This window comes from Epargyreus clarus, unplaced genomic scaffold (assembly GCF_041222505.1).
Source record: "Epargyreus clarus isolate Ecla_fem2 unplaced genomic scaffold, WU_Ecla_fem_2.2 ptg000007l, whole genome shotgun sequence".
NCBI lineage: Eukaryota > Metazoa > Arthropoda > Insecta > Lepidoptera > Hesperiidae > Epargyreus > Epargyreus clarus.
Window position 1 is genome coordinate 14176641 of NW_027332215.1, and position 270720 is coordinate 14447360.

At 35.4% G+C, this 270720-nt stretch overlaps 4 protein-coding genes and 12 non-coding genes across 17 annotated transcripts; 6 read left to right on the forward strand and 10 right to left on the reverse strand.

Annotated features, from left to right (window-relative positions):
- The first annotated feature begins 27321 nt into the window (after nt 1-27321).
- On the forward strand, nt 27322-81188 carry ap (apterous). Its single transcript, XM_073074767.1, has 7 exons — nt 27322-27447; nt 50681-50936; nt 52536-52670; nt 57796-58032; nt 60334-60485; nt 78140-78375; nt 78814-81188. The coding sequence occupies exons 2-7, from the start codon at nt 50854-50856 to the stop codon at nt 79045-79047; spliced, it is 1077 nt and encodes a 358-aa protein (XP_072930868.1). The 5' UTR covers nt 27322-27447; nt 50681-50853; the 3' UTR covers nt 79048-81188.
- A 5052-nt stretch (nt 81189-86240) lies between these two features.
- On the forward strand, nt 86241-136963 carry LOC140743473 (otoferlin). Of its 2 annotated transcripts, none has more exons than XM_073074768.1 (34): nt 86241-86472; nt 87310-87450; nt 88794-88938; nt 90778-90946; nt 91792-91954; nt 93121-93307; nt 94666-94853; nt 100392-100533; nt 101397-101423; nt 101853-102025; nt 103118-103321; nt 104090-104251; nt 104935-105087; nt 105998-106180; nt 114497-114613; nt 115274-115405; nt 115899-116048; nt 116994-117136; nt 117516-117865; nt 119525-119784; nt 119865-119906; nt 120191-120405; nt 121531-121722; nt 122731-122901; nt 123464-123609; nt 124072-124226; nt 124713-124894; nt 128225-128345; nt 129574-129679; nt 132910-133076; nt 133594-133694; nt 135417-135593; nt 136285-136382; nt 136478-136963. In XM_073074768.1, coding segments are annotated over exons 1-33 (5073 nt in total). In that variant the 5' UTR covers nt 86241-86364; the 3' UTR covers nt 136286-136382; nt 136478-136963. The 2 variants fall into 2 exon arrangements, with proteins under 2 accessions (XP_072930869.1, XP_072930870.1); XM_073074769.1 differs by having other exon boundaries at nt 133042-133076.
- On the reverse strand, nt 108908-110644 carry LOC140743168 (carcinine transporter). The gene has a single exon (XM_073074222.1). The coding sequence runs from the start codon at nt 110642-110644 to the stop codon at nt 108908-108910; it is 1737 nt and encodes a 578-aa protein (XP_072930323.1).
- On the reverse strand, nt 126328-126400 carry TRNAR-UCG (transfer RNA arginine (anticodon UCG)). Its single transcript has one exon. It is a non-coding gene; the product is annotated as a tRNA-Arg (tRNA).
- A 17852-nt stretch (nt 136964-154815) lies between the features above and the next one.
- On the reverse strand, nt 154816-154888 carry TRNAV-UAC (transfer RNA valine (anticodon UAC)). Its single transcript has one exon. It is a non-coding gene; the product is annotated as a tRNA-Val (tRNA).
- Nucleotides 154889-161913: 7025 nt separating this feature from the next.
- Nucleotides 161914-161986, reverse strand: TRNAV-UAC (transfer RNA valine (anticodon UAC)). The gene has a single exon. It is a non-coding gene; the product is annotated as a tRNA-Val (tRNA).
- A 543-nt stretch (nt 161987-162529) lies between these two features.
- On the reverse strand, nt 162530-162602 carry TRNAV-UAC (transfer RNA valine (anticodon UAC)). The gene has a single exon. It is a non-coding gene; the product is annotated as a tRNA-Val (tRNA).
- Nucleotides 162603-165670: 3068 nt separating this feature from the next.
- On the reverse strand, nt 165671-165742 carry TRNAN-GUU (transfer RNA asparagine (anticodon GUU)). The gene has a single exon. It is a non-coding gene; the product is annotated as a tRNA-Asn (tRNA).
- Nucleotides 165743-168852: 3110 nt separating this feature from the next.
- Nucleotides 168853-168925, reverse strand: TRNAV-UAC (transfer RNA valine (anticodon UAC)). The gene has a single exon. It is a non-coding gene; the product is annotated as a tRNA-Val (tRNA).
- Nucleotides 168926-177027: 8102 nt separating this feature from the next.
- TRNAV-UAC (transfer RNA valine (anticodon UAC)) lies at nt 177028-177100 on the reverse strand. The gene has a single exon. It is a non-coding gene; the product is annotated as a tRNA-Val (tRNA).
- Nucleotides 177101-184258: 7158 nt separating this feature from the next.
- On the reverse strand, nt 184259-184330 carry TRNAE-UUC (transfer RNA glutamic acid (anticodon UUC)). The gene has a single exon. It is a non-coding gene; the product is annotated as a tRNA-Glu (tRNA).
- Nucleotides 184331-194807: 10477 nt separating this feature from the next.
- Nucleotides 194808-194880, forward strand: TRNAV-AAC (transfer RNA valine (anticodon AAC)). Its single transcript has one exon. It is a non-coding gene; the product is annotated as a tRNA-Val (tRNA).
- A 232-nt stretch (nt 194881-195112) lies between these two features.
- TRNAV-UAC (transfer RNA valine (anticodon UAC)) lies at nt 195113-195185 on the forward strand. Its single transcript has one exon. It is a non-coding gene; the product is annotated as a tRNA-Val (tRNA).
- A 12905-nt stretch (nt 195186-208090) lies between these two features.
- Nucleotides 208091-208163, forward strand: TRNAV-UAC (transfer RNA valine (anticodon UAC)). The gene has a single exon. It is a non-coding gene; the product is annotated as a tRNA-Val (tRNA).
- A 20704-nt stretch (nt 208164-228867) lies between these two features.
- Nucleotides 228868-265169, reverse strand: LOC140743474 (transient receptor potential cation channel subfamily A member 1-like). The gene is made up of 20 exons (XM_073074770.1): nt 264940-265169; nt 253508-253664; nt 247837-247927; nt 247247-247316; nt 243731-243856; nt 242217-242513; nt 241330-241569; nt 240123-240230; nt 238572-238750; nt 237809-238088; nt 236828-236997; nt 236106-236250; nt 235592-235684; nt 234570-234846; nt 233867-234072; nt 233400-233588; nt 232665-232937; nt 232272-232431; nt 231456-231586; nt 228868-231061 (listed from the first exon to the last, which is right to left on the reverse strand). The coding sequence occupies exons 1-20, from the start codon at nt 265069-265071 to the stop codon at nt 230924-230926; spliced, it is 3462 nt and encodes a 1153-aa protein (XP_072930871.1). The 5' UTR covers nt 265072-265169; the 3' UTR covers nt 228868-230923.
- On the forward strand, nt 249015-249087 carry TRNAR-UCG (transfer RNA arginine (anticodon UCG)). Its single transcript has one exon. It is a non-coding gene; the product is annotated as a tRNA-Arg (tRNA).
- Nucleotides 265170-270720: the final 5551 nt, after the last annotated feature.

Here is a 270720-nt window from a genome sequence, read left to right on the forward strand (position 1 = left end):
TCCAAAAAATGCCCTTTCTTTAAGAGCAAGCTTGAAGAAATTGACTTTTTTAAACTTACAAAATACAAAATACGCTATTCTCTCAACCGGAGGACATACAGTTAATATCCTTACCCTTACCTTAGTTAATATACGTACCCTTTTAGTTTTTGAAAACTATGTGTGAATTAGAAACAAAATATAATTTTCCTGATCTCTACCAACCATGTATAAGTAAACAGTTCCCAAAGTTGCGTAACGTCTACATAGACTAGCCTTTTTCTTCGTGGGGAAACCCTCCATGGGTTCCTTTCAGCTGCGGGGGTGGCGAAGAGGGTATGCTGGACCCCTACCGGCTAAAACCCCACGGTGTTCCTCTGGACACCCATTGTCAGGATCACGGGTACGCTAATAGCACTCTACCGCGGTGCGGTGGACTATAGCCTGAATGCCACGCACATTGAAAGCTTGAAGAATCCTTCGAGGTTTGTCTCCAGAGGAACCTCTGCTACGTCTATTTCTGATAAACAACATCAGTATTTTGTGTTGCTATGTTTTGGTTTCAAGAGTTTGGTAAGCGATTCCCTTGTAGGTACTAGGCTTTTAATATTAGCCCTCTGGGGTAGCAACACACCAATCTGTTAATTATAGACATTTACTGATAAAAGCAGATCTAGGCAAAAATACTCGATACCCACACTCTCTGTCTAATATTAATTTATCAATTTTGTTTCTATGTTAGTAATTTAAATTTCAACATTAAATAATTTAACAGTGGTAATGTATACAGGCTTTCTAGGTAGAATTTATTTCAATGTTTAAAGTAATCATTAATTAATCATACACGTTATGTTATATATATTACGTTTGATAAATTATTTAATTTCATATTTTGATACCTATGAGTTAGTTACACGTGATATCAAAGAAGGTAAATAGATTCGTTTATTATTTAAAAAATCCAATATTACGCAGTAATTCATGAGTACTTTACCTTATTGTGTTAGAATCCGTATAATATATTTATTGTGGTTATTATTTAGCGAATGAGACACAACATATATATTTATATATTTTTTATAATAAATACGAGCATGCAGTCCACCTGACGTGGTAACTGCCGCCCATGGACATCTGTAACAACCCCAGATAGGATTAGTTATTCCTACCTGAAGTCGGCCACACATGCGCTGCTTCCCCTGGGGACTAAGCTGGAACGCCTCGGAAAAGTAAGTCTCCCTTACCACACCCTTCAAACCAGAACATAGCAGCGTTTAACGCTGTTGTTACGAGGCAGAAATAGATATGGCGGTAGTCCCGCCGGAGTCGAACCACAAAAGGTTCTACCACCTTCAAATCTGAATCAACCAGCAAGATAATGAGAATGTTGCTTAAATTTATATATCTCAACCGAAAGGGTTAATATAGCAATATAACGATACTTCATACGTTAAGTCATATGTTAACTCAATTCGTCAAGTCGTTTAGGTTGTAGGGCCTGCCTACAAACCAGAATAGGGCTTCGGTATCCCCTACCTGTCGTAAGAGGAGACTAAAAGGGGGCTTCCGGGGTTGCGGACGGCAAGAGTGGGAGCTCGAACCGCCCGGCCAGCGGCCCGGGAAGGACGGCGGTATGTGTGGTCGTATACCGTCGTGCCCACCAGACGGTGTGACAAGCGTCACGCTCACCTAGGCGGACCCCGATGGGGCAACGCGCGAAGAGGACTCCGTTGTGTTCCTCTGGAGATCCCGGATTCCTACATATAAATATGAGTAAGTTTGAGGTAAAATATATAATATCAACCACATTATACTCAATTATCTGTATGTCCACGTGTTTGTCGAAGAGGCAACTAGGTAAATGTAATATTATGTAGATATATTATAAACATAACCGCAAAGACTTACTTCTGGAAAATCAGGACCATACCATTGACGCAAGTACTTATCAGCGCACACCACAGGAATTCTATTAACAAAGAAGTTGTCAATAATATTATTTACCGTATAGTTCTACATAAACCTTGTTTTGTATATTCATACATAACACATGGATAAACAAACGCCACGAGTGATAATAAGGGAGAACTAATAATAGGTATTCCGTTATTTACTTGTATAAGTATATAACGTTGAAGATGGTAGAATCATTTGTGGTTCGACTCCGGTAGCACCACTGCGACATCTATTTCTGCTTCATAACAGCAGTATTAAGCACTGCTGTGTTCTGGTTTGTAGGGTGTGGTAAGGGAGACATACAGACAGACATTCTAGCTAGACAGGCGTTCTAGCTTAGTCCTCAGGGCTAGCGGCATATTTGTAGACGACCTCAGGTAGGAATACCTAATCTTAACTGGGATTGATTATAGATATCCATGGGCGATGGTAGCCACTTATCAGATAAATTGCATGCTCTTCTGCGACTCCTATATTATAAAAAAATTGGAATAAAGTCATACAAAAAACAGTGAAAGCCTAACGGTTATAAATTTGCTTCTCAATCAAGGTATCTAAAGTTCGAATTACAGGTAAGGGCTGATTTTTCAAAGTTATGTGCGAATTCGAAATTAATTTTCTCTTGATTTAACGGTAAAGAAACGTAGTAAGGAAACCTGACAAACCAGAGAGGTTTTAAAAAAAAGCTCTCAAAGGAATGTAAAGTCTACCAATAAGCACCTAGCCAGCGCGGTGGACTATGGCCTGATCCTTCTCAGTCTAAGAGGAGACCTGTGCCCGGTAGTGCGACAGTAATGGGTTAACGTAGAAAAGTAACGTTCTACGATTAAGACTATTTTAATGATTTTGAAAGCAGAATATTTTGATTCGTTGTTTCGAGAATGAGGTAGCTTTGTGGTTGAAGTCGGCCTTTCTATCCGAGAACGGAGATTTGATTATCAGACTCTGATTTTTAAACATATCAGAAATAAATTATCATTTGCTATAACGGTGAAGGAAAACTATGTGCGGGAACAATACTCCTAAAAATAACTTATATTTAAATCTGTGTCTACTTTAAAACTGAAACTTGCTAGAGTCTACACATTCGCACTTAGTGGACCACATGCTGGTTTCCTAATTTTATATGTGCTCGTATTATAAAAAATATATAAAAGTGTAATACTTCTTTATTGTTAATACTTATTTCGTTTTAATCCTCTTTTCTTCGCGCATATGAGACTAAATTTATTTCTGATGCATATGCAGCTTTGGAGGTGGGTTATCCTTAGTGATGTTCGGGTGTGAAACTCTAGGTCCATGAGGTCCAGAATATGACGCTTCTATAAAGAACTGTCGACGTAGTTAAACTTTTGGCAAACTCAAGGGCTGGGGTGGATTTTGGTCAGAGCATTCGTTTGGTCCAGCAATGTGGCAACGCTGCCAAACCTCTTGAGGGTCTCCCATGAAGTGGATTTTGGAATTTTGTGGAATTTGGAACTCTTTGTTTTATTTATAATTTGATATTGCTTGGGCTTATTTATCTATGCTTCGTATATTTATTATTATTTCTTTAATATTATTTATTTGGCGCTGTTAACATTTAAATGGATTTTAAAGTAGATGGCAACACTAGACTGCTAATGGGACTGTCAATTTGTAAATATTCCTCCCTCTCCTTCTATGAAGGAAACTCCACTTACTTTGAATATATGGTATATACTTTTCTTTTAAATAATAAACATAAATCACGTACTATACTTCCTTAATCAGAATTTATATTCTATACTAATATTATAAAGAGGAAAACTTTGTTTGTTTGATTGTAATGAATAGGCTCAAAAACGACTGGTCCGATTTTAAAAATTCTTTCACCATTCGAAAGCTAAATTATCCACGAGTAACATAGGCTATATTTTACATGAAATATATTTGATAAATAGATTTTGAGGTTGTACAAAGTTTGCCGGGTCAGCTAGTTAAAAATAAACTTGCAAATTTATAGGTGGCCCTGAGATTAGAGCTAAATTAGAGCACCTTGTGCGTCAATGTGTTTTCCTAACCACAATAAAGTTTTGGAACCGAAACAGAAATATTTATTGCAAAATAGTTGTGTCAGCTTTACTTCCTCATGAAAATGTACCCATACCCATTGACACAAATATGATATATTTAGATATATCATAAATAAATCCTTACTCAGAAATTTGTTGCTGAACAAAGGTGCGAAGGAAGATTTAGCCATCACATAGTATATTGCGTGTTGGCGATTACGGCTCGAATTTCTATCCAGTATTTTTTTTCTGGATTAAAATTATTTTTTTCGGTAGAATTTACATATCTTAAATGAGAGGATCAAATTTATACCACGGTGCTGTACCTATTGTTGTAAGTGAAAAGTGGTACAATCAGTAAGGTACAGTCGGGTAGGTAATTACACCTATTTCTACCTTGCGTTTCAGTGGAAGGTTGTAGATATTGGCTGATTTACATAGGAGACGAATAGTAACGCATCTATAATCAGTTTTAGATACTATTATTATTTTACATGGAGTTGGTTACAGATGTCACAAGCACTGATTACTTACCATAAGGCGGACTGCATGGTCATTTGCGACTTAAATCTTTAAAAATATCAATAAAATTCATGAATATGAAAGAACTAAACACCACTGTTTAGCGGCTGTGATATAGAAATTTATCACGTCACGATCTAGGATAACTTAAAAATTGATGCACCGTAGCAATGCTATCGACGCCGAAGGTCATTGAACATTTAAGAAGCTCGAAACAATGGCTGCATCGGCCAGCATATCTCATAACACCTGCTGAATACTCAAAAAGCTGGCTCCGAGCCGCCGTCCCTATAGGTACGCATGCAAAAAGGGTCGATCCGCATTACCAGTGTAGATTATGGGTTTTCAAATAAAACTCCAACTTGAATCTTCAGTTCTTTTCTTCTTGTTTTTATTCCGAGGCGTACACACTTTTCCATACAAAAAGGCGAGCTTAAGTACTTATTTTGGGTACCGCAACAGGCGCAGGCTCAGTCAGCAACCGCGTCCTATTGCCGTCCCTTTCTAACATAGCCTGTCTTACTCTTACAATTCTATGCTTACACTCTATTGCTATCCTACTCTTACATATCTATTCTTATTACGTAGGACTTATATCTATTGCAATAAAATGTCTTATTTACATAGTCTTAATTACATACACAAGTTACATTAATCAACATTTACATTTAAATTCTTAGGCCGTTGTCGTCCGTAATATTCTCCCCCCGGCGTAGATTCTTCGAAGCCTCCTCCATCTGAAGGACGGCAAGCTTCGTCGCTGGCCTCTGGAACACACCTCCTTTTGTGCGGACGTCTGCAGACCGGACGATGCCATCAGGTCCCGGGTGAACTCGCTCGACGACTCCTCTCGGCCAGGTATTGCGGGGTAAGGCGTAGTCGACCACGATTACGAGATCGCCTTCCCGCAGTTGTGACGCCTGTGCGTTGGACGGCCCCCGCGGAATGAGCGTAGGCAGGTACTCTCGCAGCCATCGCTGCCAGAACTGGTCCGCCAGTGCCTGCGCCCTTCTCCACGTGCTGCGGTCCGCCTCGGTGCATGGCCCCGTCCGCGGTAGCCCCGTCGATGAGCCGATGAGGAAGTGATTCGGCGTTAGTGCTTCCTCGTCCTCGGGGTCCACGGAGACGTGCGTGAGCGGTCGCGCGTTCACGCTGTACTCGGCCTCGGTGATTAACGTCTGCAGTACCTCTTCTTTTGGCGACTTTTCTTTGAGCGTGGTGCTTAGTGCGGTTTTTACTGAACGCACTAAGCGCTCCCAGGCTCCTCCCATGTGTGGCGCCCCCGGCGGTATGAAACGCCAGTCGGTGTTGTACTGCAGACCGTAGTCCCGTAGTGCTGCGATCCATGCTCCGTATGTATTTCTCAGTTCGACGTCGGCCCCTCTAAAGTTAGTGGCGTTGTCGGAGTATATGACGCGCGGCCAACCCCTTCTGGCAGCCATCCTTCGCAGCGCCATAACAGCTGAGTCCGTAGAGAGCGACTGGACGATCTCTAAATGAATGGCCCTTGTGGTGAGACAGGTAAATAGTGCACACCACCTCTTTTCGTGTCTTCGTCCGATAGTCACCGTTAGGGGCCCGAAATAGTCCACGCCACAATAGGTGAAGGCGCGGTGCCCCGAGTCCAACCTCACTTTAGGTAGGTCTCCTTTCGGTGGTGTCGTCGGAGTCGCCTTGTACACGCGACAGTATTGACACGCTCGTGCTACTTTCTTGACTGTAGGCCTCAAGCGCAGTATGATGAATCGTTGACGGAGCTCGTTGACGACTCGTTCGTTATTCGCGTGTCCCGCCCGGCGATGATAATGCTCGACAAGCAGGTGAGTAAAGGGATGCTGCCCGTCGAGTATTACCGGCTCATTAGAGTGCGTTGTAGAATAGAGCGCACCTATACGGCCTCTTGCGGTTATTAGCCCGTCGTTCAATACTGCGTCGAGCCTTTTAAATTTGCTGTGTCGTTGTAGCGGCTGGTTGTGACTTAACCGCGCTAAGTCTTCGCTGAAGGAGTCCCGCTGCGCGCGTTGAAACCACCGTCGTTCGGCCGCTTCTAAGTGTGACACTTCTAAGTGTAGAGTCTTGTCTCTAGATCGAAGCTTCTCGACGAATAGCTGAGTAAGTGCCGTCGCCCTTATAAGCTTCAGGTAACTGGAGAACCTTCTAATGTCGGGTAATGAGTCGTTGCGGTCCGAGTCCTCTTCTGAGACGGTGTAACACGTCTCCCCGGTCTCTTCACCTTCCCCGTTCTCCGTAGGCCAGTGCTCTTCTGTGGCTCGTAGGAATTGCGGTCCCGTGAACCACCGGTCCCGGCTGTCGATCCCGTCGGTTTGAAGCCTGGTCGCATCGTCGGCTACGTTGAGTGTTGTAGGCACCCATCGCCAATCCTCTGTATGTGTGAGCTCGGCGATCTCAGCTAGGCGATGTGAGACGAACGGCGTGTATTTTTTCGTCTCGTTTCTTATCCACTGAAGGACGGTGCGGGAGTCACTCCAGTATATGACTCGTTTGGGTTTCCAACAGCTGTGCTCCCTGACTATAGTGTTAGCCATTCGTGCCCCGATTAACGCAGCTTGGAGCTCCAGTCTCGGAATGGTTAGTAACTTCAGTGGAGCCACCTTCGCCTTGGCCATTACTTGTATTGTTTCTATGTGATCGCCGTGTGCGATCCTCCAGTAGGCCACCGTAGCGTAGGCTTGCTCGCTTGCGTCGACAAACACGTGTAACTCGATGTGAGTTTCCGGCGTTACGTTGTAGCTATAGCACCGCGGTATTGCTAGTGCTGAGACATCTGGGAGTCGCCTTATCCACTCGTCGAATAGGTTAGCGTCTTCAGATGGCAATTCCTGGTCCCAATCAACCTTCTTGAGCCACAATCGTTGTAATATCATCTTGCCGACGATCGTATATTGACTGATAAGCCCCAGTGGGTCGTACACCGACATAACCGCGCTTAGGGTTTCGCGTTTAGTCGGTGCTCTCAACCGCAGTCTGACCTCATCGGGAACCCTCTTGATGTCAGTGTTGAAGGTGAGGGTGTCGGAGCTCGGGTCCCAGCGCAGCCCCAATGTCTTTTCCTTCTGGTGTGCTGCTAACTTTACATTCGCGCTTTCAGACTTCTTATCTTCGGGTATGCTAGCTAAAACTCTCTTGCTATTTGAGTTCCATCTTCTTAAGTTGAAGTCCGCTTGTTGATGGATGTAGGTAACTTCGTTCACCATTTTAATAGCCTCCTCTTCAGATGGGAAACTGTCTAGGTAATCGTCCATGTAGTGTCGCTCCTTGACCGCCGTGGCCGCCTCTGGGTATTTACTTTCATAGTCGACGGCGTTGCGGTTTCTTACGCTGTGAGCGAGGTATGGCGAACTGCTGGCTCCGAATATCATGGAGACCATTTTATATCTTCTCGGAGGGTCCGTAGGCTTGTCCCTCCATAAAAACATCTGTGCCGGTTGGTCCTCGGGTCTGATTTTAACCCTAAGGAACATTTCTTCGATGTCCGCTGTGACGGCGATTCTCTTTTCTCTGAACCCGAACAATATTCTTGTGAGTGAAGCTAGTAGGTCGGGTCCTTCTAGTAGGAAGTCATTGAGACAGACTCCCTTCACCTTAGCCGCCGCGTCGAAGACCATTCTAACTTTTCCCGGCTTGTTGTGATTGGTGACGGCGAAGTGCGGCAGGAACCATTTTACGTTGCTATCCCTTTCGCTGCCGTCGCATTGCACCGCGTAACCCTTTTGTATAAGGTTAGCGATCTGAGCCGCGTATTCCTTTTTAAACGCCGGCTCCTTAGTCATCCTCTTCTCGAGCGTGTGTAGTCTCTTAAGGGCAGACTCGTAGCTATCTGGGAACGTGGGGTTATCTATCTTCCAGGGCAGACCCACTTCGAAGTGGCCGTCCTTTCTTGTGGCGGTCGCTTCGAAAATGTCGTTGGCTCTCTTCTCATGCTTATTAATTTTTTCTTTAGTCGATACGCCAAGCGAGTCCACGTCGAAATGTGACTCGACGAGCTTCTGTAGTTGGACGTCGCTCGCGCAGATGTGAAGTACGGCCGCCTGGTCTTGATAAATCGATTTCCTGGGTACCGACCCGTGCAGTACCCATCCCAACTTCGTTCTCGACGCGGCGGGTTCATTTCTCTTGCCGGCGCGCAGCTGTCGCGATATTATTAGATGCCAGTTGTCGGCACCTATCAATATGCGAGGTCGAGCTTCTCCCTTACTGATGCTATCTTGTACAACTCGCAGGTGCTTGTACCGTTCTAAGTTGTGCGGTACGCGTTGGTGATGTAGCTGTAGTCCTTTTACTGTGCGGGCTGTCACTAAGTAGGCTTCTTGTTCGTGTACCCCTTTGACACGAACCTTGACCGCTTCGCTGTCGATCCTTCTCTGATCGTTAATACCCCTTATGTTCAGAGGTCGATTCGGTCCGCCGTTAGTGAGTTGCTTCGCTAATTCTTCGTCTATTAGCGTCACAGTAGACCCTTCGTCTAGGAGGGCGTACGTATTTACCTCCCCCCGTGGACCGCTGAGTTTCACCTCGCAGGTTTTGAGCAGTACTGATGTAATAGGCGACCTCCTTGTCGTGACGCTCATTACTAGCGCGGCTGCTTCGTCTTCCCTGCCGTCGTCCGGAGTGCTCACTGTAGTCGTAGACTCCGTTACTTTTTCTTTATGTAGTAGCGCGTGATGTTGGTAGGTACATCCGTGGACTCCGCAGGCCTTGGCTTTGCATGTGAACCTGCTGTGCTTCCTTTTCATGCATTTGAAGCACATCTTGTTGTCCTTTGCCCACTTCCATCGCTCGTTGACGTCGAGTGCTTTGAGTTTATCGCACTCAGTAGTGTAGTGTCCCCCAGTTGGACACATGAAGCATTTTCTTTCTTCCGGTTGACTTTCCCCCGCAGTGTATACGCCCTTGGTAGCAACCCGCTTTGGTGCTACTTCTCTTCTGACGGGTACCGGAACGCTTCGCTTCGTTGTGTGGGTGTACCTTATCATAAGGTCCGCTTCGGCCATTAAAAACTCGGAGAGTACTATCATTTCATTATCTTCCATGATGCGTGCTTGGTTATTGGCTGCGTACTCCGCCCATTTGCTTATGAGATGAGGACTCAGTTTGTCCATTACGTCTCGAACGAGTAGCGGGTTTCGTAGGTAGCCTCTTCTATCTATACTTTTTATCGTATAGACAATATTTTGAATCTTCACCGCGAACTCATACAGATCGGTGCTCGCGCTCCCTAATTTCGGGATCTTTTTGAGCTCTTCCATGGCCCGATCTATTATGAATTCCGGTCTTCCATATTTCATCTCTAATGTGCGCATGATGATATCTGGGTTAGATGCGGTGAATAGCTGTGACAGCACGGTTTCTCTCGCTTCCCCTCGCAGGCTGTTTCGCAGTCGAAGGAGATTTTCCGTTGGAGAGAACTTAAAGAGTCTTGTAGAATCTTCCATGGCGGCCTTATACGGTAGCCACTCGGCGACGGCTCCCGTGAATATAGGTAGTTCCGCTGTTTGGCGAGGCAACGGTCTTGAGGCGACTAGTTTTTCTAAGGTGTCGGCTAGCCGTTGAATGCCTTGGAATTTCGCGTTCTCCCCCCGTTGCTTACTAACGGGAGGGCGAACCTCTTCCGGTTCTTCCCTGTATTTCGTCGCCGTTGGTTGTTCCATGCTTCTATCCACCCAGTCTTGTACCCTTTCGTTGCATGAGCTCGCCGCATATTCAGATTCGGCTTCGATTGCAGTCATTTCGGCGGCTAATCTTGATTTGATTAGCTTTTCTTTCATAAGTAGCCGCTTCTCTTCTATAGCCGCGAGTTCTTTCTCCGCTTCGTATTGTGCCATCTTCATACGTGCGTCGATGCTTCGCTTTGAAGTGTTACTGCGAGCGGTGTGTGCCGGCGACGTAGGTCTCCGCACCGGCGATGTAGGTCTCCGCACCGGCGATGAAGTTTCACGCCTTGGTGGCGTGCTAGCTGGTCGTGCAGGTGGCCCCATGACGGACGTCCGCGTTGACGTCGCTGGTGCTGTCTCTCTCGCCCCTTCTGGCGGAGAGTGCTCCATCCTTTTTTCTTGGGAATTTCCTGCGACCGTCGACGGCGACTGCGGAGAATCTTCATAAATTCGGTGTAGCGATGGCCCTGGCGCACCCTTAGCGCCCGGGGCTGCTTCTGACTCGCTGTACCCCGATTCGGAGCGAACACGACCCCTTGTGTTCATTGCGATCGGCGTATTCATCTTGAGTCTTCTTTAAATCCGGCTTCTCGAAGGACCAATGTAGATTATGGGTTTTCAAATAAAACTCCAACTTGAATCTTCAGTTCTTTTCTTCTTGTTTTTATTCCGAGGCGTACACACTTTTCCATACAAAAAGGCGAGCTTAAGTACTTATTTTGGGTACCGCAACAGGCGCAGGCTCAGTCAGCAACCGCGTCCTATTGCCGTCCCTTTCTAACATAGCCTGTCTTACTCTTACAATTCTATGCTTACACTCTATTGCTATCCTACTCTTACATATCTATTCTTATTACGTAGGACTTATATCTATTGCAATAAAATGTCTTATTTACATAGTCTTAATTACATACACAAGTTACATTAATCAACATTTACATTTAAATTCTTAGGCCGTTGTCGTCCGTAATAACCAGTATCAATGTATTTGCCCTTCAATTCATTGGTGTAATAATACAGAGAAAATATAATAACGGAGCAAATATAATTTATTCTATCAGATGGGGAAAACACGCTGAAACATGCATTCGCTTGGAACAAATTCAAAATTTGGTCAGCGTAAATTTTTTCCTGCGCGTGTACGTGCGTTTCATATGCGTAGATGCTAATGAACACAAGTGAGGAAATTATCTTAGTCTTCAAGAGTGATCGGCTGAAGGTAGAACGCGTTCAATATAGAGTTAGTCACAGATGATGGACCACATTCTAGTTCACTTAAAGAAAACTAACAATAACTTCAGGGCAAGGACAAGGAAAAGGAGCCGAATATTTCGATCTATAATACAAGTTTGAACTGGAACAATGAACATAATTTTGATTCTGTTCTAACTGAAGATCAAATTTGAGGGGATCAAATAGGTGAATTTGGCAATGGACGTTGTTTTATTCCTTTGGTTCACTGCAACTCCTTATTGTTCTACATCTCTCCCCGTCTCCTAAAGCGATGCCAAGCGAAAGGTTCAATCGCCTAACAATACACTCTCGTTATCGTCGGATATCAGGAAACTTGACTATCAATGAATCCTTCTGACTAGGAATGGCGATTCTTTCCGAAACATATCGATTCTTGAATTGATTCGAGTCGAAGTGTGATAAACTGACTGACTGATTGACAAAAATATCGAGGCTTAAGGAATCGCTTCTCCAAAAATCGATATTCTGTCTATTCCGGGGTGAAGCTAGCGAAACAAGATCGTCAGAACCAAACAATCACAGAAACACGTATCCTTCAGCAAAACCTGTCTATAACACTTTTGCTAATATTCAATCAACTTCGAAAAAATTGAATTAAATTATTTAGGATGTAATATCGATTCACTGAATCTATCCATTACTGAAAGTCGATTAAAATAATCGATTTTTTGATGCAAAGATTCTTCCATTAATCGATCTCAGGTCGCCATACCTATTTCTGACATAGTTTATCTAACTATCATATAAGACTGTCCTTAAATTGGTGTTCGATACTTATAAGAATACTAAAGGTGGAGTATAACATATATGTCATGTTATTGTAGCATTTTTGAAGTGAAAACTTCTTTAGCGGCATTGTGCACTTTTTGTAATGGGTAAAAATGTTAAACTCGCCTCAGGACACGCCTCAGAACACGTTGCCTGATCGAAAATTTGTAAGACGGCAAAGCAAAATGCAAGTCAAGCAAAGAAAAATATGTCAATGGGTGTCAGTTTCATTTTTTATTTATTATATTTTATTATTCAAGTTAGGTTTCGAAAGTTTTCACTTCTGCCGGCACTCCAGGAGAGCAACCTGTTGTTTATTTTCGTATAAGAAAATTAGATCGTTGAAAGGAAACAAGGACGAAGGTTTAACAGTGGGGAAAGACCCTAAGAGAACTTGTTTTTGTGATCCTATAGAAGGCGGGCCCACAATTGATATTAATTTCATGAGGTGGAATTGAAGTAAAAACCGCACGCCCGTATAAGCGTTCGAGCGATGACAAGATAGCCAAGTGGTGTTTTTGCTCCAATCCTGATTAATACCTGATTATTCTGCTGTCGTATAAGGCGGCGTACGTGAGCCTATGGTCGCGGGCCCCTTGTTCCGGTAACCACGGTGCTTCGTGATTCCTTTTTTGACTTTTCTTTTTATGTTTATTTTGAGCGGATTTTTTTTAATTTTTATGGAGGTGAACGTTGTCCTGGTAAAAGGTGACTGCGGCCCATAACATGAACATACCAAATATGATGCAGTTTTGAGGTGGGACGTCATAACTATGGTGCAGTTTAAACACACAAATTCGTTAGCAAGAATGAATCTATCTCATGTTCTGGTTACCAAAACGCGATGATTGACAATTTCTGCATAGAGCAAAATTGATACGAGTAGATTGAGTGTTAATTAACGACGTAAGAGTGAATGCTTCGTGAAAAAAATGTGTCTGCTTATGAAACCAGAACACAGCAGTCTATGAGACATAAGTAGGTGAAGGGGTATACGATATTTTTTAGAATGAAAAGCTATAAAACGATTTTTGTGTCCCATTTTTCTGGAAATATTTTCACCGGCTATATCGACTCGACAGGACTTTAGAAATAAGCAGTAGTTTTTGTTTTATATTGAGTAGTTACGTAATACCTATTAGTTTAGTATTGAGTATTACATCAAATCGAGATGCTTTGATTTATAGTAATCAAAGCAGATACTTATAAGAAAAAAATAGTATAAATTTTAAATAATAAATCTTATTTATTAGAACGTATGTTAATAATATTTCAAGAGTATCAAATGCTCGAGACTGTACACCGCTATTCGTATAGGCGGGTACCTTTGCCAAATTATGCTATACAATCCTATTCGGTGTTTACTTGGAACTGTTATTAGATATCAGTTTTAACAATCGTTACAGTATTTTAAACCTTGCGCCTTCGGGACAGGATAGCGACGTGGCGTCAGTCAGCAAAGATATAATTGTCGCGGTATAACGAGATGAAAGCAATGACGTCTATTTTTGGCTGCCGTCTTTCACGATACACACGGTTTGTTTGGATTTTGAAAATATAATTTTTAATTGTTTTTTCAATGAAAAACGGTCTTTGATTCTCGCTTACGTGTAAAAACAGATTTCTCTGTTAATAAACTTAAAATAGAAAGATCGATAACCCTCTATAAGTGGCGCAACGTGGGCGTAGCGCCAAACTTTTCTCAAAGATAGAGAGTTCTTTGAGAAAAGTTTCTCAAAGATAGAGAGTTCTTTGAGAAAAGTTTCACATGGTATTTCCTCAAGAGGATTTCCTTCACAACAATAGCGATTACTCATTAATTTCTAATACGCACATAACCTTGAAATATCAGGTGCTCACCTGGGTTCGAACGGACCCCTCGAATGAGGGACTGAGTATCAACCGACACAGTATCACTGCTTATTGTCAACTGTTATTTACACACTGTACCCTTAGGGTTTTGAAGTTTTTACAAAAATGACTGTTTTTGTACTTGTTTACATATTTGCCCATACATTTCCAATCAGCGCCCCTAGCGGACTGTATCAGAACTGATTGGAAATATATGGGAAATACGTAAACAAATAGAAAAACCGTATTTTTTGTAGAAACGTAAAAACTCATACTAAGGGCACTGTATCCTTCGTGTCTGTGTGTATACTTTCTAATTATTATAAATCTGTCGGCGACACCACGACGGAACATTGTGTAGTTTTATTTGTACGAAGCGAGTAAATTCACACGAACAAGTATTAGGGATGTTAATTACATGTTCGGTTATTATATTGGACTCTCTTCCGACCATGTTTTGTTTACGTTTCGCTTATTTTGAAATTTATTTTTGTTGCGAAACAAATGTAGTTGCGAGATTTTTTTTTTAAATAATAATATACGCTAAATAAACGCTTTCTACACTCACAGCCCCACACTAGGATTCCCTGTGTCGTGGGTGCCATGGACACACATAGACAAATACACAAACACCCAGACTCAGAAACAAAATCTAAATTCATCATTTAGATATCTGTCTGGCCGGGGATCGATCCCGGGACACTTTGCGCGTCAAACCAGTATGGCGACCGCTCCGCCACGCGGGTTGCCAGGGAAATAAGGATATTGGTATTCAAAGCGCTGTTACACACTGATACGCTTATATATATCTAATTGGAAATGCAATACAGCTAACTGTGTGGAAACTTTTTTTAATATAGGAGTAGCAGACGAGCATGCAGTCCACTTGATTGTAAGTGGCTACTGCCGCCAATGGACATCGGTAATCAACCCCAGATAGGATTACATTATCCTACCTGAGATCAGCCACAGATGCGCCGGTATCCCTGAGGACTAAGCTGGAACGCCTCGGAAAAATACGAGTATGTACGCCTTACCACATCCTTCAAACCAGAACACAGCAGCGCCTAGCACTGCTGCTTTGAAGCAAAAATAGGTGTAGTGGCTGTGCCGCCAGAGTCGAACCACAAAGTTTAATAATTCAGTAATAGACGGAATTCCTTCCCAGCAGTGGATTAGTAGGTAATGACTTTTGTCTGTTACTTGCAGCTACTTACAGTGCAAGATAACAATTCAAAAACATGTCATGATACGTCATCTTAACTGTCGTCATCATTATCATTCGATATCACTACATTGGTACACTTACACTTCACAAAAACTCAAATATAACTAATTGGAAATAACAATTGCCAAATGCGAGTCGAACTCGCACACTGAGGGATCCGTACCACCGAATCAAATGAAATTTTATTTTATATTTATTTTTGATATTTCTTATCACAACAGCCATAGAAGTGAATGCATTGCGAAAATTTGAACTGTCTATTTATTACGATTAATTAAATGAAGCGAAATAAGTCAATAGCACTTTGTTCATTTTTAGTATATCATGTTATTATAGCGGTTACCATTATACATATTCTGTAAAAATAAAAGCGTATTAACAATCAAGTGTCTATCTATTACGGTTCCAGAAATAGAGCTCTGACAGACAAACTGGCAGATGAACAGCGGAGGCTTAGTAATAGGGGTATTTTTTTACCCTCTGGGCAAGGACCCCTAAAAATTATTTCACCACTACACTTCTTTTTAATTTCACAAGCTTTTTAGTAGCATATCGATATGTGATATGTCGCTCTTGTAAATTCAGTGTGACAATTACAACCATGTTCGGATTGTCAGATTTTCATTTCTCTTGTAATTGTGTCAATTACATATATTTGTAAGGGCCTGAGCACATAATACTTTTAGCAACGGCGATCAATCATGTAACGGTTTTTTTAAATCTAGATGCAGCAAAGCCTGTGACGTATCTTGGGGCGGAGTGGTAACCATACTGGTCTGACGCGTAGAGTCCCGGGTTCGATCCGCGTCCAGACAAATATCTAAGTTATGAATTTAGATTTCTTTTTTGTGTCTGGGTGTTTGTCTATTCGTATATGTGTATGTCCATTGTAACCATGACACAGTGGATCCTAGTGTGGGGCAGTGAGTGGAGAAATCGTCTTTTATCTATACTAATATTATAAAGAGGAAATCTTTGTTTGTTTGTTTGATTGTAATAAATAGGCTCAAAAACTACTGGACCGATTTTAAAAATTCTTTCACCATTGGAAAGCTACATTATCCACAAGTAACATAGGCTATATTTTATATGAAATATATTTGATAAATAGATCTTAAGGCGGTACAAAGTTTCCCGGGTCAGCTAGTAGCAAATAGTTTTTAAACGGTCGATGCAGCGACTGAACGAAAAAAATGCGATTGTGTATGAATGCAGTTGTCAAATGCGCATTTGCGATACCGTGACTTGGCGTAACATAACCGAAACGTGATAGAACATAAAATCGCCAAATAATAAATCGGCAGTGGTGAAAATTATTGGGTTTTTAGCATATTTATTCAGTGAAAATTTTGCAACGGTACGACAGCGAATGCAGCGAAATGTCATCGCTTTAAATGTGACACAGCATTATGAAAAAACATTATATAGATTGAGTTTATACATTGCCAATCTAACAAAATTAAATAACCAATCGGTAGTGCTAAAAGTATGTAAGAGTGTGGTAAGGGAGACATACTTTTCCGAGGCGGTTCAGCTTAGTCCTCAGCGTCCAGCTTAGTCCTAAGAATATCTAATCCTATCTGGGGTTGATTACAGATGTCCATGGGCGGCAGTAGCCACTTACCATCAGGTGGCTGCATGCTCGTCTGCTACTCCTATATTATAAATAAAATGTATATCGTCTGTCAGAGTCTTAGGACTTGAATAATATCTCAATTATTGTTCGTTACACCAGTTCAATCGTGACCTGAATAAAAAAATTATAAAATTCGTTTTATATTTCTTCAAATTCGTGCTAATACTTCCATGGATTCTCTAATAATTATTGTAATAGTGGTGGAGATACTTGGGCTTTTGCGTCAGATTTGAAGGTGGTAGGGCGCTTTGTGGTTCGACTTCGGAAGCAGCATTTCACACCTATTTCTATCTAATAACAACAGTGTTAAATGCTGCTGTGTTCTGACTTGAATAGTGTGGTAAGGGAGGTATACGAGGCGTTTAAACTAGGATCTCAGGAGTAGCAACGAATTTGTGGTCAATCTCGAGTAGTAGTTTTCTGAGGTCAGTTGATTGAGATGCTCACAGGTGGCAGTAACCACTTCTCTAGTAGTAGTATCAATATTATATGTAAAGGTTCATTGACTAATGAAGTTTTAACTTCCCCCCGCGAATTAATTAATATGTCGGTTTTAGTTTTAAAAGATTAATATTATTTTATTGTGTGAGTGTGTGTTGTCGATCCACTGCTGGTCCCTCTAACACTTCGAGCCTTGGACTCGCGATTGAGAGGCCAACTTTATCCACTAGGCTATTCGCATTTATTATACACGAGCTTTTGCCCGCGGCTTCGCTCGCGTTACGAAGTAATATTTTCATCCCCTATTTTATGCCCTTGAGGGTAGAATTGAACAAAATCCTTTCTTAGTGGATGCCTACGTCATAACATCTACCTGCATGCCAAATCTCAGCCCGATCCATCTAGTGGTTTGGGCTGTGCGTTGATAGATGACTATGTCAGTCAGTAACCTTTGAGTTATATATATTTAGATTTCCGTAATTAAACAATCATCGCTCACAAGTACTTACATACGTTTAGTATGTACGGAGTTACCACAGAAACGCAGAATCCAGACTTTCCGATTTCTTCGAGTAATCATCCCGTTTGGTAAAAGCGAAGGGCGCACTTTTTACCGAAGCTCGCTCGCCACTCGCCACCATTAAAAGCACACAAATATGTATATACTTGTGTGTAAATATGCAATAATAAGAAATTCTCATCTTTATTTGGAATAGAATATATGAATATAAACTACTTTTCCTGCAGATTAAGGAATGTATTATTACCGACTTAAGCCCGCTATTAATGTCATATGGGACTCTTAGCGCACTAAAACTGCATGAAGGACTCCGGGATCTCCAAAGGATCGCAACCGGAGTCCTCTTAGCGCATTGCCCCGTCGAGCTCCACCCACAAGGTGAGAATGACGCTCGTTACACCGTCTTGTGTACATGATGGAATGATGGTATGCGACCACCACACATACCGCCGTTCTTCCCGTGATCTCTGTCCGGGCGGTTCGAGCTCCCACGCAGCCCGCAACCCCGAAAGCCCCGTTTAGTTGCCTTTTGAGCCAGGCAGCGGATACCGTATCCCTTTTCTGGTCCCGGAACTACATGGACAGCAACTAGTTACTACCAAGCGATAATTGCCTAGGCTACCAATTTGTTGCTAAACTTAAGAACAGTCCCTTAATCTGTGGCCGCTACAATTTGTTGTCGATTGTACATTTACACACATGAAACTGTACCCTTAGTATGCGTTTTTACGTTTTTACAAAAATGACCGTTTTTGTATTTGTTTATGTATTTCCCATACATTTCCAGTCAGTTCTGGTGCAATCCGCTAGGGGCGCTGATTGGAAATGTATGGGCAAATACAGGGTACAGTTGTCCAGGAATTTTGACAGTCGCAGTTACGAAGCCTTAATCTTTAATACATTTTTAATAATCAAAATATCCAATTTTAATTGATTCCTTAATGACTGGGGTAAAGTAATTGTTCTAGCTCTAAAGTTAAAACAATTAATTCTATTACATTTCTAAGAGCTCTGTGTCTCGGGAAATCACGGAAGAAGTAGACGTTAAATTTCTACGTATTTAGATGCCTAGTACATCTGTCTAATGGTGTGAATAGTGTAAGACAAGCCTCACTTAATCTTATTTAAGTTAAAATCTTTAGCAATAAAGTGTAGCTTCGGATATTCTAGAGGCATCGCATCATCCAATTGTAAGGTAAATTCAGAACTCTATCTATCAGTAAAGAGGACGGCAGATTTAAAAGTAGTCGGATATTTTCTTTTGATTTAGGCGGGGTTTTTCAGGTCTCCTGTGTCCTTTTTGTGCGCGAGGGTGTAACCTTCAAAAGGTATCCGACGCCTTAGGGAGTCACGTCTTCAGCGCTTGGTGGAGAACTCCGGGATTTCTGATGGAACAAAACCGGAGTCCCCCGAGCGCAATGCCTCTATCGGGCTCTGCCCTGGAGGGAGATATTTATGCTCCTTCTCCTCCTCTGATGTTTACGACGATATCCGCCCACACATACCGTCGTCCTTCTCAAGGCCGCTTTATTTTTTTTTATAATATAGGAGTAGCAGACGAGCATGCATTCCACCTGATGGTAAGTGGCTACTGCCACCCACGAACATCTGTAATCAACCCCAGATAGGATTAGATATTCCTACCTGAGGTCGGCCACAGTTGCGCCGCTACCCCTAAGGACTAAGCTGGAACGCCTCGGAAAAGTATGTCTCCCTTACCACACCCTTCAAAGCGGAACACAGCAGCGCCTAACACTGCTGTTATTAGGTAGAAATAGGTGTGGCGGTGGTGCCACCGGAGTCGAACCACAAAGGGTTCTACCATCTTCAAAAAACCGCTTGTTGGACGGTTCGAGCCCGTAACCCCGGATGCACCTTTTTAGTCGCCTCTTACGACAGGCTACCGTAGCCCAATTCTAGTTCCAGGACTGCAGGAACAAGGTCTCCTGTATCCTAGGAAGAGATAACTATCCCACAGTGGGACATACAAATTATTGCACTTTCTAATTGGTTCAATAATTTAGAATTTCATACACCAAATCCCGTGGAGTCTTATTACGCGTAAAAATCTCAAATCCTTTATAAAAATGACGTCTTTAATAAAATATTTTGAAGTTAACAAACAAAGGTATAACTTCCATCCTTGAACAATCTTCCTTCATTAAATTTTTATGGTCAGGAAAATAAAAGTTTGCGGAAAGAATTGTGTTGTTAAGAAGCTTCGAGGACGGCAAACTAGCCATTTTCCTCAACGAGGCAGCAGTCGATAAAATCTCGATATTACTAGCGTTTCAGCGTATCGTATGCTAGATATAGCTACTAGATATAGCACCGATAGCCTCCATTGGTTAGTCTGGTTTGGACTACTGGTGGTTTCGATAACTAGCACTTATGCCTGAGTTATGGAGTTGTCGTTTCTAATTAGGTATGTTTTCTTGTTTGCATAATGTCATTTGGGTATTAAAGTACAATGTGAATGAATTTTACAGATGTGTAGGATCTTAACACTAAAGGCATTATTTTCCAGCGAACCTTAAGGAGATTAGAAAACGTAGGGTCGGTTTCGGAACGATAACAAGTTATATTATCTGTGTTATCTTTCTACAAATAGGTATGGTATTAACATCAAACAAATCTGCAAATTTAATGTGTACCCAGATATTATAAAATATCTATTTTTCTATTAAATTTCGTACCCCATACTTATTTTTTTTTAAAGTTGTTTTTAATTTGTAACTGCGTAGTTACTTACAAGGCATTTTTGCACAATATCTAATTCATAACTTATTTTTAATCTGTCAAAGGAAACTCTAAAAGTACTAGGCACTAAATTATACATCCAAGTAATAAAGAAAAAAAAAACGTTCCATTTTTAAATAAAAATAAATCATCATTCAAATACAGGTCGAACCATAGCTCATTAGTTGAAACCATTACGAGGAATTAAAAGTAAAATTAATAATAAAGCTGATTATTTTTTATTCGTATCGGCGGAAGCGCCGATAAGCTATCGAGGAGTCCGATCGCGGTCTCTCTGTTTATATTTAATTCTACATTAGTACACCTACTGTTAAAAATATTTATTGCTGTATGAACGATATCGCCGCCCGACTCTTAGCGCTTTAATAAATATATAGAGCTGATACAACTTTTCAGATATTTTATAACTTTTCGGCGCTTAAGGAAGTTTCATTTTGTATAGGGAGATGTATGCTACAAAAAATGATTGTTCTTAATGGTTTTGGAAATGAATGTCAAAATGACTTATTAACTAGAGCTAAATATGTTTTTGGTTTTTGGTTATATCAGAATACACTTAAAATTATAATGGAAATAAATAAGAACATTTCTTTCTTTTACATGAAAGTAGCAAACGAGTATGGCGTTGACTTGATGGTAAGTGGTCATTGCCGCTCATGGATATTTCTAACTACCTCCTTATAGAACAGGACTTCTATTTGAAGCCGATCATCGATGAGTCGCCATTCCTGAGGGCCAAGTTCGTCACATCATATGTAATCTAATCAGTTTTCATAACGTATATCTGGTATTAACATTAAGAAAATTCTGCTCTCGTCACGAACAGAACTCAAGTAATATTCTCGTCCTCACAGATATACAACAGATACGCTACTTAATATACCATTAATCCCTCTTACATTATTTGTTTTAGTTACGCGTTATTCAACCGGTGGTAATATCAACTCCGTACTAGGTGGGTAATTATTAACTTAAACAAAAACAAAACGGTGTTTTCATATTTACAATACATTAATTAGGCTTATCTATTTTTACATCGGTTTCAACTCGGAAACGTCTATGCTCTAGTCTAATGCAGGGAAGCACGTTGAGTTATCTGCTCGCCCCATACAAGTACGTTCAGGGCAATTGCCGTTAGAAATAATACTCTTGATATATTACAATACTAAAAATAAATCGTCTGAAACTTGAATTATACTTGTCGTACTAAGTGTTTACGAATTTATATAACAAATAGGAGTAAGTAAGCGGCAATCTTTGGTTACGTGATGTGAACTTAAATTGCTATTTTTAAGGCCTGACGGTTTGATTTTAATTCCTTGCATGAATGAGAGGTGCCTTGTGTGGGATGTTGCGTGCACACAATGGCACAATCCCATCTTCATCTTTCATTTAGGACAGCTGGTGTTGTGACTACCGACGCGGAAATAGTCAAACTGCAGAAATATCTCAGTCGAGACTATACATATGTAACGCAAACTGCAGAAATATGCTAGTCTCAGTCGAGACTATATATTTCTGCCGCTTGGCATGGAAACGACGACGTCGTGGGGTTCTGACGCTTGATATTTTTAAAACACCTTTTAAAGCGTCTGATCGAGTGCACCCACGACTAAAGGGCTGGTGATTGCCTCAGGCAAATAATTAGTTTAGTTTAGCTATTCAGCGAGGTAATGTCGCCAGCGTTTTGGGGACTCTTCCAAAGGACAACAATTTGGATGAAGCGTATTATATTTAATTATTTATCATAAGTATGTTAAAACTTGTTTTAAATATTATTTTGTACTTATTCATTAAATTGGGATAATATTGTAAATAATTAAATTTAGTACAATTTAGTACATTTTGATTAAATTTAAAAAAAAAATGTGAGCCGTCACCGGACGCCTGGCAGATGTGAAACATCAACATTATTTTGTAAAAGTAATATGCAGAAAAGAACATATTGTGATAGGAACTAAATATGTCATAATGATAAAATAAAATATTACGATTTTTTTCCAGATAACGATGACTATTTATTGAATAAACATTTATTTTCATTAAATACAAAAATTTACGAATTTATTTCAAATCGTGACTACTTACTTCGTTTAATCAGTGACTTCGGATGCTCAACTACTCCTATATTATAAAAAAAACACAAGAGTTCTTTGTTTCGTAGATACTAGGAAAACACGAATAAAATTTGTTCGAATCGAAACTACGCTGAAATAGGTTGTAGTGTACTTCTCAAATCGAACAATTGGTTCTACCACCTTTCAACTTAAACTTCGAAAATTTTAAAGTGTTAGAACTTTGCCCCTCTTGGAGACCGAGTTTTATACAGCTGGGCTATCACCGCTTTTACCTGGTTTATCGTAATTTTTGCACACCCATTGTCAAGGATCCAGAAAAGGACATCAGGTACATTTCATCCCGAAAAAAGAACTATTCCTAAGGGATAATAAACAACTTTTAAGATAGTTTGACCTTTGACTGCGAGCGAAGCCGCAGGGAAAAGCTAGTTCACGATATTTAGGTATTCCCATGACAAAGTTGATTGAAGTTAAGCTTGACGTATGTTAAAATCTATACATGGGTTCTCTTCTTATCACTTTCTTAATTAAAATTACGGGCAACTCTTTTAATTATTTTTGACATTTCAGAGATAAGTGAATCGTGAGAGAAATAAAATAGCACATTTTTATCGTTAGTGACATGATCTGTCACACCGTTAGGATACGCAGTTAAAAATTGGACAATATTTAGACGACTTTGATATACTCCGGTTAATTTAATAGTGTGTGACGCTTTTTAGTGTCAATCAAATGTATTTCGTACAGCATTATGAATAGGAGTTACACCGCTCACCGTACAGGGAAGCCACTTTTACACTTACTGAATCTATTGGTAGGTTTAAATGCAAAAACTAAATATCTCAGCATCCTTTTCTCTTTAACTTGTCAGTAAATGGTCTTTGTTGTTTGATAGCTATTGACGTTTTAGTGTTAGCAATGAAAAAATATAACCTCTTTTCGTCATAGGTATAGATAGATACCTACATATAAATAGGCTACTACTAAAGTTAACAATTTTTTTTTATTTATTTTACAATCGATTTCTTTGATTTATATTTGGAATAATAGCTGTTTATGAGCTTTGAGAACAATATATATATTATTAAGATAAATATTTAAGAAACTATGAGAATATATAGTTTCATTTTGCAGAATTGCAAACTGCTTAAAACTGCTTAAAAATATTTTAAACCTAACTTTTTCTCTTCCGTTTGTCAAACGATGTTTTTTGTATGGAAGCTTTAGACGAGCGTCTGTGTCATCAACGAAAATCTCAATGTTTCTATCTATATTTATGGTCGAATTACGACCATCAGGGAAAATCTAGTAAGAGGGAATAAATATGGGGTAAGGACGTAGTCAGTAGTGGTTATATACATACAGGTTGACTTTCAAGTGAGAACTATAATTAGGGAATAGACGTTTGTTTTAAAAAACGAATGATGTAATTGTAATTTATAATTAATAGGCCTCGTAACCATTTTTGGCTCGAAAGCTCGAAAGCTCGCTTGGAAAATTCACCCTGTCCCTATACAACTCGGTCTATGTAACTAGAGACACGACTGGAATGCGGCTACTCCTGCTCAAAATACGGACATCCTGTATTGCTCTTGTTAGCTAGTTTTGATAGTTTTAATTGTTACTATAAATTAAATTAAATTTCGTTGTTTTAATCTTGGTAGCACTTATTAGAAAATTATATTTATACTATTTCATCAATATTATTGTATGATTGATATTAATGATATTTTAAAATTAATGAAATAAACGCGTTGATTAAGTATCGATCGATAAACAAAACAAAAGTTCTAGCAGTCGATATGTAAGATGGTCCAAAATATGTTTGAAAAGGATTTGTAAATTATAGATAGGTATACTTTTAAAAAGGCGTAAACAGTATTTCTTTAAGATAACTTTTTGTTGCGAGATAAATCATTGTAGTCATGAATTAATCTGTTAATTAGGGGTCAATTCGAATGTGTTCTAGAGACCATTTGGTGGAACAAAAAAAATATGTCCTAATTGATGCGTGTATGACAGGCGCGCGTGGACTCCTTAGGGTTCGTACACAAAACTGCGATGCGACGTCGCATCGCAAAAATCTGCGAGCTCCCTCGACGCATCGCAAGAACTTGCGAATTGATTCGCATCGCACAGTGGTTGTTGTTGTTGGTCACCCTGAGAGACGCTACGCCGCACGATATCGCATCGCAGCAATTCGCATCGCAATTTTCTGCGTTGCGAATTCGCATCGCGTCGCATCGCAGTTTTGCGTTCGAGCCCTTATGGAGATATGAACGTATATTAGCACAATATTATATCCGTACCCTTACCATGAGTTTTTACGTTTTGACACATATGACTGTTTTGGTATTTGTTTACGTATTTGCCCATACAATTTCCAATCAGCGCCCCTAGCGGATTGTGTCAGAACTTGGAAATTGTATAAGCCAATACGTAAACAAATACCAAACAGTCGTATTTGTCAAAACGTAAAACCTCATGGTAAGGATACACCCTTAGTATGAGTTTTTACAAAAACGACTGTTTTGGGTTTTAGTTTACGTATTTCCCATACATTTCCAATCAAATGATAGAACGCAGCAAAGCTGAGTAGTTCTGTTATTAAGTAGAAATAGCTGCTTCAGAACTACAGACGTTTCAAATTTTGAACACATATTTGATACTTCTCGTTCCTTGATGTCTTCTCTACGGTTTGATATTTAGGTAAGTATATTAAGAAAATAGGTCTGTGAAGAAAATCCTGTAAGCAGTGTAGGTGCGGAAAATTGTATTACACTGTGGATGTCATTCAAACCTCAATTTTCTCTTCTTTTGTACATTTCTTTCGGTAAATTCAACAAAGTATAACATTTATGTGATAAATGAAAAAAGAAAATTACTTACGTACCTAATCAATTAGAGCTTTGAGAGATGGTTGAGAGTTGAGAGAGTTTGGTTCGGACCTTCGAAAGGTTTATATATATTTTAGAATTAAGCCTTTTGAGGCATTCAATTGTTCGCACTCAAGATAAGGCACTCAAACAATGAGCAAGTACTTTTTATTATTTATATCTATTTTTTATTAAAAACTAAGAAATAAATATCCTAATAATAATTTACTTTTTTATCTCAATTTTAAACAGTAATACAAAATACCAACGCTACAAACTGTGATAATGTACTAAGCTTTGATCTTCATTGTAAAGATGTAGAGCACAAAGGGATAGGGAGCGGTAGCTACAATTTACCGAGAAAATACTCGTACATTTAACATAGAGCGATTGTAAGATGAGCACGTTGTCGATAAACTCGCGTTCCCTCACAAAAGCTCTCTAGCTCTATCTATGTAGAGCTATACGTTCCCCCATAAAAGTTGTCGGGAGAGATACATACACTCCGTCACAAAGCCATCGGTAGTTACGTTTTCAATCTATAGGTAGAGGAAGGTCTTCGCGTCAACTATGGGCCCTTCTTTATATTGACGACACGACTTCGCTCCGGCGCCACTAGCAGCTATTTTTTTTTATTTTTCGTTGACACTGATACGATACGACACGGTAGGGTCTTTATTCTTGAAGATATTTATTATGTGAAAAATAAAGTATACCTAACTTGTAAACTAATATCCTCACACATGGAACCTTACGTGTGTTCACAATACTTACATGACATAACGTGACAACGTGTAGTAAAATTTCATAGAGTTATGAACTCTTCATGTCGTTGCCGTTGCCGTGCCGGTGTCGTGTCGTCCTAATGAAGAAGAGCTCTATGGCTGTAGAGACGAACTACGTAGGGTGACTGTCATATGTCAAATCGATATAACGCTCGTATTTTTGCGACTCTATGCTTTAATACGCAGGTAGAGTTCATTGTTTTAGCACGCGCGCATGTTTGGATTTTTTTGGACAGAGTTGGAGTCTACTAAAAAATCGCCCTAAACTAAATAGAATACTTTTTTTGATATCGTAATGAAGGTAGAGTCTTTCATTCTTGTGATCGTAAAAAAATCACTTAAATATATTTACCATTAAGACTATAAAAACTATATTCACCTTAATCTTGTAAATGTATATAATTAACTAAAAAAAAATACCTCTAAAAAAGTGTATTTAACTTAACCCACTTAGTTCTTAGCTACATTTAAATTTACCGGTATCGCAAAATCAATGTTAAATGAACCGGTAGATACTATATTTCGCAAACTGACACTATCAGAACTAACTTGAAGTTACTCCACAGTAAATCATATTAAGTAAAGATTAAGTTATCGATAAGCGATCGCAAATCGAAGACGATCTATTTACTCTAACTTTGTTTCGAAAAGTAAACTCAAAACTTTGAAACTTTCTGTTAACATTCAATAAGGGTCTTACGATTCAAATACAAAGTGTACAATCGCTTAACCATCAAAGAACACATACGACAAAGTTGCATGGCGGTTCTATTTGAACACGATACATGGCCCAACAGCACGTAATCACGTCATCTCGCTTGCTATAAACCATATTTCGATTAGTAGAAAAGGACAAGAACACCCGAGTAGAGTTCGAGTTTGTAACCGCATTCGACGAATTGAGCGACATGATTGGTGTGCGGGGAGCGGAGGCGTGGCAACGTCGCAGCATCGCTTCGTCCCTCAGATGTCTGCCGGTCTCGAACAGTGCCGCGTTCAATTTTCGAACAGCTGAATGCGTATTGTAACTGTTTGGCGGTGAATTTTGCCGCTACGCGACGTTGCCAGTTCGCGCTGCGAATTAGGAGGTAAATTTAATTATGATATTTTAAAACGTGGATGTTAACTCGTCGAGAGCCCAGCGTGCTTGTGTCTGCGGGTCCCCGTTCAATTTATCGCCCTTACATTTCAAAAGTATTCACGTCGCATGTAACTTACTAGATATAAACAAACTTGTAACTTTACTTACTGCAGGCATTCGCAGTAGTTAAAGTTTGACACGTAAACGTTCTCAAAGTGGTGGCAACTTTAAAGTGGAGTAAGTTGGTTGTTGTGTCGTGTTGTAGATGTTATTTTTAGCGTTGCTTTTTAATGTGTTCTTGCAATAAAATATATGCCGCGCGCGGCAATAAAGTTGTTTTTTCTTTGAACTTGGCGCTAACTACACAAACTTTAGTGGGAATATTTAACCAACTGACTGTACTTAAATAAAATATATCAATGATTTTTTTGTGAAACACTTACAGTAAATTATTTTAACAGTAAAATAGCTTGATATAATATGAATCAATAAATGTGAGCTCTGCCATATTAGCTCTACTAGAGTGAAGTATGAAAAAAATGCCATTTTTAGACGTTTGGGGGATATTTTTTATTGTACACAGACAATGTATGTAGTTTGAAAATATTTTAGATAAAAGTCAATTTTAATCCACATTGTTACGTCAATGTGCAAACATTTTATTACTGTTACCTCTACCATCCTCTACGATACCTAATATGGCGATCATAATAAAGTGTCATTCAAGACATTCTCAATTATAAGTGTATTGTGGAGTTCTTAAACAAAAAAAAAATATAACATTATACATATTCAATGAATCAAAACAGGACTTTTTTTATGGAGGATGGAAATAAATATAAATTTGGGCTTATGGTGATTAAAATAAATATTTATTTGTGGCTGTTAGAACAGGTGTGCTAGTGATGTACCCACGTTATTATTAGAGATATAGCCGATGTGTCCTAATAATATAGATTTAAAGCTGCTTAAAATTATTTTATATTTTATTTGCATTAAATTATATTTGCATATTTAGCTTTTTTAATTATAAAAAATCTTAACGTATGTGCTTACGTAACTTAGATATTTGGAGTTCGCAGTAAAATACTGTAATAATTATCCCAGAGATTTCTCAAAAAAAGTTTTTACGTAGTATTTAATTTTTATTTTTGTCTATTTAACATTGATCACAGGAATTTCTAAAAAGGGCATAAAATATTTGGGTATAAAATACGGCTTTTCAAACTGCCCTTGTACGCAGGTATGCTAGTGATGTACCCAATACCTATAGGTTGCTCATACGCTTGAAATCCGTTTGCACGTATTTATTACAGAATTGTTTCTTGATTGATAGACTATATACTTTAGTTACATTAAAAATAAAGACATTAGTTTTGAACAATTGTCAGTTAAATGTTGTAACTGGCATGAAAAATATTTATGACCTGCACTACATACCTACATACGCACATACTAGAATAAAACATTAAATTAGCTTGCATACCTGTTGTCGCTTAGCTATATGTGTATGAAAGTGCTGTTAGGGATGTGTAGATTTTTCTGTACCATGTAAAATAATTTATTAATCGATTATAAAGCTAACCATAGATAGGTATTTCAAATAAAAGATAGTTTAGAATTAAGGTATTCCATTTTATGTAAACCTTATATTTTACATACTTAGTTACAAGATCGTTAAACATTAGAACCAATGTAAGACTTAATTTCAGATAAATTTCGCGTTTGAAAACATCACGCGTCTTACTTGACTCTAAGAAATGTTTTAAATATAGAAACACGCTTAAAATCCTTACGATCCTTAAAACCTTTGTAGTTATGTAGGTTACTTCAGAATAGTTTTGGCCTTCGAAACTTTTCTTAAAGTTTACAAAGACGCGTGGGCGTTGCGAAGCGGAGTTGTACTACGTTGTATAAAGATAGTGGGTGGGATATTAGTACTTAAATATACAGGACTTTTTAGGAGAAAGCCCATACTACACTGATTAGCGAAAGGCTGAAAGGAGTTAAAAAAAGTTAAGTTAAAAATACATTAAAAGCGTCAGAAGGGAATTGAATCTGAATTAATTTCTGAATCTATAGAACTAAACTAATTAACTATAACTAACGTGTTATGATATAAGAAAGGCCGCTCCTTTACGCGTGATACGTAATTTCGGACCAACTTAAACAAATCTCTACAAGTTCACTCCGCTCCGCTCCGCTTCATAACCTCGGCCTTATTAATCGTGATTTCTTAACGTGTAGAACTAAACGGCAGCTCAACTTACTACGTGCTACATTGTTAGAAATGAGCGGGTATGAAACATTCTTAAACAAATAGCTACACCCTCACTCCGCTCCGCTCCGCTTCATAACCTCGGCCTTATTAATCGTGATTTCTTAACGTGTAGAACTAAATGGCTCAAATACTTACTACGTGCGAACGAGCGGATATGAAACATACTTAAGTAAATTGCAAAACACTGTGCCAGCCCGCTCCGCTCCGTTCCATGTCCTCTGCCTTAGTGATCGTGATTTCTGAACCTATTGAGCTAAACGGTAGCTCAGCTTACCTTACTACATGCCTACGAGTTTACCACAGTGTACAAACGATACAGTTAATGCAATGCAGAGTTACGCAGCTCGTTCTGCGAAACTGGATATAGTGCGATTTCAGAGCACTCACGAGCTCGTTAATTACAATGTACGCCACTTGTAGATACGTGTCCATTGGTTACAGGGAAGCCATCGGTCTGTTTACCAAAAGACTGTCCTAATATATCTCAAGTATAGTCCGCACCAAACTTCTAGTCCACTCTGAAATTGTTGCGCGCAGGTGTAGTCAGAGAGCCAATGCGGTCGAACACAACTACAAGCTTATTCTCCCTCCCGCGCTGTCTTTATCCCTAATATGTAAAATTTGCTGTTGCTACGAGACTCTTCTATATTCAGAGCGAACTAGAAGTTGGCACGGACTCTACTAATAATATGTATAAATCAGGTATTGAATTGATACGACTTTAAATAACAATTGTCTAATTGATTTATTTAATGTAGGGTACAAAAATTTTTCCTATGAATTTTATTTACACAACACGAAACGAAATTGTAAAGTTATTCGTGAGTAAAAGATACTAAAACAAGCATGTCTCGTAAATGTTTATATCTAGATCTTAACTGTGGTCACCCTAGCGGTCTAATTGCGCGTGTTAAGGTTTCTCGTACGCGTTAACGCTTCTGATAATTAGTTGCACATCACTAGTATGAATGAATGTATGAATGGGCCTGTTTTGCAATGGCCGCCTTATGAATTCGCGTTTGGTATGAAAGATCGTAGACTCCTCGCCTTGAAAGCTTTGCGCTGCAAAGTAAATGAATGGTGTACGGTTTACCGTAGGGTGAAACGGTTTTGATTTACCGGTTACATGTACTGGACTTTTAAAATGTAGAACGTTTACACATTTTCCGGAAAGTACAGTCGGAATCAAATAAAGCGACATTTATTGTGAAAAAATGAATTGAAGACCGAATTTTGAAAAACAAGAAAAATATGGAGATGATACGAGTAATAATCTCATATATCCTGTCAGATGGACTAGGACAGATAGGTAGATTGTTACAAGCCTTTTTTTGGCCCAATAAAATGTTCTAGCCTTCTAGCCGCCGAGTTATGATTTCTCCAGAGCCGATTCATAGAAAGAAGGCGATAGTTGCCAAATTACATGTTAATGTTACAAAACATTTTAATGTTAATCATTGATATGTTTTGTATTTGTTACGTATTTGCCCATATAGTTCCAATCAGCGCCCCTAGCGGACTACCGGACTGTATCTGAACTGATTGGAAATGTAAGGCGAATACGTAAACAAATATAATAACAGTATTTTTTGTAAAAACGTAAAAAATTCATACTAAGGGTACAGACCAAAACAAAATGTGTAGGTTACGCAGAACAATTCGAATAATTAAGAGGTTAAAATTAAATTCTGACGGAGTAGCGAGAAAGTCCGTCCACTGTTTTGTAGGTACTATGCTACACGCGGTTGTAGCGAAGTAGTAGCAGACGGCGATCGAAACATTATTTGAACGGTTTCTATTTAATGCTTACATTTCAACAATAGAATTCAGAATAAGCTTCCGCAGGTTCATTGTTATTTTTCGTATCTGAACTGTCGATTGTATCTTAAGAGAAATATAATTCGTCTGTATGAAATCCTGTAGGATTTATTTCGATAATGTCCGTCCACTATTTTGTAGCTACTATGCTACACGCGGTTGTAGCTAATTAGTAGCAGACGGCGATCGAAACATTATTTGAATGGTTTCTATTTTATGCTTACATTTCAACAATAGAATTCAGAATAAGCTTCCGCAGGTTCATTGTTATATTTCGTATCTAAACTGTGGATTGTATATTAAAAGAAATATAATTCGTCTGTTTAAAGATACAACATTTTATTAATGTTTATAAACATTATTAACCTTTTTAGGTGTTTGTTAACGTTTGTTCCGTACCCATATAGAGGACATTTGAACAATTAAGAAGCTTAAAAACGTTTACGATGGAACTGCATACTTATTCATATTTATAAATACTCGTATGTATTCTTTATATTCGATATTTTTTTTATACGAGTATTAGAAAGTCGCAAACGAGAATGCAGCCCATATGATGTTAAGCGGCAAATGTCGCCCATGCATATCTTACACTTAATTAGATAGTTATTTATCTGATGTCGGACACAGATGCCTTGCTACCCCTGGGACTAAGTTGTAACATTTTTTTTGTAATATAGGAGTAGCACACGAGCTTACAGTCCACCTGATGGTAAGTGGCTACTGCCGCCCATGGACAACTGTAATCAACCCCAGATAGGATTAGATATTCCTACCTGAGGTCGGCCACAAATGCGCCGCTACCCCTGAGGACTAAGCTGGAACGCCTCGGAAGTCTGTCTCCCTTACCACACCCTTCAAACCGGAAAACAGCAGCGCCTAACACTGCTGTTATTGGGTAGAAATAGGTGTGGCGGATGTACCGCCGGAGTCGAACCACAAAGGGTTCTATCTACTCTTATATTAAAAAAAAAACCTTGTAAAAATGTCTCAACCTTACTCTAATCTTCAAGCCAAAACAGCAGAGTACTGTTATAAAGCAGAAATAGGTTTGCTGGTGATGTCTCCGGATTCGAACCACTAATTTGTTCCTCCAATTATGCAGTAAATATTTTATTTATCATTGAATACCAATCATATAACGGACAATGCCTGATGAAACCAACCTGAATACTCTGATTGTGATATCGACTACGGAGCCATAAATTCCGGAATTAATAATCACGTATCAAATTTGCCGCAATTCGATAATATACCCGAATGTAACCGATATATTCCGGTATAAGCGGAGAACAACGATAATTCAATTTCCAATATCTATCTATAGAATTAACCGTAGCCTCATCGCTTCCAATGTGAGTGATTGGCATTATATTACGTACTAACGAGCTATACCTTAAGCTATTGATTCAGGTATAGCAAATTTGATGTCTAATACCTATCTATAGAATTAACCGTCGCCTCTTTGGCTCCAATGTGAGTGATCGGCATTACATTGCGTTCTATCGAGTTATACCTTAAGCTATTGGTGGAAGATTTGAAGCTGGTGGTTCGACTCCGGCGGCACCACAGCCACACCTATCAGTGTTAAGCACTGCTTTGTTATGGTTTGAAGGGTGTGGTAAGGGAGGTATACTTTTCCGAGGCGTTCCAGCTTATTCCTCAGGGATAGCGGCGCAACTGTTGCCGACCTCAGGTATGATTATCTAATCCTCTCTGACAGCAGTAGCTACTTGCCATCAAGTGGACTGCATGCTTGCTTGCTACTGCAATATTATAAAATAAATGCGCGAATGTCCATCTTTTTTTATAATATAGGAGTAGCAGACGAGCATGCAGTCCACCTGATGGTAAGTGGCTATTGTCGTCCATGGACATCTGTAATCAACCCCAGATAGGATTAGATATTCCTACCTAAGGTCGGCCACAGATGCGCCACTACCCTTGAGGACTAAGTTGGAACGCCTCGGAAAAGTATGTCTCCCTTACCACACCCTTCAAAACGGAACACAGCAGCGCCTAACACTGCTGTTATTAGGCAGAAATAGGTGTGGCGGTGGTGCTGCCGGAGTCGAATCACAAAGGGTTCTACCACCTTCAAAAGCTGTGGGCTTACCAAGATTTGACTTATACAGTACAGAACAGCGCGACTTCGGTTGCGTGATATGGTATTTGGAATTGGTGTAAAAATATGTTCTTAGTAAATAAACAGGTTTTGTTACACATCATATTTCAATCCAGGTTATAAACTATTCAGGACCAAATGTTATGCGAATCCGTTCGGCTGTTTGTATAATCGCGTAACAACCAAACAACTACTAATTAATTTTAATTCGATAATATGAATGATTATTCATTTTCTATTTTTATAAAAAAAAATATTTTTCATCCCTCCTGTCATCATCTAAATAACTCCTATTGACAATGACAATGTTTAATATTAGCAGTACTGCAAAATGAAGGTTAAAATAAAGTTTAAATACATTTTCTAACAACAACATTTTGCTTTTTCAACGTTATTATGATTTACTTCGCGGAAACTTATTCTCACGAAAGTATTTTACTCCAAGACCCAACGACGCAATTAAATTTTAAAAAGTGGTTTATAAAATAAGTTCTTCCTCAATTTTAAAAGTCAAGAAATATCTATACGTTCTAAAGACTTTTTACAACTGTAAATAAAATACAGACACGTGTGAAGAAAGCATTCTAAGGAAATTGTTGGTCTTAGAAATAACGTTTACATATTTCAAATTCGTCCGTGTCGCTCGTATCCAGTACCCTTACCAGAGTAGTATTAGTAATATGATTTAATATTAAGTATGAGGATATTTTTTTTGTAAAATAGTAAAGTTAGTAAAGGTGATAGAACCCTGCCTGCCTCGACAAGAGGCACAAGCATCAGCCCTATTCAAACCTGTACCCTTAGTATGAGTTTTTACGTTTTGACAAATATGACTGTTTTGGTATTTGTTTACGTTTTTGCCCATATAATTTCAAATCAACGCCTCTAGCGGATTATGTAAGAACTTGGAAATAGTATGGGCCAATACGTAAACAAATACCAAAACAGTCGTATTTTTCAAAACGTAAAACCTCATGGTAAGGGTACAGAGTCTTTGCAATTTTATAGATTTTTGAGAAGAACGTAGCGGATGCGAAGTCGTGCCCTTTTCGGGGTTTCACCCTTCTGAACGCACGAGACCCTAAGTCTTCTTACGAATTGTGTGGATTCGCATTTCGAAGGGAGTGGCGTAGGGACAGGGAGGCTGCGAGGGATTCCGCCCAAAGGGTCGCGTACGTTTTTCCCACCCTCATTCGCGAGTTGATTGCGTTGCAGTTTAATATTGTTCATTCTAATTCTATCCGTGGTGTCGTGTTGTTGAAATACTGTGTGGTGTTGTGCGAAAAATAGTAACTGTGTTACCTATAGGATCATCGTAACCAGCGTAATAGGATATCAGGGTTGAGCCCTCTGAGCCTTTCTTGCGTGGGTACGTTTTTTCCTTTACTATATCAGTTTCCTACGATTCACGTGGGTTGAGCAAACAAGGATTATTAGTTCGTAGTATCGTAGATCGTTTATAAACGATCAATAACCTGTAATCTATATATTTTTTCCCGGCTAGCAAGGAAGGGGTTTTTCGCGGGTGTATGTTTGTAAATTTCTTTACTATTTCGAATCTTCCAAATGCCTGGATTGATTTAAAAAATTAGGTATATATCTTATAGATAAAATTCTCGTGTCACTATGTTAGTTACCGTACTCCTCCGAAACGGCTTTACCGTTTTTCACCAAATTTTATATGCATATTCAGTAGGTCTAAAAATCGGCTTTCTTTTTCTTACCCCTAAGTGATAAGGGTTGTTCACCATTAACATTTTTTTATTTATATGGCAACACAACCTTTGCCGGGTCAGCTAGTATCATATATTAGTCGTCTGAAATACCCAAGTGTGTATGTTGTTTAAAAGAAAACATAATGGTGGAAATAATAACAAGTAATAGTTATAAAAATAACCAAACCTATTGAGTTATAACGAGGATAACCGTTAATGGGATTCTATCGCCCATGGCCATCTGTAACCAATTCCAAATAGAACACAGGTTCTGTCTCCGATAAGTTAGCAAATTGTAGTAAATTCCTTTACTAGTATGAGTAGTATTAGTAATATGATTTAGTATTAAGTATGAGGATATATTTAGTAAAGTTAAAGGTGATAGAACCCTGCCTGCCTCGACAAGAGGCACTAGCATCAGTCCTATTCAGACCTGTACGCTTAGTATGAGTTTTTACTATTTTACAAAAATGACTATTTTGGTATTTGTTGCCGTATTTGCCCATACATTTCCAATCAGCGCCCCTAGCGGATTGCATCGGAGCTGATGGGAAATTTATGGGAACATAATTTAACAACAAAAGCAACAAAACAACAACAACAACAATAACAAAAACGTAGTATTTTTTGTGAAAACGTTAAAACTACAACTAATTACATACTAAGGGTACTGATAGCAGTATTATTAAGCGTTGATGTGTTTCGGTTTGAAGGGTTAAGGGATACTCATCCGAGGCGTTCCTTCTTAGACCTCAGGGATAACAATGTGTCTGTAGCTAATCTCAGTTAAGACTTTATTTTCCATTTGCTTTATTCTCTTCTACATTTTCTCTATTATATTTTATTTATCTATTTTTTGACGATCCGCGTGGTAAAGCAGTCGCCATACCGGTCTGACGCGCAGAGGCCCGGGTTCGATCTTCGGCCAGACAGATAAGAACGATGAATTTAGATTCCCGTTTTGAGTCTGGGTGTTTGTGTATTTGTCTATGTGTGCATGTCAACTGCACCCACGACACAGAAATTCAAGTGGAGTTGTGAGTGTAGGAAGTGTCTTTTTTTAGTTACATCTGAGGCTTACTATACAGGGTGAATTTTTGAAATAGGCCTTCAGGGCCAAATCCGAAACTATAAGGATTAGCGAAAAATGCTGAAAGGAGTTACTAGGCCGATTTTGATGAAAACTAAAACTGCATCATTCGTTTTTTAAAATATCTTTTTCCCAAGCCGGGAATCGAACGAGTTCATTTTGAAAAAAAAAATACACACAACATTGTCACATAACATTACTTCCCAGAATTTGATCCTTATAAGCGACACTATCAGATAGTGGAATAATATAGAGGGTATATTTTTTTTGCAAAATGTGGCAGAAATAGGTGTGGAGTGCCGCCGGAGTCGAACCACGAAGGGTTCTATCACCTTTAATGTCTTTTTTAGTCTTTTTTTTAGTTACATCTGAGGCATTGATTTTTTTTAGTCTTGTTTTAGTTACATCTGAGGTTTATTATAGATATCCATGGACGTAGCACTTACCAAGTTGGATTGCATGCTCGTTCGTATTCGATGTTAAAAAGGAAAGTTACCGGGTAACTTTTAATAAAATTTTGTTCTTTGATTTTTATTTATATTAAATTTGAGTGGCTCTCGACTAGAAAAGTTTGCAATATTATGAACGGGAATGGCTAACTTAAATAAAATAAAGCCCTTTCTATTATGTTTTAAATTTAAAAATTGTGCGAATAAAAAAATGGTAGAGCCGTTCTTGAAGCCCTTGAAGACAAGTCGTTCTATTTCTGCCTATTTCTACTTCTATCGTATTTTTTTGGTTAGAAAGATGATACCCTAAAAGTCAAGGAGTCTGAGAATATCCCTTATACGCGACTTCCCAACTTAGTCCTCGATAGCAGTATTTATGACTTCAGGTAACACTCATCCTATCTGAAGTTGATTACAGGTTACGGCCGACTGTGGTTACTTAACATGAGATAGACTGCATGACATTTGCTACTTCAATAACAACAAGTTATTCATACCACCTAATTTTCAATTATTTTATGTATTTGTTATCATATTGTATTGTATCATGTTGTTTGTATCATGTTGTATTGTATTTGTTATCATAGTAGCCATAGAAGTAAATACATCGTGAAATTTTGAAATGTGTTCCTATAACTACTTAACAGATAAAGCGAAAAACGCCGAAAATGACGGCTTCGTATATGGCGACTCCCGTTTATTTTCAAGATTTTTTATTTTTAATATTTGTTGTTCTAGCGGACAGTAATACACACGCTCTGTAAAAAAATCTAGTATGTCTGTACAGTTACTTGATACTGTGACAGACGGATACACGGATAGACTTTGTAATAGGGTTCCGTTTTTCCCATTTCGGAACGGAACCCTAAAAACTAGACCGCTCGACATACTTAACAAGAATAATTTTCGCGTGAAGTCATTATAACACGGAATGTTAAAACAGCTATCAATTGGGATCCGTACAATCAGCAACAATAAATACTTAGCTTTATTGCTCCCAATTTTAAAACCTTAGCTTTTAAAACACCCTTATCAAAACTAACAACCGCCATAAAACTATTTACAGTCTGTGGTTAATAAACGCAATAGTTGATAAAACGTTGGAAGTTATTTTGTTTACGATTAGATAAAGTAAGCCTATAAAAGCTGGTATTTCTCGCTGTTATGGAAAAAATCAAAGTGTTTTAAGCGTTTTATAACCATCAAAACGTATTAACAATAAAGGTTTTTGTGTCCAAATTTTAGATGTTATGATTTTTTTGGGTATAATAATATGTAGGTTGGTACATATATAAGTTAGCATTTTTTATATATTTTTTACGTAAATAATGTACCTAATTGTATTGTAAGGTCATGGCAGTCTACTTGAGGTCAAGTGGCCTCAATGGCTTATAGAAACCCCAATACAACCGAACTATACGACTCCTACAAGTACTACGAGGCACTAACTACTTACGAGGTTCTTAGATTGCCCCATACAATTAGGACATGTACAGAATATTTTTTATGCATATTAAATTTTATTTAAACATTGATAGATGACTAGTTTTACTACTATCTGATATCTCCGTGATATCTCCCATACTAATGGGAGATATCACAACTACTATCACACACACTTATTTATCAACTAGTTTTTGCCCGCGGCTTCGCCCGCGTTTAAAACGAAATAATATGACATACTAACATACATAAAACTGAAAATTCGTACCTTCATTGTAATGACAGTGATACCATCTGGCGAATATTGGTCGTACAAACTCTGAAACCTTGGTGGGCTCATGGACAACAACTTTGCTAAAGATCATCACTTGATCAAATGCATAGTTTACTATTCAATCCTTACTAACATCGATTAAAATAATTGACTTTTTGGTGCAAAAGATCGATTCTCCGATTAATCGATCTTAGATCGCCATCCCTAGTTTCCGTGGGATTTCCGGGATGAAAACTATCCTATGTCCTTTTTCGGGTCTCAAACTATCTTTGTACAAAATTTCATTAAAATCGGTTCAGTGGTTTAGGCGTGAAGAAGAGACATACAGACGGACAGACAGAGTTACTTTCGGATTTATAATATTAGTAAGGATGAAGTAATTTTTGCTTTTTCTCGACGAGGTATGGGTGTTGTCTTACATTTGACGCGACCTTCTAAGTCCACAAGAGTATCTACGCATCTGTAAGCAGCCTGTGGTGAAACCCCACTAATATTTGGAGTTGATTACAGATGTCCATGGGCGGCAGTGACCACTATTCTCAAGATTGCATGGATATTTGCAACTTTTATAAAAAAATATTTTAAAAATATAAAGTGCATTTCGTTAAAAATATTTTGCCCATCTTTTTCATAGATGTATTTTTTTCTACGGGTGGTTTTATACATATCAATCAATTGACTTCATAAGAATCCATTTCATTAATATGTTTTAGTATTCAAATTGTGTTCAGAATATTCGTAGCTTCGTTTTATTTAATGGAGTACTCCTCGTAGTAAATACTACAAATAAAAACCCTTTCTCGGAACAGAAGCGTAGGAGGTTAATAGGTCTCGGAAAAGCAGAGCATTTTACGTTGATGTAAATAAAACTTGTATCTAAGTCACTGTTACTTAAACTTTCATTAACATTCAATAACATTCACAGATTCCCATTCAGAAAGATTTAAATGGGAATTTATTTTAACTTATGTATTTTATATTAAAAAAATATTATCTGTCTTGTAAAATATGCTTTAGGCAACGAAATGTGATAGGATTGGATATTCCTACCTGAGATCGGTCACAGATGCACTGCTACTCCAGAGGACTAAGCTGGAACGCCTCGGAAAAGTATGTCTCCCTTACCACACTCTTCAAACCAGAACGCGGCAAGTGATAATTAATTTCTAACACGCACATAACATTAAACAATCAGAGGTGCGTGGATTTAAACCTCGGACCCCTTGATTGTGAGGCTGAGTTTCTTAACCACTAGGCTATCACTACTATAGTGTGTGACGTCTAGTAATTCGCACTTGGTCAGTTTAGATCTAATGATCTAAACCTCTCTTATGTAGACAACTGTGGCTTAACGGAATGATAGAGATTTGGAGATTTACATGTGTTGCAACACATATAAATCAACACATATAAATATAAAGATAAGGGATTCGTATATGCGAGTTTTTACTAACATTATATGAACGTAAGTAAGATGAAAGTTGTTTGTATAATTAAAAATATTTAGCAGACTTGTGTACTTACATTGAAAGCATATCACTACCCTTAGTATGAGTTTTTACGATTTTTCAAAAATGACTGTTTTTGATTTTGTTTACATAATTGCCCATACATTTCCAATCAACCCCTGGCGTAATGTAAAGTGATTGGAAAAACGTAAACAAAAACAGACATTTTTTTAAAACTCATACTAAAGGTAGGGCCACATTAGATTTTTTTCCTTACAGTAACAGTGATTACCCATAGACACTACTGTATTCGGTTATCTATGTACCACGTAAAGTTCTTATCAAACCAGAATAGTTCTTTATAAAACAATGTTACTCGTAATTAATTAAATAAATTAAATAAAAACTGACTCTGACCTTATGAACATTCAATTTGTTAACGTTCCATGATCTACGAATTAACCTAAATTACAGGTTGTATTCCTAAATAGGAAGGGGAACTTGTACTGTTGCAAGTTACACAAACTGAACAGTTTTTAGGGTCCCGTACTCAAAGGGTGAAAACCGAACCCCATTACTAAGCCGCTGTCTGTCATTCTGTCCGTCAATCCTTCTGTCACATGGCTCTATCTCTGAAACCGTTATATATAGTTTTTTTTTTTATAATTTTCACTGAATACGTACATAAAATCTTCAAAATTAAATAAGGGTCGCCATTCATGAACCTGGTATTTTTCGGCGTGTTTCGCTTTATTTGTTAAACTGTAATAAGTATACAGTTCAAATTTTCAGTATGATAACAAATACTATAAATAAAAAATACAAATTAAAATTCGGTGGTACGGTACCCTCTGTGTGCGGTTTCGACTCGCACTTGGCTTTATTAACTTCTAATCCGTAACGTGTAACGCGGGTAGTGTAATAGATTTTAATAACAGAGTCTTTCCTTCAAAAATTCAACTGAGCGTGTAGTTCCTCGAGGGAATGCTCACTGAAAGAATTTAATTAGGAGCCGTCTGTCCGTCACGCATTCTAATCGAGCTGTAAATTATACCGACGTACTATTATTTATAGTCTGTTTTTAATTAAAACCGAATAATAAACTGCATCGCCGAAAAAATATAAGAATAATTGACCAAGTGCAAGTCGATCGCACCCGAAGGGTTCCGTATCATCGAAAATTTCATAAGAAATGAAGTAAATGCATTGTGAAAATTTGATCTGTTTACCTATTACGGTTCAATAAATAAAGCAAAAAACGTCGATAAATAGCGGTTTCTTATAAGGCGAGTCCCCGTTTATACTTGTTCAACTTTTTTTATTTTTAGTATTTGTTTTTATAGCGTCTACCCTTAGACGTATTCTGTAAAACTTTCTAGGTCTATCTATAATAGTTCAGGAGATAGAACCCTGTGACTGATGGACAGACAGCGGAGGTTTAGTAATTAGGTTCAGTATTTACCTTTTGGGTAAGGAACCCTAAAATGATATCTAAACTGTATGCATAGGTTTCGTAGACTAAATATAGGCCATAGACTTGATTTGTGGTTTGATAATAGTTTATGAATTTTTTATCTACATGTCTTTGGCTTTATATATCGTATAAGATTGGGTTCTTTTTATGTACTTGCGGACGGTGTTTTTACCGGCGTATGCAGGTATGTATGTATGTATGTTTGTATGTGTGTTTGTATGTATGTTTGTATGTATGTATTTATGTATGTATGTATTTCTCATTTTTTGGACGTCCTGCAGCCCAAACGGCTTAACGCGTTTAAACATATGCGGTATTGTTAAATTCGTCTAAATTAGTAGCGATACAGGATATATTTTTACGCAATACAAATAACAAAACACCCACTGGGTTGAGATTTTAAAGAAATTCTCTAATTAAAAGTTTGAACTGTTGAAAAATTGCTTAATTACAGTGTTATTTTTTACAGCAACATAGAATTCTTCGTTTTCCTTTACGTAACTAGGAACTTGAATACAACTTCTTGGTAAGCTGATTGCAACGGAATGAAACAAATAGAAAATTTTAGAATTTCCATATCGCGAGTCAGTTGAAGAGATGCCGGAGATTCTAATGTATTATGTATTTTACTTATAAGAAAATGCAACAGTTGATAGATAAATGGACGAAAGGCAGAGTGTGGAGGTTCCTATTGTCATATTTCTGTACATTTGGTTTCGTGGTTGGCTATGTGAGGATGACATTGTGGTTGTAGTTCCTACATTGAAGGTGTAGGAACACTTTGTGGTTCGACTCCGGCGTCACTACCGCCACACTTATTTCTAACAGCAGTGTTAAGCGCTGCTGTATTCTGGTTTGAAGGGTATGGTAAGGGAGACATACTTTTCCGAGGCGTTCGAGCTTAGTCCTCAGGGGTAGCAGCGCATCTGTGGCCGACCTCAGGTAGGAATATCTAATCTTATCTGGGGTTGATTATAGATGTCCATGGATAGCAGTAGCCACTTCCATCAGGTGGACTGTATGCTCGTTTGCTACTCCTATAATATAAAAAACATAGATTATTTTCAATGAGTGACTAACGATTATTGAATTTTGATGATGCTTTTCGTGTTTCATATTAATTTTAGATATTTCTGATTACTAAGCCTTGCTAAGGCTTAGTAATCAGAGGCGAGTAAGAACTAAGCCTTATTATATATTTATGCTTAATGTTAATCTTTACAAATAGTGGGATTTTTAAGGCCTATTAAAATTCGGACACCTCATTGTAGCATTTTATTCGTTTTTTTGGTAGAAACGTGCCATATTTATCAGTCAAATCGAAGTCACTATATGTAGAAATCCTTACTAATATTATAAATCCGAAAGTAACTCTGTCTATCTGTCTGTCTGTCTGGTTGTCTTTTCTTCACGCCTAAGCCACTGAACCGATTTTAATGAAATTTTGTACAAAGATAGTGTGAGACCCAAGAAAGGACTAAGATAGTTTTTATCCCGGAAATCCCACGGGAACTAGGGATGGCGATCTAAGATCGATTTATCGGAGAATCGATCTTTTGGGCCAAAAAATCGATATTAGTAAGGATTGAATCGTAAACTTTGCATTTGATCAAGTGATGATCTTTAGCAAAGTTGAAGGAACGAATTTTCAGTTTTATGTATGTTAGTATGTTATAGTATTTTCTTTTAAACGGCGAAGCCGCGGGCAAAAACTAGTACAAAATAAATTTCCAATTTGAGTCGCGAACTTACTACCGCCATCTACCGTCTAAGTTCACAACTGTATCTCCAACTCTACAAAGCGCGGTGTTCTTAACAAAAAGGAAAAATAGTAACGCAAGCGACTTTTAAAACTTTCAGGAAAAGTTGTTTTCTTCCCTCTGGATCTTTTGCCGACAGTCTCGGGGTTCTGGAAGTATCTTTTATTGTTAAAGTCGGCGTAATCTGTTAGTACGTTTTCACAGTAGCGATTTATTGGAGCGTCCCTTGAGTTTCCGTTTTGCTCTATTTTCATTGCACACGATTACGCTAACAACGTAACGTAATAGCTGCGTAGGTAAATTTTTAGGGTTCCGTACCCAAAGGGCAAAAACGGAACCCTATTTACTAAGACTTCGCTGTCTGTCTGTCTGTCACAGGGCTATATCTCCGGCACCGTAATAGATAGACACATGCAATTTATTACTGTTACAATTTACAGAAGATGTATAACGATGGCCGCTATAACAACAAATACTAAAAATAAAATAAAGTTCAATATTAAAGGGGGTCTCCATACATCAAACCGGTAGTTTTCGGCATTTTGCGATCTAATTGTTAAACCGTTCTAGGAAGACGGTTGAATTTTATACAATACGGCTCGTACTTGGCGAATTATTCTTATTCCAGTTTACATGCGTTCGGTTTTCTATTGTAAACATAAAAGATATAAAATTCGATCTCTCAAAGTGGAGGTTTTCGTATTAGTTTGGAAACCTGCAATGCAACGTTATTCAAATCTTTTTGAAGAGAGTATAAAACCGCTTTGTTCCAGCGCAGAGGACTTTGCCAAATCCATCTCAATATGATAGACCGGACAATCGAACAGAAGGTTTAGGGCAATGTTGAAAAATTTTGCCTATCGCTTCTCGCTAATCCCGGCTCGTTCGGGCAGCGGATTTATTTCACAAGTGAGGATCAAGCTTTGCCTATTTTAAGCGGTCGGTACCTAAATCGTTACTATAAAGTCGTACATAACGCACCATTCAATTTTGTAATTTCATATTTTTAATATAACTAGCTGACCCGGCAAACGTTGTGTTAAATATTAATATTTGAAACTGCGATGGTAACGAAGTCTGTCGAATCCAATGTGAAACATTCCAAAATCAACAACTACTTACGAATTAAAAATTAATTAAAAAAGCCTTTTCCCACGGACTAAATTGTGAATCTAAACCATTCTCAAGTCCCCTTGAACACACATAACAAATTTTATCAAAATCAGTCCAGTCGTTTAGGAGTTCAGTGACATCCACACGTACATAAGAAATATATATACAAAGATATAGGAGCATGCGGTACACGATGGGAAGTAGTTACTGCCGCCCATAAACATTTGTAATTAACGGCAGATAAATTGAGATTCCTGTCTGAGATCGACCACAGATTCACCGCTACCCCTGATGACTAAACTGGAATCCCTCCAGGTATTTCGGTGTTTAGTATGCAGGTGTTAGGTATGCAGTGATAGCCTACTGGTTAAGAAACACAGCCTCTCGAGCGATCTGATTTTAAAATTTATGTGCGTATTAGAAATTAATTATCACTTTCTCAAACGGTGAAGGAAAACATCGTGAGGAAACCTGCATACCTGAGAGATTTAAAAAAATATATTAAAGGTATGTGAAGTCTACCAATACGCACTTGGCTAGCGCGGTGCTCTATGGCCTAATCCTTCTCATGGTTGATGATGATGATGAGTCGAACCATAGTGGGTTTTGCCACCTTCGAACACAATATCAGGACAAGTCAGTACTTGCCTGGTATTCGAACCTTGGACTCGTGAGAGGCCGAACTTTGAACACCTAGGCAACCACTGCTTCAGGTGTTCGCTTCCAACTCTATCATAAACGTTGCATGTAATTCGAAAACACAGCTATGTATGCGAAATTAGAAATTAATACCAGAAATACTCGATTTTAGTGCTTTGTTAAAACCGTTTGATTGCCAATTTATGTATCCAGTGAATAGTAGCATAGTAATTGCTCCATTGTTTTGCCTAAGCGGTTAACCGCTAAACGTTGTCGGCTTACTATACAGTAAACTGACCATAATAGAAAGAACTAGTATAGTAATACTTTATAAGTCCTTTGGTACAGATGAATAAAGTGCATTTTATATCTTTTGTTGACAGAACGGGACTTAATCAAAAATCAAATCAAAAGGTAGGTAAAAAAAGGAGTGCTAGCCTAGTGATTAAGAAACTTGGCCTCTTGATCGAGGGATCCGAGGTAGAAATCCCAGGCATCTCTGATTTTTCAGTGTTATGTGCGTATTAGTGATTGATTATCACTTGCTTAAACCGTGCAGGAAACATCGTGACAAAACGTGCATACCTAAGAAATCTTTAAAAAAATCTTTCAAAGTTATGTGAAGTCTATCAATTCGCACTCGGCCAGCGTGGTTGGCGAGCACAATCCTTCTCATTTTGAGAAGAGACCTGTGCCCAGCAGTAGGACATTGATGGGTTAATGGTGATAATGATGAAATAATTCGCTTAAAATAAATGAAGACAATAATTTTCGTTATGTGAATGCCTGATGGTCGAATTCATTTCTAAATAAATTGTGATATCTAGTGACTGACCAAAATTAGGTTTTCAGCCGTAATCGAAACTTAAACCTAAACTTTTTATCATTTATAAAAATGTAAACAATTCTTTGAAAATTCAGAGAATCAGCCGATCGCGATACTACCACATAACAATCTGCAACAATAGATTAGTTTTTATGTTTGGAAAAAATCTATGGCCTCACAAGAAGCCTTCATAAGAAACGCCGGGACACCCTCGGGACAGAGTTCGGGCCCCATGGAAATAATAATAATTTAAGAAAAACTATAATAAAAAATCTAGTTTAAAATGTTGTCGTCATTTAATAATTAATATAGATAGATAGAGCCCGTGCCAGCCGGCCAGACAACGAAGTTATAGGGTTGCGTTTTTACCCTTTGGGTACGGAACCCTAAAACACATCAAGCAAGTATTCGGTTTGTACGAGTATGTGGTTCGTTTATAAAGATGCTGAATAGTAAATACACACAAAAGGTGAAATACTCTTTACAACTAATATTAAAAATATGCTCTACGTTTACAATACCAAAAAAAAAGCTACCTAGTACAAGATTTATAGGTACGTATTTCATTATATTAATAAAATTGTTCGCATTTTTTCAAATCCGCCTTGACCACAATTAAAATTGTTTAACATCGCTCTGCTTATGGCTGTGTTTAGGAATTTTACTTAATTTACTTAAATTTAATGACTTTTTATAATAGTCTCACTGTTTTACGTTTGTTGTAAAAGTCGGTCATGGTTCATGTGTAACCATTAAAATTGTAAAAATTTCTTGTAACTTTACGATTCTATTTCACAGTCATTAGAATGGACGTGGGGCAGTTAATTCGGGAATTAGTTTTATTACAATATGTTTATAGGAGCCTTACCCATATAGTTTTGGTCAGACATTCCTTGCTCTATTTTTATATATAAAAATAGTTTTCGCATGATGTTATCCGTGGAACACAAATTGTATTAGACGGTTTGACGTATGATTTTTTTACATATCTATCTGGAGGCACGGTAGTAACTCCGCCAAGTCAAGCCTTATGTTTTTTCTACGTGAGAGTATTTTCATATTTATTTCGCTCCGAAGTCTCCATGAAAATTAATGAACTTTTATTTCCTTTGTAATACTCAATTGATAAAATGCAACCATCCAAGTCGATGCAACGCGTCGATAGTAAATATATGTGGGTAATACGCAAGAATTATAACAAAAAAATTATTTCTATGTTTTATTAAACCGCAACGCATAACATCAATATACGAATCATTATGTTCAAAAACACTGGCAATAAACTTGACTTATGAAAGGCAATGTATGTCAGTTTCTTATTGAATTCCCATGATATAATTACGCGGTATCGCTGTTATATCTGAACTCTGAAGTTAAAAAAGTACAGATCATATACGATAGAGCTGCTTCATTGGTGTTGTTCTCTTATCACGAGGTCATCGACCTCAAGCTCCCATAAGCACTATCACCATTGTTTAAGTTCAAGTTCTCACTATAGGATCTATCAGTTGTTTACAGTATTGAGAGCTCATCATTATCATCATCAACTCATTATTGTCCCACTGCTGGGCACGGGTCTCCTCTCAGAATGAGAAGGTTTAGGCCATAGTCCACCGCGCTGGCCAAGTGCGTATTGGTAGACTTCATATAGCTTTGAAAACTTTGTTTTGAGAGGTCAACCAACGCTAACGCCGATAATTCCTTACTCTGTCGTCCACGAGACTAAATTTTAATTTATAGACTCAAATAAAACGAATTTTATTTTCTTTCACTAATTTGTTTTCATCATTTTAATTGCGTTTGTTTCAAAGTTGACCGATTGTCAAAAAATCTTTCAACCCTTATTTTACCCTTTGGGTGGATTTTCCAAAAACGTAAATATAAAAGGTTTCATTTCTATCAAAAAAACCAAATACAAATTTTCAGTTTACTTTAAAAATGTCAATTTTTAAAAAGAGACTTTCAACCCCTATTTTTCCCCTGTAATATTTCAGGTATCTAGATTCAGCGGTGTCGGCTATGCGTTGATCTCTGGCAAATCATTACCCTCATGATTTATATATTGATTAAATACTGCGAAATATCTGTACATTGCATAAGCTTAAAATAATAATGTGTTTTGCAATAAATTGAAATGTTACAAAGTTCTTTCACAGTATTAACATATTCAAATATTTAGGTATAGTTTTGCATGGTTTCGTAATCGGTATTAAAAACGCGTTCTACACTCACAGCCCCACACTAGGATTGTATCGTGGGTGCTATGGACACACATAGAGACAAATACACAAACACCCAGACCCAGAAACAGAAATCTAAATTCATCATTTAGAAATCTGCCTGGCCGGGGTCGAACCCGGGACCCTCTGCGCGTTAGACCGGCATGGTGACCGCTCCGCCACGCGGATCGTCAAAAATCATATATTAAAATCATATTATCATAATATACAATTTTCGTGATAATACTTTGTGGAATTATGGTACGTGAATGCATAATTCTACCATTTCATTAATACGGTTTAATTAGTATCGGCTTTATATACGAGTGCATGTGATAGGTATAGAGAAATATGGTTTAAATGTATATGGAACACTTTGTGGCTTAACTCCAGGCACCACCGGCACCGCCACTCTTATTTCTGCCTGTAACAAACTAACAACAGTGTTAAGCACTGTAAAATAATAATTAATTAATAATACATAAATTCTTAGTAAAATAGGACTAGATTTAATATCTAATGTTTCCGATAATATAGGTGTCTTAAGTTTACTATAAAATGTATAAGTGAATAAATGTTATTGTTTTTAATTCACAGACGAGTTCGAACAATGTATACAAAGAACTATGTATAATATAAATAGTTTCGTGCAAAAATTCTAGCTTTACTTTTTTTCTCACAGAAATGCTAATATGACTGGCCGGACTATAAAACAAAAACATCCTGCAGGCTCCATTGTCTCTCCCAATAAAAGAGCGACGCAATATAAACTTCCATAGAATCCTATACAGGCCCCATTGTATACAGATGCTGATTTGTGCCAGTGTACCGGAGGGAATAATAAATGATATGCTAAGGAGGCCTGAGATAGCATTTTATGTGGAAAACTTATAGCCGCGTATTCAAATACCTACGCCGGAGTCATTTCCTTTTTATTGTCCTAGCGAAGGTGGGGTTGCGTTTCGTTTTTATTGTGTTTAGAGATGACATAAGTCACGACGTTCATTCCTTATTCACTGGTATTTATTGAACCTTATGTAAGGGCTTTAGCAAATGCTAGTTTGCGGTGCGATTGACCTGCATTTCGGAAGCTATATGCATAGATCAAACGCTACAACTCGCTCAAATTTGAGCGCCGGTTGTAGCTACTTCTGACGCTCGATGTAGCAATTAAGTGCCAAAACCGCAAACGCATTCGGTAGAACGCTTAGTCGATATCACGGCGGTACGTTCGGCCGCAATATAGACAATGTAACGTGATGCCGCATTGATGCATACGACAATTCTAAAACAGATTTATTTTATAACTATGATACTGAAATATAAGATCGGATATAGTCCCAGACATCCCCAGGAGCGAAATTATATGTACTTACCTGTGATAATCTTCAAGTAATACACCTTGTTTTGTTTGGTTTATCCAGTCTTTTGCAGTTATTAATTGACCACTTAATATTGGATAAACTACAGGCTTATTTATTGCTTCAATATAAAGCAAAAAAGCAATTTAATAAGTATTGCAGATGTAGAATGACAGATGTTTATATGCAAACCATACTTTCGTCGTCATGACATTAATGAATATTGCCTAAACCCTCTTATAAATATAAAGTACTTATATTTTCATAAGTAAACAATCATTTGTATAAGCCGTAATAAATTGAACGCAAATAAGTAAGCGAAGATTTCTTTTTGCGTCAATTACGCAAACCATTGAGAAAATTGCTGCCATCTAACAACAAGCCCTTGAGCTACTAAAGACAATACAGTTAAAGGGCGTTCAAAACTTACAAAAGCTTGAAGACTTAAGCTTATTAATCGAATCTATATCGATCATTAACCGTCTCGGTTTGTTTACAAATAAAATACATACTTACTCTTAGGGTGGGTTGCATCATGAAACTTTAACGTTTACAAACGCATAACTAACCGTCAAATCCATGGTTAAAAAAATATTAGTTGCACCATTTTAATTAAGGTTGAAAATTAGGTCATAACAAAGATTTACCATTAACCCACAGATTAGTAAAGAAGACTCACTCCTAACAAGAATACGTAACCAGTTTTGACAATTGAAATAGTTGCGTAAAAAAGTTTTGCGACGTTTCCGTGCTAAAATGTCCCTAAAATATTTGAAATAATTATTTACTCATTATATAAATTACTCAGTATTAGTTATTTATTCGTAAATTTTCTCTAAAAATGTTTTTATTTGTCAAGAATTCAAAAAAAGAACTCACTAAAATAAGCCGTTTGTGGCTTCATTCAATTTCAAGGAGGCGAAGTATCTTTACTAATCTATGCATTAACCACTCGTTTTCCATCGGTTAAAGTTTTGTATTTGTCAACTTCTATATATGCCAACGTTGACTAAAAATTGTGGTGACAGTGACACAAATGACGTTAACGACAAATAAATTGGTGCAACACAGAATTGTTACATTACATCGCTATCGTCAATGTTACTGTTATACTTAACGTAAACGCAAACTTTAAACGGGCTTTCGATGCAACCCACCCTTAATCTCGACATTATTATTGCTCAAGGTCTATTTTTTCTGTACAGGTCCCGAAGGCCAGAAAACAAGGAATCTCGCTTCGATTATATCAAGCAAAAACATACCTATCCAAGGAGATATGTCTCTCCCAACCGAAAATGGCGAGACCCTATCCCAAGGCGAACTGAACCTTGTTATTTGAGATCAAAAGTCCATTCCTGGAGACAGGAATCGCGAAGCTATGCTGAAGGAACGAGAGAGCTCGGAGGGGTCGCCGGCTACCCCAGACGAGTGCGCGGGATGCGGGGGAAGGATCCAAGATAGGTAAGATGACCAACGGCCCAATTCTGTAAGATTTTGGAAACGAAAACTGAATTCATCGTGAAATATTAACTTCTTTACAACCATTAGTAATGAATTATAACCATTTTTTTGTGTAAAAAGTTCGACATTCCATAATGTAGGTACACAAAAATTGTTGAATTTCGAATTGTAGGAGACAAAAATGAATTAATATTTATTATTAATAAATAGGTCACATGGTTACAAATTAATTAGTTGCACCATTTTAATTAAGATCGAAATTAAGTCATAACTAACACTTGACATTATCTGCTCGATTGCGATCGGTTGAAGTGATTGTTTGTGTCAACTTCTGTATCTGTCAACGTCAATGGAAAATTACACAAATAAAATCAAAGACAAATTAGTGCAACACAGAATTGTAACATTCCATCGCCATCGTCAACGTTATTGTTATGTTTAACTTTAAACGGGCTTTCGATGCAACCCAATCCTAATTTCAAATTCAAGTAATACTTAAGAACTAAAATGCAACACAATTTGCAGTTGAAATGCATTTATTGCTTTACATCGCATGGCGTCGAAATAACTGACTGGAAATATCATGTCCCTCCCCTTTTTTTTCAATAAATCCTTTGATTTTATACTATCACAACTTTAACGAGAAAGTGTTGAAAAAGCTGACCTGCAATTTATTCGAAAACGTGCCACGAATTTAGTACCGTTTTATGTCGAACGTTTTCAGTATATCGTTTTTAGTTATTCAATTTTTTGTGTCGGCTTATAACAAATTATCAAAAATATTTAAAATGGTTAAATAGAATTATATTTTCCATATTGCTTTTTGGAAAGCCATAGGGCAATTAAAGTACTTTAATAATAGATGTTTCGAGCTGAAATAACATATAGATTTATGTGAAACATATTTTGTATTTTAATTGGCGAGGTTTAACACACCCAAAAATATGTGGTTTTTAATGTTAATGTATGTGGTATAAGAGAATGATAGCAAGACTATTTTTTTATAATATAAATTGCAAAATAAAAATTAAATAAATACGAGTAAACAAATTTATAACATACAAAATTATATCACCGGCCATTATATTGTAAGCATCAAGTATATTGAACGTTAAAGTTCGGTGGTATTGTATAAATAGAACACGTAGTGCTCGTACTATGATCTTGGGACCCCTAAACCCACTCACCCAACCTAAACCAACCCACCTTACATTCTATAACCATTAGTCTTGGCGTATCATACTTATGTTGCAATTCAAATTTAAGTTCAACGTCAACTCATATCTGTCACACTGCCGGTGCTGGGCACGAGTTTCTTCTTCGAGTGAAATGATTTAAGGCCTTCGTACGTAACGCTGGCTATGTGCGGATCGGTAGACTTAACACACCTTGGAAACCCTTTTAAAAGATCTCTCACGTGTATTCGTTTCCTTCACTATAAAAATTAAATAAACTTTATTAATTAATTTGAAATATAACTTCTACGCACATATTTCCGACAAATCAAAAAACCTAGAATTCGATCTTTGGAGCCCCGTGGGAGACTCACTGGAATGAATTAATGAATATTTTTAATATGTACCTTTATTCCCTGTTCAGATACTACCTCCTGGCCGTGGACCGTCAGTGGCACGGCGCATGTCTCCGTTGTTGCGAGTGTCGTTTACCTTTGGATAGCGAGTTGACCTGTTTCTCTAGGGATGGCAACATCTACTGCAAAGAAGACTACTACAGGTAAGGACACATGGGTAGGTAAGAGGCCCTTTCGCTAAAACGTTTCGCGTTCACGAGATGTTTTTACGGAGCGAATCTGAACGGTTAAAACAGCAATTATTTTCTTTGATACTCGTTTCTTAAGATCGAAGAAAATAACAAGGTATTGTAACGTATGAGATATGGAGTCCCTTTTCAATTTGTATATAAGTCGCGTAAACCGTGCGTGGTTGCTATGATAAAACATTTTGTTAGGAAAAATTCAATTCCATATACCAGCACCAGCAAAAATACTAGCATATTCCGATATTTCGATAACCGGCTGTTTGCTTCGATAGAAAGTTGTTAGAAGGAAATTGTGCACATTTTCAACGATCGGACAGGCTAGTAAATCCAGCGATTTATGTAGTGCCTGCGTTATTTTTTGCTATGGCGAGAGGCGACCGCGTGAAGCGAATGTTTTTCAGCGACACGAAATTTGAACTGGCTTTGCGTTGATTTTTTAATTTATTTTTATACTGTTGCAGGATAGGTATGTAACATTGTTAGTATTGGGAGTGCTATCTTTTCTACTTGGTATGTTGGTAAGTTTTTGAAATTTCCTACCAAGGATCGACATTTGAAAGTATTTCATATAAAAAAAAATCAATTTTGATCTTTGGTAGATTAGAACTATTAAAATTTGGATAGATTAAATATTAATAATGGACGTTAAAGTACTTTGAGAACTTTGTGTTTTTGTAATTACGTAAGAAAATACACTTTCAAATTCCATCGGTACCATAACATAGCTATTTCGTATGAATGATATGAAACGCCTTTCCACTTATGAAAATGATACCTGCAGTGGGCTTTCCACGTAACCTCAATTATTGATGTCAAGGAAAATACATCGCATACAATTCAAACCATCGTTTGTCGATATCCTGGTACTATTACCCGCCGCGGAAACGCCCTAATCATACAGCGGCTACTTTCCTCTTATTGGAAATTCATATTAAAGTCTGTCTATGTTGTCTATTCACCTATCGATGTCGCTGCAAACTAGAGACTTGTTAGTCATCATAGTTTTTATTCCAATTGATTCTTTTTATTCCTTTAAAATTTTCGGTGATTCTTGGTTGGTTTTGTGCTGATTTCGATTAGTGTGTCGGATGACCGCAATGTCACTTTGACTCAAATTTTCCCAAAAAGTTCCAACTTTCGCTTAAGATTTTGCGTATTAAGAGATAGTAAGAGTTAAAAATATCCGATATTCCTGCTTGAATCACTTGTGAACAGTATGTATGTAACTCATTATCATCATAAGAGTTATGTGGCAAGAAAGAAATACTTTTTATACGAGACGTTTCAACTTAGTCCTGAGATTAACAACGCATTTATGGTGGCGTTCCAACTTAGTCCTTAGGGTTAATAACGCATTTATGGTGGCGTTACAATGTAGTCCTTAGGGTTAACGACGCATTTATGGTGGCGTTCCAACTTAGTCCTTAGGGTTAACAACGCATTTATGGTGGCGTTCCAACTTAGTCCTTAGGGTTAACAACGCATTTATGGTGGCGTTACAATGTAGTCCTTAGGGTTAACAACGCATTTATGGTGGCGTTCCAACTTAGTCCTCAGGGTTAACAACGCATTTATGGTGGCGTTCTAACTTAGTCCTTAGGGTTAACAACGCATTTATGGTGGCGTTCTAACTTAGTCCTTAGGGTTAACAACGCATTTACGGTGGCGTTCCAATGTAGTCCTTATTGTTATTAATACACTTACTACCAGGGTAGGACTTTGATTTTGAGGGGTAGGACTTCAATATAATTTTATCTTCCAATTCTATTATTGGTCACGACAAGAGGTACTCATAATTTTTTAAGTCTTCAAACAAGCGATTTATGTTCATACACATAGGATTAGGATAAAATATAGTCGTCATTTCGAAGAAGGTGTGTCAATACGTGAGTTCATATTGTACAGTACTCGCATTTTCACTCTTTCCACATATTTGCCAAACTTTAACAAACCGTAAATTCCATCGTGTGGATACTGTTTGCTTTGTGTTGTGTAGGCTTGCAGTTTGTAGTCGACATTCCTCTGAGAGATATTCACAGTCGACATTAACAAAGGAACCGTATGAGTGAAATCGATACTTACAATAACATGTCGTTGTGAGCGGTCAAAGCCGAATGCTCGGTCAAGGCCACGTATTGTTTAGGACACAAATAGAGAACCTGTGTTTTGTAGTCGGTAAACAACAAATATTCAAGGGTAAATCCATATTTGTTAAATTTAGACGAGGAACGCGATTTTTGGAATGAAAAGTTCTTTAGCGTTGTGCACTTTTTGTGATGGGTAATAAATGTTTAACTCGCGTCAAGACACGTGACCTGATTGGAAATTCGTAAGACGGAGGGAATAAATGAATAAAATATTGTATTTTACCACTTGAGTGATAATACTTTTATACTGATAATTAAAGCAATTCGTCCAAAATGATTTCCTTATCATTCCAAAATATAAAAAACGCACAACGTTAATATTCAAGTTTTCACTTTGAACCCGTTTTTTTTTTGTTATTAACCAAAACTATAAAAACTGTAAAAAATATTTTGTGTCTACTTTCTATAGATTTTCTAATATAAAGATATTTTTGGCTTTCGAAGAATTATAAAAAAAAATAGTTTTCCAAAATACTTCTATCAGAGTATCAAAGATCCCTCCCTGTTTTCGGCTGCCGCACAAGCGTCGCTACCCTTGTGGACTAAGCTGGAACGCCTCGGAAAACATGTGGCGGTTGTGCCGACGCTTTTACGTGGGTCCCTTCAAGGCCTAATTTTCCAATGTCACTTAATTTCTCTAAAATTCAAGCGTCGCTAACAAAGCTTCGTGGTTGCAGGACACCGCCTGGTATACACGGGTATATCCAGTTGTCGAGTGTCAACACGGTGGTGCAATTAGGGGCGGCTCTCTGTCACTCACGGTCCGACACACTTGTACGTTCCCACACCTGTCGTATCGCTAAATATATTACACATCTGTCTGTTCCCTATCGGCTATACCACCGTCCTATCGACGACGTTCACAATTGTTCTTCATTTGTACTCTTAGTTGGCTGAAGGAAAGAGGTATTTATTTTTTGTTTTGTGTAATTCACATTTTGTTCACAATTATCCTCGTTTTCTAAAATCTACACCAGTAGGTACTGTTTGATACAGTTCGGAACTCATTTATACTCAGTTGGCTAAAGGAAAAGGAACATTTTTTATAACACGCTTTTATTAGCTTGGGTTGTATGTATGTATGTATGAATGTAGGTATATATGTAACTATGTAACGGAATCTTTGAACACAATTTCTATCCACTTTGAACGTTCAGTTTAATTCAAAATTTTGAAGATTGATCATAAACCATGACAATACACGATTTTGTACCATTGTCCTTAGCGACATCCTCAGAATTAACGATTTTCGAGGCGATATTGTTCGAGCGCCTTAGAGAAAGTTCATCGCAAAGTTACTAGTTTGCAACAATTATTACTTTTTAATTTCAATAACTGTTATAGCGTGATTTTTAGTTTTTAATAATAATGTTATTGTTATGTCTAATACACAGTTTGTTCATAGTTTTCTGTAAAATCGTCAGTAGTAGGTATTAGGTACCCTTATTGATATAATTAGGTGCCGTAACATTTGTAAAATTTTATGATTTCAATAATACTCGGAACATTATACTTTTATGAGTCTGATAGAGATTCGTAAAATTATTAATGAATAATGTAACTCATTAAATAGTACCTTATTTAATCCTACTTGCTTGGAGTAACTTTATATAAAACATTAAATACTTATATTGCGAAAAATATATATTACGAAATATTATAATCACTTTATTGGTAAGTATAGATTTTAGTAAATTTACTGTCCATGTATTTACATTTTTTTGCAATTCTTAACATTATTTTTACCACACATTATTTAAACCAAACTAATGGAACTTTATAAAAGAAAAATGTAGCACTAATTAAATTTCACGCAGTTTACGGATATTTGAGAACTCAAGTCAACAAAATGATTGACTCTTACCACTTATTATGTTTATATTGACAGGTACGTATCGCCCCTTATGGCCCCTACAAAAACAGGGTCGAATCTGACATCATTTTGTAACCATCTCTTAACCCTAATATTTCGTTTGACAGCATATGGCATAATTGTCTTCGTCGGACCCTACACTATTCCTAGGGATGTCACACGACATGTCAAGTTTATCGGAAATCGATTAAATGTCACGAACATTTTGCTTACGTTCCAATCCGATTGTTACATGGATAAATTACACGTGTCAGTGTTTTCCACATTTATTTTGAAAGTTGAAGTAATTCATGTTAATGCAAGCAATTGTGGCATACAAAGACGACGGAAACACGTCGTTCTGTAAGAACATAATTTATTTTAAGAAAAATGAGGCGATTTTATCATTTCTTGCTTATTATGTTAACAAGTGTATTTGTTAACGATTGGTCAGCGGTTTTTTTATTTTACTTGATAGTAAGTGCGTAAACCCTTGATACCAAATACTAACATTTAGTAATTAATTTGTCTTTATAATTATTTATTACGAATAATATATTTATTGACGTCAAGTATGAGAATGTCCTTCTGTTATATATAACGTTTTAAAAAGGCTTAGCAATGAGCCAAATATTGGGTAAATACTAAGTATTGGAACACAACCCTACAGCCCAGCCACTTAGGAATACTTTAGGGTCTATACAGTTTTATGGTTTTATCTATAGGACTTTAATTAGGTTAATAACGATAAAGCAATTAGACACGGAAATGGATATTACAAACGTCTCCAAAATAAACTGAATTAAATTATTATTATTAAACCTATGATCTCAAAATCAATTGATTGCTCTAGTCTAGTCCAAGCGTCGTAAAATCTGTAGTTATTCCTCAAACTACAGCCTTATGAATCAATGGAATAAACTAGTAGAAAAGTTTTATCGGTTTACGTAATTTATAAGGCAAAGCAAATCGAGCGACCTGAATATGATATTCGTATGTTCGCATGAATAATAAATCAAAGCTAAGTGCGCGCGGTTCAATAGACTACTTGTAGGTGTGCAATAAACTGCCTTTGTTGCAGGATGTTTTGCGTGAAGCGTTGCGCGCGTTGCGGAAACGGCATCACCGCTAACGAGCTGGTGATGCGCGCGCGTGACATGGTCTACCACCTGACGTGTTTCACGTGTGTCGCCTGCGGCACTCTGCTGTCGAAGGGCGACGTGTTCGGGATGCGGGACGGGCTGGTGTACTGCCGGCCGCACTACGACAGCGCGTGCATGGATGAGTACTGTGACGAAGATGTGACCAGTGTTTATAGGTAAGATGTCTTTTTTTGGGAATCCTTTTATGTGTTGCTCTCAGCGGCAGTGGAGAGGATATACCGCACTCCAACCGGCTAAGATCCCCCGGTGTTCTGGAGGCCTTTTGTTGTGATCACGGATACACTAGTAGCAGTCGTTCGCGGTCCCGACGGAAGATGAAGGTCCCTGGTGCAGCGGTCGTACAGTCCTGACGGCTTTCGGATATGAATCCTGGCTAAGCATATAAATATAATCTTTAAAAAATATTCGAAAGTTGGATTTAAATATAGTTAAATAGTAAAAATCAGGCATCAATATCAGGCAACTGCATTCGAATCAGTGCCTGTTTTCTATGCGTAGGTATGTACTAGGCGAGTCGATTAATGTTATTATGAGAAATGTTAAGATTAATTCTTATTTCAAATAGGATTAATATTGATTTAAGAGTGTATGCTCAGTGATTATTATTATTTTCTCTACTTATTTTTTAATTGATGGTACGATTTATTAAACAGAAAATTTCGTTTTAATGCAAATGGAAATGCCTTTTTAAGGAAACATTATTTTTACCATGATTGGCAATGTGCTCATATTGCACAATTAATTTTATTTCGCAATATTGCTTGTGTATATTTGCTCTCGTAGCGTTCAATATTATTTATAAAATACTGAGTGTGTTTTAGACCACACGACAGAAGTAAGACTTATTTAGCTTCATCTATATCTATGTATATATGTATGTATGTATAATATATCCATGTTTATTAATATAATAATTTTCTACAAATTTTTAAATCGTATCTTCACTAACTTACATCTTCCTCTCAACTTCCGATCGCCTCGCTCGATCTCACTTTTCGCAACGCTATTGTGGTTCATTCACCAGCTCACTCCCCTTGTGAAGCGTGCGTAAAGAAGTTTTACTTAAAAGTTGCAAAAATATCAACACGACGTCAATATGCAATGTTGCCAAACATATTAATTGCAACGTTTTGCCCGTAAACTGTTGGCATTGCATTCACAACTTTATATATTACTAGCTGACCCGGCAAACTTTGTACCGCCTCAAAATCTATTTATCAAATATATTTCATATAAAATATAGCCTATGTTACTCGTGGATAATGTAGCTTTCGAATGGTGAAAGAATTTTTAAAATCGGTCTAGTAGTTTTTGAGCCTATTCATTACAATCAAACAAACAAACAAACTTTTCCTCTTTATAATATTAGTATAGACTAACAGTTGCTTATCTACTAATTACTATTAATTACTTAAAATACCGTCTCTGCATAGTACGCTAATACTCTTACCAACTCGAATTTTCTAGTTTTGGTTACCGAAGCATACTCGTAGTTCAACTACCAATAATAGTGATGTAAAATTGTTCGTGGATTCATAAAATCCCTCAATTTACTCTAGTAGTTGAGTTAACATAAAGTTATTAAAATATTTGAATGAACTCTACGAGACGAGTGAATATTGATGAAATATGTTAAATGTTTAATTGTGTTTTTAATTTTGTGTATAAGTATAATTATTGTGTTAAGACGTATTTTCATAAAAAATCTTAAAATATAGACTACTACTTTGAATAATCTTCTAAAATATGTCAAAAACCTATTGTATGTAGTAGTTACCGTAACAATCAAATAACACAGGAGATAGAGAGAGAGGACAGTTCTAGACTGCATTTGTAAGTTGACGCTAAACTAGCTATTTGTTGCGATTTTGCCCAGGTAGGCTTCGTTTACCAAGTTAAAAAGTATCATATCCGTTAATTCATGTCAAATCCTATAATTATATAAAATTTCATCAAAATGTCATCAGTAGTTTTTGGCTGAAAGAGTAACAAACAAAGAGTAACAATCGCAAAGTTTCCTTTAACACTAGTACGTATGTTTTATTTAACTCTTAGAATGACGTTGGCAGAGTATTAAGAAGAGCGTAAATAAATGTTAGCGCCACAGGCTAATGAAGCTGTTTAGTTCGAGTAGCAATCCTTAAGACGCTCAAAGACTCAAAGCTCAATCCTTTGGCTGTGCTAGACCCAGTTCCGAGTTTCGGAATTTTGACCCAATTATATTATGTTAACTCCTTAAGTCGTGCTCGGAATTTGGCATTGGAATGATATGAGACGAAATTAGAACAAATACCGTAACACGACATAGCGATTGGCCGTTTATTTTTGTTTAATTATGTTCTTTGTTTAGCGTCGTATTTTATAACTTGTCCTTCTATAGGATAATCTAAAATAAACAGTTGTGTTCATTCATTATTAAAACTTAAAATAAAATTTGCTTATTGTATTTCAAACAGGTGCCAAGATTTACATTGCGAAGGTGGCTCTCCGAATCAGTTCTACCCGGGCGGCCCGAGCCAGAAGGGGCGTCCTAGGAAGAGGAAGATCGCCCAGGGGTCTCCAGAAGACATGCAAGTCCAGACAATGCGCATGGCCAGCACTGCTCTCGGTGAGTTTCTATAAATCTTTTCACTTCCAAAGCATACGCTAGACCTTGCGAATTGAAATATCCGTTATCGAATTTGCGAATTTTATTGCTGAAGTGTCTCTGTCAATGTAATTAAAAACTGTCAGTCCTTTAATTATTTTTCTGATCCGACTCGAAAAGCGCTTATAAAAATCTCATTTACTTCCCCTCACTTTGCACGTCGCAAAGGAATGCCAGCTTTGCCTCCACTCGCTTTTCCTTTGAGAGCTTTCCCTCTGATGTTCCGCTAGCGGACAACATATTTAAATGTACGTAGGATTTCTCTCAGGTTATTGTGCAAACTATTCCCTTTTAAGATGACTACCATTGCGGCGACTTTAAGAATATACATATTTCATCAAATACGGCCGTTTAAAATTTAGCAGAAACCTCAGAAGGGAAAGCACGAGGACGGTTCCCCGCGCGGGCGTCCCAGATGTCAATTCATCCCAGCCCGACCGTAATCACGACTAATGAATAGGCGATGCGCTGTCAAAACTGTCTTCGTCTCGCTCCCTTCCCGTGTAGGCACATAGGCGCGAGTGGGAGGCGCGTGGTTGGGCGCGTTGGGTCCGCTGCTGGGGTAAGTCGTCTGGATTATTCTTTATAGCGTCGAAATGCGAGGCACTCATTGAGGTGAATTCAGGTTGTGTGACTTCTCGACCCGATTAATCATGGCGCTAGTCTGAATGGACCACGGGACGACACTTCGTTATATTTTCCATTTAATATAAGTTTAGAAATAAAGTTTTATGTTTACAACACCGGCACCGTTTGCGAACAGTTTAACGGGACCGTGAAAGTTTTATTTTATGTGAGCACTTTTTGAAGTTGGTTTTTTATGTGCTACTTTATGCCCAATTGAAAAAAGTGGTTGTAAATTTACAATAACAATGATATCGGCTTACTAAAATAGTTTTAGATTTAATAGGTGCATATTAAATACAAGGGAATAAATAAAACCACCAGGCAATAAGGAAACACTCGTACTTAAAATGTTTATCAGACGTATAAAGTGCAACCGCATCTTGGAGTGTTTTTTTTTTTTTGTAAAGGGGTGTACAATGTTGGCGAAACAGCGCTCTTGACTAGCGCGTGACGACGATAATGGGAACTAAGCACTCTTGAGAACATTACGTGCCTTATCGTATATCGAAATATTGATTTGAGAAATGTCGCTCGCTCGGCATTATTCGACCAAATTAGTGGTATATTCTGCCTTTGTGCGCTTTTCTTTAAACAAACGATGGAGTACAAAAATAGGTTTATTATGATAAATTAGTTATCGTCAGGTCCTGGTTAAACAAACGATGCAGTACAAAAATTAATTTCTTATTATTCTTATGTCAGATATATTGCAAAATTACTTTTAGCTTTTCTAGATATTTTATTCAGACATACTCTATCAGAAGTAAATAAAATTACAGATAAAATTTTATATTTGCAATGGAAATTCTAAGTAGAGTTGCGGTGAGAGCGAGCGGTGAATACTTACGACTCCACGCCACTCCACGGTTTGGATTAGACGCGGTTCTGTATTCACATTTCGTGGCAGTAACAAGCCCCGAGTACTTGTAATTAAATATAAGGATATGCCAATCTGGGGTCTGGGGTTCGATTCTCACGCAGTTGATTTTCCAAATTATAATGTGTTTACGTTTAGAATTAATGATCTTGCTAAAACAGTGGAAACATCTTGATCACCCCTGAGTCTCAGCATACTTAAAAAAATCTCAAAGATGTGAGAAATCATTCGCTTTCCCATTCGCACTTGGCTGGCACGGTGGACTACAACCTAAACCACTCTCCCTTCGAGAGGAGATGTGCCCAGTAGTGGGACAGTAATGGATTGAAAACGGAACACTAGTTGGTTTATATAAGGCGTTTGTGCATTCGCTCCAGTTAGCGCTAATTATATGTCATTCCTTAAGTCATTTCCCTCACGCTCGGTTTCGTAAATCAACGAAAACCGTCCAACGACTCCGGCCGGCTCATTAACTTAATAATTAGGACAACATTTCTAAACAAAAAGCAGATGTGCGGTCAGTTCACGCGCTCACCGACGCACAGATGTAAACGTTAACTAAATTTATTTTTAATTAATAAAATTTAATAAAAAGGAAATTAATGGAATGGGCGCATCGCGTGGTGCCCAGAATGTCATTCTGACCTTATCGCTTCCCCCATCGGAGGCATACGTAAGCTCACGTTTGGTATAAGTGGTATAACCGCCTCGGATTTACACTCTTATGTCTGAGGCAATAAAGTGAGTTTTAATTACCGTTTAATGCTAATAACTGTCGTTTATCGGTGTCTCGCGCGCTTGGGTATAAACTATAAACTCTATCAATTAGAAAGCGCTTTGATTAAACAAGTTCAATGCAGCGTTTACCAAAAATGCTTTGAGGGACGTAAATAACGAAAAGCAATCAAAATGTAGAAGCAAATTGGCTTTGCTAATTTTACAGAAAAATACATCAGAGCATTTTGATAGGAGTTAAAGAATAACTGTATTTGTTTTTAATAATTATTCGAAAAGAAATATACTTAATTTCTTTTTATTTTATTTTGGAAATTCACGGCCACAATTGTACTTTGTAAACTCCTATCAAAATACTCTAACGTAATTTTTCTATAAAATGAGTAGAAAAAAGATATAACTGAAACTCTGTTTCAATTTTTGAGCTATTTTCGTTATAAGCTTAATATTTGGACCTACAACAAAAAGTTATAGAACTAAAGTTTTAGGTAATTTGAGACTCCATTTGTCTTGCTTCAATAATACCTTCTTCTTCTTGTAATAATAGTTAGTTGAAGTAATTAATAAATGATTCCTACACGAAAATTTTTATTATTCACTTGCGGGTAAATAGCTGTCGATTACAGTTTCTGTTACCAGTTATTACACTGAAGATATAAGGGCCGCAGCAAACTAGCTACTTTTTAGCACCGGCGATCGACGATATAGCTGCTTATTGGAAGATAGACTTGGCGATCAAACGCTACATCCTTAACACGTTTGTGCGCCGGTTACATTATTTTAATCATATAGGAGTAGCAGACGAGCAGGCAGTCTACCTGACGGTAAGCTACTGTCGTCCAAGGACATTTGTAATCAATCCCAGATAAGATTAGATTCGGACCTGAGGTCGAACACAGATGCGTAGCTATCTCTGATTCCTGGGAAGTAAATATGTTACCCTTACTATACCCTTCAAATCAGAACACAGCAGGGCTTAACACTGCTGATTTTACGTAGATATAGGTGTAGCAGCGGTGCCGCCGGAGTCGAATCATAAAGGACTACTACCCTCCAACTGCTTTTAAACACCCGATACAAACATAATCCAGCTTTAATGCCGACGCTGAATTTTGCGTTTTTGATACCGCGACCGAATGTAGAAAGTCGTCTAAACGCATTATTAATGTAGTCGTCAAAACGCGATTCGCCGATACTAAAAGTAGGTAGTCTATAGGGCCGGAAAATAGTTTTAGTTTAATTACAAGTCAATTTACTGGGAAGTTCTCGGGGCCGTATTCCCGGAACTTCTGTGAGTTGAGGAGAAATTTCTGTTTGATTACTCACGATATGAAGTGTTGGTGAATTTCTTATATTTTCAATTAACTACTGACTCAAGTGGAAGTGGTAAATACCACTTCCACTTGAGTCAGTAGTTAATTGTTGAGTCAATTACATTATTTGTAGGTGAAGGAATAAAATAAAGATACGTGGGAAAATATAACTTATTCTCTTTTTTGGAGTTTTCTCTTTAAAAAGTATTGAGTGTCGTCTTAAAACTCACTCACTTTAAAAACATGTTTTGCCAATAAGTACCTATATGACTTGACCATATGCTTGGTTCCAATGGTGTTATACTGCATATTATTGTGCGGGAAACTAAAAAAACTAATATATTATATTATATACTAAAACGTGTCTTCTAAGATACGCTTTCAAATAACCAAAACCCCATCAAAATTGGAGCAGTAGTTTCTGAGAAACTTGCGGACATACAAATTTACATACATACATAGGCATAGGCAGTCGAATACAGAACCTCCTTTTTCGAAGTCGGTTAATAATCTTATCGAATAAACAGTGGCGTATATATTGTGTCAATCGTCACGATATTTGTACTGCAAAAAGTACATCACTAAACGTTGATTGAATACTCATAAGACTTCTCAAGCAAATCGCATAAATTCTGACGTATTCAATCACGCTTAATTGTTTTTGAATGAAAAAAAAAAACGTACAATGTGTAACCAACCTTAGGGCTTGATGTAAACAATGCTATAATAATCAGCTTGAAGCTACGACCACAGCATTTCTCGAAAGCCATCACAAATTATGAATTAATCAGAAGCGATTAAGCCCTAATTATATTTAATCGACCCGTTTGTTATTGATTGATTTTCGATTTGTTTTATTCTGCTCACGTCACTTTTTTCAAAGACAGGTGCTTGTACGGATCTTGTTAACGATTAACGATCGCCTTTTTATTTTGAGGCCGAACTTTATACCGTTTATTGTTGTACTTGTTTTTGAAATAACTTAAGGCGTTGAGTTTTTGGTGGGGAAAATCTTATTAATTCGCCTTATCGACATGCTGTTTGCATTATAACAGTATATGAAACTGTAAAGTAAAATAACTGTAGCTAGGTATGATTAGGACGTATCGGGCTCGACCAGCTGTTAAAACGTTCTTAAAAGGGTAGGTACATAATCATAATCTATACAGACTATGATATTTTTAATTTGACTTTTAAGCGCATTAAAAGTTATATAGTACCTATAGTATAAAAACAAAAACTCGAATACTTAAAAATAAAGTATATGTAATTAATCTGACGACACCTTCTATGTTAAAATCCAAAATACCTATTGGAAGTGCCAGAGAATGACACTTGAAAATCATTACCCTCCGCAGGCGGATAAAATTATAAAAACTGTTACTCCATAGTTTCAAAAATTCACTTCTGTTATTGTTACAACTGCATTTTTATTTGCCGAAGTCGAACATTGCAAGTTTTAATTAATTGCGTCGAATTGTACGAATAACGGGTATATAAAACGCGGAGCCTCCTGCTACAGGCATTTTTAAAATGCTTACTACATAGTATGGCAGCAATCACTGCATTAATAGAAAATATACAAAGAAATGTTTAGTATTAACCATGTTTTGTTATACCTAGTTTATAAGCATTTCTTGAATAAAATCAATCAATTATGTAGAGAACCTTATATCGATTTATTTGTAGTAATTGCGTTAAATTGACATAGGTAAATTAGAATGTAACAAAATTTGATATGATTATTTTACGAATGAAAGTTACGAATAACATACTTCTTGAATGGGAATAAATCAATTCCTATATTTAACAATTAAAGTTTTTATGTCTCTTTCCGAGGTTTAGATCTCCTCTTAGAACGAAAGAAGAACTTAAAGAAGGGTTTAGTCATAGTCCCACTATCCCACTCATGAAAATAATGGATTTATTGTCTTCATCTCGTCGTTGTCCCACTGCTGGGCACAGGTTTCCTCATAAAGTGAAAGCGGTTTAGAATAAAGTCCCACGCGCTGGTCAAGATCAGACTGGTAGACTCCAGAATCTTGAACTTTATTTTCTTAATAACTATCAAGCGTACAGGTTTTCTGTCGTTCCGTTCCGTTCCGTTTAAGCAAACGAAAATTAATTTCTATGTTATATTCGGAGTAACTGGAAAAATTAGAGGTTTGTCTGGGATCCGATCGAATCACGTACCTACCTCGGTGCAATTCGAGGTTCTTGTTCAATATTCAATACTACTTTAAAAGTTATAATACATTAAGCTCATATCATATTGCATTAATAACTTGATTGATTCCAACCGAAGACATTGAACTACGCATTGATTTTACTTCCGCAATCTTTCATAATTTATCAGCTATTGATTTCTTTGTCCCCGTTTTGCATTGAGGACTGCTAAACTTGGTGACATCAATATGTAGCGCGAATAAAGAAATTGGCATAGCAATAACAAAATGGATAATAATAATATGATTGTATATCCATCACAGAATTTTAATGAGAACGACGATAATTATAATTATAAGTGAACAATTATATAAGTTCAAATTAATAATTCTAGTACTTGCACGTAATTACATTCGATTATTCCGGAATTCTCGCGACCGTCGCACGCCAATATCGATGAAATAAAATTAATTACAATTATGGCATACCGCACAGAGTTGTTACGGAGCTTCGAAACCTTAACCGAAACTGTCGGATATCCGAAATGAAAAATTATCCGAAACCGTAATCGAATCAGTACCCTTACCAGGAGTTTTTACGTTTCGACAAATATGACTGTTTTGGTATTTGTTTACGTATTTGCCCATACAAATTCCAATCAGCGCCCCTAGCGGATTGTGTCAGAATTAGGAAATCGTATTGGCCCATACGTAAACAAATACCAAACAGTCATATTTGTCGAAACGTAAAAACTCCTGGTAAGGGTACAGATATCGCATTAATGTGCTTCGAATGATTTATGATAGAGGCTCTTAATCAGACAGACGCTGTAGCCGTAGATTCATTTAAAAATAAAAACACATCTTAAGCTGTTTGTATTTTCTTTAATGCACATTTCCTTGAAATTTTATATTTATCTTTAACTGATACTATCGGAAACTATCGGATAATGCGAAATAATCCTATACCCGTATCCAGATTCTTAATTAGTACATTAACATTTGGAGCGACGAGTGTAACCAACTATATAATCCTATATCTGTAACCTAATCTGAAATCGATATTATATTGTTCGTATATCCGTATCCATAACCAGATCCGTAAAATTCCTATACCGCATTAATGACGGTAGCACCTAGTCTAATCAACAAAATAATTCTATACCTATCCGTAAGCGTATCCACAATCGCTGTAATTTTTTTCTTATATCCTTATCCGAAATTTCATATCCGTAACATCCCTATTACCGCATTAATAACGGTAGCACCTAGTGTAATCAACAAAATAATTCTATATCTATCCGTAACCCTATTTGAAAGCGCTATAATATTTTTCTTATAACTATAAGCGATGAGAAATTTCGTATCCATAACATCCCTGTATCGTATTAATAACAGGAGCGCCTAATGTAATCCACAAAATAATAATTATATACCTATCCGTAACCGTATCTACAATCGCTATAATATTTTTCGTATATCCGTATCCGGATCCGAAATTTCATATCGGTAACAGCCCTAAGCCGCAGTAATAACGGTAGCGTCTAGTGTAATAAGCGAATAATCACTTTACTAACGCTACTTCATTTTAAAACGTATTTGACCGAGATTTTAATATTGATCTCTATAGTTTTAATTTAGATGAAATAATTGTTGATTGATGTTTTATAGAGACTGTTGCTATAAACTTTTCGCCTTAATCTTAATCGTCGTTCGTTGCAATAAGTCTTCGCGTCTTCTTAGCGTTTAGCTAAATTTTAGAAAATTGTCCACACTATATAATTAGATAAATATTATTATATCTGCATTTGTACACATATATCTATTATCTTAGTAACAAACAAAATACATACTTTCAATTACGGTATCAAAATCTAAGACTAGCTACTTTTAACGATGCAGCGATTAAACGAAACGTTTGAACGTCGACCACAACTACATTTGGACGTTCGATGAAACAACTGAACTTAAAACACGCGAATAAGCGTTTTCAATACGGCCATTACACGCAAGTCGCGAAAAATTGACGCAACATCGGCTCAATCGCCAAATCGAGTACCTGCAGCTGTTGCAGAAAGTATCTAGCCTGCTATGTCTATAAATTCATGTGATGAAAATAACTATCAGTTTACAAAAGATTGTTTCAATTTTCAAAGTACTTATAGTAAGTACTTACAGTTAAAGATTGTGCCTTATAATAAGGGACTTAAGATAAAGATACGGACTTTTTGTACCAAGAATTACGCGTATTTATTTTTAAAATATAATTGAACAAAACTTGACTTTTGGAAGGTTATCGTAACACGGTACCTACGACCTTATTTATTGGGCAGCGCAAGCTTCTAACAACTTCATTGAGCGGATGTCGTCAGATCGTGCCTGGAGATAACCGACATTCCGTTGGAGCGGTAAAATTACAACTCCCGACATTACAGTGGCCTGAGGTGCCGACGATGTATCTATGTATCTGATGCTTCCCCTATAGCATCAGGCTATAGCATCATAAATAAATCGATGTACCTTAAAAAGAAATAAATGACGAAGTGCGATACAAACGCACACACAGGGTTCCTTATCACCAATTTTTTATATGCTTTTCGTATTTCTTATCATAACAGTCATAGAAGTATATGAATTGTGAAAATTTGAACTATCTATATTTATTATTATATATTACGGTTCAACGGATAAAGCGAGAGAACGCCGAAATATACCAAGTTCTTGTGGGGGGATCCCCATTTTTTTCAGGAATTTATTTTTAGTATTTGTTGTTATAGTGACCATCGTTATTCCCACTTCAAGTGTTTATCTACTATGGTTCAAGATAAAGAGTCCTGTAACAGACAGGCAGCGGTGGCTTAGTAATAGGGTTCCGTTTTTACCCATTGGATACGGAACCCTAAAACTCAATAGCTAAGACATTTCTGGTGGTATATTTCACAAATAATGTTTTTAAGTAACATTTCAATAGGTATGTTTTCAATTTTCTTTAATGTCCTCATTCCCGTCCCTGTCCCATGGGATATGCTTAAGATGCACAAGGGCATTTTGGTAGACTTCAAACACCTTAGAGATTATTTTAAAACTCTTAAGAACTTATATTTACTATATTATTATTTTTCTAAATCAATTAATTTCTAATACGCACATAACTTGAAAGAACTAGAACTAGATGCTTACTCTTCTCAACTGAACTCTTTGCGAGTCAAGTACGGTTACTTGACTCGCAAAGAGTCTATAATTTTATCGTACGGAAAATATTCTTTAGAAACAACAGTTTAACAATCTTACCAGCGATTCCCTGCAAGGTATTATGGTACTGAATATTATAAGTTATCGACAGAAATCAAATGCGGTTTGGCCCGCATCAATTTAACTGCTATCCGGGATAAGCTTAGCTTGCGGCAAGCTTTGTGTTACGTTACTCGAAGCGGGCTATAACTAAACTATTGCAACTTGAAATTACTCAGTTGAGGTGTGTATTTCATATTTTTATTTCATTGTGTTATATTATATTGAATGATTTTTATTGTTAAGTATGTAATGTTAAAAATAACCAATTGTTTTTTACAATTATTATTAATTACCTAACCCATTAAAAAAATTGTTTACAAGAAGTAAGTTATACGAACTCTAGTTTTTATATATAACTCGCATTTTTTTAATGTAAATTTTAGGTAGATTTTGTATATTATTTTTTTAAACAATTATTTAGAAAACTGAAATGAACTGCTCTTACCGAATCAATCCAAATAACTTGGCATTATGACGATTTAGTTTCGAGAAGGTTTTCGCCACATAACAAAATTAAAACACACGATATTTTTATCTTAATAAAAACTGAAGTAGTTTGCACAAGCAAAGGAAGTACAAACAAGTCATAAATATGTGACAAATTAATATCCCTACTTATGAGATCAAAGGCTTGTATTAAGTAGCATATTTAAGCACACTTCTGTTTAAAATGCATAAGCTTACTGAAAAACGTTAAGTACCCTCATGAAGCTTTAAGCTTAGTGAAAGTTAGTTAATGTAAAGCATTAGGAAAAATCGTGAAATATGCTTTAATTATTCTTATTTTACTAACCAGTTCTATTGCACATTTTTAATGCTTTTTGGAAATGGTATTACATAGCGGTGCAGTAATGAAAAACAGTGATAGCATATTGGCTGAAACTTGGCCTCTCGATCGAGTGGTCCGAGGTTTGAATCCTAGGTACGCCAGGCAGGCCTCTGATTTTTCAATATTATGTGCGTATTACAAATTAATGATGACTTTAACGGTAAAGGAAAACATTGGGAAATCTGCATATCTGACAGATTTATAAAAAAAGAAATGTCATAGATATGTGAAATTTACCAATACGCACTTCGCCAGCGCGGTGCACTACGGCCTAATCCTTCTCATTCTGATAGGAGACCCGCACCCAGCAGTGGGACAGTAATGGGTTGATGAACGAAAAGCTCTCAATATATAACATTTTCATTTCTTTCCCGTACTTAACCATTCTTGAACTTTTAATAATATTTTACTTAGTAACTGTATGCCAGCGTCGGTTTAAAACTTACCGAGCTACAGCATATTGTGTACAAAAACGACATTTATGTATCGATATCGGTATTGCATGTCGTTATTTTTATCGATTGCCAGTTAAATCTAACGAGGGTTTGAGAAGCGAGGTACTTTATGAGGGAATTTTACACCTCTGTTCCCGTGGGGGTATCGATACTAATGGCATCGGATGTGTTGATCAATTTATCAATATCATAACGCGGTTTTTCCCCAGCTCTATATATATCATTCCTCTCTTATAGTATGTACTGCATGGTCTAGTAGTGATACTGTGATGGCTTGGTACGAGTAGTATTACTTGTAGGTCCTAAATAACCTCTTATAAAGTTTGAACAGATGTGACAATGGTGCCTCCTGGTGTTCCACAAAGGGTTCGACCACCTTGAAGTAAACTTAAACCTGATGTTCTCCGTCCTTTTGGTCCATTATATTTTGGTAGGAGCCCACAGTTGGGCTCTATTTTAATAGTCCACTATGCTAACCAGAGTAGATTTGTAGAGGTGGCAAATCTTTGAAGCAGATTTAACAGAGCTATCAGAGTAATACACTTTAGCTCGTTATCAATATTCAATCTATCAAATTTTCGCATACAGAAATTGTCAAATGTCGATTTTTGGAACGCAAAATAGCGGATAGATTATTTATAAATAATGGAGCTTTTTTCTCAGTGTCGAATATGCAATTCGAAATACAACAGGTATTATAATAAACCTTTAGGATAACAATGAAAAATTATTTTAAATACGCTTAGGTTAACTTCTTTAAAGTTTATTTACTTTTCACTATTCCTACATCTTAGTTATCCTGGGTATTAAGATATCGAAGATTTAACGTAAAAGATTTAATAAATAAATTGCTAGTTTGGATTATATATAAAGTCCTCTTCGTGATTTTAATACGAAAGTTATCGAAGCTTGCAGGTCATGACCCTTAATCTGTTATTGACATTATGACTGCGAGAATTCCTCTCGGTCGCTAATACCGCACTAGTTACCGATTGAACTATGCGGTTACAGCTATTCTATACATATAACGAATGTCTAACGTTGGTGTCTGTACATAGTACTGTTAAAATTACGAGTATTACTATACGTCTTTGTTAATAAAATTGATCTCAAAACAATACTTTATAGAATTTTATATCTGTTTTTATATATATTCGTAATATAGGAGTAGCAGACGAGCATGCAGTCCACCTAACGGTAAGTGGCTACTGCTGCCCATTAACATCTGTTACACCCAAAATATAAATTATTCCTACCTGAGGTCGGCCACAGATGCGCCACTACCGCTGAGGATTACCACACCCTTCACACCAAAATACAGCAAGGCGTAACACTGCTGTTATTAAGTAGAAATATTATGGCGGTGGTGCCACCGAAGTTTTGTACCACTTTCAAATTTGTGCGTTAGTGCACGTCAATCTCAGAAACGGCCTAACTGGTGTGGTTTTGTTATCATTGTCAGTTTTGGCAATTTGTTGTTAATAATGTTAATTGTCAAGCTAATATTAGTAATTTAATATTAAAGTAAAAAAAAAGTATTTGAACATAGTATTATAGTTATGGTTTGGGTATCATAATACCCCTGCTACCCTTGAGAACTAAGGTGGTACGCCTCGGAAAAGTATGTCTCCCTTACCACACCCATCAAACGGGAACACAGCAGTGCTTAACATTGCTGTTATGAGGCAGAAATAGGTGTGGCGGTGGTGCCGCCGAAGTCGAACCACAAAGGGTTCTACCACCTTCAAAATGTATATAATATAATATGATATAAGTTGTTTTTAATACAATATACCTAACATTGTATTAAAAACAACTTCGTTTTTACACCACATCACTAAAAAACGCACTACCAATTAAAATAAGACGTTACAAGTTCTTTTCAGTATTAACTTTTATTTATAACCTTAAATTAATCCTGATATTCTAAAGCGAAGAATTATTAATGTTTAATTTATTACTACTAAAATGCACTACCCCAAAATTCACCTGCAAAGCAATGAAATAAGGAGCGTGATGATAAATCGATATCGTAAGCCTTTCTTACATAAAAATATCACTTATTCTCCTTTTATATTACCTTGACTTGTTTGATTACAAATATACTTTGTATGTGATACGTTACCGACCTGACAGCTTTCGATTCACATCAATATCGTTTTACAAGCTCTACCAAAATTTTATTAATGGTATCGCGTGCCTTAAGGAAGGAGATGTAGCGATTTTTTTTATTCTACTGTTTGTTTTTAAAATTGAATTAGCAGTTTGAAATTGAGTGTGAAGAGTTGTGAAACAAATCATAAGACTTCCTTTCACTAGTAAATAAAGGTTTACCTTAAAAACGACTTAAAACATTAATATTAAAAATAAAATGGGCACCTGCTTCGTGTCTTATGGTATGAAGGATGGTTTAATTGAATTGAAATTCATTTATTTGGTTCATCTTACTTGATTGACTCATACTTTTAAAATACGCCTTTCTCCCAATGACCATGAATGCACAAAAATACGAATTAATATTGTTTTTTAATAATTTTCCTATGGGTTCAAACATTTTATTAGATTGCGAACATTAAATATATTATGCAAAATAATTAATTGACATAAAACAAAAATCTACTTTAAACCTGCTACCTCTTAATAATTGTACCAACCGTACACGGCGCCTATCTGTGCAATAAAACACGTATTCCCGCATAGCTCCTTTATTTTTTTTATATCCAATCGTTAATATCGAAGCCTTTACGACCGCGATGCTTTATAGCTGAGCTCTTGAGAAAAAAGTTAACCGTTTCACGTGAATTTGGTAACATGTTAATTTTGTCAATAAAACTGACGTAAACCGAAGGTGGAATCTAATCAGTCTTCAAAGCGTAGCTTCCTACAGCTTGCCGGGCACGGTTTGAAAAGTATGTTTAATTATTTTTCTTGTAAGGCCCGTGCCAGACATAGCACAAACATTTGAACACATGTTTAAACACAGTGAAGCACGGGCATTTGAACATTTGTTGAAAGTTTGCTTCAAATATTTGCACTTAGCCATTTGGTGTCGGTTTTTCGAGCGTACATCAAAGCGATCAAACTTCAAGTATTACGGAGCCTTCTACACATGCGCAAAGGCCAGTTACTACGAGACCATGACAAGAGTAACAGGTTAAAAAAAATACAAAAAATAAGTGTTCAAATGTGTGAGCAAAGTCTTTGTTCAAATATTTGTTTATGTCTGACACGGGCCTACCACAAGTTACGTGTAGTCAACCTATGTATAAGTTACAGACAAAGTGATCAAATAGCTATTATACAAAATTCCGTATTATTTATCACTTTGACCAAATTCAGTAGATATTATACCTACAAAGTGGCTAGATATTATGTTTCAACGTTTCACAAGTAATATTTAAGTTCTTATACACACATTTTGGAAAATCAGAGCGTCAGAATTGAATCTCGATCCCTTCGATAGAGAGGTCGAGACCACTGTGCTTTCATTGCCTTACTTAACTTACGTAATGATCCCGTATTTATAATTGTATGTCTTCAGAAGGGCGCCGAAAAATATTGTTTTTAGGAAAGTGAAGCAAAATCGTTAACAGTTACCAAATATTCTATTAATCAGTCGCTATTTTTGATTAATTTCTACTTTACTTCCCAACTTTATTTATTTATTCATATTCACCAACATAATGTACACCAAGCAAAAGCAAAATTCATAAATACATATTGTTATTATTGTTGTTATTGTCAGATACATATACCTAATATGCTACACATACACGTAATATTTTTATATCCACGTACTATTTTTGCTAAGTAGATTATTCTATTATACTTACAATAAGCATTTATTTTATTACACATCATCATCATCATCATCATCAACCCATTACTGTCCCACTGCTGGGCACGGGTCTCCTCTCATAATGAGAAGGATTAGGCCATAGTCCACCGCGCTGGCCAAGTGCGTATTGGTAGACTTCACATACCTTTAAGATTTTTTTTTTTTTTTATAAATCTCTCAGGTATGCAGGTTTCCTCACGATGTTTTCCTTAACCGTTTAAGCAAGTGATAATTAATTTCTAATACGCACATAAATTTGAAAATCAGAGGAGTGTGCCTTGGATTTGAACCTCGGACCACTCGATCGAGGGGCCGCGTTTCTTAACCACTAGGCTATCGCTGCTTTATTACACATATGTAGTAAATATTAATATAATTATATGCAGTGAATATTCTCATCATTGCCCTGAAATTATATTGCCTGAATACCATAAGGCAATATTCCTTTATCTATTACTTATTAAATTCAGTCTATCAAGGATATAATACTGTTTATTACACCTCAATTAAACGATGAGAGCATCACTGTGCTTGTGGGCTGCTAATTAATAACCTACGTCTAATTCCTGTGTCGTTGGGAATTTCTCCTCTATATCTGTTACATGCGAAATTTTTTCATTATTAAATGACATTATAAATTAAACTGTTTTCAAAATTCGACTGGTACTTCTCTCTCTCTCTCCCTCTTACGATCTCTATCGGTAAAATCTTTTGGAAAAAGCACTATCAAAACACTTTGCTTAGACATAATTATTAATTAAGTACAAAATAGGCTAATAGACAATTAGTAAAAAGCTTAGGCTACCCGTACAATAATTATTCTGATAAGTTTATATTTGAATTGCGTATCCTTTTCCCATTATTAATCTAACTTAAACTACAATACAATCATTTACTAATTAAATTTCAATGCATCGTCGATTTCGTTAGCCAACACTAGGGGTCAGAAATTGAAAAATTAAAACCGACGGTTTTTTACGAGTTCAAACTGGCCATTAGGGGAAGATCAAAAATATGTCCAATTATCGGTACATCCATCATTTCGTGTTATTTGTTTTGACAGCCATGTAAGTGGCAGGAGATGATGTTCGCGATTGTTAGTTGTTTTCGTTTTTTCGAATTTACCGTTAATTTTTTTTAACGGACTGCGGAAGATTCGTGTAAATAATCTTTAAGCGTATATATATATAAGCGGATTTTAAAATATGAAATGGAGTCGGGCTTGACCAACGCCAGTTATTAAGGATCTGTTGAATACGAAAGATCGACATTTGACATTTATTTCTTACTAGAAATTATCGTTGTATCTTTGTTACGTAAACTTTGGATTACCGGACCGGACGCAACACCGGACTTTATTAGTCGGAGTTATTAGTAATTAAGAGTAACAAGGGCTACATTTTTAAGCTGTCGTTTTTTTTTGTTTTTGATAACAATTACGACGAATTCAAAATCAAGTGGTGTAAGTGTAGTTGATCAAAACTACTATTTTCAGCTGGAGCAAGCGTAACAAGTTTTTTGTACCATGTAAATATTCTATTTAATATGAATGTATAAAAGGTTCAAAATTTTAAGCTAAAAATTATACCTTTAGCAGAAGGATAATTGGCGAAGTGCGAGCAACTCGCATACACAGGGTTCCATACTACCAAATTATATATTTTTTTAATTTATAGTATTGTTATCATAGCAGCCCTAGAAGTATTTTTTTTATTATTATTTTCCTTATTTGTCACTAAAAGTAAATGCATTGTGAAAACTATCTTCTTATTAAGGTTCTATAAATAACAGACAGAATCCTGTGACAACGGAGGTTTAGTTCCGTTCTAACTTTTAGGGTACGGAACCCTAAAAATGATCTCTCTGTAATTGCCTTGTTTTGAGGCCATCGTTATAAACATGTTAGACATGTCCAGCGTTCCGTTGAAGAACGTTGAATTACGAGTTGCAAAAACTCCACCACTTAGATTGAAGCAATTTGCCGTGAATGCGACCACAGCCGGACCTGCAATCAGTTGCGTCACCAGTTTCCTGTCACAGAGATGAAAAACTGAAGGATGTGGCTTCGCGCACGCTGGGTTTGTTTGAAGATTTTTTCTTGTCGTGACCACTATTTCCTTCTACCATATTGCCAGCGTAATGACTTAGAGATATTTAGAAAATGTTCTGCTGTGCGTTCGATCGTAACTGTAATCGAAATTTCTTAGATTATAGAATGTGTTTTAATTGAAATATTTTTCTACTTTAATCATTTGTCTTATGTGGGACTTCTTATTATGTTTTTATTTATGTACTTCACCATATTACTTAATGCCTGTTCCAAATTATATAGCAATATATATTACAAAACATTTAATAAAAGTCATAGTCTAGGGATTTAAAATTCGGCCTGCATGTTCGAGGTTCGAATACTAGACATTTTGAAAATGATGTGCGTATTAGAAATTAATTATAACTTACTTTGACAGTGAAGAAAAATACCGTGAATAAACCCACATATGAACTTTAGAGATCTTTAAAAAAAATAGCAAAGGTTTTAAGATCTAATTCTAATGTAATTCACACTTGGGCAGCGTGGTGGACTATTTGCCCAAACTTTCCTCTCTGAGGAGTTTCATGCCCAGCAGTGGGACAATAATGGGTAGACATCAAAACATGCAAACACGATTCAAGTTATAATGAATGTGTTCGCAATTACTTATTAACAATAACAGTCCAAAATGATTGCGAAATTCCAAAACACGGATATTATTCAATGCACCATGAATCAGCAGTATCCGATTAATAGGTTAATGATAAATTAACACGTGAATTAGTATTTCAAAATTAGTCGGCGGTTTACAATGTAGAGATACTGTAAATCCAATTAATTACCGATACATTATTGTTAGAATTCGAAATGATAAATTCGCTCCATATTAAATAAACGCGTTGAATTTTAGTGCACATTTTCGTGTATTAATATGATGTAAACAATTCGCATGTGTTCAAAATCTAGTAATCTAAATGTGTGTTAGTAGCTTTTGCCGACACAAATATATTTCAAGGCGTAATTTTGAATTTTAAAAATTTCAATTCTGCTAGTATTATTTGCGCTATTAAGACGAATCTAACACCTTATATTATTATGTTGAAACCCATAAATCCAGACAGTCCATGTAGATGTAGTAAAAGTGTCATTAATGATCCCAATGCAATTATTGATCGTTGATGCCGTCTTCAGATTTATAATGGCTCGAACTAATTTACTTAAATGTGGATTTCCAGACTTCACACATTTTTGATAGGTAATATCATGGAAAACTTTCAGGCAACTACCCGAATGATGTTTACATTCACAATTCTATTTTTTTCCCATGAGTACAATTTCGATAAATCGGTGTTGTTTGAGTTTCGAACCAAAGACACAATCAAGTGGACTTTGTGCACGTTTACCAAATCTTTATATCAAAAGGATATGTATAACTGTTTTTTTTTTTCAGAAATACTTCACCGGGGTGACCTGTCGTCGTCTATGGAGTCACTTGGCTACGATTCATCAGTGACGTCACCTGGAAGTGTGTCAGGGCATAATCAGCGAACGAAGCGCATGCGCACCAGCTTCAAGCACCACCAGCTCCGCACCATGAAGTCTTACTTCGCGATCAACCAGAACCCAGACGCTAAGGACCTGAAGCAGCTGGCTCAGAAGACCGGACTCTCCAAACGCGTCCTTCAGGTAGGCTAAGCTTGATTTACTTCAATATTTTCTAAATGTCTTATACGTATATGTTTTTTCGAAGTATAGGTTATTCTTTCTTTCATTCTTAATAATGAATTGGTTGAGCTTAAATTATAGAGATTCAGTCAGGAAATAGTGATGTATTTTTTCGATCTTATTCGCCATTTACGTTTATCATATTTCATCAACCTGTTAGATATTAAATTAAGAGTAAAGAATTGTGACAAATAAGTAATTTAGAAGTTTGGGTAATTGATGTGAATAAAACCACTTCAAAATAGTGCAAATAAATGATATTGCAAACTGGAATTATAAAAAAATATTTTTCAGAATCTCAGAATATTTTATGTTTCGCTAATCGAAAATTTGTCTCACGACTTCTTATAATCTACTTAGTTTTCTTACGCTTATACGTATTTGTACATTTTTTCCTAGGTATGGTTCCAAAACGCTCGAGCGAAGTGGCGTCGTAACATAATGAGGCAAGAATCAAACCAACATGGACCCATGACTCCGAACGGCAATCCCACAAACGGCTCTATTGTTCCCGGATCTGTTGCTTCTTCCACCGTTATCCCCGGATCGCTGATGCTGTCGGAACCACTCCAGTCGATGGAAGACCTCAGAGTCCACACCCCGCACTCGATGGCCTTTAACGAGCTTTACTGACAATCAGTTAAACGGGAGATGGGCATCTTCGATGCTGGTATCCCGACTCCGGATTGTCTTAAGGTCGAATACCCGCTTGCCAAGGACCGTATGAACTCCCCGATGTATGGAAATGTACTTGCTGAATAAGCGGGACCAACTATTGTATGACATTGTTTGCATCTCATAACAGATTTCGCAATGACTTTCGATCGCTTAATAAGTTTTGGTTTACTGTAGCTGGTTGGTTGCACATTTTAATTTAAGGATTTCTAGTACCGTCATACGATTGTTTACTTGTCAACGATGTCCATTTCAATAAATGAAAAAATTACACCTATTTTATATGACGAAACACCTATTTTATATAAACACGGTAATTTATATAACTACCTAGTATCTTTAATGTTAATAACTTAAGGCTTTGTTTTAGTTTCAAGGTTTCGGTTCAACGATGTTTAGTAAATTGATATCTAGTTATAGTCATTGATGTTCAACATTAACATTTAGAATTGTGTAAAAGTTTTAACAAAAAAATGGTAATAACATCTGTATAATATGCCCTCCTTTATCCTGAAAATATTTTATGCAGAAATGTATCATTATTCCTATAACAATAAAAGAACTCGACAAAGTAGGTCATACTGCAGAGATCGGATCACTGTTATTATTTTGAGGTTGAGAATAAAAGGAAAAATGTTTATAATTTTCATTTGCGTTTGAAACACTTATTAATGGTTTGAGATACACACATAACTATGTAATTATAAGATAAAATTCATTTTCTGCTTTATGATTTTCTCATGATGGAAAGAGTATAAAAGTATGTTGTAATCGCGTGTTCACGTCAACTTTCTGGTAGACTTGTGTAGTGGGGCGTCCACTGCAACCTTAATCTAACCACTGAGACACTACTACATACATGATCTGCCTCGGGATTTTTTACCCTCGATTTCAGTATCCACAAGGAACCGAAGTCGGGCTGCTATTTCCCTTGCATTGCTTTCGAAAGAGTTTTAGTGTCCAGAAGTCCGAGACAGTTTAACTTAACATTAACATCGTGATTGGAAGAAAATATAAGTTATATAAGGGCATTCAAAATAATTTCATTCGGACAATTAACAAACAGCAGGTACGGGCTTACAAAAAAACATTCGGACAATTAGGAACAGCAGACCGACAGAAATTGTAAAATTACTTGCGTCAGGGTAGAGACCGATAAACTTCGGTGTTTTCATAGTTAAACAAGATCCACGAGCAGCTTTAACGAATGGTCAGCTTAACTATTCCACATCAGCTGTTCAGTCCTACTTGGAGGAATATCGTAAAATAAATGTATGTATTAAATATTATTCATTATGCCCATGTATATATAAGAAAAAGCGGATAAGAGTTTTGAAGTTGCTAGTTTTTGTCTAAAGATAACATCTAAATGCGAAATACGAGTATAAAGTGACAAAATAATTTAGAACGCGATAGGATTTAAGGAAATGATCGTAATGTAAATGTTTAATCTATATTACTGTAATCGTTGCATATGTATAGCCACTGCTTGAAATATAGAAATAAGGTTAGATTATCAAAATAAATATTACTACGTAGTATTTAACGTTTTTCTTGTCACGCGTGTATATGCGCTCTCATACGTGTCCCGCATGCACTCACGAATATTCTGGTTACAGTATTTTATGGACTCGTAAACAATAAGATGCAAGTGGCAAGCGTGTTTGCAAAGGGACGCGGGCGTTGGCGAAAACACGCGTGACAGGAAAAGCCTCTAATGTTTCTTCAGTTCAGCTAAAAGCGCAATTAGGTGGGACTCATTTCCTATTTAAGCTTAGCTTTAGTAGACATCGCTGTCATTGTTTATCCATTAATGATAAGTTTTAATGCAACAAAAGATCTGACGAAATCGATTCAGTGCAAATTACATTATATTGACAAATGACAAATTAATTTAAAAGCTTTGCTGTGGCTACGTTTATTTCTAGTAAGAAGCTGTAAGTATAAATATTGTGTTTGCTTCTGTAATAGACTTTAGGGCCATGTATATAAAGTGATACTAGTCAGCTTAGCGTAAGTGATATTATTTTAAACTTCAAATAGAGCACTAGACGGTTAAAATTGTATTATCAAAATTAAATAAATTTGGCTTGAAATAATGCATTTATTTCAAGCCAAATTTAAATTAGTATGGTGATATTCATTTATTTACCTCCTTATATGTTTTATTACATAGGTTTGTTGATTTAGTGTGGACATATTCTTATACCATTTGGGTACCCTTGGGCATGGATCTTGGCATCAAGTTTTAGATAATTTTTCGTGGCGATTGAAGTGTTATTAAAGACATAACTCTACTCTGGTCAGAGCATGGCTTATGAAAAAAAGAGACCCTAGGAGATCACCCTGTTCGCCACTCTCAAAGGCCGCAACTAACAACACTAATTAATCTTATATGAAATTCGTACCGTAATGGATACTCGATATACTAGTGTATTTAAAATTATAATTATAGCTATAATAGTACGCTATAGAAAGATTTGGATAAGATTGTAAAAATATTAGATGTCAAAGCCATAAACTATCGAAGTCAGGTTATTTAGAAGCTCTAATATTATAATACGTAACTATTATCCATGTAAATTAGAGGGAATGGTATGATTAAACTACATCGTCTAAATGAATGCCTCCAATTACAATTTTAGTGTTTCGTTTAATCACAATATCTGTCTAATTATTACATGTTTTATTATTTGAAATTTAAAATTTACGTATTTTGTTAAGTGGATTTCGTAAAATAAATAATTTATTTTTATTTTGTTATTGAATAGTAAGCCTGTTTGCGTTTGGTAGGTGTTTGCTAACATCCGTTATCAATAATCAATCTATTCATTTGTTGAACCTAACCTTAGATCGATATTCAACATTATTATTATCAAATTTCGATCTTAGTAGGCAAATTGGATGGATTCTTTATCAATAACGGGTATAGATGGTTACTCGTATGTGGTTACTAAAGACGATTGAACTACGCGTATTAACGTCTTGTTAGTGTCTCTTTACTTTTAAGTATTTAGACTACAAATGACGATATATTAGCGATATTATTTGTATATTAAAATCTCAAGTTTACCACAACGTGTGTTACTTAGCATACGAAGTTATCCTCATTAAGAATTTCTAGCTTTGTTATAGAATTCGTCGAGCATCAGTCGAGTTCAAGACTTTAATCTTTACGTAATTTCGTTGTTTTAGTAATTGTTTGCACACGTAACTTGTAATTGTGTTGTTACTTATTGTATAAAATGCTTATTTCACAATAAAGATATTCCCAAAATATTAATTATAGGAACCTATGTTGGATGTAGTAGTTTTAATAATCGTGTCTGTAAATTTAAGATATGTAAAAGATAATCGATAAATGTGCGAAGTAGAAAACGCTTTCGTTTATTTGATTTGATTATAACCATTTGATTATAACTGGTTCTGAAGTCTGTCATTTTTCAAAAAATATACTGTTTATCGTCTCATTTAGGTTTTGTATAGGGCCCTTTACTTGTCATGCACGTCTATGACTGCACGCATATCCCTAACGCACGTGTGAATCAAAACGTGCAGTCTCTTCGACATGATCGGAAAACTATCTACGAAACGATTGGATGCATACACATTTGTACCCATGCGGGCGAGATTTGCACGTGACATAAGCCCACGTGATAGGAAAATGGCCCCTCAGGTCACCCTGCAATTGATGAATATCTCAAATACATAAAAATAATAATGAATAAAAGCGGATGTACTGAGACGGTTCAACGTTGATATTATATTTTCCTTTATGATTTTTAATAACTCTATATATAGAAGAATTCTTAACGTACTTGTAACTTTATTTTACTCTACCTTACCATCGACTAGATCATCGACTGGACTTTCTGTAATCCGACAAGTTAAATATTCTGCATTGCATGATGGAAACGTTACTATTACTTATGCGTGACGTAGACATGCGTTATGCGTCGTAACGTGCGACGTGCAGCCGAATTATGGCAAGCCGTATCACCTCACGGCGTCGGAGAAATTGTCCCAGTATACCGTATGCCGTGGCGGAGAAGACTATGACGCTGCGTGGCTTGGTGTTTTTGCCCTACTACGTAATGCATGTATTTACGTTTTCTCATCTTTTTATTTGTCGAATTGCAAGATACTCTCTTACCTAAAGTCGGGTCGCTAATTGTACGGCGACAAAATAGTTATGCGAACACCAGTTTCCAAAATCACTGTCGGATTACCGCAGGTCAACTGTATTGAAAATGTCAGTGAATTTACCAGTATTATTGTGTATTTGAATAACAGGAAACTCGCATAATGTTGAACGAATATCGTTCAACATTATGCGAGTTCACAAACGTAAATGTGCCAGTATTTGACATTTATTCCCCATTGAGTGGAGTGGATACGCAACTATTATTCGTATAGGTATGTATCTATGTAGCTTGTAGTGATAGTATTGTAAACCATATTTATACCACGAAAATGATTTAATATATTGACATTGTAACATTATGTCTTTGTTTTATTTTCATACCAAAACACCTACTGATATAATAGTTTAACATTAATTGTTATAATTGCTATTAACATTTACGTTTTGAAGGTGGTAGAACCCTTTGTGGTTCCGGCGGCACCACCGCCACACCTATTTTTGCCTAACAACAGCAGTGTTAAGCTTTACTTTGTTTTAGTTTGAAGGATGTGGTAAGGCAGATAACATTACCGAGGCATTCCAGCTTAGTCCTCAGGAGTAGCGGCGCATCTGTGGTCGACAACAGGTAGGAATATCTAATCCAATCTAGGGTTGATTACCGATGTCAACAGGTGGTCTGCATGCTCGTCTGCTACTCTTATATTATATATAAAAACTGCAACCAGCATAGATATAGGATGCAAAAAGTCTCTGGCAACCAGATAAAACTACAGTTATGTTTGAAGTTATATAGTAGGGACACTTAGTTCAGGCACTATTTTGATTTCTTCTTTGAAACAATAACCCGAGTGTCGTAGCGGTCAGCATACTACTTCAATAGTTTAAAACGCAGACGGTTCTTGGTTCAGTCCACGGCTAGGATTTTTTGATATCAGACTCTTTAATTTATGTTTTGTGTCTCAATATTTACTTACTGGTCTAAGAGTAAGCATGTGTGGAGAGTAGGTACGTTGTGTCTGTAACGTGTCGCCTAATACCTATTCCCATGGTGGTAAGGTATCACATAAAATACTGATGTATTTTAGCATGTTGATACATAGTAAGTATAGCAGCAGCTCTACAATTATATTCATCCAAATATTTAATTACTTAAATGTGTAATTAAATATGTGTACTGTACTCAGCGCCATCTCTGTGAATGTTGTTGAAGTTTACGACACTACCACTAACTTTTGCACGAACAATAATTCATTGACTGCACGTTTTTTGCAATGATCTGTCGATGTTATTGTTAAAAGATTGATTAAATTGACAATAATGTTGTATACATATAGATAATGATAGATAGAAAAAAGCAATATAGATAACATGGTCAAGTAATAAACATTCTACTTAGGTATAGTCTGCGGAAAACTGCTAGTCCGATTTGAATATAGAAATGAATCGCGTCGCCATAGCAAATTCTATGACTACACCTGCCTGCAACAACTTCAGAGCGGACTGGCAGTTTGGCGAGGACTATACCTAAGATATGTTTAAGTCGAATATTTAAAGCGAGAACTTTTGAATTTTCCAAATTGATGTAGAAACCTCATGAAAAGCTACAAATATATAACTAAACTTCCCTTTATTCTGATTATCGGTGTGTGGCATTCTAAATCGCGTTTGTAAAAGTATTCCAGGTAAATCACAGTTTCCAAAGTTTTATTGCTCCTAACAGTAGCAGAGGTATTCATTAAAATATTGACAAACCGTTATAAATCTACGGAAGATATTTTAACAAGATGGCGCATAGCGCGCGATTTTCGGTGGCTTTCGATTGAAAATAATCGATAAATCTCCAAACTATTTATCGATAGTCGCAGTATTAGATCTCCCATAGATATATACATTAATGGCATTTGTTCCACGGTAGATATTTTAATGATGAGCAAACTGACCCATATTTAGGATTCCATCTGTATAAAGCCTAACAATATTAAATTTAATTACCTATTATAAAATTTAGTATTTTAGGCCGATTTATTTTTAAACTGAAACTTACATATGATACATATTTTTAAAGACACCTTTAAAAAATGTGGTTCAGTTACATAGAATAAAAATTGCCTATCTACGTTCAGATTCTAGATTAAATAAAAATATATTTATATATCTAAATATGCAGTTTTTATTATATAACGTAATTATAAATCAGTTAAAAAATAGTAGAGGCACAAAATTTACATACTTAGCTTTGCTGCTGGGTATGTCTCTCTATACAACTAGAGAACATGCCATCTAGTCCATCAAGTTGCTGAAAGAATTCGTGGAGAGTAGTACGTAAGTACGTAGTAATGACTAACATGCAGGATGTGTTAAAAGGTTAAATTGGCGAGTGCTGTCCAATTATAACAATCGGAACTGACGACGCAATTTGCCATCCACGGCAATAACGCATTTGCTATCCACGGCACTAACGCATTTGCTATTCACTATTCACGGCACTAAACCATTCACGTTTAGTCAGTAGTGGTCACTCATCAAATTGCTGACAGTGCCGCGTTGCCTTAATTATAGATCAATTCAGATCTACATAAGCCATAAGCCAGCGACCTAAGTGTACCTTAGCAGTGAGAAATTGATGTTTTGTAATCATAACACGTTCTATAATTACTTTAGAGATCATCATAAGAATTCAATACTATATTTCCCTAACAGATACTTAGGTACTTACTTAGATATGTACTTAAATAATGATCTGCTCAAGAGCATAAATATTAAAAAACCTTAAAAAGAATACCTGTTCTCTGTAGTAAAAGTCAGAAAGCACCGACGGTGTTGAAATCTTTTTCAATTAGCGTACCACTTATTATTATGGCGAAGAGAACTAAAAATGGGTATCGCAAGTATTCTCGCGATGTACCCGAGTTGCGGTCAGGTATCCGGAATCCCAAACCGAGGATTCATTGTAAAAAAAGCAACGAACCAAAAACTACGACGTCAAAACCCGTCAAATCCTCATTGTCATTCACCGCAATCAACCTGTCTCCGATGACGTTATAAAAGAAACCCGTCTTGCCTACTGATTTATTTATAACTAAAGTATACACCGTTTCGACGCATTGATTCATTATAAAATATATAAAAGCATGCGCCCAGAGTCACCGGAGGAGCGTGGCCGACAAAAAGTCGCCGGACCGCCATCTTATAGAACCCAGAACGAGTACAATCCGGAAGCGATGCCACAGTATTTTCAGGTTATGTATAACGCGTTTCTTATAAATTATTTATTATGGACCCTTATTGGTAGGAGCGCGAGTTTGTCTTTTTGCACAAAATACAATGGATGCCCGACGTCGTGCGGACCAGTGAAGTCTCGATGTAAATTATGGTCCTCGCTGTTTTAATTGAATGTTTCTTGTACGTGACATTTGTGGTTGAAACACTGAAACGAGTCTCGGTGATTTTCTTAGGTGATGTAAAGTATTCCAACTAAAAACATAGTAAATGTTACGTGTTAGAGGCTGTTTACGACACTACTAAGACTAGCTACTTTTGCTACTAGCATTGGTAAGTTTTGATGCTGGGTAATATAATAATTTTAATGTAATCATTTCAGCGACTATCTGCGTTAGTGTAATTTTCTATGTAATATATAAGTAGTAAACGAGCATACAGTCCACCGGATGGTAATTGGCTTACATTTGTAATCAACCCCAGGTAGGATATCTCAGGTACAGATGCGTAGCTACCCCTGATGGCTAAGCTGGAACGTCTCGGAAAAGTATGTCTTCTTTACCAGACCATACAAGTCAGAACATAGGAACGCCTAACTGCTGTTATTAGATCGAAAAAGTTGTGGTGGTGGTGCAACCGGAGTCGAAGCGCAAAGGCTTCTGTTAACCTTCAATACGTATCGAAAATATACGCTGCGGCGTATACTCCGTATGGCAGTCGTGCAGTTTTCGATTAATTGTCTAAAAGTAGTCGTTTTGGACTAATTGTCCAAAAGTAGTGGTGACTGGCGCTCAAAGCAGATTATAACTTTTGCGTGTATTAAAATAAATGCTGACTTATGTTATTGATTTATTTAGATATCTGTTGGAATATTGGAAGGACGAAATTTCTCATGGTTCAATGCGAGATCTGCGAATTCGTACGTCGTCATAACGCTAGGGAAGAAAAAACATCGGACAAACTTACGGAAGAACGAGCAAGAACCTCATTATAAAGAAGTAACTATCTAGTACCTACTTAAGCAAATTTTAACTGTTAAAATCCAGCCACAACCGGTTGTTTGGTTTGTTAGAATCAAAACTTTTTGCAGTTTGTTATAAATTCAAGAAAAACCTTTTAATTGGTTTAAGGAGAGTACTTAACGTTCTCTTACTCCTGAATTACCTGCTATTGTTAGTAATATTTTTTATTTATGTATTTGTTTATTTATATTTTATTGAAACAACCTAACTGAAAATATCCACTCTCATCATCAAATATCCATACTCACTTTTTTATATTTTCTGCCTATAGGAGTAGCAGACGAGCATGCAGCCCACCTGGTGGTAAGTGGACATCTGTAATCAGATAGAATTAGATAGTCCTACCTGAGGTCGGCCACAGATGCGCCGCTACTCCTGAGGTCTAAGCTGAAACGCCTCGGAAAAGTATGTCTCCCCTACCACACCCTTCAAACCATAACACGGCAGCGCTTAACACTGCTGTTATGAGGCAGAATAGCGGTGGTGCCGCCGGAGTCGAAATACAAAAGGTTCTACCACCTTCCAACATGGCACAGGTCTCCTCTCCGAATGACAAGGATTAGGCCATAGTACACCTCGTTAGCCAAATGTGCATTTATTTAGATACCTTTGAAAGCTTAATAATGTTTAATGTCTTATACGCACATAACTTTGAAAAATTAGAGCTTTGGCCTGTGATTTCAACCTCGGTTCCCTCTTTCCAGAGACCGGGTATCAACCACTAGGCCACCATGTAGACCTCCATTCCTGGCGACCAAGATGGTCGCCTCCCTATTATTAAAATAAAACTATTTCTTTGACCAAATTACATCTTTATTCTTCCCGCGCAAAATACAAATCTAACGCCAAGAGCGTTCTTTTCTGACCTTTATGCTAATGCATACAATAGTGTAACGCATACAGTCAATGACTATATAAATGGGCACTTATTATTATAAAAAATATATAAAAACACATCATGAAAATAACACAAAATAATAAATTAAAATATTGTATATAAAATTCTCGTGTCACAATGTTAGTAACCGTACTCCTCCGAAACGGCATTATCGATTTTCACCAAATTTTATATGCATATTCAGTAGGTCTGAGAATCGGCTACTATCTATTTTTCATACCCCTAAGTGATACGAGTTGTTCACCCTTAACATTTTTTTTTATTTATATGGCTACACAAGGTTTGCCGGGTCAGCTAGTAATATTATAATTAAATAATTTGAATATTTTTCTAACACTATGTAGGTCGGCATACACATTTCTTCAGAACTGCTTCTGGGTCGAAATAGTTCAGACTGATATACTAAGTACATTCTTTCCAGTCTTTCGTATTCGAAATGTATGCGAGTATCTACGACTTAGAACGGTCCAGTTTATGCTTAACTGTGTTGGAGCCGCGATGCTGTGCCCCGCCCCGTTTACTTGGTGAAGCTGATGTAGATCTTGGAGCTGTATGGGAGCAGCCTTGTAAGCTTTATCTTTATTTTTTAATTAGGTAGTAAGAATTTAGTTTGACGAACCGCTTGGCGCCGCGGTCGCTATCCTGGCGTAACGCGCTGTTACGCGGACCCCTTTTGGAGGGTTTTTAAAAAAGAAATTACAAAGTAACAAAGTGAATTTAGAGTTTATTTAGCACGAAATTACACAATGAACACGGAATTAGGAAACGTGTGGCCAGGATGGAAGATTGGAACTGACTAATTGCACTGGAAGGATGAGCGGAAGGGAAGGAAAAGATATGCTTGGGATGCAGAAATGGAAGTAAGTGGTCAGCCAATACATATACATAGAGAGTCTATAACAGCGCGAAGGGTTCCGGGTTCGATCCTCGGGCAGACAGATATCTGAATGATGACATTATTGTGGGTCTGGGTGCTTGTATTCGTCTTTGTGTGTATCCATGGCACCCATAATGCAGAAAATCCCAATGTGTGCCTGAGAGTGTAATACCTATAATGTTTTAACTATAATTGAAATAAATAAAGCAAACCACATTAGCCTTGTACTACATTAATATTATTTTCGCTAAAAATAAAAATGTTTTCGTAATACGAGCATTTACATTAACAACATTTTAATAGTTAGTTGAAACATTTTATAAGTTAGACCAAGCAAACAAGCTTGCAGATCCCCTGATGGTAGGTGATCACTGCCACCCCACTTCGATGACTGTGATGAACTCCGTATAGAACAGGGGCTTTACCTGAAGCTGATCATAGATGCTTTGCCACTCCTGGCCATCATCATCATAATGTTAGGCCATCATCCACGCTTCACGCTAGAAATAGATGTGGCATTGGCACTTCTCCGGTAGTACTCGTACCATATTGGTTCTACCACCTTTCCCTGTAATCTTGACATACTATCTTATTTTTATAGGATAGGAAATATAGCCTCATTATTACAGCAAAACAATTTCCAAACCAACTTTGAAGCCAGATTTTCATAAAATACTTACAGCTTGGATTGCATTTTCCTGAAGTGCTGAATAAATGTTTGTTATGAAACTTTTCTATAGAGCAGGGTATTTTGGAAGTTTCTGTTATAATCTAGAATAGTTTTAATTTAGGTAAATTTCTATGTAATACTTTTATGTTCATACAAAAGTGGTTTATAAGAGAGATTACAATATTTAAACGCTTTTTTTACTCACAACAACACACTAGGATTCTCTGTGTCGAGGTTATTATGGACATACAAACACACGAACACCCAGACCCAGACAATATATCTAAAATTATTTAGAAATTTGTCTGATCGGGGATCTAACCCGGAAACCTGCGCGTTAGGTACTTGACCGCTCCGCCACGCGGGTCATCAAATTATATTAAACTAGCTGAGCCGGCAAACTTTGTACCGCCTCAAAATCTATTTATCAAACATATTTCATATAAAATATAACCTATGTTACTCGTAGATAATGTAGCTTTTAAATGGTGAAAGAATTTTTTAAAATCGGTCCTGTAGTTTTTGAGCCTATTCATTACAACCAACCAAACAAACAAACAAAGTTTTCCTCTTTATAATATTAGTGTAGATAATTAGTAGCGCCCCCGGCTTTGCTCGCGTTTTAAAAAAAAACATGACATAAATATAACTGAAAATTTGTACGTTCTTTGGAATCACAGGGGTGCCATCTGCTGAAAACTGGTCGTACCAACTCAGAAACATTCGTGGACTCATGCACAACAACTTTGCCAAATATCACATGATCAAATGTGTGATAGTGAACGATTCTATAGAGGACATACAGACAAACATTATTTTGTATATACACCTATAAATATTTTTTTTATATTATTCCAGATCATCAGGTATTAAGAAAATGGGCGCAACTGTCGCTTCCCCGGGATCCGTCTGCCGGTTCTGTGGGGTTCCTGAAAGTGGATATATCCATTACTTGTAGGGGTGATGGCAGAATTATTACTAGCGCTATTCGCAGCCAGTCAGTCACGAGACAAACTAATGTAGATGTGTAAGTACTAATTAGTTTTGGCCGGGGCCCCTGGTTACACGAGAAGAGGGCCCCTTAGAAAAAATTAAAACCATACCAGTGAATGATCAACATTAAAATTTATAAGTAAATAAATCATAGGGTGTGGTATCGTGATAACGTTGCGAATATATTAGCTTTTCGGGACCCTTGGCATGAGTACCCTGCGCCCTTAAGGTAAAGATGGAATGGGGGTCTCACTATGGTTTAAAGGAGTTAGGGCCTTTAGTGACTCTACTCAGAACGCATCGTCATAACACCTGATTTCTTCCTAATAGCAGCAGTCTTCATTTCTTATGTTATTGTTTTGCCTAAAATCATCAGTATTCATTTTTGTGTCATTTTGAAAGGTGTGGTAAGGTCATACTTACTCGTATATGATGTATTTTAATTTAGTCCACAAGAGTAGGAGCGCATCACCATCAGGTAAGCCACTAATCCTATCTAGGGGTAGTGGCTACTTACTATAGGATTGCATATTTACTATTTTCATTAAATTACCAGACCTGTGCATTAGCAAATAGGAAAAGTAGGAAAATGATGTTTTTAAAGTTTATTACAACATAGGTTTTGATTTTATATACAACTAGCTAACCCGACAAACGTTGTGTTGGCATATACATAAAAAAATGTTAAGGGTGAACAACCGTTATCACTTAGGGGGATGAAAAATAGATGTTGGCCGATTCTCATAGATACCGGATAAGCACAAAAAATTTCATCAAAATCGGTCAAGCCGTTTCGGAGGAGTATGGCAACGAAAACTGTGACACGAGAATTTTATATATTAGATGAATAGAGATAATTTATAATTATGTTCGTTTTAGGAATTACTTATTAAGTTCCGGATCAGAACTACAGCACGCGAACTACATAATCACGGTGTACGGCGCATTTGGTCTGCCCAATACCTCCCGTCACCAAAATGATCGACATCACTGCGCCAAGCCACCTAACACTTTTGTGAGATTGCTGTTTTGTGGACTGCAAGTACGTATTTTGGAGGTCGTAGAACCCACTGTGGTTCGACTCCAGCGACACTGCCACGCCTATTTTTACAGTAACAGTGTTAAGCGTTGCTGTTTTCTGGTTTGAAGGGTGTGGTAGAAGCGACATAGGATCGAAGGCGATCCAGCTTCATCCACAGAGGTAACGGCGCATCTGTGGCCAACCTTATGTAGGAGTCTAATCCTATGGGATTATAGATGTCCATGGATAGCAGTGACCTATTAGCGTCAGGTGTACTCGCTTGCTATTTCAATCTTGTAAAAAAATTAAGACCAGCACTCAGCTACCACGAGGATAACTTAATCGTCAAGCTGACTACGCAAATAATCCCCTTCGAAATTTGAAATGTTGATTTCTTAATTTCAAACAAAATATTTGATTTATTTGTTTAAATAAGTAGTGGAATACCTGGTCGGAGTATGTGTTTTCAGATGTGTGAGTCCTAGGACTCTTAAGACAGAGGTGAATGACCTTGCAAATCACTTACATTCCATTAAGTACTCACATTAATACTATAAAATACATAGCAAATAACAAATAACGTACATAGCACTGTCAAATAAGTAGAATTGACTATGCTATACAGCATTTAGTCCGCCTTTGTACCTTTACATTTCTGTAAGGTTCATAAAGAATAAATAAATAAAAAATAAATAAATAAAAAAAAATGTGAGCCGTCACGGGACGCCTGGCAGATGTGAAACATCGACATTATTTTGTAAAAGTAATATGCAGAAAAGAACATATTGTGATAGGAACTAAATATGTCATAATGATAAAATAAAATATTACGATATTTTTCCAGATAACGATGACTATTTATTGAAACATTTATTTTCATTAAATACAAAAATTTACGAATTTATTTCAAATCGTGACTACTTAATTCGTTTAATGAATCGCACAGTCGATTGCGTACGGCAAGCGTCGCCACGCCAGAAATCGGTTTTACGTGCGGCTATAGATGTTTCACATCAAAAAAATGACGAGTTAATCGTAAAGCTCATTCTTCAATTCCAGATCCAAAACAGAAATCTAAAAATGTAATTTAGGCTTCAGCCTGGCCGAGAATCTAACTCGAAACTCGATACTTGGCAAAGTGGTTATTTGCTAAAATCAGAATTATTCCTCTCTATTACCACTTTTAGGCGAAGACAGCAGTGCAAAATCGAAGTAACAATCCAATGTACTGCGAACAAGTGTCGATGGTAGAGATGTTTCCGAACCCAAATCAAACGTTTCAATTCGAAGTATGTTCAACTGACACTTTTAGTAACAGATTGCTGGCTAGTACATTCCTGAACTTGGACCGTATATCATATGATGGTGAAAACGGTAATCATGCCTAATTATTTTTATAAAAAATACATCATTACTGTACTTACCGTCTGTCTGCAAATTATCATATTGAAGGTGAAAGCTTCTTTGCCGGCGGCACCCTTGCTATACCTATTTCTGCCTTATAACAACAGTGTTAAGCGGTGGTGTATTCTGGTCTGAAGGATGCGGTAAAAGAGTCAAGAGTTTGAAGGTGGTAGAACCCATTGTGGTTCGACTCCGACAGCACCACCGCAAGACCTATTTCTGCTTCATAGCAGCAGTGTTAAGCGCTGCTGTGTCCCGGTTTGAAGGGTGTGGTAAGGGAGACATGCTTTTCCGAGATATTCCAGCTTAGTCCTCAGGGGTAGCGGCGTATCCGTGGCCGATCTCATATAGGAATCTAATCTTATCTGGGGCTGATTACAGATATCCATGCAGTAGCCACTTACCATCAGGTGGCCATCGTCTACTGTTTTGCGAATTGTAAAAAAATATATAGTATTAGGTACTAAGATAACGTCATAACATGTGTTATTTAAAAATGAGTTGAGATATGACTTATCGAAAAATTAATTGAAAAAGTTATTTAATTTTTTTTAAGTTCCAACAACAGTCGATTTCGTAGGTAATTTTGTCTGCTACATTTGTCATGTACGTGATCAATAAAATGAGAGCCAAATAACTTGAGAAACTCATGTAAGATGATGTCAGATTAAACAAGTTCATTTTTTATATTTTGAAAGTAGTAAATATAAATGTGGTCCTGATGTTTCTTCGCCATTAAATATGACAAAAGCTCTATCTGGCGCGATCCCAGGTGAAGTGCATCCTACACATATGCACATAAATAGGTACAGTGAAGAGAAAATATCCTTGTGACACTGTCCTGGGACTTAGAAATAAATTACGGCAATAATTGTTCATTTTGCGTGATTTCCAAGATTTTATTGCACTATTGGGTGTTGAATGTAACTTCAGTAGTAGAGATCAAAATACCAAATATACTTAAGTTTCATAAGTAGCGCTAAACATCCCTAGCATCATAATTAGATAAACATCGTAAAACGTCAAAATTAGATGAACACTAATGCATAAAAAATAGGTGAACACCGTATAAGCAAAATTACTATTGTCATTAATATGGTATTTCACTGTTCAGCTACTTTTGAAACTGTAGTGTTCCTCTACTTTGGAAATTTCACGACGTTCATCTAATTATGCCGCTAGTCGTGCTTAGCTAGTTATGAAAACTAGGGTGTATTTGTAAATATTTTTAAAAGCTTCATCTGTTCACCTACTTCTGGAGCAGACTGACGGGACTATATGTGTGCTTAACAAAAATTATTAATAATTATTTTTGTTTTTTTTATCAGGATTTTTACCGACATTCGGGCCATCTTTACTGCCGATGTACGGATCACCCTGCCCAGGGGCTGTTACTACGTTCAAAGATAGTCCATATTACCGAGGATCTTTACTGGTGTCATTGAGTACCACTGTCCCTTATTACCAGCAAAGTGTACGAAGCATTAGTGTTGAACCTGTGACTCTTATACCTGTGGTAATATTTTAAGTAATTCATTAGGGTAGTATAGTCGGCGCCAAACTTCTAGTTCGCATTGAAGTTGTTGCGCGCTGGTTTAGTTTAGTTAGCTTATAATCCGTAAGATACATTATAAGAGCACACTAAGGCAGCTATATACCCGTGGGTGAGAGCGGGTAGCGGACGGGTGCCGGGAGAGTCCCGTGCTGTCTTCGTCCCGCTAATATATATAGAGTTTGCTACTGCGACGCGACTCGTTTCCATATTCGGAGCTAATAATTAACTAACAATTTGGCGCGGACTATACTAGCAGTAATAGCTATACAAATGGGGGGTTCGTAGCTCAAATCCCAAAGACCTTTGATTTACCGAAGTTTGCTTAAACAGTAAAGGAATACATCGTGAGGAAATCTGCATATATACTATAAGCTCTACTCTAAAATGTTCTCAAGGACCGTGTCAACCCTAAAGGCCCGCCCAAAAGGAACGCGTATTTTAGTGCCGCGTACGGCGTATATAACCATGCACTTAACAGTGGGGTTGGTCTATTAATACGCTTTTTTTAAAACTAGTTCATATTAAATGTATGGTATAGTTTCCCATTCTCGACTTTTTAGGTAGGTAAATTCTGAAGCCCCCGCCCTAACACTCTCAGGGAGAAGGAGATTCAGTTTCCCCAATAAATGTATTATTCTCTAAAATTTTAGATAATATAGTGTTGGAGTGAATAGCGGCTTGTTTCTGTATAATGTGTATAATAATAGATTGGTCCTGTATAGAAAATATGGAAGCCTCCAGTATTGGTACCGGTTGATTTTTTAACCACCGGAACGAGTATTCGGTGTCTATGTTTTCTTTTTCTAATACTGCTTACAGAAATTGTCCTTGGAGTACTTTCGATTTCCAGTTATTAATGTATTTTTTGATTACTGCTGTTTTTAATTCTTTCTCTGTATAGTATTCTTTATCTTCTATTCCTATTTCTGCAGAAAATCGCCTGGCTTCCTTATAAATTGAATATTTATCTCGATTTTTGTCTTGTACTACTATAGCTTTAATAAGATCATCTTTAATAAATAAATAATAAATATTTGTTGTATTTTATGATTTGAGTTTTGTAACGCATTTCTATATTAGTAAGTCCTCTTCCACCCTGTTCTATGGGTATGTACAATCTGCTAACGTCTGCTTTTTTTGTTGGGCTCTATTTATTGCCAATAATTTCCTGGTTATAGTATCTATTGCTTTTAAATCATTATTATTATAATGGATCATTCCAAACGAGTACAACAAAATTGATACAGCATTCATTAATGGATTTGATGAGGTTTCTAGAGTTAAGATGTGCTTTAGTAAGGCATTTAACACGTCTGAAGTATTCCTTTTGGATCTGTTGTCTGACTTCACTATGCGAACCCTGGGTAGCGGCCCGGAATGCAAATCTCTTAATACTCTTTTCATATTTAAAGATCACTAGTGCTCCGTTGGTCATTGGTGTGTATCTAACTCTAGGAGTTTCCAATGTCCACCCCTCACATGGCGTCGGTGGTCATGCCGGACGTGGAGTTAGCCTTTGAGGGGCTAACTTGTTCATTATATTATAATGTTTTAAATAACATTATATTATTATGAATAAATAATTTAAATCCAGGGGGCATTTGACCACCTGAGAATCTGCCCGGGCAAAAAGGGTATCCTCGAAACCCGAATTTCCTGCCCACCGCCCTTATTATTAACCACATTGCCGCAATATATGTGCGCCCGGAGACTAAGACGTCCCGGTACCCTTACCATGAGTTTTTACGTTTTAACAAATATGACTGTTTTGGTACGTATTTGCCCATACAATTTCCAATCAGCGCCCCTAGCGGATTGTGTTAGAACTTGGAAGTTGTATGGGCTAATACGTAAACAAATACCAAAACAGTCATATTTGTCGAAACGTAAAACCTCATTAGACCAGTGCCGAAGCCTTTAAAAATGGTAAAAAATGAAAAAAAATTACAATAGAATGAAACCCATTGGAAAAGGAGGGGAATATGATCAAAATGAAAGGATAAATAAATTACGGTCGATCCGAGTTCGGGAAGTGGGAGGGGTGAGCTTTTAAGGGTAAAAAATGGTTTATCTTGATTTCCGGCTAATCTACACGTCCTATGCGAAAAAGTTAAATGGCAAAGTTGTAGGTAATAAATTATTATTATAAAATGCAACTTTTTCACATAACCTCAAAATTTGGGTGAAAAATTCTAAAAACCAAGTTTTTGGTTTTTTATTTATATCTTTTTCAAAAAAATTTTTTTTTATACGAAATTTGGTGAAAACTTACCTTATTATGTCCCAAATACACTGTAATTTATATGATTAAAAATATTTATTTTTTCGCCTTATTTTCACTTAATATCAAAAAAGCATCCTAATTTTCAATCGAAAATTCTGACGTCAAAATATCAGCTTTTTCCAAAAATTTTGGGGGCTTTTTGTTCGTTGAAATATCTACTTTCTGATGGTGTAAAAAAAATATACATAACTATAGGAAATGTTCTCAGAAAATGCAAAAAATTGAAAAAAACCCAAATTCGAAAAAAAATTTTATATCATTATGTACAATTTTGAGGTATTTATTAAAATTTACACTTTAATTACTCAAAAAACGTAAGATTTCATGTTTTATTGATAAATGAAAAAGTTGCAAATTAAAATATACTTCAATAATTAACAAACAAATAAGTTAATAAAGTTAATATTTAATAAGACATCTACAATATTTTGAAAAAGTTGTAGAATCTTATTTAAATAATATTTGTAGATGTCTATTTACTGCTGTTTTAAGATAATTTATATACCTGAGTGACCTTCGGTAAATTTTAGCCCATTGTAAGTTATTTCATAGAGAAGTGGGGACGGACCTAGGAGGGTCTGGGCCTTACTACATACCTGCTATTTCGTAACAGCTGTAAAAACCGTTAGCCAGTATTCGAGATACAGAGCAGTGTACAACATCGTTTTTAAAAATACACGTGCAGGCTCAGTTACTCTAAGTGAATTGTGAGAAATTTACTTTATTCAAAAAATCGTTTGGAATCTACATAGCAAGGTAAATACAATTTGTATTTTAATCTATATTAATCAACTTTAAAATAAAAATAGTAATATTTTCTTTCATAAATAGTATGTTTAACATAACATAACCTAAAAAATTAAAATTGAATGATATTTTAGTACAAGAATAAAAAATAGTAATTTCGTTTATTTTATACAAACAAATTTAGTTATACTCATGATAAAACTTTGAAGGCATTATTAATTTAATTTTGTCTTTTCAGATTATCAGTACGGATGGATCTGTTTGTATAATCTGCAATAAGTCAGATGACAAGCAAGTGTATGAAATAAAAAAATCAGCTTTGAATCGTTATAGTGGAGTCTAGCAAGAAGAGAATTTTGCATTTTCTGAGAACATTTCCTATAGTTATGTATATATTTTTTTACACCATCAGAAAGTAGATATTTCAACGAACAAAAAGCCCCCAAACTTTTTGGAAAAAGCTGATATTTTGACGTCAGAATTTTCGATTGAAAATTAGGATGCTTTTTTGATATTAAGTGAAAATAAGGCGAAAAAATAAATATTTTTAATCATATAAATTACAGTGTATTTGGGACATAATAAGGTAAGTTTTCACCAAATTTCGTATAAAAAAAAATTTTTTTGAAAAAGATATACATAAAAAATCAAAAACTTGGTTTTTTGAATTTTTCACCCAAATTTTGAGGTTATGTGAAAAAATTGCAAATACAAAAGTTGCAGATATTTTTATTACCTACAACTTTGCCATTTAACTTTTTCGCATAGGACGTGTAGATTAGTCGGAAATCAAGATAAACCATTTTTTACCCTTAAAAGCTCACCCCTCCCACTTCCCGAACTCGGATCGACCGTAATTTATTTTTCCTTTCATTTTGATCATATTCCCCTCCTTTTCCAATGGGTTTCATTCTATTGTAATTTCTTTTGGTTTCAAAAATTATCGACTCTGGTCTACATGGTACGGCTACAGATATAGACGGCGTAATTTACGCCGCGTTCCAGCATCACGTTGTGTTGTACTGTATTTAGTAGTGAGCGCGCGAGAGTCAAACAGAGCGCGTACGAAAACGATAATAAAATGATTTTCTTTTTCTTTCATCATGGTAACCAAGAACACACAGCTAATCATTCTTCTACATCTAACTTCTGGACATCTGACATCTGAGTTCACTGATCATCTCAGTAGAAACTATAATTATTGTCCAAAAACTGCCAAAGTGATGTTACGAGATTGAAAAAAGGACGTTGTTTAGCGTCACGTAAAAGTAGTCTGTGTAGCGTCCAAGAAGGTACGCGGCGCTAGAACGCGGCGTACATTAAGCCTAGCGTGGCCTAGCACAGCACTAAAGTACGCGTTCTGTTTGGCCAGGCCTTAAAAATCCAACCCACTCTTGATCTTAACATCGTCGTTCTAAAGTTATATAACATTTAAGTCACAAGATAACATTCTAAAGTCATAACCTCGTCGTTTATAATAACTTCTTAGCATGAAGTTCCACAAAGCAACGCCTGCTACAAACGCAATGCAATATTTTAATACGACCACGTGATCTTACGTATTCCATGCACGTTTTACGTAAGAATTCCTTTTAGTCGGCTTACACTACCCTTTCAAACGTAGAGATGTCGTAGGTTAGCTTTGTCAACAAAGCTGCTTGCTGGCAAGAAACTCCTGCAATTAGTCATAATAATCTTTTTGCAATGCGCTACTTGCGCGTAGGTACGCTTTCATTGTCGTAAAGATTGGCGAACGAAGTGATGCTAGCAAGAAAATTGTTAGAGAACATAATGTATTATATAATGAGAGTGATGTTCTCTAATCGATTCCCGCTAGTTGTCAACACAATATTATACAACCTAGCAAACAACATTGTTATAGTAGCTTATAGGTATAAGCCACGCAGTATTAACAAGGGACAACAAGAATTTCGGAGAATTACTGTAGATCCTCTTATTCCCTTGTATTAAACCATCGTATAGATAAAACGCTAGGAACGTTTTAATACATCGAAATTCTCATAGTTTATTTATATATTATGTACTGGTAGAAATATACCTACTCAAATTATTTTATAATAGTATTATTAATTATTTTGTTTTAGTTAATTAATTATTTCGTGTTATTTTCATGATGTTTTATTTTTATGAAAATAAATTCCCATTTATATAGTCGCTGGCTGGTACGATTGTACGAGTTAGCTTAAAAAAGAAAAATAACGTTCTTGACATTTGAGTCATATTTTGCGCGGGAGTAATAAATTGGTGAATTTGTGGAAGAAATCGTTTTATTACAAACATAGAGCGTATCAGATGTGTTTTGATAGTCAAAATATAAGAATCTGCTACGGCCTGTATCTGACACGTTCAATGTATGTTGATTCTAATGAACGCAAAATTAGGTTAATATGTAGTTGTTAATTTTCTTAGTAAAATATTCTTAATTTCGATTGCATTTCTTAAACCAGGAAAATCTGTGGACATTGGAAGAGTTTTGTATGTTCTGTCCTATTTTTGAAATATCTATGCTAGACAGTCGGATGGTGAGTCGGTTTTGTGGAGTCGCTGTCACGATTGGAGAGCTCTCTACAGAAGGCGTGTTTCAAGAAGGTAAACCTTTTCTAACTACATTTAGCGTTTCTGTCAGATCATCTATAGTAGTCGGTAATAGGTATAGTAGTGAGATAGTGGTTGGTAAATTCGTCGTCCAAAATGTCAATTACAAACTATACTTAAAATTTCATTAGAATAGATTTGTTTTTTTTTTTTAATTTAGTTTTTTTTGTTGTATCACTCTTTTTCTGTACGTTTGTAGATAATTTATTATTTAATGGAAAACCAAGGAGTCATAGACCTGAATGGGGCTCTTCAGTTTTAGGGTTTGCCGACCACTGACCAAAGACATGGTCGGTATCTTGTATAAACATTATCAACACCACGCAATTTAGTTACTCTCATATCGACCGTAAAGTAGATGCTAATATATAACCGCCTTTCAACAAGAGTTTCTTTTGCGGCTTTTTGAGAAACCGCGTATCAGCGCTCCAGGAATCCTCCAAAAGGAAACTCATTCCATATCTTGTATGCGAAACGTAAAAACAAACGCGCAAACCAGACCGTAAAGGATTGCCAAGAATGAGGTTGTTATGGATTGTTGCTTTACCCTACGGCGAATGTTGTGAAATAGAAACGATGACGTCACAAGGTGAAATAACTCTGAGGAGTCCACAAACTCCCCAAGTTTTCCGTAACATGATATTTGAAGTCAAATTGTCGACTGCTCATTTTTGCCTACGCCAGTGCCCTTAAAGTTACCATTCTATATTAGGGAGCTAATACATGAGCAACATGTTTATGATTGCCACCGATAGTCAGTGCCTGTAACGACCGTTGACGACGGCTGTCGTCATGAATTGTCGACTGTCGTTTGTGTTCTTACTTATGTAGTCTTAATTAATGCTTTCCTTTTCCAGAATTCACAGCCATGATGAATGAAATGAGTAAGTACAGTAATAGATTATTTAGTTTTTGCTACGAGTAATACACTTTTCATTTTATGCACACTCATTTTTATTTTGTAATGACGAAGACATAGCTACTACACTGCTACAATATTGAATCGAATTTTTACTTCCACGAGTATTTTATTTTTTTGTGCTTTATATATGTTTACTTATTAACTTATTATATTCCCATCTTTATTAGAACACTATATACAATTATTTGGTAACTTATTTTCGTCGTAAAAGCTCCCCAGAATTTCTTGTACCTACAAATAGATAGATAACTTTTGTTATTGTGTTGTGTTGTGTTGGGTGGCCCGTTGTAGTCAAGAGATACACGCGACGAATGTATTATATATGATATGTTTGTTAAAGAAATACAAATAATTAATCATGCTTGTCTTCTTTCTTATTTTTCTATTGAAGAAAGCCGCAAACTGCATTACACGGGATCTTTGGACGTGTTGAGAGCCAAATCCGAGTATGGTCACGTGGATTTCTCTAACACATATCCCGTACTACAGTTAGCTACAAGACTTCCAGACTACCGGTTTAGAATGTATAGGAATAATGCCATTTATGGAATTGTACGCACCTTGGTATGTTATTATTCTTTACCTGGCGTTAATATTGTTAGAAATATACATAATAATATACAAATTATTATAGTATTATTTAAATTAAATATTTAGTGGCACTGGCTGGTACGATTGTATGAGTTAGCATAAAAAAGAAAAAGAACGCTGTTGACGTTTCAGTAGTATTTTGCGCGGAAATAATAAAAGTTGTAAATTGGTTCTAGAAATAGTTTTTTCTTTCAATATACTATTGAAAAGTTGGTAGAATGATTACGGTTCAAGCAGGTCACCTCTGATACATTTGTTTCGAACGCGAAACAGTTAATCCGTTTCGGTGAGATGGGTATGGATACTGGCTGACTAACTTAAAATATCATAATACTTAGAACATAGATAAGTAAAGATTACTCACTCCTAACAAGAAAATGTTGGTTACATTTTCTTGTTTTGAGAATTGAAATAATTGCGTTAAAAAGTTTTGCCACGTCTCCGTGCTAAAATGTCCCTAAAATATTTAAAATAATTATTTATTTATTATGTAAATTACGCAGTATTAGTTATTTATTCGTAAATTTTCTCTAAAAAATTTTTTATTTGTCAAAAAAATAACTTACTAATAAGCCGTTTGTGGCTTCATTCAATGTCAAGGCGGCGAAGTATCTTTACTAATCTATGACTTAGAAGTAGTAACGCGTCTGTAATCGACATCTAGTCGAACTGCAGTTCTATTTGGAGTTGGTACAGCTACAGACTTACATGGGCAGTGGTTAGAAAAAAAATAATTATGTATACAAAGGGCTGTATTAAAAAAGAACAGTTTATTCAAGTTACGTCACTCACTTTGCGTTAGAATTAAGAATTACAACTTTGATTAATTTAAGTCGTTTCTACTATTTGCTCTACGGGAAAGGAACATTGTAAAAAATGAGCCTGAAATTTCTTTGCCAAATTTTCAAAGGTGTCTACTAGTTTATTTACTAAAATGTTGGGTTATGCCATATGCACTTTTTTCAACTACAACAACGACCTTTTATGAGAATTTTTATGTACTTATTTGATTGTATCTTTTTTGTCTAATTGTTTTAGACTAAGGTAAAATATTTTTTTTTTCAGGAATCGGCATTTTCTGAAATTGAACAGCGTTTAACAAAATACGATTACACCTCACTGTCAGAACTATCAGATGAAGCTAAAAGAGCGTTAGATATTGTAGTTAGCAACATTTCAAAATTTCTAGAGAAATATAATAATGAAAATATCGAACAATATAGAACTGAATTGGATAAGAAACAAATAATACTTCAACTCGAAGAAATGGTAAGATTTAGTATATTTATTCAGCCATATTTGTTCTTAGAATCTAGTAGATTAGGTATTTCTCGCGACAAAGATAGAAAATACTAGAAAACGTATAAGTACATGTTTGTGGACATGGACATTTGTAACCAGCTCTGTAAAAATCAGGGTTTCACCTAAAGCCGATTAAACATGCATTTCTATTCCTAGGGACAGACATTGTCAATTGATCATTTCATATATGTTAGCCAGCCGTCATCCACACCTTTCTACTAAAATGCAAGAAGGTTTTTTTTATAATATAAGACGTAGCAGACGTGCATGCAGTCCACCTGATGGTAAGTGGCTACTGCCACCCGTGGACATCTGTAATCAACCTCAGATAGGATTAGATATTCCTACCCGAGGTCGGCCGCAGACGAATGTGGTGGTGGTACCAGAGTTGAACCACAAAGGTTTCTACCACCTTCAAACACTGCACCCTAGAAATACGTGATATCTCATCGTCGAGGTATAAATGTTCTGACTATCTTCATATAATCATGATGTCCTCCTCATGGTGTCCGATGACGGCGACCCCTGCTATATGTTTGCTCGAGCATGTGCTCGAAGATGACTTGCAAAGCCAAATTTGTTTTTGTAAACTCTATTACACTGTTCACAATAGAGCTGGCCAGAGCTATTATATGTAGAAACATATGTTGGTCTCGACTGCGCCTTTCTTTCTTTTTTTTTCTTTCTTTTCTTTCTTTTTATGACGTCTTAATTTTTTAATACATTCATATGCAGAAAAGAATACGCCAGAAAATATTACAAATACCAAAGTTGTATGCAGTGGAAAGTTTAAGTAGAAATAACGCTGTCAAATCCACTACATCTAGAAAAGACATCAAAAGTTTGTTAACTGAAGTGAATACGGTTGTTCGACAACTAAATAAAATAATATATAAGGTATGTGTTCTTTTATTATTTTCGATGAACATAAAACAATATTTTACAGAAACAGTAACGAAATTTTTAGTTTAGATACATATATAAAACAAAGTCGAGTTTTTACAACACTTATAACTTAAGAGCGGCTGGACTGATTCAAGAGCTTTAATTTAATTAACTTGCCTGCGGTCCGATTAGCGAACTGACCATTAAAATATCCTTAAAAACATACATAAAAAATATTTCAATAAAATTATTTCCGATATAATTTGTACTAAAAATTACCTACATGAAGATATGAAGTTTTTCGGATCAGCTACTGAGCTATACAATATTATGTCATCATCATCAACCCATTATTGTCCCACTGCAGAACACGGGAAAATAATTAAGCCAAAGTCCACCGCCCTGGTCAAGTTCGTATTGGTAGACTTCACATACTTTTGAGATTGTTTTTATAAATCCATCAGATGTGTTTCTTCACCGTTGAAGCAAGTGATAAATAATTTGTAATACGCACATACCTTTGATAAACCAGAGTTGCCTGGGATTTGAACCTAGGACCCCTCGATCGAGAATCCGATTTTCTTAACTAGCTTAAATATTGTGTAGCTAGAGTTAAATTCTCGAATCTCGAATAAAATACAGTACGAACAACATTGTAAGAGAATTAATTTTACTTGCCGTACTTGCCGTTTTAGGCTACAGAAGGCTGGCCAGATATAGTCATTTGGCTTCTGAATAATGGATCAAGAGTGGGCTTTTGCAAAATATCGGCCGCTGATATTATGTATTCCGATATCCCTGAACTGAGCGGTAAAAAATGTGGAGAAATACAAACTGTTTACCTCAAGGTATAAGGTGATATTATGTAAAAGTTGCAATATAGTTCTCATAAGCTCCGGTACATACAGTGGCCATTTAGCGTCAGAAGTGCACATGAGTTTGCAACTTCAGCTTTTATTTCAAAGTGGATGAACCCTTTGTGGTTCGACTCCAGCGGCACCACCTCCACACCTATTTCTGCCTCATAACAGCAGTGTTAAGCGCTTATGTGTTCTGGTTTGAGACATACTTTTTCGAGGCATTCCTGCTTACTCCTCAGGGATAGCGCCGCATCTGTGGCCGGCCTCAGGAAGGAATATCGAATCCTACCTGGGGTTGATTACAGATGTCCATGGGCGGCAGTAGCCACATACCATCGGATGGCATGCTTGTCTGCTACTCTTATATTATAAAAAAAAATATTACGAAAACATAACAATTCAAAAATTTATTACGCACGTTAGACACTGAATAAATCTCTGACGCTTTTATTACGTTTGTAATTGTTATAAAATAAATCTTAATCTTTTGTAATCCTTACATATCTTGGCTGTTTGGAATTTACAATCCTTTATAATCTTCTCATTATCTCCGTAAGTTCTCTTCACGCACTGAATTGCCAGAGATTTTCTTCAAGCATCCGAATCTTTTTAAGTGAAATCAAAACAGATTTTTTTTTATTCGCATTCTCACCCTAAAAGGTACTTAAAAAGACATCTCGAATGAGACATTAAACATATTCTCCAACGTTATTTACCGCATGGACAAAAGTTTTATAATTCTATTAGGGTGAGAAATAAAAAACAAAATCTTCAAACGAATGAACGAACGAATTTACACGACAACCTACGAAATGGGGTCTAAAAGAAATAATAATATCCAAGTCTACAAATGTATATAAACCCACGGACTCATTTGTGCTTTTTCCTTATATTCCAGCCTTTGAAATGTTCAAGGCACGTGAGCTCTTTGTCAATGGGTTGTTTTTGTGTCGTCGGAAAAGTGGAGCTCCTTGCATGGATGGGTCTACACGAGCACAGCTCTGCCTTTGAACAGTGCATGCCCATTGGATACAAGCTCAAAATAAAAGACTTCAACATGTGTGTCAAGTGTGGTGGAATTGTAAGGCACAATTACCTAAATAATATTTGCTTTTCATAAAAGATAGAGCACAGAAACCCAGTGTTGACATGTTCCAAAGCATACACACGTCTATATTTTATTGTATTGTGGGATATTTTGGAAGTTTTTCAACGTTGTTTCTTTAAGTATACAATTTGTTTAAGCATTTTCATAAAACAAGTATTTATTTTTTTCGTCACTCGTGTCGTGATTTTGTGTCGCTAATTGCGATAGTTACATCTTATAATTTAGAGTTCAACTTCTTTCAGTATTTCTGAACTTAATTTAACTAACGCAGTTTACGTTCTTATTACGTTTTGCCAATAAGGTGATTTACCTTAAAATATTATGTGCAGATAAAAACTTGGACAAATACATAAAATGTTGGTATACTTTATAGTTTTTACAGAACATATTATTTATATAATTTGCCCTTTGTGTTGGTCACACAAAGCCCGAATAGGTTGCTTCCCGGATTCTCTAGACAAGGGCAAATTCCGGGAAATGCTAACTAATGGCAATACATAGCTATACTTTGTACGCAAATGACATAGAATCAACGCGGAACTTTTCTCGTGTTCGTGTTCTCGTGTCGTGTCGTATGAAAACATGACTTAATCCAAATGGGCCGTACTCATGTTGATCACAATTATGTCATTACCCTTGATGAAAAAGATTGAACATCTCACAGTAATTATATCATTAAAGACGTATTTTCAAACCAGAAATAACTAGAAATTGACGTCTTGTAATTTTTGGAATATTGCCGTGATACTCGGTTTATTTTGAGTATAACCTTAATACTTTTTGATAAATACTGTTTATTATACAACTAATATTATAAATGCGAGTCTGAATTTATTTGTTTGTTTGCTACACATTCACGACTTAACTACATTATTGATTGTCATAAAATTTTGTAGCCACGTTTTCATGGGTTCGGAAAGAACATACGATAACTTTTAACCCCAAAAAGTACCATTATTGAGTTATTTATTAAAACAAATTTGAAAGTGCCACTCGTCAATCGAAGTCATTGTCCTCGGCCCGCGAGCGGAGCTGGGAGTAAAAGGTAGTAAAGAAATATTTGAAATATTTGCAATATGAAAAATTCCGGATTTTGGAAATATTGTGGCATTTAAGACTTTCGATCCAAGTTTTTGTTTTTTTTTTTTATCAACTGCAAATTACTCTGAACGTTATGGTTTGATATAAAGGTGTTCGGATAACCTCTAGTACTACCGTCGTAATGAAGATCTCAGTATTTGTAAAATGATAGTTCCTAGAAAAAAGCGCTTATATTAAGAACCACTATCTAATCTAGTGGAAATATGGAATTGTTTGTCATTTGGCAGATTTCATAAAAAAATATTTTTTTTCTTGTCATCATAGTCTTCTGATGCTATTTATAAAGGTTGTAGAGCCCTTTGTGGTTCGACTCCGGCGGCATCACCGCCCAATCACACCAATTTCTACCTAATAACAGCAGTGTTAAATACTGCTGCGTTTGAAGTTTGAAGGATGTGATAAGGGAGACATACTTTTTCGAGGCGTTCCAGCTTAGTCCCCAGGGGTAGTGGCGCATCTGTGGCCGACCTCAGGTAGGAATATGTATTCCTATCTGGAGTTTATTACAGATGTCCATGCGCGGCATTACCAGCCACTTACCATCAGGTGGCAAATTAAAAGTTGACAACATAACATCTGAATGTAGTGTAAATCGTTATTTGTACGGCACAAACAAATCTTGATGCTTATTTGTTTTGTCACTAAAACCCGTTATGGTACATATATGTACGTATATATGTGTTTCCTCACACATTCTCCTATTTACTTGTTTTATTAATGTTTCTACGCGTAAATATCGTTCTTCCCTCTTATTTGATTGTAGACGCGATTTCAGTTTATTACATAACCTCTATGAAATAGTATTAACGTGAATTTTTAGAATGCATTAAGTAATTGTTCTTATAAAAAAGACAGGTTGTTCGATATTTATGTAATTGGCTTATAACCTTCGGTTTTCAATTTTACATTGGCGAATAATTTAAATACCAAACAATATTTCCCATACAAAGTCGAAGTAATAAGTATTTAACGCTGTAAAAATTGTTTAACTTATATTCCTACTCATTCCAATAAAATTCTTATAAAAATAGACTTTTCATGTACACTTTGTTTTGGACCTTCTAAGGGCCTACCATTCCTACCCAGAGTTCAACACCCTCTCGTTTCAAACTTATATCATTAGTGAGTTGGCCTTAGCGATAATAAAAACATATTCAGTCGGGAATTTACTTGTTATAATTACATAAAAAAACTTGTCATTATGATGACAACTGAGCAAGCATTAATGTACATCACATTCATGATTCGCTGTAAGCAAATATTGGCTTAATTGCAGTCTGCTATGCTGGTATACAAAACATTCGCTGTAAATAGAGGATTGCAGGACACCAATAAAATATGAAAACAGTGTATTATAGAGCAATAAAGTATAATTTTAAAAGTCATTTGTGGCAAACAATGTATAACACGTTGGGGTTAGTAAACAATTAAATTATCAAGATATTATGATAACAACGTTATTAATAGCGTATACACAATATTCTTACTTTTTTATTACAAGTACAATAAATCTTTATTATATTACAGTTTTTGACATATCATCCCAAATTTTCAAAGTCAAATTTTCAAAGTTAATACTTAAAAATAGGTACCTGTTATTCAATTTAATTCAAACGATAAATTAGTTTCACCTTTGACATTTTCTACTGGCCTCTTATTTAAACATGGTATTTCGAACATCTTTTGATTTGTAATCAAAACCTCAGCATCTTCAAACGTTTGAGGCATATCTTTGCAGGCTGTTTCTGGTAATGCTATGGCAGATAAAGCTGCTATTATGGCCACTATTCCAACTATAACTAAAGGAAGCCAGGTAACATATATTTCTAGATACACTATATAAGGCGAAAGTATGGTAGCTATGTATCCACAAATATGAATAACACTTTGACTAGAACCTCTAACTTGAGTGGGCATCATTTCTGCACCCCATTGCAAGGCAATATTTACACACATATTAACTGCAAATCTTGCTGCTACCGCACACAATACTGATAGTAATCCACCGCTCAGGAAAGCGGTTAGCACGCTAAATATTCCACTCACAAGTAAACACAGTATCGACAACCATTTTCTTCCGGTTAAATCTAAAATAAAAGAAACTAACACTAAAGATGGAAATTCAGTTAAAGAGACTAACGTAAATGAAATGAAAAAGTCAAATTGTAACCCTCCTAAACTTCTGATAAGGGCATCAAAAATTATCATACAACACATGTATTCTATGCATAGACAAACAAACATTTTTCTCAGTAATGGCTTCTTAGTTAAATCTAAAAGACTTCTGCTTTTTATTACTTGTTCTTGATTTCTAGATGACACTTTAAATTGTTCTATTAATTGTGATGGAATTTCTTTTTTATTTATACGGCTTATACTGATAACTCTATTGATAGTCTCGTCAATTCGACCTTTAATTAATAGCCACCTGGGACTTTCAGGAACAATAAAAGGAGCTATTAAAACTAAAGCCATTGGAACACTAGTAACCAAGCTTAATGTTTTCCAATGACCACATGCGATTGCTATCCAGGGCAGTGCCATCGCACTAAGCGAATAAAATATCCCAAATGGTAAATTAGCCATAAGGGTCCTATATTTTGGGGCTACAGATTCTAGAACAAGAAGATATATCATCATCATGCAGGAATCATAAGCAACGCCCATTAGGAAACGACAAAGGCAAAACTCTATAAAGTTCTTCGCAAAAATACTAACAATTCCGGCCACACATCCTATCATATTGCTTACAACGGCGGCTGCTATTCTTCCAAATCGATCAGATACCCAACCTAGAAGAAAGCCGCCTGCTACGGAACCAACGAAGTTGGCGGCTTGTGCGGTAGCTTGGTAACTGCCTTTATCACACACCCAACCCATTTCACTTGTTATAGTCGGATAGGGGATTTCCGTTTTATTAAACTCCCATCCATTCTGACACGGTTGAGTAATCCAAGATGTGTTTGGTCTTGCACCAGAACTTAAAACTTCAGTCCAATTTGCCACGTACATTGAACATTGGGAATAACCAAATCGCGCATTTTCATCTAACGGGATCGCCAAAGTTCTTCTTTCAAGGTCAGTGAGATTTTCCAGTTCTGGAACCCAGCACCAATGGTTTGGAGATGGTTCAGTTAAAAATAATTGTCCAAAATAAGCACACACTCCGTAAAAATAAAATGGGCACGTTAAGAAGATCAAAAACGTTTGATACAGTCCAAATTCTCCTGCTGCAGATAATAATTGATCATAGTCGACGTCCTTGTTATTAGAACATTGTTTCGTCTCCCTATCTACAGAAGTTTCTTCTTGTGTTCCACTACTCCGGTTAGTCATGTTATGACTTGTTGGTTATACTTTTCACGTAATTTCAATGCAAATATTATATCGGATTGTCGTGTTATTTAGATTTGTAAAGCCACTATCACGACACAGCGTGCGCACGCGAATATATTTCGACTGAATAATAACCGTCTAAATATCTCTTTATATAACACTTCTCGTAATACGGTTACATAGATAAGGTTATAAAAGTTTTTTAAATAATTTGTGTGTATTTCTTTATTTACTTTATTTTATTCTGTTTAATCACGTAATTTTAAACATTGTTTATGTAATAACATTAAATTTACAATTGTATACAAGATGTTCAGAGATGGTAAACAAATTAATCCTTAAGTTACATATAAATTTAATCACGTAATAATTATGACACATACATATTTTGTATTTTACACATTTTTCAATTCAAACTTTAATCGGAAACAGTACACACTATAATTTTGCCCTTGAGCCTTACTCTTGACCATTTTAACACATTTTTCTTTGTTTACTGAAGAATTAGCTACATGTTAAATTGTAGGCCAACAGTAAATATTATTACATGAAATAATTTTCTTAGTAAACAACTATAAGTAAATACAAGTGGTATAAGTATAAATATTGATATAGTTTTAAATCAATGGATTTAAGTTCTTTGCGGAGGAAAACTTATAGAACATATTTTACTCACCATATTGTTCCATCCTCTATCAACCGGTGTCCTTCGAGCGCGATGTCCTTATCAGGCTCTACCCTGCGGGAACAGTTTACGCTTTTCCAGCACACCTGCTGTTTACGACGGTATACGACCACCCCTACCCCGGTTCGACCTAACACTCTTGCTGCTCGCAACCCTGGAAGCCCCTTTTAGTCGCCTCTTACGACAAGCAGGGGATAGCGTAGGCCTATTCTAGTCACAGGACTACAGAGACAACATAGTCTTTACCTAGAAGGACCTTCTTTTTCATTACAGCACTCAACCCTCTGTCTTAGTGCTCATTTCAGATGAATAATGCTGCTGTAACAAGCTGTTACCCCAGGTGGGTAACAGCGTTTGATGTTTGGTTGTACTATACAACTTGAAGATAGCGAGTAGTTCTATTCGAGGCCAACGACAAATTCACGGAAAACAAAATTGAATTAAATTACCGATCACGTCTTAGTACCTTATCCTTGGCCGATATTTTTTGGGCGCCATAAAGATAACATAACCATTCATTCTTAATTAACTAGATACCAATGTAGACAAATAATTTGATAAAGTAACTTCGAAAATATCACAGGAACACTTTGCCACATTAAATTTCATGAAAATCAAGTAATAAAATTAATTCAAACTCTGGACTGATTATTTCGAAGGTGGTAGTAGAACCCTTTGTGATTCGACTCCTGCTTCACCACCGCCACACCGATTTCTGCTTAATAACATTAGTGTTAGGCCCTGCTGTGTTCTGGTTTGAAGGGTGTGCTAAGGGAGACGTACTTTTCCGAGACATTCCAGCTTAGTCCTCAGGGGCGCCGCCAGCTAGTTAGAAATATCTAATCCCATCTGGAGTTGATTAGAATTGTCCATGGGTGGCAGTAGCCACTCACCATCACGTGGATTGCATACTCATCTGCTATTCATATATTTATATATGGAATTCGGCGTAGAGCTATTATAATAACTGATTTATATTATTATTCATGGCTAATATTAAGTTCTTAGTAATAAGTGCGACCCATCTTGAAGTATTCACGTGAGAAGAACTTGCTAATATTGTAACAAGTAGTCAATGACGTTTAGAACGGGAACCTAATTACTATTCACCGTCCATATAATTGAATTCGTCTCACAGTCTGTGTGTATTTATATATTGAATAAACTTTGCTGAAACGTGACAAATTGAAATACGGCCTGAATGTTGTGTTGTATTGAAGGAAAGAAAGAAAGACTAATTCGCATAATACTTATTTAATAAAATATCTTTAAATTATTTAGATAAAAATGGTATAACTGTAAAATGTCTTTTAGATATGTTGCCATCATAGATATAAAAAGTCTAAAATATATTTGTTTATCAAAAGACAATAATCAAAAATGTATCTTATCTTTGCATGTCATATCTATTCTATGTCTCTGATCTATTTCGTCCCACTCTATAACAATTTAGAGATGTTTTACGAAAATAATCACTTTCTAGTGTCGTAGTTGAGCATTGTTGAATCTTAATCTGGTCGAATGTGGATATGCCTTCCTCTATCCTCATATTTATTGCTTACTGAAGGACTGACATGATTATTGCCATTTTACATTCTGTCGAGTCTCAACCGCTTTGACGAATAGATTTTTTTGGAGTGCTATAAATTATTATCTTCAATTTCATCGTTAAAGAAATATAACTTCCTCATAACTGTTCTGTTACAATTCTGTTCTTGCAAACCTTAGTTCGAGTGAGATGAATTGTTCTTCACTCTTTGCAATAAGTACAAATAAAACAAAAAGATATGCCATGAAAAAAAAAAAGGAAAGTGTCGTCGATTTTTTCACAGTCACATCTCAATTTGAATTATAGTGCAGAAGTAAATTTCAGTGGAATGAGAATAAAAATATTTTCTGTATTTAAGTTTATCTAACCAAAATTTTTGTTTTGTGAAATTTACTTAAAAAATAGATATATGGAAGCAAAATTGACTATTATCGCTATATTTATTTATGACATTTGGATTTGCTTAGTGCATTATCTACGGGTATCGTTTTCAATTTTTATTAATTATTTCATATTTTCATTATGTTTCACGTTGTAAACTTTTTACTCTGAGATACTTAAGTTAAGCCCGGGAAGACGAAAGGGATGTGTCGGAATTTTACCGACTAAAACTCCGCGGCGTTCCTCTGGACGCTTCGTGCAGGGTCGCGAGAATCGTTAGCATTACATTTGCGACCCGGCAACGTTGGCCGGCGTCCCGAGAGGGCGGGACATCTCTCAGTAATGTCCCTCATGAGATGAGCATGCGGAACCCATACACGACATCTCGAGCCCTAAAGACCGTAATTGGATTCTCCGAATGGGCATGATGACAGTATTAAAAAAATCGAAGAATAAATGATTTACTTAAAAACAATATGTTGAAAGCATTTTCAAATATAGTTAAGAAAATCTTTACGATTCATTATATTTTCAATAAAATAAAAGTATAAAATAATGCAATCGGCCATCTTGTCTAAAACGCTAATAGGGCGAAATGACGTATTTTTTTTGGCGTATCACCGTATTGCTTGATCTTTTCTATGGGATATTGGAGCGTGACGTCACTCACGGACGCCATGACACCCGTGAGTGATTTCGCGCTTACTTCAAAATTTGTTTTAAAAATGCTAATATTTCCGTTAATACTGAATTTATTACCGAAATAATACGATTTTTTGGAATCAGTAGACATGTACCTACATTATAGAAGGGGACTTCAAAATTTGTCATCATGCCCATTCGCCTCTGTTTGCTCAGGGAACGGGGAAAGAGTGGCTTTCAGCGAAAGCCGCTCTCCGTGCGCGTGCGACGGATGGCCGGGCATACATGTTAACTTCGCCGCCATCATCATTCTGTTAGAAATATACTCAAATTATTTAATTATAGTATTAATTTAATTAATTATTTTGTATTATTTTCATGATGTGTTATTTTTATAATAATAAGTGACCATTTATATAGTCACTGGCTGGTACGATAAAGCATTATCATAAAAAAGAAAAAAAAACGATCTTGACGTTTGAGTTGTATTTTGCGCGGGAATAATAAAAGTTGTGAATTGGATCAAGAAATAGTTTATTTTATTAATTCACACTTATACCCAATCTATCTAAGCTTACTTTTTCATATATTTCAGATGATCGAATGTCGTGTTTTTATATATAAGGCTAGATTATTTTGTCATAACGGCGGCAGTGATTTAGGACACGTGTTCTTAAGAATAAATACTTCAAGCGGATCAAAGAGCAGCAAAGTAAGATTTATTGAGTACATATTTCTCATTATCACTTGCTTTAAGAATGAAGTAAAACATCAATGAAGAACAATGTAAACAAATGTGAAGAAATCTTCAAGCCTGAAGTTCCAAAATTTTAAAAAGTATTTTTTGAAAAGGGCATGATGTTTACCAATTTGTTATTGGAAAGCGTGGTGGTATATGGGCTAAGCCACTAAAGCCTTACACAGAAGCATGACCAACAGCAAGAAGATAATTGTCTACGAATGTTAATTCAGAATCATAGATTAGTAAAGATTACTGACTCTTCATAAGAAAGTGTACCCAGTTTTGAGAATTGAAATCGTTGCGTAAAAAAGTTTTGCCACGTCTTCGTGCTAAAATGTCCCTAAAATATTTGAAATAATTATTTATTTATGTATTATGTAAATTACGCAGTATTAGTTATTTATTCGTAAATTTACTCTAAAAATGTTTTTATTTGTCAAGAATTCAAAAAAAGAACTTACTAATAAGCCGTTTGTGCCTTTATTCAATTTCAAGGCGGCGAAGTATCTTTACTAATCTATGTTCACAATATTATAGTTATGGAATTTGGTTTTCTGTATTATCATTTTCGTGTCACAATTACTTACGATAACTACTGAAAAAAAGTTTAATTTGTATTTGTACTTTCAGGCCGTAGAGAAATCTTTAACACCAGTTTGGAATCAATTTTTAAGCTGGAGGAAAATGATGTTTACATCTTCGGAAAGATTAATTAAATATCCACCAGTAGTACTGGTTGAAATAAACAGTACAGATTTACAGGTAACACCATATTTTTTACACAATCAGAAATAGTAAAAAAATTAAGCGTCTTATATATTCAAATTATTTAATTATAGTGCATATTATTTTAATTAATTATTATGTGTTATATTCATGATGTGTTATTTTTAACCGACTTCAAAAAGGAGGAGGTTATCAATTCGGTCACTATCTTTTTTTTATAATAATAAGTCCCATTTATATAGTCACTGGCTGTATGGGTTATACGATTGTGTGTATTAGCATAAAAAAAAAAGAAAAAGAACGCGCTTGGCGCGGGACTTGTATTTTACGCGGGAATAATAAAAGTTTTAAATTGGATCAAGAAAACAGTTTGTGTTATTAATATTGTCTGTCTGTATGAAATTGAGGAGGAAATGTACTCGTGAGGTTATTTGTGCCACAAAAATAAATTATTTGCGTTCCATGTGGTACGCGCCTTACATAACGAGTTATATTCAGAAGATAAAAGAGCCATCTAACTTTATTTCAGGGTAAAACGGATTTAGTGGGTAGTTTCCAAATGGAGGCTGTTGTAGATGATAGAAATGACTTCAACTCAGCGCCCAAGCTTCAGTGGTATGAAATGTACAAGGGAATGGAAAGCACCGGCAAAGTTCTTATGTCAATACAAATCTTACAGGTAAATAATACATAACTCTTTTAGGATATAATATGTAATACAAACAGGAACTTGCATGAGTTTAGTTCGAATTAATAAGCAGTTACATTCTGACCTATGGCGCCATCTATACTGCGATTAAAACATTACTTCGGTCAGTCGGTCGGTTCAGTCTCGCTGCCTCCATAACTATTTGGTTGTTTATGCGCTCCATAGATGTCTCTATATCAGAAAAAGTAGAACATGTGCCCAGTGCCGATACTGGAAAGGCTTTTAAGTCTAACAAGCAAATGAACTACTTTAAGCTTTAAAATATAAATTTTAACTTTGCTATGCTTGTCTTTTGAACGAATTGATTTTACTGACAGGTGCATAAATTATAATTATACTCGTATATAAAATTCTCGTGTCACAATGTTAGTTACCGTACTCCTCCGAAACGGCTTCACACATTTTCACCAAATTATATATGCATATTCAGTAGGTCTCAGAATCAGCTACTATCTATTTTTCATACCCCTAAGTGATAAGGGTTGTTCACCCTTAACATTTTTCTTATTTATATGGCGTTTGCCGGGTTAGCTAGTAATATATATTTTATTCTTATTCCACTCTGATCACCTGGGTGATCATTTTCCACTTATTGATGCTTTTTTATCATCTAGGTGATCGGAGGCGACAAAAAATATAATATTTAGGTATCCTTTAATCAAGAAATATAATATTTAATTAATATAAATTCGGACCTAACCTTCATTTATTATAAAATGTATGAAGTAATAATAAACTACATTTTCGGCACCCATTTTACGTTTCCACGCAGGTGATGATAGGATACTAAAATATTATATTTTTGTCGCCTACGTTGCCAGGTGATCAAAGTGCACTAATGAGTGAAAAATGGTAACCCAGGTGATATCATCCAGGTGATAAAAGTGGAATAAACCATTTTATACACGCTAACAGGTTCCTGAAAAGATTTTGAAGTCAATGTTTTACACTCAAGATGAAGATTGTTTTGTTTCATCGGATATAAATGAATTTGATGAGTCCTTTACGGATATCGGACAATTGCCTGCAAGTCTCATACCGAGAACGTCCACTTACAAGTACAGTATTACGTCTGTATAGGTACTCGGATGCTTGCTGAATAAGAAGAATAACATTTCTTTAAATTAATTGAGGCATTGTAAAATTTGCCTCCCTCGAAAGTGTGGTGTGTGGTCGAATTTCAAGTTGTATCTTTATTTTACAATGTTACGTTTGTGTATTAGAAATTGTCTAAGTATTAATTATGACGAAATGTGCATACCGGTGAGGTTTCCACAATATTTTCAAATGTGTTAAAATATACTTATTAGTACCTAAGTAGCCTGGTGGATCATACACTCATTTCTGAGTATGAACCCGAGCTTAGTAATTATAATTATAATGAGTAAGCATTGTTTGGTTTAAATGACAGATTATAATTTGTAAAATATTTTATAGAGTGGATATTTATTGGTGGGGACTTCGAGAAGTAAACATCACGAAGAAACCTTGTGTCGTTCTTGAAATCGAGGATCTCGTGGTGAAATCTGAAGTTATTCCAGATAAGAAGAGTAATTGTAACTTTCCTAATGGCCGAGTGACACAAGTCTTTGAAGCGTCCCTTAGTGAGCCTTGTTGCCCTCCCATTAACATGAAGCTATATGATAATTGTACCTTTGGAAGAACTCTTTACCTCGGAACCAAAGTTGTAAAGAAACCTAACAAATTTTTAACTACTTGGTATCCAAAAACGGAAAGAGAGGCATCTCTTAAACGCGGCTCCATAACATCAGCTGATTTTGTTAAAGGTTGGTATGCGCTACTACCTTTTACTATTTGAAGATGTAGAACTCCATGTGGTTTGAAATAAAATCTTCAGTTTAGAATATGATTATATACTTTTTAAACAAGTTAATTTAATAGATAAATTCCATACTAATGGAAAGTATGGAGCCTATAGAATATTTTTCTCCAGCTGGGAATCGAACGAGATAATATTGAAAAAAAATCTCACCCTATATTATTTCACCAACGAATAGTGTCGCTTAAGGATCAAATTCTGGGAAGTAATGTAAATGACAAACAAAAAGGAAAAGGCATTTGTATTACAATTTGTTATTTTCTTCATTTTAATATTTATATTGTATTCATAATTTATAAACTTTTTTTTAAAGGAAGATGTTTACTTATGACTCCACAATGCCTCAATGTATTTATTTCGTGCGCAGAGAGACATCGTAGCGTGTGTTAAATATTAATAAAAAACGTGTGTATTTATATACGCATGTAAAAAGTTTTACTTATTCGGGGTGTTTTTGAACAATATTCGTGAAAATATTGTTTATAAATCTAAACCTAAAGTTTGAATATAAATATTATTATGTAATAAAATATGATTTATAAATTACAAAAAAAAAAAAATCTGCCTTGTATCACTAACGTACTCGAAACGACTTAAAACATCCCCATCAGCCAAAATTATGCGCAAATAAGATCTTACTTTGCAATGATTTTAATTGGTTTTTTTCCCGCGTCGGAACGGAGACGGTATCTGCGAGCACAGTACAAAATAATATAGAACCATATTTGTACTATGGTACGAGTATGCCGTCTAAAGGAAAAGGGGCACAAGTAACATTTTTTCGAAATTGAATTATATAAATATTTGAGATCAGAAAGAAAAGGTCTATCTCCCCAATTTATTGTACAATTTTAGGAATATGGTAAACAGAAATACGATAATCATTAAAGGCACAACTGAAAGGCTTTTTAGGTTTTTGTATGTGAAACGAGCACATTTAATTTTATTATAAATTTATATAGTTTATGCTAAAATATAAAAAGGAATATTGGTAATTATTATATATTATTATTAATAATAATGTAATCAATAAGACATTTACAGGCGTAATATCATCAACCCATTATTGTCCCACTGCTGGGCACGGGTCTCCTCTCATAGTGAGAACGATTAGTCCACCGCGCTGGCCAAGTGCGTAGTGGTGGACTTTACATACTTTTTAAGATTTTTTTTCATATAAATCTCTCACGTATGCATGTTTCCTCACGATGTTTTCCTTTACCGTTTAGCAAGTGATAATTAATTTCTAATACGCACATACTTTGAAAAATCAGAGGTGCGTGCCTGGGATTTGAACCTCGGACCTCTCGATCGAGAAACCAAGTTTCTTAACCACTAGGCTATCACTGCTTTTAACGCGTAATAACAATTATTTTATTTATTGATTTTCGTAAGTCGCTGGGTCTGAAATTACATAAATTGAATTGTTGAATTAAATTTATGCTTTAAAATTGTATTATAGCAGGACGAATAATTCTTATCTTATTTATCTGGGTTAAAATATATGATAGGGAAGTCTTAGTAATGAGGTTCCGCTTTTACCCTTTGGGTACGATCCCAAAAAATATTTTCTTTTTAATTTATAACTTTAATCATTTATTACTAGTAAGCCAGAACCAATACGTTAAAAAGAGAAATTCATTTGATGACGGAGAAGATGCTGGTAATTTCGAACGAAGCAGCAGTTCATTAGATGATCGACTGAAGAGATCCCGGTGGCGTCGACTGTTTTGCAGAAAAGAACCAGACGAAGAAGAATACACTCTACTACCAATTTTCACAAGAGAAAATACCAAAAATGTTGTCAGAAAACCTCCAATAAGAGAACGAAAGGATTGGTGGAGTACATACATAGCTTCTCAAAAGGTTATACTTACATTTCTGACTATCGAAACATTAATGATTTATTTAATTAATATATGTATATAAAAACCTTACGATTTTAGGTTTTTGGCGATGAAGATGTCAGTAATGGAGGCAATTTTGTCGTTAGTATCTTAACTTCTTCTTCAGTATTTTTATCTTTTCATTTTAGTCGTCACGTAACAACGTTAACTCAGAAACGCACAAGCACATAGATACACACGGACTCATCGTCTACTTGGACTTGATTAGATATAGATAATTCACTCATCAGGTATTTCACAAAAGGATTGATATGTGCCACTTTTTACCTATATCATGTCAAAAACCAAACCGAGCTGAACTTCCAAGAATATTTATTTCGATTTACAATTTTTTAAGCTCAGTCTTAAACTTGATATTTCCATAGATTTATGACTCTGAATTGGAGCTCCAACCTCAGTTCTCCAAGTTTAAAGACTGGTGTGCTACCCTGAAACTTTACAATGGCGAGAAAACCGGAGTTCCGGAGAAAGACGAAAAACTGCAGTGCGGATTGTTGAAAGCTGGCATTGCTATATACAAATGGCCGCCGCCACAAAACACCGCTGCAGTCAGTACCAATGGCGTGGATCTTGACAAAGGGTATAAAAATACAGATTTTATATTGTTATACTCGTATCGCACTGATTTATGGGTCGGTATGACGATGTCAGATTTTTCGTCAGATTTATTTATTTTTAATTAAAAGTGGGATTTTTTCGCTGGGCGAACACATCATCCCGTACAAACAAACTATTAAGCACTTCATCTCATAACATTGTATAAAACGAGTACATACTTTTAAAATATTTTAAATTGCGCACATACGGAGTTTCTTTCGCCACTTCCTCTCCATAACGAACCACTATCCAAAGCGGTGGTATTTTGTTAATGTTCGAAAAAAAACATCGATATTTTCGTCAGATATGACGGAAAATGCGTCGAGTGTATCATATGTATAGATCACATAATTGCTGGCTGTTGATAATTTACGTCACTTTTAAATGCCGTCAATTTTTTTATTTTTCGGTTGACAATTCATTTGTCAATTGAATTTTGCTATGTCTTTTATAATAGTGATTTTATAAAGTGTGATAATTTAGTGGATAAAGATGTATTATTGTAAATGTTGATGACTATGGAAGAATATATTGCATTTCTGCAATCCCTTTTGAGCATTTACATAATATTGTTGTGTATTTTTACATTACTGCATAATAATCTTTTCAAATATAAATTAGTGAACTTGCGAAAGGTTATTTACCTGTGATAAAAAAAAATACCATGCTCCAAGCTTCTAAGTTTATTTACTCGTCTTTATACTGTAAGTTATAAAATATTAAAGACATAAGCAAGTTTCAAATTCTTTACTAGCTAATTTAGGAATCTAGGAATTAATGAATGAAAGGTTTTGGTCGAAACTGCACACAAAGCTAGAAGTTAACATTTGAAATGAGAAAATATTAGGGGACATTAAATCTAGATTTAAAGTCATGAAAGCTGCCATATAACATAAAATGTTGTCTCTGAAAATGAGTAGTGCAACCCGCGCCAAACTGCTAGTCCGCTCTGAAGTTTTTGCGAGCAGGTGTAGTCATACAATAATTTCCTTTGGCGACGCGATTCATTTCTATATTCAAAGCGGACTAGCAGTTTTACGCGGACTATAACAAAATAACTCAGTAAATACATAAATGCATTACACATTTAATTTTATTTTATTTGCAGATTTTTCCACGATTATCCGAATAACGACCCTGAAAAGTTTATAGTTCGCGTCTATGTGATCAAAGCAATGGATTTGACAATGAATAATTTTACTGGAAAATCACATCCCTATGTAGTTATTAGTTCCGGCCGGAAGAATTTGGGCGATCGAAATAGCTACATACCGAACACTTTTAATCCGATCTTTGGCACGTAAGATATTGAACATTAAATTTGAAATATTATACGACAGATTTTCAAAAACTTGAATATTGTTTTTTCTTTTCACAAAAGTATTAGGTGTAAGTAATCACTAGTCGTATTTTAATCACCATACTAATTAGATGTATAATAAAACAGTAGACATTCAAAACTAATTTTTGGTCCAAAAAAATGGGTAGGAGTCTCGTCTCAAAGTGAGGCCATACTCAACCACGCTGACCAAGTGCGTATTAGCAAACACCCTTAACAACTTTGTTTGTAACTCAATGTTTCTTTCACCGTTTAAGAAGAATATTTTTTCTAATAAGCACGATACTTTCAAAAGTCAGAGGAGCACACACCTGAGGTATGAACTACGAGTCCAGATAGAGACAGACTTTCTAATCACAAGGCTATTAGTTGGGGAGCCCAAGAGGGGATTTCGGGAGTATCTCGAGCGCGTCAGACTAAGATATGGGAGATACCTTACTCACTGTAGAGTATCCTAAACCATAAATTAACTTTCTATGTCGGGGGGTTTGCACAGTCAAAAAAAATCGATCACTAGCCATGCTCGAGCACGGTCAATTTTATTTTTAATATATGGGAAATAATGTTAGAAAATGGGAAACATCATAATCTGCCGATATCCATACGTCGAAGTAGTGAAAAATAGTCATTTAAAAAAAAACACACCGTATTATTATGTTATCTGATAGTGTCACTTAGTAGCATGAATCCCTAGGAAATAATGATGTATCACAAACTAAAGGAAAAGGTTAATTATTAAGAAAACACATTATTCTTCATACATACTCATACTATTTTTTTTCAAATCGTCAGAATAAGAAAACACCCAGTTAAATCGAAAAATATTATATAACCTTTTCTTAATTCTCACGTCTAATCTTCACAATCGTATAGGTCCCAATGATGCTCGAGTTTCTACACATTTAGCATCATGGGCTCCCCTACCATATCACTGTTTGATCAATTTTATAGTTAACTTTTTGATTCTAGGGTCTACGAACTTCGATGTTCTTTACCAGACGACTATCGACTCACAGTATCTCTTTTCAATTATGACGTCATAGAACCAGATGAACTGATTGGTAGCTCCACTATAGATTTGGAAGATCGGATATACACGAAGCACAGAGCACGTGTGGGACTTGCACCGGAATATAACTTGTAATAAACGTTGATTAAGTAATACCATAGACGGATAATCACATTCACTCCAAAGAAATACAGTCTCTGGCAATAGGCTATTATCAATAACCGATCCGATATCCAATAGTAACATTACATAGAGTTTTTTTTATAGGAGTAGTAGCAGTCCATTTTAGGTAGGCGGCTACTGCCATTTTCATCTGTAATCAAGCCCAGATAAGATTACACTCCTACCTAAAGACAACCACAGAATAGCTATATCCCTGAGGACTAAGCTGAAACGCCTCGGAAAAGTATGTCTCTCTTACCACACTTTTCAAATCAGAACACAGCAGTGCATAACACTGCAGTTATTAGGCAGAAATAAGTGTGGCGGTGGTGCCGCCGGAGTCGAACGAGAAAGGGTCCTACCACCTTAAAACCCACTTTAGAGCCTTATCTACGAAATAGATAATTTATACCTTCGTAGTCCGTTAATATATTCTCAGAATCTCTCAGAATTCGGTACTAAATAGATTGTTATATGCAAGTATTTTAAGCTCAAAACTGAGTATGTACTTAGCTTAAAACCTGACAATAGATCAGATCCGGGTAAGTGGAGGGATTGCGTGAAGCCATCGGCAATTCTGGAGGAAATGTGTGCAAAGAACCATTTACCTCCGCCAAGATACCCCGACGCATCAACTGTAGTTGTGAATGGTGTGGAATATAAAGATAATGAACAAGGTATTATTTTTTGAGACATTATTTAAGACTTTTCCCCCGCATAATCTATGTGACACCTGCGCTGATTACATATTTTGGCTCTAGACCTCTTAAAATTTCTGACGTTACGGTCAACCCATAACTTCAGATTAGGCACGGGTGTGCCTAATCTGTTGTTAATGTGTTGTGTTTCGAACCTCGGACCCTCCGATCGAGAAGCCGAATTTTAACCACCATCGCTGCTTTATTCTAGATTTTCTATAGTTTTATCTAAACTCTGGAATAAGGGTGTCTTATTGGGAGCAACATAGCGACCTGGATATGTTGTTCCTATGACTATCTACAACGGTCGTAATCATCGCAGCCAGCTGGAATTAAAACAGCATACTTATAATAAAAGTAATAGATCATTGAAACGAGTTTTACATAGATATAATAGTATAAGGTAGCGAAGAAAATTTAACACAAGCTTTTTTACAATAGCTGTAACGTATGACACGGCCCAAGAACGGAGAGAGAACATATGTTTAAATCTATTACGCAATTGGGATACCCTACCCGTGTGTGGATATCCTCTCGTACCACAACATGTTGAAACGAGAAGTCTGTATAACCCAGAAATACCAGGAGTGGAACAGGTATACGTGAACCTTGCAACACTATCGCTTACCATAAAGTCGAATAATGTAGATTTAGAAGGATTAAGTCAAATAATTCTACGTATGTTATGTTTTCTCTATTTGAAACACTTAAAAAGTCTGATAAATCATTAAAATGCCGACCACCTATTTTCGCTTTTACCAACTATTGAACGAAGGTGGTAGAATCCTTTGTGGTTCGAATCCGGCGGCACCACCGCTACATCTATTTCTGCCAAATTACAGCAGTCTTAAACGTTGCTATGTTCTGGTTCGAAGGGTGTAGTATTAGTTCTTAGTGTAGTAGTCATCAGGTAGGAATATTTAATCCTATCTGGGGTTGATTACAGATGTCCATGGGCGGTAGTAGCCACTTATCATCAGGTGGACTGCATGCTCGTCTGCTACTCCTATATTGTAAAAAGAATCTGGTGATAATAATATTGATGAGAATATTTCTGTTATTGTATACGTCTACATTTCCAGGGAAAGCTACACATGTGGATTGACATATTCCCTCTCGATTCTGGTATATACATTCCTCCACCGGTTAACATTACGCACAGCAAAACTGAAGAATATGAACTAAGAGTAACTATATTTGACGTTAAACTGTTTAAAAAGCGTACAGAAGATTGTTTGTCGAATTCGAACATGTATATAAGAGCGTGAGTCATGAAAATGTTATAATTTGCTTCTTGTTAGTACACAAATTACTAAAGGAGAATGCCCATTCTTGGTACTGATTTTTCTCATGCGTCAAAATGAAAGTAATATTAAAATTATTTTTCGATTTTTTTTACATAATTTGTCGATCAGAATAGTTTCTTTAAACAGGGGATTCCATTTAAGATAAAATAAGACGAAATGTTGATTGTTGTTCTTAAAAATTAAAATGGCGGAATTTTATACTCGAAATTCAATAAGATCTATTAGTGTTTTGATTAATGATTTTTCTCATGCATCAAAATGAAAATAATATTAAAATTATTTTTTGTTTTTTTTACATAGTTTGTCGATCTGAATAGTTTCTTTGAACAAGGGGGTTCTATTTAAGATAAAATAAGACGAAATGTTGATTGTTGTTCTTAAAAATTAAAATGGCGGTATTTTATACTCGGAATTCATTATTTTAGGTTTTTAGGATTATTTTAGGTTTTTTTACCTACTACCTTTAAAAGTAAATGGAATATGTTAGTCGAACTACATTATAGATACCTGCTGTCAGTTAAAACCGACCATCAGTCTATTGTCGGATATTTTCGATTTTGAGGCTATGTAACATTTCGGTAAATAACTTCAGAACCCGGGTGCTGATCTAAAAATAATTATTGGTGGTAGTATTTGGTTAATTATACATCGTCCACAACAAGTTTCAATTTGATGCAACTCTGGACGGCGGTCCATACTTTCATGGGCATTGTCCTTTGAAAATATGTTCCATATAAGTATTAAAAAAATCATTTAAATTTAGAAAACGTAAGTAAAAGTATTGCAAAACGCCTAGTTCATAGTTCACCTATTATAATATACAAATACTACACATAAAGAGGGTTCCCTTACAAGAAATACGTAAAAATAAAAGAAAATGAAAATTTGTTAGTACGGAATGTATACGTCCCCTCCATGTATACGTTCAACTCGCACTTGATCGATTTATTAAAACAATAATCGTCAAATTTCAAACTCAAGTAGGCAATCAATAAGTAGGTTTTATCAGTATTCAGTAATTAGGCGAACGTTTTGCTCTAGGTTTTTCTCCTGCAATATTCCATGAGATGGCGTTAGTTGTCGTAACAAATAAAGTTCATTGCTTTTCTTTATGTAAAAACAATTTTACAGACTTTAATGTTATTTATAATCAAATTAAAAGTTACTGTGAAAAAAAATACATTATGAAATGAAGCCTCGGACTGGACTCGAACCAGCGTCCACGGTCGCGCGGTACGTTTCCGCTGCTCTACCGACTGAGCTGCCGAGGCTATGCGTATCTGAATTGAAAAAGTTTTGGTTTTTATTTAACTTATCTGATTAAAAAAAAAATAACCATTAAAGATTCCTCACAAATAAACGAGCAAAAATCGCAACTATTACAAATATACGATCGTGACAGGACTCGAACCTGCAATCTTCGGATCCGAAGTCCGACGCCTTATCCATTAGGCCACACGATCCTTGTGAACGTGAATCAAATTTTGCTATCACATGAATATTGTGCCTCGTAAATAGTCGTCGTAATGTGTCAATTTAAAATTATATGGACTTGTCCTTGAGCTTTTAATCTTTATACATGGTTATGGTGAATATAGTTATTTATTAAGCTTAGAACAAAATAAAATACAGTTTTAAATACAATTTTACGCTCTATTTAGCTAAAACTACTACAATAAACATTAATGTTTTATAAATAAAATAAATTTAATCTCTACTAACACGTTACGTATATTCCATAATATTTTATATATATTTTAGTCATCATTTTAACAGTCATTGAAAAAATATATCTACGTCGGAGAGAAGGATACTGGCATGCCTACATACTGTGCACCATGCAGTATCGAACATTAAATTATTACATTCTCTATTTAAAACTGAAATTGACATAATTAGAAGTATATGCATTAAGGAGAAAATAAGAATATACGAGAAGATTTCATGTTACAGTGAAAGTGATCAAATTGCTATTATACATAATGGCTGGTTAATATATATAATAAGTAATTTGTCCAGACAATGTGATAAATTAATCACTTTATCCGGCTGCTATATATAATAGCAGGTTAAAGTTAGTCAAAGCAATAAGTATGTTATTGTAAAAGCCTGAAATACGGTAAATCTTAAGATTAACTGAAGTTATTAATGATGAATTATGTTGTATCAACGTCATCTTGGTTGTTATATTACAGTAACTATGAATCATATAGTCTAGGTGCCAATTATCGTGAATCGGCATTGCCTGGCAGCGCCCTGCGAGCGATTGGGTCCTAATCATGTAAATTCAATATGTACTTAAAATATAAATAAGCGATCAGAGAAAACAGTAAGGCATGTATTTTTATTACTCCAACCCATAGCTGATTTACGTGAATCGTATATAGAGACTGGGCGTAACACATCTCAACATGTCTATTATTCGACCTGTGTATCATTATAAATTACAAAAAATATAATTATGCATAATTAAAGTTCAAATAGAAATTTCTAATCTTTACTTATACTTGTTTTATTACTTTATCCAAGTCATTGAAGATATTATATATAATGGCTGGTTAATGCGATTAATTCCATCTTATTTATCACTTTGATCAAATTGAGAAGATATTGTATATAATGACTAGATATTATGTATAATATCCCCATTTATCACTTTGGCTATAACATATGTACTATTTTCCATTGAATTCACTTTATTCTCATTATATTTATTGTATTTTTTAGAGTTCCGTAACCAAAGGGTAAAAACGGAACCCTATTACTAAGACTTCGCTGTCTGTCCGTTTGTCCATCTGACACAGGGCTATATCTCCGGAACCGTAATAGATAGACACATGAAATTTTTACAGAGGAAGCATAACGGTGGCCGCTATAACAATAAATACTAAAAATATAAAGTTGAATATTAAAGAGAGTCTCCATATAACAAACTGGTTATTTTCGGCATTTTTCGATCTAACTCTTAAACCGTATCTACTAAGAAGACGGTCGAAATTTTTATAATCCGTTTTCTACTATAATTTGTATTATAATAAATACAATATTTTAATATAGTTATTTTAATTTTATTATACGTTGTTTACGTATTATTCATCATCACTCCATCATCATCCTCCAACGCCATCTATTTTTGTGTTATATAACTATGTATTGTTGAAAATAATAAAATTAATAGAAATAAGTAAGAAATAATGAATGAAGTCCGTGTGCGAGTTCGACTCGTACTGGGCGAGTTATTTAATTGTATTCTTATAATTTTCTTGTATCTCGTATATCTGTTTTAGTTGGATGGGTTTCGCCGATCAAATTCAAAATACGAATGCCTGTTCCATTTGTTCGAACGGTCATTACAAGTTTGATTGGTGCATGATTTTCAATTTCAAATACGACCACGCGGAGCGGAAGGTATGTAGATGTATGTTTTGAAGGTGGTAGAACCCTTTGTGATTCGACACCGGCGGCACCACCGCCATACCTACTTCTGGCTACTAACAGCAGTGTTAGGGCTGTGTCCCGTTTTGAAGGCTGTGGTAAGGGAGACAGACTTTTCCGAGGCGTTCCAGCTTAGTCCTCAGGGGTAGCGGCGCATCTGTGGCCGACCTCAGGTAGGAATATCTAATCCTATCCGGGGTTGATTACAGATGTCCAAGGGCAGCAGTAGGTAAATACCATCAGGTGGACTGTGCGCATGCAGCGAGTCTGCTACTCCTATATTATAAAAAAATGTACTGTTTAGGTATTTGTAACTATTTAATCTCTTTTTACGTCACTTTTATTGTTGTGCACGCAATCCTGATATTTAAATACATTATTAAATAGTGGCTTGAGCTCGTAATAAAGATAATTTGACGAAATATTTGATATGGTTTCTGGTAATGTCGTTGACGTTGTTGTAAGATCGTCCTTGTTGCTAATGGCGGTCATTATACCTATTAAATATTAATCTCTTGTGATTTAACATTCATGTTTATCAAAAGATTAGTTTTAACTTCCGTCACAAAAATTGATGTTATAATCTAACGTGTAACTATAAGTGTGTCTGCCTGTAATAACAGACTTCAATTTTTTTTGGTTAAATCTTGATCGCGGGTCCGTCTATTTAGGTATGATTAAAAATATTTTCAGCTGTTTGTATATTATCAGCTATTTTGTAGTATTTATTACATTTTAAACTTTACTTTTATTTTTTTAATAATATAGGAGTAGCAGACGAGCATGCAGTTCACCTCAGTGGGCGAGTGGGCGGTTCCAATCAATGTAAACTCAGACCTTACCTTCATTCAAAAAACCAAAAAATCGATTATTTTAATCGATCTCCAGTAATGGTTCGAGATTCAGTGAATCGATCTTTCAACCCAGAAGATCGAAATGCGATTTTTTCATAATTTACCTACAGTTACTTTACTTATCCATGTTAGTCGATCATCTATCTATTTATATAAAAATGAATATTTGTATATATACATTTTATAAAATCAGAAACTATACATTTGATCTTATATCATATCTCTTATCATATCATATCTTAAAGCATATTATATCTTTAAAATGCGGGCGAAGCCGCGGGCACCACTAGTTGTTATTATATGTCAAATGTTTATACGTATTTCCTTATTACCTATGTATGATACAGCTAATGAGAAGAGACAGACAGTTTACTGATTACGACGAAAATGTGCCCCCAGTACTCGTGATCCAGCTTGTTGACAGTGATTCGTTATCTTTAGATGATTATATTGGTATGGGGTTTTCCTATTTGCTTTAGATTTAATTTATCTTAATTTGTTAGTTAATTTCTGACGTGTTTAGTCTTTACAAGCTCGTGAGGCCCGTGTATCTACAACGTAAAGGCAGGGCTCGTGATAGGCAAGACTATATAGTATTTTCCATATAGTAATATTACAAAAAAAAGCAGTGATAGCCTAGTGGCTAAGAAACTCGGCCTCTCGATCGAGGGGTCCGAGGTTCCAATCCCAGGCACGCACCTCTGAGTTTTCAAAGTTATGTGTTAATTAGAAAATTAAAAATTAATTATCACTTGCTTAAATGGTGAAGGAAAACATCGTGAGGAAACCTGTACACCTGAGAGACTAATAAAAAAATCTCAAAGGTGTGTGAAGTCTACCAAAACGCACTTGGCCAGCTCGGTGGACTATGGCCTAAGCCTTCTCATTCTGAGAGGAGTCCCGTGCACAGCAGTGGGACAATAATGAGTTGATGATGATGATTATGACAGGGGTTCCGAAAAGGACATAGGGTATTTTTATCCCGAAAAACGGTACCGTTCTGAAGGATAGACATACAATTCTGACACCAAGTAATAATAATGTATACTTCAACTTAATAATTATCATCCGTCCATTACTGGCCCAAGTGGTGAAACCACTATTGTTTAGTAGACTTCTCACGTCTTTAGGAATACAATTAAAGACCACTATTATAAATAAAAAAAACAATTTTCAGCAGCAAATATTTTCCTAACTGAAGTTTTAGGTTTTAAACTTATAATAAGAAAAAAAAATCATATAAACTCATAGTAAATTAGTGTAGTGAACTTAATTCCCATAGACCATATTATCGTCACTGGAAAGGCAAAATTAATAAAGCACCAAAAGTATATTTTACAGGAGAGCGATTTAAAGTTTTTATTTTTGTTTAAACTGGCATACTCGTATCTCTGTTTCTTGTATTCCAATTGAAATATGTCTAAGGGCCGATTTTTCAATCCTCAATTAGTGGACTTTATCTATCGAATAAAATTTATTTGATAGATAATAAGATTTTTATTTTTTCAATCATTAGATAGAGGTTATCAGTCGAATAAAACCGCTAACTGACGAATAAAATCTGTTGGTTGGAGGGCCAGTTAATATTTATCTATCAGTTTTCTATGACATTTTGTGGTTATGTAATATGTCATTTATTGGTCTGATGTTGTTGTTGTCATATTGCGGTGATAATTGTGACTTTAGTAATGGAATTGTGCTCGGAGACAGTGGATATTTCTTAAATAATTACTTATTGACCCCACTCAGCAATCCCCGTACGCGAGTTGAACAATTGTATAATGAGTCTCATATACAGAGCAGAGATGTTATAGTAAGGTGCTTTGGTGTATGGTAGCGGAGATTCCCTGTTCTAAGTATTGGATTAGACTTAGATGTAACCTAACCTCTAGCACGAGATATAATTGTGGCTGTAGCAATATTGCATAATATGGCACGCAGTCAAAATGGGGGAGACTCCGAGGTACCTCCTAGAGACTCCGAGGTACTGATGCCACCACAGCCGGTATTTTCAGCAGAATATGCTGACAATGAGGGAACAAACAGTACACACACAGTGTGTTAGAACACAAGGGACCGTGTACTTTAATATTTTGAATCACCAATAAGGTGAAGAGAGTTCTTGTCAACTTATTGATTGTTTTAAATTGGTGTAATACTTTTAAAATTATTATTTTTATTTATAAAGTAAAAACAAATATATTTATGTATAGTATATTTAATTGATGCTCTTTTGCAACAGATAAATGTTCTTTTTTAGCAATTCAATAATGAAAACGCACTAGTTCATGCCTTGCAGCTCTTAATTCATCAAGTCTTGCCGTAACGCTGGCTTTGGTTGGTTTTAGTTCTGGGGTCATTTTGCTTTTCAGCGCAAGATCATTCACGTTTGTTTCATTTTAACCCCGATACATAAACAAAGAAACGAACACCAAGTCGCAAATATGCACCAACAAACACAATTGATGTCCCTTTTGACGTGTATCTCAATGTAAAACATTAACTTCTTCCTTGTTTCAGTCTAACATTGCAGTGGTTGTATATGTGCATCTCGCTTGCGTACATTTAGAGTGAAATTAGCAACATAAATGCATAGACAACAGATAGATAGCTACTGCTCGGATAAAACATGATTGAAAAATTGAAAATTTTTACTCCTTTGTTAAACAGCCAGTTAATTTTACACGTCAGTTAACTATCTGGAGAGTAATTCGAGAATTGAAAAATCGGCCCTAAGGCAAAAAAATAATTGTTTTATTTTTATCTACTTTATAAAATAGACATATTAATATTGTTATATTTACGAATATAGTGTCGCTTTAGTATAAAAGCTCTCACCACTTCGTAAGGCAAAAGGACTTACTTCAAAAACATATTTAGGTACAGTAAAGCATAAATACTAATCACTTACATCAATGAAAATTTAAGAATAGAAAAACGACTAACTTAGTAATTAGTATTTGACTAATTATAGTGTCGAGTCGTAAATTATTGTTAAATAAATCCTAACTATACCCTTACTTCTTTAAACTGTAATAATGTAACACAACCATTTTATAGAAGTAATATTACTTAATGACGTAGTTAGCCTATCGTAGTGTTACTAAGAAGAGTATCATATCTAAAAAAAAGAAAAAGATACCGGCCGAATTGATAACCACCTCCTTTTTGAAGTCGGTTAAAAATCTCGAAGGGCAAAAGTACTAAGCGCTAATGTCCATCAATTGTCATGTAAGGTAAATTTAATAAGCGACCTTTTCGTTACAATTTGCGGAAAGCAAAAATACTAAAACGACACATAGACTGAATTGCGTTTTTTTATTAAGTTTCTTATCTTAGCTCGCAAGCATATTGCAGTAAAAAAGCTAATCGACACTTACAAAAAATAATATATTTTTTGTTTAGGGTAAGTAAAAGATCGAGATCGAGAAAAACGAAAATTGTCGCTGCTAAAGCGCCACTGTCTTTTTAAATAATCCTCAGATTGCAATGAGAGTTAGACCATTCTGTAGAGGAAAAAAAACTAATTCATCGGTATAAAAACGGACTTTAGGTATTGTATTTTGGCGCTTTAGTAATTTTGCCTTTCCAGTGACGATATTATACCAACTCCATGCGAAGTAAAAAATGCTATTTTTCATTAGTTTTTTTTTATCGGAACATTTTACTAATATAATTTACAGGTTGTTTAACTTTGCATTTGAATGAAATGACCCAAGGGTTCGAAAATTCCGACCGTGCATGCAATATAAATGAAAAGTTGAATAAGATTAATTTATTTTCGACCAACTCACTTTGTGCTTGGTGGTTATTAGGGTCACATGAGAGGAGCGCAGAAAAACGATATGTTGTAAGTAAATTTTGAAAGTGTTTGATCCCTTTGTTGCTCGTCGCCGGCGGCACCACTACCACTCCTATTTCTGTCTAATTACAGCAGTGTTAAGCGCTGTCGTGTTCTAGTTTGAAGGGTATGGTAAGGGAGACATATTTTTCCGAGGCGTTCCAGTTGAGTCTTCAGGGATAGTGATGCACCTGTGGCTGACCTCAGGAAGGAATACATTCCTATCTGGGGTTGATTATAGATTTCCATGGCGGCAGTAGCCACTTAATGCATACTCGACTGCCTCTTTGATATTATAAAAAAATAATAACTTTAGATTTACTTACGTCCGTTTTACAAAAAAAAGGTTAGTGGTCAACTTCGGCCTGTCACTTGAATGGTCAGAGGTTCAAACCCTTCGCACACATTTTAATTTATTTTATACCAATATTTCACATCGCTCATCTTAACACCTTCTAGGTAAGTACTAAAATATGAGACTAATTGTCATACTCGTATTTTTAATGCATATTGTTTCATATTGTAGGGAGTTATAAAAATACACATAAGTCTATTACCCAAGCAAACGGCTTTATTAATGCCTGTTGGTATAGGAAGAGACCCACAAGTAACCCCACCTGCTCCAAGGTAAGCATGTCTTATCCGTGTCTTATCCGTAAATACTTTTGTTAAAGCAGTGATAGCCTAGTGGTTAAGAAACTCGGCCTCTCGATTGAGGGGTCCGAGGTTCAAATCCCAGGCACACACCTCTGATTTTTCGAAATTATGTGCGTATTAGAAATAAATGATCACTTGCCAAAACGGTGAAGGGAAACATCGTGAGGAAACCTGCATACCTGAGAGATTTAAAAAAATTCTCGAAAGATATGTGAAGTCTACCGATACGCACTTGGCCATAGTCCACCTGTCCTACTGCTGGAGGACAATAATAGGTTGATGATGATGATGATGACTTTTGTTGTATACAAGGTTTAGTAAGTAATTTCCTAGTAAAAAGGCAGGTACGTCATGAACAAGGTTTTGCTTGTACGTCATAAGTATCTATTTACATTTACATTATTATCTATATTTTATACTTACCTACAAAATATTTTTGACTTCTCGTTTTACTTGCATAAACGTAATAAGAGGCGAATAAAAGTATTTTAACTTGTAATTGTTTTCAATGTATTAGGGAAAAACTAAATTCATGTTTATTCAAAGTTTTTTTAAATACATTCCTTAAGATACATTTTCCTGTGTGTCATTATGGATCGAATAAGTAATCTCTCATATTTTTCGGAGATTTATTTCCACGTTTTTCAATATTTACTACTATAATATGTAATAATAAAAATATTTTAATACAATAAAATAATTGATAATAAATACCCATACAATGTTTCCTTCAATTAAGTTGGAATAAATACAAAGCACGAAATATTTTAAGAAAAAATAAATACATTTTAAGATGGGAAATTTTTAAATTTATTTACAATAAAAATCTCGTAAAATCTATGACATATAAAAAAAGAAAAATAAAAGACAAAAATGTTATTATTGTGAGTAACGCCTCGGGCTGGACTCGAACCAGCGACCTAGGACACGGGTGTCCACTGCTCTACCACTAAAGCTACCGAGGCTGTGCAAATTGTAACGAACTTATCGTACAGTACTGACGTGTTTTCGAACACTGTTATGAATAAATTTAATAAATGACAATAAAATATTATAATATAAGGAATATCACGATGGATACAATATTACAAAATGATTTCTCTATTGTAAATACTAGTGGTTATTTAAATGCTTCATGATTTAATCATTTATTTTCTTTAAATGGATTAAGGTTGCATTCATTTTATAAGATACACAAAACCTATTACAATTACTCTTAAATTTCTCACAAATCATTTAAATTTAAATAATGTAGTAATATATGTAGAAAGTTATGATTGTAATATTTTTATTCACAATAATATAACATTTTAACAAAGTAAAATTTGCGAAGATGAAAGATATAATTTTATACATTTTTCCACAATAATGTATTATTTCAATTTCCATATTACACAAAAGATGTAAAAACACAGGTAATCCAGCGGTCATTTACCTTACTAAATACTTTACCAGTACAGTAGAAGGCACGAGGAGATTTGAAAGGTACCCTTTCAAAGCTCGGCGTGTAAATCAGTCCTTTAGCCAAAATGCTAGAGTGCTTTGAATATATTTATTATAAAAATATAAAAGATTAAACTATCATTAGAAAGCTCTATCCAGGTTTTTCTATTTTAATAATTCTTTAGGATTTTATTATTGATTGTCGTTTATATGTATATGTAATTTATACTTAAGTACATTTTTTTTCAGGTTACGAAGAACTTGTTCCCGAAAAATTTACGACATTAAGAATTTTTTTTATAAGCATAATGCCCTATGGGGATCTCTCACAGGAATTTCTATTATAATTTTTATTGCCGTTGTAATAATTTATTTAATATATGATAAACTTCTTAACAGAATATTTGACCATTGGTTTCTGTACTAGTAAGTATGTGTTTGAATTAATCATTTAACAATGTTTTATGCTAGATTTTAAATACAGTCTTACTGCTTCTATATACATACTTATATCTGTCTGTTTATAATCGGTCTTATTTAGAGATTGATATTTATTACAAGCTTCAGATGAACTTTAAGAGGTGTAGGAAATGAGAATTTACGGCGTTATTTCATAACACCATTGCTGTCGAATCAATATTCTCAATCTATCTTCTATCTTCAGCCCACATTAGTCCACTGCTGGACATAGGCCTCTCCCAAGGCACGCCACTGAGCTCTATCTTCGGCTCTCCTCATCCAGCTAGTTCCCGCCGCCCGGCGCAGATCGTCGCGCCACCTTTCAGGAGGGCGTCCCACACTACGTTTGCCTAGACGCGGTCTCCACTCCAAGAGCCGTCTACTCCAGTGATTATCGGCTCTTTGACAGATGTGGCCAGCCCATTGCCACTTCAACATGCTAGCCTTTAGAGCTATGTCGGTGACTTTGGTCCTCATACGAATTTCTTCATTGCGGATCTTATCTCTCAGAGATACACCGAGCATAGCTCTCTCCATAGCACGTTGAGCGACTTTCAACTTATGGACTAGCCCTGGACGTGGACACTGTAAGTGTCCACGTCTCGGCTCTGTAGGTCATCACTGGTAGGAGGCACTGATCAAAGACTTTGGTCTTCAGGCTTTGCGGAATGGGTGACGAGAAGATGTGACGAAGCTTCCCGAAAGCTGCCCGAAGAAAGAATATTCCCAATACATTGATATAATATATGTTTTTGGGTATACTATAAATATTTTTTGTTTTACCCTAATGTACTTTCGCTTAAAATTCTACAGTTAGGTATTGGTATTGTAACTTGTCTTTTTGTTTTCAGGTACCACGCTACATATACGGACTTTGCTTGATTTTAAAATTCTTACGTGAAACGAGAAATGCATATTCTTATGTTATTATGCAGTAAGCTGTTGTACTATAAACATATAAAATAAATGAATTTATTCATTTTTTAAATATCGTAAGTCACGCACTAAAACTAAGATAAAATAATCACAATATGAGAACAGAGAATTAGATAAAATTACAATTAAAAATGACAAAAGAGGTCAAGACCGCTTCAATGTAAGTTTGGGGGTTGTAAGGTACGGGTCGTCTCTTTAGACCAGCGAGACGAGACTGGTTTCATGAGATTAGTGCTTCAACGAACACGAGTGTAGAAAGCGTTATGACCCTTTAAAGTGTAAAAAAGTATATTTAATAATGAAAAAACGACTAAATATTTTAGGTTAATATTGATCTTTGTGTATATTTAAACATTATACTTATTGTATATATCTATAAATAAATATTAACATTTTAATTATTATAATGATGGAATTCTTTAATTTTTCCTTGTTCAAAACCTTACATAATAAATAAAATAAAAGAATACATTGATTAACGAATTCCAAAACATATCTCTAGTTCCGCAGTTGATAAAGTAAAACGTATTCAAGTAAATTATTAGGCTGGTTAAAGTCTCCATTATTTGAAATTAAACCTATAATGTGAATAAAATAGCAACGTAGGCTTAATGAGTAATATAATACCAACCCTTCTCCCTTCCGTTTGTAAGTAAGGCTGGACACAAACGTGGCGAATCCATTCCGGTCTATCCCAAACCGTACCGGTACGGCGATCAGGAAATAGTATTACACGTATATACAGATTTTTTTTTTATATATAATATAGGAGTAGTAGACGAGCATGCAGTCCACCTGATGGTAAGTGGCTACTGCCGCCCATGGACATCTGTAATCCACCCCAGATAGGAATAGATATTCCTACCTGAGGTCGGCCACAAATGCGCTACTATCCCTGAGGACTAAGCTGGAAGGCCTCGAAAAAGTATGTCTCCCTTACCACACCCTTCAAACGGAACACAGCAGCGCCTAACACTACTATTATTAGGCAGAAATAGGTGTGGCGGTGGTGCCGCCGGAGTCGAACCACTAGGGGTTCTACCACCTTCAGAATAAAGCACTACGATAAAGAGCACACGAAATATTGCAGATGTGCCAATAATAGTTTGTCTATGTTGTACAATAATTAATAATGTATATTACACAACTTATTATGTTATAAGTACTTTTATAACAATTGTAGTGCAATATTTATCAGAACTAAGTTATTTCGCTAAACGACACTTATCACTTTACATCGTGTTTTTTATTATTATTATTTATATCAAAGCGCCAGAAAAAAAAGTAACCGATCAATCAATTGTTATATAAAATGTTGCTTGGATAGCAATACTTGTATCAAATGATGCCCTTATCCTTTCATCAAATTATACCGGATTCATACATACACCGGAACCGCCCAAAATACAACATGCAATCACTTAGTGTGCGCTGCTTAAAATCGAAGTGGGGTCGATATCTCCCGCCCTGCGTGTAGGGGAGGGTGTACTGATCATCCCGTGAATTCAGTTACCAGTTTAGAAACTTTTCATATTTTAAAGGAAACTGCAGTAGGATTGGAAATAAAATGAGGTATCAGTGGCTACCTGACGTCGGCCACTGAAGCGCCGTTATCCCTGTGGACTAAGCCTCACCTCACCTCACCTCACCAGCGGTGGCGCACGTCATATGTAGTCGTTATTGTCTTGAAGCCGACGTTGCTTTTTTTTTTTTTTTTAATATATTTACATATATATATTATATTTGTAATTATTATCTAATTTATCTATTATCTAATTTATATTTGTAATCATTATCAAGGACAATGACTCTACCCACCTGTCGCATGGACTACTTTGATTTTAGGGATGACAAAAAATACTTTTACTGTAAGTTCATTGTAAGACATTCTTCAATTCATGGTTTATAATTTATAATGACTGTACAGAAAAAAGGTCCTCAGTATAAAAAAAATCCGCGCTTCGAATAAAATTAAAAATTAAGAATAGAACTTTGAATAAATACATGTCACAAATGAATACTTAAAAAAAATAATTAAGACCTAAAAATTTGAATTACATTACATATTTATCATACAAAACTTTACTAAAAAAACCCATAAAAAATGAAAGGCTTATCCCCCACGCCTCAGGCTGGGCTCGAACCAGCGACCCCGGACACGCGTGTCCGTTGCTTTACCTCTAAGCTACCGAGGCTCTACATATCGGAACGAACTTTGGGTAGACTACAGACCTGTTTATGAGTACGTCTCTTATTGTATATCGCTACAACATAGTAAATAAGAATGCGAGCCTGGTGTTCAACTATATTAGCAACGTTAACACAGATGCTTCATAAACACTAGAAGTATTATGTTATGTACAGTAGACCAGAAACCACGTTTAAAATATTTGATGTTTCTGGCAACGACACTTATTTGTCGCTTTAGAGACGCGCTACTTGCCTTAGTACCCGCCAACAGTGCACAAGAAGCGGTTGCGAAGTTATGACGTTTAGGTACAAAAAAACGCGAGAAGTAAGTTATTCCTTCAAATTTAGATTTAATATTGATCATGTCCCATAACATTTGTATTGTTGTGTTACTTTTTGTTAATTTATATGGTTATTCACGTTTTAAAGCGTGGCATTGATATATTGTGTTGGCATAGGGTTTTTAAAACAATAATTGTTTAATAATTCTTTAGGATTTTATTATTGATTGTCTTGTAGGTACATATGTAGTTTATACTTAAGTACATTTTTTTCAGGTTACGAAGAACTTGTTCCCGAAAAAGCATAATGCGCTATGGGGATCTCTCACAGGAATTTCTATTATAATTTTTGTTGCCGTTATAATAAGTTAACAATGTTTTATGCTAGATTTTAAATACGGTCTGACTGCTTCTATATACATACTTATATCTGTGTTTTTATAATCGGTCTTACTTATAGATTCATATTTATTACAATCTCCAGATGAACTTTAGGAGGTGTAGGAAATGAGAATTGACGGCGTTATTTCATAACACCACAATTGCCGTCGTAATAAAAATAAATAGCATAAAATATTTTATAAAACGAATGAATATGAAATTGCTAAAGTATAACGTATTAGGGTAAAGAATTAAGCTGACTATGGTATCTATTATTTTGCACAAGTTTGTCTACAAGATAAAACTAATTTAAAATATAAAGACAGAACATAACGGTTGGCACAATACGAAGATGAATATAATAGCAATATAGGCAAATGCCAACCCTACTATGTAAGGCAGGACACAAACGTGACTTACCCATTCCGGTTTATGAAAAACCGTTCCGATAAATAAACGTGAAAATGTTAATTTAAACAGACTAAACCAGATTACTATAAACAGCATATCAAAGACTGCACATGCAATTGTAGCGTAATATTAATCAAAAGTAAGTTATTTCGCTCAAGACACTTTTTGCTTTACATTATACACTATTTTTTACCACGCTTTTATTAGCTTGACCTGTATGTATGTATGTAACGGAATCTTTGAACTCGATTTTTACCCAGTTTGAACCTTCCGATTAATTTAAAAATTTTAACAATTGTCAAGAACCGATGACAATAATTTTATCCCATTCACCTCATCAGGTACGCCAGGAATTAGGAGTAACGATTTTCCTTGTGTGATTTTAGCGTGGTTTTTAGTTTGTCCAACTCTATTTTTTTTCAACTATAATTTATTATTAAATTGTTTGAAAAAAATACTAATTTACATTCCGACGAATCAATTGTTATGTTCAATGTTGCTTGAACGTAGCGATGGTACTATCAAATGACGACTTTATATTTTAAATAATTACACCGGATTCCTACAAAACCGGGACCGACCGGGATACCACATACAATTACTCAGTGTGCGCAGCCTAAAATCAAAGAGGGGTTGGTATCTCCCACCCTACGTGCAGGGGAAGGGGACTGGATCCTGTAATTCCAGTTGCCACTTTAGAAACTTGTCGTTTTTTAAGGGAAATTGCAGCAATATTTTAAATAAATAATGATTGAGGTATTTTTATACTACAGAAGATGATTTCTGGTATGTATATCCATATATCATTATCACCATAATGAATTCCATTATGGTGATAATGATGATGACGTGGTTTGATTTGTCTATGATGGGGGCAACATTGCATCAAATAATCACAACGACATCAACATTGTTCAATCACAGTCACAAAATAAATACCTTGCATTATTTTTTCATTATCAAATAATTTGAAAGCTAAAGCTAAAGCTGAAGTCAATATTATTCTACTGGGAACGTGCCATCAGCCATTTTTAGTATATTGAAGTCCTTTGTTTTGGTGAAAGAGTATGCCGGCTGACTTCGTCATCTGTAACCTGCTTCTGAGTGGTTCAGGTAGGACCTGTTTTTATGTAGTTGAGGGCAACAGATGTCCATGGGCGGCAATGACCAATTTATATCGTGTGGACTGCAAGCTATGTTGCTAGTGTACTCTTATAAAAACAGACTACAATCTATTAAAAAAACTTTAATCATATTCACAAATTCCTTTAAAATAGAATTGGAAATTACAAATTTAAGTATAATATGGCAAGGATCTGGTATCACGAAAAATGAAAGCAAAAAGGAGGTCAAGGTAATTTCGGTGTTCGGATCCTACAATGGGAAACGTTACTTTATCCAGCGACAAAGCGATGGCTCACATCGAAGTAACGGACCTCCCAACGGATGGGTGGCCGCATTCGTATTTATGCTACTCGGAGTAGAAAACTGCCATAGCGCGTTTTAGGTTTTTTTTGAATAGTGACGAAACTAATAAGAATTTTGCAAATTTTACAAATGGAATTATTTCTTCAAAGACTTCGAAAATATTATTTTAACATTGCAATAAAAATGTGGTACTGATTCATACCGAAATTGAATTCGCTATAAGGAAATTAAAGAAATATGCCATAATAATGATAAATATAACCGATGTTCATAAATGTTTGTAATATATATTTATTGCTGTAACTTTTTTAATAACTGAATTTAACGAATGATCAATATAAAAGTTGATACAAATAGTTTTTCTAGTTCGGGTAGAATGCACATAAAAGTTATTTGTAAATTAGAAGTGTCTACATGATAAAATATTAATATTTTGTTTTGCGTATAGCTTGAGAACACATCCAAGAAAAAATTTAAAGCTTAAAACTATATTTTTATACATTTAAATGCAAAATATTTTTTTTATACGTATAGAAATGTTATTTGTCAGTTTGTTCGAGTATAACACGAAAACTATCGTTTTGATTTAGTCAAGCATTCAAGTTTCTTAGTCTATGATTACATTTAAAATTTTCATATGTATATCATGTAATTGAAATTACAGGTGTTGTAAATATTCATAAACTCATGTAAATTTCTATGGAATTAAAGCTCATGATATTATATATACTCGTGTGTAGTCTTCATTGTTGGACAAACATTCACCTAAGTTGTTTACGCTTACAATAATTTTATAAGGGATACGAAACTATTAATATTTCACATTCAAATTAAAAAGAAAATGTATTCAAACTTGGTTTGTTATGAATGAATCATTTTCTATTCTCAAAAGTACACAATTAAATCAAAGTCAAATTTGTGAAGTTAAATGACAAAATTTAATACATTTCTCCATACAAATGCATTTTTTTTTTATTTTCAAGTATACACAAGATGAAAAACACTAGACATCTAGCGGGAATTTCCTTTACTAAATTCTTCCCTAGAAGGGGAGAGAGCTTTCAAAGCTCCTCATGTAAGTTAATCCTTTGGCAAACACACCAGAGGGCAGTGCATGTATTTATTATGGGATTAAGAAATATTAAAATAGTACAAGGAAACTCTTTCGTTTTTTATTATTTAATAATGCTTTAGGATTTTATCATTAGTTTTCATTATGTGGGTTATAATTATATAAGACTGTAATGAATTTCCGACTTTGTCTACAGATTCCTTAAACAAATACAATAATTATGTTATTTTAATACAAAGCACTAATAATAAAATATATAAAGAACTAAATGGCGATACGGCTGGAAATTGCATACTTACATTATTATTACCATAGATTAGTAAAGATACTTCGCCGCCTTGAAATTGAATAAAGCCACAAACAGCTTATTAGTAAGTTCTTTTTTTGAATTCTTGACGAATAAAAACATTTTTAGAGATTACGAATAAATAACTAATATTGCGTCATTTACATAATAAATAAAGAAGTATTTCAACTATTTTAGGGACATTTTAGCACGGAGACGTGGCGAAACATTTTTACGCAACTATTCAATTCTCAAAACTGGGTACATTTTCTTGTTAGAAGTGAGTAATCTTTACTAATCTATGATCATTACCTGATTTTTTATAAATTGAATATAATACGATTTAATTTAATTGTAAAAATATACTACGTTGCGTGAAGATAAAACCGAGAAACACGAGCTTATTAAAGAAAACTAATTCCAAACGCAAATGATCCGGAAACCTCTCTAACTCCTATTCATTAAAAAAAATCAAAAAGAATTTTCGTAATACGAAATTTTCGAATATCGAGCCTTTTCTTTACGTTGTCGAATATTCGACTGAACTGAATCCGTTCAATTCCTAGCTATGGAAATAGATTAAAAAGAATATAATGATATAGTTTTTATTTTAGTTACCCTGTTGTTATATGTGCGACTCTGTGAGAGATCTAATCAACTTATATGAAAGCTTTTTACATTAATACTACATTTAGTAATAATACATTTAATTCCCTTCACATACATTATTTAGTTCGGTGGTTTTTTGATTATTTTATCCTTTTCCAATTACATTGTAACCATTGTGTTGTAACCGTGTGTTGTTGCGAAATTCTTAAGACACTTGAGTTTTGACACGAATATAACACCTTTAGCTTAGAAGATTCGAAGGTACATATATAGAAATATACAACGCGCGAAAAACATAACCACGTGGTCCTTAGCGGACGGCTAAAGGAGCATATGCTAAAATGCTCTTGCAGAGCACGATGTATTTTATCTGATAGTATTGATTATATGTATTATATATGAAGGACGTTGCATTTTATACGAAAACAGGGACGCACTGTACCGTACGCACGTAACCGATATGTGATTGCGTTCATCTATATTATATTCTTAAGTCAATGTTATTTTTAACCTAATTTATTTTTTTCTTAACATTTTACAGTCGGGTGTTATTCAAGATTGTAGTCGACATTATATTGTCTTTTTTCCGGTACCATGTGGCAGATACAATTGCTTGATATTAATTTCATTATGTGAAACGAGAAACGCATATTATGTTATTATGCAGTCATTATATTTCAAATATATAACATAAATGTCATTATTTTATCGCAATTCCTTTTATATGTCTAACGAAAATCACTTACTGAAACGGTAGAAACTAAAAATGACAAAAGAGGTCAAGACCGCATCAATGTAATCTCGGGGCTTAAGTCTACGACGCAAGCATCGTACATCTGAGTGGTCGTCTCTTTAGACCAGCGAGACGAAACTGGTTTCATTGGGTTTGTTTATCAACGAACAAGCGCTGCATCTGAATGGCCGCCCCCTTAGACCAGCGGGGCGAGACTGGCTTCCATTGACACGACGGACCTCCACCAGTACAGCGAGGGATGTTGTATATATACCGCCAATGTAAAAAACTTCGATAGCGCGTTTTAGGCTTTTCTTGAATTACGATGAAACTAATAAGAATTTTGTAAATTTTACAAATGGAATTATTTTCTCAAAGGCTTAGAAAATATTATTTTAATATTACAAGAAAAATGTGGTACTGCATCATACCGAAATTGAAGTCCCTAAAGGTAAATTTAAAATATATGCCATAATAATGATAAATATAACCGATGTTCATGACTGTTTGTAATGTATATTTATTGATATAAGTTTTTTTATAACAAAATTTAACTGATGATCATTATACAAGTTGATACAAAGAGTTTTTCTAGTTCGGGTAGAATGTACATAAAACTTTTATTGCAAATTAGAAGTGGCTACATGATAATATATTAATATTTTATTTTGCCTATAGCTTGAGATCACATCCAAGAAAAATCTTAAAACTTAAAACTATATTTTTATACATTTATAGGCCAAATTTTTTTTTTATACGTATAGAAATATTATTTGTCATTTTATTCAAGTATAACACGAAAACTATCATTTTGAGTTTAGTAAAACATTGAAGTTTATTAGTATACGAGTACATTTAAAACTTCAAATATATTTTATCTGATAAAAATTGCGGTTGTCGTAGATTTAACAAAAATAATATTTTTTCATGTTAATTCATATTGAAGGCGACATTAGGGGTAGTTTCAATACGCTAATATTATAAATGGGACGAAAATGTTTATTTTTATGTAGGGGTATATTATGTAACTATTTACACGTGGACGAAATTACACTTAACAAGTAATCTTTCATAATTTTAAATTAAGGACATCTAGCGAATGCTTTCTATACTACGTAGTCCTCTAGCGTAGGGAGAGCTTGGAGAGAATATTTACAAGGGTTCCTATGTAATAGTGCTGTATTAAATTACTAGATGGCGTTAAGTTTACAGACTGAATATTTGTAAGCAAAACTGCACACAAATATGTGTCTGTATGATCTCTTTCTGTATAACGTCTAATCTGATCTAAATACTTAACTATTTAGTAGGTATAAAAGGTAGATTTCAAAACTTATAAATGAGTGCTTCGCAATTTTTCTATAGAGCGTTGGGTGTCAGTAAAATTATTGAATAACATATAACAAAATAAAATAAAATGAGATATTAAATTCTCCGCCCGCGTTTCTTTGCATCAAAATAAAAATTTAAATAGATCAAATTGAATGAAACACAATCGATTTATTTACGTCGACAAATTATTTTTCGTCAAAAATACCAAATTTAACTACTATGTAGCTAGCCCGTATTGTCAAAAAAGTTATTGACCGATGTCCATTAAGCAATGTAGAGCATTAAAACGAAAGCTGAGAATAAAATGTAAACAGTTTTTTTGAATATTGGAGGATCGTAATAGGAAATAAACTTGCATTTTACAGAGCGAACGCTTTACATCTTTATGATTTAGTTCTCGTTTGTGCTGAAATGCTACATTACTTCTTTGGGTTGTAAACAGTGGGTCCCACGCTGTGCACTAGTGGGAAACGGAATATAACCGACAGAGAAATTATAAGCAAAAAACATAATTGCGGGGACAGTTTCTAAATGTTAACAATTGCTTTCGTTGCAAAGATTGTTGGCTCAATCGTATAGCGGTTTCGCTTATACGTCGCTTTTCCATAGTACCAATTTAATTAAAGTTATCACAAAAATGTTACATTGTTCTAAGGCTCCTATACCCTATGTATAAGGGTCAAAATGCAAAATTACAAAACAAGGTCCGAATGTTTAAATTTGGTAAATTTTAACCGAGGTTTAGAAAACAAAATAGTTCTAGCCTAGTGGATGAAAGTCGTTTTCTCGATCAAGTGGTCCGAGGTTTGAAGCCTCTGATTTGTCAAAGTCTTATGACTTTTTTATTTTAGAAATGAATGATCACTTGCTTTAATGGTGAAGGATACCATCGTGAGGAAACCTGCATACCTGAGTAATCTTAAAAAAATGTTTCCTAATATATGTGAAGTCTACCAACTTGGCCAGCGCGGTGGCTATGGCCTAATCGTTCTCATTCTGAGAGAAGACCCGTGCTCAGCATTGTTGCAGAAATGGGACGATGATGATGATGATGAAGAGTTCTTAAAAGCTGCTGTCGGTCACAGTTGCGTTAACAAGGAACCTCTGAGGACTAACTTAGAAAGCCTTGCATAGATGGTTGTCTTCCTTAGCAAACCCTTCAAGCCAGAATATAGCAACGCTTTACACTGTCGTTATAGAGCTGAAATAGGTGTTGCGTTGGTGCCTTCGGAGTCGAATCAATGACGCCGAGTTATAATTTTCGAAATGTAGGAAATCTTCGTAAAATTGTATTAAGTTTTAAGACGTATAAAGTTTTTTGTTTTATTTTAATTTATTGTGCACAGAAAGTTTAATTAACGTTATTATTGTTTGTACTTACATAGGTATTCAAAGAATTTTCCCAAAAAAATAAATATATTTTAATAAGTGTAACTGATTTTTATATTTCAATTTTTTTGTCAGAATATTAATTGTAAATGTGTTGTTTTCTTATTTTTCACCCAATTGCAAGGAATACTTATGTTATTACATCATTATTTAATTATTTTTTTACTAAAGTAACAATTTTTATTTCACAATTATTGAATTCAACACACCCTTTTTTATTTTTTTGTTGACGAGCGGGAAACCTTCAAAAGGTATCCGATGCCTTGGGAGCGACATAGGGTACGCTACCACACATACCGCCGTCCTTCCCGGGGCCGTTGGCTGGGCGGTTCGAGCTCCCACTCTTGCCACCCACGACCCCAGAAGCCCCCTTTTAGTCGCCTCTTACGACAGGCAGGGGATACCGTAGCCCTATTCTTGTCCCGGAACTACAGGGATAGAATTCAACACACTCTAGTGAAATCCTTGCGAACTATTACCAATGAAATCAACCCTTCGCAAAAACGCTACGTTTACACAGCGCCAACCATAATATAAAACGACACCGCTCTCTACGGAAACATCCAGAATCAACCCCACATAAGAGTTCTTGAGCAGTGATAGCCTAGTGGTTAAGAAACTCGGACTCTTGATCGAGGGGTCCGAGGTTCAAATTCCAGGTACGCACCACGGGATTTTCAAATTTATGTGCGAATTAATTACCATTGCTAAAACAGTGAAGAAATATATCGTGAGGAAACGTGCATACCTGAGAAATCTTAAAAAAATGTTTTCAAAGGTATGTGAAGTCTACCAACACGCACTTTCCCAGCGCGGTGGACTACGGCCCAATCCTTCTCATTCTGAGAGAAGGCCCGTGCCCAGCGGTGGGACAATAATGGGTTGATAATGTTAATTCCTAAATCTTTAGTTCCTCAACACGACTAATAAGGGTGGATTTCGAATATATAACTAATATGATTTGGGCTCCTCGAAAAAGTAATAACATTGCATTTATCTATTTTAAATAAAATCTGGTTAACAGAGTGTTACCTGTAGGGCTTTTTCGCCCTCTAATAGCAGAGCTCTCGTTGCACAATGGTTAGCGCGCTCGCTTTTAAGCCGAGAGTAGGTGGTTCGATCCCACCCGAGAGCGTTGATGGCATATGACCTTCTTTTACTTCCTATTTATTTTTCCTTTTTTTCACAAAATTTCATCGTGTTTGCTTCAAAATTGACGGTTGTTCAAATGAACTTATAACCCTTATTGTACCCTCTACGGGGTTAATTTTTTGGAAGGGGATAAATAGTTGTGTCCTTATTCCTATCTAGAAAGCCAAATACTAAATTTTATAGTAATTTCTTAAAAATTCAAGGATTTCAAAAAATCAATCATCCCCTATTTTACCCTCTTAGGGGTAGACTTTCCAAAAGGCCTTTATTAGTACTTATTTACGCTATATAGAGAATCTATGTGCAAAATTTCAGAACTCTGAGTTGGACGGTTTTGGTTGTACGTTGATTTCTGAAAAATGAAAAAGTCATTTAGTTAGTCAGTCAGTCAGTCACCTTGCTGTTATATACAGGGTGAATTTTTAAAACGGGCCTTCAGGGCCAAATCCGAAACTATAAGGATTAGCGAAAAATGCTGAAAGGAGTTACGAGGCCGATTTTGATAAAAACTAAAACTGCATCATTAGTTTTTTAAAAAAAAATTTTCCTTAGCCGGGAATCGAACGAGTTCATTTTGAAAAAAATGACACCTCTATATTATTCCATTATCTGATAGTGTCGCTTATAAGGATCAAATTCTGGGAATTAATGTTATGTGACAAATTAAAGGAAAAAGAAAATTTTGAAGAAAATACGTATTTTTCCATACATTGGCATACTAATCCTTAATGATTATACATAACAAATGATTTATGTATAATTCTTAAGAAACAGACATAAGTCATACCATTGAAGAATTTGTTGGTTAATCAACTAATTATTCGATGTTATGACTATGACATACGGCTTAGTATGAGAAAGTATTAGTTTGGCAAATAAGTTACCGCCGTTTTTAGGATTGATATTTTAATGAAAATAGATAACTGATTAAATAGTAAATACTTATTGTTTGTTGTTTATTACTTCGTTTCAACGTTAAATATGATTTTCTATATCTCTTTTTTTTAGTAATTACTCGGATTTGACTCTAAAAGTAATGTTTAAATTGATGAATGGCGGGAACTTAACTGCCAAATTAATATGAAAAAATATGTATTTTCTTAAAATTGAAGCTTTTCTTTTAGTTTGTCATTTATCATTACTTTCCAGATTTTGATCCTTATAAGCAACACTATCAGATAGTGGGATAATATAGAGGGTGCATTTTTTTTTCAAAATGAACTCGTTCGATTCCCGGCTAGGGAAAAAGTTATTTAAAAAAAGTAATGATGCAGTTTTAGTTTTTATCAAAATCGGCCTCGTAACTCCTTTCAGCATTTTTCGCTAATCCTTATAGTTTCGGATTTGGCCCTGAAGGCCCGTTTTAAAAATTCACCCTGTATATATATATATACAAATATGTTTTTACAATCTCCGTTTAATTTCCTTTCATTTGATATCCTACTAGATAGTTTTGGGTAACTTTTTTTATAATGTGTTATTATTTCGCGCCAAAAATCCTCAATTTACATTTTTCCTTTCTAACACCTATCTAAGAACACTCGGGTCATTGAGACGAATATAATGATACCTTAATTGTCGAAATTCATCCAGCCATTTGTTAGATCCGACCAAATAAAGAAAGACAAACATACAAGATACGCGCGAAAAACATAACACTTCCTTGGCAGTCGGTTAAAAATATGTAAAGACAGACTTAAATTACAATAAAACAAATTGATAAAAAATATAATAATATATAAATTACGTATGTGTTGAGTGTTTGTAATAATCTAATGATTCTTCATTTCGAAAAAAAAAGTGCAGCTGATTTCGCGTGATGTAACTTTTCTGCTAATATATCCGCAGTTTCGCCGTGACCACGATCCATGCAACTGGGTCGAAATATCGGCAATAAAAAACTCATATCGTGAGTACCCGTCACATAATAAAATGTTCTTGCTAATATGCTATTAAAATTAAAAGTTAAAAAAGAGGTTACGAACGAATCAATGTAAGTGCACAACGTCAAGCTGCACATGCACATAAATGAATATCTCTATGATGAAATGAACGAAAAAAATAATAATACACATATTAGAATAGAATAGAATAATTTATTTGCATAGAATAGGTACATAATCAGGTGTTACAAAAATTTAGGTCGTCTTATTCAGCTAACAATACGATAGCATGCAAATTAAATAGTTGTCAAAGAAAATACAATAATAAAAAAAATGTCAATAGAATCAGTTACATAGAAAGTCATTTATATTTTATATTATTTAAATATGTCCTTAATTTAGATTTGAAAATATAAGATGATTCCTTTTTAATGTCATCCTTTAAGTTATTATAAATTTTGACACACATTCCATAAGCTTTCATATTCTTTTCTGATCCAAATATACACAGTCATGTTTTTTATAGATCATTATTACTACTCGGCACTATATGGCACATACAAAAACAAATGACGCTGTCTAATGTGTTGTTACATTTTTTTATTTACTGGGCTAAAAATAAATGATTCCTTATCTTTGTCATGAAGAAATATCGCCTGTTATTTATTTTACAGTCTTTTCCAGAAAATTGATAAAAATCATATTATTTTTAACACGCTTTTATTAGCTTCAGACGTATGTATGTTGGTATGTTGGTATGTTGGTATGTTGGTATGTTAGTATGTTAGTATGTTAGTATGTAACGGAATCTTTGAACATGATTTTAACCCCCCTTCAAAACGTCGGATTAACTCGAAATTTGGCATACTTATTGAGGACCGATGACAATTCAATATTTTAAACATTAATAGTTTTGTACCATTGTCCTTATCAACATCCTATGGATTAAAGATTTTCGAGGCGAGATTTTTCAAACACCTTCAGCAAAGTCCATCGCAACTTTAGATTGCAAATAATTATTGCTATTTAGTTTCAATAGGCGTAACTTTTATATCGTGATTTTTAGTTTAGAAAATAATTATGTTATTTCCCTATAACTCAAATGTTCTGAAACATATCTATAATGCGCTCTTGTAGAATGATTATTAGGATTCCGTACTCAAAGGTTAAAACGAAACCCTCTGCGGTCTGTTCGTCTGTCGTTGGGCTTTATCTCTTAAATCGTAATAGATAGACACTTGATTTTTTTACAAACGATGAATAATGGTGGTCGCTATAACGAGAAATACTAAAAATTAATAAATAATTATAGTTCAAAAAACTAAAAAACACGCTTTTATGATAAAATCAACTAAAAAGTAGAAAATAATTTTCAATCTAAGAATCAATTAAGGAACAGTAAATAGTATAATTGTGGAAAAAGTGTGGGGTGCTCCATTTATCAGGTTCGAAAAGCACCCCACACTTTTTCCACAATTATACTATTTACTGTTCCTTAATTGATTCTTAGATTGAAAATTATTTTCTACTTTTTAGTTCATTTTATCATAAAAGCGTGTTTTTTAGTTTTTTGAACTATAATTATTATTATTCAAAACTACTTTCAAGATTTAAGGACCCCCTAAAGCTCTTTGATAAATATGTAATAGATTTCAATGGTTTTATTAAGGATAGTGATAAGCAGTGATAGCATAGTGGTTAAGAAACTCGTCCTCTCGATCGAGGGGTCCGAGGTTCAAATCTCAGGCACCTCAGATTTTTGAAAGTTGTGTGCGTATTACAAATTAATTATCACTTTCTTAAACGGTGAAGGAAAACATCACGAGGAAGCCAGCATACCTGAGAAATCTTAAAAAAAGTTTTCAAAGGTATGTGAAGTCTACCAATACGCACTTGGGCAGCGTGGTGGACTATGGCCTAGTCTTCCTCATACCGAGACGAGACCCGTGCTCAGTAGTGAGACAGCAATGGGTTGGTGATGATGATGATGATGATTAAGGACAGAAGAAAGATATTACTATGGAAGGTTTTGCTACGAACGACGCTACGAAACATTGGTAGTCGTTCGAGCTACGCTGTAGACATCTCCAAACGTCGTTGTAGCGTGAACCGTAATATCCATCCATCCATATGTGTTTTTCAGAATTTAATTGAAATAAAGACCTATTTTTTTATCATAGATTATTAAAGATTACTCACTCCTAATAAGAGAATGTAACCAGTTTTAACAAGAGAAATTGTCACTATTTTCGTGTTTGAAAAATAGTTTTTAGAGCATTTCCGAATGAAACGATACTCCGCACTTTTTCTTCGATTTCGTGTTTTTGCAGCACTTGACTGAACATGTCGGCATTGTTCCGCGTAAATTTCACCATGACAGCCATTATATGGCTGATGCCAGCCGTTTAAGCCATTTAATGGCTTCCTTCAATTACAAGGCGGTGAGATATCTATACTTATCTATGTTTTTTACTACAACTTTACAAATTCCAGTCTATATTCTCGCAAATAATACGTATTTATCCGGTAAATTTTTGAATACGGATTTACCCAGGCCAATAAAATATAAGAAAACGGGAAAGCATTGTTTTATAGAAGATTTAATACGATTTTACATACAAACTTTATGACAAAAATTATAAGATCCAAATGACACCGTTACTATCTTCATCTTTTAATAAGATTTAAAAAAAAATTAAATTTTGGATGGTGTAGAGTTCTTTTATAATTCTTTAATGAGACTTAAACGTACGTGTTTTTTATAACTAATACTTAAATGAGACTTAAACGAATGTTGTGTGTGAATCGCCATATTTAGTTAATTAAATACAAAGTTATATTATTTAGTATGAAATATAATGAATTTCCGACAGAATCCTACAGAATCCTTAAACAAATACAATACCTATGCTATTTTAATACAAAGCGCTAATAATAAAAAAATACAAAGAACTAAATTCCCATACGGTTGGAAATTGCATAACTTACATTATTATCATCTGCTTAGTTTTTTTATAATTTGAATATAATACGATATAATATAATTGTAAAAAATATACTTCGTTGCGTACTAATAAAACCGAGACCAACACGAGCTTATTAAAGAAAACTAATTCCAAACACAAATGATCCGGAAACCTCTCAAACTCCTATTCATTGGTTAATAAAGTCGTAAAACGCATGCCTGACGGCCGGGGGCGCCTGTCCCAGCCACTCCGCACTCGCGTCCCGTGTTGACCATAGCAACCGGTGTTGCGCTCGCTAATTTACCGCGTAGCATTCAAATACGCGCAATTAAAAGTGTAAATTTATGTCAAATTGAAAGCCCGCGCACGGTGAGTTTGAATTTGGATTTTTTTATCGTTGTCTATTGTTGTACGCAGCTTTGTTTATTTTTTATTGTTCCATTATGCCGGATTTGTTTTGCTTTTTTTTTTACTTATTGAACTTTTAAATTTATTGATTAAAAGTTCGTAATATTTATATAAATAAGATTTATACATTATACGTGTTTGTTGATTGTACATTTATAAGTCATTTATTGAAAATTATATACCTATTAATTTAGAGATAAATTATATTAGGCTTAATGGAATATAATTATAGTGTTCATTAAACCATAATTTAAAAAGTAATGTAAAGTAGATCATATTTTAATAATGTATTTACTCATAATACATTAAGGTTTGTTTACGTCAAATTATTTTGTGAATTCGTATCTCATTTGGGTATTTATGCATATGTATTCTTATATAATATCCTACTATAAAATTTAGTATTTGGCTTCCTAGATAGGAACAAGGACACACCTATTTATCCCCTTCTGAAATCAACCCCGTAGAGGGTAAAATAAGCGTTAAAGGTTAATTTGAACTACCGTCAATTTTGAGGCAAACACTATGAAATTTTGTATCTGGCTTGTTGGATAAAAATAATTAAATTCTACCCTTAACGAGGTAAAATAATGACTGGAACTTTGAACTACTGAAGTTAATTATTCTTTAAAGCGTAAATGGTATTTTTATTTCCGACATTACTATGTCGTGATACTTCACGTTTTAAAAAAGAGTTAACCAAACCTATCGAGTAGGGTATCAAAATAAAGGAAATTAAAAGGAGATTACACATACATCACATAATATATACATATATATATATATATATATATATATATATATATATATATATATATATATATATATATATATATATATATATATATATATACATATATATACATATATATATATATATAACACATCGAGATGACTGTCTGAATAAATGAGTAAGTTGCTGTGCCAGACATCAACGTAAAGGGAAACCGCTGAACTTTAGCGTGCTGGAATTTTACATATAGGTTCTTTATATAGCATAATTTTACCCACTTCGATCAGTCCGAATAATTTAAAATTTCGAACACTTATGAATAACCGATGACAATACACGATTTTAATAATTTTATCCCATTCACCTCATTAGGATCGTCAGGAATCATCGTCAGGATTTTTAGTTTTTCAACTATAATTATTTATTGAAACTGGTTAATGTCACTTAATTATTTATTAAGTATTTATAGTATAAGCAGTAAGTAACCAGTAGTAGCCTAGTGGTTAAGAAACGCGGCCTCTTGATCGAGAGGTCCGAGGTTCAAATCCCAGGCACGCACCTCTGATTTTTCAAAGTTATGCACGTATTAGAAGTTAAGTATCACTTGCTTTAACGGTGAAGGAAAACATCGTGAGGAAACCTGCATACCTGAGAATTCTTAAAAAAAATAGTTTTTTCAAAGGTATGTGAAGTTTACCAATTCGCACTTGGCCAGCACGGTGGACTAAGGCCTAATCCTTTTCATTCTGAGAGGAGACCCGTGCCCAGCAGTGGGACAATAACGGATTGATGATGAAGTATTTATAATTTTATTTATATTTATTAAATAATTTAATATAAAATCGATGACACAAATTATTTGTTTGTTCTTTTTACATACAATTTAACATAAAACGTATTTATAATACATTATATTATGTATGATATTTTGTTTATAGTACATTATAAAAAGAGAAAAGTGAAAAAACAGCAAAAAAAAAGTGCCGCATGCCTTTCAAACGCCTCCAGAGAGAATCGAACTCCCGACCCATGGTTTGTAAGACCATTGCTCTATCCCCTGAGCTATGGAGGCTGTTGCTTTAACATTCGAAAACTCCTATTGGCTGTGATCATTAGCTACAGCGCATGCGCGATACTGTGCAAGGTAGCCCTTAAGACATTTCTTCTATGTTTTCTATGTTTCCAGTTTGCCAACCTCCCATTTATTTTCAAGCTTTTTGATATTACTGTTTGTTGTTATAAATATTATAATGGCATGCGTTATAGATAGTATGTAAAAAAACCGTTTAAAAAAATCAAGAGTATGTCTATAACATTCTCTTTTTTGTGTTGTTTTATTTTTTGGTTTATAAAGTTTGTTATTCTATTTTCATTACCACGTTTACATCTGTATTGCATGTGATGTTTACCTCTAAGTGGTCGTATATTTATTGCTTGCATTGTAACTAGATTTAATTTAAAAATATGTATAATGTTACAACCGTTGGTGAACTTAATGAAATAAATAACGGTTCCAGTGATAGAGACCTGTGATAGAAAGACAATGGAGGCTAATATATGTCATCTCATTTTCGGCTTATGAGACAGAACGTGATATTGTGAGTGACTGACGAGTAGTTTTGTTCAAGATTTTAAATGATGACTGAAGATATGTATTGCTGTTCATATGTGCAGTATAGTATAATTTCGTTACATGTAAGTAGGTACGTCATGTTACATTTGGCTACTTGACACTTTTTGGGAAACTGTTTTAATGAATTCATATACGTATTATATATGCCTTTCATTGATCATTTTTTCGAAAAAGGGCTATTTATTAATAAAAAACATATTTTTATTACGGTAAACGGAACGTTACGCCAAAACAGGCGGTCAAGTGTCATTTCGTAGCGTGACGTCAACACATTGAAAATATAGAAATAAACTTCGACGTTACACATACTTCAGGTTTCGATGTGATCGACAGGTTTCGATGTAGTGACGTCACATGACATTTGAGGCAGCACTGTCGCCGTTTTGGGATTTAAAATCCACAGATAAATAATCGAAAATTTCTTTTTAAAAATTAAAATACTTAGAACATATTAAAAAATAAACGAAATACTGCATAATTTATGTTTACTTATAAGCTATCATATCCAACATATTTCATATTTTATTGTTATAACTGTCAAGTACCCATTTCTTAGACACGGATGAAATCGCGGGAACTACTAGTGTATAATATTCATGGCGATTGGAATTGGTGATGGATTCATACCATATACTGATAGAAATGATGTTATGCCAATGGTTTATGCTTTTCTTTTAAAATGATTACTTTTTTTAACACGCTTTTTTCTGCATAATAAACGCCTTTTTATCCTTATTTAAAGTGGGCGCTCAATATATTTCGTTGGATAACTATGTAAACAGCGTGTGTAATATGAACGCCGACTTCAGAAATATGTACTAAACCAACATTCATTTCAATTATTTTTAACTTTGTAGTGACATAGAAGTCGGTTGTATTTTTTTGTTAATTTTTTTTTGTTTATGTAATGTGTAGATTGTATTTTTTTTTACACTCCCGTTATCGCAAACTGCATCGAATAAGCAACGAGTGGGTTTAACTCAACTTCTTCTTATCCTGTGATCCTAGTAACGGTATTTGGAATTCGGATCAATACTTTTGCATCTGCGCATTAAAGTTTGATTTCCAAAGGGAACTTTGACCAACTCAAGATGCAGTTTGCTTTTTGCTACTGCAAATACCTCAAAACATTTATAAAAACTACGTGTATTCAATTCTTCAATTGTTAGAATCTATTGTCATTAAAAAGTAATAAATTAAAAAATTAAATGACATTATGACATACAAGGACCGAAAAGTTGTTGATCACTCAATATTATTAATGTACAACTTGCCGCGTAGTGTGATAATTAACGGGGCGTTCATTAAAACATATTTTTACATCACCTAGTTTGAGAGATTAGAGATCAGTAGATAATCGTCCATAGTAATACCTCAAGTACTCCTTATCCCCTGGTACTGCGAAGCTATGAAACGCACTTCGTAGCTATATTCGTAGCATTGCTACGACAGAGATTCGTAGTAGATCCATTGCATTTACTCTACTTACCGAAACAAGTTAATATTTTTAAGGGTCATATTTTTACTACCATCATTTAAAAAATATATGACGATAAGTAACGATGTACCTACTTGATTATAAATGTACCAATTAATCTGAAATTTACTATAATTGACTATATTCACTAAATTTATTATATATAACTATTAAAAAAGTATATAATCAATTTGCCTAAGTTAATAATTAATTTACCGCAGACAATCTTGTTTGGTAGTTATAATCTGTTATGTACATATATTTTGATTTTTTCATTTCATTTTTGTAAATATGGATGTAGTGAAGTTTTAGATTTATATATAATTCATTATTTTCGACAAAATTACACTTATTGGAAGTTAGACTTAATAAACGAGGACCAATGGAATGATCTTATGGGGACTGAGGATGGTCAAACTTTGGTGGAGATTCCCAATGCTGCTCATTGTTTTGACTGAAGCGTTACTTGCAATATCATCATCCTAACCACACGTAGTCAAAGTCAAAAATTACATTATACAATGCCAACTTCATCCTAACTAAAACAGGAGATTTTGTGTCTACCATAACCCCTTATCTTAACATACACCCCACCCCCACTGCCCCTATGACCCAAGTTGTAAGCAAGTTAAAAAAGTGGTCTCGGTCGCGCAGATCACTGGGAAAATTAGTGAATAAAGACCCGTAAAAGGCAGTAATACAAATTTTTGAGATCCAAAAATTTACAAGTTATAATAAATAATGAAGTTGATCTTCATTCAAGGTTGAAATTAATTAGCCGATATTTGATACCTTTCTTTTTCAATTGTTCTATGTTAAGTAGGTATACGTTCTTTTACTAAATACTAGTTGGAAACTTTTATTAACAAAATAAAGTATATTTCGTCGGTTTGCAGTTTACTGGCCAGTGATTTTGTATCGATAGTAAGTCATACGAGCGCTCAGTGGCCAGTATGATGGCCACATGTTTTTTTTTTGGTTTTCTCGAAAAATAATTAATTTCAAAAACTTTTACTATAACCATTTAATTCTATGGCATAGAACATATTAGTATCATAGATTATTAAAATTTCCAAAAACAGTGAGGGTGTGCGTTAAAGGGTTAACATGAATAATATGTCCCATCTTTACATACTTTCAGTCATATCCCGTATGGTCTAGTGGCTAGGATACCTGGTTAACACTCCGGGAGGCTCGGGTTCGATCCCCGGTGCGGGACTTTACCGATATCATTTTTTTTTCTCTATATATCTATATATATCTATATATATATATAGATATATATATATGTTTTGTTGTTATTAATATAACTTGTAATGCTTGCAAATTATTATCATTAAATTAATTTGTTAAGATATTATTGGATCTTCCCGACGTGTAGCGTCTCATACATACGGGGATGTATTAAAATTCATGTTTTCACTCGTAAATAAAGGATTTTTCTAAAGGTATTTGCCTGATTATTAAATTACCTATATTGTGTCTGAACTACGAATTGACTAAAAATCAATTAAGTCGAAACACATTGAAATAAACAATAATAATTGTCTGATGCCTAATGTACATTATTTTATGTAAAAAATGTAAATAAATATAGAACTGCAAATACATTTATATTGCAATTACAATAAAGCAATTCAACCATTAAATATTATTTCGCAAATTGTAGCGCCATCTGTCTGGTGGTGGTGGAGTATTGTTCATGCAGAGCTAGACCTTCGTACACGTCGCTAGGAGTTCCATGTCCTCACGACAGATAGCGGGGAATACGATGAAGCATATTTTTTATATTTCATTAGTGGTTTAAACTTACGTTGCTGCATCAAATATCAAATAAAAATTACCCTTCCTTCCACTGAACTGATTTCTGTATAAAGCGAAAATTTATATTCATATTTATGTTGTCATCACTTATACCTAAACTTTACATACATTTGTAATATGTTTTGTTTATCGTACTGTAATATCTAAGACATCCACTACATTTCATATCTCCGGGAACTAATACAAATCTCCCACTTATTTTATGTATATTAAGACCGGCTTATAAATGAAAATAAATAGTATGCACTACGAATTAAATCAAATACAACAAACCCATAGGAAAAAAATGTCTATTGTGGCAACATTACTTCTCGTACCGAGAATCGAACCCGGCTCTCCTGGAGTGAAAACCGATTATCCCAGCCACTGGACCATACGGGACAAAATAATACATATTATTATGAATAATATGTACAAATGCATCGTTTTATAATTAAAAAAAAAACATTGATATATCTCACAATTTTTATTGGTTCGTTTGTCTAGGTGTTACTCACGTAATGATTTGCTTAGCTATCATAACCACCTAAACATTCATGTCATATTTTTAAAACGTAATAACAGTTATTATGGGTTATCCATAAAAGATAGGTATATGCTGTCGCGGACTTTTGTGTCATCAACAACCCATTAATGTCCCACTGCTGGGCACGGGTCTCCTCTCATAATGAGAAGGATTAGGCCATAGTTCACCGCGCTGGCCAAGTGCGTATTGGTAGACTTCACATACCTTTGAGATATTTTTTTTTTACTTTTGGACTTTTGTGTAATACCTTTTATGTTCAAAAATATTTCAATAGATACTTTATTATCTATATGTATAAAAAATACGTTTTCTCTCCAAAATAAAGGATTTTTTAATAAGTAAACAAGTTATTTGCCGAATAATTAAATTACCTATATTGTGTATGAATTAACTAAAAATATCAATTAAGTCGAAAAACATCAAAATATATAATAATAATCTCCGGGTGCTTCATGTAGAGCATTTTATGAAATAAATGTCAAAAAACTAGAATTGCAAGTACATTTATTTTGGAATAATAATATAGGAATGTAGTAGTTAAATATTATTTCGCAAATTGTAGCGCCATCTGTCAATCTATGAACCGATCAGACGCTTCCCGGGGACTTAGCCCTGGTTGCACTGGTCCCGCGCGCCTGTACTCATGACAGTACTCCGTGTTAACCTCCTTGGACCGGTCGAGGTTGCTCTCGAGGTCGTCCTCGAACTGCTGCTGCATGGTCAGCAGCTGCACGTGCGACGCGAGCGCGGTGGCCTGCAGCTGCTGCCAGCTGTACTGCAGGTTGTCCACCTGCTCCATGTCTTGCTTGCTCACGGGCAGCTCGTACCGCGTTGTTACGTTGACGGCTTTCTGCAAGGCGAGAAGACACTTTACATTATATTATATAGAAGGTAAATAGAAGCCCTTGTTGCTCAAGCCTGCCACACCACCACACTATTTCTACCTAATAATAGGAGTGTTAAGCACTAGAAATCTTAACTTATTAATAATTTGTTACTAAGTATTTTTAGAGATTTAACTTACAAAACACAATGAATATGAAAAATTATAGGTACACATTACCTACCGCATATACAAATAGCAATATTTTAAAGCAATAATCTAAAGATATAATTAGTTGTACACAAATACATCTCTAGAAGATGTTTTATTTATGTATTTTTTTATATTTACCTCAATTCTGTTACGTAATAAATATGTAAATAAAAATGATATTAGAAATTGAACGTTGTGATGTGCGGTGAATAACAAATTACAGTGTAATGCGAATTTGCAAGTTTGCATTTATGTTAAAATCATGAATACGTTACGAAAATAGTTTAGAGTTCAAATTTGAAACCTGCAGTGGTTTGGCTAATAGTCTGTTATGTAAAAGTTAGGCATAACTTAAGATGTAAGTAATATAACTGTGAATGTAGGTACCTGTTTACTAGATTTATTTTGTAGCTGAAACAATTTTCGACGCGATTGCAAGGTTTTCATTAGGTATAGGTTGTAACTCGCTTAACAAACGGAACGTAAAAACATTAAGCATATGTTTAATTTTTTCTAACTAAACTGACTAAAACTAAAACTATTTTCCTTCCCCATTCGCCATATTTCGATGATTTACGAAAAAGTGCTGAAAGTCTATTAATGTTAGGTAAAGGTGTAACAAACACTACAATGCGAGGAGCACCACCGCCACACCTGTTCCTAGCGTGATGTAGTTCTTGCGTTCTGCGGAAACATTTGGATGCAACTATGTAAGTGGCTTCAGATAGAGTTTTTGAAGGTCTTAGAACTCTTTGTGGTTTGACTCCGGCGGCACCCTTGCCACACCTATTTCTGCCTAATAACAGCTGTGTTAAGCACTGCTGTGTTCTGGATTAAAGGGTGTGGTATGAGAGACATACTTTTCCGAGGAGTTCCAGCTTAGTCCTGAGGTGTAGCAGCGCATCTGTGTCAAACCTTAGGTAGGAATATCTAATCCTATCTGGGGTTGATTACAGATGTCCATGGGTGGCAGTAGCCACTTACCATCAGGTGGACTGCATGCTCGTCTGCTACTGCTATATAATAAAAAAAAGTCTACATGTTATTCTCATGCACTTATAAGGTGTATACATCAATCCATCCTCACAAACTTTACCATTAATAGTATTTAGGACAGGATAGAGTTAGTAGCATAGCATATTGGCTGAAGGGGTGTAGTTTCAAAAAGTCCATATATCTGATTCATCTTAATTTTCGTATTTTGCCTTCTTATTAGAAATGTGCTGAGCAATCTATACACAAAATTTTATTTAAAAGGTCAAATTTAAATACTTTATTTTACGATAAGAAGTAAGACAGCGGCAAATACACAATTTAACGACAGAGATATTGTTTTATTTTTCGGATGTGATACGAGTATGATTTTATATTGCCTACATACGATTGGTTAGGTTGTTGAAACTGGTTAATGTCACTTAATTATTTATTAAGTATTTATAATATTATTTATTAAATAATTTAATTTAATTTGACAAATTGTTTGTTTGTTCTTTTTACACACAATTTAACATAAAACGTAATATTTTGTTTATAGTACATTATAATACATTATAAAAAGAGAAAAGACAAAAAACACTAAAAAAAACAATTTACGTCATCAATGCCTCCAGAGAGAATCGAACTCCCGACCCATGGTTTGTAAGACCATTGCTCTATCCCCTGAGCTATGGAGGCTGTTCCTTTAAATTTCGAAAAATCGTATTGGCTGTGATCATTAGCTACAGCGCATGCGCGATACTGTGCAGGGTAGCCCTTAGGACATTTTTCTATTACGCGAGATTGTATCTGATTATAAAATGAGAAAAACATTGTATCACGTTATAAAAAGATAAAAGTGAAAAACCATCTCTTCTATGTGAAAAACACATAAAAACGGAAAACAAAATCAAAATCATACAGGATAAATGCCTCCAGAGTGAATCGAACTCCCGACCCATGGCTTGTTAGACCATTGCTCTATCCTCTGAGCTATAGAGGCTGTTGAATTAAATCTCTATATATATATACATATATATATATATATATATATATATATATATATATATATATATATATATATATATATATATATAATTTAATTTAATTTGACAAATTGTTTGTTTGTTCTTTTTACACACAATTTAACATAAAACGTAATATTTTGTTTATAGTACATTATAATACATTATAAAAAGAGAAAAGACAAAAAACACTAAAAAAAACAATTTACGTCATCAATGCCTCCAGAGAGAATCGAACTCCCGACCCATGGTTTGTAAGACCATTGCTCTATCCCCTGAGCTATGGAGGCTGTTCCTTTAAATTTCGAAAAATCGTATTGGCTGTGATCATTAGCTACAGCGCATGCGCGATACTGTGCAGGGTAGCCCTTAGGACATTTTTTCTATTACGCGAGATTGTATCTGATTATAAAATGAGAAAAACATTGTATCACGTTATAAAAAGATAAAAGTGAAAAACCATCTCTTCTATGTGAAAAACACATAAAAACGGAAAACAAAATCAAAATCATACAGGATAAATGCCTCCAGAGTGAATCGAACTCCCGACCCATGGCTTGTTAGACCATTGCTCTATCCTCTAAGCTATAGAGGCTGTTGAATTAAATCACTATATATATATACATATATATATATATATATATATATATATATATAGAAAAAAATAGAGATCGGTGAAGTCCCGCACCGGGGATCGAACCCGAGCCTCCCGGAGTGTAAACCAGGCGTTATCCACGCGTTTTGCGTCGGGATGCAGCAGCCAGGAGACAGAAAGACCGAAATACTTATTACATAATTATGTATTTAATTAAAACCGAATTTTACATTTTTTAATTAAATCTAAACTAAATTACAACTAATTAACCTAAAATGAGTGACTTTTTGGGGCGATGTTAGCACCCAGAGTCAATTCCCATGTTCGGGACTATGTGGTGGCAACGTAGGTGTGGAGTCAGCGTTCCCACGGCACGGCGGCGGTGCGGAATCTGATGTCTTCCTGATAATTATGTTTAAGGCGAATGGCTAATGTTGGTTAAGGCCAATATATAACAACCACCTAAACATTAGTGTGATGTTTTAAAAAAATAAAAACAGTTATTATGGGTAATCCATAAGAGATAGGTATAAGCTGTCGCGGACTTTTGTGTAATACCTTTTATGTTTAAAATTACTGCAGTAGATACTTTTTACGTACCTAATCGTTTAATCTAATCGCATGATTTCTGCAGCGCTTGAAATAATAGATAGTCGCCGATTATCCACCTGTCGAGTTATATGATGCCACATACTTGAAGCTTTTTCGCCAACTGCACGCGAGACAGACATCAGTATGTCGACTGTGGCGGATGTCTCTCGGAGCAGTATCCGACAAGGTCAGGCGTCAGTTAAGGCAGTAACTTAGGGTCCCTCCAATTTATCATTATGATAAATGACTTGCCAGAGGTGGTCCATGAGTCGACTTGCCTCTTATTTGCTGACGAACTGAAACTGGTACGCGAAATAGATGACGTAACGGATTCAGCTGGACTGCAGAGTGATATAGACCGAGTGGTTGAATGGAGTCACGAGAACAAGCTACATTTTAATGTGGCTAAGTAGGGGTCGCAAACCGGGATTCGGAATTTCGAAAATACCGGGATACCGGGCCAAATTTAGTTCTTATTAATACCGGTTTTAATTTCACAAAAACCGGGATATTCGGTATTTTCGTTGTTTAGTAAAATAAAACAAAATAGAGTTACGCGACATTTAAAACAAAATACGCGCGCGCGAGTGCGTGTATTTTGACAACAGATGGTCTAATTATCATGCCTCACCAGTTCGGCTTTCGCCGCCAGCACTCGGGTCCCAAGTCAGCACAACAAGTCCACCGCATTGTCGAGTACATCACAAGGGGGTTTCATCCAAGACGTAATAAGAAATAAGCAGTCTTCTTCGACGTCGTCAAGGTGTAACCTAGTGTAGGTGATAACCTACGCCTCCCCAGTCTTCGCCCACGCGAATCCCACTATTCTGGACAAACTCCAGGTCGTCCATAACATCTTTTGTCGTCGGAAATCTACGAAAATTATTACTCGGAGTCATTGATTCGACTCCGAAGGCACCAACGCAACACCTACTTCTGCCCTATAACAACAGTGTAAAGCGTTGCTATATTCTGGCTTGAAAGGTTTGCTAAGGAAGACAGCCATCTATGCAAGGCTTTCTAAGTTAGTCCTCAGAGGTTCCTTGTTAACGCAACTGTGGCCGACAGCAGCTTTTAAGAACTTTTCATCATCATCATCATCATCATCCCATTTCTGCCCCAATGCTGAGCACGGGTCTTCTCTCAGAATGAGAAGGATTAGGCCATAGCCACCGCGCTGGCCAAGTTGGTAGACATCACATACATTAGGAAACATTTTTTTTAAGATTACTCAGGTATGCAGGTTTCCTCACGATGGTATCCTTCACCATTAAAGCAAGTGATCATTCATTTCTAAAATAAAAAAGTCATATGACTTTGACAAATCAGAGGCTTCAAACCTCGAACCACTTGATCGAGAAAACGACTTTCATCCGCTAGGCTAGAACTATTTTGTTTTCTAAACCTCGGTTAAAATTTACCAAATTTAAACATTCGGACCTTGTTTTGTAATTTTGCATTTTGACCCTTATACATAGGGTATAGGAGCCTTAGAACAATGTAACATTTTTGTGATAACTTTAATTAAATTGTAACTATGGAAAAGCGACGTATAAGCGAAACCGCTATACGATTGAGCCAACAATCTTTGCAACGAAAGCAATTGTTAACATTTAGAAACTGTCCCCGCAATTATGTTTTTTGCTTATAATTTCTCTGTCGGTTATATTCCGTTTCCCACTAGTGCACAGCGTGGGACCCACTGTTTAGAGCCCAAAGAAGTAATGTAGCATTTCAGCACAAACGAGAACTAAATCATAAAGATGTAAAGCGTTCGCTCTGTAAAAGTGCAAGTTTATTTCCTATTACGATCGTCCAATATTCAAAAAAATTGTTTACATTTTATTCACAGCTTTCGTTTTAATGCTCTACATTGCTTAATGGACATCGGTCAACATTTTATCGTCGTGTAGAAAGTCGTGTGAAGTCAATGTTCTACAATTTTTTGTTAAAATATTTTTTCTACTCGTACCAATTGGCATTGACGGTAAAATATTTTATTGTTATATACAAAATTATTTGACGACCAAAATGAAATAAATAATAAAATAGGTAAAAATTTCAAAAATAAAAACGGAAGAAAAAATCAAAGACAATATAAATATAAAAATTACGAAGAACAAATTGAGAAACGAAATATGTGAAAAAATGTAAAAAAAAAGAATTCTGCAACGCTCCCGGGTGGGATCGAACCACCGCCTCTCAGACTAACAGTTGAGCGCGCTACCATTGCGCCACGGGAGCTTGCTTGTTAAGGGCTAAAAAATCCTATAGGTAACACACTATTAACTGTCTGATAAATATTGTGATTATGTGTGTTTACCTGTGGAACCACAAAATATATAGCGCTAGCAATAACCTATGAGCTTCGTCCGCAGAATTTATTAAGATGAGAAATTTTATAAGTTAAAATAATAATATATTCTGGCTCAGTGGTGCAGGTGCTGGTCTGGCAGTGTTAAGTCTATATGGGTGTTATGAAGATCTGTCTTACTAGTTAAATTACAAATTTTTACTAAAACATACTCGTATCATCACATGCGGAAAAAAAATTTTTAGTCGCTAATTTGTAAAATTTGTCGCTGGCTTAGTTTTTGTCAAAAAATTAATTTAAAGTATTTAAATCTGAACTTGCAAATGAAATTTTTGGATTGCTTGGAATATTTTGTAAAAAGCATTTGAAAATACATGTCTATAGGAAAAATCAGATTAATTGGAGGTATGGACTTAATGAAACAACACTACTTCAGCCAACATACCATGTACTTCCTAAATATCAAAATAATAAATAAGTGAATGGATGGATGTGTGTACAAGTACTCCATGATCTCATGGTCCAGATCCATCTTTTCTGAGGGATTCGAAAATCGGCACCAAATTCCGAAGTAAAAATTCGAATTTATGGGGTCTGTTTTACCCGACTTGTTTTTCGCGCGTATCTTATATGTTTGTCTTTTTTATTTGGTCGGATCTAACAAACGGTTGCATTAATATCGACAGTTAAGGTGTCATTATATTCGTCTCAATGACCCGATTGTCTTTAGATAGGTGTTAGAAAAAAATATCTAAATGGCTGATTTTTAGCGCAAAATACTAACATATTTAAAAAAAAGTTAACCGTACCTATCGAGTAGGGTATCAAATGAAAGCAAATTAAACGGAGATCATAAAAACATATTTGTATATATGTTACAGCCAAAGTGATAAATTCTGATATTATACATAATATCTAATATCTATTTTGTATAATATATACTCAATTTGGTCAAAGTGATAAATAACACGGAATTAATCACTTTAACCAGCCATTATATATAATATTTTCAAAGAATTGGATAAAGTAATAAAACAAGTATAGGTAAACATTAGAAGTTTCTATTTTAACTTTCCTTAAGCATAAATTATATTTTTTGTAATTTTATAATGAACCACAACGTACCACGTACACAATATACGTATATCAGCTATGGGGTGGAGTAATAAAATACATGCCTTACTATTATCTCTGATCGCTTATTTATATTTTGAGTACATACTGACTTTACATGACTTGGACCAATCCGGAACGGTTCACGATTCACGATAATTCGGACCTAAACTATATGATTCGTAGTTAGTGTAATATAACAACCAAGATGACGTTGATACAACATGATTAATCATTAATAATTTCAGTTAATCTTAAGATTTACCGTAATTCGGACTTTTACAATAACATATTTATTACTTTGACTAAGTCTAACATGCTATTATATATAGCAGCCGGGTTAAGTAATAAATTTATCACATTGTCTGGAAAAATTAGTTATAATACATTATAACCAGTCATTATGAATAATAGCTCTTTGATCACTTTGACTGTAACATATATATAAAATAGCGAGGTGACTGACTGACTGACTAAACCAAAACCGCTCTATTTAGAGTTCTGAAATTTTGCACATGGTGTCACTATATAGCGTATATAAGTACTAAGAAAAGCCTTTAGAAAATTCTACTAAAGAGGGTAAAATAGGGGCTAACAGGTTTTTTAAATCCGTTAATTTTGAAGCAACTACTATAAAATTTAGTATTTGGCTTTCTGGATAGGAACAAGGACACACCTATTTATCCCCTTCTGAAATCAACCCCGTAGAGGATAAAATAAGCGTTAAAAGTTAATTTGAACTACCGTCAATTTTGAGGCAAACCCTATGAAATTTTGTATCTGGCTTGTTGGATAAAAATAATTAAATTCTACCCTTAACGAGGTAAAATAATGACTGGAACTTTGAACTACTGAAGTTAATTATTCTTTAAAGCGTAAATGGTATTTTTATTTCCGACATTACTACGTTGTGATACTTCACGTTTTAAAAAAGAGTTAACCAAACGTATCGAGTAGGGTATCAAAATAAAGGAAATTAAAAGGAGATTACACATACATTACATAATATATACATATATATATATATATATATATATATATATATATATATATAACACATCGAGATGACTGTCTGAATAAATGAGTAAGTTGCTGTGCCAGACATCAACGTAAAGGGAAACCGCTTAACTTTAGCGTGCTGGAATTTTACACATAGGTTCTTTATATAGCGTAAATGAGTACTACGAGGATAAAATAGGATAATAATTTTACCCACTTCGATCGGTCCGAATAATTTAAAATTTCGAACACTTATGAATAACCGATGACAATACACGATTTTAATAATTTTATCCCATTCACCTCATTAGGATCGTCAGGAATCATGGTCAGAATTATTTATTGAAACTGGTTAATGTCATTTAATTATTTATTAAGTATTTATAGTAGAAGCAGTAAGTAACCAGTAGTAGCCTAGTGGTTAAGCAACGCGGCCTCTTGATCGAGAGGTCCGAGGTTCAAATCCCAGGCACGCACCTCTGATTTTTCAAAGTTATGCACGTATTAGAAGTTAAGTATCACTTGCTTTAACGGTGAAGGAAAACATCGTGAGGAAACCTGCATACCTGAGAATTCTTAAAAAAAATAGTTTTTTCAAAGGTATGTGAAGTTTACCAATTCGCACTTGGCCAGCGCGGTGGACTAAGGCCTAATCCTTTTCATTCTGAGAGGAGACCCGTGCCCAGCAGTGGGACAATAATGGATTGATGATGAAGTATTTATAATTTTATTTATATTTATTAAATAATTTAATATAAAATCGATGACACAAATTATTTGTTTGTTCTTTTTACATACAATTTAACATAAAACGTATATATAATACATTATATTATGTATGATATTTTGTTTATAGTACATTATAATACATTATAAAAAGAGAAAAGTGAAAAAACAGCAAAAAAAGAAGTGGCGCATGACTCTCAAACGCCTCCAGAGAGAATCGAACTCCCGACCCATGGTTTGTAAGACCATTGCTCTATCCCCTGAGCTATGGAGGCTGTTGCTTTAAAATTCGAAAACTCCTATTGGCTGTGATCATTAGCTACAGCGCATGCGCGATACTGTGCAAGGTAGCCCTTAAGACATTTCTTCTATGTTTTCTATGTTTCTAGTTTGCCAACCTCCCATTTATTTTCAAGCTTTTTGATATTACTGTTTGTTGTTATAAATATTATAATGGCATGCGTTATAGATAGTATGTAAAAAACCGTTAAAAAAAATCAAGAGTATGTCTATAACATTCTCTTTTTTGTGTTGTTTTATTTTTTGGTTTATAAAGTTTGTTATTCTATTTTCATTACCACGTTTACATCTGTATTGCATGTGATGTTTACCTCTAAGTGGTCGTATATTTATTGCTTGCATTGTAACTAGATTTAATTTAAAAATATGTATAATGTTACAACCGTCGGTGAACTTAATGAAATAAATAACGGTTCCAGTGATAGAGACCTGTGATAGAAAGACAATGGAGGCTAATATATGTCATCTCATTTTCGGCTTATGAGACAGAACGTGATATTGTGAGTGACTGACGAGTAGTTTTGTTCAAGATTTTAAATGATGACTGAAGATATGTATTGCTGTTCATATGTGCAGTATAGTATAATTTAGTTACATGTAAGTAGGTACGTCATGTTACATTTCTTAGACACGGATGAAATCGCGGGAACTACTAGTGTATAATATTCATGGCGATTGGAATTGGTGATGGATTCATACCATATACTGATAGCAATGATGTTATGCCAATGGTTTATGCTTTTCTTTTAAAATGATTACTTTTTTTAACACGCTTTTTTCTGCATAATAAACGCCTTTTTATCCTTATTTAAAGTGGGCGCTCAATATATTTCGTTGGATAACGATGTAAACAGCGTGTGTAATATGAACGCCGACTTCAGAAATATGTACTAAACCAACATTCATTTCAATTATTATTAACTTTGTAGTGACATAGAAGTCGGTTGTATTTTTTTGTTAATTTTTTTTTGTTTATGTAATGTGTAGATTGTATTTTTTTTACTCTCCCGTTATTGCAAACTGCATCGAATAAGCAACGAGTGGGTTTAACTCAACTTCTTCTTATCCTGTGATCCTAGTAACGGTATTTGGAATTCGGATCAATACTTTTGCATCTGCGCATTAAAGTTTGATTTCCAAAGGGAACTTTGACCAACTCAAGATGCAGTTTGCTTTTTGCTACTGCAAATACCTCAAAACATTTATAAAAACTACGTGTATTCAATTCTTCAATTGTCAGAATCTATTGTCATTCAAAAGTAATAAATTAAAAAATTAAATGACATTATGACATACAAGGACCGAAAAGTTGTTGATCACTCAATATTATTAATATACAACTTGCCGCGTAGTCTGATAATTAACGGGGCGTTCATTAAAACATATTTTTACATCACCTAGTTTGAGAGATTAGAGATCAGTAGATAATCGTCCATAGTAATACCTCAAGTACTCCTTATCCCCTGGTACGGCGAAGCTATGAAACGCACTTCGTAGCTATATTGGTAGCATTGCTACGACATAGATTCGTAGTAGATCCATTGCATTTACTCTACTTACCGAAACAAATGAATATTTTTAAGGGTCATATTCTTACTACCATCATTTAAAAAATATATGACGATAAGTAACGATGTACCTACTTGATTATAAATGTACCAATTAATCTGAAATTTACTATAATTGACTATATTCACTAAATTTATTATATATAACTATTAAAAAAGTATTTAATCAATTTGCCTAAGTTAATAATTAATTTACCGCAGACAATCTTGTTTGGTAGTTATAATCTGTTATGTACATATATTTTGATTTTTTCATTTCATTTTTGTAAATATGGATGTAGTGAAGTTTTAGATTTATATATAATTCATTATTTTCGACAAAATTACACTTATTGGAAGTTAGACTTAATAAACGAGAACCAATGGAATGATGTTATGGGGACTAAGGATGGTCAAACTTTGGTGGAGATTCCCAATGCTGCTCATTGTTTTGACTGAAGCGTTACTTGCAATATCATCATCCTAACCACACGTAGTCAAAGTCAAAGATTACATTATACAATGCCAACTTCATCCTAACTAAAACAGGAGATTTTGTGTCTACCATGACCCCTTATCTTAACATACACCCCACCCCCACTGCCCCTATGACCCAAGTTGTAAGCAAGTTAAAAATGTGGTCTCGGTCGCGCAGATCACTGGGAAAATTAGAGAATAAAGACCCGTAAAAGGCAGTAATACAAATTTTTGAGATCCAAAAATTTACAAGTTATAATAAATAATGAAGTTGATCTTCATTCAAGGTTGAAATTAATTAGCCGATATTTGATACCTTTCTTTTAATACGATTTTATTAGCTTCAGACGTATGTATGTTGGTATGTTAGCATGTAACGGAATCTTTGAACATGATTTTAACCCCCTTCAAAACGTCGGATTAACTTGAAATTTGGCATACTTATTAAGGACCGATGACAATTCAATATTTTAAACATTCTGACCCGTTATCCTTACTAGGATAATCAGGATCAGCGATTTTTGTTTTCCTGAGACCCGGAAGGTCTGCGTTAAGACCAATAAAGGAATCTACCAGGCGCGCCGATCACCTAACCTAACCTGACCTGACCTGACCAGACCTGACCAGACCTGACCTGACCTGACCTGACCTGACCTGACCTGACCTGACTTGACTTGACCTGACCTGACCTGACCTGACCTGACCTGACCTGACCTCAACTTCGACGCGTCCGTTGTTAATAGCATCATGGAGCGGTGTCTCATCATCCTTATTCATTCAGCACTTCAACATCTGCACCTTCCTTTAACAAGATTTCCACTATTTCATTGTTCCCATTTCTTGCTGCCAAATGTAAAGGCATATATGATTTCAGCTCATCGTCATAGTCACAACTTATATTATTAACTCGAGCTGTAAAATTAATTAAACTACTAACAGTTTTAAAATCTCTGCAGGCAGCAGCAACACAAAGAGAAGAAATTCTAGAATTGTTTTTGATATTAACATCATCATGCTGTAATATTAAATCGATGATTGGACGACGTCCTTTTGAAATGGCTAGATGTAAAGCAGTTGACCGTTTTTCTCTTGAGTATTGCTATCAGCGCCTGTTTTTAAAAGATGCTCTATCATCCTTTTTCCGTAATTACTTTTATCCAAAATAGAGGACCTGGGATATGGTATAAATTATGAAAGAAAGCAGTTAGCATTGGCAATTCGGATGTCATTCAACAACTCCTCTGGGATTTTCACGTTAACAATAAAAATAAACACCAATGTAAAACACCACTTCATACAGCTGTGTTAAACAATGACCCAATATTCATTTTTGCACTGCTAAGCAAAGGTGCTGATGCTGATTCGAAAGATAAACTTGATAATACGCTACGTAATAATCGTTAAAATAATCACTAAAAAATGAAAAATAAATAATAGTTAAAAAAAACTAAAAAATACGCTTTTATAAAAAATTCGACCAAAAAATGAAAAATAAATAATAGTTTAAAAAAACTAAAAAAATACACTTTTTATAGAAAATCCAACTAAAAAATAGAAAATATTTTTTTTAAAATTTGAATTAAGAATAGTGTAAATAAGATAAAAATATTTTTTATTGTAAAAAAAGAGTGGGGTGCTTTTTAAGATATTATCAAAATGATAATCCTTCTACTCAATATCTATCAATAAAATATTTATAATTTTATAACTATTAACACCATGCACCCCACGCTTTTTTTACAATAAAAAATATTTTTATCTTATTTACACTATTCTTAATTCAATTTAAAAAAAAAAATCTATTTTTTAGTTGGATTTTCTATAAAAAGTGTATTTTTTTAGTTTTTTTAAACTATTATTTATTTCAATTGTTCAATGTTAAGTAGGTATACGTTCTTTTACTAAATACTAGTTGGAAACTTTTATTAACAAAATAAAGTATATTTCGTCGGTTTGCAGTTTACTGGCCAGTGATTTTGTATTGATAGTAAGTTATACGAGCGCTCAGTGGCCAGTATGATGGCCACATGTTTTTTTTTTTGGTTTTCTCGAAAAATTATTAATTTCAAAAACTTTTACTATAACCATTTAATTCTATGGCATAGAACATATTAGTATCATAGATTATTAAAATTTCCAAAAACAGTGAGGGTGTGCGTTAAAGGGTTAACATGAATAATATGTCCCATCTTTACATACTTTCAGTCATATCCCGTATGGTCTAGTGGCTAGGATACCTGGTTAACACTCCGGGAGGCTCGGGTTCGATCCCCGGTGCGGGATTTTACCGATATCATTTTTTTTTCTCTCTCTCTCTATATATATATATATATATATATATAGAGAGAGAAAAAAAAATATATATATACATGTTTTGTTGTTATTAATATAACTTGTAATGCTTGCAAATTATTATCCTCATATTATTGGATCTTCCCGACGTGTAGCGTCTCATACACACGGGTATGTATTAAAATTCATGTATTCACTCGTAAATAAAGGATTTTTCTAAAGATATTTGCCTGATTATTAAATTACCTATATTGTGTCTGAACTGCGAATTGACTAAAAATCAATTAAGTCGAAACACATTGAAATAAACAATAATAATTGTTTGGTGCCTAATGTACATTATTTTATGTAAAAAATGTAAATAAATATAGAACTGCAAATACATTTATATTGCAATTACAATAAAGCAATTCAACCATTAAATATTATTTCGCAAATTGTAGCGCCATCTGTCTGGTGGTGGTGGAGTATTGTTCATGCAGAGCTAGACCTTCGTACACGTCGCTAGGAGTTCCATGTCCTCACGACAGATAGCGGGGAATACGATGAAGCATATTTTTTATATTTCATTAGTGGTTTAAACTTACGTTGCTGCATCAAATATCAAATAAAAATTACCCTTCCTTCCACTGAACTGATTTCTGTATAAAGCGAAAATTTATATTCATATTTATGTTGTCATCACTTATACCTAAACTTTACATACATTTGTAATATGTTTTGTTTATCGTACTGTAATATCTAAGACATCCACTACATTTCATATCTCCGGGAACTAATACAAATCTCCCACTTATTTTATGTATATTAAGACCGGCTTATAAATGAAAATAAATAGTATGCACTACGAATTAAATCAAATACAACAAACCCATAGGAAAAAAATGTCTATTGTGGCAACATTACTTCTCGTACCGAGAATCGAACCCGGCTCTCCTGGAGTGAAAACCGATTATCCCAGCCACTGGACCATACGGGACAAAATAATACATATTATTATGAATAATATGTACAAATGCATCGTTTTATAATTAAAAAAAAAACATTGATATATCTCACAATTTTTATTGGTTCGTTTGTCTAGGTGTTACTCACGTAATGATTTGCTTAGCTATCATAACCACCTAAACATTCATGTCATATTTTTAAAACGTAATAACAGTTATTATGGGTTATCCATAAAAGATAGGTATATGCTGTCGCGGACTTTTGTGGCATCAACAACCCATTAATGTCCCACTGCTGGGCACGGGTCTCCTCTCATAATGAGAAGGATTAGGCCATAGTTCACCGCGCTGGCCAAGTGCGTATTGGTAGACTTCACATACCTTTGAGATATTTTTTTTTTACTTTTGGACTTTTGTGTAATACCTTTTATGTTCAAAAATATTTCAATAGATACTTTATTATCTATATGTATAAAAAATACGTTTTCTCTCCAAAATAAAGGATTTTTTAATAAGTAAACAAGTTATTTGCCGAATAATTAAATTACCTATATTGTGTATGAATTAACTAAAAATATCAATTAAGTCGAAAAACATCAAAATATATAATAATAATCTCCGGGTGCTTCATGTAGAGCATTTTATGAAATAAATGTCAAAAAACTAGAATTGCAAGTACATTTATTTTGGAATAATAATATAGGAATGTAGTAGTTAAATATTATTTCGCAAATTGTAGCGCCATCTGTCAATCTATGAACCGATCAGACGCTTCCCGGGGACTTAGCCCTGGTTGCACTGGTCCCGCGCGCCTGTACTCATGACAGTACTCCGTGTTAACCTCCTTGGACCGGTCGAGGTTGCTCTCGAGGTCGTCCTCGAACTGCTGCTGCATGGTCAGCAGCTGCACGTGAGACGCGAGCGCGGTGGCCTGCAGCTGCTGCCAGCTGTACTGCAGGTTGTCCACCTGCTCCATGTCTTGCTTGCTCACGGGCAGCTCGTACCGCGTTGTTACGTTGACGGCTTTCTGCAAGGCGAGAAGACACTTTACATTATATTATATAGAAGGTAAATAGAAGCCCTTGTTGCTCAAGCCTGCCACACCACCACACTATTTCTACCTAATAATAGGAGTGTTAAGCACTAGAAATCTTAACTTATTAATAATTTGTTACTAAGTATTTTTAGAGATTTAACTTACAAAACACAATGAATATGAAAAATTATAGGTACACATTACCTACCGCATATACAAATAGCAATATTTTAAAGCAATAATCTAAAGATATAATTAGTTGTACACAAATACATCTCTAGAAGATGTTTTATTTATGTATTTTTTTATATTTACCTCAATTCTGTTACGTAATAAATATGTAAATAAAAATGATATTAGAAATTGAACGTTGTGATGTGCGGTGAATAACAAATTACAGTGTAATGCGAATTTGCAAGTTTGCATTTATGTTAAAATCATGAATACGTTACGAAAATAGTTAAGTATTCAAATTTGAAACCTGCGGTGGTTTGGCTAATAGTCTGTTATGTAAAAGTTAGGCATAACTTAAGATGTAAGTAATATAACTGTGAATGTAGGTACCTGTTTACTAGATTTATTTTGTAGCTGAAACAACTTTTCGACGCGATTGCAAGGTTTTCATTAGGTATAGGTTGTAACTCGCTTAACAAACGGAACGTAAAAACATTAAACATATGTTTATTTTTTTCTAACTAAACTGACTAAAACTAAAACTATTTTCCTTCCCCATTCGCCATATTTCGATGATTTACGAAAAAGTGCTGAAAGTTTATTAATGTTAGGTAAAGGTGTAACAAACACTACAATTCGAGGAGCACCACCGCCACACCTGTTCCTAGCGTGATGTAGTTCTTGCGTTCTGCGGAAACATTTGGATGCGACTATGTAAGTGGCTTCCGATAGAGTTTTTGAAGGTCTTAGAACTCTTTGTGGTTTGACTCCGGCGGCACCCCCGCCACACCTATTTCTGCCTAATAACAGCTGTGTTAAGCACTGCTGTGTTCTGGATTAAAGGGTGTGGTATGAGAGACATACTTTTCCGAGGAGTTCCAGCTTAGTCCTGAGGTGTAGCAGCGCATCTGTGTCAAACCTTAGGTAGGAATATCTAATCCTATCTGGGGTTGATTACAGATGTCCATGGGTGGCAGTAGCCACTTACCATCAGGTGGACTACATGCTCGTCTGCTACTGCTATATAATAAAAAAAGTCTACATGTTATTCTCATGCACTTATAAGGTGTATACATCAATCCATCCTCACAAACTTTACCATTAATAGTATTTAGGACAGGATAGAGTTAGTAGCATAGCATATTGGCTGAAGGGGTGTAGTTTCAAAAAGTCCATATATCCGATTAATCTGAATTTTCGTATTTTGCCTTCTTATTAGAAATGTGCTAAGCAATCTATACACAAAATTTTATTTCCAAGGTCAAATTTAAATACTTTATTTTACGATAAGAAGTAAGACAGCGGCAAATACACAATTTAACGACAGAAATATTGTTTTATTTTTCGGATGTGATACGAGTATGATTTTATATTGCCTACATACGAGTGGTTAGGTTGTTGAAACTGGTTAATGTCACTTAATTATTTATTAAGTATTTATAATATTATTTATTAAATAATTTAATTTAATTTAACAAATTGTTTGTTTGTTCTTTTTACACACAATTTAACATAAAACGTAATATTTTGTTTATAGTACATTATAATACATTATAAAAAGAGAAAAGTCAAAAAACACCAAAAAACTGAACCTCAACCATCTATGCCTCCAGAGAGAATCGAACTACCGACCCATGGTATGTAAGACCATTGCTCTATCCCCTGAGCTATGGAGGCTGTTCCTTTAAATTTCGAAAAATCGTATTGGCTGTGATCATTAGCTACAGCGCATGCGCGATACTGTGCAGGGTAGACCTTAGGACATTTTTTCTAATACGCGAGATTGTATCTGATTATAAAATGAGAAAAACATTGTATCACGTTATAAAAAGATAAAAGTGAAAAACCATCTCTTCTTTGTGAATAACACATAAAAACGGAAAACAAAACTCCCGACCCATGGCTTGTTAGACCATTGCTCTATCCTCGGAGCTATAGAGGCTGTTGAATTAAATCTATATGTGTATATATATATATATATATATATATATATATATATATATATATATATATACACATATATTTGTTTATTCTTTTATAGCCTTATACACATATATTTGTTTATTATTATAGGTTGCACCAAAATGAACTGATTTCTGTATAAAGCGAAAATTTATATTCATATTTATGTTGTCATCACTTATACCTAAACTTTACATACATTTGTAATATGTTTTGTTTATCGTACTGTAATATCTAAGACGTCCACTACATTTCATCTCTCCGGGAACTAATACAAATCTCCCACTTAATTTATGTATATTAAGACCGGCTTATAAATGAAAATAAATTGTATGTACTACGAATTCAATCAAATACATAGATCTATTACATTAATCAAATACAACAAACATAGAAAAAAAATGACAATTGTGGCAACATAAGTTCTCGTACCGGGAATCGAACCCGGGACTCCTGGAGTGAAAACCAATTATCCTAGCCACTGGACCATACGGGACAAAATTGTACATATTATTATGAATAATATGTACAAGTGTATTGTGGTGTTTGTGTATTGTATACGTGTAATGTATTTGTTTGTGTGTTGTACAAGTGTATTGTTTTATGATTAAAAAAATACATTAATATAACTCACAATTTTTATTGGTTCGTTTGCCTAGGTGTTACTCACGTAATGATTTGCTTAGCTATCATAACCTAAACCTAAACACTAATGTAATATAATGCTACAACAGTAATGTTAGGTGATTATGATAGCAAAACATTAATGTAATAATGCTCTCTATTTAATAACGAAACAAAGGCGGAGTTTATGATCAAGTTTTTAAAATTACTATTTTTTTCTGGACGATTAATTAATTTTGTTAAAATATACATATATACGATGATAAATTTATAAAGGAAATATATTTATGGAATAAAATACAAAATAATTCAAAATTTTCTGTTCGACGAACATTCCTCCGTTGCTTCCAAATATGCGTCATGTACTAAAATAATCACAAAGCGTAATTTTCATATTTTTAACATTATTAGGGAATTCTAAAAATGTTTTGACAATTTTCACATAAATCGATCGTGTATTACGCAAAATATTAACAAAAGTTATTTCCAATGCCCGCAACGAAAATTTGAAATCGCATTTGTACTAGGGAGGCATGATACACGAAGAGATGAACGTTCCATTCTGTATGGAGAAGGTGTATAGATTTTATGGAGGCGGTATTTTAGACCCGCAATCGTACTAGGGCAACAGAGTCTCGTGGATATCATCTGTCGGATATACCGGCAGGGTTGCCGATTAGTGAAAAAGTCCCCGATTTGCGGGATAATCCAACTCAAATGGGGATTCGTGTGGGAATTGGTTCTGTGTGGGAAATATGTGGGGAATTTGACTTATTAACATTTTGTTGTTAATAAGTAATAAGAAATACTCGATTTTACTCATGAACAAGCCGATTAAAGCCCGAACTTGAATAACTCGTAAGGATCGTAATCGTGGATGGATGATATATATAGGAATTAAACCTTTCAGAAGGTATGTCAGATTAAAAAAAAGGAAAAAATGTACCCTGTATAGCAATCTAGAGTTAAATAAATCAATTCTACAAAATATGGGTATGTAATTAAATGTAATTAAATGTCCAACTGCTAATGCTTCTCCATTTAATAACAAAATAAAGGTATAGTTAATAATTGTTAAATTGCTAAAATTGGTATCCTTTTCTGAACGATTGACTACATTTACCTTATAATAGAAACAGTGAAAAGCTGAATTTCCTTACTTGCAAGTAGTGATATTTTTTTATCTCCGAGGCCCACCACCGTATTTCACGCGGTACAACAAAAATCATGTTTAGATATAATAACCACATCTTGATAAAGTCATACCATTTACAAACATTTACATACATTTTGAATACACATAGACAGTAATATCAAAGCTTTTATTATTTTCTTCTTCTCCATTATAATATAGGGTCAAAAAAAACCGCTTTATCGAAATGCAACAATTTACATTTTTTAAATCACTCACTGAAAAATGTCACTAATGTGTGCACTTATATAGTGGGAGCTAAGTCTTAGGTCTGACAATACTGGGATAATCAGGTGGGCGTTTTGCTTGGCGGAGCGGTCCACATACCGGTCTGACGCGCAGAGGGTTCCGGGTTCGATCCCCGGACAAACAAATACCTGAAAGATGAATTTAGATTGATTATTGTCCTGGGCCTGGGTGTTTATTGATAAAATAACTACAATTGTTGTAAGTACATTTGTTTGCTATTACAATAGGGCAATTTAGTGGTTAAATATCTCATGTTAAATGAATTGTATTCGAATGAGAAATAAATGTCTTAAACCATAAATATTATTTCGCATATTGTAGCGCCATCTGTGTGGTGGTAGTAGAGTTGTGTTCATGCAGAGCTAGACCTTCGTACACGTCGCCAGGAGTTTCATGTCCTTGCGACAGATAGCGGTGGAATACGATGAAGCATATTTTTTATATTCAAGTAATGGTTTACATTTCAATATGATAGACCAACTATCTGGATAGTATTTAACAGAAAAAATAAACACTGCATCACCAAATTTGTACACGCAGTTACCGAACGAAGATGAAGAGCGTTGAATTTCTCAAAAAATTTAAAACAATTGATAGTGCAAAAACGGTGACACTTTTACTAAGGTAATTTTTTTCCCAGAGAGTTCAGACCCTCACCTATGTTCTCCCTAAGTTTGTCGTGGTACTTACGGAACACCCTGTATAAAAGGCTCCCTAATCAATAAGTACAAGCAGGTCAAAAAGTAGATGATCAGATTAGCGTCTCAAAAAATACCTATACAATCAAGCTTTCAAAAGTAGCTAAACACAACTAGTAGCTACGCACCATAATTATATAAACGTAAACGTAAAAGTTAGCAATTTTGCACATACGGTGTCCAGCTACTTTTGACGCGCTAGTGTACATCTAATTTTGACACTTGACGATGTTCATCTAACTATGATGCTAGGGGTACTTATGAAAGTATCGGTGGATAGGTTATTTTGTAATTTTGATCTGCTCATCCATTAATAAAGCTGACTTTACATGGTTTAAATGTTTTATTTTTGGTACATGGTAGGATTGTGGTAGCTACGATGAGTGGTTATTTAACTTGCCCTGGGAAGAACCTGAGGGTCACCACACGAGGGAAGCCCCGGCGCGGTCTGCTCGCGATCCCGAGGATTAGTGGTTAATATGCGCAATGTGGCCACTGAGCGATTTTAGTGAAGAGTCTAGATAGATAGGGTCTACACAAAACAGAGACTCACATAACTCGGCCTTTCCCAAACATATTGAGTATGGAAACAAACCTCCCTCACAAAAAAAGAAAGCAAAAAAGTAAATGCTTTTGTTATTATTATGGTGTTATTTTATCAAATTATATGGTAAAACTCTGTGTCGTTTCACTCCAACGGGACCACCGCCTTACTTATTTCAGTCTACTTACAGTAATGGTACCCACTACCAAAATTGTTATGCACTGCTGTGTTTTACTTTGTACGGTAAGGTAAGGTTTGTAAGGCATACGTTTGCGAGGTGTTCCAATGTAGTCCTAACATGAACAACGCAGCTGTAACCGATCATAGGTAAGAATCATTTACCTGGAGTTCATTACAGATGTCCACGGGCGGCCATTTACCATCAGGTGGACTGCACTTTGCTACTTGTAACATGCAATATTAAAACGTACAAATTGCGATAAAGCTAATATATATGAGACGATATTGAATGTGATATTTTATGTTAATGGCTTGTGCTCTCTCGCATAGAACTTACTATTTCATTTAATTAAGAAAAGTATTTAGGGCATAAAAGTTGTAATTCCGAAAGTACCTGAACTTTAAATTATAAAAATACTTGTATATAATAGTTAGAAATGTAACCTTTCCCCCATTCCGACCTTAGCGCCGCGTAGAGGACGCCGACCGGGATCTCCAACAGACCACAACCATAGTCCTCCGAGCGCGATGTAACGCAGTGAAACAGTGAAAGAGTGTGTTTTTATAACATAGGAGTAGTAGACGAGCATGCAGTGCACCTGATAGTAAGTGGCTACTGTCGCCCATGAACATCTGTAGTCAACCCCAGATACAATTAGATATTCCTACCTGAGGTCGACCACAGATGCGCCGCTACCCCTGAGGACTAAGCAGGAACGCCTCAGAAAAGTATATCTCCCATACCAAACCCTTCAAACCAGAACACAGCAACGTTTAATACTGCTGTTACCTTCAAAATATGCATTAATGGAGCACACTGTCTACTCAAACAGTGTAAGAATTGATTAGGCAGAGGCTTATTGTCTAACAACATATTATAAATATCCGAAAGTAGGAAGTGCCTTACCTATACGGTTTAGGCTGGGAGCACCCCTGCATCATCAGTGTTTGAATACTTGAAGGCAATCTTTTATCGTGTCAACCTTTAAAATCCTGAAAATATATGTGAAGGCTCTAAATCGCTTACTCTTATCGTTTAGGTTCAAGGTACCTCTGCATCATCAGGGTTGAGGATTCCATTATACAGGGTGGCGCAAAATTAATCACCCTATTTTGTTTTTGAATATTTTTTGTTCTGAACAAAAAAAGTGATTTTTAGTAATAGAGTACTTTACCAGGACCCGTCACTTTTTTTTGCCTATTAGAGAATATGATATCTGTCAAATGTCTTTCACCAGCGTTGATACAAATTTGCGCCCGTTTTATCATGTTTTCCACGACTTTCTTTAAGATTTTTGCCGGTAACACTTCGAATTGTAGTCAAATATTCTCCTTAAGAGCTGCGATTGACCTGTGACTTCAAGTAGTCCCAAAGAAAGAAGTCTGGGGTGGGTAAATCGGGTGATCTTGCTGGTCATACCAAATCGCCAAAACGGGAGATTACCTGACCAGGAAACGTTTCCTTCACAATACCCATTGTGGGTTGCACTATTTTGTTGAAACCATATGTTCATCAAGCCCTGATCATCCAATTCCGGTAGAAAAAAATCGTGTATCATGACCCTGTAGCGTTCGCCAGCAACAGTCACTGTATTGCCTGTGGCGTTCTCAAACGAATACGAATACGAAATCACTGCTCCCGCATGAACGGCACACCAGACAGTGACTTTAAGTGGATGTAATGACCCAACAACAGCAACAAGCCTCAGACAATCGCAGCTCTTAAGGAGAATATTCGACTGGAATGCGAAATGTTATTGGCGGAAATCTTAAGAAAAGTCGTGGAAAATCGGGCGCAAATTTGCATCAACGCTGGTGGACGACACTTGACAGATATCATATTTTCTAATAGGCAAAAAAAAGTTACAGGTCCTGGTAAAGAATTCCATTACTCAAAATCCCTTTTTTTATTCAGAACAAAAGTTATTCAAAAACAAAATAGGGTGATTAATTTTGCGCCACTCTATATCATGTTATCATAAACATTCAATATTCATTGTACATTTTATGAGAGAAGCTACGTTATCATAAATTATGTAAAAACAGGAATAGGGATGAGGAGTTCTACACCATGGCTCATTGGTCCCATGATCAGACCATACCCATGTCAAGGTACGAAGGTACCGCAGAAAAACACCCTTCTAAACACATAAAAGGACATTGAAATTGGTCTAATAATACTCGAGTTATTTAACTTTATTAGAAATCGAGATTTCTGCATATCTGTGGAACAGTTCCTTTTTTCGAGATAAAAAGTATTTCTAAGTCTTTTTGTGAACCCCGACAATGTGTGTCCAAAACTTCAATCTGACATTCGCATTTATCACATTATTTAGGATGTTGGTTGAAGGTGGTAGAACCCTTTGTGGTTCGCCTCCTGCGGCACCACCGGCACACCTATTCCTGCCTAATAACAGCAGTGTTAGGCGCTGCTGTGTTCCGTTCTGAAGGGTGTGGTTAGGGAGACAGACTTTTCCGAGGCGTTCCAGCTTAAACCTCAGGGGTAGCGGCGAATATGTAATCCTATCTGGGGTTGATTATATGTCCATGGGCGGCAGTAGACACTAACCATCAGGTGGACTGCATGCTCGTCTGCTACTTCTATTAATAACACAAACAATTTTCTTGGTCCAATTTACAACTTTTATTATTCCCGCGTAAAATACAAGTCTCGCGCCAAGCGCGTTCTTTTTATGCTAATGCACACAATCGTATAACCCATACAGCCAGTGACTATATAAATGGGCACTTATTATTACAAAAATAACACATCATGAAAATAATACAAATAATACTATACGTAATTAAATAATTAGAATATATTGCTAACACTATATTATAAAAAAAATGTTGGTACAGACCGTAGCGAAACAATTCCTTGTCTATGTCTTGTATTCTAGCGCCGTTGCATTATCACTGTTATGGCTAAAAGATTTTTATGTAAAGGATTTCTTGAAATTAATCAATTGCAACTAATAGTATTTACTCTAACTAATAGTAATTGGTACCTACTCTATAATCCACTAATCTATATTTGTCAGTAATTTTTAAAACGTACATTACTTAAACGGCCAATATGTTTTTAGAGAAATCCTCTATCTCAGAGTGAAAACCACATTAAAGTCTTCTAAATGCTTTATTTATTAATTAATGCTGTGCTAACCAAATATTTAAATCCCTATTTACTCGTAAATATTTGGTTAGCACAGTGAGACCATTTTAGCAGACCCTCTCATGTATGAGACTTCATGCTTCAGAGAGGTCAAATTATAATAATACTTTAAACAAAATAATAAAACGCTAATAAATAATTTGTAAACATTACAAATGTATTAAGAAAACAACAAAACATAAAAAAAACATAAAGTACACACAGAAATGGCTAACTCCCGTACCGGGAATCGAACCCGAGCCTCCTGGGTGAAAGCCAGGTATCCTAGCCACTAGACCATACGGGATTCAACTGATATGAGCAAATTAACCATTATATCAAACTACAACGATAGTATATCTCTGCTAATAAAACAATAAAAAACATAATTGTTTCTGTTGGCTATTTAATAATAGCCCTTACTATATTTTCTGGAAGCTTTTCGGGGCATTTCGACTCCACCTTTACCTTTGTTTTGGATAAAGCTAGGATCCTGAATTTTCAGTGATCGAGAGGCCATAGCATAACGAGATATATTCCCAAATATCATTTAATTTGAAATGACAGTGTGTAAATTCCTTAATAGTAGCACATTAAAAAACAAAGAGTTACTAAAGTACCCTTAAATTTCAAATTTGAACACTTTTACTTTTTAAACTATAAAGCAATGAAAGACTAAAATGCATTACATTTTAAGTGTTCCTATAGAGTGGTGGTGATGGTTACATAACTGTCGTGTGCATCGACCTCCGCAAAAACGCATACGAACACGCACTGCGGTTGCCTTTTAGCTTACCTTTATTTCAGTACCATCACGGATTTCTGCCGAACAGTAGCCTTAGTACATCAGATCTGATACAGCCGCTACGGGCGCTGATTGGAAATGTATGGGCAATTCAATGGTTAAATATTATTTCGCATATTGTGTACGCCATCTGTGTGGTGGTAGTAGAGTAGTGTTCATGCAGAGCTAGACCTTCGTACACGTCGCTAGAAGTGTTATGCCTGCACTACAGGTAGCGGGGAATGCTAAACAAATTAATTAAGAAAAAATGTGTTAAATACAAAAAGTGAGAGTTCGTTTCAAATCACTCCCGTGCCGGGATGCGAACCTGGGTGTCCTGGTGAGAGCCAGGTATTCTGGCCACTAGACCATACGAGATATGAGACTAATTCGATGCGAATCCGAGTAGGATTTCTTTCTCGCTCGGGTTCGATGCCGGGTCGTACCCGGCATCGAACCCGAGCGAGAAAGAAATCTTGCGACTATCAATATTTCTCTTTCTATAATTTGTTGTTTATAATATAACTTGTAATGCTTACAAATTGTTATAATTAAATTAATTTGCTTAAGATATTATTTGATCTTCCCGACGTGTAGAATCTCATACATACGGGGATGTATAAGAATTCACGTTTTTTCTCCAAAATAAGGGACTTTTTATAAGTTATTTCTTGCGCATTGCCTGACTTATCCTATAGGGGCTGTCTGTATGAACAGAAATAAAAAGAAGATTGGCCAAGTGCGACTTGAACTTCCACACGGAGCGTTACATATCATCAAATTTATTTTTTATTCATAGTATTTGTTATTACAGCTTTGAATAATATTAACTGCATAAGTGTGCGATGTCACCAATAAAAGTAAAAAAAAACACACGTTAAACAAGTAATTTAATTAAAAATTAAAAACCCGACTGCACTAAAAAGGCTGAAGTAGAAATTCCAAAAACGGTGAAATGGGCGTTCCATTATTTTTATCCCGAAAGCCAAATACAAAGTTTCATAGTAGGCATCTGCTTCAAAATCAAAAGATGTTCATACAATATTATCCTATTTTATCCTCGCAGTGCTCATTTACGCGATATAAAGAACGTATGTGTAAAATTCCAGTACCCTAAAGATCAGCGGTTTCCCTTTACGTTCAACTCTGGCACAGCAACACTACGCATTTAGTCAGACAGTCATCTCGGTGATCCTTTTGATCGGTGACTCGATAGGTTCAGTTAAGTTTTTTCAGATGTGTTACTATTTCGCGTTAAAAAATCCGCCATATTGATTTTTTTCCTAACACTTATCTAAGGGCACTCGGGTCATTCAGACAAATATAATGACACCTTAACTGTTGAAATTCGTCCAACTGTTTGTTAGATCCGATCAAATAAAGAAAATCATACCAGATACGCGCGCAAAACGTAATCCTTCCTTGGCAGTCGGGTAAAACCTAAATATAAATCAGTACTTGCTTTTTAATTCAGTAGTAAGTCCAAGTTAACTTTTTAGTGGACACAGCGAGACTTTCCAATGATCATAACATCGGGCACCATGGCTATTTTGGCTTCTAGCTCGCTGTATCATTTGGGGGCTAACTCGAAGTCATTCAAGTTCCCCGCTAGCAGTTGACGAAGGGTTTTCTCACACTCTCAGAGGTGTGGTAAGGACGCCAGCGTTACGCAAGTGTGTTTAACTCCTCCTATGGAATTTTAAAGACTGCCAAATGCATACCTAGTAAAGATAATTAACGGTAATAATAAAATTATGGATAGTATAAATACTTAATCAAGTATATAATAAAAATTAAAATATAATAGTTGATCGTTACATATTATTGTAATAAGTTGGTTGAATGTAGTTTTTAGTTTGCAGAATGTTGTTTTTTCTCATAAATTCATTAAATATCCGACTGCTAATACTCTCCATTTAATAACGAAACAAAGACGGAGTTAATGATCAAGTTTTTAAAATTCGTATTTTTTCTAAACGATTAATTATTTATTAAGATATTTATATACGAAGATAAATTAATAAAGGAAATATATTGAATGGAATAAAATACAAAATAATTCACAATTTTCTATTCAACGAACATTGCTTCGTTGTTGCAACATGACGACATGTTCATGCGTCATGTTCTGAAATAATTTATAAAACATAAAATCACCAATTTTTATATTTTTAACATTATTAGGAAATTCTGAAAATGTTTTGACTATTTTCACATAAATCGATCGTGTATTACGCAAAATATTACAAAAGTTTTTCCCAAATGCCCGCAACGATTTTTTGAATCCGCATTTGTACTAGGGAGGCATGATACACAAGGAGATGTACGCTCCATTCTGTGTGGACAAGACATGTACATAGATTTTATGGAGGCGGTATTTTAGACCCGCAATACTACCAGGGCAAGAGAGACTCGTGGATATCATCTATCAGAAAACACGAGGGGGACAAAATCAGAGGGTGGGGGTGGTGGCATCGGACATGCCGGCAGGGTTGCCGATTTGTGGTGAATTCCCCGATTTGCGGGAAAATCCAACTCAAGCGGGGATTAGTGTGAGGATTGGTTCTGTTTGGGAAATATGTGATGAATTTGACATATTAACATTTTATTGTTAATAAATAATAATCAATTCTCAAATTTGCTCTCAATTTTACTCATGAACAAGCCGATTAAAGCCCGAACTAGAATATCTCGTAAGGCGTTTGTCTGCAAACTACTTGGAAATGAGCTACGTTAGTAAATCCTTGGATGATATAGAAGAAATATACATATAGGAATAAAAGCTTTCAAACGGTATGGCAGGTTAAAAAAAGGGAAAAATGTACCCTGTTTAGCTATCTAGAGTTGATTGAATCAACTCTACAACATATCTGTATGTAATTAAATGTTCAACTGCTAATGCTCTCCATTTAATAACAAAATAAAGGCCAAGTAAATAATCAAGTTTTTAAAATTGGTATCATTTTTATATCTCGGTGGTGGGCCTCGGAGATATATGATATTTAATATCTCCGAGGACCACCACCGCAGATACTTGACGTATTTCATGCGGTACAACAAAAATCATATATAGGTATAATAGCCACATCTTGATAAAGGGCTCGAACACAAAACTGCGATGCGACGCGATGCGAATTCGCAACGCAGAAAATTGCGATGCGAATTGCTGCGATGCGATATCGTGCGGCGTAGCGTCTCTCAGGGTGACCAACAACAACAACCACTGTGCGATGCGAATCAATTCGCAAGTTCTTGCGATGCGTCGAGGGAGCTCGCAGATTTTTGCGATGCGACGTCGCATCGCAGTTTTGTGTACGAACCCTATGACCTACCGTTTTTTACGTTTTGCTTACAGTAACAGTAACGTCAAAGTCTTCGATCACTAATTAGTGATCGAAGGTCAAAGTATATATATCGGTCAATATATGGTTATAGCAGTGATAGCCTAGTGGTTAAGAAACGCGGCCTCTCGATCGAGGGGTCCGAGGTTCAAATATTAGAAATTAATTATCACTTGCTTAAACGGTGAAGGAAAACATCGTGAGGAAACCTGCATACCTGAGAGAATTATAAAAAAAAATCTTAAAGGTATGTGAAGTCTACCAATACGCACTTAGCCAGCGCGGTGGACTATGGCCTAATCCTTCTCATTACGAGAGGAGACCCGTGCCCAGCAGTGGGACAGTAATGGGTTGATGATGATGATGATGGTTATAGAAATTCTTTTGTTTGAAGGTAAAAATGGGCTCTTCTTCCGATTTAAACCTATTGTATTTCTTGCGTCTCATTTTACCCGCTTATATCATTTTCATTGACTTCTGCGCTATTTTCCTCGGCCCCGTGTTCGATTGGACCTGTTCGTCCAGCTCAGTAACTACGTGCAACAGTTGGTTTTAGGTGTGTCTTGCGAACTTCTTCCAGCTCACCTAGGGGGGAGGTCACAGGTGCCGTAAAAACTCACACTAAGGGTAGGTACAGGTCCCAAAAAAACCGCTTTATCGAAATGCACCAATTTACATTTTTTAAATCAGTCGCTGAAAAAAGTAACATGTGTGCACTTGTATAGAAAGCAATGTGTTATTTTTTTGCGATTTCAGACTTTTCAATAAATGCGATCCGTTTAATAGTAGTGGGAGCAAAGTTTTAGTTCTGACAATACTGGGATAGTCGGGTTTGCTTTTTGCTTGGCGGAACGGTCCGCATACCGGTCTGACGCGCAGAGGGTTCTGGGTTCGATCCCCGAACAAACCGATACCTGAAAGATGAATTTAGATTGATTACTATCCTGGCGTCTGGGTGTTTATCGATAAAATAAATAGAATTGTTGTAGGTACATTTTTTCATTCACAATAGAGCAATTCAATGGTTAAATATTATTTCGCATATTATAGCGCCATCTGTGTGGTGGTAGTAGAGTTGTGTTCATGCAGAGCTAGACCTTCGTACACGTCGCTAGAAGTGTTATGCCTGCACTACAGGTAGCGTGAAATGCTATGAAGCATATTTTACTATGATACTTTTTTCTTTGAAAATAGTACCATATACTATCGTTGTATGTATGTTACAATTAAATACATTTTATTACAAATTAATTGAGAAAAAATATGTTATATACAAAAAAGTGACCGTTCGTTTCCATTCACTCCCGTACCGGGATTCGAACCAGGGCCTTCTGGGACAGCCAGGTATCCATTTTTTTTTTTTGACGAGGAGTAAACCTTCAAAAGGTACCCGACGCCATGAGAGTGACGCCGGGGGATGTGTGATTTTTACCGCACTAAAACCCCCCCGATGGCCGTCCTCAGCGTGTGGTGGAGAACTCCGGGATCTCCAACGGAACACAACCGGAGTCTTCCTAACGCGATGCCCTTTTATCGGGCTCTGCCCTGGGGGGAGCAATTTACGCTCCTCTCACATCCCCTGGTGATTACAGCGATATGCGACCACACAAACCGCTGTCCTTCCCGAGCTCCCACTGTTGCCGCCCGCAACCCCGGAAGCCCCTTTTAGCGCCTCTTACGACAGGCAAGGGATACCGTAGCCCTATTCTGGTCCCGGTACTACAGGGACAGAGGGAACGGATTTGAATGAAACTTTAAAATATTACAGCCTAAGTATAAGTACATCAGAATAACCTGGAGAATACAATTCATAGTGATATGTGTTTTGCCTACTTAGCTATCAGAGCTATCTTGATGCACGATACGATGATACGTAAATTTTATATAGAAGCCACATAGCCAAAATAATTATGCATAAATTACTATTAATTAAGATACATTTTCACTATGCATATTGTAAGTAGATTAACTTTTTCTTTGACACTAAATAAATCGGACGGATAGTTTAAATTAATGTGGTAGAACCCTATGTGGTTCGACTCCGGCGGCACCACCGCCACACCTATTTCTGCTCCATAACAGCAGCATCAATCTAATTTACCCCGCAATACCTTAAACAGGTATTGGGCAAGGAAAATCACTCGCCTCACTTCCAATTTAGTGTACCCGACCATACCAAGAACGAATAAGGTGGGGTACAGCAGTGGGTACCCCGGATACACCCCATACAATTTTAAAAACAGATGCCGCGAGAAGTTTTATTTGGATGCGTTCTATGGTATTTATGTACTCCATCTCACTCGGTGACCATATAACCGAATTACACTCCAAGCGACTCTTCACCAGGGCTTCATATAAGACGCGTATGGCACTAATGTTGGTGAAGGTACCTGACTGCCGTAATATAAAATCCAGGTTGCGGTACGCCCTTTTGCATACTTCGGTTATATGGTCTCTAAAGTTAAGGTCAGCGCTGAAGGGAACTCCGAGATCTGTCACCTCTGTGACGCGCCGGAACCTCTCCCCCTCGATGTGGTACGAATGATGATACGGGCCACGCGAGCGGCTGAATGATAACACTGAGCACTTAGCCATAGGGGTCGCAATACCGAATCATTTAAGCAAAACCGGTATTTTCGGTATTGACCCCAGACAAATCCCAGTATTCCGGTTTTTATCGAACTTTCCGAGATTAAGATAAACTTAGTAATTGTTATTAAGTATTTTACTATGTGTAATGTAAATTTAGTGGTATTCCGAAGGAAAAAAGGTCCCATTACTTAATACTTAGTCAAGTACAGAAGTTTATGATTTATTAAAGACGTTATGTGTTCCGAATCCATATATAATTGAAATATATAAAAATATATGTGGAAAACTGGAAAAAAATTAACAACATCCTATAAAAATAATGTTTTACATCAAGCAGAACTCCGTAAAAAATTCCAAAAATCAAGTGAAAATCATAGATTGTGAACTTAAGAATTTATATAAAGAGATCAAGAACAATAATTGAAGATGTTAATTAGCATTGAAAAAGCAACTCAGATAATAACAGGAACAAACAGGATGTTTCAGTTACTAAGAAAAAAATGTAATAGGAATAAAATCGGTAGGTTTCAATTCAATAAATCAATAAACCTACAGAATATATCACATTTTTGCTGTGGAAGGAATGGACAATTAAAATAACAATGTTCACTCTAAGAAACATTCTGTAGGAAATGTGGTTTCAAAGGACATGTAATACAAAGTTTGTAATAAATATAAGGTATTTAGAGTGAAAACCGTTAAAGCTGGTGGAGAAAAACGCGTATTAAATTTCATACCATTTAATATAATCAAATCATAACTGACACTCTCCAGGGAGTGTCTTTTGCGCCCAGTCGAATATGGAGTAAGGCAACCCTTTGCGGAGGGAGGCAGGTGAATGCTCAAGCACGCTCCAGCACGCCCAGGCCGCGACGACGATTCCTGGGGAGTGTGGGACTCATCCTTAAGGGAAGACCCACTAAACACCTCCTTCAAGCTATAGTCTAGTATAGTTAGGGGACTAGTTGACATCGGACTACAGCTGACATCGGACTACGAACTCTTATTCGGGAAACAAGAGGCGCTAGTGGTGCTCCATAGGCAGCGCCCGCTGGGTTGTTGACACTGAAGGTGTCATCGGTACAAGGTTTGACTCATCGGGAAGATGATCGTTGTCGGGGAGAGGCTCTCGACCTCTAGGCGTCCAGGAGGTTCTCTAGGTCCGAGGAGAGTTTATTTGGAGCGTCGGTCAAGATATTTCTTTGCCGACGGCAATTAAAGCGGGATGGAATGGGGGCAGTGTAGTCCGCTGCCCCTGTGATATGATATGCGGGTTGGGATGGTTTTCTGAGCAAGTGAAGAACGCTTCAGAAAAATTCTTGAGGACTTCTTGAATGGCAGCGAGCTCCAAGTCTCGACGTAAGTCGGCATTCCAAACATACCACAGAGCATTGAGAGCCCTACGACAAAAGATGTTTTGGACGACCTGGAGTTTGTCAAGAATAGTGGGATTCGCGTGGGCGAAGACTGGGGAGGCGTAGGTTATCACCTACACTAGGTTACACCTTAACGACGTCGAAGAAGACTGCTTATTTCTTATTACGTCTTGGATAAAACCCTCTTGTGATGTACTCGACAATGCGGTGGACTTGTTGTGCCGACTTGGGACCCGAGTGCTGGCGGCGAAAGCCGAACTGGTGAGGCATGATAATTAGGAGACCATCTGTTGGGAAGAGATGCCCTTTCATACGAGCGAGGATCACCCGCTCAAATACCTTCCCCTTTGCATTGAGGAGGCTAATGGGGCGATGGTTGGAGGGAATATTACTCGGTTTCCCAGGTTTGGGAATACCGATGACTATAGTTATCTTCCAGGCGATTGGAATGAAGCTATGACCGAAACAGACATTGAAAATAATATCCAGAGAGTACCTTATTTATACAACAGTACTCAAAATACACGCACTCGCGCGCGCGTATTTTGTTTTAAATGTCGCGTATTTGGCCCGGTATCCCGGTATTTTCGAAATTCCGAACCTTCGATTTGCGACCCCTACTTAGCCACATTAAAATGTAGCTTGTTCTCGTGACTCCATTCAACCACTCGGTCTATATCACTCTGCAGTCCAGCTGAATCCGTTACGTCACCTATTTCGCGTACCAGTTTCAGGTCGTCAGCAAATAAGAGGCAAGTCAACTCATGGACCACCTCTGGCAAGTCATTTATCATAATGATAAATTGGAGGGGCCCTAAGTTACTGCCTTAATTGACGCCTGACCTTGTCGGATACAGCTCCAAGAGACATCCGCCACAGTCGACATACTGATGTCTGTCTCGCGTGCAGCTGGCGGAAAAGCTTCAAGTATGTGGCATCATATAACTCGACAGGTGGATAATCGGCGACTATCTATTATTTCAAGCGCTGCAGAAATCATGCGATTAGATTAAACGATTAGGTACGTAAAAAGTATCTATTGCAGTAATTTTAATCATAAAAGGTATTACACAAAAGTCCGCGACAGCTTATACCTATCTCTTATGGATTACCCATAATAACTGTTTTTATTTTTTTAAAACATCACACTAATGTTTAGGTGGTTGTTAAATATTGGCCTTAACCAACATTGGCCATTCGCCTTAAACATAATTATCAGGAAGACATCAGATTCCGCACCGCCGCCGTGCCGTGGGAACGCTGACTCCACACCTACGTTGCCACCACATAGTCCCGAACATGGGAATTGACTCTGGGTGCTAACATCGCCCCAAAAAGTCAATCATTTTAGGTTAATTAGTTGTAATTTAGTTTAGATTTAATTAAAAAATGTAAAATTCGGTTTTAATTAAATACATAATTATGTAATAAGTATTTCGGTCTTTCTGTCTCCTGGCTGCTGCATCCCGACGCAAAACGCGTGGATAAGACCTAAACAAACGAGCCAACTAATATTATGAATTATTCGTATATAAAAATACATTTGAAAAATATTTGTTTAACCCTAGAGTAGTCGCGCCTTTCCATGAAACGTGAGTGCTCGCGTGGTGAGCATTTTGCCGCACATGTTTATTTTTGCTAATTTTAGTTAAATAAATCATTAATAATTTTAAAGGAATAGAATAAAACATAGACTTTCATAAATTATCATTTACTAAAGTTTTGTAATTAGTAATTATTTAAAAAAAAAGCTTTAGTATATCTTGGGTACTTTTTTTAACTTTTTGCAATATCTTTACCTTAACACATAAAAAATGAAACTAAATATCAAAATTAAACGTTTTCCTGTATCTTCGATATGTACTTCAGCAAAACAGTCCGGAAAGATACACATACAATGTTCGTTGCACAGTATCTGTCCGCATCTATTGGACCCTTTTTTGGTTCTTCTTTTTTTGTTTTTGATAGACATACTGCGCATATATCTTCTTTACCCGAGGATATATATTTGTGCGTGTTACTTCTTCATTTTCTTGTAGTTTTCCGGTGTCACTTACCTAAAAAATATTAGTTAGTAGAAAAAATAAAATATAGAAAATCGCCCATAATTCACAAAATCACAATAAATATCAATGGTGTTACGATGTTTACATCAAAATAACATTATATACAACTAAAAATAACAATATTTCAACAATACTAAAAGATCAGGCACATTAATTTTACTTACGTGAGTAGTCGCGCAGTTAGCAATTTGCCGCCAAACGCGACACACCAACAATAACCGCATCCTCCTGCGGTCGCCTGCGCCTTAAATTTCTTCTAATTTCTAAAATAAGTAGGTTAGGCACGAGGGGGCAGCTACTAGGAAGCTTGATCTCGACAAATACACCGTATTTATTATAATAGGATTTTTTGACCGCGGACGGCAAAATGCTCATAGCGCGAGCACTCTAGGGTTAACTGAACAACAACATTTAACATGAATAATATGTCCCATCTTTACATACTTTCAGTCATATCCCGTATGGTCTAGTGGCTAGGATACCTGGTTTACATTCCGGGAGGCTCGGGTTCGATCCCCGGTGCGGGACTTCACCGATCTCTATTTTTTTTCTACATATATATATATATATATATATATATATATATATATATATATATATATATATATAGAGATTTAATTCAACAGCCTCTATAGCTCAGAGGATAGAGCAATGGTCTAACAAGCCATGGGTCGGGAGTTCGATTCTCTCTGGAGGCATTTATCCTGTATGATTTTGATTTTGTTTTCCGTTTTTATGTGTTTTTCACATAGAAGAGATGGTTTTTCACTTTCATCTTTTTATAACGTGATACAATGTTTTTCTCATTTTATAATCAGATACAATCTCGCGTAATAGAAAAAATGTCCTAAGGGCTACCCTGCACAGTATCGCGCATGCGCTGTAGCTAATGATCACAGGCAATACGATTTTTCGAAATTTAAAGGAACAGCCTCCATAGCTCAGGGGATAGAGCAATGGTCTTACAAACCATGGGTCGGGAGTTCGATTCTCTCTGGAGGCATTGATGACGTAGGTTGTTTTTTTTGGTGTTTTTTGTCTTTTCTCTTTTTATAATGTATTATAATGTACTATAAACAAAATATTACGTTTTGTGTTAAATTGTGTGTAAAAAGAACAAACAAACAATTTGTTAAATTAAATTAAATTATTTAATAAATAATATTATAAATACCTAATAAATAATTAAGTGACATTAACCAGTTTCAACAATCTAACCAATCGTATGTAGGCAATATAAAATCATACTCGTATCACATCCGAAAAATAAAACAATATTTCTGTCGTTAAATTGTGTATTTGCCGCTGTCTTACTTCTTATCGTAAAATAAAGTATTTAAATTTGACCTTGGAAATAAAATTTTGTGTATAGATTGCTTAGCACATTTCTAATAAGAAGGCAAAATACGAATATTCAGATTAATCAGATATATGGACTTTTTGAAACTACACCCCTTCAGCCAATATGCTATGCTACTAACTCTATCCTGTCCTAAATACTATTAATGGTAAAGTTTGTGAGGATGGATTGATGTATACACCTTATAAGTGCATGAGAATAACATGTAGACTTTTTTTTATAATATAGGAGTAGCAGACGAGCATGCAGTCCACCTGATGGTAAGTGGCTACTGCCACCCATGGACCCTGTAATCAACCCCAGATAGGATTAGATATTCCTACCTAAGGTTTGTCACAGATGCGCTGCTACACCTCAGGACTAAGCTGGAACTCCTCGGAAAAGTATGTCTCTCATACCACACCCTTTAATCCAGAACACAGGAGTGCTTAACACAGCTGTTATTAGGCAGAAATAGGTGTGGCAGGGGTGCCGCCGGAGTCAAACCACAAAGAGTTCTAAGACCTTCAAAAACTCTATCTGAAGCCACTTACATAGTCGCATCCAAATGTTTCCGCAGAACGCAAGAACTACATCACGCTAGGAACAGGTGTGGCGGTGGTGCTCCTCGCATTGTAGTGTTTGTTACACCTTTACCTAACATTAATAAACTTTCAGCACTTTTTCGTAAATCATCGAAATATGGCGAATGGGGAAGGAAAATAGTTTTAGTTTTAGTCAGTTTAGTTAGAAAAAATTAAACATATGTTTAATGTTTTTACGTTTCGTTTGTTAAGCGAGTTACAACCTATACCTAATGAAAACCTTGCAATCGCGTCGAAAAGTTGTTTCAGCTACAAAATAAATCTAGTAAACAGGTACCTACATTCACAGTTATATTACTTACATCTTAAGTTATGCCTAACTTTTACATAACAGACTATTAGCCAAACCACTGCAGGTTTCAAATTTGAATACTAAACTATTTTCGTAACGTATTCATGATTTTAACATAAATGCAAACTTGCAAATTCGCATTACACTGTAATTTGTTATTCACCGCACATCACAACGTTCAATTTCTAATATCATTTTTATTTACATATTTATTACGTAACAGAATTGAGGTAAATATAAAAAAATACATAAATAAAACATCTTCTAGAGATGTATTTGTGTACAACTAATTATATCTTTAGATTATTGCTTTAAAATATTGCTATTTGTATATGCGGTAGGTAATGTGTACCTATAATTTTTCATATTGTAATTGTGTTTTGTAAGTTAAATCTCTAAAAATACTTAGTAAAAAATTATTAATAAGTTAAGATTTCTAGTGCTTAACACTCCTATTATTAGGTAGAAATAGTGTGGTGGTGTGGCAGGCTTGAGCCACAAGGGCTTCTATTTACCTTCTATATAATATAATGTAAAGTGTCTCCTCGCCTTCCAGGAAGCCTTCAACGTAACAACGCGGTACGAGCTGCCCGTGAGCAAGCAAGACATGGAGCAGGAGGACAACCTGCAGTACAGCTGGCAGCAGCTGCAGGCCACCGCGCTCGCGTCGCACGTGCAGCTGCTGACCATGCAGCCGCAGTTCGAGGACGACCTCGAGAGCAACCTCGACCGGTCCAAGGAGGTTAACACGGAGTACTGTCATGAGTACAGGCGCGCGGGACCAGTGCAACCAGGGCTAAGTCCCCGGGAAGCGTCTGATCGGTTCATAGATTGACAGATGGCGCTACAATTTGCGAAATAATATTTAACTACTACATTCCTATATTATTATTCCAAAATAAATGTACTTGCAATTCTAGTTTTTTGACATTTATTTCATAAAATGCTCTACATGAAGCACCCGGAGATTATTATTATATATTTTGATGTTTTTCGACTTAATTGATATTTTTAGTTAATTCATACACAATATAGGTAATTTAATTATTCGGCAAATATCTTGTTTACTTATTAAAAATCCTTTATTTTGGAGAGATAACGTATTTTTTTATACATATAGATAATAAAGTATCTATTGAAATATTTTTGAACATAAAAGGTATTACACAAAAGTCCCAAAGGAAAAAAAATCTCAAAGGTATGTGAAGTCTACCAATACGCACTTGTGTTCCAGTGTCTGGGATAATCGGTTTTCACTCCAGGAGACCCGGGTTCGATTCCCGGTACGAGAACTAATGTTGCCACAATTGACATTTTTTTCCTATGGGTTTGTTGTATTTGATTGAATTCGTAGTGCATACTATTTATTTTCATTTATAAGCCGGTCTTAATATACATAAAATAAGTGGGAGATTTGTATTAGTTCCCGGAGATATGAAATGTAGTGGACGTCTTAGATATTACAGTACGATAAACAAAACATATTACAAATGTATGTAAACTTTAGGTATAAGTGATGATAACATAAATATGAATATACTTTTTCGTTTTATACAGAAATCAGTTCATTTTGGTGCAACCTATAATAATAAACATATATATAGTATAAAAGTAATTGTTTATAGGTAAGTGGAAGAAAGGGTAATTTTTATTTGATATTTGATGCACCAACGTAAGTTTAAACCACGAATGAAATATAAAAAATATGCTTCATCGTATTCCCCGCTATCTGTCGTGAGGACATGGAACTCCTAGCGACGTGTACGAAGGTCTAGCTCTGCATGAACAATACTCCACCACCACCAGACAGATGGCGCTACAATTTGCGAAATAATATTTAATGGTTGACTTGCTTTATTGTAATTGCAATATAAATGTATTTGCAGTTCTATATATATTTACATTTTTTACATAAAATAATGTACATTAGGCATCAGACAATTATTATTGTTATTAATTTTATTATTGTTATTATTTTATTATTGTTATTAATTTTATTTTTACAATTATTATTAATTTTTTATATTTCCTTAAGTTTTAATATTTCTTTTTTGTTTAAATTATATTTATTGTATATATTGTATATAGATTTATAGTTTGTAAATAGTAAATAAATAAATTTCAAATTATGGACAATTATTATTGTTTATTTCAATGTGTTTCGACTTAATTGATTTTTAGTCAATTCGTAGTTCAGACACAATATAGGTAATTTAATAATCAGGCAAATACCTTTAGAAAAATCCTTTATTCACTAGTGAAAACATGAATTTTAATACATCCCCGTATGTATGAGACGCTACACGTCGGTAAGATCCAATAATATCTTAACAAATTAATTTAATGATAATAATTTGCAAGCATTACAAGTTATATTAATAACAACAAAACATATCTATATATATATAGATATAGAGAGAGAAAAAAAAATGATACCGGTGAAGTCCCGCACCGGGGATCGAACCCGAGCCTCCCGGAGTGTTAACCAGGTATCCTAGCCACTAGACCATACGGGATATGACTGAAAGTATGTAAAGATGGGACATATTATTCATGTTAACCCTTTAACGCACACCCTCACTTTTTTGGAAATTTTAATAATCTATGATACTAATATGTTCTATGCCATAGAATTAAATGGTTATAGTAAAAGTTTTTGAAATTAATTATTTTTCGAGAAAACCAAAAAAAAAACATGTGGCCATCATACTGGCCACTGAGCGCTCGTATGACTTACTATCAATACAAAATCACTGGCCAGTAAACTGCAAACCGACGAAATATACTTTATTTTGTTAATAAAAGTTTCCAACTAGTATTTAGTAAAAGAACGTATATGTCGACGATATCCCATTACCGCACTTTATTAATAAACTGAACGAAACGACTTTAATATGAGAATCACTTTTATTTACAATTCGGGCAGAGTAACTGCCTACACGACTGATTAAATACGAATGTACCACGCTCTACCAGCGCGTGGACTTAAATACTACTCGAGTGACAAACAGCATAAGAACTACCTCACATCATTTGTTTTGTTATAACAAGTGACGTGATTCACAATAAATTTAACTGTTAATAAAATAACATATTGAAAATATTGTTTTAAAAATACGAGAATAAGTATTTTAATATTATTATAATTTACATAATTAATTTGGTATGACTAACAAAGTGTTTTTGAAGTACTACCGGAAATCGTCCATATTTTAATCTAAATACTAATTCCACATTGACAATCAAAATTGACATAATGAAAATTAATAATGAATTTTATGTTACTCCAAATAATTTATCTTACACAAATTATATTTGTTTTAATAAACAAGCGCGTTACAACACGCAAACATTCCTTACAAGTTTTCATAAATCGCCAAAAGAGGGCGCTACTAGTAGGATGCAAATTAAACTAAGTTTTGTTTATAAAACAATAAAATTGGAGTCATAATAATCTAATCGATTTTTACTTTGAAGGTTTGCAACAATATGAATTATTAAAAATAAATTACAAAATCAATGTTTTAAAATCAGTCGAAAGAGTCACTGCAATGTCTAAGAGACATTGAGGTTAGATCAATAACAGTATTGTAATTACGAATAATTATTTTAAACATTAAATATTATAATATAAACGTAAGATACAGATTTACACCCATAAATAATTATTTTAAACATTAAATGTTATAATATAAACATAAGATACTGATTTGCGCCCATACGGCCATACTGATTCCAGCGCGTCCCTTGCGCTGTTTTACATTACAACATAATATCAAACAAACAAAAACATTACAACATAATATTTTCTTTCTTTCTTCTTTCTTCTTTCTTCTGATATCATAAAAAAGGCGTCACTCATCACGAGTTCTAGCCAACAATAAGGCATCACCCATCCTGGGATCTAGCCAACAAACAAGGCATCACCCATGCTGGGTTCTAGCCAACAAGACCAGGATCAAGGATACGCATGGTGGCCAGCCAGCGTTTTAGGAAGGAGATTTGGATAGGATTATAATATTTAACAAGAACACACGTGAACGCACATACATAAAATAATCATGAAAACCAGTTATATCAACACAATGCCTTTACAGTTTCAAAGTTCTCATTTACAAGATCATCCGCCCATACGCATCTTTTTTTTTTTTTTTTTAAAGAAAATAATTTGTTACAAAAAATAGAAATGAAGGTTCGGCGGTCCAAATTGTGGCGTTGTGGCACCCATGGACCACGCGCGCTCCCCGACCACTCACTTGCAGCAGGTATCGAAAAACCGCCCCTGATGTCTCTCCAGCTAGTGCCATCTCTTACTTAGCGCACTCGAACCAACCCTCCACTGGCCATCCGCGGCATGGTCATCGTGACAAGTCAAACGTCCTCGTGTGCTGTTCCTGCAAGGCAGAAAAACAAACGGCGAATATTAGAATTTCCGCTCGGCCAATCCTGATTAACTTGTATTAAGGTTATTCACCACGCTAAAACTAAAAGACTAATGATGAATAGTTTATTTCAACCGTACTCAATTTCGACCTCTTTTACATTACTATCACTTTTCTAATTAAACAAAATTTTACACAAAATCGATCGGTCGTATTGTCTTTATAAGATTCAACATTTTCTACAACACCATTTAAACAAAATAATTAGTCCCTTAACATTAAACTCAAACGCGTAAAATAAATTCTAACGAATTATTATTATATATACATTTTTTTTTATAAACTCCTTGAGTTAGCTGACCAATTCCTTCTAATTACTAAAATTACTTAGACCAAACATCAAATAATTCGAGACATTTAAGCACTACATGTGATCGATGGATACGCATAGCCCAGTAACCTCCTGTTACTTTTCATTGACGCAAATCCACTCACATGAATACACATAATTTCTACTGAAACTTAACTTCCGCCATAGCTGCCTGCCCACCGCATACTACGGCTACAAGACAACCTCTGTACAGTCCGATCAACATGTTTACTCAAGTTCTCAAGTCATTATTGTAACTACTTTAAATGAATGTAGTCAGCTTAGCACCAATTACCCCGTAATATACCCTATTTGTATGTAGAAAAATAAAATGACAGAATCTGGAAGTTCATAAAGGACATTAAAACCCAAAATTTAAATGTTCTAACCTAAATCACCTTCATCTTGCTCAATACAACACACCGTTAAATTTAAACACGAGCGCCACTTAACGCTACGGTATCGTATCTTCGCTGAACCCATATCACAAACACATCTATTGAGCCTTTACCATAGACAACTCTATTCGCTTCATCAGAAAAAGAAACGAGGGACCTAATGAATCGGCTTGAGAGTACAAGCTTGGACTTTGGCCTTTTGATAAACAGGAGCAAAACTAAAATTATGATGATTGACCGTTCTGAGTCACTACAATGAACAAATCTGCTCAGCGACTTCGAAATCGTCAAGGAATTTCAATACTTGGGATCAGTCATTAATGATAAAGGAAACTGCGAAACTGAGATACGACGCCGCATCGGTATGGCTAAAACGGCAATGAACCAACTTACCAGGGTCTGGAAGGACGGGAATATTACTAAGCGTACAAAAGTTCACTTAGTTCGTACGCTCGTCTTTTCCATATTCCTCTACGCATCGGAATCTTGGACGCTGAAAGTAGTAGACAGACAAAGAGTGGACGCATTTGAGATGTGGTGCTGGCGGCGAATGCTAAGAATCCCGTGGACAGCCTTCCGGACCAACGCATCCATCTTAAAAGAATTACACCTAGAGCATTCCCAACGTCTCTCCAGCCTGTGCCTTCACCGCATACTTAAATACTTCGGTCATATAGCCCGAAGAAATAATGACAACCTAGAAAAGCTACTGGTGACAGGCAAGGTGGAGGGCAAAGACCCAGAGGACACAGCCCAAAACGATGGTCAGACCAGGTATCGGACCATCTAAAGATACCGGTTAGCGAGGCGATACACCAGGCCACTAATCGCAATCTCTGGAAAGACGCTATAAAGCAAAGACGTCACGATCCTCAGCATTGAGGGACCGACTATAGAGAGAGAGAGAGAGAATCTCCATTGAGCAACGTGTAGACTTAAAATTGCATTAATACGACAACCTTCAGAAATTTTTCACAAGAAATAATGAGTGTACCCGCAAAATCGTAAAATTCGTAATTCGTAAGTAAATTCTTTCCAGTGGTCAAATACTGGTAGCCAAATTATTAATAAACCGTCAAGTACCTCAATTTTTAACACGCTTTTATTAGCTTGGGTTGTACGTTTGTATGTATGTATGTACTAACAGTAACGGAATCTTTGAGCCCGATTTCTATCCACTTTGAACGTCCAGTTTAATTAAAAATTTTGAAGTATTATCAAAAACCACGAATACACGATTTTAACATTTTTGTACCATTGTCCTTATCAATATCCTCAGGATTAACGATTTTCGAGGCGAGAGAAAGCGCCTTATGGAGCGTTCAGGCAAAGTTACTAGATCGATTTTAAGCTTTGGAAAATAATAATTTTATTTCCCTATAACTCAAATGTACTGAAACATATCTATAATGCCATCTTGTAGAATGATTTTTTTTAGGATTCCGTACTCAAAGGATAAAACGAAACCCTCCGCTGTCTGTTCGTGAGTCACAGGGCTTTATCTCTTAAACCGTAATAGATAGACACTTGATTTTATTTTACAGACTATGCATAATGATGGTCGCTATAACAACAAATACTACGTGGGGTGCTTTTCGAAAATTGATAAGTGGAACACTCCACGCTTTTTTTTTACAATTATACAATTTACTGTTCCTTAATTGATTCCTAGATTGAAAATTATTTTTATAATAGTTTTTTTTTTTTTTTTTTTTTAGTTGATTTTAGTTTCTTTTGAACTATATTTATTAAAGTATAAAGTCACTTACCGAAAAGGCTCTTACTAACTCACCGCCTTGGTTTTACCAGAGTGAAAAAGTATCCTGTCTTATAGCGACCCGTAACATTGGCCCCTTTCCGGTACGTTCGCAGTCAACACAAGTCCAGTGTCATTGTAATACCACCAATAAGCAGCTATAGTAGATTCTTAGTCTGTGGACACTCAAACATTACGTGAACATTATAAAATTACAAGATAGAAATAAATTAAAACAATAGACCACCCAAGTGGTTATAAGTATCAAAATGACAACGTGTGGCCCGTATGAAATAAACTGTCATACTACACTAGGCTCCACCCCAAAATTACGCTGCTCCATACGTTCAGTCCCGCCATAATCAAAGCATCCAACGGCTGTCAAACGCTTTACCAACGGCGTGGCTTCCTAAGGCTTCGTTCAAAGCAATCCCAGGAAAATCACCAAACACGCGCGCCAAATGTGCGCGCCATTGCCCCGAACCAATAAACGTCACCATTGATCTCCATCATGACCATGTGGACACGTAGGTCCATCCAACCGCTGCTGTCGACGATATCCCATTACCGCACTTTATTAATAAACTGAACGAAACGACTTTAATATGAGAATCACTTTTATTTACAATTCGGGCAGAGTAACTGCCTACACGACTGATTAAATACGAATGTACCACGCTCTACCAGCGCGTGGACTTAAATACTACTCGAGTGACAAACAGCATAAGAACTACCTCACATCACTTGTTTTGTTATAACAAGTGACGTGATTCACAATAAATTTAACTGTTAATAAAATAACATTATATTGAAAATATTGTTTTAAAAATACGAGAATAAGTATTTTAATATTATTATAATTTACATAATTAATTTGGTATGACTAACAAAGTGTTTTTGAAGTACTACCGGAAATCGTCCATATTTTAATCTAAATATTAATTCCACATTGACAATCAAAATTGACATAATGAAAATTAATAATGAATTTTATGTTACTCCAAATAATTTATCTTACACAAATTATATTTGTTTTAATAAACAAGCGCGTTACAACACGCAAACATTCCTTACAAGTTTTCATAAATCGCCAAAAGAGGGCGCTACTAGTAGGATGCAAATTAAACTAAGTTTTGTTTATAAAACAATAAAATTGGAGTCATAATAATCTAATCGATTTTTACTTTGAAGGTTTGCAACAATATGAATTATTAAAAATAAATTACAAAATCAATGTTTTAAAATCAGTCGAAAGAGTCACTGCAATGTCTAAGAGACATTGAGGTTAGATCAATAACAGTATTGTAATTACGAATAATTATTTTAAACATTAAATATTATAATATAAACGTAAGATACAGATTTACACCCATAAATAATTATTTTAAACATTAAATGTTATAATATAAACATAAGATACTGATTTGCGCCCATATATACCTACTTAACATAGATCAATTGAAAAAGAAAGGTATCAAATATCGGCTAATTAATTTCAACCTTGAATGAAGATCAACTTCATTATTTATTATAACTTGTAAATTTTTGGATCTCAAAAATTTGTATTACTGCCTTTTACGGGTCTTTATTCACTAATTTTCCCAGTGATCTGCGCGACCGAGACCACTTTTTTAACTTACTTACAACTTGGGTCATAGGGGCAGTGGGGGTGGGGTGTATGTTAAGATAAGGGGTTATGGTAGACACAAAATCTCCTGTTTTAGTTAGGATGAAGTTGGCATTGTATAATGTAATTTTTGACTTTGACTACGTGTGGTTAGGATGATGATATTGCAAGTAACGCTTCAGTCAAAACAATGAGCAGCATTGGGAATCTCCACCAAAGTTTGACCATCCTCAGTCCCCATAAGATCATTCCATTGGTCCTCGTTTATTAAGTCTAACTTCCAATAAGTGTAATTTTGTCGAAAATAATGAATTATATATAAATCTAAAACTTCACTACATCCATATTTACAAAAATGAAATGAAAAAATCAAAATATATGTACATAACAGATTATAACTACCAAACAAGATTGTCTGCGGTAAATTAATTATTAACTTAGGCAAATTGATTAAATATTTTTTTAATAGTTATATATAATAAATTTAGTGAATATAGTCAATTATAATAAATTTCAGATTAATTGGTACATTTATAATCAAGTAGGTACATCGTTACTTATCGTCATATATTTTTTAAATGATGGTAGTAAGAATGATGGTAGAAGTAGAGGTAGAAATGCAATGGATCTACTACGAATCTATGTCGTAGCAATGCTACGAATATAGCTACGAAGTGCGTTTCATAGCTTCGCCGTACCAGGGGATAAGGAGTACATGAGGTATTACTATGGACGATTATCTACTGATCTCTAATCTCTAAAACTAGGTGATGTAAAAATATGTTTTAATGAACGCCCCGTTAATTATCACACTACGCGGCAAGTTGTATATTAATAATATTGAGTGATCAACAACTTTTCGGTCCTTGTATGTCATAATGTCATTTAATTAAGCTATTGCATAGCTTTTATCGCGGGCTTTGAGCGCGGCGACCGAATCGAGAAATTCCGTAACGAAAATAAGTAACACCTTTCAACAACTCGGTTGCCTGGAGACTTGATATCCAACTATCAAGTCTCCAGGCAACCGATTTGTTGACTGTCAATAGAAAAATATGGATATAATTGAATAAAGTATTATTTTACATTCCTTATTATTTTATTTGATAACCTTAATTCGTCAACTTGAACACAGATGGCAGTAATACACATTTTTTTATAATCCGTGCAGAAATCTTAAAATTGCGTGAAGTATATTTTATATTCCCATTATAAAATTCAAAATTATATTACCATATTATCCAAATAATATGTTTTATCAACATAAGCTATGTTGAATTCTGGATTGATAAAATAACGTAAAAGAGTGTTTGTTATTTTTAAACGTACAATTACAACTGACAGACTTGACAGCACAAAATCAAAACGCCATTATGATTTATGGTACAAATAATTTGTGTACAAAGTGTTTTAAATATGAATAAACAAAGTGCATTTATTAATGAAAAATGCGATGTACCTGTAACATTCGGCCAAATGTCACAGGCACATCGCATTAATCCATTTATATTGCTGGTTGTTAATACTTTATGTCACTTATTAAATACTTTCTATTTTATATTTTAGAATGTTCAGTCTTGCTTGGAGTTATGAAATGTCAGCTGATATTTGCAATGTCTTATATAATGGAGATATTATAAAATAGTGGATAAAGATGTATTAATGTAAATGTTGATGATTATGGAAGAATATATTGTATTTCTGGAATTCCTTCTGAGCGTTTTCATAGCATAAAAAATGCTATGCAATAGCTTTACCGCGGCAGTCTCCGAGTGCCACACGTATTTTTTTTTAATTTATTACTTTTTAATGACAATATATTCTGACAATTGAAGAATTGAATACACGTAGTTTTTATAAATGTTTTGAGGTATTTGCAGTAGCAAAAAGCAAACTGCATCTTGAGTTGGTCAAAGTTCCCTTTGGAAATCAAACTTTAATGCGCAGATGCAAAAGTATTGATCCGAATTCCAAATACCGTTACTAGGATCACAGGATAAGAAGAAGTTGAGTTAAACCCACTCGTTGCTTATTCGATGCAGTTTGCAATAACGGGAGAGTAAAAAAAATACAATCTACACATTACATAAACAAAAAAAAAATAACAAAAAAATACAACCGACTTCTATGTCACTACAAAGTTAAAAATAATTGAAATGAATGTTGGTTTAGTACATATTTCTGAAGTCGGCGTTCATATTACACACGCTGTTTACATCGTTATCCAACGAAATATATTGAGCGCCCACTTTAAATAAGGATAAAAAGGCGTTTATTATGCAGAAAAAAGCGTGTTAAAAAAAGTAATCATTTTAAAAGAAAAGCATAAACCATTGGCATAACATCATTGCTAACAGTATATGGTATGAATCCATCACCAATTCCAATCGCCATGAATATTTTACACTAGTAGTTCCCGCGATTTCATCCGTGTCTAAGAAATGTAACATGACGTACCTACTTACACGTAACGAAATTATACTATACTGCACATATGAACAGCAATACATATCTTCAGTCATCATTTAAAATCTTGAACAGAACTACTCGTAAGTAGTCACTCACAATATTACGTTACTCGTAAGTAGTCACTCACAATATTACGTAGTCACTCACAATATTACGTGTCTCATAAGCCGAAAATGAGATGACATATATTAGCCTCCATTGTCTTTCTATCACAGGTCTCTATCACTGGAACCGTTATTTATTTCATTAAGTTCACCAACGGTTGTAACGTTATACATATTTTTAAATTAAATCTAGTTACAATGCAAGCAATAAATATACGACCACTTAGAGGTAAACATCACATGCAATACAGATGTAAACGTGGTAATGAAAATAGAGTAACAAACTTTATAAACCAAAAAATAAAACAACACAAAAAAGAGAATGTTATAGACATACTCTTGATTTTTTTAAACGGTTTTTTTACATACTATCTATAACGCATGCCATTATAATATTTATAACAACAAACAGTAATATCAAAAAGCTTGAAAATAAATGGGAGGTTGGCAAACTAGAAACATAGAAAACATAGAAGAAATGTCTTAAGGGCTACCTTGCACAGTATCGCGCATGCGCTGTAGCTAATGATCACAGCCAATAGGAGTTTTCGAATGTTAAAGCAACAGCCTCCATAGCTCAGGGGATAGAGCAATGGTCTTACAAACCATGGGTCGGGAGTTCGATTCTCTCTTGAGGCGTTTGAGGGTCGTGCGTTACTTTTTTTTTTGCTGTTTTTTCACTTTTCTCTTTTTATAATGTATTATAATGTACTATAAACAAAATATCATACATAATATAATGTATTATAATACGTTTTATGTTAAATTGTATGTAAAAAAAACAAACAAATAATTTGTGTCATCGATTTTATATTAAATTATTTAATAAATATAAATAAAATTATAAATACTTCAACATCAATCCATTATTGTCCCACTGCTGGGCACGGGTCTCCTCTCAGAATGAAAAGGATTAGGCCTTAGTCCACCGCGCTGGCCAAGTGCGAATTGTTAAACTTCACATACCTTTGAAAAAACTATTTTTTTTTAAGAATTCTCAGGTATGCAGGTTTCCTCACGATGTTTTCCTTCACCGTTAAAGCAAGTGATACTTAACTTCTAATACGTGCATAACTTTGAAAAATCAGAGGTGCGTGCCTGGGATTTGAACCTCGGACCTCTCGATCAAGAGGCCGCGTTTCTTAACCACTAGGCTACTACTGGTTACTTACTGCTTCTACTATAAATACTTAATAAATAATTAAATGACATTAACCAGTTTCAATAAATAATTCTGACGATGATTCCTGACGATCCTAATGAGGTGAATGGGATAAAATTATTAAAATCGTGTATTGTCATCGGTTATTCATAAGTGTTCGAAATTTTAAATTATTCGGACCGATCGAAGTGGGTAAAATTATTATCCTATTTTATCCTCGTAGTACTCATTTACGTTAGTTAGCTAAAGTTCAGCGGTTTCCCTTTACCTTGATGTCTGGCACAGCAACTTACTCATTTATTCAGACAGTCATCTCGATGTGTTATATATATATATATATATATATATATATATATATATATATGTGTGTATGTATTATGTAATGTATGTTTAATTTCCTTTATTTTGATACCCTACTCGATAGGTTTGGTTTACTCTTTTTTAAAACGTGAAGTATCACGACATAGTAATGTCGGAAATAAAAATACCATTTACGCTTTAAAGAATAATTAACTTCAGTAGTTCAAAGTTCCAGTCATTATTTTACCTCGTTAAGGGTAGAATTTAATTATTTTTATCCAACAAGCTAGATATAAAATTTCATAGTGTTTGCCTCAAAATTGACGGTAGTTCAAATTAACTTTTAACGCTTATTTTACCCTCTACGGGGTTGATTTCAGAAGGGGATAAATAGGTGTGTCCTTGTTCCTATCCAGAAAGCCAAATACTAAATTTTATAGTAGTTGCTTCAAAATTAACGGATTTAAAGAAACCTGTTAGCCCCTATTTTACCCTCTTTAGTAGAATTTTCTAAAGGCTTTTCTTAGTACTTATATACGCTATATAGTGACACCATGTGCAAAATTTCAGAACTCTAAATAGAGCGGTTTTGGTTTAAGTCAGTCAGTCAGTCACCTCGCTATTTTATATATATGTTACAGTCAAAGTGATCAAAGAGCTATTATTCATAATGACTGGTTATAATGTATTATAACTAATTTTTCCAGACAATGTGATAAATTTATTACTTAACCCGGCTGCTATATATAATAGCATGTTAGACTTAGTCAAAGTAATAAATATGTTATTGTAAAAGTCCGAATTACGGTAAATCTTAAGATTAACTGAAATTATTAATGATTAATCATGTTGTATCCACGTCATCTTGGTTGTTATATTACAGTAACTACGAATCATATAGTTTAGGTCCGAATTATCGTGAATCGTGAACCGTTCCGGATTGGTCCAAGTCATGTAAAGTCAGTATGTACTCAAAATATAAATAAGCGATCAGAGATAATAGTAAGGCAATAAAATACATTATTACTCCACCCCATAGCTGATATACGTATATTGTGTACGTGGTACGTTGTGGTTCATTATAAAATTACAAAAAATATAATTTATGCTTAAGGAAAGTTAAAATAGAAACTTCTAATGTTTACCTATACTTGTTTTATTACTTTATCCAATTCTTTGAAAATATTATATATAATGGCTGGTTAAAGTGATTAATTCCGTGTTATTTATCACTTTGACCAAATTGAGTATATATTATACAAAATAGATATTAGATATTATGTATAATATCAGAATTTATCACTTTGGCTGTAACATATATACAAATATGTTTTTATGATCTCCGTTTAATTTCCTTTCATTTGATACCCTACTCGATAGGTACGGTTAACTTTTTTTTAAATATGTTAGTATTTTGCGCTAAAAATCCGCCATTTAGATTTTTTTTTCTAACACCTATCTAAGGACACTCGGGTCATTGAGACGAATATAATGACACCTTAACTGTCGATATTAATGCAGCCGTTTGTTAGATCCGACCAAATAAAAAAGACAAACATATAAGATACGCGCGAAAAACGTAACCCTTCCTTGGCAGTCGGGTAAAACAGACCCCATAAATTCGAATTTTTACTTCGGAATTTGGTGCCGATTTTCGAATCCCTCAGAAAAGATGGATCTGGACCATGAGATCATGGAGTACTTGTACACACATCCATCCATTCACTTATTTATTATTTTGATATTTAGGAAGTACATAGTATGTTGGCTGAAGCAGTGTTGTTTCATTAAGTCCATACTTCCAATTAATCTGATTTTTCCTATAGACATGTATTTTCAAATGCTTTTTACAAAATATTCCAAGCAATCCAAAAATTTCATTTGCAAGTTCAAATTTAAATACTTTAAATTAATATTTTGACAAAAACTAAGCCAGCGACAAATTTTACAAATTAGCGACTAAAAATTTTTTTTCCGCATGTGATGATACGAGTATGTTTTAGTAAAAATTTGTAATTTAACTAGTAAGGCAGATCTTCATAACACCCATATAGACTTAACACTGCCAGACCAGCACCTGCACCACTGAGCCAGAATATATTATTATTTTAACTTATAAAATTTCTCATCTTAATAAATTCTGCGGACGAAGCTCATAGGTTATTGCTAGCGCTATATATTTTGTGGTTCCACAGGTAAACACACATAATCACAATATTTATCAGACAGTTAATAGTGTGTTACCTATAGGATTTTTTAGCCCTTAACAAGCAAGCTCCCGTGGCGCAATGTGAAAATGTGAATGTTTAAATTTGGTAAATTTTAACCGAGGTTTAGAAAACAAAATAGTTCTAACCTCGAGGTTTGAAGCCTCTGATTTGTCAAAGTCATAAGTGTTTTAGAAATGAATAATCACTTGCTTTAATGGTGAAGGATACCATCGTGAGGAAACCTGCATACCTGGGTAATCTTAAAAAAATGTTTCCTAATGTATGTGAAGTCTACCAACTTGGCCAGCGCGGTGGCTATGGCCTAATCCTTCTCATTCTGAGAGAAGACCCGTGCTCAGCATTGGGGCAGAAATGGGATGATGATGATGATGATGATGAAAAGTTCTTAAAAGCTGCTGTCGGCCACAGTTGCGTTAACAAGGAACCTCTGAGGACTAACTTAGAAAGCCTTGCATAGATGGCTGTCTTCCTTAGCAAACCTTTCAAGCCAGAATATAGCAACGCTTTACACTGTTTTTATAGGGCAGAAATAGGTGTTGCGTTGGTGCCTTCGGAGTCGAATCAATGACGCCGAGTAATAATTTTCGAAATGTAGGAAATCTTTTTAAAATTGTAAATTGGTCTACATCAGGGGTTCCCAAAGTGTGCGCCGCGGCGCCCTGGTGCGCCGTAGAAAGTAAAGAGGGGCGCCGTGTGTCGATCCTCTAATTATTGGACACCACAAATATTGGCGTTTTGGTCATCGATTCAAAATGAATATCCAAATTTAACATCCAAAGCATTAAAAATTTTCATTCCGTTTGCAACATCATATCTATGTGAAGCTGGGTTTTCAGGTGTAGCAGTGATAAAGAACAAATATCGGATCAATGTGGAGCAAGAAATGAGAATAGCAGTGTCAAGTGATATTCCCCGATTTGAAAAACTGCGCGGAGATCACTTAGCTCACCCTTCACATTGATTTGACAGAATAAATATCGTATTTTATTTTTGTTATCCTCAAGTCTTTCTTGTTGTTTTCCGTTTAAAATATTTTATAATAACGTATTGTACAATTTCATATTGTGGTGTTTTAAATTCGTTTCGATCAACCTAAGGTAACTACTATTATTGTAGTTACCTATTTCTTTCGACTGTCTTCTTTAAATAGTTAGCTAGGACAGGGCACAGGGCGCCGTGAAAGAATATTAAACTTGTAACTGCGCCGCGGGTTACAAAAGATTGGGAACCCCTGGTCTACATGGTTATAAAAATACATAGGTACAACCGAATACAGAAGTTCCTCCTTTCGAAGTCGGTTAAATTGTTTCTATTACAATGCTGTTAAGGATGTCGAAATCATCTTAACATAATACTGAGAGAAGACATGTCTAGCAAATGGTAAATACGTAATATATTTTGACCAGCATTACCCGTGCCTTTGCCTACGTTTAAAATGTAAGATGAAGCTTCAGTAAATAATATTTTTTATTAATAGTAATTAATTTTACGTTATATGTATAGATAGTACACACAATATAGTGTGTACCTAAATTGGTCACGCCTTTCTCAGAACAATGCCCCAATAGTTTTAAATATGCAGTTCTCGTCAGATCACAATCACATCATCAACATCAACAACCCACTGCTGGGCACGGGTCTCCTCTCATAATGAAATGGATTAGGCCATAGTCCACCGCGCTGGCCAAGTGCGTATTGGTAGACGTCACATACTTTTGAGACTTTTTTTATATATCTCTCAGGTATGCAGGTTTCCTCACGATGTTTTCCTTCACCGCTTAGCAAGTGATAATTAATTTCTAATACGCACATAACTTTGAAAATTCAGAGGTGCATGCCTGGGATTTGAACCTCGGAACCCTCGATCGAGAGGCCGAGTTTCTTAACCACTAGACTATCACAATCACAATGTTACCCAAATTTCGCAACATTTCATTGTGTCCCCGTAGCCTAATAGGAGAGGCCCGGTTGTTGGTGCCGAAGATTGTGGGTTCGATTCCCACCGGGGAACACAAGCATCAGTAGTATAGGCTACAGTGAGAACTAATGGAGACTATGGCCTAATCCTTCTCATTATGACAGGAGACCCGTGCCCAGCAGTGGGACGATAATGGGATGTTGATGATTATGATGACATATCCGAGCCGTTCCAACGTAGTCTTCAAGGGTAGCAACGCATTTATGGCTGACCTCGGGTAATCTTATCTGGGCTCGATTACTAATAGCTATGGGTAGGAGTTATCACTTGCCATGAGGCTACATTTGTTTCGTCATCAACTCTTTGTCGTCCTACTTCTTTGCTTGGAAATGGATTGGCAAATACGCAAAAAAATACCAAAACATTCATTTTTGCAAAAACGTAAAGACTCATACCAAGGGTAAATCGAAGGGTGATCGAAAATTCGCAAGACGTTGTTCCGAGGCGAGACGGCAAAGCAAACTGCAAAAGTAAATATGTCAATGGGTGTCAATTTCATTTTTATCGTCACATGTCACATACCTGTATTTGTTTTGTACCCAAAGGTAGCCGAAGTTTGTGAGGAAGTATGGATGTTTGTGTGTTCTTATAGCAAAAACGGCTAATCGGATTAGGATGAAACTTTCGTTTAAACATCAGAATTACAGAAAAACGAAAATTTATAGGGATATTTTTTTGGTTTAGCTTTCACATAGCGATAAATATCAAGTGAGTCGCAAGTTTTTCTGAGGGCAAGAATTTAAACGACTTACTCGAAATTATCATCATATTACATTCATAATGTCTTTGTACATTTATTTATTTATTTATTTATTTCAAAATTTTATTGCATCACCTCTAAAAAGAAATGTACAAAAGGGCAAACATAATGCCTGATGGCATTTTCTACCAGTCAACCCTGGGTGGATGAGGAGAATTTGCAGCAGGTGTTATGCGAAAGTAACAAAGAACGATAGACAATAATAGAAACAGCAGATATATCAATATGTATTAAAAATAAAGAAATATACATATTTTAACAATAAAATAAATATATATTATAATATACCTATATACAGATACACATAAATAAACTAATACATACTATTTATCATATATATAAATATAAATAACTAAATAAACACAGGTAGAAACAAAAGTCGTTTAAGAATTAGATGAGGAGTTCAGATAATGTTCTCGGACAAGCTTTTTGAACACAGCTTTACTGGGGGCTTTGCGGATATGCACGGGCAAGGCGTTCCAAAGTAGTACCGCCTGAACAGAAAATCAGAAATGAAAGAAACCGCTAGAATGCAGTGGAATATCGGCTCTTAAATTATTGGACGACTGAACCTATATTGGAAGTGATCCTTCAGATAAGGAGGAGTATTTGTATCATTCAAGATAGAGTAAAGCATAGAGAGAATTCTAGAATTACGCCTCTGACGAATAGAAAGCCACTTGAGTTGGCTGCGAAACTGAGAGATGTGATCATATTTACGAAGGCCAAATATGAACCTGATAGAATTGTTGAGAAGGCGTTCTAGTTTATTGAGAAGAGCTTCGGTCAGATCTGAGTAGCACACATCTGCATAATCGATGATAGGCAAAATTAGGGTATTCACTAACATTAGTTTGGTCTTAATGGGAAGGAAGTGCTTTAGGCGATATAAAGATCGCAAGGTAGCATTGACCTTACGAGATACTTCTGTAACCTGCGTACTCCAACTCAAGGAGCTGTCAATATACAGGCCAAGATTCCTCACCGACTCCGAAATTGGAATTTGCGTACCGTCATAAATGACTGCAGGTAAAGAATTCCGGTCGATCCTAGCCAGCAGTCTAGAGCTTCCAATGACGATAGCTTGACATTTGGCAGGGTTGACTGGTACCCCATAGCGCATTGACCAACTCCGGAGAGCACTCAAATTATCGTTTATCTTAGCTATTGCACTGTGGAGATTATCAACATCGGCTTGAGCGTATAGTTGCAAATCATCAGCATACAGATGATACGAACAGTTGATGAAAGGAGTGATGGAGTCAATAAATAAAGAAAATAATAACATTGTAGTCTATAGGTTATTTTCACCAAGTTATAAGGTACATATACCCATCTTAACAAACTACTGCCTATATAGTACTTATTTAGGATAGGATAGAATTAGTAGTCCCTAGCATGTTGGCAGTATTTTCAAAATGTCCATACTAATCTGAATTTTCACGTCGACATCTTTTGTCCTGTTTAAATAAACGCTAAAAACGGACAATACTGGCATCATCGAATCATAATAGTTCTACAACTTCTAAAAGATCTCGTCATAAACATTCGAGACTACAGTAAAATACACATTATCAATATTTATAAAAGACAGCAGAGTGTTAAATGTAGGGCTTTTTCGCTCTCTAATAACGTAGCTCTCGTGGCGCAGTGGTTAGCGCGCTCGCTGTCAAGCTGAGAGGCGGTGGTTCGATCCCACCCGAGAGCGTTTGATAGTGGTAGTTCGTTTTTTACATTTTCTTTTCTGAATTTGTTCTTTGTAATTTTTATATTTATATTGTCTTTAATTTTTCTTACCTTTTTTATTTTTGTAATTTTATAACTTTTTATTACCCGACTGCCAAGGACGGGCTATTTGGTCGAATCTAACAAACGGCTGGATAAATGTCGACAATTAGGTATCATTATATTTGTCTCAATGACCCTAGTGTCCTCAGATAGTTTTTCTTGAATTGTGACGAAACTAATAAGAATTTTGTAAATTTTACAAATGGAATTATTTTCTCAAAGGCTTAGAAAATATTATTTTAATATTACAATAAAAATGTGGTACTGCATCATACCGTAATTGAAGTCCCTAAAAGTAAATTTAAAAAATATGCCATAATAATGATAAAATAAACCGATGTTCATGACTGTTTATAATGTATATTTATTGATATAAGTTTTTAATTAAAAAAAAAACTGATGATAATTATAAAAGTTGATACAAAGAGTTTTTCTAGTTCGGGTAGAATGCACATAAAACTTTTATTGCAAATTAGAAGTGGCTACATGATAATATATTAATATTTTATTTTGCCTTTAGCTTGAGATCATATCCAAGAAAAATCTTAAAACTTAAAACTATATTTTTATACATTTATAGGCCAAATATTTTTTTATGCCTATAGAAATATTATTTGTCATTTTGTTCAAGTATAACACGAAAACTATCATTTTGATTTTAGTAAAACATTGCAGTTTGTTAGTATACGAGTACATTTAAAACTTCAAATATATTTTAACTGATAAAAATTGCGGTTGTCGTAGATTTAACAAAAATAATATTTTTTTCATGTTAATTCATATTGAAGGCGACATTAGGGGTAGTTTCAATACGCTAATATTATAAAGGGGACGAAAATGTTTATTTTTATGTAGGGGTATATTATGTAACTATTTACACGTAGACGAAATCACACTTAACAAGTAATCTTTCATAATTTTAAATTAAGGACATCTAGCGAATGCTTTCTATACTACGTAGTCCTCTAGCGTAGGGAGAGCTTGGAGAGAATATTTACAAGGGTTCCTATGTAATAGTGCTGTATTAAATTACTAGATGGCGTTAAGTTTACAGACTGAATATTTATAAGCACAACTGCACACAAATATGTCTCTGTACCATCTCTTTCTGTATAACGTCTACTCTGATCGCAATACTTAACTATTTAGTAGGTATAGAAGGTAGATTTCAAAACTTATAAATGAGTGCTTCGCAATTTTTCTATAGAGCGTTGGGTGTCAGTAAAATTATTGAATAACATATATCAAAATAAAATAAAATGAGATATTAAATTCTCCGTCCGCGTAAATTTGCATCAAAATAAAAATATAAATAGATCGAATTGAATGAAACACAATCGATTTATTTACGTCGACAAACATTAATTTTCGCCAAAAATACCAAATTTAACTACTATGTAGCTAGCCCGTTTTGTCAAAAAGGTTATTGACCGATGTCCATTAAGCAATGTAGAGCATTAAAACGAAAGCTGTGAATAAAATGTAAACAATTTTTTTGAATATTGGAGGATCGTAATAGGGAATAAACTTGCACTTTTACAGAGCGAACGCGTAAAGCGTTCGCTCTGTAAAATCTTTATGATTTTGTTCTCGTTTGTGCTGAAATGGTACATTATTTCTTTGGGCTCTAAACAATGGGTCCCACGCTGTGCACTAGTGGGAAACGGAATATAACCGACAGAGAAATTATTAGCAAAAAACATAATTACGGGGACAGTTTCTAAATGTTAACAATTGCTTTCGTTGCAAAGATTGTTGGCTCAATCGTATAGCGGTTTCGCTTATACGTCGCTTTTCCATAGTTACAATTTAATTAAAGTTATCACAAAAATGTTACATTGTTCTAAGGCTCCTATACCTTATGTATAAGGGTCAAAATGCTAAATTACAAAACAAGGTCCGAATGTTTAAATTTGGTAAATTTTAACCGAGGTTTAGATAACAAAATAGTTCTAGCCTAGTGGATGAAAGTCGTTTTCTCGATCAAGTGGTTCGAGGTTTGAAGCCTCTGATTTGTCAAAGTCATAAGTGTTTTAGAAATGAATGATCACATGCTTTAATGGTGAAGGATACCATCGTGAGGATACCTGCATACCTGAGTAATCTTAAAAAAAATGTTTCCTAATGTATGTGAAGTCTACCAACTTGGCCAGCGCGGTGGCTATGGCCTAATCCTTCTCATTCTGAGAGAAGACCCGTGCTCAGCATTGGGGCAGAAATGGGATGATGATGATGATGATGATGATGATGAAAAGTTCTTAAAAGCTGCTGTCGGCCACAGTTGCGTTAACAAGGAACCTCTGAGGACTAACTTAGAAAGCCTTGCATAGATGGCTGTCTTCCTTAGCAAACCTTTCAAGCCAGAATATAGCAACGCTTTACACTGTTGTCATAGGGCAGAAATAGGTGTTGCGTTGGTGCCTTCGGAGTCGAATCAATGACGCCGAGTAATAATTTTCGAAATGTAGGAAATCTTTTTAAAATTGTAAATTGGTCTACATGGTTATAAAAATACATAGGTACAACCGAATACAGAAGTTCCTCCTTTCGAAGTCGGTTAAATTGTTTCTATTACAATGTTGTTAAGGGTGTCGAAATCATCTTAACATAATACTGAGAGAAGACATGTCTAGCAAATGGTAAATACGTAATATATTTTGACCAGCATTACCCGTGCCTTTGCCTACGTTTAAAATGTAAGATGAACTTTCAGTAAATAATATTTTTTATTAATAGTAATTAATTTTACGTTATATATGTATAGTACACACAATATACGCATAGTGTGTACCTAAATTGGTCACGCCTTTCTCAGAACAATGCCCCAATAGTTTTAAATATGCAGTTCTCGTCAGATCACAATCACATCATCAACATCAACAACCCACTGCTGGGCACGGGTCTCCTCTCATAATGAAATGGATTAGGCCATAGTCCACCACGCTGGCCAAGTGCGTATTGGTAGACGTCACATACTTTTGAGACTTTTTTTTATATATCTCTCAGGTATGCAGGTTTCCTCACGATGTTTTCCTTCACCGCTTAGCAAGTGATAATTAATTTCTAATACGCACATAACTTTGAAAATTCAGAGGTGCATGCCTGGGATTTGAACCTCGGAACCCTCGATCGAGAGGCCGAGTTTCTTAACCACTAGACTATCACAATCACAATGTTACCCAAATTTCGCAACATTTCATTGTGTCCCCGTAGCCTAATAGGAGAGGCCCGGTTGTTGGTGCCGGAGATTGTGGGTTCGATTCCCACCGGGGAACACAAGCATCAGTAGTATAGGCTACAGTGAGAACTAATGGAGACTATGGCCTAATCCTTCTCATTATGACAGGAGACCCGTGCCCAGCAGTGGGACGATAATGGGATGTTGATGATGATGATGATGATGATGACATATCCGAGCCGTTCCAACGTAGTCTTCAAGGGTAGCAACGCATTTATGGCTGACCTCGGGTAATCTTATCTGGGCTCGATTACTAATAGCTATGGGTAGGAGTTATCACTTGCCATGAGGCTACATTTGTTTCGTCATCAACTCTTTGTCGTCCTACTTCTTTGCTTGGAAATGGATTGGCAAATACGCAAACAAATACCAAAACAGTCATTTTTGCAAAAACGTAAAGACTCACACCAAGGGTAAATCGAAGGGTGATCGAAAATTCGCAAGACGTTGTTCCGAGGCGAGACGGCAAAGCAAACTGCAAAAGTAAATATGTCAATGGGTGTCCATTTTATTTTTATCGTCACATACCTGTATTTGTTTTGTACCCAAAGGTAGCCGAAGTTTGTGAGGAAGTATGGATGTTTGTGTGTTCTTATAGCAAAACGGCTAATCGGATTAGGATGAAACTTTCGTTTAAACATCAGAATTACAGAAAAACGAAAATGTATAGGGATATTTTTTTGTTTAGCTTTCATATAGCGATAAATATCAAGTGAGTCGCAAGTTTTTCTGAGGGCAAGAATTTTAACGACTTACTCGGAATTATCATCATACTACATTCATAATGTCTTTGTACATTGTAGTCTATAGGTTATTTTCACCAAGTTATAAGGTACATATACCCATCTTAACTAACTACTGCCTATATAGTACTTATTTCGGATAGGATAGAATTAGTAGTCCCTAGCATGTTTGCCGTATTTTCAAAATGTCCATACTAATCTGAATTTTCACGTCGACATCTTTTGTCCTGTTTAAATAAACGCTAAAAACGGACAATACTGGCATCATCGAATCATAATAGTTCTACAACTTCTAAAAGATCTCGTCATAAACATTCGAGACTACAGTAAAATACACATTATCAATATTTATAAAAGACAGCAGGGTGTTAAATGTAGGGCTTTTTCGCTCTCTAATAACGTAGCTCTCGTGGCGCAGTGGTTAGCGCGCTCGCTGTCAAGCTGAGAGGCGGTGGTTCGATCCCACCCGAGAGCGTTTGATATTGGTAGTTTGTTTTTTACATATTTTTACAATTTCTTTTCTGAATTTGTTCTTTGTAATTTTTATATTTATATTGTCTTTAATTTTTCTTACCTTTTTTATTTTTGTAATTTTATAACTTTTTATTACCCGACTGCGAAGGACGGGCATATTTGGTCGAATCTAACAAACGGCTGGATAAATGTCGACAATTAGGTATCATTATATTTGTCTCAATGACCCTAGTGTCCTTAGATAGTTTTTCTTGAATTGTGACGAAACTAATAAGAATTTTGTAAATTTTACAAATGGAATTATTTTCTCAAAGGCTTAGAAAATATTATTTTAATATTACAATAAAAATGTGGTACTGCATCATACCGTAATTGAAGTCCCTAAAAGTAAATTAAAAAAATATGCCATAATAATGATAAATATAACTGATGTTCATGACTGTTTATAATGTATATTTATTGATATAAGTTTTTTATTTAAAAAAAAACTGATGATCATTATAAAAGTTGATACAAAGAGTTTTTCTAGTTCGGGTAGAATGCACATAAAACTTTTATTGCAAATTAGAAGTGGCTACATGATAATATATTAATATTTTATTTTGCCTATAGCTTGAGATCACATCCAAGAAAAATCTTAAAACTTAAAACTATATTTTTATACATTTATAGGCCAAATATTTTTTTTATGCCTATAGAAATATTATTTGTCATTTTGTTCAAGTATAACACGAAAACTATCATTTTGATTTTAGTAAAACATTGCAGTTTGTTAGTATACGAGTACATTTAAAACTTCAAATATATTTTAACTGATAAAAATTGCGGTTGTCGTAGATTTAACAAAAATAATATTTTTTTCATGTTAATTCATATTGAACGCGACATTAGGGGTAGTTTCAATACGCTAATATTATAAAGGGGACGAAAATGTTTATTTTTATGTAGGGGTATATTATGTAACTATTTACACGTAGACGAAATCACACTTAACAAGTAATCTTTCATAATTTTAAATTAAGGACATCTAGCGAATGCTTTCTATACTACGTAGTCCTCTAGCGTAGGGAGAGCTTGGAGAGAATATTTACAAGGGTTCCTATGTAATAGTGCTGTATTAAATTACTAGATGGCGTTAAGTTTACAGATTGAATATTTATAAGCACAACTGCACACAAATATGTCTCTGTCTCAGCTCTTTCTGTATAACGTCTACTCTGATCGCAATTAGAGATGGGCAAAACACCCGGTTTAAACCCAGTACTGGGTTTAAACCCGATAAATACCCGTTTATACCCTCCCACAGGGTATTTATTCGGGTATTTAAAAATGATTTCATAAAATCTGTAGACAGTTTTTAAAATAGTTCAAATATTTATTGAATAGATGTACTAGAAGTTTCTACGGTATGTTCATCGTTTTTACATTTTTTAATGTTATTTTTGAGGTTTTACCTACTTTTTTACCCGACTGCCACGGAACGGTTATGTTTTTTGCGCATATTTTGTATGTTTGTAAATCTATTTAATACATTCGGATCTGGTTAGATAAATTTCGACAGTTAAGGTGTCGTTATATTTGTCTAAATTACCTAAGTGTCATTTTTTCAATTACCTAAGTGTTTGAAAAAAACTTAAAGGAGTTACTTAAACAGTTACTTAAACAAGGTAAATTGTGATAAAAACTAAAACTGCATCATTAGATTTTTTCGAAAATCGAGGAAATGAACGAGTTCATAAAAATCACACCCTGTATTATTCCATCATCGCATAGTGTCGCTTACAAGGGTCAAATTTTAGAAAGTAGTGTGTAGTATGACAAACTAAAGGAAAAGTGATATTTTGAAAAACTAATCCAGTTTAGTTTAGTTTAGTGAAAACACAATATCGGCCTCGTAACTCTCTTCAGCTTTTTTAGCTGATCCTTATAGTTTAGGATTTGATCTTGAAGGCTCACTTCAAAATTTCATCCTATAATAAATATTTTATATACTGTAGTCAGAGGACGACATATACTACTTTTTATCAAGGAATCATACACGTTTCCTGATACAAGTCGAACTCACACAAGGAGGGTTACGTACCACCATATATTTTTTCATAGCAACTATAGAAGTAAATGTCTTGTGAAAATTTGAACTGTCTACGTATTACGGTTCAATAGATAAAGCGAAATATGCTGAAAAAAGCGGGTCCTTGTATAGCGTCTCCCATTTATTTTGATGTTTTTTTATTACGTATTTGTTGTTGGTCACAGGATATTATATTCTAGAATAACAATGGGACGTGGACATTGTTTTAAATTTGCATCAAAAGCATACGCTAATTGGCTTCTTACTTAAGTCTGCATCTATAATGGCGTGATAAAATGGCATTTTGGCGCTGTAAAAGTCTTTTTACAGTCCATATTTAGTACAGTATCATCATCAAAGTAATAATTGCGCTTAAAAAAGGATAGATATGCGTGAAAATAGTAAATACCCGAATAAAAACCCATTTTCGGGTTTAAACCCTATTTCTTCCCAACGTCCGGGTAAAAACCCGGTTTATTCCCGATGGGTTTAAACCTTCTGCCCATCTCTAATCGCAATACTTAACTATTTAGTAGGTATAGAAGGTAGATTTCAAAACTTATAAATGAGTGCTTCGCAATTTTTCTATAGAGCGTTGGGTGTCAGTAAAATTATTGAATAACATATATCAAAATAAAATAAAATGAGATATTAAATTCTCCGCCCGCGTTTCTTTGCATCAAAATAAAAATATAAATGGATCAAATTGAATGAAACACAATCGATTTATTTACGTCGACTAACATTAATATTCGCCAAAAATACCATATTTAACTACTATGTAGCTAGCCCGTATTGGCAAAAAGGTTATTGACCGATGTCCAATAAGCAATGTAGAGCATTAAAACGAAAGCTGTGAATAAAATGTAAACAATTTTTTTGAATATTGGAGGATCGTAATAGGAAATAAACTTGCACTTTTACAGAGCGAACGCTTTACATCTTTATGATTTTGTTCTCGTTTGTGCCTAGCGATGGCATGTGTCAAAATGGGCCTATTAAATTGTGACGACTATAGTGGATGAAAGTCGTTTTCTCGATCAAGTGGTCCGAGGTTTGAAGCCTCTGATTTGTCAAAGTCATAAGTGTTTTAGAAATGAATGATGACATGCTTTAATGGTGAAGGATACCATCGTGAGGAAACCTGCATACCTGAGTAATCTTAAAAAAATGTTTCCTAATGTATGTGAAGTCTACCAACTTGGCCAGCGCGGTGGCTATGGCCTAATCCTTCTCATTCTGAGAGAAGACCCGTGCTCAGCATTGTTGCAGAAATGGGACGATGATGATGATGATGAAGAGTTCTTAAAAGCTGCTGTCGGTCACAGTTGCGTTAACAAGGAACCACTGAGGACTAACTTAGAAAGCCTTGCATAGATGGTTGTCTTCCTTAGCAAACCCTTCAAGCCAGAATATAGCAACGCTTTACACTGTCGTTATAGAGCTGAAATAGGTGTTGCGTTGGTGCCTTCGGAGTCGAATCAATGACGCCGAGTTATAATTTTCGAAATGTAGGAAATCTTCGTAAAATTGTATTAAGTTTTAAGACGTATAAAGTTATTTGTTTTATTTTAATTTATTGTGCACAGAAAGTTTCATTAACGTTATTATTGTTTGTACTTACATAGGTATTCATAGAATTTTCCCAAAAAATGATAAATATATTTTAATAAGTGTAACTGATTTTTATATTTCAATTTTTTTGTCAGAATATTAATTGTAAATGTGTTGTTTTCTTATTTTTCACCCAATTGCAAGGAATACTTATGTTATTACATCATTATTTAATTATTTTTTTACTAAAGTAACAATTTTTATTTCACAATTATTGAATTCAACACACCCTTTTTTTTTTTTTGTTGACGAGGGGGAAACCTTCAAAAGGTATCCGATGTCTTGGGAGCGACATAGGGTTATATGGAACTCTTACCGCACTAAAACCCCCCCGGTGGCCGTCCTCAGCGCTGCGTAGAGGACTCCGGGATCTCCAAGGAACGCAACCGGAGTCCTCTTAGCGCATTGCCCCGTCGGGCTCCGCCTAGGTGAGCTTATCGCTCACCGCACCGTCTGGTGCGTACGACGGTATGGGACCACACATACCGCCGTCCTTCCCGGGGCCGTTGGCTGGGCGGTTCGAGCTCCCACTCTTGCCACCCACGACCCCAGAAACCCCCTTTTATCGTCACATACCTGTATTTGTTTTGTACCCAAAGGTAGCCGAAGTTTGTGAGGAAGTATGGATGTTTGTGTGTTCTTATAGCAAAAACGGCTAATCGGATTAGGATGAAACTTTCGTTTAAACATCAGAATTACAGAAAAACGAAAATTTATAGGGATATTTTTTTGTTTAGCTTTCATATAGCGATAAATATCAAGTGAGTCGCAAGTTTTTCTGAGGGCAAGAATTTTAACGACTTAGGGGGCGTTCAAGTATTACGTAACGCAATTTGGGGGGGAGGGGGGGTCTTGTAAAACGTTACGATGCGTTACAGGGGCGGGAGGGGGTCTTTCTTAATACACGTTACGTAACATTTTTTAATAAAAAAATAGAGAATTAAAACTCCTAAATTGGCAACCCTTTTCATTTACGTTCAGTATAGTAGTATATATGCTTTGACTATACTTAAACTAACTTAGAATACTCAGGAGAACTAGTTCGGCTGAACACGCCCAAGGATAAAAACTATAACTTTTTAGCGAGTTTAGGGTAAAAATTGACACTTGAGTGTTACGTAACGTTTAGAGAGGAGGGGGGGGGTATAGAAAAACGTTACGGTGCGTTACAAGGGGGGGAGGGGGGGTCAAAAATCCTCAAAAATTGCGTTACGTAATACTTGAACGGCCCCTTACTCGGAATTATCATCATATTACATTCATAATGTCTTTGTACATTGTAGTCTATAGGTTATTTTCACCAAGTTATAAGGTGCATATACCCATCTTAACTAACTACTGCCTATATAGTACTTATTTCGGATAGGATAGAATTAGTAGTCCCTAGCATGTTTGCCGTATTTTCAAAATGTCCATACTAATCTGAATTTTCACGTCGACATCTTTTGTCCTGTTTAAATAAACGCTAAAAACGGACAATACTGGCATCATCGAATCATAATAGTTCTACAACTTCTAAAAGATCTCGTCATAAACATTCGAGACTACAGTAAAATACACATTATCAATATTTATAAAAGACAGCAGGGTGTTAAATGTAGGGCTTTTTCGCTCTCTAATAACGTAGCTCTCGTGGCGCAGTGGTTAGCGCGCTCGCTGTCAAGCTGAGAGGCGGTGGTTCGATCCCACCCGAGAGCGTTTGATGGTGGTAGTTCAATTTTTACATATTTTTACATTTTCTTTTCTGAATTTGTTCTTTGTAATTTTTATATTTATATTGTCTTTAATTTTTCTTACCTTTTTTATTTTTGTAATTTTATAACTTTTTATTACCCGACTGCGAAGGACGGGCATATTTGGTCGAATCTAACAAACGGCTGGATAAATGTCGACAACTAGGTATCATTATATTTGTCTCAATGACCCTAGTGTCCTCAGATAGTTTTTCTTGAATTGTGACGAAACTAATAAGAATTTTGTAAATTTTACAAATGGAATTATTTTCTCAAAGGCTTAGAAAATATTATTTTAATATTACAATAAAAATGTGGTACTGCATCATACCGTAATTGAAGTCCCTAAAAGTAAATTAAAAAAATATGCCATAATAATGATAAATATAACCGATGTTCATGAGTATTTGTAATGCATATTTATTGATATAAGTTTTTTAATAACAAAATTTAACTGATGATCATTAAAAAGTTGATACAAAGAGTTTTTCTAGTTCGGATAGAATGCACATAAAACTTTTATTGCAAATTAGAAGTGGCTACATGTTAATATATTAATATTTTATTTTGCCTATAGCTTGAGATCACATCCAAGAAAAATCTTAAAACTTAAAACTATATTTTTATACATTTATAGGCTAAATATTTTTTTTATGCGTATAGAAATATTATTTGTCATTTTGTTCAAGTATAACACGAAAACTATCATTTTGAGTTTAATAAAACATTGCAGTTTATTAGTATACGAGTACATTTAATATTTCAAATATATTTTATCTGATAAAAATTGCGGTTGTCGTAGATTTAACAAAAATAATATTTTTTCATGTTAATTCATATTGAAGGCGACATTAGGGGTAGTTTCAATACGCTAATATTATAAAGGGGACGAAAATGTTTATTTTTATGTAGGGGTATATTATGTAACTATTTACACGTAGACGAAATCACACTTAACAAGTAATCTTTCATAATTTTAAATTAAGGACATCTAGCGAATGCTTTCTATACTACGTAGTCCTCTAGCGTAGGGAGAGCTTGGAGAGAATATTTACAAGGGTTCCTATGTAATAGTGCTGTATTAAATTACTAGATGGCGTTAAGTTTACAGATTGAATATTTATAAGCACAACTGCACACAAATATGTCTCTGTCTCATGTCTTTCTGTATAACGTCTACTCTGATCGCAATACTTAACTATTTAGTAGGTATAGAAGGTAGATTTCAAAACTTATAAATGAGTGCTTCGCAATTTTTCTATAGAGCGTTGGGTGTCAGTAAAATTATTGAATAACATATATCAAAATAAAATAAAATGAGATATTAAATTCTCCGCCCGTGTTTCTTTGCATCAAAATAAAAATATAAATGGATCAAATTGAATGAAACACAATCGATTTATTTACGTCGACTAACATTAATTTTCGCCTAAAATACCATATTTAACTACTATGTAGCTAGCCCGTATTGGCAAAAAGGTTATTGACCATTAAGCAATGTAGAGCATTAAAACGAAAGCTGTGAATAAAATGTAAACATTTTTTTTGAATATTGGAGGATCGTAATAGGAAATAAACTTGCACTTTTACAGAGCGAACGCTTTACATCTTTATGATTTTGTTCTCGTTTGTGCCTAGCGATGGCATGTGTCAAAATGGGCCTATTAAATTGTGACGACTATAGTGGATGAAAGTCGTTTTCTCGATCAAGTGGTCCGAGGTTTGAAGCCTCTGATTGGTCAAAGTCATAAGTGTTTTAGAAATGAATGATCACATGCTTTAATGGTGAAGGATACCATCGTGAGGAAACCTGCATACCTGAGTAATCTTAAAAAAATGTTTCCTAATGTATGTGAAGTCTACCAACTTGGCCAGCGCGGTGGCTATGGCCTAATCCTTCTCATTCTGAGAGAAGACCCGTGCTCAGCATTGGGGCAGAAATGGGATGATTGGGAAGTTTTTTGTTTTTTTATTTTTTTTAATTTATTGTGCACAGAAAGTTTAATTAACGTTATTATTGTTTGTACTTACATAGGTATTCAAAGAATTTTCCCAAAAAATGTTAAATATATTTAATAAGTGTAACTGATTTTTATATTTCAATTTTTTTCTCAGAAAATTAATTGTAAATGTGATGTTTTCTTATTTGCCGCTCACAAGGATGCAGTCCACCTGATGGTAAGTGGCTACTGCCGCCCATGGACTACACGTTCATCAACCCCAGATAGGATTAGATATTTCTACCTGACGTCGGCCAGAGATGCGCCGCTTCCCCAGAGGACGAATCTGGAACGCCTCGGAAAGGTATTTCTCCCTTACTACACTCTTCAAACCAGAAAACAGCAGCGCTTAACACTGCTGTTGTTAGGCAGAAATAGTAGTGGCGGTGGTGCCGCCGGAGTCGAATCACGAAAGGTTCCACTGTTCAGTTTTTCGGACTAGTCGAAATACAATACAAAACAAAATAAAGAGTAAATTCAAGATTTGTATATTGACGTTTCTACATACACACGACACAAATAAATCGGACAGTCTTAACTCGGAACTCGTTACGGGACGACATATAATTATAATATATTTAGCAACGGTAGGCTTCGGGAGGACCTATTCGGAGGACGCGAGTATGTGTGTGTTGCATCACAGTTAATCGGTCGCCAAAAGAATCAGATGGCACCACTCCACGGTATCTATATACTTTTTCAACTTCATTATTAGAGATAATAGTGCATAAGAAATCAAAATTACATTTCAGATAAAACCAGCGACCTAAAATCATACAACTACCTTTATGACCTTTATGAATATTGAAATATTATAATATTTGGGTTGCCATAGTCAGAGGTCGCAATTTTATTTTTGAGATGTGGTGGTTTAAACCTAATTCATAATCTGTGGGGTCACAACTCTTGTTCCATGGCCGCTATCTTGACAAAGGAATGCAAATTGTTTTCACCCTCTATCAGGCGAACTATTAGTCACACAGAAAATTTGTAAGATCACCCCCGCTTGACATAAAAAAGTAACTTGACATTTAAAAATACGTGGAAAAATTCGATATGGAAATATTAAATAACTCGTAAGTCTATTGAGCAATTGTCAATTATAGGTACCTTTATCTACAAAGATCGAAAGTAGGCTTCGATCACTAATAAGAACGTAGGTACTTATTTTGTGTATTCTGTGAACTTTATACATTTGACAACAACGAACAAATTGGACTCGTGATAGATATTTTCGGAAATAAAACGAACTTATAATTCAAATAGACACACAAAGTTACATTTAATTTTATAAACCTTTCACTCGAAAAATACATACATTTACAAAGGCACACACATACTACGGAAACTGGCTTATTCCCAAAAGCTTCCCAGAGGCTAAAATGAAACATAATATAAAATACTTCACATTCCTAAAAGACATGTAAGGTTTTTTTTTTATAATATAGTAATAGCAGACTAGCATGCAGTCCACCTGATGGTAGGTAAGTGGCTACTGCCGCCCATGGACATCTGCAATCAACCCCAGATAGGACCTGAGGTCGGCCACAGATGCGCCGCTGCCCTTGAGGACTAAGCTGGAAAGCCTAAGATAATAATTAAATTAAACAATTATGGATTCAAACTATTGATTGTTCGATATGTTTAATGAGATTTTACGAGCACTTCTAAATGGAGTGTACATACATTTTGAACATAACAAACAATTTAGAAGCTAGTAGAAATAAGCCGACAACTAAAATTAGTTAGGGCGGTTTCGGCTTAGCTAAACTATGGTTGACCAGGCTTAAAATAACATATTAATTAGCAGATATTTTGTGTAGCCAAATAGATGAATGTTAGCACACATTTTTAATACATAATGGATGCCAGGTATACCAATCTGTACTATAACTTATGATAAGTATTTTAATATGTCACATTTGTATTAAACTACTTAATATATAAAGCTTTTAGTTACAAGCAATTCAGAATGTAATTTGTTCGGAAAATTATCAATATTACCTACAATATGTTAGTGTTCGTAGAGAAACATTTTAAAAGTCGACAAAGACATCTAACTACCTATAGTTATTGTAATAACAGACCGAACATGGAAGAGAAAAGCAGTCACAAGTTATTACCAATTAGTAGTAAATTCAAATGTCAACTGCTAATCAGTTCCAGATGTTTTAGTGTGAATCAGAATCTATTTGTATGAAAATCAAGACTCCACTCTCTACTCTATATTATATTTAATCTCTTTATAACTAGGTATTAAAAATGAAATAATGTTAAAATTTAACTGTCATGACAGCAACCCTTTTGTCCATCCCTGTTGGAAACTCACAGGGCTTGATATAAACAGCTTAAATTTTTAAACTTATGGGTATTTATTTTATACCCAATCCATACCACTTACATTTTTTTACGGGTACGTCTATATCACGGAACAAAAAAGTTTTTATTGTTCCGTGGTCTATATAATGAGTTATACACAATGAAAGTAGAGTTATTTGAAATGCGATCTCCGATGCTTACGTACTTTTAACTATATCATAGTATAATCAGTGAAAGAAGTCATTCTACCATTATTCTTAACAAAATATTATAAAACTAATGTTTTATCTGTAACTTATATGCTAGTAGAACAAAAATAAAAGTGTAAATGGGTCGTCGTGTCTGTTCGCAAAGTGATAGGATTTAATTCATTGTTCACGATTACTATTCAGTATGCACTACCAATTAATATCATTTAGATACGAATAATTGATTTAATAATCGTTTTTTAAATTATATTTATTTTGTTTCAATGTTTTTGTATTATTATCCAAATTGTAGATTTAGTATTCTTTTTCTCCGATTCATAACTTTTTTTTAGATTTAGATTAAGTAGATTTATATTTGAAATAATTATAAATATTATACCTGTAGCATAATAGTCTCCAATTAAATATATTTTAATTTGAAGTCGCGCACAGTAGGAAAGCAGTTAGTTTTACGGATTTTGCTGAGACGACTTTTATGTCGTATCGTATCTACTAAACAATCCGTTTCGTATTCTCATAGTAACGCCGGTATTCTACCATTCGACCATACGCATACATAAAGTTACCCTATAAAGTTTTATTATAAAAAGTATGAATAACATACACAAGTATACCTACAAGACACATTTATATAATAACGACATGGCCTTTTAATTCAATCACTGAAACCGAATTAAAATTCGAATTTTTCGTATTAATATGGGTAATAGCAATTTTTCGTCTTAATATGGGTAATAGCAATATTCCGTTTGGGACAATTGTATTTCTCTTGAACATGATCAACCACCCTTGCTGAAAGAGGAGACCGAGCGAAGCTTCTTGCGGCTCCTGGGAGAGGACCAGCGCGGGATCACGCGAGACTCGTTAGCTGATACACCCTCATCCACGTCGTCTGCTTCGGTCTTGATTTCCATTTTCTGGAAGTACAGAAACATGTGTTTGTCATTACTTTCCAATTCTAAGTAGGTAGAGGTCTTTTTGTATTACAGGGGTAGCAGACGAGCATGCAGTCCACCTGATGGTAAGTAACTACTGCCGCCTATGGACATCCGTAATCAACCCCAGGTAGGATTAGTTATTCCTATCTGAGGTTCGCCATAGACGCGTCGCTACTCTTGAGGACTAAGCTGGAACGCCTCGGAAAAGTATGTCTTCCTTACCACACTCTTCAAACCAGAACACAGCAGTAGCCACTTACCATCAGGTGGACTGCATGCTCGTCTGCTACGCCTATATTATAAAAAACCTGTATGACAGTTTAAGATATACAGACAAAATACATATACATTGAACCAAATAAAACTATCATACCTGTACGATAAGCCTGATCAGAGTGTACTGTTGCTCCATACGGTTAGATATATCACGAAGGCGTCGTTTCTGCTTCTCCAGTTCAGCGGCGATGTAATCCTCACTGCTTTCTAGAACCAGGTCAAGGCCAGCTGGAACAATCCAACCACTCAAAGAAGAGTCTAGTTAAATCACACCAGTAAGCAAGCTTAGCAGTATGGAGTTCTCCATTAGATGTTTGTTGAGGTACTCAACTTTTGTAAGCAAAGCTATGAAGCAGCAGGTTAGCGAAAGTTTCTAGATGTGACGCAATTATCAGGTCAAAGCTATAGTTGTTTTAGTAGTAGTAGTAGTAGTAGTAGTAGTAGTAGTAGTAGTAGTAGTAGTAGTAGTAGTAGTAGTAGTAGTAGTAGTAGTAGTAGTAGTAGTAGTAGTAGTAGTAGTAGTAGTAGTAGTAGTAGTAGTAGTAGTAGTAGTGTAAGTAAGTAAGTAAGTAACGAGCATGCATTTCTTCAGATGGTAAGTGGCAACTGCTGCCCATGGACGTTTATAATTAATTTCAGATAGAAATAGAGTCCTATCTATGACTGATACTCTTGAAGATTGAGTTGGAAAGCCTTAGATTAGATTAGAGTTTCTTCCGTTACCATACCTTTCAATCTAAAATACAACAACGCTTAACTGTGCTAATATAAAGGTGACATGATGATGCCTCTGGAGTCGAACTACGTAAAGTTTTATTATTTACCTACTTACTACTTGCTTATTATCTATCTATTAGGAGTGACCATTCAGGTATCAGCAGCATTAAATTAAAAAAAATATGTCTATGCTAACCATCATCGTTAAATGGGTTGCAGAACCACTTGCGCAACATCAGGTCAAGGCAGCCGAGTTTGCATTTCTTGTTATTCGGGTATTCAATCAGCTCGTTCTTGTCAATATTCTCCAGGAGGAATGTGGGTAGTTTTCGTTCCAGTTCAGTGTGTAGAACCACCTGCAATTTATGGGTACAACGAAATTGATTAGCAGAAGTTTTAATACAATATTACATTGCAATGCGTATTACGATGTTCTTTTGCTTATGTAATGTACTCTGGCACTTTATTTAGTATTCATGGATTTCCTAACGATTGGTGAACATAAGGTACGATTAAACCATTACTATTTCTTCTTCTGTATATTCAGTATCATAAGAAAAGAAGATATCGTTTGCAATAGATTACTTACTTGCATAGCCAAGCGTTTCAGCTGCGCATTTCGCCTCACGCTCTCGATGTCTCCAACAGCCAAACCGATCAGAAGGTTCATGAGAAGAATCGGCATAAATACCATGAAGAGCAGCAGTACAACGAAGGTCGTGATAGGGAATGGTAAAGTTGTGTCCGTTTCGGATTTATAGTATGGTTTGACGTAGGTCCCAACGAAGTCAAGTTCGCCCAGCATCATCGCAAAGGTCCTCATCAACGACATGGGGATACTGCTGAAAGACAGACGATGGCCCTGCGAAAGAGATAAAGTCGTTACGATGCATTTTATCTATTGTTAAATCATCGAACATTTTGGCCCAGCGAAATATTTGCGAGTATGTAAGTAATGATAATTCGCAGAGATATATTAGTATCTGTAGAAAGTATATAACAGTTGAAACATTTGAAAATTCTATTGTAAACATTGAACTAAATCGCAGACACGCTTAGCTTTTTAATAACTATTGCAAGCGCTACAATTACAGCATGAAGTTTGTGTACTTAAAAGTATTGGAAAATTACGTAAGATAAGGTTTAATAATTTTAACATTAAAAGGATATATTAGTCACAAATTCCATCAATGTCATTAAGTAACATCAAGAACAACTATTTACATGCAATGCTAATAAATTCGCCCTTAAAGCAAAAATGATAATTTACTTCAAATTTATGATGAGGTTGATTAATTAATATCCTTTCAACCAATGCACCCACTTTAGACAGTAGAATGTAAAATGCCAAGCCGAAGGCGACAATCAGAATGGAGAACACCATCAACACTTTGATGAGTGTTTGTAGGATTTCAAGGAACATCACTACGTAGATGCCGACTTGATCGAAACGTTGCAGAAGTAGCAGCAATTCGAACCAACTCAGGAAAACCGTTATAGCAGCCGATGATAACTGTAAATATAAAATTATGAGACATTAGGAATAGGTACGTCCAAACTTTATGGCCGCTTGGAGATAACGTCTTCTATGATAAGCGTTGTTCAGGATAACCAAATATTTAGCCGGGTGTTAATTTTTTTGATAAAATGTAAGGGAGATATTAACCATATTTTTGGCATTAATGTAAGAATCATAAAAGATGAAAAAGTTATTAAAAATTCTGAAAATATATGAAAACTTAACAGTGTAAGTCGATTGAGAAAATTCTATATTATTATAGTAAGTCTCACCTGTATATCATAATTTGCGTCAATGACTGATGGAAGAACCATCAAAGTGGAGCAAACGTAGAGGGTCCAAGCGACTAAGTTGGATGGATCGAAAAAGTAATGCCATTTTTGCTGTCGCAGGTTGTATGCCTCACGGATCAGGCACATCGAATTGTAGACTAGGATCGTTATGGAGCTGGTATACATGGCTACGATTTTATGGAATTCTAAAAAGGAAAATATAAAATCCTTGTTTTATTGGACTTCAAGTACAATAACATAGAATATCATGTAAATTATGTTGTAAAATAATAAACATAGATGGTCGCTATCAATTCAGACTGTCATCTATATTCCTGAAGATTTTTGCTTTATGATATTGTTTCGGTGGACACCTTTTTTCCTGGGGAAACCATTCATGGAAAAATTATTTTTAATTTCGTTCAAGATTTGAACGCACGTGCTATCGTTTATGCCGTTTTGGCGCTAGATTTCTTAACCTGCTTCGAACTTCGATGGCCACCCATCTTATCGTCAATAAGTTTGGTGTGTCAGAAATTAGTGACATGCATGTTTGTATCCCGACATCGTCAAGTCGTTATCGACGACACTTTAAAAAACAAATCACTCTGCCAAGATGTTAGCGATTTCTTTGACTTTTACAACAAGTAACAACTTAAAGAAGATATTAAACATGAAGTATTTAGATCAAAGTATAATTTACCTTCCGTAGAATGAGTCATAGTTCCATTCAAAACATCAAAAGCCTTCACGTCATCATTGGATAGATTCAAAACAGAATATGGTACATCATTACCAGTTTTAACTTTCGTGATAGTCATAAGCAGATATGAGTACATGGTCACAAATAGAAGGAACACGCTGTATAACAGTAAGTTGGTTAAGTGGAAGTACTTCCCGTACGAGTTCCACTTCATTTGCAAATACTTCTGGCTTAGTGGGTGAGCCAGTAATTCTACTCTCCCATGAGCAACCATAGCCTGAAAATTTTCGTGTTTTTTTTTATAAAAAAAATTGTTACAAGTATTATTTTTCAAGTTATCATATTTACAAGTTCATAATACAAGCTAAGATTAGTCCAATCACCACACAAATTGCTTGTATCAAACGTGTATCGCAAGTTTTGCCGTGTATGTGTGTAATATACACATATACATGGCAAAGCTTGTGTTTATTACATTTGTCCAATGAGATCAATTGAATATTATTACTAATGTACTACGAGTATATTACTAAGGTTAAAAACATGAAGAGTACTTAGAGAGAATTTTCTTTAGATACTAAACTTAAAATACTATTTGCGTTATACTTTTTGATGATATCGGTAGGCTAAGACCGTTGTGTGTTGTGTGTCAACCAATTTAATTGTTTTTTCTTTAGCTTTAGTGTTACTAATGAAAAAACTATGATCTACGATGACGGTCAAATTTCGATCACTGAGCGAAGTAAGCCTTTTATTAATGTTCCAATTGATCTCATTCTGGATATAACAATGTACAAATACAAATACAAAACAAGCGAGGCGTCATTGTGGTACAGTGATGACACTTCACTCGAGTTGATAACATTCAACGGTTCTGGTCGAAACTTTGGGTCGTTCCGCGCCTGTCTCAGCGCTTCTATTTCAAGCTTCGAGTGTTGGTAGAACTTGAAAGAGTACTTAATCTGTGATGAAGTGAAAATATTGAAATTAAAAATAATATATTAATTACTAGTTTAACTTACGTTAAGAGCTGGCAAGGGAATTTGTGGAGCTTTTGAGTTCGTGCCATCATCATCCAGAGGCTGAGGAACTAACGCTTCGAAGCTGTACTTGATCTAAATTTCACAAATGGATTAGTAATATTTTGAAAGAGCTATGTTGTTACGTTGTACAATTTTCAAATATATGTAATGATCTTTAAAAGGTCATATTACAATTAGGCATGTCAGCTGGACTTAAAGAAAGATGTAGATGTAGAAAAGAATACTGTACTTCAATTAAAATTGCTATAAAATTCAAATACAGATAATGTTATAACTGTTATAAACAAGTGCCTTAATGTCTCAAATACACTAAAATAACAGAAAATACGGCCGTCACGGACTGTGACGTCACGACATCCCAGCAGATATCAAATCATCAATTCAGTTAATAAAAATGGAGTTAAATAAAAAAATCAACAACAGCTGACGCGTTGCTTTGCCAACAGTTGGTCTGACCCGTCACAGATACATAAAAAACCTGTTTTTAACTTACATAAAAGCTCTTAGAATCCTTCTTGCAGTTTGCTTTGGTGATGCATTTGTCCTGCACCGCTTCGAAAACTCGCGGCATGTTGGCTATCAGAGCGAGGGTCACGCAAGGATGACGATCAGAGCGCAGAGCCATTACTTCTTTGGCCCTGGAATTATAAAGACAGGAATTTTATAGATTTGCTATATGTTGGTAATAGCTATTAATAAGCTGATCTTTCTATTCTCGTCGATTTCGTAGCACGTATTAAAAATAATTAATTAAAGATAATGATTTTAAAGGTGGTTCGAGTCCGCTGGCACCACCGCCACACCTATTTCTGCCTCATAATAGCAGTGTTAAGCGTTGCAGTGTTCTGGTTTGAAGGGTGTGATGAGGGAGACATACTTCTACGAGGCGTTACAGCTTAGATCTTAAGGGTAACGGCGTATCTGTGGCGGAATGCAGGTAGAAATATTTAGATATCCCTATCTGTGGTTGATTACAGATGTCTATGGGCAGCAGTAGCCACATACCATCAGATGGATTGCATGCTCGTCTGCTACTCCTATGTTAAAAAAGGAAAAATGTAAAAAATGGAATACTGGCTACGTACAACTCCAGAATCAATATACTATGCAGCATATTCATAGCCACTTTTTAAATTCGTTATTCATCACAAATTTTGGAAATTCCAAACACAGGCTTCAGACTGCTAGAAATTATTTTATTACCAAAATGCTTACCTTTGCTCGTGCGTGACCATTGCAAGGGCAGCTTCCGGGGACTTGTAATAAATGGCGTAGTCAATAGCACTCATATTCATGTTATTGTAGTACAGTCGACATCCCATTGAAAGCAGCAGAGCAATGGAATTTGGTTTATTTTCCATTGTGGCAAGATGTAGTGGTGTGTTCTGTAACAATAATATAATTGTTTTTAATTTTCAAAATTAATTTAATTAGATTTTGTCTATAATAATATTGTACTGGGATACCTAAATAATGGACTGAATAATAAAGATAACTAGTTAATTGTACACTGCTGAATGAACAAATTAATGTATCCAGCTCTCCTTTACTTCATATTTTTACCAACAATCAGTAAACAGATGATTATTCACACATTTAATGCGAATAATTAATCTATAACCTGATTATCGCACAACTGTCATCAGTTCTTTACATTTTATATCAAATTGTGGATTGTGGAGGGTTGGATACCATTATATAAGGCATGCATTAGGTTGACAGCGTCACTTAACGATTAACCATCGTAGAGTCAACTTACCCTGATGATGCTCCATTTTGGAGCGAAACATGTGTTGGTGGTGGTATGTGTGGTGGTGTATATTTTTATTATTTTGCATCTGCACGCATCCTTTGAGGGAGGGAGGATGGTACATACTTGCACGGTTTAAAATATATACCATCATACATATTTGTAGCGGATTGTTGCGAAGTAGTTTTAATCGATAATTTAATAATAAAGATTACTCTTCTATCGTATCGGTATCGTTCGGAAGAAAGAAATAATAGACTTCAAACAAGTTTCACCAAATTACATCGATGAACATTATTAGTATATAAAATTTTGAAAACGTTGGAATTTATTTATAATGATGACATATAAACACATATTAACGTATAGCTACACTTTTTGTAAAATGTTATTAACTTGCATATAGGTACCTCAACATTTTCAGTTATATGTTAACAAACACTTACTCCATCTTTATCCATCTGATCCAACAAATGTGAGTGCACTGAATGTAGCAGTTCTATTGTTTGGGTGTATCCGCACATAGCCGCATGATGCAATGGGTTGCGTCCATTGTGATCTCTATGGAGCAGTGCACCTCTGTTCAGGAGTAGTTGCACTACCTTGGTATGACCTTCGCGAGATGCTATATGGAGTGGCGTCAATCCTTCACCATCGTTTTCATTGATTATAAAAGTTCCTTTGTCAGAATCTAGCAGCAGACTTGTTGTTTGGTACCGGCCGTATCTGAAAAGGGGCGTTAAAAAGGTGTTTAGGAGGTTATCTAAGATGTTTAGAAGTATGACGAAGTTATGTGTGTATTCTAAAGCGTTATGGGTGGGCGAGTGAAAACAGATAGTTTTAACACGTACACTCCTTAGTGTACGTACAATAGGCATAGGTGAGTTTACAATGCAGAATTTTAACATTAGACTTTTTACATTTCTGTAGGTTATCGAAAAGGAATGAATATTTTATATAACTACAACTTTCTTGAAGGGCATCTTGTGGATATTATTATTTTATAACATTTAACGACATTTATAAGCACAGTATGGATGTCGTCCACTTTATTAAGCGTGTGTCACGTAATAAGTTCCAACGTTTATCACATTGGTAACCGCAGTAGGTGAATCTTCGTTGGACTGCTGTCTATCTTTTGGATTTAATTCCTTATATGCCGTTTACGGCGTCGAGAGGGTTATTCTTATTACACAGCAATTAGATTACCTGGCGGCAAAGTGCAAAGGGCTCTCGTTTCGATTGTTCTTCAGGTTGATGCAAGCACCAAGTTTTATCAAGTTCTCCAGGGAGCGGATATGTCCCTCCCGGCTGGCGTAGTGCAGCGGCGAACAACCTGTGTTGTCCCTTTCATTGAGGAGTTTGATTAGACTTTTCTCGCAACGATCCTAAAATGATAATAAGTTGAAATTAATTACAAGGTGCTAAGTGTAATATTTACTTAACTAGAGTGTAAAATGTGCGGAGCGTTACGACTTTGTTAGGTTAGGTTACGTTAGGTTAGGTTATTAATAAATTAATATTAGTATATTAATAAATACCATCGCTGCTTCAAGAAGTAATTTAGAATACGAAAAGAAAAGAAAAGAAATTGATTAATAAGTTTATTAAATTAATACGTACATGAATAGTAACAACGGTACAATATGTAATGATATTCTCGTTTGTTATTATTTTATTATGTCTAATGTTACTAAAATTATAAATACAAGAAGTTATTTCTACCACTGAATACTTAGTTAGGAAGATGAAGCAGAATTTTCGAGTTATAAAGTTACAAGTAACAGTTATCTGATTTTACAACGCGACTGTCATTACAAGCATGTTACATCAATTTCACTCTATGCATATTACACATATTTTGGAAATCTGGCATCAAATAAGAATCGCAATAAAAAATTACAAGCCAAGTGAAACGCACTGAACGCTGAACGCCTCATCGAGTTACTGATTTGTGACTTGATAATATCTTGTTGCCTCTTTATTAAGATAAATTGAATCATAAAGTTTACGATGGATATGTTTAACTTGTAATACTTGTGAATAAAAATATAGCTAAGACTTATACAGTTATAAATACTTCTTTAGAGTAAGAAATAATTATTATACCTGATTAAATTTAATTTGCGGCAAAAACATGTAAAATTGCAACTATATTTTACTGTGGTTTTGGGAATAAAGAAAAGACTGGTAAATAACTTGGCCTTATAAGTTTAACTTCTTTTTACCACGCTTTTATTAGCTTGACCTGTATGTATGTATGTATGTATGTATGTATGTATGTATGTATGTATGTATGTATGTATGTATGTATGTATGTAACGGAGTCTTTGAACTCTATTTTTACCCACTTTGAACGGTCCGATTAATTAGAAATTTTGAACAATTATCAAGAACCGATGACAATACACGATTTAAATAATTTTATCCCATTCACCTCATCAGGATCGTAAGGAATCAGGATTACCGATTTTCTTTGTGCGATTTTAGCGTGGTTTTTAGTTTTTAAACTATAATAATTATTTTTGTATGAAGTAGTATTATTCTAAAAAGGTGAAGGCAGTAAAGTTACCACCAAGAGTTCCAATTCAAAGTTTTCAGAATTGCATAGAAAAGACACTTACTCGTACTCCACTACAATTAATCTAGGACTACTTAGTTCTTTTCATTTTGAGTCGTATCCAATAGTGGGACTGTAATGGGTTCGTGATAGAAAAAAGAAACATAGATAAATAATGATAATGAATATAAATAACTCACTTTACAATTGGCAGCAAAATCCCCCAACCAACCACCGTTCATGACGACAAGATGTAACACATTACGTAAGTTTATATCTTTCAGTTCAATGTCAGCGCCGAGCCGAATCTATAAACAGATAATAATCTAAATATCTATACTAATATTATAAAGAGGAAAACTTTGATTGTTTGTTTGGTTGTAATGAATAGGCTCAAAAACTAATACTAATATAAATTTGATAAATATATTTTGAGGCGGTACAAAGTTTGCCGGGTCAAGATGCTAGTATTATATTAAATGCTAATGTTAGTACGTAAATTCACAGTTTTCTCTATCACCCGCAACTCCGATCAACTTCCTGTTGGGATGGCAGATGCCCCTTGGTCTCCTGTTGTGCGTAAGGGAGTTTGGTCGGGGTGGGTAGAAGTGGGTGTTTGAGAGTGTTTGAAGGGTGTGGTAAGTGAGCCATGCTTTTCCGAGGAGTTCCAGCTTAGCCCTCAACGGTAGCGACGCATCTGTGACAGCGCAGACGTAGATTCCTACCTGAGGTCGCCTCAGGTAGGAATCTACGTCTATCTGGAGTTGATTACAGATTTTCATGGGCGACAGTACCCACTTACTATCAGGTGGACTGCAAGTTCGTCTGCTACTCCTATATTATAAAAAAGTCTGCATAAAGGTAAACACACCCCACAAACAGTTAATGAGTATACGACAATAACTACCATTACGGAACTTGTAAGAGCATGTTACAGATGTAAATAAACAAGCCTGATGGTAAATTTTAATAAAAAAAAATTGAGTAATATTAAATAAGTTTTCAAATTCAACACTAAGTAACTTTACATCGCCTCGTACAATGTTTGCAACTACTACAAAATGTAAGGAAGTTCAACACGAACAAACTTCTTTGATAAGTAAAATAGAAAGATACTTCACCGCCTTGAAAGTGAAGTATGTGAAGCCATAGAAGGATGATTTTATCATTTTTTGTTTGAATTCTTGACAAATAAAAAAACATTTTTAGAGAAAGTTCACGTATAAATAACTAATGCTACGTAATTTACGTAATTAATAAATAAGTATTTCAAACATTTAAGGGACATTTTAGAACGGAGACGTGGCAATACTTTATTTACGCAACAATTCCAATTCTCAAAACTGGTCACACTTTTTTGTTAGGAGTGATCAATTTATGTATTTTAATCATCTAAGACAAACTTACTAAAGTATGAACGGTTCTCCATCCCCCTCTTGAGGCAGCTAGTAGAAACGGCGATCTCTTTTCCTTGTCCAAAGGATTTATATCAGAACCCTCGGAGATCAGGTAGTTAACGATGTCCGGGTGATCAAACATCGCGGCGCAGTGGAGCGGAGTCATCTCCTGCACGTCACAAGATGTCAAGCATGCTACCTTCTCTTCAGGCTGCATCTCAAACATGAGCTTCACTATTTCAAATGCACCCTGGAATTAAAACATTTCTTATACTACATAACATACTAATAACAGTGATAGCCTAGTGGTTAAGAAATCCGACCTCTTGATAAAAGGGGCCCAAGGCCCAAATCTCAGGTACGCATGTCTGATTTTTTAAAGTTAGGTGCGTATTAGAAATTAATTATCACTTGCTTAAAACCGCGAAGGAAAACACCATGAGGAAACTTGTATAACTCATAAAGCCTAAAAAAAAGTTGTTAAAGGTATGTGTAGTCTACCAATTCACACTTGGGCAGCGCGGTAGACTATTGCCTAATTCTTCTAATTCTGAGAGGAGACCCGTGCCTAGCAGTGGGACAATAATGGGTTGATGATGATTGTACTACATTATTTAAATCATACGAATTTATTTTTCATTAACCAAGATCTTAAATGTCGCAGAAAAAAGACTTAACTTATCAACATTAAATAAAATTTACTTTCAATTTTTTTTACACATGAATCTGTTGTCTTATTATCAATTCCTAAATGTTATGAAATTCTCTTTGTTATACAAACCGTGTTACTTATTAACAGGCTGTTTGTAGTTTCGGGTTATCAATAACCAACGCGTTAAATGTGGATTAATTATTTTCAAGGAGCAATTAGATACGGTGCAAATATTTAATAGTTACCTGTGCGCAAGCAAGATGAACGGGTGTCGAAAAATCATACTGCTGGGTTGATATCTTGGCGCCGGATTTAATGCAAAGTTCCACCGCCTTGATGTCTCCTCCATGCACCGCTGAGTGCAGGGGCACGTTCCCCTCGTTGTCGAACAACGACATCATTTGCTCTCTTGTGCAACCTCTAGACTCTCCCCATTGGAGGAACACTTCCATAGTCTTGGATGAAGCATTTTTAGCGGCTTCGTGGATGGGATAGTACCCGTTATTGCATGGTCGCTTGCTATCTGCACCCAAGTCTGAGATCTGTTAATAAAATGTTCTTTAGTTATTAGGTTTGAAGGGTGTGGTAAGGGAGACAGACTTTTCCGAGGCGTTCTAGCTTAGTCTTTTAATTACTAGGTTTGAAGGGTGTGGTAAGGGACCCAGACTTTTCCGAGGCGTTCCAGCTTAGTCCTCAGAGGTAGTGGCGCATCTGTAGCCGACCTCAGGTAGGAATATCTAATCCTATCTGGGTTTGATTACAGATGTCCATGGGCGGCAGTAGAAACTTACCATCCGGTGGACTGCATGCTCGTCTGCTACTCCTATATTATAAAAAAAGTGTTTTATCATCCGAGTGATTGAGAATGTCTTGTGCTTAGATTGTATATATTAATATTAATTAAATTTAGGTGTTTATTATGATAATCTGGTATAGGATTAGGTATATAAACTGATTTATGGGTGAATTTATGGTATTCTATTTACGATTTTGATTAATCGTTTGGTACAAGCTTATCCGCTCTTCTCAACCTACTCAACCAGATTGTTCGCATTTTTAAATTTTAACTTTAAACGGAAATAACTCTTTGTTCGAACGATTTATACGTAAGCATTTCACTTTGTTCTCAAATCCGCAATTCCATGATGAATGATCTTAAAATTTGACAAACAGTTTGATCATTTACCGCGAGCTTCAGTTGTATATTCGTCGAAATTTCAGGGATGGTAATAAATTACAACGCAAAAAATAAAACAGTATTCTGCAAGCGAGACCAAGAATAACGAATGGCACACAAATATCCCGCAAACAAACCTATTTATTTTAATAACGAGACCAAGAAATTACAAACTGTGGGTATTTTGTCATATCTGCGTTTACTTTAGACTATAATTTAATTTCGTACAGTTAAAATTATTTTAACCAATTACCATAGAAACCGACGTTAAATAATCTTATTACCTATCTCAAAAATTGTCTTATTACAAATAAAAATAATGAATTGGATGAAATTGTACCAACTATAGTTTAGCAGTAGAGAAACTAATTTTCTAGTGCTACTATTTATATCATTTCCTTATTAATAAATTGGCTGGGAGAGTACATTTGTACATTCGTATTTAGAAAGTTTTTAGCGATTAAAAATTAAATAATCAATAGCAGCAGCAGCTAATAGTTACTTAGTACAAAGTGTTATATAATAGAATCAAAATAATGTATCAAAGAAACTTAATATACATATATATGTTTGAAATCTTACCAAGATTGTTGCACACAGATCGTGATCCTGGATAGCGGCGATGTGCAGGGCTGTGCGACCATGCTCACCACCGAGATCGACGGTGAACTGGTCTTTGTACTTCGCAAAAGTTTGAAGAACTGATACCTGAAATTCCCCGCCACATCAAGTTTCGGAATTCTACAGGAAAATAAATGATTTCAAGGTAATAAAACCAATGTCTATGTTCACCAGTCGACCTTAGAAGATTCGATTGTGAAGACACATCTTTTCTCGTTAATAACTTGTGATAAAGCTTCTATATTCTGAAAGTCTACCATAACCGTAAATTCGCAAAAACGTTTTCTAAAAATGTCGAATTTAGAAATCTGACTACTTTTGATCGCTTATAGATGTGCTGTGGGCACCGAACATAAGCAGTATGTGGACTATATTCTCGTTTGCTCCTCCCATGCCATGTAATACGACAGGCTAATGAAATGTAATATGAAATGCTAACCTTATCATTTTTAAGTATCAACAATATAGGGTGCTCGTAACAACAACATCTACTCATATTAAGCTGATTCACAAGATGCGGGAATAGACGAATATTACATAGTATATCAAAGAAGACAGGCAAAGCAAAATTATTTAAACTCCATTGTGTCTCTTTAATATCTAGAACCATTTTCATTTACGAAGAAGTAATACGACATCTATTAACTTTACTGTTCAGGAGATTATCCGTTCCCTAATCCTATATTGGAGCGCAAGTCAGTGGCTATAAGGTTTATCGGGACGATGTGCAATATTGGATTTTATGTATCTAGGAAGAGTAAGATTAAATTACAACGTGCTTTTTATTCACGTGAACATTATATCATAAATTAGGCCACATCATATTGTGATTTCTGATCTATAATTTATTACAAATAAAGAAAGCAATGACATGGAATATATAGTCTTAAATGTGTACCTTAATCGATATTTCGATCTATATAACTGGGTCGAAATATCAGCAAACAAGAAATTAAAACCGCATATGTATGGCATGAGTATGTACCATAATACCATATACCATACCAGTATCCCTTACTTATAAAAATTTCTCAACTCCCCGATAATATAAATCTAATATCATATCTATATATATAAAAGCGAAAAGATACTCACGTTCAAAACGATCAATAAATTAATCAAGGTATTAATCAAGGTTTTGACGAAACTACTGAAGCTACAATCATGAAATTTGAAATATAACTTCATTTTATAATGTAGATGCGCACTAAGAACGGATTTTTTGATATTCCACCGTTAAGGGGGTTAAATGGGGGTTGAAAGTTAATATGAAAGTCCGTCAGTTTTAAAGCAAACTGGATGAAAATTGGTATTTAGCTTTCTGATTTAAAGTAATAAAAATTTAATCTAAGGGTTTTTCCAAAATCAACCCTAAAGGTTGTTAAATAGGGGTTGACAGCTTATTTTAAATTTTGCTAATTTGAAAGCCAGCACTATGAAAGTTAGCCATTGCTAAAGCAATGGCTAACTTTCATAGTGCTGGCTTTCAAATTAGCAACCAGTTTCAAATTAACCAGTAAACTGGTTAGATATAATAGAACTTTAGTTCTACCATTTTTGGAAAATCAACCCCTATGTGGGTTAAATAAGGGTTGTAAGTTTGTATGAAAGTCCCCCAGTTTTGATGTAAACTGTATGAAAATCGGTATTTGGGTTTTCGATTAAAAATAATTAAACACCTATTTTACCATTTTTGGAAAATCAACCCTTAAGTTGGTAAAATAAGGGTTGCCAGCTTATTTTAAAATTTTCCAATTTGAAAGCCAGCACTATGAAACTAAGCCATTTCTTTACTGGTTAGATATAATAGAACTTTAGTTCTACCGTTTTAGGAAAATCAACCCTTATGTGGGTTAAATAGGGGTTGTAAGTTTGTATGAAAGACCCTCAGTTTTGATGTAAACTGTATGAAAATCGGTATTTGGGTTTTCAATAGAAAATAATTAAACACCTATTTCACCATTTTTGGAAAATCAACCCTTAAGTTGGTTTACCAACTTAAGGGTTGATTTTATTTTAATTTCAAATTGGCAAATCCCTTATTTTAATATGGGTTGACAGTTTATTTTAAAATTTGCCAATTTGAAAGCCAGCACTATGAAAGTTAGCCATTGCCTCGCTGGTTAGATATAGTGGAACTTTAATTCTACCGTCTTTGAAAAAAACAACCCTAATGTGTATAAATATTAAGTATTAAGTAAATATTAAGTACTAAGACTTCGCTGTCTGTCCGTCTGTCCGTCTGTCCGTGTGTCACAGGGCTCTATCTCTGGAACCGTAATAGATAGACATTTGAAATTCTTACAGAGGATGCATAACTGTGGCCGCTACAACAACAAATACTAAAAATAAAAATAGTTGAAAACAAAAAGGGGTCCCCATACAACACAAACTGCTATTCGATATTTTTCCAACTAACTTTTGAACCGTTAAAGGTAGACAGTTCAAATTTTCACAATGTGTGTACTTTAATGGCTTCTGCAATATTAAATACTAGAAATTAAAAAAAAATGAAAATTTTGGTTGTAAGGAACCCTCCAGGTTTGACTTGCACTTGGCCAATTATTAGTAACGCGCAGACCCGCGGGCCACAAGGGAAAGTCGCGGGCCACACACCACCCGTGGGTATCGAGTTGCCGACCGCTGGTGTTGAATATTAGCTTTCAGAAATTTGCTGATAAAGTATTTATTGATGCATATGTACATAGGAATGTTTTTGAAATTCTACTAAGAAGGTAAAAGAAGTGTTATATGTATGTATACGGGAATCTGTTAGGTTCGAAGATAGAAACGTGAAATTTCAGATAACGTCTATTCAGACAAACATACGACAACGTGGACGGGTGCAAATTTCGTATATAATAATGCGTAAGTTTATTTAAATTGGCCTACATTTTGGTATACTGATTAGGTACATCGCAACTACTTTGGACACACTACTTGCCAACATTTTGTCCTGCCGTGGGGTATGGTTGTGGTTATGCATGGATTAGTGATGGTGATGTGGTAGACACATAGACCTTGGATTAAAATTTTGGGCTAGAACAGGGCTACAGTATCCCCTGCCTGTCGTACAAGACTAAAAGGGGACTTCTGGAGTTGCGGGCGGCAAGAATGGGAGCTCTAACCGCCCAGCCAGAGACCCTGGAAAGAACCACTGTATATAAGGCCCCATATAACATGGACGGTTCCCATGGAATAGTGTAAATAATAATTATTGTATCCTACATGAATCTTATATTTTAAAGAAATGTTCATTACTGTCCACTAATTAGAGTTTTTGTGTATATTTCTGAAGAAAACTTGACCAATTTAGGTACACAGAGACGAAAAAAAAAGATTTTATTAATTAAATATTAATGCTACTTTATCGTTAAAATTGTTAAAAGTACGAATTTACGATTACAGTTATTTGTATGTCATATCATATTTTTTTACGCGGGCGAAGCCGCGGGTTCTGCTAGTATAATATATTACCTTATTCAAGTAAGTAGCTAGATGTATAGGTGTTTGGTTTTTCTCGTTCAAAGCTCCTGTATCGACTTTCCTGGAAGCAAAGAAAAATGTTCAGTACAAAAATTCTACAGGTCATCCACACATGTTACTATTCGAACCCTACGTCTTTCTTTTCAAAAGCTCTAAAAGAGCGTTGCTTTTCCTTGTTACGTCACATATTGGCTACATTTTCAACTTTACACATTTCACACACATCTTTAATGTTTATAAGATTCTCTGAATTCAATGTGACATCACGAAGATTGTGGCACCTTTTTTTTCACCTTATATTGTTCATGAGCATTTAAGATTTCTTTAATAAATAACTGATCTCCATCAAACAAAAAAAAGTTAATTTCAGTTTCCTAATATATGCACACGTAGAGAATAATGGTAAATTAGCATACCGAATACATGTATCAACGTTCACATCTATATTCATAGAGTTTCTTATTCTTTATTCTTTAACGTGTTAACTATTGATTATTCTAAACTTACAGAAATTCTCAATGTATTGTAAGAGCCATTCATATTTGTTTGAAATATACGCTTCAATATTTTTGGGCACTTACTGTTGTAGCAGAAACTCGATGACGTCAAGTGCCTCGTACTCGACGGCGACGTGGAGTGGCGTGTTCCCGTTGTTGTCGCGAGCGTTGAGATCTAAAATATTGCTCTATATTATAATCTTAATCTTTTTCTAAATTATATCTTGGAGTAGTAGACAAGCATGCAGCCACTTGATTGTAGGTACCTGCAGCTGATGGAGATAATTAATAACACCAGATAAGATTAAATTCCTAGTCCTTCACGAGAGCGGCCACAAATGCGCCGCTACCCCTGATGACAAGTTGGAACGCATCGGAAAAGTAAGTCTCCCTTACCACACCTTGCAAATCAGAGCACATTATCACTTAACACTACTGTTATTGGGCGTAAATGGGTGTGGTGGTGGTGCCAGCGGAGTCAAACCACAGAACCCCGTGTGGTTACCACCTACAATTAGATCAGGGGTACTTAACATTTTCAACATTATGGATCAGTTATTTTTAATACTTAATGTTTAGCCATAGATTAGTAAAGATACTTCGCCGTCTTGAAATTGAATGAAGCCACAAACAGCTTATTATAGTAAGTTCTTTTTTTGAATTCTTGAAAAATAAAAACATTTTTAGAGAAAATTTACGAATAAATAACTAATACTGCGTAATTTACAAGTACAATGTACAATTTACATAATAAATAAATAATTATTTCAAATATTTTAGGGACATTTTAGCACGGAGACGTGGCAAAACTTTTTTACGCAACTATTTCAATTCTCAAAACTGGGTACATTTTCTTGTTAGGAGTGAGTAATCTTTACTAATCTATGAGGCATGCCAGTATCCTCCTCTCCGACGTACATATATTTTTAATGACTATAAAATACTGACTAAAAATATCAAGGAATATACGTAACGTATTTCTAGAGATTAAATTTATTTTATTTATAATTTTTTAACGTTTATTGTCGTAGTTTTAGTTGAAACAGAGCGTAAAATTGTTTTTAAAACTGTATTGTATTTTATTGTAAATTTAATAAATAACTAAAGTAAATAAATAACTAATTAACTATATTCATCACAACCATAAATACAGATTAAAAACTCAAGGACAAGTTCAACTAAATATTAATTTGACACTTTTCTATGACTATTTACGCGGCACAATATTCATGTGATAGCAAAATTTGTAACAGTTTCACGAGGATCGTGTGGCCTAATGGATAAGGCGTCGGACTTCGGATCCGAAGATTGCAGGTTCGAGTCCTGTCACGATCGTACATTTGTAGTAGTCGCATTTTTTACTCGTTTATTTGTGAGGAATTTTTAACGGTTATTTTTGTAAATCAGACTGAAAGCACAAATATGAAAATATAAGGAATTGCTTTTGTTTAAGCACTGAGCTAATTACGAGCCAAAGCCAAAAGATTTGTTAAAAAATATTATTTCTGACCGGTAATAGAATTAGTTCATTTTTCGTTGCCGTATTATTGAGCGAGCGGAAGTTTCGTTTATAAGAATAAAAACATACGAAAATATTGATAATATGAAACTTACCGAAAGGGCTTATATCTAGCCGCAACCCTCAAAGAGCTTACCTTTAATTTCTATACAGTATACATAGGTATATTATAAAGCGGAAGAGAGTGTTTGCGCTAATCTCTGGGAAGTAGGTACTACTGGTTCGATTTTGATAAATCTTTTTAAACATGTTAAGTAACACCTAATAATGTATATTATAAAAACTTCAAAATACAAACTAAATGAATAAATCAAATAAAAATATCATATCCCGAATAACTAAAATCTTAATAAAAATTACGCGTCACGTTGTTTGTCCGCGAAGGACTTCTACTATTTCAATACTTACTTAACGGATTTCAATTAAATTTGCACGTATGCAGTTTGATCCAACTTGAAAGATAGGATAAACATTCCAATTTATAATCGCAATTTTATTTTATTCTAAATTATTTGTTTATTACCTGGCAGTCATAACTACCTGTGAGTTTTAAACTATTCTAATAGATGGCGGTATCTGCTGACTGGATTGAGCAAATATTCAATAGATGGCGCTATGTTAAAAGTACAAACGTTTCATATAGGCTTATTTATATATTAAGATAGTTTGAAATCATAGGAACATAGGTTAGTTTTTTCAAATAGTTTTCTGTATATTAGTATAATTTTAAGTTCAAAATATGAATAAAAAATGGGGCTTTGCAAACCTATTATTGCAGTCTTCAACAAGTGATTAAACCTTATCCAAATACATATGTTAGTCACTTTATTTATTTAATTGATATAAAAATTGGGCTTTACACTATTGGTCCAAGATCCCGATATAAGACGACCTTCACCGAGCTGCTTAATGCATGAACAGTATTTTAGGACGAATTAAATATGTCGATAATTATATTGCAAATGGGTTGTCTAAAAATTTCAGTCCAGTACCCTTAGTATGAGCACAGTATATATATCCTTATACTGTGGTATGAGTTTTTAGGTTCTTACAAAAATGACTTTTTTGTAATTGTTTATGTATTTCCCATATATTTCCAATCAGTTCTGATACACTCCGCTAAGGGCGCTGATTGGAAATGTAGTGCCAAATACGTAATTGGAAATGTAGTAATACAAACAGTCATTTTTGTAAAAACGTAAAAACACAATACTAAGGGTACAGAATATGATTGTTTCACAACTAAAAAAAAATTTAAAACATTTCACTGGTCTGGTTAATAAACAAATTCTATACCGATCGACAGTAGAAGCCTTTTTGTTTTTTTTTGTTGACGAGGGGGAAACCTTCAAAAGGGTTATGTGGGATTCTTACCGCACTAAAACCGCCCCGGTGGCCGTCCTCGGCGTTGCCAAGAGGACTCCGGGATCTCCAACGGAACGCAACCGGAGTCCTCTGAACGCGTTGCCCCTTCGGGCTCCGCCCAGGTGAGCTTCAGGACTCGCCACACCGTCTGGTATTTACGACGGTATGCGACCACACACACCGCCGTCCTTCCCGGAGTTGCTTGCTGGACGGCTCGACCTGCCGCCCGCAACCCCGGAAGCCCCCTTTTAGTCGCCTCTTACGACAGACAGGGGATACCGTAGCCCTATTCTAGTCCCGGAACTACAGGGACACGACAGTATAAAGCCTATAGAGTATGCAAACGTTGGGTTGACTATTTTTTTCCCGGTTTTATTATTTTATTAAACAGGTAAATCGATACTAGTACGTTATAAACTTTTTATCGATTTGGTTGTCAGCGATATCAAAAAGTACCTAGAAGTACCTAGCTCATATTAGAAGTTTGTTAACTCCTTTGTCTAGGATATAATATAAGACTTCAGAATAACATGAAACTGTTAAGATCTTAGATGCCGAAGAGAAGCGAGCATTAAATGAAACTTTAAAGTTCGCTTGTACTTAATTATTTATTTTAAAATTATTAATTTCTTATTTTCGGGGTTGCTTGCATATAACACCGAGTTTCACCACAAGGCTATCACTTAACACACATACTTAATTATAAGTCAATTACGATCCATTAATTAAATGTCCATACTGCGACGCACTTATGTGTAAATCACGGTCACGATATTGCCACTCAATGTGTGGTGTGTAAGCTTTACGAGATTAAATATGATTTACAGGAGCTACCAATGCCGCAATTATAGTGCCAAATTATTGCAGTATTAAGCGCTGCTGTCTTCTGTCTTAGGAATGTAGTTAGGGAAAGGCATAATTATACCTACCAAGTATTTCAATTCAGTCTTTAGCGGTCGAAATACTTCTTTGGCCGACCTCGACTAGGACTAGAAGTAGCAGACGTGCAGCCCATCCGATGGTAAATGGCTACTGCCGCCCATGGATCCTAGATAGGATTACATATTCCTACCTGAACCACAGATGCGCCGCTACCCTTGAGGACTAAAACGGCTGGGAAAAGTATGTCTCCCTTTCCACACCATTCAAACCAGAACACAGCAGCGCTTAACACTGCAGTTATTGGTGGTGTAGCGGTGGTGCCGCCAGAGTCGAACCACAAAGAGTTCTACGACCATCAAAGGGCTGATTACAGGTCCATGCGCAGTAGTTGCCGTTTAATATGAAACGGACTTCACGTTTCCCTTCTACTTCTATATTATAGAATTTAAAATAATAGATATTTCATAATCTTCAACCATCATTATCCCCACTAGAAGTGTCTAGTGGGGATAAGTCTTTAGTGACTAGTCTTCCCGTCAACTAAGTTACTATGTTTCTATTTATGAGCACTATATTATATTTTGTGCCCGAGAGCAGACTCGGAACATAATATGTACTTCATCATGCTTTTGCAGTGTGAACTGGAAGGGAAGATCTCTTATTTCAAGATAAAATTGTTTTAAAGTGTAAAACATAATTTATGAAAATTATTTATTTATTTATTTATTTTACACAAACATAGCTCCTTCCCAAATCATTACAGGTCCTTCCCAAAGCGATAGTGTGGTTCCTTAATTTTTAACAAAATAGCACAGTACATACAGTGTCGTATTTGTAAATTCATTCAGAGAGGAAGATAATATATCAATTAAATCTGCAACGAGGTCTAAAATACACAGGGCGCGTGTGATAGGCGCTTTGTTAAGCACATTAGTTCGCCCGCTTATTAGGAGTTATTATATTGTTAGAAATTATTATATTGTCTTGAAAACTACTATGAAGTAGGATGGTGGATTAACTATTAGGCTTGAGTTTAGGGCGGCTGATTTGAGGAGGTCGGAATTAATCTTGAAAGACCTTTTTCCGTCAACTTTCAGAGACTATGAATTAGAGTATCAAATTATAGAGGTCGGTAGGATCTTTCTTCGTCGGTAGCGATAGTCTCGTGTAATTTGAATAGACTGTCAGCAAATGTATAAATGCGTCTCTTGAAGAAGAAAATAATCTAGTTATACCGAACAATTAAAATAAAACTAAAATCAAAAGAGAGTATTAACTCCAAACGCGAACAATTCTAATACCAGTAGATTTTGCTTAGAAACTCAGTAAGAAGTACGGTGTGGTAAGGGAGACAGACTTTTCCGAGGCGATCCAGCTTAGTCCTCAGGGGTAGCGGCGCATCTGTGGCCGACCTCAGGTAGGAATACCTAATCCAATCAATCTGTGGTTGATTACAGATGTCCATAGGCGGCAGTAGCCACTTACCATCAGGTGGACTGATTGCTCGTTTGCTACTCTTATATTATTAAAAAAAAAGAAATATCGGAAGTCATGCTGAAAATGAGTACTGTGGGTTTTAACCCGCAGTAGGTACTAATTTTGAGGACAAGTGCTTACTCAATCAAGGAGCGGTGAACCCAGAATTAAACTCAGTACGTAAAATTAACTTGATTATCTAAATCCTTACTTAAAATATACAGATGCAGTAGCAGATATACCCGTTAGTTATGCCCTGTAGCTTAAGAAGACTGGAGGTTTTATATAATAGTCAAGTAAAAATATTAAAATACAAAAAACCCAACTGCTTATTTAAAAAATATATGTATAACACTCCATTTCATAATTCAAGCCCTTTGAGCTGAAGGGTGTGCTAAAGAATGAGACAATGATACATATAAAGATACTGTCGAAAAAAATTACCTTAGAAAATATAAAATTTAGACATAGACGCACGGCTGTGTATACACCAAATTCGAGAATTAAACTTACCTCCAGCGTAATTATTGATGAAGTGCAGTATGTTAGTGTTGTTCCTGGCGGCCGCTTGGTGCGCTGCGGTGCGTCCGCGGGCGTCTCGCACCTCCAAACGAGAAGGTTCGTTCAGGTACAGTCGCATGAAATCCTCGACATTACCGCTCTCGGCAGCCTGTGGACAGAAATCTCTGTTATAATCTAATTCACCATGTTAAATGTTACTGTCGAAGGCAGTTATGTCAAAATGGAAAGAGCAGGTCGCTATGGGAGCGTTCGCGGGAGGAGCGTCGTGCGCGGGGTGCCGCAAGGTTCTATACTGGGGCCATTGCTGTGGAATAACTCTTATGACGCGGTGCTTAGAACGGTGCTCCAGGATGGAGTGTGCATCGTCTACTATGCCGACAACACCCTCATCCTCGCCGAAGGGGAGTGTTTAGCAGGACGGCTCTGCTAGCAGTGCTCGAGGTGGCACGCGTCATAGCGAATATCCGCAGGTTGGGTTAAGTTAGGTTAGGTTAGGTTAGGTAGCGTCCCAAAAAACCGAGGCGATGTGGTTCCACGGCCGCAGGTCGAGAGTCGAACCAGCTGAGACCTCAGTGCGTGTCGGAGAAACGGACGTCCGGATAGGCAGGTACATGAAGTACCTCAGCCTAATACTGGACGGCCACTGGCGTTTTTGACGAGCACTTTAGCCGTCTCGTCCCCCGGATTCATAAGGTAGCGGTATCTGTGCAATGCACAGACTGCTGCCAAATCTCGGGGGACCAAGGAAAGAAGTCCGCCGCCTCTACGCGGGTGAGATACGCTCGATCGCGCTCTACGGTGCGCCGGTATGGTCGGACCGGTTGTCTGGCTGCCGGCGTCTTGCGCGGAAACTTAATTCCGCGCAACGTACGATCGCGATCAGAGTCGCCCGTGGGTATCGTACCATATCGTATGAGGCGGCGAGACTCCTGGGGCGGTTTCCGCCCCTCGACATTCTGGCGGATATGGACGCACGGGTCTTTAATAAGATCCGCGACCTCCGTCAGAAGACTGAACCCAGAGAAACGGTTGAAGCGCTTCGGAGGAGAGCCAGGTGGCATGCTCTGAGGTGCTGGTGTGATCAACTCTTGGAACCACGTAATGTACGCCAACGGATGATCGACGCTATCGTACCTAACTTTCGAGCTTGGCTGCGTAGCAAAGGTCGTGTCACTTTTCGGTTGACCCAGATACTCACCGGACATGGCTGTTTCGGTGAGTATCTGAACAGGATACAGAGGGAGAAAACGGCCCACTGTCATCATTGCGGGCATCACGAGGATTCTGCACAGCACACGCTACAGTACTGCCCAGTGTGGGAGTCTCAGCGGCGGATCCTCGTGTCAAAAGTGGGACCGAACCTCTCTCCAGCGGCCATTGTTGGAGCGATAGTTCAGCGCAGCGAAGCCTGGGAGGGCATGATCACCTTCTGCGACATAGTAATGTCCGCAATGGAAGACGCCGAGCGAGTTAGGGAGCGCGCTGAACCCGCTCGGAGGAGGAGTCGCCGCGGGCGTATATAACGCCCATCGGCGCGGCGTCCCTGTTGTTCACGGAGTAGAATAGGACTACGGTATCTCCTGCCTGTCGTAAGAGGCGACTAAAAGGGGGCTTCCGGGGTTGCGGGTGGCAAGAGTGGGAGCTCGCACCGCCCGTCAGCGACCCCGGGAAGGACAGCTGTATGTGTGGTCGCATACCGTTGTACACACCAGACGGTGTGGCGAGCGACAAGCTCACCTGGGCGGAGCCCGACGGGGCTATGCGCTAAGAGGACTCCGGTTGCGTTCCTTTGGAGTTCCCGGAGTCCTCTACGCAGCGCCAAGGACGGTCACCGGGGGGGTTTTTAGTGCGGTAAAAGTCCCACATAACCTTCCTACCTTCCTACCTTCAGAAGGTTTCCCCCTCGTAAAAAAAGGTACAGCCTTGAAAGACAAACACACACACAAATATTACTTCTCTATACCAATAAAAAACACGTGTACTCACTTAAATCTCCAAAAAATGATTTAAATATCCGAAAAAATTCACTTTCGTAATTAACTAAATAGAGTTAATATGCAATAACATGTCCTACCCCTTCCACGGTTCGTCGCCAATAGCCAGTGATCCCGTGTAAGAGGCTTAATTAATTTAAAATCACCTGGTCCAGCGCTTTCGTACAAGCCGTGCATATGATAATGGATTTATCAATTACTGACGATAAAAGGTTTACTCAAAATATTATATACGAGCTTTTTCCCGCGGCTTCGCTCGCGTTACGAAGTAATATTTTCATCCCCTATTTATCCCCTTGGGGTTAGAATTGATCAAAATCCTTTCTTAGCGGATGCCTACGTCATAACATCTACCTGCATGCCAAATTTCAGCCCGATCCGTCCAGTGGTTTGGGCTGTGCGTTGATAGATCACTATGTCAGTCAGTCACCTTTGAGTTATATATGTTTAGACTAGCTGTGCTTGCGAATTCGTTCTGCGTGGATTCTGAATATAACGTTAATTATACGACACTATTTATCAAGCTCACCGAGCAAACTGGTAAATATCAAATCCTCCGCTACGTGTAGTAGACATCAGGAAAAAATGTTTAAAAAAATACTTGTGACTTTAAATCGTAGTTCATCATCATCAACAACCCATTACTGTCCCATTGCTGGGCACGGGTCTCCTCTCATAATGAGAAGGAGTAGGCCATAGTCCACCGCGCTGGTCAAGTGCGTATTGGTAGACTTCACATACCTTTGAGATTTTATTTATTTTTTATAAATCTCTCAGATATGCAGGTTTCCTCACGATGTTTTCCTTCACCGGTTAGCAAGTGATAATTAATTTCTAATACGCACACAACTTTAAAAAATCAGAGGTGCGTGTCTGGGATTTGAACCTCGGACCCGTCGATCGAGAGGCCAAGTTTCTTAACCACTAGGCTATCACTGCATTATGTAATTACAATCGTAGTTACTTTTGATAAAGTAGATGGATTTGATTGAATTAAAGAATAAGTTTCGGATTGTGTGAATATAGAGTTAAGCCCTATACTTCAATAGTAGTTTTAGTTTCAGGCAATTTGAAACACACAGACATACATACAGACATAATTTTAAAACATGGTAGAAATTTTTATTATTACTTATTCTTACTTTTCCTAACTATGTTTTGGGAATTATATTCAATGGACAGACACGTAAAGCTTACATTCTTACTATGTACCTACATATACAGGGTGTCCCGTGAGTACCACGATAAACTTGTAGAGAACATAGGTTAGGGTCTGACCTCTTAGAGAGAAAAAAAATACCTTAATTAAAGTGTCACTGATTTTGCACTATCGATTGTTTTATATTTTTTGAGAAAATCAGCCTTCTTCATATTCGTTCGTTAACTGCGTGTAAAAATTTGATGATGTAGTGTTTACTTTTTCTGTTCAATACTATCAGATAGTAAATCTACCATATTAAAATGTAAATTGGTTTAAAGATGTAAAGGAACCATGAAAAAAATAGGGCTATTTTTAGATATATTTTTTTTTACTATTTTTTCCTCAACTTTAACTATTCTCGGTGAAAATAAAATGTACTGAACTATAAGTGCACATTTCCCAAAAATATGGTATATGGTATATATGGTATATATGGTAGATCTTCTATCAGTTTTTACCCTTATTCGCTGAAGCGTTAGAGTATCGCCCTTGGCTCTATCATCAGATCAATTCCAAGATACCAAATTATGGCATTGTCATTCAAATTACATACACAAAACACATATTAAGTTTCACTTCAACACGACACTTAAAAGTAGGTAAAAATTGACTTGAAAAATTGTATTACTTTGTTTGCTAATTAGTGACATAGTTGGTTTTATACTACTGAAGAAGGATATTTTTAAGTGTCTAACTAGTCAATGATGTAATTTTGTACTGTTTGACACGTTTTGAGTTGGTAGCAAGCGTAATTTAAATAAAAACTCGGTCATTACGTTTTAGTTGGTTTCAGTCCCCTTATGCAAAAACAGCCTTAACTTTTTTTCTTCAACTTTAAAGTAAGTAAGTGTGGTACCTTTTTTAAATCTCTATTAATTAGACGTATTTTTTGGGCAATGTGCACTTATGGTTCACTAAATTTTTTTTTCACCGCGAATAGTCAAAAGTTGAGGAAAAAATAATAAAAAAATTCAAATCTAAACATAGCCCTATGTTTTTCATGGTTCCTTTACAACTTTTAACTAATTTACCTTTCAATATGATAAACCACCTATCGGATAGTATTTAATAGAAAAAATAAACACTGCATCATCAAATTTGTACACTCAATTAACGAAAGAAGATGACGAGGGCTGAATTTTTCAAAAAATATAAAATCGATAGTGCAAAAGCGGTGGCACTTTTATTAAGGTATTTTTTTTTCTCGGAGAGGTCAGACCCTAACCTATGTTCTTCCCAAGTTTGTCGTGGTACTTACAGGACAACCTGTATATTATAATTATATCTGGAAAGCAACGTTAAATATAGAAACACGAATTTTATGGACACTATTACAATATCTATATCGGAATTATTGAAATAATTTGGTAAAGAATAATTAGAACAATAAACAATTGTTCCAGCCGTAAGCGACGTATCCGGACAGAATGGACCAATTGAAATAATATTAAAATTCAATAAATTGGAGGGAAATAAACATATCTATTGTTTCGTTCAATTTGGGTTCGACAGGTTTATAATTTTGTACTTTATACAACTCAATTGTACTTAATCTAGTTCATTTTAAATTTAATTTACTTAGTGACGCTCTTAAGTCGTAATTTTTAAATCTTTTCTCCGACAGAGGCAAATGGCTGTTTGGAAAAGTTGTATTGATTTGAAATTAAAGTTGTTTTTTACTTGCTGTTAATTGTATAAAAGTATCCAGATCCAATCTACAACAAATAGGTATGTTTATTTTTAGTATTATTAATATTTTCAAATGAGTTTAAGCAGGTATTTTTGTTCCGAAATTAAAAAGCTCCAAAGTTGCTTTCGAAGTCCGTACTCGAAGAAATAAATCAAAATCCGTTATTTATGAGCTACGCGTGTCGACATAATCACTATACTGTGACATAATGTCCTTGTGAGTATTCCGTAAGAAACCGAGAAGGAAAAGGGCAGAGTAAAAACTTTATGCGTTGCGGTAAAGAGTTTCTTTGTAAAACGATACAGTGAGGAAAATGTATAAGAAGCGACTTTAATATCCGTCGTATTTCTCGTAACTAAAACTTATGCATTTTGTATTTGTTTAAACAGTTGAAATGATACGTTGTGAGCGTGTAGACGGTCTATTCGAAATAATAGGTATCAATGTACTGTTGGAAAAAAATATGTTTGAAATGAGATAGAACTCGTATGGTACGACCACCACAAACAATTCTATCGTGAAGATATTGTGATTAGGTGGAAGGGTATGGATGTCGCCTAAATTACATATGAAAAGACATATCTTAGCTATCAGGAGTGGCAAGGCATCCATGATACAGGCCGTCAGGTAGAAGTTGTTATATACATGAAGATCAGACCAGACCAGACAGGAGTCTATGTCCACTTACCATCATTCGGAATACGTGGTCGTTGGTTACTTCAAAAATGTTTACCACTAGTTAAATTCAAAACATTAGATTATATTATAAAAGTACACATAATTATGTTAAGCGAAACCCAAATAATAATTTCCTGAACAAACTATTGCAACCGCGCGCAATTGAGCCATTATAAATCCATCTCAGAGATTAAACTAGATTTAAACCTTAAAGAGATAAAGCTGTATTCAAATCACAAAGAGCGGAGCCAAGTTACCTATTATAATACTGATATGCACAAGAATAGAATGTGAAATAGGAAAGGAAGCGAAAAATAATCGGTAAGACAGATGGACCCGTAAGTGATAAATGGAAAAGGTGGGGACATGAAAAACATATCGATACTTTGTGGTATCGACTACTCTAAGTTTCGATACCGATACGTTTGTACTATTTTGTATTCGACAACTCAGTGAGTACTTTTAATAGGTATCGTTGGGAATAAAGCTTACCTTAGGTAAAGAAATTACGTACGAGTATTTCATTAAAAAAGTAGTCAAGCTACAAATACAAGTAGTCCTTGATATATGACGGCGAATAAATCTAGTCATAATAGAAACACAAGTCGCTTCTGATGTTTAACAGCAAAAAAAGCGTCGGCACAGATTTCTGATGTAATTGTTGGACCCGAATGTACCGATACTTTTACGGGGATACTTTTTTCGGTACTATTTTATCGATACTTCCTATTCGGTAGCGAGTCCCTAGGAATAGAAAAATAATGTTTTGCTCTCCCAACGCTGTATACGTGAGCCGACATGTGTTCTATGATGTAGGTATTGGTACACTCAATTTGCATGTAATCCATCTAGATTATCGAGACAGTTACTATGTTGTACTGCAGGTATGATTTATGCATGATTCATGATCCAATCTCAGGTCATAAAATGTTTTAGAACCTATTAATATATTTTTTATAATATGCATGCAGTCCACTTGATGGTAAGTGTTACTGCCGCCCATTGACCATGGGCGACAGTAGCCACTGTAATCAAGATAGAATTAGACTTTCCTACCTGAGGTCGGGCACTGATGCGCCGCAAGCCCTGAGAACTAAGTTGGTACGCCTCGGAAAAGTGTGTCTCCTTTACCACACCCTTCAAACCAGAACACAGCGGTAAACACTGCTGTTATTAGGCAGAAATAGGTGTGGCGGTGGTGCCGCCGAAGTAGAACCACAAAGGGTTCTACTCGTAAGGGTTCTAATCTTTAACTGCGTTATAAATCACACAAACTCCTTACAATTAATTTATTTTTATCTTTGTTTATCGTTTCTACGTGACTACATCCAAATATTTCATTGTTTGATTTAAGTATAAAGTTACCATGAAATGTTTTGAAAATACTTCTCTATAAAACGAGACATGATTAGGGTAACTCCGAAGCCCTTTTGCTTATTAATCGTAACCATACACCTACCTGTTTAGAGGTCTGGGATCATAACAATAATTGTTTAGCTTACACATCCAGCGAATTAGCTCGCTACTCTGATGTTATTGCAACTGCAATTTTGCAAATTATGCACTTCTATAAAATATAACTATAATGCCTAAGAACACATACATAGATAGTTAATTGTATCAGGCGTTACTTTGCGGTAATCCATGCTATTAAATTAAGATTAAAACTACTTCGCAACAATCCGCTACAAATATATATGATGGTATATATTTTAAACGGATTTTAAAAGATGCAGATGCAAAATATTAAAAATATACACCACTCTACATACCACCACCAACACGTGTTTGGCTCCAAAATGGAGCATCATCAGGGTAAGTTGACTCAACGACACATATACACATACATAGGGTTAAGTCTTGGATTCAGTTGAAATATCTTGTAAAATATATGATGTCCATCCAACTGAAGTAACAGGGCGATGTGCATACTTTTCTAAGGCATTCCAGCTTAGTCCTTAGGGGTAGCGGCGCATTTGTGCCCGACCTAAGTTAGGAATCGAATCTTATCTGAATTTGATTACTAATAGCCACGGGTGGCAGTAGCCACTTACTACTAGGTAAACTGGACTCTCGTTCGCTACTCCTATATTATAAAAAAAAACTTACAATCAAGTAGGCTTTATTAATTATTTCCTACTTCTTTAATATAAATAAATATAGTTCAAAAAACTAAAAAACACGCTTTTATGATAAACTCAACTAAAAAGTAGAAAATAATTTTCAATCTAAGAATCAATTAAGGACCAGTAAATAGTATAATTGTGGAAAAAGTGTGGGGTGCTTTTCGAAAACTGATAAGTGGCGTAACTACGTTTTGTAAATTGATATTACAGAAGGGTCTGCAATATTGCACGCACACAAGTCCTTTGAGCGTTTGGCTCTACAATACACAAACAAGTTTATTTTGCCCATCGCATTATCCATTTCAAATCATCCCCCATTTAAAGAGAACTTGTACGGATTTTAATTTCGAATCTCTTTGAACACCAGGGGCGTATCAAATTATGTCGGACCTATCTAAGTATGTATTTCTATATGTATTTTTTGCTTTAAGTTCAATCAGAGCGTGAGTCTATTTTACTTTTGAAAAACTGATATCCCCGATTTTACTCTCTTAGGAGTAGAATTTCCAAAAGGCCCTTCTTAGTACTTATTTACGCTATATAGAGAACCTATTTGCAAAAATTCAGAACTCTAAGGTCAGTGGTTTCGGTTGTACGCCAGTCACCTTGCTGTTTTGTATATATATATATATATATATGTTTTTATAATCTCCGTTTAATTTCCTTTCATTTGATATCCTACTCGATAGGTTCGGTTAACTTTTTTTTAAATGTGTTACTTTTTCACGCCAAAAATCCGCCATTTTTGTTTTTTTTTTGTTTCTAACACCTATCTGAGGACACTCGGGTCGTTGAGACAAATATAATGACACCTTAACTGTTGAAATTCATCCAGTCGTTTGTTAGCAACGACTAAATAAAGAAAGACAAACATACGAGTACAAGATACGCGCGTAAAACATAACCCTTTCTTGGCAGTGTGGTAATAATAAACAATGATTTAAAGACACTAAGTGATACTATAATGTATATGATCTTATGTGCTACCTAAATAGTTCAGAGCTTCTTTATGTTTCAATACAAACTATTTTTAAGTAGTTAGTAGTGTTAATAGAAAGTTCCTTTAACCTGAGCAAAGGGACTAAATTTTTCCTTCTTTTAAGACCGTCAAAGAAACTAACTACCAGTTAGTCTTTACCTATAATTAAATTAAAAGCAATCTAGTACTTATCGCTATTTAACTTAGAAAGAACTCAAGTAGGGATTTTAATTAGCAGCCTTTTGAATAGTATAAGAAATTGTAAATATTTTTAAAAATCAATTTGTATATGGAAAATATGTAAAGGTATCATGATGATCGTCATCTGATGATGAGTGCTGGATGTTCGTACTCAAAACGTATGTCCCACTGCTGGGCATGGGACTCCTCAGAGATGCGGTTTAGGCAATAGTCCACTACTCTAGCAATGCGCTTGGCATTGGAAGAACTCAAAAATCTTAAAGATTTTTTTTAACTTGTCGGTGTATTTTCTCAAGCAATTATCTCAAGACTACTTTCTGCTACGAAAGATTGGTGGCACCAGATACCCCATTGATCCCTTTACATTGATCCCTCTTGTTTGAGGTCGAATTTCAAACCATTGTAATTAGTGAGTTTTCGATTGAATTACTAATTAAGGACGACAACGCTGGTCAAGTACGGATTGGTTGACTTCTCTCCCTTTAGGAATTGTATCTGGCGATCCATGTTATTTTTTTATAGTACGTAAAGAACGTTTAGAACGTAAAGTACGTATAGAAGCAGCAGACGACGACGGCTACTGCTGCGCATGAACATTTTTAATCAACCCCAGATAAGATTAGATCCCTATCTGTGGTCGGCTACAGATGTGCCACCACACCACTCATAAGGACTAAGCTGAAATGCCTTGGAGAAGTATGTCTCCCTTACCGTACCCTTCAAACAGAATGTAGCAGCACTTAGCTATTATTAGGCAGAAAAAGGTACATGGCGGTGTAGCAGTCGGACTAGAAACAACGAGTGTTCACCATCACCTTTAATTTTGTCTTTTTAAGTTTTAAGTTGTTTCCTAATCTGGACTAATACCAGATTTAATTGAATACACTCAATTACGCTAGCAGTGTTATATGTTGTGGTGTCTAATGTGACATAACGAATATTATAATTTGACAGCTAATATCATACTGGTAGCTGCATCTTGGATGTTTTAAGGCACTATTCTGAACTACATCATACACGTACATAGCTTTGTAAATTAAAACATAATAAACATCAACCCCTTATTGTCCCAATGCTGGTCACAGGACACAGGTCTCCACTCAGAGTGAGGCCTAAGTTTATGGTATTGTCCACCAATTGATGAACTTTAAACACCCTTGATACCCTAAATCGCAGTGATAGCCTAGTGGTTAAGAAACTCGGCTCTCGATCGAGGGGTCCGAGGGTCTAATCCCAGACACGCACCTCTGATTTTTCAAAGTTATGTGGTATTAGAAATTAATTATCACTTGCTAAACGGTGAAGGAAAACATCGTGAGGAAACCTGCGTACCTGAGAGATTTATAAAAATAAATCTCAAAGATATGTGAAGTCTACCAATACGTACTTGGCCAGCGCGGTGGACTATGGCCTAATCCTTCTCATTCTGAGAGAAGACCCGTGCCCAACAGTGGGACAGTAATGGGTTGATGATGAAACACCCTTGAGTTTTTTTTGGAAGTCTCAGGCGTGCAGGCTTACTTACGATATTTTCCTTTACCAGTTAAGGTAGTAAGTAATAATATAAATATAAAATTTAGAGATGCCTATGATTTAAACCTCGGATCTTCCGAGTGAGATTACGCATTTTTAACCACTAGGCTATCATTGCTATTTAATACTTAATATTTTTACACTTTCAGACTCCGGTCTCCTCTTTCAACGAGAAAGATTTAAGGCGATAGACCCCTCATCTCATATCCAGGTTCCTTTGGAGATCCCGGAGCCCTTTACGCAGCGCCGAGAACGCCACCGGGGGGGTTTTAGTGCGGTAAGAATCCCACATAACCCCGCGTCGCTTCCACGGCACCGGGTACCTTTTGAAGGTTTCCCCCTCGTGAACAATAAAAAAGAACCCTCATAGTTCAAGTCTGGGGAATCTATTGTCACACCTATTTTTGTCTAATAGTAACAGTGTAAAAGACTTCAATGTCCTAGCTCGAAGGATGCAATAAGAGAAATATACTCATAGACTTTCCAATGTCGAATTCAGTCCTCTGGAGTAGCTACTCACTCCTTTGTGAGGAGGCCAATCCCATTTCACGATGATTATATTATGTAGATATTCATACAGGACATTGGCCACAAACTATTAGGTGAATTGCCTGTCCGCTTGCAATTTCTAGGGTACCATATCCACAATGGCAGTGGCTATTTAAATAGGTTTTTGTAATATTTGATAGCTCTTTGAAAAATTCACCTAGAAATTCATGTTTGCACACTACGTACTCTAAAAGGTGTCTTTTGTTAAAATGAGAAGGATTTAGGCTGTCCTTAGTTTACCAAAATGGGAGCTGCGTTATAATTATGTTTCATACATTTTAGAGGAAATTAAAAAAAAACCTTTCCACACAAAAACTCAATTCGACATGGGTCTCTCTTAGGATTAGATGGATTAAGACTTACTCCAGCGAATATATTTAACAAACTACTAATAATATGACAGACAACACTTCAAAATTTAGTCAATATTTTGTAACAGATCAATGAAAATGTAATTATTAAAAAAACATACCTCCAGGATCTCCTCCAGAGAAAGTTCTCTTTCAGTCCCGAGGCCGAGCATCTTGGAGAAATGCCGCGGAAATCTGATAGCGCCAGTTTTGAAACTCTTGAAATTCGCCAAACGTCTGAAAGACCCCCTCATATCGGAATTTTTAATTTAACCGTGAGCAAATTCAAATTAAATCGGTGAGATTTGATAAGCGATGCGCATAGTGAACGGTGTGAACATTTCAAATTTAAATTTCGCGTCAACTGGTACAGTTGTGTCATGTGAGTAACCGAAAAGAGGAGGAGACGGCTGTTTCCGTCCGCCTTATCGCCGCGACTGAAAAGGTAGCGAGTCTCCTTCGGGACGCGTCGCTCCTCGCTACGTAAACAGGAGACGCGCATGGTAACCGTTTCTAGATTGTAGAAGATGTTTCGCGCGGCAAACACCGGAATGCCACCGTATACGTGCTTTGCTCTTTAATTAATTGTACTCCTTATGTTATCTCTCATTCACTATTAATATTGTCAGTGTACTCGAGTTTAATAAAGAATTAAATCGATCTAATGAACGCCACTCACTGCCGCACTCAAAGTTTTCTTTAATAAACAAATTACTTAAGCCATTATTTTTCTATAGAATTAGATCTATATAAAGATATATTTATATTTCGATGTCCATACTGACTGATTTTATTTGCGTGAGTGAAATAAAACGTCGTTTGTGGGTACACCACCGTTATCGTAGTAAAACTCAAAGATTGCGTAGAAGAAAGTGGACGCCTTTCTAGGACAGTCGAGAAGCGTGGAAGCCGCGGTGCGGTCAAGCCACCTCGGCCGGTGGCCGCAGTATTAGATTAGATAGATTTTTAGTGTTCACAACAAACAAATTACCCAAATTGTCATAAAGAATATGACAATTTTGGGTAATTTGTTTACTTAGTACTTACCTGGAAATAATTTACCTTTGAATATTATTATATCTAGTTACCTACACCTATTATTATTCCATTATATTATACATGTACCATCGGCCAAATTGATCCATCACCTAGCTTATTTTCTTACAGACATTTAAGCGCAATAAGAAAGGTGCTTTTTTTGGGCGGTAGATTGATAAAAGTAAACACTGTGCTCCTCTTGAGAAATTTATTAAAAATAGTATTTACAGACTTTTGTGTGAATCTTTTAGTGTCATTAGGAAGTATTTCATATAAAATCTACTTACAAGTGTTATCTCAACTGTACATATGTTCCAAGACCTTTAAGTTCACTGCACAGTCCTGCTGGTAATCATCATCACCACTGCATACAACTTTAATAAGAAAAAAAACGGCTTAAGAAGCAGACTTCTTTAAACTATTAATCCGTGGTGGTTAGTTTACTGGTTATTAAATGTAAAGGTTAAATATATGAAACGAAAACTTCTTTAGTGGCGTTGTGCACTTTTTGTGATAGGTAAAAAATGTTGAACGGTCACATGTCCTGATCGAAAATTCGTAAGACGAAGGGAGAGTAGACCGGCGCGTCTTTTTTACTTCAGCTACCATAAGCCAGAATCATCATCGCTAATCTCTAAAACTGATACAGTTTAAGAGATTGGCGATGCGATCTGGTAACGATGATGGTGAAAAAATCGTTGAAATAATGGATGGAAGTTTATATTTCGGAAAGATTTTTAACTTTTTAATATAAAAAAATGTAATAGTTCTGAAGTGTTATTTTTTAATGTTATATAATTGTCAGGTTTGTGTACGATAGCTTATTGAATATTGTTCATAATATGATAGTACTTTTATACCGATAATTAATACAATTCGTGCAAAACGATTGCCTAACCATTCCAAAATATCAAAAATGCACAACGTAAATATTCAAGTTTTCACTTCTGTCGGCACTCCCGGAGTGCAACTTCTTTTTATTATAGAAATCAATGCATATGGAGTATCATAAATACTAAGAAGTGATTAACTGCACTTAATAATTGCAATATGCCGATAACATGACAAGAACGCCTCCCTAGTATAAAGCGCCTCCGTAGCGTAGCTTCAAACGACATCTACCAAACCATTAAACTATGATATATGTCTTCAATGTCGCTGTTGTCGCTTTCGTTTTATTACAAACGAACAGAGGGCGTGATCAGTCCTCTGAAACGCGGTGATGAGGTTACGACGGAGTTGGTATATAAAGACCGAGTAGAAACAGACTAGCCATGTTTTTGTCAATTTCAAATCTAATATTTTTGAAAAGACACTGGCGTTAAACCCAGTGTCTTAAGAATTATCTATATAGAACTAGCGTTTTCCCGCGACGTTAGTTTGTCATTTATTATTACTTCCCAGAATTTGATTCTTATAAGCGACACTATCCGATTGTGGTATAATACAGGTGTGTTGTTTTGTTTTCAAAATAAACTCGTTCGATTCGCGGCTAGGGAAAAATATATTTTAGAAAACTTCAAAAAAGGAGGTTCTGTATTCGACCGCTATGTACCTATGTATGATTTTTTTACTTTTTCTCGTTACCGTGTACCTACCTAATTTGGTCAAGCTTACTTGACGAACATACGCTAAATTTCAATTTAGTTAAGTATAATGAAACTCCTTTTAAATTAACGGTTGATACAATGATTATACTATTCCATAGGAGCCATGCATTTTTCCGGGTTCATCTGATTCCCTGACTCCTCAAATAACCACTACGTACAAAACAGAAACGTTCCCATAAGAACATGATTCTATCTTCAGTAGTTTAAGCTCCGGGATCGTGTGTGAGTAAGTATCCTTTCGCTTTTATATATAAAGAAAAGATTAACCTATTTAGAGTTATAACCAAACCCATGCCGCACTTTATTACAAATCAAAAGGAACAAATGTTTTACAAAACGTTTATAATATTTAGTTAGGGTATAAGTAAAATAATCATTTACCTGTTCATAAATATTTAAATAATAATGTGTGTCTAATATATATTATATTATAAAATTGATTACGGGATTTTTAACTAAATATAAACGCCAAAGATATACCGATACAAGTTTTATTTATAGTTTTACAAATATGTATGTGCTTATATATCAATACAGTAAATGATCAAATACTAGTTTCATTTCCGTTTCCCCTACACAAACTTGTACATGTGAACAAAAGATAAAATTTAACAACGAAAAAAAAGGTCTCATTTTAAACAATACCCATCATATATCTAATACAGATGATGATGATTATCATACATAATATTGATGTAAATCATCATCGTTTTTACTTCATTATTACAGTAAACTCCGTACAAAGGCCACACAGTAGATTTTTTTAATACGTATGTAAGTATATTTTAATAATAATTGAGACTATTTCAGAAGTTGGGTTGCAAATGCTGAGTAGGGATCGATATACGATCGATATATAATTGAATATCGTGTAACGTGTGGATAATTCTTTCGAACATTACTAACAACTTGCATTTCATTTCCAAACTTGACGAATCTGAATAGTCTCAATGAAAATAACTACCTGTCCATGAATCGTGTACCACCAATAATTTTATACAAATTAATTATATATTACATTACATTAAACAACACTAACGCCTATAGACAATACGATATAATAAAATATTATAATTTTTGCAAAAATATATGTTATATCATTTTATTTGGATAATGCACAGCATGTGGTAAGAGCGCCTTCTGTTTGTATTTAAATAAAATATTGCGTTGTTAGTCCCTATTCACTTAACTCAAGTTAGGTGAGAAAAGGTCCCGTCAAAATAATGAAATACTGAATGGCAAGCTGCCAATCATCTTTTGTTTATTTCAGCACTAGAAGTACAGTACAGTAGATATCGCGCCAAACTTCTTGTCCGCTCTGCAGTTGTTGCGCGCAGGTGTAGTCAGAGAGCCAATGCGGTGGAATAACTACAAGCAAATACTCCGTAGCAACGTAAGGGCACACTAACTGCGCTACGTACCCGCGGGTGAGAGCGGGCAGCGGGGGGATACCGCGCTGCCTTCGTCCCGCTGATATCTACAAATTGCTGTTGCGACGCGACTCGCTTCTAAACTCAGAACGGAGTAGACGTTTGGCGCGGACTTTACAAGAAGCGATAAACCTAAAAATGTTTTTGAATGCATGATACGTAAATTACGATAGTCTGTAAGCAAGCGGGGACTTAATGTCATACAAACTGCCACAAGCTGTGCATCGTCACACGCCGCCTAAAAGTGTACCATGATTTTGATAACACTTTGTTTATTATACTACTAGTTATTCAATTTATTTGGTAAATTAGTGATTATAATTTATGATGTTTTGATTAAATTTTAATACGTATATAGATACGATATACGAAGTCATACGTATTAATCATTATTTTTATTAATATTTCATTATTTTTACGAATAATTATCCAATACAAAATTATAAGGTTTACTGTAGTTCACTGTAATAACATTTTTATTTATCATTTAAACATTTAATAATTCACTTTTAATACATTTTAATAATGGCACCGCATAATATTCCCACAAATATGACATCATCGCATAAGGATTGCATTATCCGAGTATAACTTGCCTCGTTTACGTAACTCATGGAACGCGCACCCTACGCTCGTGCTCCTGCATAAATGCGTGCTACACATTATTTGAAAATATTACGAAACATAGCGTACTTTTAGTACGACTAAAATTTATACAAATTGATTAAATATACATATTTTTATAGTTGTTTTTAATAATAGACTTAGATGAAATAAAAACATTCATGCTGATACATGTAGGTATACATTGATTAATTTTTTTTTCTGTCCATGAGACTGATTTCATAACCCCATAATAAAAACGTGCACAAGTGAAGAAAACTACTACTACTACTCTAAACGGCTTTGTTTATTTATTCATACATACTACTGATTTTAAAAGACGACAAAAATCTTACTTTTCTATACGGAATTTTATTATAAAATATTATACATAGTAAAGGTTTGGTAACTTGTAGATCATACAAGGATAGTACATATTATATGAATAATAGTGCTTCGGTCACTGTACCACGAAACTCAGAAACATTATCGATACATAAAGTTCACTCACATAGCAGGTGGAAGGTTTTTAAATGACGAAGACTAGGCTATGTGCACGCCAATCAAAGAAATGTACAGTTATAACAAAACGTCAATATTATATTATATTTGGCTAACGCCGATTGTTCTAATAATGAGAAATATATCCAATATATGCATACCAAAGATTGGAATATAAAAAATCTCGTATGTAAGTTGTCAAATGCCGATCTTTGGTAGGCAAAACATTTGATAAATAAATTATTAATAATAATTCACGTAAGCCATATTATTATGTCTTTAACACTTTTTACCCGCGTCATTTTAAAACATAATATACCAAAACTCTTAAAGCAGTCAACATGGCTGTGCCGGGTTACCTGCTTACCGGTACTCGTCCGAAATACGCCCGTATTAATTATTATCAATCTATATAATTTGTCTGTATCAAACATTCCTCAACATGGTTTAAATACATCTCAACTGTGTATAGTTGATAACAGATAGTTTTTTTTTTACCAAGTTCATAATTTCATAAGTGCGTTTCAAGCACAACACAAATCTTATGATTCAGTTATTCGCAATAAATTTCCTATTTTTTTTCCGTTCGGCTAAAAGTAACTATTTTTCTTAGTATGCTATCGGAAAATAATTATTACATTCAGCCACACAAGGATTCTAAGCTGTAGATTTTTTCGTGGTACAGAGAAAGCAAAGCTTCAATAATACATACTTCAAAGAT

What these genes read in the sequence shown, in the direction of transcription:
- LOC140743474 (XM_073074770.1), bottom strand. Translation starts at nt 265,071, where the DNA reads ATGAGGGGGTCTTTCAGACGTTTGGCGAATTTCAAGAGTTTCAAAACT. An exon ending in CATCAATAATTACGCTGGAG is followed by an intron (nt 247,928 to 253,507) that starts GTAAGTTTAATT and finishes GCAATATTTTAG; the next exon opens with ATCTCAACGCTCGCGACAAC. An exon ending in TGATCAGGCTTATCGTACAG is followed by an intron (nt 231,062 to 231,455) that starts GTATGATAGTTT and finishes CTGTACTTCCAG; the next exon opens with AAAATGGAAATCAAGACCGA.
- LOC140743168 (XM_073074222.1), bottom strand. Translation starts at nt 110,644, where the DNA reads ATGACTAACCGGAGTAGTGGAACACAAGAAGAAACTTCTGTAGATAGG.
- LOC140743473 (XM_073074768.1), top strand. Translation starts at nt 86,365, where the DNA reads ATGCGCCCAGAGTCACCGGAGGAGCGTGGCCGACAAAAAGTCGCCGGA. An exon ending in CTGTGACTCTTATACCTGTG is followed by an intron (nt 94,854 to 100,391) that starts GTAATATTTTAA and finishes TTCTTAAACCAG; the next exon opens with GAAAATCTGTGGACATTGGA. An exon ending in GTAATGGAGGCAATTTTGTC is followed by an intron (nt 119,907 to 120,190) that starts GTTAGTATCTTA and finishes ATATTTCCATAG; the next exon opens with ATTTATGACTCTGAATTGGA.
- ap (XM_073074767.1), top strand. Translation starts at nt 50,854, where the DNA reads ATGCTGAAGGAACGAGAGAGCTCGGAGGGGTCGCCGGCTACCCCAGAC. An exon ending in GATGTGACCAGTGTTTATAG is followed by an intron (nt 58,033 to 60,333) that starts GTAAGATGTCTT and finishes TATTTCAAACAG; the next exon opens with GTGCCAAGATTTACATTGCG. An exon ending in CATGGCCAGCACTGCTCTCG is followed by an intron (nt 60,486 to 78,139) that starts GTGAGTTTCTAT and finishes TTTTTTTTTCAG; the next exon opens with AAATACTTCACCGGGGTGAC.